Source organism: Megalobrama amblycephala, linkage group LG19 (genome assembly GCF_018812025.1).
Source record: "Megalobrama amblycephala isolate DHTTF-2021 linkage group LG19, ASM1881202v1, whole genome shotgun sequence".
Taxonomy (NCBI): Eukaryota; Metazoa; Chordata; class Actinopteri; order Cypriniformes; family Xenocyprididae; genus Megalobrama; species Megalobrama amblycephala.
Genome location: NC_063062.1, coordinates 10,128,035 through 10,382,896, shown reverse-complemented (window position 1 = coordinate 10,382,896; position 254,862 = coordinate 10,128,035). Strand labels below are relative to the sequence as shown.

The following is a 254,862-nucleotide window of genomic DNA, read 5'->3' as shown; positions in this document are numbered from 1 at the left end:
GAAACACAAAATCGGTTTTATGAGTGGAAAGTATACACTTTTTCTGGGAGTTTCTGCATTAGTATGATGACCCCAGGGCCTTTTATTTCCTGTATTGGAAATATCATCCTTTTAGATTTGCACATGAAAGGCCAGCACTCTTTCTTCAACAAAAAAGGGACATTTTTTAACTTCAAAGAATTAAAATGATGAACAGAACTTTTGATAGGCTTTGTGATAACACATGAAAAACACCGTTCAGACACTGTGATTCAAACACAGAGTAATTTCTTTAAGATTATGGCCTCCTTGATTTCCTCAGATGTTAAGGGCCACGCTTCTCACAAAGCTGAATGATTGCCACACAGAAGGTTTGCTTTTGATACTGCATTCAAAATTAGATGTATACACAAATATGAATATCTTTCACATCACCCCTTAATCTAGATCTTTACAGCATTTAACCAACGCAACAACATAAAACCCATTCATGATTTATGAATTCATTAATCAAATACACCTGTGCAATCATACCATGTGTAGTTTTCAGCACTATCAGATCCGTTGCAATAAAACTTCCAAGCTTCCCGTGAGGTATAATTTTAATCAACAAAATTGATGATACGCAGTTTAAGGTCATTCTGTTCTGAGCTTCATTATTTTTTGAAGAAATGCTTTATTGGATGTAACTTCAATTGGCACACATCCTTAAAAGAAATGTACTTAATCTACATTTCTATCAGGATTCAATCAAGAGCTCATTTTGCATAAAGCCTCTATTTTTCCAGTTAAGATGAAGAAAGTCAATCTGCCACTGGACTTGATCTATAAGTGTTCATGTATTACCAGTCGAGTTTATTTTTTCACAATGTTATGTCACAGTAAAACTTAATTTGGACAAAAAAGGTGGAAAATAGAATAAACATATGCCAGGTCTAGCTTCTTTTCTGCCAACTTCATTTCTGTTGTTTATGGCTCAGGTGCACATAACCAACAGAAAGTGAAATGCAAACAGTTGCTAAATTTAACTGTAAGCTTGGGTTGAAAAGTCGTTTCAACTCGACACCCACAACCTTGACAGAAGAAAAGAGGCAGAAATAATGGATTCCAGGGGGAAATGATTGGAGGTTGTCCCATAAATCTGCAGCAAGAGAGCCATTGAGGGATAGCCATGCTGTGCACCAGCTCATTCTGATATTTCACATCTTGTGCATCGCCTATTACTGCCATGTTTGTGGGTGCAATGGTGTTAATTTTGGTTCATGTGGGTGTTTTGACTACTTCCTTTGCAAATTGCAATCACCTGGACTTTACCAACTAATGTGGTGATACTTTCCCTCTAAAAGATGTTTCTAAACTGCTCTATTTTAGCAAATCACACAGATAAATCCACTCCAGGCAATCAAATAAAACCAAACACCAAAAAAAAAAGGGACTAAAAACCAGTTTGTTTTCTATTCCTCTTTCCTAAAGATATATTCAGGTGTTTTGCTTTGTGAGGTCAGCCACTTCAGCAAATTGTTGTAAGAGCTGGAGGGGCATGCCTCAAGGACAACGTGAATGATTCAAACCATAAGAGTCAGTGATTAGTTAAATGTTCCTGGTGTTCCAAGCTTACAGCAGCTAAATTCAACTTCATGCAATTAAGACATGTTAAGATCAACATAACACTCTAAGTTAATGCATTATGTACTTCATAGAACGATAAAGATTTATCATCTTTGCAGAAAATAGTATGGTAGTTCTCTAAGGAATATGTATTTTGCATACCTGCTCTGTACAGTTTTGTCTTTTCATTATTCAACAGAATGCAGAATCCATTCCACTGAGAACTAGTGAATAAATATATTTTCAATAAATAAAGGCATTTTGTTTTCTACTACTGTCTATATGCCTGCTGGGAACCAAGTGTGTTTGTACTGTTATTGCTACATGTTTTATACTTAGAATTTAACCCAATGACAAAATATACAGTATATTAAAGTCAGCATGAAATCAAAATTTACAGTATTTACTCATTTAATACAAGTTTCTATTGTACACTTTTTAAGTAATGTTAAAAGGAATAAACACCTTAAGTTTTACCCTTAAGTTTTGAAAAGATTTCTGTAGAGCTATCTATTTATTCTTCAGGATCAAAAACAGACAGGAAATAGCCCTTTTAACATATGAGGTTTGAGTCCAATTAATTCTAGACAAAACAACACAGTAAGTTTTGCTGCTAGAGGTCGATTATTAACAATTATAACAATAGCGTAGCTTGATGACGCCATAATGAGCATGGAATCATGGAAGGTATCGTCTTTACCTCCACAGCTGATGGAAAGCAATCCGACGGGACTCAGGCAGCAATCGTGTTCATGGATAAACTAGTTTTATGTGATTGGCTACAATGCTTCAAAAACATGCTGTAAATGGATATCTTTGACGCTCTTCACTGAACGCTTACACAGATACACACGGGAGCGTTTGAAAGCAGGTGTCTATCAGCGGATCCGTCTTAGGGTCTATTTACAACATGTTTTTGAAGCGTTGATCATTGTAGCCAATCACAGACATATCTGTTGAGCGCATGAACACAATGGCCAATCAGAGGTGTTTAAGAATCCAGTCAACAGCGCTCAAAATGCAAAGGGGAAATGCTGGTATCATCACATTTTTTAAATTTCAGCACGACTTGGTACCGAAGCTGGTACTTTTGACAACACTATTACTCAAAATAAATCAAGAAAACAAGAGATTCAAACAATAAGACTAATGGCGCTATTCCACTGCATGGTACAGTTCGGTACGGCTCGATACAGCTCACTTTTTGGTGCTTTTCTACTGCATGGGACGGCTCGGTATGGAACGGTACGGCTCACTTAAGTAGTACCACCTTGGTTGAGGTTCCAAGCGAGCCGTTCCAATACTAAATGTGACGTGTAAACACTACAGATCACTGATTGGTTAGAGAAAATTGTCACTACCAGCGTAATTGGATTTGAAACATGAAACACTAAACCCGCTAGATTTAAATAGTCAGTAACAGCCACCGCAGTATCATTTGTTCGTGAAACGACTTGCTTTAAAGGGTTAGTTCACCCAAAAATGAAAATTCTGTCATTTATTACTTACCCTCATGCCGTTCCACACCTGTAACACCTTCGGAACACAAATTAAGATATTTTAGTTGAAATACGATGGCTCCGTGAGGCCTTCATAGGGAGCAATGACATTTCCTCTCTCAAGATCCATAAAGGTACTAAAAACATATTTAAATGAGTTCATGTGAGTACAGTGGTTCAATATTTATATTATAAAGCGACGAGAATATTTTTGGTGCGCCAAAAAAACCCAAAATAACGACTTATAAAAGCAAAGTCCCTTTAAGACAAGTCATTTCACTCGGCGGCCATCTTTGAAACGCCTCTCGGGCATCCTGGGCATCATCACTTTGAATGGGGAAACATCAAATTCTCCAAAACTGTTCGCCAACCTTACGATTAAATTTCATATTTGAAATCAACAATGAAATCTAACAACAACCAGCTCATAAATTTAGTTTCTAAACGCTCGAATCATGACAATAAAACTGTATTTTTCAGGCTGGATCAAGCTAATGCGCATGCGCAGACCTAAATGCGTGTCTCGTGTTATTCTATAGTCTTTGATAAAAGTGATGGCAGATTTCAAAACACTGCTTCAGGAAGCATCGGAGCATAATGAATCAATATTGCTCCCTATGGAGGTCTCACAGAGCCATCGGATTTCAAATAAAATATCTTAATTTGTGTTCCGAAGATTAACGAAGGTCTTACGGGTGTGGAACGGCATGAGGGTAAGTAATAATTGACAGAATTTTCATTTTTGGGTGAACTAACCCTTTAAACTACTGTCGCACAAAAATTGAAAAAAGAAATGGCTTTATCGTGGTCAGTAGATGAAGTGCAGACTCGTTGGTAGACCAGGAGCGAATCCACGGCAGTAGAGACGGCGCAACTATAACAATCAGTCTATAATCCCATCCACTTTGAAGCAGCACTAACTGCAATGGAAAAACAAACCGAAAGTAAAGCGAGCCGAGCCGAGCCATGCCATGCTGTACCGAGCCGAGACGAATAGTACCACGCAGTGGAAAAGCGTCATAACCGTGTTGATCTATATAACAATGATTAGTTTTCTGTCGAATAAAAGTATCCAAACAGTTGCTCACCTGTCTAATAAAAAACATAATATATTAAAGCATCTTTGGTGTTTCCATGGTTTCTACGGAAGTAAAAATCGAGAAATCAAGGGTAGCGCTGATAAGACATTATTAACAGACGACACAATGACACGGCCATTACAATGGTTAAAATAACTAATTTCTCTGGATTTAAACATTGTTGGAAACATTTGGGATAATGTAATAACAAAAGTCAACAAAATATATAGCATCGTTAGTGGTTTTGGAATATTTTAATTTAAAAATCTTACATATTGTGCCCTTAAATGATGTTCAATGTAAACAAAATGCCAGGCATTTATAGTTTTGTTGTTGCTATTGATTCTTTCAATATTGAGTTGATTTATATGTAATACTTTGAACATTCCCCTGAAGCATTTTAAGGGCAAGTTAATGCCATTCCATAAAACAAGTTTTTCTAAAGGCTGAACAACAAGCTGAACATCATGTCTGTTGTTCTGTCTGATGTACATTTCCAATTCTCAGCAGCCCTCCAGCAAATCGCAATACAGACCTGAAAGTGTGCAGGAAAATTATATTAGAGCATAGAGAATATATCATATCATCTTATCTTTGTGATGACCCTGACTGACAATCACTCATAAAAACTCATAAAACCTGTGACTTTTGAATTTTAATATTGACACAATATTGTTTGCCATTATTTCCAATTGTGAAAACTGAAACAGGCAAATTGCATAATCTCATATTCTGATAAATCATCCTCTGCAACGTCTCAATCATTACAGTGTTATTCTCTGAAGATTGTGCATTGTTATTCATTTATCCTGCTGTATTAAAATAAAGTCATCTGCTTGATAGAGCTTGGAGGGCATTATCAAAAGGAATGATGGGTTTGTAAATGAGTATGTATGTATGCGAAGAGAGAGAGCCCTGAGGGATCCCGCGAAAGCCTCCAGCATGGCAGTTCATGGAATCCAAAAGAAGGCCAACCGCTCTTCCCTCTGCACAGAGGAGACAGTGAGAAAAGAGAGACATTTACAGGCAATATCCAGATGTGCTGCAAAGATATATCTCTTTGTCATTACAAAAAACTTCAGTGTATCGGGCAATATTTCAAACAAACCCTTGACATTTCATATCTACTGTGAGGATCTCAGAACAGACGTATGCGGGAGAAAATATCATGACATCGCACGCTGCCATATTATCCACCATGCGTGGCTGATTCGTGTTAACAGAAGACAATTGGGCTGATATAAAATATGCATGCGGGAAAAGGTCAGAGGTTTGATAGTTAGACATTTGCTTCAAGGGTCACTTCCACAAAGTTCTCTCTGTGATTGGCTCCATCCCACACACTCGGTATCCGAATCAATAAGGACAGTTACAACTGATAAAGGAGCTTGACACACTCTGAGGCCATATCACATGACCCCAATCAATAGTCTGGAATGCGTAATTTACCACTGAACCACCCACCATGTTTTTCAATGATGTGAGAGATACTAGAGACTGAGATGTATTTAGCCAAGTGGAAACAGAGGAAAGGAGAAAATGAATCATGTTAATAATTAACCATTATTAAATGGTACAAATTACTGCAATTATTGAAGAACGAATGCACAAGACAAACAAGCTCACCAGCAGGAGCCCCAGTTTTACAGAGGTACACACTTGAATTCCCAAAGACAGAGCCCTGTGAATTCAGGCTAAAATTTGCATTTCAGCAAGGCCCTTGAATAAACCTGAAGAATAAAACTGATTTATTTATTTTGATGATTTTTCAGTTTGTATTCATAAACTGTTTGTTCACTGCATAGTGAAACACTTTCAGTATTATGCATTATGTATACATTCTCACTGCAAGCTTGTGCTTGTATGTTTTCCTTAACAGTGAACAATGAAGAAAAAAATCCTTTTCATTACATTCTCTAAACTCTTTTGTAATATGCATATTGTTATTTTTTTTTCTTATTAAAATAAACAAAGTACCCATTAATCTTAGTTCATGTTCATTAGTTAATACTGTCAAGGGCCATTTATAAAACAAAACAATTGCGGTTACAGTAATGCACTTACTACAAAGTCATATTGGCAAAACTTATTTGAAATTTCAGCTTAGAAGGTCTGTTGTCTGTTATCAATAAAAATTTGGGTTTCGTTAGTCCATTGCCACTAGTATAAAGATTGCATGTTTAGCTTTAACGCACCCTCTGATATAGAAACGGCATCGCGAAATGTCTGATTGCGTGATAGAACGATTTGTATGCAATGGACCACAGGAACTTCAAGGCTTCATAAAAATATGTTGTTACAGTAAAAAACTGTTCAGAAATTAGATATCGTTAGATTATTATACCCTGCAATAAACTCCTCTGCTCATTCAACTAACAGTGCTTAATTTAAAAAATAATAATTTTTGAGTCTCCAAAGACTCCATTTCCATTGTGTTGGCTTTCTTCTGTTGTGTTGTGTGACTTGTTTCTTTTGTGCTGTGGTTTGTTTTCGTTGTGTTGTGATTTGTTTCCGTTGTGTTGTGACTTGTTCCTTTGTGTTGTGGTTTGTTTTTTGTTGTGACTTGTTCTTTTGTGTTGTGGTTTGTTTTTGTTGTGACTTGTTCTTTTGTGTTGTGGTTTGTTTTTGTTGTGTTGTGACTTGTTTCCGTTGTTTTGTGACTTGTTTCCATTGTGTTGTGACTTGTTCCTTTTGTGTTGTGGTTTGTTTTTGTTGTGACTTGTTCTTTTGTGTTGTGGTTTGTTTTTGTTGTGTTGTGACTTGTTTCTTTTGTGTTGTGGTTTGTTTTCATTGTGTTGTGACTTGTTTCCGTTGTTTTGTGACTTGTTTCCATTGTGTTGTGACTTGTTCCTTTTGTGTTGTGGTTTGTTTTTGTTGTGTTGTGACTTGTTTCCGTTGTTTTGTGACTTGTTTCCATTGTGTTGTGACTTGTTCCTTTTGTGTTGTGGTTTGTTTTCATTGTGTTGTGACTTGTTTCTTTTGTGTTGTGGTTTGTTTTCATTGTGTTGTGACTTGTTTCCGTTGTTTTGTGACTTGTTTCCATTGTGTTGTGACTTGTTCCTTTTGTGTTGTGGTTTGTTTTTGTTGTGTTGTGACTTGTTTCTTTTGTGTTGTGGTTTGTTTTCATTGTGTTGTGACTTATTTCAGTTGTGTTGTGACTTGTTCCTTTTGTGTTGTGTGTTTTTTTTGTATTGTGACTTGTTGTTTTGTGTTGTGGGTTTTTTTTGTATTGTGACTTGTTGTTTTGTGTTGTGGTTTGTTTTCATTGTGTTGTGACTTGCTTCTTTTGTGTTGTGGTTTGTTTTTGTTGTGTTGTGACTTGTTCTTTTGTGTTGTGTTTTTTTTTTTTTTTGTATTGTGACTTGTTTTGTGTTGTGGGTTTTTTTGTATTGTGACTTGTTGTTTTGTGTTGTGGTTTGTTTTCATTGTGTTGTGACTTGCTTCTTTTGTGTTGTGGTTTGTTTTCATTGTGTTGTGACTTGCTTCTTTTGTGTTGTGGTTTGTTTTCATTGTGTTGTGACTTGCTTCTTTTGTGTTGTGGTTTGTTTTTGTTGTGACTTGTTCTTTTGTGTTGTGGTTTGTTTTTGTTGTGACTTGTTCTTTTGTGTTGTGGTTTGTTTTTGTTGTGGTGTGACTTGTTTCTTTTGTGTTGTGGTTTGTTTTTTGTTGTGACTTGTTCTTTTGTGTTGTGGTTTGTTTTTGTTGTGACTTGTTCCTTTTGTGTTGTGGTTTGTTTTTGTTTTTGTTGTGTTGTGACTTGTTTCTTTTGTGTTGTGGTTTGTTTTCATTGTGTTGTGACTTGTTTCTGTTGTTTTGTGACTTGTTTCCATTGTGTTGTGACTTGTTTCAGTTGTGTTGTGACTTGTTCCTTTTGTGTTGTGGTTTTTTTTTTTGTATTGTGACTTGTTGTTTTGTGTTGTGGTTTGTTTTCATTGTGTTGTGACTTGTTTCTTTTGTGTTGTGGTTTGTTTTTGTTGTATTGTGACTTGTTCTTTTGTGTTGGGGTATGTTTCCATTTTGTTGTGACTTGTTTCCATTGTGTTGTGACTTGTTCCTTTTGTGTTGGGGTATGTTTTCATTGTGTTGTGACTTGTTTCCATTGTGTTGTGACTTGTTCTTTTGTGTTGTGGTTTGTTTTTGTTGTATTGTGACTTGTTCTTTTGTGTTGTTTTTGTTTGTGTTGTGTGTTGTGACTTGTTTCCATTGTGTTGTGACTTGTTCTTTTGTGTTGTGGTTTGTTTTTGTTGTGTTGTGACTTGTTCCTTTTGTGTTGGGGTTTGTTTTCATTGTGTTGTGACTTCTTTCCACTTGTGTTGTGACTTGTTTCTTTTGTGTTGTGGTTTGTTTTCAATGTGTTGTGACTTGTTCCTTTTGTGTTGGGGTATGTTTTCTTTTGTGTTGTGGGTATTGTGTTTGTGACTTGTTTTTTGTGTTGTGACTTGTTCTTTTGTGTTGGGGTATTGTGTTGTGACTTGTTCCTTTTGTGTTGGGGTTTGTTTTCATTGTGTTGTGACTTCTTTCCATTGTGTTGTGACTTGTTCTTTTGTGTTGTGGTTTGTTTTCAATGTGTTGTGACTTGTTCCTTTTGTGTTGGGGTTTGTTTTCATTGTGTTGTGACTTGTTTCCATTGTGTTGTGACTTGTTCCTTTTGTGTTGTGGTTTGTTTTTGTGTTTGCTGTTTAAATATAGTTGTGCTGTGCACTAGGCCAGCAGCCAGAAAGTGTCCAATCAATTGTGCATCTACTGTCTCTATACCTGACATCAGGTGCGAAACATCACATCTTTGTTGATACTGGCAACAGCCACTGAAATTACATTCATTACAAAAAATTTGAAGTTATTCCGAATAAAACAGGATTGCAACCACAAAAAGATTAAACAGCTTTAGAGCCGAATCACACACACAGGTTTTTGTGTTCCAATATCCTGCTAAAAATTGCGTTCTCATTTATTGTCATAAACATGTGCTAGACATACGCATTTAAAAGTCACACTACTTTTTCCATCTTGCATTTTTTAAATATAAGGGTCCTTTTACACAACACAATGTTGCATGTCAAATAATGTACTTTTTTCCAGAATTTTGGGGAATTATACAAGTTCTTTATCTTCCATTGTAAGTGCTTTACTGTAACCCTGATTTTTGCTGTGTGAAGTCTAAAAAAAAAGATCTTTGTATAATAAACATTATGCAACATGCTGTCTGTGATCTTATTGACCCAGAACATATAATATAGCAGGGGCAGTCACAGGTGTATAGTGATATATTCATGGATTACATGTATGGTAATTTTACAGTGACTTTAAAGTTTAGTCCAATCAGAGATTATAGTCGGAAATAGCGATTAAAATATTAAAATGTGGTTTTAAATTGGATAATGCTAGATCTAGTTTTCATTGTCAGTTTTGTTCCATTATGAGATTTCAATGATGGTCTGTTTTTGTTTCTTTGTTCTTTTACGAGATTTCAAAGACAGTTTTGTTTCGTTACGAGACTTCAATGATGGTTGGTTTTGTTCCTTTAGAAGATCTCAATAACTGTCTCACTTAAACATGCATGCAAAAATAAAGCCTGAATCATTTAAAAAATCATAATAAACATTTTCACACATGCTCATGAATTATGCTTTAGAGTAAATAAAAAGTTTTTACCCCAAAGGGTGAACAACACTTCAAATAAAGAAGTGTTATGAATTATATATAAGTGTCAAGAAGTGTACTTAGTCCTAAAATCTGGAAAAGAAGCAAACAGACTTGTGTACATGTCAATGAGTCTAACATGTGGAATGAAAGCAGTGATGGCCTCACCCTAGGACTTGTAAAAAAAAAATGGTGTTTTTGTTGCTTTGAATTATTTATGAGTTTTATGGCAATCTTGTCTTTTGAATGTAATCAAAGCAGGCTGCAATTATCTCCTGGAGAGGACCTTTCAACATAGATTCAGGGCTCTTACTGGGAATTTGCATTTATAATACTTTTCCCCATGCTTTAGTTGTCCTGAAGAGTAGTGATTGGGTCTTACCTGCCAGATATCCTGGAGCGCAGGGATACAGAAAAATCTAATCAACTCATCATCAAATCATCTAGCCAATATATTTACTCGATGTCTGCTGTGAACAACTTAACAGTGAGCAAAATCAGTTATTGTGCTGAAACTTTCACTCAGAAAATTATTTATATTGCATTCTCAATTGTTTTTAGATGTTTATGTATAGGACAAAGACTTTGGTCCAAGTGAGTCTTATTTGTCACTAACAAGTGCACTACTTTCAGTTGCATCTTTTGTTTCATGTAGTGCATTTAGATTTGTTATATGAAGATTCCATAATCCATGTGTATGATAAAATCCCATTGGTGTTAATGCATTGTTGAAACCAAGGAAGGTAATTTCCATTTCCCAGCATGCTTTAGATGTGTAAATATTGAAAATAAGTGCTATTTTTGATTAAGATGGGTAAAGGATTTAGAAGAGTGTCATTATTTACCATTTTGATGAAGAGTAGAGCTTGCTGTGCTTAGAATGAGAATAGGTGTGTGTTATACTCAAAAACCAATTACTGCTTGAATTGTCATTGTGACCAGTCTCTTCTTCCTTGTGCTTCCTGTTACACTTTTTGCATTTGTTAAAATATTATTGCTTGCTATTAATAAACTACAAGAGATTCAGTTTGGTTTCTTTTATTGTAATACCTTAAATTGTAAGGTATTTGAGTAGACATTATGTGCAATGTAATTTGCGGCATTCCAAAGTTTAGAAATGCAGTCCAAATCTGAATTAGGTTTTAAAGGGGACCTATTATGCCCCTTTTTACAAGATGTAAAATAAGTCTCTGATGTCCCCCAAGTATGTATGTGAAGTTTTAGCTCAAAATACCCCACAGATAATTTTTTTTTATAGCATGTTAAAATTGCCACTTTTTGGGGTGAGCAAAAACGTTTTTTTGCATGTGTCTCTTTAAATGCAAATTAGCTGGTGCTTCTGGCCCCCTTTCAAGAAGAGGGCAGAGTTTCAAAAACTCATGCTCTGGCATACCTGGTGTAGGACAGATTGCCAGAACACCTGGCAACAACAAAACAGGACAATCTCACGCACTGAAAATGTCAGTAACAGTGTTCAGCCTTATATGTTCGAAGCAGGAGTTGTTGAAAAGACCCACATTTGTGAAACAGTCCAGTGCAAAATGCTTGGCACCAATATATAAGTCTTTACAGATTTTCTTTGTGGACATTTCCTTTGAAAATGAAATTTAACCAGGATGATCTTAGTGACTCAGATGGCGGGTGTCTATGGAGACTCTTATGTCCCAAAACACACCACTTGTAATGCCTCTTTTGGCGCAGACATTGTACAATTCAAGCTGCTACAGCGAAGGATATAAAAATGGCGGACTCTGTGGTTCTCACTAGGAGCTGCGTCTATGCTAATAGGGCAGATCGTCACCGTCTGTGGGCGGGGCTTCTCCCTACAATGATGTCAATTGTAGGGGGGAATCTGAATCAGCTGCTTTTGATTTATGGGAATTATAAAAAACGAGTGAGTGGATTTTTACCATTTTAGGCTGGTTGTTCTCACACACTGCTGAGACACATTAGTGTTCAAATACCTAAGTGATTTTTACATAATAGGTCCCCTTTATGTTTATTAAATTTAAGTATAATAAATCAGCATATGTGAGTACTTGTTTAAGCTGTACATAAGGGAAAAAACAGAAACATTGTACTGAAAAAAAGGAATGGTCACACTTGTCAGTACTTTTTAATACTGGAACATGAAACTTTGTTGTGCTTGGGGAGTAATTCAGAAACTTCTCAGACAGATAAATATTTTTCATAAGCGGCGGAGTCATTTCTAATACCATTTTCTCCCCATGAGGGCAGTCAGTCTGTCTAAGAGTGTTAAACAGAGTTTGCACCTCGCTGGTGCTAAACAACGAAACATAATGGGAAATCACACTGTCTCTGAGAGATTTCTCAAGCCTCTGAGATAAGCCTCCTCCATAACAACAGATGCCGTCCAATTGTCCTTAAGTTATTACACAGAGCCTTGGAGCTCATCATTAAAACAACAAATTGTCTGTGCCAAATGTCATTATGTATGCCATTATAGCCTATTGAAATAGACAATTCTCGCTTGTTTTCAGTCAAGCTTTTGTCAGTAGATTGAAATCATGGCTTCTTTAAATGCATGTAGTATTTCTTCTTCTAAAGACAGTTGCTGATATGTTGGTACCCTTCTGAAATCTGTCAAAATATCATGCAAAAATTCTCTTGGTATGTCAACATCAGCAGCTTGTGCTGTAATTTAAACTATATTTGAATTAGTTCCAGTAGATAAAAACATCTAATTGGATTATCATTACCTAAACTTCTCACTTTAACAAGGTTATCCATCAAATGCAGTTTAATTACCTCAAAAGCAAACACTAAGAGGGCTGACTTGCAGCAACGTGATCAGAATGGTTGGGGTGGCTAGCCGGTGTGTAACAGCGGAGACGTGAATGACACAGCTGACTTCAATGTTTTATGGATGAGTTCCTCGGGGCTCCTTGGGAATATCTGTCTAAGCACAGCTCCTCAAGGATTGAATTAGTCTTTTGATCTACTAATTGATTTGGAAAGCTAAGAAAAAGAAACACTGGAGTTTTCAACTAGCAAGCATGTAAGAAATAAATCACTTGTGGCTGCTGGCCGTAAGAAGCTGTGGGGAAAATGTGATTCTTTTCACCTGTTTTTCAAACTGGTGTATGCATACTTCACAGCCTTATTCATTATGATGAATATTCAGAGTTTGTCATGATGATGTATGAATGTAATTTCCAGCGTTCACCTTGGAAAAGTTGTATATTTGATTTATGTACTGTTTGATTACAATGTTTGGAATAACAAACCCAAACTGACCTTACTCTTAAGATACTGCTATCTCCATATTTATTTACTCTCCATATGCATATTTATTTACAGGTCCATATTAAGTAATATTAATCATTTTACAGGGCAGACTTTAGAAATTTGCATGCAAGTGACGGCATATTGAAATGTGGATGGATGGAGCAGGTGAGTGTGTAATGATGACACAAAGCCCTAAGAGAACCAGAAGTGATTAATGAGGACTGAACGCAACCCACACCAACCTTACACGCCACATAGACCTGCAAACTAGGTCAGACTCAAATGTTCACATAATACTGGTTTGGAACAGAAGTTGAGTAGAATACTTAAAGAGACATTTCACCCAAAAATGATAATTCTGTCATCATTTACTCACCCTCATGTCATTCAAACCTAGGCGTTAATTCTGCTTAGCATGCCTGTAAGTTGTGTGTATAGTTTTGTAAAACTGCTCCATTTATGCATTTTCTCTATAAAGCTGCTTTGGTTTTCTCTGTAAAGCTGCTTTGGTTTCTTAGTAAATCTGCTTTTGGCATATTGTGAAAAGCACTATACAAACCAAATTAACCAAATTGAATATTTTACCCTATGTACATCTTTTTTGGTTATTAAAAAATATATATATATAAAATTTATTTATTTTATATAAAATATATAAAATTTGGTTATAAAGCAAAAGATGCTTATGTATCTAAAATTATTTAAACTTCCTTCCCTTGAAGGACATCCTGGTAGGAAACATGCAGTGCTATCAGGAGTAGAATGACCTGGTCGACGCAAAGCTGCACCGCACACTGCATATTTTATACATTAAGCACAAATTGCTAATTTTGGATGTCACAGCTCAGTGAGTTCAATGGTTTTGAAACTGTATTTAAATTCTGATCACATCAGGGATGCAATTAATCATTGCATGGTTTTAGGGTCAAACTGATGAATATTTAGTTATCTATATAAAATTGCCTTGACCTCTCTTACCATAACTTTCATTTAATTATTCTAACCAGAGCAGAGGCTTACCTGATATCCCAGGCCACCACCTTAAAAGGCATCTGCCTCTCCACGGATTCATAAATTAAATTGATTGCGCATAAAACTTTATCAGAGTTTGGCCAAATTGCTTGATATGAATTCATCTTAATCTTATTTATAGTTAAAGTGTTTTTTTTTCTTCTGCAATGGAAATTGATTCTGTTGTAATTTGAACCTACTTCCAAGATTTTGTTAATATAGAATGAAAAAAGAAAAAGAAATATTTTTGCCTGCATGGACAAAACTCACTGCTTTACCGAGAGACGAAACAGTGCTATAGCGCTGCTTCTATTTTACAAGTCTCAATAGGACTTGTCTACACATAGCAGTCTCCTTGCAAATATGCTAATAATCTACATTACGTTGTGTTTAGAACTCGGCAATGGCAACCTACTGTGTGTATATATATATATTTTTTTTCTTTAGATATATCAGCCAAACAAATTTTATAATGCAATTCATGCTGAGGTTCTAAAAGACATTGTTAATGCCATTAAACTAGCTTATCTTTAGAAATTATCAATGAATTACATCCATGATATGGCCAGATGCAGCCTACATTACCAAAGTCCCTTTAAGACAAGTCAATTTCACTCGGCGGCCATCTTTGAAACGCCTCTTGGGCATCCTGGGCATCATGCAGCTCCTATCTCTTTGAATGGGGAAACATCAACCAACCTCACGATTAAATTTCATATTTGAAATCACCAATGAAATCTAATGGTGCGTTCACACCGGACGCGAATGAAGCGGTAAGCGCGAGTGATTTACATGTTAAGTCAATGCAAAGACGCGAATTGACATCCTGCAGCGCGATTCGCGCGAATGAAGCAGCGGTAATGACGCGATTCGCGCGAATGACGCGCAAATTGAAAAATCTGAACATTGGCAAATTTCCGCGCCGCGTTAACCAATCAGGAGCTTGCTCTAGTAGTGACGTGACATAGCGAGCTGAGGCAGAAATTCGAAACAACAATGGAGGACAAAAACAAATTTTCACGCGTGAATGAAGCAAATGTCACGCGCGAATGAAGCGAGTAAACTCAAAATGTTCAAGCGTCCAACTACGCGCGAATAGCGCGATTTATTCGCGCAAGTCGCGTCTGGTGTGAACGCAGCATAACAACAACCGGCTCATAAATTTAGTTTCTAAACGCTGGAATCATGACAAAAAAACGTCTCGGGTTACGAGTGTAACCCTTGTTCCCTGAGTAAGGGAACGAGACGCTACGTCCAATGACGCAATGGAACCCATTGCGTCATTGGACGTAGCGTCGATGTTCCCACGAAAGGGAACGTCTCGGGTTACGAGTGTAACCCTTGTTCCCTGAGTAAGGGAACGAGACGCTACGTCCAATGACGCAATGGGTTCCCATTGCGTCATTGGACGTAGCGTCGATGTTCCCACGAAAGGGAACTGTATTTTTCAGGCTGGATCAAGCTAATGCGCATGCGCAGACCTAAATGCACGTCTCTTCAGAGGCGTGCGTCTGACTGTTTCTATAGAAACCGGTGATTCTAACGGCCGCTGAAGTGACGCGATGACTTTACCAGTCGGCGATTGGCTCTTGTTTAGAAGGCGGGACTTATTCCGCCATATTGCGCGTTACACTTTCTCCCATTCAAAACAATACGAGTGACACATCTTGTGTTATTCTATAGTCTTTGACATTACTACTGTGGAAATATTATAATATGGCATATTTTGAAAAGAGATTAAGATACAAAATATGTGTCTATAACTTATAGAACAGCAATGTATAATTGATGAACCAGGTCCAAAAACCCATTCACTGCAAGAACAATAGCTATTAAGATAACAATAATGCTAACTATATTAGCGTCCACGCCAATGGACACTAAAGTTGGGTTTATTATGAGTGTGCATTGCCGTTATGTTGTCTGTCGCTTTAATTGCTGGAGCTCTTTAAAGCCGAGTAGATTCTGATTGGCTCTCAATTTTATTTTTATCGTTCATCAGCTGTAAAAAATTGTTCTGAAAGTGATTCCAATACATCGTTCCTCTGTCGTTACTGTTACAGAATAGATTTATTATTAAAACTTTATAGTTATCATCCTTGGTGTGAACAGGCTTTAAGTGGCAGCTTTGAATTAACATTTTATGTTTCATCATTTTTTGATAGCCTGACATTTTCTGTTTCAAAATTGAGTTTTCTGTGCTTCTTATCTTTCACTTTTTCATTGCTGAAATGGATCTTTTCCCTTGGCACTTTGGTAAACCCATTTTTGCTGCAGCTTCATTGTTCTGAAATGATGTATTTTTAAAGAGGCTGTCTTTAAAAAGTTTTTCATAACCATCAGTTTTTGAATGATAGTAAACCACATGATGGCCCCAACATAGTGTCAATAGACCCTTTAAATGAAAATATGCATAGTAAGAGAGATTCATCTCATATAGGCTATGTTAGATGGTTATTGATCGGAGATTGGCAATACAGAGCAATTACTCGCCACTGGACAAGCTGAAGGCTTGATCTATAGCTCTGGTTTAACTGTGCACGATCAATGCCGGTGCACAGCAGACACATACATCATAATATTCTGACATTCAAAAGTCACAGGGCAAGAATGGAATGCCAGTCTCAGAGACTGATGATAAAGCAAATATTCACAAGCAAATATGTTGTGACAGCAGTTTGACAAACACTTTTCAAAAATTGATCCTGCATGTCTGCCTATTTCTCCAGGGTATATTATATGCAGAGGAGGCAAAAAAGGAGAACCTGGGAATATCATATTTATGCAGTCGCAATGTTGTTTAATAGAGAATGAATATAAACATGCTGCTATTTAATGCATGACTATCTCTTATATTTTCTTAAAGAGGCTCAAGGATGTAAATTTACCCAGGGTAATGCTATTCAAAGTGAAGGTTCAGAGTAGTCAAATAGGAAATTTCATTTAGATGACTAGACATTTGATGTCCACTGCATGAAATTTCCTATTTGACTACTTTGAACCTTTGTGATCCTGATTAGATGGTCCTTAAAAGCCCCGACAGCTTTGTATTTAGATGCTCAAACGCTACCAACCCAATGATATGGAACAGGCATCTCAGTAAGACATTGATCGCAAGCCACAGCTATCGGAAGCATCCTGTGTTCCCTCCCTCTCTATTGTTCTTATCTTCTCTTAATTGCCAACAGGCTTCCCAAATCATTATTCAGCCCACTATTAAAAGAGCAGAGCAGACATGGATCAGATACGGTATCCTACGCACTCTGCCAGCCGCCATTCTATGTCATCACTTCCTGTGTACGCCCTGCTCTCATTAGAGCTCAATCCTGCTATTGTCTCCTGCTGCTGATCCACCACTTGCCCATCAGCTGCACACAGCAAAATCAATACCCTTCCTGGAAAAGCTTGGAGGGTCCATTCTATATCTAACCCTTATTAGTGCAGCTACTGCCCATGACAATTACCATATAAGACCTGTGTCCATGTCAACGACCTTCAAACTCGTCCCAACCCTCTGAAAACAACCCACTTCTCACAGTATCGCTCCAAAAGTGTCAGTGTTGCTATGGCAATGCCTGTTTCAAGATAATTGTTGTGTTGTGGAAACCAAAAGCACCCAAATAGTCTACATGGGAAATGATACTAACACTTTTAGCAGCAGTTTTTAAAGTGATTTTATTGAAGTGTTTTTTTACCACTAAAATTACATATATTATTATGGATCTAACAAAAATGATAGTTTCAACAAACAATTGGCCTTTAAAAAATTACTGTCTTTGACAGCCTTCCCATGAGTAGCTTGAATCTCAGTTGGCATTATAGAGAGCTGTTAAAGTAATCACTGTTAAAGATTACTCTTTTGAAGACTCTCCCTTGCATCTTCCAATTCCCAATACAATATTTTTAAATTTTTAAATTCACACGAAAAGATCTCAAAACAGAGATCATCCCAAATGTAGACAGATGTGAAAAGCAAAATCGATCAAGGAAGCACAAAAAATACAAACAAAAGAGATGTGCTTTAATAGTTGCTCAGCTTAGTCAAATCGAGTTCTTTTTAAGATCACACAGTTTCATACACTGGAAAAAGAAACTTATTTTTAGAGCCCTGGCTGGTGTCTGATTATCTGAAAGTTATAGAATATAGCACCCTCATGGTTTTTTGACCTTTCCAGCCTTTGATTGCTATAATACTTTTGACTTTGAGTCTTGATAGCATATAGTGGCCATTTCAATTCTGCACATTGTCACTGTTCACTTCTGAGCTCTGTGATCAGATAACTACGGTGGCCCAGTAGTGCACAACACAACGAAATTAAAAAAGCAAACATAAGTTCACAACACAACGGAAACAAGCCACAACACAACGAAATAAAGCCACAACACAACGGAATAAGCCACAACACAACGGAATTAAACCACAACACAACGGAATAAGCCACAACACAACGGAATCAAGCCACAACACAACGGAATCAAGCCACAACACAACGAAATAAAGCCACAACACAACGGAATTAAACCACAACACAACGGAATCAAGCCACAACACAACGGAAATGCTCCCGACCACTTGGGGGCTCTCAGAGCTAGGTAATATTACTATTCCTTGCCACTGTTCTATAAAGTCGACAGTTTTACAAAGATATCAATACCATGATTAGTTTTAAGTATGTAAGCATTGTATATCGACATGGTATATTAATTAAAAATCAACTACGTTCACAATAGCTTCATATTTATACTTGTGAATGATTTGACGCGATATCACGAATCATGATGAAGGGAACGTCTGCCAGTTCCACCAAGTGGTTAAAACGTATAATTTGTATTCATTAAAATTACTTTTAACATTTAAAAACAGACTGTACAAATTCCAAAGGTTGTTAGTTCCTGTTGGTAATACTGACAAGCTTTGGAATTTGAATATGTCTGTTTTTAAATGTTAAAAGTAATTTTAATGAATACAAATTATACGTTTTAACCACTTAGTGGGATTGGCAGACGTTCCCTTCATCATGCGCCGTGGTAGCGCGTCAAATCATTCACAAGTATAGGCCTAAATATGAAGCTATTTTGCACGTAGGTGATATTGAATTAATATTTCATGTCGATATGCAGTGGTTACATACTGTTTAAACTAATCGTGGTATTGATATTACTGCCGACTCTATAGAACAGTGGCAAGGAAAACTAACTTTACCGAGCTCTGAGAGCCCCCTAGTGGTCGGGAGCATTTCCGTTGTGTTGTGGCTTGATTCCGTTGTGTTGTGGCTTTATTCCGTTGTGTTGTGGCTCGATTTCGTTGTGTTGTGGCTTTATTCCGTTGTGTTGTGGCTCGATTTCGTTGTGTTGTGGCTTTATTCCGTTGTGTTGTGGCTCGATTCTGTTGTGTTGTGTCTCGATTTCGTTGTGTTGTGAACTTATGTTTGCTTTTTTAATTTCGTTGTGTTGTGCACTACTGGGCCACCGTAATATACTAATTATTTCCAACAATCAGAGTGGCAAGAACATTTATATTTTTCTGAGATAAAGCTTGAATTGACCTGTTTGAACCTGCATGGTTTGTCTGATAGGGATCCCAAAAGGGCAGAACGCTGCTGATTGAATCACCAGTCCCTATGGTGAGTTTTTAAATAGATGTTCCGCTATTTTTTTAAATTCATGGTGATTATTTTCAAACCTAATGTGCTGAGCTATTTGGATGCCCCTGTAGGGTCTTGATTTTGAATTGGTCACAAACCCCTTAAAGAGTTAGTTCACCCAAAAATGAAAATTCTGTCATCAATTACTCACTCTCATGTCTTTCCAAACCTATAAGACTTTTGTTCATTAATCATCATCATAAAGCATTTGTATCTCTTCACAAGACTTGGATTAAACCACTCTATTCATATGGATTTCTTTTGTGATGTCTTTATGACCGTTTTAAAGCATTAGAGTTCCCCACTGCGTCATGGTGTTGATGCTATGAAAACGTGTCCAGGCGTGACCAGTGTCTGAAGAATGTGTAAATAACACCCATTTTCAGATGGCAAAATGATGTTACATGGAGCGCCCATGCACATAAAAAGGCACCAAGATTAGACGTCATCAGCTTTTTTTGTTTTCAGGAGTCACTTTGTATGCGCATGCAAGATGGGAATCTGTTGGAGTACGTTTGACTCTCGAGGGAGCTGAATGCGCTTATTGTGATGCATTCTCAGTGAGAGCTTTTTTATAGCTTGATTCTCTCAAAGATGTTTAATTATTAAAAATAGTTTTTTTCATTTCCTGAATTGGAGCGGTTCTACACAAACCTGCAATTTTTGCTGGTTTCAAAACACCACGCTGGATATAACCTGCCATTCAATTTTACTGACATGTAATGCTTTAACAGTTGGTGACAAAAAACAAACAAAAAAAAACTCCAGCTGAGATAGTAGGCGACTTACCTACTATGACTTGACAACTAAGTGCGGGCATTTCATTCATGCTAGTTGCGACAATTTGCATAGGCCGTACTATTTGAATTCATGATTGGTTGACTGCCAAATTAAAATTTAAAATCATTTCCAGTTTTTGTGGTCAAAAGCACAGAGCAGGCAGTCCAAACAATGTTAACCAGAGCACAGGCAAACAGAGAAATCCTGGGAACGAACAAAGAATCTAAAAAACCAAGACACAAGAGAAGAGGAAACAATGGCTAGGAAGAGCAGAGCTATATACAAGACTGAGCCATGAATGAGTGAGAAACCAGGCTTTAAATAGACTTTATATCAGTGATGAGTCCAGGCAATGGATTATAGGGAATGTAGTTTGTGAGAGAGTGACAATAGTCTGGGGTGGAGTGCCCCCTGGTGGCTTTCAAGGGCACTCCAGCTGATAATCGTGATACTCTGCAAATTCTTCCGATCCAAAATGGAGACTGATTAAACACCATTGCTCTCATAGATCTGAGGAATTCGATACAGAGGGAGTTTAGACGGCTGTTATTTATAATCCGCCTTCTCCGTTGCCCCGTATATAAGTCTGTGAGCCATTTATTCCACCTAGATCTCCATCATGAATGAATCTGTACAGCTCATATATTGTCTCCCCTGTAGTCGAACTTTCCCCAACACTGATACCTACTACGGCATGCCTCGGGCACACCTGCGCGTCTCCTTCAGCCGATGAAGCTAATGAGGTCTAATGCAGGAGCCATTTTAAGCACGGAAGCTCATATGTGATGTCATAGTATTGCCATCTGCAAATGAAAATTGTCATGTTTTTACACATGCTTCAGACACCGGTCACACCTGGACGCGTTCCCATAGCGTCAACACCATGACGCAGCATCTCGTACCCTTCTCAGGGAACCAGGGTTACATACACAATCCTAAGACATTTTGGGTGAATAGACTTTCCATGGAGGGACAGAAATCTCTCAGATTTTATTAAAAATATCTTCATTTGTGTTCTGAAGATGAGCGAAAGTCTTATGGGTTTGTAACGACATGAAGGTGAGTAACATTATTTTAACTTAAGGGATTTCTTGCAACCAGCTACTGGTTTTCATTATAGATTTATTTTAAATAAGTTTGTCCCTAAATGAAGTCTTTTAACATTTGACAGAAAGCTGGAAGCAGTTTTAGATGAATAGGTTTCAGAATTTCTGAGGCCTAGGTGGACATGTTCTAATGTTCAGGGCAAGGAGGATTGCAGTCATATTCTATTGAATACTGCCTCAGCATAACATTGACTATGAAACTGGCCATATTCAGCTTGCAGTTTGAGAAATTTGAGTTTTCTGGGTTACGTGCTATCCAGTCACACACAAATGCATGTACAAATGCATTTCTATTAGACATTGTTAAACAATTAGCATGTTTTAATTGTACCATCAACAATTAAATGTTACGATTTGCATGACACAGTGAAGTATTAAGCTGTTTTGTGTAGTGTGTCTGCAAAAAAAGACACTTTGTATTGCCTCAGATAATGTGATAGTGGAGACTAAATTAGATTAAATCATTGTTTGACACAGCACATGCTGGCACATTTTCCCCAAAAGGATTCATAATCTCACTGTGTGCTCTCTGGACAGAGTTATTTTGTACTCTGTGAAAGTGAAAACTGAAGTGGTAAGAAAATAAAAGAGATGTAAACAGCTAGTTGTTCATTGCTGTCAGTTTCGTGGCTTTCTCATCTTGTGCACTGTTTGTGAGCAATTCCCTTTGAGCAGAATTCATAAAACAACAGTTTTATGTTGACTGTTTTTTTTTTTCAAGGTTCTCCTGTAGTTGATCGATCTGTTCAAGCACATTGCAGTTATTATGCTTAAATTGCATTTTATTTGAGTCGGCTCTGAACAAGTCCCCTGTCGGTGAATAAATAGTGGCTTTTCTTAAAAAAAAAAAACACATTTAACTTAACAGGTAGGCCTATGGATGTTGAGATTTCTGTGGCTCAGTGAATTTACATCAAACCACATTTTAGATAGGTTTATTCCCTCCATTCATGCAACATAAAATCATTTGTTCAATAAATGCATGCAGACAGTTTTAAGATAAGCCCTTATACAGATTCAAGAAGTCATTAGATTGAATTTAAAAATATGAAATTTACAAAAGAACAAAATGCCCAGAGTCAGACCAATGACCTCTGTCTTACATATTTGCCCTTCTTTGAAAACTTGTGTCCCTCAGAAAGCTGTCCTTTGAAGGCTGTTTAGAGGAAGAACATTGATTGACTGGGAGCTTTCAGAGTCTGTGAAGTAGAGCATGCAATGAGGCCTCAGATAATGTTTAGTTCATATATTCAGGCATACTTTAAAGCCAGTTTTGCAATCTTCGGACAGCTCTTGTTGAGTGGCTATCAGCTCACTGCAGGCATTTTTACATAATATATCAAAATCCACCAATTCAAGCATAGATAGGACTATATATGTTCCAAATAACTGGGTAACCATTATCAAAAGATAAATGTAAGCATATGTTGCACTCAATTTTAGCTTTCTTTTATTTGTGTCTTTCTGTGTTAATGTTCGGATATTGCATTGCAGCACTTCTCATGCTGTCTTAATTAGGATGAATTGCTTGTGTTGTAGCATTCCTTATTTGTCAGTCTGAATAAAAGCATCTGTTAAATTATTAACTGTAAATGTTGTTACTTTTTATAATACTTTTTACATCTTGTACCTCTTCTTTTTCCAAGAATCTGTTATTATAATTATGATTTATTGATTCAAGTGTAGGTATTTTATGAGAGCGTATGTTCCCTCACCATAATTGCTCAATTTTCTCTATTGATCACTCCTTGTGTTTCAATAAAAAGACAGAAAATACTTTTTTCTCAGAAGGATTTGTTCTTTGTTTGTATTTTTACTTAATATTATAGCTAAGACATTTACAATCAAATAAAATATTATAAATATGTATAAATATGTAATTTGTATGTTATATATATGTAAATTAAAAATAAAATAATTACTATTATCTTTATTATACAAATATTTTTATGTGACGTGACATTGAATTATCACATTATTAATGAAGTTTTTGATCTTTTGTGTTGAGTGGCTAATTCCGATCAGCTGTTTCCCTGCATTTTTTTGTATTTCTCAGATGCAGTTCCACCTCTAAAGAGCACTTTAAAATGATTATAATTTAATACAATACTTTTAGATCAGTCAGTTGTATGGATCCATTATCTACAAATTGTGAATGTCCAAATTCAAACAGTATAGTACTTGATGGGCATCACATCACTTGTCATTCTTACCGGACAATACGATTTTCTGTGCTCGATCCTCTGAGCTCCTTTCTGTCCCCATGGTACTCATGTTCACAAGAAACCTACAGCATATGCCAATCTACTTTTGTAGGCACACCAGAAACGCTAATCGATTCTAACTTACACCGAGATAGAAATTCTCTTGGGTACTTGAAAATATAAGAGGTTTGAATAGAGGTGTACATACCTAGAAGAGATCTCGAAGGGCCTAAATGATTAATATCAGCTACTATATCCTGTAGGTAATTTCCATCTGCTTTAAAGAGGCATCTGCTGTCATCAGTCATATAGGGATCTTCAGTCATACAGTGGGTACGGAAAGTATTCAGACCCCCTTAAATTTTTCACTCTTTGTTATATTGCAGCCATTTGCTAAAATCATTTAAGTTCATTTTTTTCCCTCATTAATGTACACACAGCACCCCATATTGATAGAAAAACACAGAATTGTTGACATTTTTGCAGATTTATTAAAAAAGAAAAACTGAAATATCACATGGTCCTAAGTATTCAGACCCTTTGCTCAGTATTTAGTAGAAGCACCCCTTTGATCTAATATAGCCATGAGTCTTTTTGGGAAAAATGCAGTTTTTCAGACCTGGATTTGGGGATCCTTTGCCATTCCTCCTTGCAGATCCTCTCCAGTTCTGTCAGGTTGGATGGTAAACGTTGGTGGACAGCTATTTTTAGGTCTCTCCAGAGATGCTCAATTGGGTTTAAGTCAGGGCTCTGGCTGGGCCATTCAAAAACACAGAGATGTTGTGAAGCCACTCCTTCGTTATTTTAGCTGTGTGCTTAGGGTCATTGTCTTGTTGGAAGGTAAACCTTCGGCCCAGTCTGAGGTCCTGAGCACCCTGGAGAAGGTTTTCGTCCAGGATATCCCTGTACTTGGCCGCATTCATCTTTCCCTCGATTGCAATCAGTCGTCCTGTCCCTGCAGCTGAAAAACACCCCCACAGCATGATGCTGCCATGATGCACCATGCTTCACTGTTGGGACTGTATTGGACAGGTGATGAGTAGTGCCTGGTTTTCTCCACACATACCGCTTAGAATTAAGGTCAAAACGTTCTATCTTGGTCTCATCAGACCAGAGAATCTTATTCTTTCATGTGTCTTGCACTGAGGAGAGGCTTCATTCGGGCCACTTTGCCATAAAGCCCCGACTGGTGGAGGGCTGCAGTGATGGTTGACTTTCTACAACTTTCTCCCATCTCCCGACTGCATCTCTGGAGCTCAGCCACAGTGATCTTTGGGTTCTTCTTTACCTCTCTCACCAAGGCTCTTCTCCCCCGATAGCTCAGTTTGGCTGGACGGCCAGCTCTAGGAAGGGTTCTGGTCATCCCAAACATCTTCCATTTAAGGATTATGGAGGCCACTGTGCTCTTAGGAACCTTAAGTGCAGCAGAAATGTTTTTGTAACCTTGGCCAGATCTGTGCCTTGCCACAATTTTGTCTCTGAGCTCTTCAGGCAGTTCCTTTGACCTCATGATTCTCATTTGCTCTGACATGCACTGTGAGCTGTAAGGTCTTATATAGACAGGTGTGTGGCTTTCCTAATCAAGTCCAATCAGTATAATCAAACACAGCTGGACTCAAATGAAGGTGTAGAACCATCTCAAGGATGATCAGAAGAAATGGACAGCACCTGAGTTAAATATATGAGTGTCACAGCAAAGGGTCTGAATACTTAGGGCCAAGTGATATTTCAGTTTTTCTTTTTTAATAAATCTGCAAAAGTGTCAACAATTCTGTGTTTTTCTGTCAATATGGGGTGCTGTGTGTACATTAATGAGGAAAAAAATGAACTTTTTTCCAAAACTTGTAATGGTAACACTTAATACCAATAATAATAATAATATTTTATATATTAGCGTTACATTTTAATAGTTTAGGAAACTGAGTGTGCCTTCAATATTATTTGTACAATTTTCTTATTGAATTAGTGTTGAAAAATAATAAATAATAAAAATAATGACTTGAAATGCATGAAAATGCACATTATTCTGTTCGTTACAAACATCTATACCTATTGTCAAATAGCTACAATTTATGAGCTGAATTGTGAAGAAAGCTGTAAACACACATACACACCCTCAAGCCTGTTTGCTTGGGAAAAATGAAATATGAGGCACCTCTGTGAGTCATGGTAGTTTGGTTGGCGTGAGCTGAAGCTGTGAGGTATTTACAGGGGGTCCACTGCAGTGATACAGAAAGCTGTGACCTTTCCTTTAAGAACAGCCACTAAATCATTGTCTCTGTTGCAGAGTTTCTTAGCTGGCTAAGACAGAGTGGATGGCTATATCAAGGGATCTGCCTCGGTGCCTTTTGAAATCTTTTCGATTAATTGCAGGGGTGGTGGATGAAAGGCCAGTCACCTCTGTCTAAATAATCCTGGATAATGAAAATTCCCTGACAAAAGCAGTAGGAAGGGATGATGATCCAGTGCCCTAGACTCCATGTACAGGGGTAAAAATACATTCAAAGCACAGTAAATTTGCATTATTTTATGTATTTTTTCTCACCCAATGTTAAAATAATTTCTTCTATCCCCACTGTAAAACCAAACAGTGAAATTAATTAAATGAAGTGAGTTTGTTTCACTCAAATAATAATGAAAGTTCATTGTACTTAATAGAAAAAAGTTGAGTGAAATTTTATTGTAGTAAGCTGAACTTAATATGATTGAGTTGCAGCAGAATTAAATAAATGAAACGATCGGTTTGTGTGAGAAACCGAACAGTATTTATATGATTTTTTACCACTATGTCCAACCGCCTTGCGCATCCGGTTGGTGAGGTCAAAAAACGCGTTCTGATGACAGAAGTGATCTCTCACGTGTATACTGCATTCAGATCTCACCAATGGATGCGCAAGGCAGTTGGACATAGTGTTGTATTGGAGGTAAAATATTATATAAATACTGTTCGGTTTCTCTCACAAACCGATTGTTTCGTGTCTTAGGACATCAATGTGTCGTCACGAGCCTCAGGGTTTAATTTGGATTTGTTTGTGCATGTTTTTTGACTCTTATAGATGGAATTCCCATTGACGTGCATTATACGACTGAAGTCTGACTGCAACGGTTGGAGTTAAAAATCATCATTTGTGTTCTACTGAAGAAACAAAGTCACCTATATCTTGGATGCCCTGGGGGTAAGCAGATAAACATCAAATTTTAATTTTTGGGTGAACTATCCCTTTAACTAAATAACATAAAATGTAAAAAAATAAATAAAAAAATAAAAAAATAAAATGAGAAGAAACAAAATTATTTCAATAATATAAACACATGCGATGTGTCAAGCAGGGACTTCACTTTATATTTTTCACTGTACATTACTTCCAAAAACATATTTCTGACAGTATACAGTAAAATTACATATACTGCATAGGGTATTTTACTGCATATTCACATGTTTTAACTGTAGTACTTCTAGAGTCTTTTTCTGTAAATATGATCAACATGATTTACAGTGTGGGTATATAACATGTCATTAATTTTCCTGTAAATCATTCTAAAGGCCCATGCACACTAAGAACGATAACTATAAAGATAAACGAGTAACTATATTAGCATCCACATCAATGCACGATAATGTTCAGTTTTTCTCTGTAATCAGTGACCCTTATTAAATATGCGCTGCTTTATCATTAGCTGCATTTGCTTGAAAGCAGGTGAAGTCAACAGGCGAGCACTTCTCATCAGAGCTGGATTCTCGGCTCACAGGGCTGTGGGGAGGTCTCTGACACACACCTTCCCCAGTCATGCCCTGTTAGTTCTACCGTGAGGCGAAATAGAGGGAGACACGTTGCATCGTCCAGGGGCCCCATATCCTCTCTGGCAGCAGGCGTTTTTTTTCTTTTGGAACTGTCAGGTTGGTTGAGCTGGGCAGCAGCAGTACCTGTCTCCCGCTCAGTTTCGTCCCTCTCCGCCCTCATTGAGAATTCTGGTGCTCACCTGACAGGGCCTCAGCAGGGGCCTCCTGCCATCTGGCCTCATCTGCATGCTGGTACACCGGCAGCCAATGAGATGCTTTGGAAGAGCTGGGCTTTAATGTTGGTGTCTCCAGCGACTGACTCCAGTTATATCTCAGACAGCGGGGCTATAAGAGCTAAAGCGCTAAATTGCTGTCTGGAGATCCTCGACAGTTTTAAAAGGGAAAACCGCTAAGATGCTCTGCAGAGACCTGCCATCTTGGTAAAAATTAATTCCTGTCTAATCAAGCCAGCCAATAAAGCATATAAGCAGCTTAGCCAAGCCCTTTTCATTTTTTGGCTCTTAATGAAGCGTAGATATTATGTACATAAATATTTCTAGTTTTTGTTCAGGGAGTGGGCAAGTATATGACTGCTTTGTTCTTTTCAGCTGTTTCGAAAAGTTTCTAGAAGTTTGAAAAGTGCAAGCTCTGTATATGTAGCAAGTTGTGCTTGTATCTAGGATGTATTTTCAGACATTTAGATGTTTTGTCAGAGTTTCCAGACACCGTCACCGTTTGGCAGAGACCCTAGTAATGAGTTGGTAGTGTTGTAAATTGATCCGGATAAAATTCCGTGACTTCTCTAAAAAAAGAAGGAAAAGAAAAGAAAAAAAGTAGGTGAGCTTTTTTGAGTGAAGTTTAAGCAAGCAAAGTTTTCACTTTCGAAAGTTACAGTATATTTTTTTTAGACATTGTTCTATGGTAATACCATGTTTTAGACATAGCACCATGGTATTCTTTGAACAAACTTGGAGTTCCATGTAAATACCGTAGTACATGAATATGGTAATCATTAAGTTCTATGACATATAAATAGTACTATAGTACCATGGTATTAATCATCTGATAACATCACCAAGGCAACACCAGAACATTTTTGTAAATGTGGTTTAACACAATGTTATGGAAGCCTGTTTTCATCCTTAGAGTAAAAAATGTGAAATAAAGTCACATTATGAGAAATACAGTTGTAAATGTGAGAAACAAAGCTGAAATTGTGAGGTTTAAGGCCCATTCACACCAAGAACGATAACTATAAAGATATCAAGTTCTAAAAATCATTCTAAATATAAAAGAATAGCACTGTCCACACCACAGCTATAACGATAACGATATAGAGATACGATATTGTTGATTTCATTACAAATCAAAAATACATAAGTATTTTTGTCCAGCTGTTGAATGATAAAACACTGACAGCCAATCAGAATCCATTCTAATTGAAGGGGCTCGTGCATTTAAAATGGCAGACGACATTGCGGAGAAGGTCCAGAAAAAGCCACCACTTTTTTGACAAGTCAACACCCCTTTTGAAGGATACTTTAAAGAAAATGGATATATGGAAAACAATCAGTCATAACCTCTGAATAAATGGTGAGAATACGATGAGATCATTATGCTAGCAAACAGTGTAACATAAAAATTACCTCAGGTATCCAGCGCTAGTTTCGACAACATTGTCTTGCTTACTTTGAAGTGAAAAATACTAGGCGTTGTTTTTATTACACCCAGACTTCGTCAGCTACAAGCTATTCACTTGAAAACAGCACTCGAGGACATCTGCTGGTTAAAGCAGTGTAAAGAAAAGCAAAAACAAAAAAGTTATGGAATTCAAGTTGATTCCTCAAACCATTTTCGTAAAACAAGCGAACGAATTGAACATAGTGCTTGTGAAAATAGACATAAGGCTGTATCTCCGCAACGCTTTATGGTGCCCTGAGGCACCATGCAGCGTTTCGGCGCAGCGCCACCTACTGGTGCGGAGATATGAAAAATTGATATTTTTGCTTATAACTTCTGATGGGTTTGTCCAAAAATCATAAATTTGGTCTCGTTGGATTCGGGGCATCATGCCGAGTCGAATGATAACCAATTTTTCCATATAGGACATTTTGGCCGTCGGACATTTTGAATTTTGTGCTAAAATGCTGTATTTTACGAACGCATTAGCGTATCTTTATGAAACTCGGTATGGGTCATCAGCACAATACCCTGAAGGAGCCTGAGAAGTTTCGGACAACATTTACAAAAATGCTAATAACTTTTGATTGTATTAACCAATTGTAATGAAACTGGTCTCAGTAGATTCCTTGGGTCATGCTGAGAACATAGATATCAAATATGCCATAGTCGGCCGAACTTCCTGTCCGCCGTATTGTTTTTCTTTAAAAACCTACTTTTTCGAACTCCTCCTAGACCGTTGCTCCGATTTTCACCAAAATCGAAATGTATCATCTTCAAACCATGCCGACAAAAAGTTATGGATTTCAAGTTGATATGTCAAATCGTTTTTATATAGCGAAGTAACAAATTTGAGGCATGATGCAAAACACACTCTTGAAGCTGTATCTCTGCACTGCTTTATTGTATTCAGACCAAACTTGGTACATGTCATCACAAGCATGACCTGAGGCATCATGCAGTGTTTCGGAGTAGCGCCACCTACTGGAGTGGAGATATGAAAAATGGCTATTTTTGCTTATAACTTCTGATGGGTTTGACCAAAAATCATAAATTTGGTCTCGTTAGATTCGGGGCATCATGTTGAGTCGAAAAATATCCAATTTTGCCATATCGGCTATTTTGGCCGTCATCCAATTTGAATTTTGTGCTAAAACACTGTACTTTACGAACGCATTAGCATATCGATACGAAACTCGGTATGGGTCATCAGGACAATGCCCTGAAGGAGCCTGAGAGGTTTCGGACCAGCGCCACCTTGTGGTCAAAATTATAACAACATTTACAAAAATGCTAATAACTTTTGATTGTATTAACCAATTGTAATGAAAATGGTCTCAGTAGATTCCTTGTGTCATGCTGAGAACATAGATATCAAATATGCCATAGTCAGATGAACTTCCTGTCCGCCATATTGTTTTTCTTTAAAAACCTACTTTTTCGAACTCCTGCTAGACCGTTGCTCCGATTTTCACCAAAATTGAACCGTGTCATCTTCAGACCATGCCGAAAAAAAGTTATGGATTTCAAGTCGATATGTCAAACCGTTTTCATATACCAGAGCAAAGAATTTGAGGCATGATGCAAAAACGACTCTTGAAGCTGTATCTCTGCACTGCTTTGACATATTGACACCAAACTTTGCAAGTGTCATTGTCACCTCACTTTGACCATACCACAACAATTTGGACACAGTGCCACCTATTGGTCGAAAGTGATGAACCAGTAAATCCTCATTTTTGATCATTTTTCAGCTCTTTTACCTAAAATGATCTTAATAGGTCTTTAATTGCTCACTGCTGCAGTTAGCCTGATGCTCCCAGTCGTGTTGGCTTGCTTCTTGTGCTGTTTTTGTACTTGGCCCCGTAATTGCTGCTTGCAGCTATATTTATTATTATTATTATTTTTAGCAAGGATGAATTTAAAGTAACAGTAATATGGTGACCAGATTTCTCATGGTGCAAGGGGTGGGCAATATGACCATGATATTTTAATATATATATAAATTTTGTTATATAAAATAGAAATTTACAGATTACAAATAATACAACAAATATGATAGAGATACAAATTCATTAAACTTGTTTTTCAGATACAGTAGGTTTATTTACCATGTGTACATTTATTTAACATCTTTTGTTGTTTTAAGTTTAAAAGACCTCCGAAGAACAGGCGAATCTCAACATAACACCGACTGTTACGTAACAGTCGGGGTGTACGCCCCCAATATTTGCATATGCCAGCCCACGTTTCCAACATTATAAAAGGCATTAGACAAGGGCAGCCAGTATTAACATCTGGATGTGCACAACCAAATCATCAGACTAGGTAAGCAAGCAAGAACAATAGCGAAAAATGGCAGATGGAGCAATAATAACTGACATGATCCAAGATAACATGATATTTTTAGTGATATTTGTAAACTGTCTTTCTAAATGAGCATGTTGCTAATGTACTGTTAAATGTGGTTAAAGTTACCATCGGTTATTACTGTATTCACGGAGACAAGAGAGCCATCGCTATTTTCATTTTTAAACACTTGCAGTCTGTATAATGCATAAACACAACTTCATTCTTTATAAATTTCTCCAACAGTGTAGCATTACCCGTTAGCCACGGAGCACTATCAAACTCATTCAAAATCAGAAGTAAACAATATAACAGTATACAATACTCACATAATCCGACGCATGCATGCCGCATGCATGACGAACACTTTGTAAAGATCCATTTTGAGGGTTATATTAGCTGTGTAAACTTTGTTAAGGCACTGTTTAAGGCAAGCGCGAGCTCTGTGGGCGGAGAGCACGGGATTTAAAGGGGCCGCAGCATAAAATCGGCGCGTTTATAATGATGCCCCAAAATAGGCAGTTAAAAAAATTAATTAAAAAAATCTATGGGGTATTTTGAGCTGAAACTTCACAGACACATTCAGGGGACACCTTAGACTTATATTACATCTTTTAAAAACATAATCTAGGGCACCTTTAATGACAGTAAACTATTTAATTAGGCTACTGTCCCTTTAAGACCAAATTCATGGATGTAATATATAGTGACATATCCTGTTTTCAGACACCTGTTTACGTCCACTTAAGCCATAACCGACTGTGTTTATGTGAGATACCCCACACGATGGACATTTTGACAACTTTGTGGCGAAAGGAGAACTGATCGCGCGCAAGAAAAGAGAGAAAGCGCGCGCAAGAGAGAGCGCTTCTGGTCTGTCATTCAGCGCGATTCCGCCTATCACGCCTTCACTAAACAATAACGAATTGTGATTGGATGGTAATTTTGTTCTATGATGAATTTATTAGGCTGTTCTTCCGTGACAGAACACTACTACTCGTTCGATGATCACCCAGTTAGTAACTAAATTTTAGAAAAGATGAAATACGGGACAAAACATGATTTTTTTTTCTTAAGTCGGGACACTAAAAATAGAGCTGAAATACGGGACTGTCCCGGGAAAAACAGGACGTCTGGTCACCCTAATTTATAATGTTACAAAAGTTTTCTATTTTTTAAATAAACGCTGTTCTTTTGAACTTTCTATTCATCAAAAAGCCCCTGAAAAAAAATATCCCGGTTTCCACAAAAATATTAAGCAACTGATTTCAACATTGATAGGCTAATAATAAGAAATGTTTCCTGAGCAACAAAACAAACAAACAAACAAACAACAACAACAACAAAACCATCAGCATAGAATAAGTTCTGAAGGATCATGTGACACTAAAGCCTGGAGTACTGATGCGGACAATTCAGCTTTGCAATCAATGAATAACATTTTAAAGTAAATTAAAATGGGATTAAATTGTAATGATATATCACAATATTACAGTTTTTACTGTATTTTTGTTCAAACAAATTCAGCCTTGGGTGAGCATAAGAGACTTCTTTCAAAAACATTAAAATAATCTTTAGTGCAGTTAGCTTAGCTATTTTTTTTAATTAATATTTCATTAAAAAATGTTGTTTTCAGTGTTGTTTTTTTATAGTGTTTTTACTCTCGCCTGCACAGCAAAAGGTTTCCTCTTGATCTTCCATCTTCTCTATTTTTTTCTTCCTTTTTGCACTCAGTAGACATCGATTGATGCCATTATCGCCGTTCACTTGTGGAACGTGAAGACCGCAGAAGTCTCTGCTCTGCTGCTTGACTGAGCGTTAACCTGTGAGTTTGACCCAGTTTTCTGGCCTGTGCGCGTAAGGTTGGCGTGAGTTGCGTTCAGTCCTCATTAATCACTTCTGTTCCTCGCAGGGCTTTGTGTCATCATTACACACTCACCTGCTCCATCTACGAGAGCTCTGGCACATTTGAATATTCCATTACCTATATGCAAATGCTCTGACTCTGCCCTAGGTTATGATTTATATGGGCTTGCAACAGACCTCCACACACATACTTCTACTTGTGAACAAATCCTCCAGGCTGAGCGAGATCACCTGCCACATTAAGGTCTCCTGAAGTTATAGATTATTCATCTTACAGCTTGTGTTACGAGCATATTGTGTGGCAGCGCAGATCAAAAGCGTGGTTGTACCATAAGTGTGCACCTGATAAGCGCAGAAGCAAATTAATGTTCTCACTGACACCCAATTGCCCACAACCAACCTGACTGATTTTCTTTGAGTATGAACGTAGAATTCTGCTACTTATTCTTCACTTTCAAAATTGATTAAGAGATCAAAAAGACTAATTCAATCTTCAAGGAGCTGTTTTTTCCATATTAAACTGGAGGAGCATATACAGCTCACAAGTCTGTTGTTGTATTTACAACCAATTGTAGAAAGGTAATGCTGACTGTTCAAATCATGTTGTATAAACCTGAATGGCCAGATTAGAGCTTTAGAAAATTTAACGTTCCCCAATTATGCTATTTTAAAGGCCCCTAATATTGTTTTGGAGGTCTCCTACAATAGGTTTACGTGCATCCGACGTCAAAAATATACATTGCAGCATCACCTTTTTTCTCACAGTGTCTGAAACGGTTCGATAAAGGATTCCGTCTCTCTAAAACCCTCCCTTCATAGGGTCTACTCTGCTCTGATTTGTCAATTGTAAACGAAATGGTCATTACCATATCTGAATTTCAGCTCCGGAGGCTTCCTCAACACTTGTATACACAGTGATACGAAACAGTAATGAGAGAGTCGGTTTTACCATATCGGTTCGAGTCCTCATCCTTGTGGAGCTGCTTTCACAGCTCAGAAAACAGCATCTTCTCGACATGTCAACAACATGAACCAAACACTTCCAGGCCTCAGCAACTACTAGTGTTTGAGGGCGAGTCAAAGTAGATGTTGTTCGTGGGCAGCCAATGAAGACCATGGGCTGGCATTATGCAAATTTGTTACAAACCTACGTATGTTTGCGCATGCAGACAGTAACGGCCCGTTTACATGACACCGTTTTCAACTAAAAACTTTTTATGCGTTTTGGACTTTCATTTACATGACAATGGCATTTTGAGGGCCTCTAAACACAAACATTTGAAAACGGGTTTCAAAGTGCAAGTTTTTGAAACCGATACTGTTATTGTCTCTGTGTAAATTACAAAAAAAAACAAATTTTTGAAAATGGTGACGTAATGCGTATTTGCGTAGTGTTTCTTTAGAAAGTGACATCGCCAACTACTGGCCTGTCGTGCATAATGCAGTGTTTTTAATCATTCTCGCGGATCCGTATGAACGGGGATGGTTTTGACAAAATTGTCATCTGTATGCAAAAAAAAAGCTCAAAGGAAAAACTTTTTCATTTTTTGTACTTTGTTGTCGTGTAAACATACACTAAAACTGGCTTTAATAACGAATAATTTCAGGCAGTTCAAAATTGGCTCTTTCTTTTAGGAGACAATACCTTCTTAGACCTTTTACATTCCCATGAAGCTATATTACACACTACATGAAAGTTAATATCTGAAAAAGCATAATGGGATCAATTTAAATTGTGAGTAACTTGGATGGGATGACATATTGGGTATAGCATGGCACCATTTAGACCACAGTGTTTAATCCAGTTAAGCAATTTGAAGTAAAGGAAGTTACTGAGGGGCGAACAGAACTCGCTTTTGAACACAGTGAAACACTGCTCTCATTATGTATTCTGGCCTTTTATCTCTTTAACAGAGAAAGCGGCGAAATCGATATGGAATTAGAAGAGAGCAGAGTCCTGAATTATTAAGAATTTTAAGCTCTGGATGCTTTGAATAATATTGTTCATTATTGCAAATTAACATTCATTTGTCTCTTCCTTTCACTCATGTTTTGTCGCCTTTTAATAATTTCAGTGAACATTTTCTCAAAGAATTGCAATATTCTATCTTTACAGAGGTACATGGGGGACAACAAAGCTGCTGTGCAATGGAAGAGTTAACCCCCACCCCAAGCCCCCACATGCTGCCACATAAAGACACTCTCAGACATGAACTTGCTTGCGATGTTTATTTGAAAGTACAGTACTACAATTACTCAACTTCAATGGGCTTCTCTCTGTGTTCATGATGTGAAGTCTTTAAGTGGCGTCTTAACTTGTTCTGCTTTGAGGCATGGAACATACTGTGGTCTCTGTTCATTACCCACCGTTGTACTGATGAATCCATGGGCGAGATACTGTATGTCTCGTCATATTTTCTTGTCTACACCAGACGCCACGGCCACACCCACACCGCAACAGTGTGGCTGTTGACTGGATGTGACAAAGTGAATGTTGCAAATATGTTAATTTTTTTGTGTCAGAAGTTGCCCGAGCGCAAACAGGGCATCAGTCTATACTGTCAAGGATTTGTCGTGTCATGTTGTGTCGCCCCACATCCAGTGTAGACAGCATCACCCATTTTATAATGGGTTGTATTTGCTTTTGTTGCATCCCTTGTGTCTGGTGTGACACATTGTTTTGGTAGTTGCAGACTTTCCAACATGTACGCATTTTTACCTCAAAGTACGCTGGTACGATTTGTCACTCTAAACTACGCAAAAACCTGGCTCTGTGCACGCATAGTACTCAAATCAAGCAAAAGAAAAAAGTTCGACCAATCATAGCGCTGGGTTCATTTCCCCAAATAGCAATCGGGGATTGACTGACAAATGTGTAGGCTAAGGCCTGATCATTAAAAAGAGACTGCAAAGCCCTCCTTCCGCTCCCGCCGTCTGACAGTGACTGAATTCTCAAGCGAGGAGAGTAGGCACACACTTTTAACTTCCTTAAAGAAATTAGTCCACTTTTAAATAAACTTTTCCTGATAATTTACTCACCCCCATGTCATCCACGATGTTCATGTCTTTCTTTCCGGAACGAACGCGGCGCCAGTTTCGTTTTTTTTCCTTTCTCCGTAAGTAGAATAGGGAAGGCGTAGGACATTCAGCGTAAGCGTTTTGAAGAATGCGGAAACAAGAAGTACGTTCAAGGCTATATTTTGTGTTTATAAAGCATAAACTGTTGTATTTTCTATCGAAAATGACCGATCGTTTCGCTAGATAAGACCCTTATTCCTCGTCTGCTATCGTCTAAAGCCCTTTGAAGCTGCACTGAAACTGCAATTTGGACCTTCAACCTGTTGGTAGCCGTTGAAATCCACTACATGGAGAAAAATCCTGGAATGTTTTCCTCAAAAACCTTAATTTCTTTTTGACTGACGAAAGAAAGACATAAACATCTTGGATGACATGGGGGTGAGTAAATTATCAGGAAAAGTTTATTTAAAAGTGGACTAATCCTTTTAGGTAAACAGGTATAAATTGCTCAAGTAATGTTGAACAACAAATCTAAATAAAATTGAAATCGCTATATGGGTTAGTGATTATTAAAGTGCTGTGATGTGTGAATGACTGACAAGCACGAGTCTGGAGAAACAGGCGTTTATGTATTTATTCTCAGTGTTGAGAAACGTATAGCCTACATTTGTTGCGTTACTGTGTTAATAATAACTAAAGTACCTAATTATGTTACATAGCCTACTTATTTTGTATGAAAATTAGCACATTAGTTACTTTTGCATTTAAAAGTACCGTTGTCTCAGTGCTGCGCGAGCTCTCTCTCATAAACACAAACGCGCGTGCACACAGAGAGGGAAGATCATTGTCAAATGAAAATTTACGTTCTAGGTTTAAACTTTGTTCTTGCTTGTGTTATTTTTCTGTCGGAAAGCATTTTGAATTATCCATTCGTGTTTATATTCTTGAATACTCGATTCGTTTTGCTCTTATGGGTCCTGTCTATTCATTGTCAACTGTTTACTATAAATATGTTTGTATTGGCTAACGTTTATTCCGCGAATGTTTCTTGTTTATAATGTGCAATGATCAAATGCAAGGACAGCACGTTACAAAATAGAAATCCTTTTTTTCTGTGGGATTTAGTATCATATTAGGATATTGGAATGGAATAATACATTATTTTAAATGAATCACATGTAAACTCTAAGTGTTTTTACTGTTTTCTAAGGGTTTCTTGTTTTCTAAGTTGTCAATACAAAACCTGCATAAACGACTGTCAGGTTAGTCGTTGTATATAGCTTACTTGAAATTGCAAATAAAAAAATTATTTTAGTTCATATTAAATAATTGATTGCGATTCACTTGTGGTTGTCAGTTTGTATAAGCACACATTATGCACTGCAATATTAATCATGATTTTAAAAAATGCTTTTGAGCAAGTGTGAAATATTTGAATTGGGTCAAATTCAAAAAACGTAACAGTCAAATTTAGATTTATGAAGATAGGTGTGTGTGGGTGTGCGTGTGAGTATGTGAGTGTGTTTTGTGTATTGCATTCTCAAAAATGTGGTACAACATATTTATATATATATATATATATATATATATATATATATATAAATATGAAGACGTTGATTAGCTTGTTCGGGTGAGGTAAACTCTACAAGACAGTGGGTGCTTCTCAATCAGCTCCCTAGTTCAGTACCAGGGCACTGATCAGGGAGTCAGCCATTTTAAGGGATGTCTCAATCACAAAATGCTTCCAGTACCGTCCTTACCAGTGCCCGAATTCGTGTATACGATATACGGATTCATGACCTAGGGATCCCTCCAGGACTGACGTTGCCCATCTTTGCCCCCCCCCCCCAGTTTTATAACTTTGGGCCCCCAGTTTGGGAACCAATGCTTCTACAAGATGATTCATTTTGTAAAGTAAATGCTTTATGTGATAAATTAAACTGTGAGGAGTGGACAGAATCCCATGTGTTATTTCAAGGTCAATATGCTGTTGAGTTTAACTGATTGTAGCTGCAAGTATTTATAGTTTTACCAAGCAGGTGGTGTCTTTGTTTTTCTTGTCATTGTAAACTGAAAACAGATCCTGAAAATGGAGTCAGAACAATTAGAACAATTACATTTTCTTATGAGAATAAACTCAAAAAAAGCTATTAAAATGAAAAGAGAAAGATACTAACAATGACAAATGCAAATGACCAGTCTAATACATTTGATTAAATTTTTTCATACTGTTCTCTTAGAGATAATGACAGGCTGCTTTGAAACCATTAAATTGAGAATATAAAAAAATCTAAATAATTAATGTAAACAAAAGCTGGAAACTGTGGAAGAGAGATCTTGCTTGCAGTTGATGTTTTAGTGTAGAAATAAATTGTACAAAAAGAGAGCTTTCAGTTAATCTGCAGTTTTTATTTGACCTTTTTAATCATTAATTAGATTTCATCTAATGCATACACATCTGCAATTTTAAAAACAGATGTTTGTTAACATGTTATTCCAAGGTTACAGTCAGACAAGGCCTTAATCATAAAACTTGAGCCAAACTAATTTCTGTGTATTTCTGTTGCATTCAATTTAATGGGACACTTTATATAAGAATGTATTTACGAACCATTTACAGAAAATCATCGTGCTTGTGTTTGGTGAATAACACCCTTTGACTTTGATATTTGCAATGTGACTGAATTCATCATTGACTTTTTCAAAGGAAGATCTGTTTTCTGTCTGCTCAGACTGAACCAACAATTATGATGCCATTTTTTTCCTCAATGTTTTCACATCAGGCATCAGACATCAGGCTAACCTCTCAGATAATAAAAGACGTTTGAAGAGAACACAATGTATGGTTTTAAGTGTAGCATTTGATTTGTTTTGTGTCATCGCTTTTGGCAGTTAGAGTGATTTATACACAACACAAGTCAAAAGGCAATTTTTCCATTGCTAAAGTAAAGGTAACAGGTTTGGTGATTAAAAGAAGTTTCTGTTTTTTCATGTATTACATGAGATGTTGTCTTTTCTTCCAATATATCATCCATCATGATTTACATTTTCGACCCAGATCATTTAATATACAATATAACGCTTAACAGTTTTTGTTCATATTTTGAAGATTTTAATGACAATTAATGCCATTTTGGTGTAAAAATGTTAAAGGCTGAAATTTCAGTGCATTCCTAGTTACCTCATATGCTTATGGTTATTTCACTATCTGTTATGTTGATAATATAAAATAGCGAATTTCTTTTTTTTTTTTTTTTTGCCCTCAAGGGAATCCATTACGGCTGCATATAAAGAGATGCTTTCAGCTATCAGTAAGGCATAGTCTCAAAGAGACAGAAAGAGAGATTCTTTTAATGCATTTACTTTTGTAGGCCACTACAAAAGATGCCTCAATGGTTGACAACAAAGTAGAGAGATTAATGTCGACGATTTAGTGACCCACCAGAGCGGTGTGTCAGTCTGGTGGAATTCGCCTGACCTTTTGCATTATCATGGGGATTCAGATAATGATTCTCAGCGGGAAGTCTGAAGTGTGCATTATGTGTGCCTCTCACTTTGTTAAAGAATATAATCAGTCCTTAGCACTAGGACACAAGATGAAAAACAGATGGATGAGGGAGCGAACTGTGAAGGGCAGAGGTAAATGTCTTTGACACACATTAACTGACAGAAGGTGCTCTCATCCATGCACTCAGACATAACCGCTAGGGCTGGCCAGCGTGGCCGCATATAACATGCGGTCAATATGTCATGAAATGTGTAAAGATTCTGCTGTATGGCTTCAAAAGCAGCACATCTAGTCATATTTATAATGTGTTTCTGTTTTAAGGCTTGTTTTTAACCTTTAGAGTCACATAATGTCAAGTCATTTTTGTAGCTTTGCTTGACTTATTCATTTGTTTTCATTTTGGGGTTGAATTTCTTGCAAAAATAACTATATCATGATATAAAATGACTTTAAAAAACTGTGATACTAATGGTCAAAATTTAGAAGAATTATTTTTTAATGTTTTTGAAAGAAATATCTTATGCTCCAAGGCTGCATTTATTTGATCAAAAATACAGTAAAAACAGTAATACTGTGAAATGACAATTTTTTATATATATTTTAAAATGTAATTTATTCCTATAAGGGCAAGGCTTAATTTTCAGCAGCCATTACTCCAGTCTTGAGTGTCACATGATCCTTCATCAATTATTACTGGTGCTAAATTATTAGGAATGGTGAGCATAAGAGACTTCATTAAAAAAACATCTATATTTTTCCAAACTTTTGACTGATAGTGTATGAGATTTTAGTCATACCACCCACCTTAACCACACACACTCACACACATCACTTGCATTAAGATAAGCAGTTAAAAGTCTCTTACTGCTGTTTTAGGAAGGGGCACTCCCACTAATTGTGAAGTATTAGTTTCATGGCTGGATGCCTGTGCCCTTTGGTGAGGCTGATCACACCCACTCATAATGATGAGATGTAGAACACCCGGCAGTTGACCTGGAGCAATGCGTAATGTGGCGTGCTGTTGTTGTTCTCTTTGCTCTGAGCTTGAGGCAGTGGCACTGCGTCAGAAAATCAGCTTTCTCAGAATTTCAACACATCAACTTTCGTTGACATTGCTTTTGGCTACATAAAACAACCAGAACAAAAGCAATTTTTCCATTTGCTACCTTGCCATTCTTATTAGAATCTCATTTGCATTTTTCTTTTCCTTTTTGTGGAGTTGCACACATGCACTTCACTGCAGAGCAAAGTCTCAGTCACCTCTGAAGTACTCATGAGTGTAACATTCTGTAACAGCTTATTTTGATGTACAAGCCTCAATTTCCACAGTTCAGTTGCCAATGTCCACGCTCTCCATTCTAAAGTATATCAGTGACCCTGATCTGGTCATTTAGCTGCAATTTCTAGACCAAATGGTCTGCTTTGGCATTTGGTTTTGGGATACGCCCCATATTATGGCTCTATATAAGAGATATTCTAAATCTGAAAAATTTATGAAATTTGTTATTCGCTGATAATATTCCTTATATATGTGACCCTGAACCACAAAACCAGTCATAAGTCGTTCGGGTATATTTGTAACAATAGCCAGCAATACATTTTAGGCCTGTGGGTCAAAATTATCGATTTTTCTTTTATGACAAAAATCATTAGGATATTAAGTAAAGATCATGTTCCATGAAGATATTTTGTAAAATTCCTACTGTAAATATATAAAATTTATTTTTGTAAATTAATTTTGTAAGTAATATGCGTGGCTAAGGACTTCATTTGGACAACTTTAAAGGTGATTTTCTCAATATTTTGATTTTCAGATTCCAGATTTTCAAATAGTTGTATCTCTGCAAAATATTGTCCATCATAACAAACCATGGAAAGCTTATTTATGCAGCTCAGTTTAAAAAAATTGACTGGTTTTGTGGTCCAGGGTCGCATTGTTGGCTCCGGATCATTGAGTCAGTAGCTATGTTTCCATCCAAAGTTGTGAATTTATGTGCAAAATTGGAATGTAGTATAAACCAGTTGCAAATAAAGCACTGTTTCCATTCCAGGTGTTCAAGAGAACAAAATCGTTACTTCCTGGGAAATTGGCGCAAAATATCTGTAATAAAAATGGAAGTTGCTGCAATTGAGGAAGCCACTGTAGCTTTTATGATGTGTTTTTCCAACATCATAAATGACTTGTGTCACAGACAAAACACAATAAATGCTGTCCTGTTATCTTGCATTCGGATGCCTGGTGTTTGGCAATGCAATCATGTGAGATGCTTCTGGGAGGGAATTAAACCATATAATTTTAATGACATACATTGGCTCAGGCATTTTAGACTGATCAAACCAACATTTTGAGATGTTGTGCCATGCGATTGGTATGCTATCCTCTGTTGAGGCAAAGTCACATGAGTTTTCTGTTGCGCATTGAGGGATTTATTCGGTAAATGTGTTTCCATCGTAGCTTATGCACGTCCCTTCTTATCGGATTAAAAATATATCCACTTCAATTGAGTGCATACGTTTTTATGCATATTTTTTAGAATTTATGCACATATTGGCATTTCCATCTAGCGTATTTTTATGCAGTATCCCAAAATGTGCTTAAAATAGGTGGAATGAAACAGCTAGTGAGTTGAACTTGAGAACAAAAACAGTCTGATTCATTAATCATTTGAGCATTTTAGCTGATTTTGTGAACCAAATCTGCAGATTCATTGAAAAAATCCAGAGTCAGATAGAGTGTTTTTTTAAAGAAAAAGATTTTAAATTTAATTCCTTTTCTCACTCAGCTATCATGGCTTCAGAAGACATACAGCAAAAGAGCTGTATGGACCACTTTGAAAATACTTTCATTTTATGTCGTTTTTCAAGCTTGAAAGCTTCAGCCTGTTCAATGTGTTTGTTTGTGTCTTTTTACAGTCAATATGTTTCCTTTTGCATTCTGTAGTGGAAAGAAAGACATACAGGTTTACACACTTGAAACTTGAAAATGTGATTCATGTGATGTGTAACAAAACTCTATTCAAGTCTGATATTAAATATTACTGTATCAGCCTAACTTCATTAGGTGACAGCAACAAAAGTCATTTTTATGGGCCACATCATGGAAATAGCTCTAACAACAGCATGTTTCACTTTGTACAGAGCATGAAACTGATTTGAATCAAGATGCCTTACTTTACATTATATAAAAAACTGTTTGTTTTGAATGAAGTCATGATTGGTAAGGTAGTTGACTTTACAATGTGCAGCTAATGTTAGCTCACTTACCCCTATTAAAGACACCAATAGGCATGGTAATGCAAGTTGCATTAGTACCCTTTGCCTGCAAATAATATTTTATTGAAACATGTCAAATTACATTTGCACTAATTACAGTAACTGTTCATTAATATGTGCAGGAAATCAGAAAGGCTACAACCTGACAGACTGCCAAGGTTTCTTTCAGCGAATATTCATCCAATCTATCTATCATCTCATAATGTAATGCCAGCCAATAGTGCACAGTATTGAGTAGAGAATCATGTAGTGATTTGCATTCAACCATTTAACTACACACCAACATTCATCCTCCTTTAAATTGCTTTTCCTCATTATCATAGGAAGGAGAGAGATAATGTAAACACCTTGGCTCCTTTAATTAAATGCCAGTTTAATTAAGATGCTGATTCGCAGATAATACTTTTTGAGTCCAAATCAGAGTACAGGGCAAAGCAAATGAACCATCAGGAGGTCTAGACCTCGACACACTTCAAGTTGGGAAACATGCACAGCATAACAATGATTAAACTTGGTAATTTTAATGTTTAACATGAGTAATTATAAGAATGACTTAGCTGTAGTATATAATTATACAAAAAAGTCTAATAGAGAACCATCACATACAAATACATAGTATTATTATATGGCTCTCTGAAATATTTATTCTGATTTTTTTTTTTTATAAATAATGGATAAATTGTTTATTTAACCACTGTCCTCGGCTACCGATGTCTTTTTTTTTTTTTTTGTCTGTATATATTTGTAAAATACAGTCAAAAACAGTAATATCATGAAATATTATTACAATTCAATACAATTCTGTTTTCCATTTTAATATACACTGCTCAAAAAAATTAAAGGAACACTTTGAAAACACATCAGATCTCAATGGGGAAAATATCATGCTGGATATCTATAGTGATATGGACTAGGTAATGTGTTCGGAATGAAAGGATGCCACATCGTTTGATGGAAATGAAAATGATCAAATTACAGAGGACTGAATTCAAAGACACCCTGAAAATCAAAGTAAAAAAAAATGATGTAGCAGGCTAGTCCATTTTGCTGAAACCTGGCGGCGTCGGATGGACCGAAACATAATGTCCCAGAGGTGTTCTATTGGATTTAGGTCAGACGAGCGTTGGGGCCATTCAATGGTATCAATTCCTTCATGGAAGTGCCTGCATACTCTCGTCACATGAGGCCGGGCATTGTCGTGCACCAGGAGGAACCCAGGCAGCATAACATTCTCCACAACTTCTCCAGACCCTTTCACGTCTGTCACATGGTCAGGGTGAACCTGCTCTCATCTGTGAAAAGCACAGGGCACCAGTGGTGGACCTGCCAATTCTGGTGTTCAATGGCAAATGCTAATCGAGCTCCACGATGCCGGGCAGTGAGCACAGGGCCCACTAGAGGACGTCCAGCCCTCAGACCACCCTCATGAAGTCTGTTTCTGATTGTTTGGTCAGAGACATTCACACCAGTGGCCTGCTGGAGGTCATTTTGTTGGGCTCTGGCAGTACTCATCCTGTTCCTCCTTGCACAAAGGAGCAGATGCCGGTCCTGCTGATGGGTTAATGACCTTCTACGTCCCTGTCCAGCTCTCCTAGAGTAACTGCCTGTCTCCTGGAACCTCCTCCATGCTCTTGAGACTGTGCTGGGAGATACAGCAAACCTTCTGGCAATGGCACGCATTGATGTGCCATCCTTGAGGAGTTGGACTGCCTGTGTAACCTCTGTAGGGTCTAGGTATCGCCTCATGCTACCAGTAGTAACACTGACCCTAGCCAAATGCAAAGCTAGTGAAAAACAGTCAGAAAAGATGAGTAGGGAAAAAAATGTCAGTGGCCTCCACTTGTAAAACCATTCCTGTTTCTCATTGTTGCCCATCAAGTGCACCTGTTGATCATTTCATTAACACCAAAGCAGCAGAAACTGATTAACAACCCCCTCTGCTACATAACTGACCAGAGGTGCGTTTCCCAAAGCCAACCATCATCGCAAGTTCCGTCGTTACCAATAGAATTCAGTGGAACTTGCAACCATAGTTGGCTAACGATGCTTTTGGGAAACGCACCCCAGATCAATATCCCAGGAGTTTAACTGACTTGATGCTATTCTCTGATTAAAAAGTGTTCCTTTAATTTTTTTAGGCAGTGTATTTTAAAATGTAATTTATTCCTGAATTTTCAGCAACCATTACTCTAATATGCTGATTTGGTGTTCAAGAAACATTTCTTGTTATCATAGTTGACAATGGTTGCGCTGCTTAATATTATTGATACAATGTCTTTTTTCAGAATTCTTTGAGGAACAAAAAGTATATTTATTTGAAATCTAAATCATTTTTAATGTTATAAATGACTTTAAAGAGTTAGTTCACCCAAAAATTAAAAACTTGTAATCATTTACTCAACCCTCATGTTGTTCCAAATTACTGAATATTGCCATGTAGATGTCTTCAGGCTAAGACTATTATCAATCATGTGAAGTTTGGAGCAGATCGGACATCATTTGCCTGAGTTACAACAACTTCCTGTTTCGTGGTGTTAATCGCAAACATTAGCACTTAGCCAAGTGTTGCATGATTTAACGTGTTAAGTCTCTATGAGGAGTTAATCACAGTGTAAAACATGTCATTTCTACCAGAAAGACTCGGGAGGCAAAATAACATAACGATGAAATTTTATTAACAACCAGAAAGCTATACAATAAGATAAAGTTCTTTGGCATAGGCCCCGTCCATAGCACACATCCGAAGGGTTGTAGGCTCAGCATATCCTGCCCGAAATAAAGGCAAGGGCGTAGCCGACCCCCCATAGGGTTATGGACAGGGACCATCCTGGTGGTGGTGGGGAGGATGGAGGTGGAGATTGGCGTCGGCATCTGCGAACTCAGATAAGTGTAGGTACCGATGCTTTATACCTGAGTGTTCAATAATGATTGGTTAGATCTGATTTAATGAATGACGTAACATTAGAGTCTTCCCGGCAGAACTTAGAGCGCTAGAGCTTTCATTTCCTGTTGCCCGCAGGTGGCGCTATGACTGTAACTGAATATTGGCATGTAGATGGCTTCAGGCCGGGCGATCTGGGGCAGATCAGACATACATGCCTGAGTAACAACAACTTCCTGTTTCATGGCGAAACATCGAAATTTGTCAGGCCTCCACGGACACGCCCTTCAGTGAAAACTCAAGATCTTCGCAATTTAACGTCACAAAGGCCTTTAGATTAGACTGACCAAATATGACCTTGATCTGATTAAAGCTCTAGGAGGAGTTCGTTAAAGTACAACGTCTGGAAATGGCAAAAACTGCAAAAATTTGGCAGAGAAAATTCAAAATATCTTACTTCCTGTTTGGTTTACAGATTTTGGGCTGTTAGATGTGTCTACCAAATTTCATACCTGTATGTGAAACGTAGTGTGAAAGGCACTTAATTGAAATTTTGTAGGTGGCGCTATCGAGCCATTTTGCGATTCTGAAACCCATATCTGACGTAAATTTTCACCACTTCTGACGCGTGTGAAAAGTTTCCTGAGTTTTCAAGCATGTTTAGGCCCTCAAAAATGCGATCATTTCAGAGAAGAAGAATAATTGACTGAACAATTACAATAGGATCCTCCTCACACCATCGGTGCTCGGGCCCTAATGAACCAAGCAGTTTAGTCCAAATTTTCTGAAGAGACACAATCACTTTATATGATGAACATATTGAAGTTAGGCTTTTATTCACATATAAACAGTTACCTGTAGTCTTTGTGGTGTGTTCTAGCACAGCTTTTTGGCTGAGACGCAGCTGACATGAGGCGACAAGATAGTCAGCTTTTTTCACCACTAGGATTGGTGTGACACAGCCTTAAGAATCAGGAACTTTTTTATGGTCATGTTTGGTATAATTTTATAATTTAATGCTTATCTTCTTATGATATTTTTACATTACTTCAACCACTTAGTATAGGGGTAATTATTTACTCTTTTTGCACTGGTGTCACTAATCACTGGTGTTTCTAAAGCCGTTAGCAAGAGTTTCATTGCCTGTTTATGCAATATGTAGGATATTAGGTCCAACGCTTTCTACAAGGTAGTTAAACAAAGAACATTTCCCCTCTCTCCATATGATTGCTGGTAATAGTAGTAATTGTATGGAGTCAGATTATTAGTTAAAACTTAGTGAACTGCTTTTTATTCTTAAGTAATAGTTCGAAAGTGCAAGAAGTCATTAAAAGCTTGCCATTACAATTAGACAAGGTCTGTTTTGATTCTAGAGAGCCATTACATTACTGGGCTACCATGACAACTTATCTCCTTTTCTCTGTTATTGGCACCCATATGGCTTCCACCTTCTTTGATTAGGCTCGGTGGGCTTGTCTAGGCCCGGTGGTAGGGTGCAATGCTGCTGATTTGGCGAAAAGTCCAGTAAATGATAGATGATGGGTGCAATGGTGCCAGTGCCGGAAGTCAGCAAGTACAGAGACGTGATTGGCCGTGTCAGGGCTGGAACAGCTCCCTGCTGAGAGACGTGTTAACTGATGTGTCAGGTATTTGCGTCCTGTCTACGAGCTCACATTAGTTCAGCCCCGTCACCCCCCAGAGCCATCCTAAGTCCAAAAAGACAACCCCCTCTGCAGTGCTTTTATGACATTAGCGATTGTGCCAGCATGCTGTCGGGTCTTTGCAGGCTGCTGCTAGCATTTTGTGAGGAGACTTTAATAAAAATAAAAATGAAAACTGCGACAGAATGCCGCCAGGAGCAAACAAATAATGAGAGATATTTATTTTTTCTGGGGTGGTGGTGAAGTGTATGTTTACTGGAAGATTAGACTGTCCGCTGTGATCTTGTATATCTCCGCATCTCGCATCAGTACTGGGAATGCACTCTGAATTCAAGCAGTTATAGCATGCTAAAAAAAATACTAAGCTTTAAATACTATTAATTTTCGTAGAATAGAAGCATAGAAATGTATTCAGCCAGAACTCTGATGGTTAAAAATGTTCATAAAAAGATAAATCCAAGTCTTCTGAATAGACATGATCACCTTATGTGATGAATAGAGACTTGAAGGGTTAGTTCACCCAAAAATGAAAATTCTGTCATTTATTACTCACCCTCACGTCATTCCACACCTGTAAGACCTTCGTTCATCTTCGGAACATAAATTAATATATTTTTGATCAAATCTGATGGCTCAGTGAGGCCTGCATTGCCAGCAAGACAATTAACATTTCCAATGCCCAGAAAGCTACTAAAGATGTATTTAAAACAGTTCATGTGACTACAGTGGTTCAACCTTAATGTTATGGAGCGATGAGAATACTTTTTGTGTGCCAAAACTTTATTCAACATTAGTTATGGGCGATTTCAAAACACTGCTTCATGAAGCTTCGGAGCTTTATGAATCTTTTGTGTCGAATCAGTGGTTCGGAGCGTATCAAACTGCCAACATCATGCCCCTTAGTGGTGAACCACTGAAATTTCGAAACACCTATGTTGTAACGAAGCCTCGTTTACTGAAATCATGTGACTTTGACAGTTTGATACGCGCTTTGAACCACTGATTTGAAACAAAAGATTCGTAAAGCTTCGAAAGTTCATGAAGTAGTGTTTTGAAATCGCCTGTCATTAGATATTGTTGAATAAAGTCGTTATTTTGTTTTCTTTTGGCACACAAAAAGTATTCTCGTCACTTCATAACATTAAGGTTGAACCACTGTAGTCGCATGAACTGTTTTAAATATTTAGTCTTTAGTACCTTTCTGGGCATTGAAAGTGATTTATTAAATTGCTGTCAATGGAGGCCTCACTGAGCCATCGGATTTTATCAAAAATATCTTAATTTGTGTTCCGAAGATGAACAAAGGTCTTACGGGTGTGGAATGACATGAGTAATTAATGACAGAATTTTCACTTTTGGGTGAACTAACCCTTTAATTTAGGCTTTTATTTACATATAAACATTGATCAGCGAATGTACAGAGCACTCAAATATTGTAAACAGAACTCAACCGCAATTGCTTAATGCATGGGAACAAACACGAGAGAATGAACCTCATTGATTCTTGTGCATAAAGCAAGCCATTTACCAATTTTAGATGCGGTTAACATTGTTTGCTGATCAATGTTTATATGTGAATAAAAGCCTATAATCTATTCATCATATAAAGTGATCATGTCTCTTCAGAGGACTTGGATTAAACTGCTCAATTCATATGGATTTATATCTCTTTATGAACATTTTGAACAGAGTTTTGGGTGAATAGACTTTTAATGAAGGGACAGAAATCTCTCAGATTCATTAAAAATATCTTCATTTGAGATCCGAAGATGAACAAAAGTCTTATAGGTTTGAAACAACATGAGGGTGAGTAAATGATGACAGAATTTTCATTTTTGTGTGAATTAGTCCTTTAATTTTTGCATAAAATTTAATTGAGAAAATATATTAAGACATTTCTTGGTATTACCCATTGAATTTCTTTGAAATGCCTTTGTTCTTTCAGTCAATTTACCTCTCAAGTGCAGTTTTCCATTGATGGAGACATACTGTTAAATGAATCTGGAGGAAATTGTCCTAAACCTTATCGCAATGAGGAGAGAGAAGTAATTACTGAGTGAAGCCAGAATAAAATTGCTATCTTACACCATGCACAAACACACGTTCTTATTCACAAAAAGACTGTAGATGCCGTGAAAGACTTACTTCCTGTGATTTTATGACTGCAGGTATAGGCTCCCACTGGCTGGAATGTCAAGCCTTGAGTAGGTCTGGGTATTAATATTGATTTTTCAATTAATTGCGATCTTCATTTTACCATTAAAATTGTAAAATTACAAGGCTGATCTTTAACTCAATGCTTTTTTTAGTGGCTTTGTGTCACTGCGTTCTGTTGAATTAACTTATGCAACAGCATAGTTTAGGCCCTGTTTTTATGTACCATGTTAAAAGTTTCCCTGTATTTCATGAGTTTACAGTTTGCATTGAGTGTGATGTAATAAAAACACATCAAAACAATTTTACACCAAAAGTGTTTTCATATTGCCAATCATCATGGCACTGAAAGTCAGCTTAAAACTTCAATTTAAAAGGTCACACGGTTTGATTAAACACTCTACATCTATGTTTGTTGACATTTAGGCAAGCCTCCTTTAGAAAAGCCTATAATCTGATGTGAGTTGAAGCAATGTGGTGACTGAATATCTAACTAACTCATGTATTGCTTTTTTTCTAGGGTTTGAAGTTTAGCTGAAAACAGATATCTGTTATACCACCACATCATGACCACACTGTTCAGTAGCAAATAAGTTTGTTGTTGTTTTTTATGGTATTTTTTCATCATATCACACAAGGGCAGTTGAGCTAAGAGACTTGAACAGCAATGGCATTAAAAGGAATTCCAATGGCAAAGTAATATGCAAATCAGGCCTCAAAGATCAGGGGAAATTACAGTAGCCAATAACACAAATAGAACATAAGCCAATGCCATTGTTTTGAACCGCAATCTACGTAAGCAGTGAACTAAGTAAATGTTTTTTTACATTCTTCAAGCAAAACCCCAAGGCAAGAATTATTTAAAGCAGAGCTCATAAGAAAGCCAGCAAAGACTACGAGAAAGCTTCAAGGAAGTCTACTAACACTTAATATTACTAACACCATCGCTGCTAACGCTGATTTTCCGACTACAGATGTCTTACTTCTCTCCGACAAACTCGAATCTGTTCTCAGCTCCTCCCTGTTCAGAAAATGTGTCTGAGTAAAGCTAAATTGAGGTTTGGAGAAGATAAGTCCACCCTCAAGAAAACAGCTCGCTTTACACTGTAACCTCATCACAGAAAAAATGCACACTGGGTGGGTAAATGAACATCATGATTGTTCCTATAGAGCGTTTCACATGGCTGCCTACCAAAGCTAAAGCTTACTTGACCGCATTCATCAGGTTGACATTTAATGCCAAGTTATGCGATAAATTACTAGACATGCTTAATCTGTTTGTATATAATAATTTAACATTGGCAGTTAATGTTGGAGCAGTGGTTCATTGGCTAGTGCATGTGTTAAAGGTCCCGTTCTTCGTGATCCCATGTTTCAAACTTTAGTTAGTGTGTAATGTTGTTGTTAGAGTATAAATAAAATCTGTAAAATTTTAAAGCTCAAAGTTCAATGCCAAGCGAGATATTTTATTTAACAGAAGTCGCCTACATCGAACGGCCAGTTTGGACTACATCCCTCTACTTCCTTCTTTAATGACGTCACTAAGAACAGTTTTTTGACTAACCTCCGCCCACAGGAATACACAAGAGTTGCGTTTGTAGAGTGTGTTTATCGCCATGTCGTTCGAAACGCTGTTATTTTCATCCCGCAGTCCAATCACCGGGTCTGATTCCGGCTCAAATTGATAGGGTAAAATTAAAGACATGTTTACAATAACACTGAGCGCGTGCATCTCCACGTTATGGTAAGAGGCGTGACCTTTCCGGGCAAGGTTCGCTAAACTGCTGTCGAATCACAACACAGGAACCGCTGGCACAATCAGAACTCGTTACGTATTTCTGAAGGAGGGACTTCATAGAACAAGGAAGTCATCAGCCCGTTTTTATGACAGTGGAAACAGCGGTATACAGATAAGTAAATTATGTGAAAAATACTGTTGTTTTTTTTTTACACGCGAAACATGAACACATGTTATATTGCACACTATAAACACAATCAAAGCTTCAAAAAACCACGAAAAACAGGACCTTTAATGGGAACGCAGGTTTGAATTTGGCCCTGATGTCTCCTTTCCAATGTCATGAAGGTAAAAATGAATTGAATTAAACTGTGGAACTGGATTGATTGCATATTGGGTAAGATGGTTATGCTCTAATTTGACATCTGCACATTAACACATTAACATTTGTAAGATTTATTCCATCTGAACAGTATTTTGAGATTTAAAAAATTGACTTTTGTTATTGTATGGTGTGATCTGTGAATTTTATTTTATGTTGGATATTATTTTTATGTCTATTTGTTAATTTGTAGACTCTGAAAGTCATTACGATTTGTACAGTTTTATTTATTTATTTGTTTATGATGTTGTTTCTGGTGTTTTTATTATTAAATTTAATAATATTATAATTCATGCGTCACGATCTCAGCCTGCGTTCCCCTGGGGCCTGTACCATGAAGCCGGATTAGCTGGCTAGCCAGGTAAGATTCAGATTAGTTTGCACCAATCCTGGGTTTTAGGTACCATGAAAGTGACTTGGCTTTTAGCGGTGTTCATCGCCATAGTAACTTACGCTCCACGGCTAACCTGCTCCAGGGCAGGTTATGTTCTGGTTTAGAGATCTCAAACCGAATTTGGACCAATCAGATGTGAGCAAAGTGACACTGACACATCCAACGCAATAAAGTCACTCCCCCAGTTTCTCTTCCTCCAAATTAAAGGTCACTATATAGTAAAAAAAAAAATAAATAAATTATATATATATATATATATAAAAATTCAACAATGAAATAGTCTGGCTTTAATGATAATTACTTAGAATGATTTTATGATTTATATATGATTTCTATAATAATTCAATGATATATATTATTATTAATCCATTACACAAGCGATTTTAGTTGAACAGTTATTATTAATTATTTAGTTTCAATGAATATTAATATATACAGATCATGTGTAATATAAATAAGCTGTAAATAAACTTTAAATATGACTACATGTGACCTGAGTCTCTATCACTATATATTATCAACTAAAATAGTTGTTAGTGTAGGCCTATAGTAGGCTGTGTTATGTATCCTGATTGACTTTATGATTAGTTAAATCTGTTTTGCACATGCATCGCCACAGAGTTAACCATTTCAGACAGTACAGGACAGCCTCTGTCTCGTTCACTTCACGTCTGTGGCTTTACTCACAGCTCAGTGTGGCCCAGGCACGGCGCCAGGATTCCAGTTTTGGATGGGCCAGACCAATTGTGGGTGGGCCTTAAATTAAAAATTAAAAAAAAAAAAAAAAAAAAAAAACGTTATCCAATCACTGCTTAACCAAATAAAAAATATTGACTAATATAGCCTACTGTTATATTATCTGTGCGTATACATAATATAGATTTTAATAGCTTGATGTTCTTTAAATATTTTGTTGCATTGTTAAACGTTTCGGTGCATAGGACAGACCTATCCGCGATCGCTCTCCATGGTTCTGACCAAAGAAGAGCGCTTTGGAATCTCCATTACGCATGAAACGCATCATACCTGGGCTGCGTTTCCAGATAACATTGTCTCTTAGCGCGCTACGAGGCATAGGCGCTGAAAGACAGAGGCGCTGGCGCCCTCCTAGCAACGGCGCTGTTTTTGGTAAAACATGATTTTGACGACTTCATTAAGTTTTGTTTTATAGAAAACTCTTTTTAAAAGATATTCGTTTTGTATAAATTGTATCTTAATTTTGATCAATGTTTTATCAATCAATTGCCCGTATTTAATAAATAAGAAGCAAATATATAGCAGACAATGTAATAACCTTAGTGTAAGAATTACTAAAAAATATTTTGCTACCTAAAAGTTAAAGATTTTTTGTGTCACGCATGCATGCATGTCTATTTCCCTCATATTAAATATAAAACGCATGTGGACTGATATTTTTCCAATGTCTGGACTCCTTTATTAATGGAGTATATAAACAGAAGTTTCAATATATTGGTATTTAATGCATTTTCTGAGAATTTATATTTCAAGTTTTTACTGCAAATGTCGAAATGCGCGCTCTTTGGTCCATCAGTGCTTGGGTCACTGATCACATTAGAAAAAAAATATCTCATAATAAAATACAAAATTGACTGATTTATGAATGTATATGTGTTAGCTATGGCATGAAATATCTGATATTCCGATTGTCAAATACATGCAAGTGGAAGTGTATTGTTGTTTAAACACCTTTATAACGATCGCGTTAGTTGAGCTGTATGCGCGATATAATTTTATGACACAAAATTTTGAAATGTAGGCTTAAATCAAACACATTTTAATTCAGATTCTGTATTGGAAGAATGTTGGGAGAATGCTGGAACGGGGGGGGCGGCCGCCTCCCCCGCCCCCTGTTCCAACGTCTATGTGTTGTGTGACGTTTGATCAAGGGAGGTGTGTTTAAGGGCGGTTTTTAGATAAGAGCTGCGAAGCTAGCGGACCGACAGTGGAAACGCAACTTGATTTTGGCCTCGGTGCCTAAGGTCTGTGGCCATAGGCCCAGCCCGGCACGCTGTTAGCCCTGGCTCGCACTGGCCCGACAGTGGAAAAGCGGCTATTGTTTCTCTCTGTTGCAAGGCTTGTGACTGGCTGTTTGCCACTGATGTCACGCATTCATGTGCACGCGCTCCACAAACTCAGGATCAAAGCCTGAGTTGACAGAGAAAGTTGATGATCAGCATCATGGTACCAACAAAGCTGGATTGGAGTGGTTTGGTTTTGTCAACTCGAAACTAATCCTATAACCCTGAGTTTGTTCAACTACCATCATGGTACAGGCCCCTGGTCTTGTGTGGACTTTTGTTGTTCTGCGGCATATTTTGTAGTCATTTGTAGTTTTTCTTGTTGATTAGTTCTTTGATTGTTCCCAGGTGTGTCCTGTTTGCCAATTGTGTATTTAAACACCAGTGTTTATTGTGTTCCTGGTTGAGTCTTCTGTAATGCTGGGTGAACTCAAAAACAAAAAAAACCCAGCTGGATCCATACGCAATAAGTTTAATAAAAAAATATATAATAACGAAACCAGAACAGAGAACCAGGGAACAGAATGAGCGCCTAACATACATCCGTGTAGGACAAGACTTGACCAGAAACACAAGAAACATTGGGGTTCTATTATCTAGAAGTATGTTTTAAACATTTATTTATCATAACCCATAAGCCAACTGAGTTGAATCATTGAACTGCTATTATGACAGTCCTTTCCATTGAAAATATATGCTTATATGTAACTCATAGAATTATGTGGTGTAATTCAGATGTGTTTCTTTGACTGGGATTCTGTCAATGGATTTGACATCATTTAGCTAATTCAAACTCAATACGTGAATTTATATAGCATATTTAATTTAGTATTTTACATTACCACCTTTTTACAAAACAAAAGATCATATGTATTTTACATATTCTGTAAAGATTATATGTAGGCCTATATGACAGATGGGAGAATTAGTCCATTTTGAACTAACAAAAAAGAATTCAGCAAATGGTTCTTTTTTATTAACTTTAAATAATATATTGGATAGTCCTAATCATTTTTAAATATGCAGTTTAGCAGTAAATGCGCTGTACTTGAAGGGGAATCTCCCCCACCTTACCCTACATATTCAAATGGGAACAATTTCATAGTCAGTTGCAATAATAATGTCAAATTATACATCCTAATTTTTGCAAAAGAGAGAATATTTTGTCAGTCTTCATGAAAAATACAAAAATTTGACACAAATATTCAATCAGGCTTTGAACACTATACACAGTCTTTGTGTGTGTCATGTCTCACAAAGCTCTCAAAGCTGTTCATAGCTGATAGAGGGATTTTAATTGCTTTCCGTGTGTTTAATTAGGTCTGTTTGTTTGGATTCAGCTTTGAGAAGACGAAACAAAAGATAGTGCTGGAATTCATCAGAAAGAAATGCCATTTCTCATGTTTGGAGGGGAAATGGGTAGTGGATTTGGAATAACATGAAGGAAATTTCTATCAGAATTTCTGTCTATCGCTATCAACCTTTCAAGGGCAAAACTCCCATCGTCAGAGAGCATGGGGGCCGCCAGAGCTGCTGTGTTGTCTTGCTTTCCAGCTCTGCATGGAAGAAAACAATAGAGTTCAAAGTCAGCTATCATCCTGGGTGAGTCCCATCCATCATGCAAGAGCACATGTGACGTCCACTTTACTCCATTTCCACATGACTGAGCCCTGTCTGTCTACCGGTTTATATTATTGCTAGAACTGTGGTTCTCAACTTGTTTTGTTAACATCAAGTAGCGATAAAACATACTACATTTATTTAGCATAAAAAAGAACAAAAAGTCTAATTTGAATCAAGCACTGAAATTTATTTCCATGAACAAACAGGCCCAATAATATGCAAAATTGCTACCATTGGCCATTATTAATGCATAAACAACAGCAGAAGTGTGATTTTTACCAGCCTAGCACAGAGAACAAACACTGCATTAGTATTAGCCATATTACCAAGTGACAGATGAATTTGACGTCAACAACAAAAGATACTGGAAGTTGATAAGCCTATAAATTTTGGTATTTTCACTATGGACATATATATGGTTACTTGCAATTTGGTATTTGCATTTAGCATAGTTTTCACCACCACTACCAGAAGAGAATCACAGCAGTCCATAGTATATACATAGGCTATATCAAAGGAGATTTTATAATATCTTATAACAAAGCAAAGAATAATCTTAAAAAAAAGACCTGAAAAATCAGCTTAATAATATCCCATTCTGTTGGATATGACAGAAGGACATAAATAAGAAACACAGAAAAATATACCCAGCTTCCCATGTCTGTTTGTCTCCTCACTATCCCTTTAGCAGGCCACATACACAGCAGGCAGAGCTAACACTGTCTCTTCCTTTTAACTTCAAAACACCTTACTTCAAAAAGAGAATGTGAAAAGAAAAAAATGGCATTTCAGGTTATTTCTTTAAAGATGCTGATACGCATCTCTTTTTTCTGAGTCTCAGTGAGTCTGTCATGTGAAAAATAGAGAGAAGCAGGGGAAGTTTTGCTTTGATATCTGTAATATTCTTTGAAATTTGAGGAAGCTAGCAAAAGAGCTTGAGACGGTGCATAATGTTATGTAAATAATGGCCAATCCTCAGAACAGCCACACTAATGCTGTGTACATTTAACTTCATCACAAGTGAGAAAAAACAAGAACGTGCTAAAAATTATTAAGGGCTCGAAACGGCACGATTGTGAGTATGACATTGCTTATAGCAGCACTTCAAGATCTAAGACATTTTTTGATACAATATTGCAGTTACTTTATTTTTGCTTCGTCAAAAGCAGCAGATCCTTCATGCTTCTCCAAGCAACACCGCATACAGTATACTGTTTCATTCCTGACAGAATCAGTGTTTCTGATTCAATGATTCACACACTTGATTAGTTCGGTCTTTTTAAATGAATCAGTTGAAGGACTGATGCAATGACTCATTTATTTGTTTCCTTGTACTGTTTTTGACTGAAACAGTTGAATGACTTATTCAGTAGCTGCGTCCCAATTCAGAGGCTGCATCCTTCAAAGGACGCAGACTTCAAAGTCCATGCCTTTGAAGGCCACAAAGGTCGGAACGAGCGTTGTTAAGTGGGACGGTCTAGCCTACAGAGGATTGTTCTTGTCACCTTAGCAATTGTGACAGATGCCGTTGATGAATGGCAGTAAAGTTTGTACTACTCTGTCCTGTCATCACCGGTGCACAATGAATTCTGGTTAGGCAAGGCCGTGAAGGATCCATCTGTTGTATCCTTCATTTCATGGGAAATTAAGGACGTATTTGGAGGCAGCATTTGAAGGAGCCTTCGAATTGGGACAGCCTCTGTCACGGCATGGTGACGCAATTGGCTTTCGAATCCAGCCTCTGAATTGGGACGCAGCCAGTAACTCACTCAATCATTCGTTAAGGATAATGACAGGAAGACAAGAGATTGTTGAAAAGTTGTTATTTTTTGTTTTTGCGCACAAAAAGTTTTCTCGTTGCTTCATAAAATTAACCCTCTGGAGTCTGAGGCTGATTTGGGGCTTGGAGAAGTTTTGACATGCCCTGACATTTGTGCTTTTTTCAGTTGTTCATAAACATGTAAATGACAAAAGTGTCATTACACTGTATTCAGCACAAACTAGGCTACAATAATATGTGAGGAACATGTATGTACATGTTTGTATTTTTGAAGGAATAACGTTTATGCGTGGTTATTGAAAAAACAAAAAACTTAAGTCACTGAAATAAGGCCAAAAAAAGTATATTAAATCTATGTTCACAAGACTTTTGGGTATTGGAGGTTGTAGACTAGAGTTTTTACTTCAGAATTATGTAAAAATTATGCTGCCTACTCCTTCATATAAAACAATATATTGATTTAGTTTTTGTAAGACACTTTTTGTCAAGAAACACAGTATGCATGGGGGCGTGAATCTGCATGAATAATGGACCATTTACACCTGAGAAGACAAAGGAATCACATAGTAATGATCTGAAATGACTTGCATATTAATGAGGCCTATCAGTCAGGTAGGCTGTGAAAAAAACCCTCTGTAATAATGTCTCAGCTCATCATAAACAGCAATACTGTGAAATATTATTACAATTTAAAATAATGGTATTCTATTATATTCTTTAAAATATAATGTATTTCTGTGGTGCAAAGTGTCTGAAAAATTATGTTACCTCTATGGCATTTCATATAGGCTTTTAACTTAAAAGCATGCACATTTGGAGAAATATTGATGGATTCTTATATATTTATGTCAAATTTCTATTTATTGTCATCACTATGAGTGCTGGATACTGTGTTTTTAATTCATACTTGCAGCCGGAGGGCGCTCTTTACACCTTTAGTCCACAAATTCATAATATAAAGAAGAAAAGGAACTAGGAACTAACGGCATGTCTTCTAGAGCTCGCTAACCATTGCTTTAACATCCAAATAAACACTTTTCAAGACAATAAATACACGATTGAGACGATGAATGCATGTATTGCCTCTGAATTTGCGTCTGAATAGCGCTGGCTCCGTGGGCGTGGCCGCATTAGCGGATAATGAGCTGAATCACAGACTTCTGACATGGCTCTCTTTTCATACAGATTACATAAACACAGAATGTTTGTTTTCGATTTGACTTGCACGATTTAAAACCTGACATTTCAACATTTCTTTAGACGTAAGTGTCATTTTTTTTGTCATTAGTATTCAATGTGAAAAAAATCCTGCAAAACGCGCCTGCGCGTTTTCAGACCTCAGGGAGTTAAGGTTGAACCACTGCAGTCACGTCGACTGTTTTAACGATGTCTTTTGTACCTTTCTGGACCTTGAAAGTGGTGGTTATATTTCCATCAAAAATATCTTAATTTGTGTTCTGAAGATGAACGAAGGTCTTACAGGTGTGGAATGACATGAGGGTGAGTAATTATTGACAGAATTTTCATTTTTGGGTGAACTAACCCTTTAATAAATCTGTGAAATTATGCACTCATAATGCCATTTGTATTTAAAGAGTAAAAATGTAACTGTAAAACTGTGGAAGTTCTCACCAAACAGAATTATTTAATATACTGACATTTTGTGTCAGTATATTAAATTTAGAATGAGATTTTTTTTAACTATAAAAAATAGTGATGCGTGAGAAATTCATAATGCAGAATTCAGCACTCCAATCAATTAGGCGGATCAAATTGCAAAGGGTTTATCCGAGAGAGTAGAAACTTAATGAAAACAGAGATTTCTGGCAATTAAGACAATTAGTTCTTTTGATTTACATTGCTGCACAGTGTGGATTACTGCAGAGCACAGATGGGCATGCTGAATTGGCTTGGGCAACATGGAGTTGAGTCAAGGAACTCTGACAAACAAATATCTGGCATGAAATCGTCCCTGTTGGCAGGAGAGATAAAGTGAGACAAAATAATTTTGATAGTTAGCTTGTTGTTCTAAGTGAGAATGTTATGTGAGTTCACTTCAAAATGAAAAAAAGCAGCAGTCTATCCCATTAGAGACAAATGTGCAACCAGCAAGATAAGCGTTTGGCTTATTTGTAAGGCACTGTTGTCATTAAACCCTATTTATAGATGTTTCACCTTCATCATTCTCACCATAGAGTCTCCTAAAACCAGAACTTCTCATTGCATACACATCTGTAGATTTCCCCATATTGCATCCCTGTTTAATTAATGCTAGAGAATAAAACTCTAAGCACGCATACTTGGCACTTAGCACGCGTTTGAACTCAGGGTTGGGACTGATCCATATAATGACAAGCAAATGATGGTTCCAAGTCTCTCTACCACGATTCAATGCAAATGCATTCAGAGAGCATATCAACCTCAAAGGACAAGCGTAAACACTTTAAGAGCGTATCGATCTCCCTGTGTCACTGGATTTAATAGGCTTTGTGTTTCTGACCAAATCCTGAAAATTTCTACCTTCATCTTCAAGCCCGCCGAGAACAGGGTTAGATAAACCCAAATTGATGTGACCTAGCACGGTCTCATTTTTTAGACCTAAATAACGATGATGATTCGGCAAAGTCTGCGGTGTACTACCAAGCAGAAGCGATCAGCAGTAAAAACTATAACCTCTTTAAAACAGTTAAGTGCCTATAAATGTACTGTGGTTGTTCACAAGCTAAAACATCCAATAAGGCTGTGTTACAACTCCCCCAATTAAATCCAGCATGAGATCTGTTTCACACTCCGTGACATTTTTAAAGAACACACACTGACAGATAATAACATCAGTGAGGTGTCTTGATTGCTGTATAACTGTGATTAGAAAACAAGATTTTGCTTGTAAAGTTGGTAAAAAAACACTCTCTCTCACTCCCTAAAAAGTGTGTTTTGTGTGCATGACTAATTTAAAGCCTCATAGCTTCCTTGACTGGGTGAAAATGAAGATCTGCATCACTTATCTGCTTGTCAAATGAACAACCCCACTTGTCAGAAAATAATGTGTTATTTTGCATGTCTCTGTGTTACAGTTTACATGTTTTTAAAGTAATTATAGTGCACATTGTAACATGATACTTCCTCCATCCAGCTGTACTTTTGTGCAAAGCGATGGCTGTGAAGAATCAATACGAGCTGCATAGCTCAAATAAAATTGCCCTCTAGTGGGATACGCTCACCACTGTAGATTTTACATTCTTAGAGATTTATAATGTATTCATTAGCTTTCTAAATATGCTGGGAAATCCTGCCCAGACAGGCGTATATATATACACACACATATACCCTTGGGAACATGAGCTCATTGGGTTTGTTGTCAGGGAATGTTGTGGACTACAGAGCATCAATGACAATCTTTAAGATGAACTACAGTAGAATGCTAAAACCTCTTAGATTCTACTAGTATAGCACATATTCACACTCCTTTCAATGGTTTCCCTCTGGGATCAATTCTTTCTGGTTCCTTTACTCTGTCAAGGTTGTGGGTGATGTGTTGAAAGGGTTTTTCAACCTCTGCGTCTTGTTAATTTTAGTAACAGTTTGTATCTTCTTTTTGAGCTGCAGACAAATCTTTACCTGAAATTTATAGCTATACTGTCTCATAGAACATTCTGGAGTATAAACTGAATCTTGTTCTATTTAACAACACATAAACTATTAGCTGATGAGAAAATAAAGCGGTGTCATTCTTCAGGGAGTGTACATATTTTTAAGCTGTATTAGAGGACAAAAGGACTAAATTGAATTAATTTCACATTGACATTGTGTTTTGCTATAGAGAAATGTGCTTTTGAAGCCACACATTATGTTAGATAGAGAATGTAAACTTCCCATTTAATATGTAAATATGAGTTGTCATGATTACAGCTGTACATCATACTCACTTTCGTTTAGTTAACCTGTAACCAAGTGAACAATTAGGAGACACCAAATCAACATATTAGATTTCTGAAGGATCATGTGACATTGAAGACTATTGTAATGACTGCTGAAAATTCAGCTTTGCCATCACAGTAATAAATGACATTTTAAAATAAATTTAAATATAAAACAGTTATTTTAATTTTAGTAGTATTTCACAATATTACTATTTTTAATGTAATGCAGCCTTGGTGAAACACTAAACAGTCTTACCAACCCCAAACTTTTGAATGGTAGTTTTCAATAGTTCCCGTCTTCAGTGTTTCCGTCACGGTACATGTAGTTGAATCCGAAGGCGAGATGCGTAACGCAGAGTGAACGTTAGATACTTTTAATAAACACCAAGAAACAAAAAAACACACTACACATTAACATTGACGACCATGATCATGAACCATGAACTGAGGGCTTAAATACACACATGGAATGATCAACGGAACAAGAAACAGGTGCGTAACTCAATTAGAAACCATGGTAACCAACTATGAGCAAGAACTCAGGCAAATGGTGACTAAACAGAAAATTACAATGAATCAATTAACTAAACAAGACATGAATGTGACAGTTACACACACTATATAGTATATAAATAGCACTAGCTTTGTATAAATCTCTCTGTTTTGCGCAGCAAGTTGGTACATTTCTAAAGCAGTTTTGCATGGGTTGAGTTTGTTTTGACAGCAGCATGGTTATCGGATGCCAAAGGGTTTGTCCTTTGCCTTCCCCTACTCTGTAATTTGTCGGCATTGCACAAATAGGCCAATTATCTTCATACCCATGATTCCAGCACAACCTTTGACACCAACCTTCCCAACACCCTTTCCCGCTGTGGGTGACGCACACAAGGACACGGGGTGGCAAGAGAGCAGTACGACCTGCTAGCACTGTGGTTACAGTCATTAAAAATGTTGTCTTCATCAACATTAGACTAATTTGAAGTGCATGGAGTAATTGAAGGATACAATCTGCACAAGCAGATGATGGATGTGCTTTTCCAAATTAAGCTTCAGTTCCTGCAAAAGTTTGGTTTACATAATTGGAAAGCAAATTGCAAATTCAGTAGAATGGCAATGGAAAAGACAATATGCAGACAGTGGTTACAGATCATTAAATATTTAGATTGAAATTGCAAAACTGAACAAAACATAGGCCTACCTGTGTAAAAAGAGGCCGTGATCAAAACATCCCTACTAATAGCACACTGTTCTCAAGTAGATAAAGAAAATGTTTCAAAAATAAATCAGCAAACTTCTTTTCTAGTTAAAACCCCACTGGGATTAATATGAATTGGGTTTATATACTCGTGGGACAAAGATACTTTGAACATGGCCTCATGGGAGAATACATGCCATTTTTACTTCCCTGATTGTTTTTAAGCAAGTTGAGGTTCAAACAGATTATTTCCATAGCTTTCTGGACGAATATAAACCAAATCAAGACAACATCAAACAAACAACAGCAAAGTTTTGCTGAAAAACTCTTGGAAAGGGAACATGGTGTTGGAAAGTGGCTTTGAAGCTGATAAAAGATTGTCATAAAAATATTTATTCTAATAAAAGGTGACTCAAATCATTTACTGCAAAGCATACTTGCCATATTAAAATGACCAAAAGTGCCCTACGTTCAGATTATGTACTTGAACTTTCACTGTTGTAGTACATTCTTTAGGTGTAGTGTTTGCTCTGGTGTTGTTAAATAAGTACAATTTAGCAACAAGGCACAACTTGTATGTTACCTAAAGTGCTTAGACTTGAAAAGAGCTGCTCGGCTTACAGTTCTTTTTTTATTATTTATTTTAGAATCTGACAGCTTCTCTGCACCTGTGGCCTTATGGGATAGCAAACTGTCCAGTGGTTGCACACTTCAGAATCTCAAAAGATGCTGTATGTCTTATCACCCACGTATTGTTTGTCTGTTTCATGAATACTGCAAATACTATATTTTTTTGCTTGTTATTAGAAGGAAATAAGTCCTTTGAACAAAACTGACCTATGACCCCTGTATTTAAGAGGGCCAGCTATTTTGGGTTGATAGCACTTTAAACTCATTAGTTCTATCGAGGTTGAATCATGCACACATACAGTACATTCTTCATGTAGTCGACTGTGTCCTTGATGTGCCCAGACTGTTGAGACATTCAATTCAGTTGAACTATTGTGTCTTAGGTTTGAGGGAGCATGATTAAACTTCCTCATTTAAAGAGGTCTCTGATTCACGCTGATGACAATGTGATAATGTGGAAATGAATAGTTCTGGCCAAGAATAAAACTGATCTGTTGATTAGATATTTTGGTGGATGCATTCCAAATGAGGCTGTAGGGGGAAAAAGGACAGGATTTTGCAAGGGTGGCAAGTATATTTCATGATTCACCTGTTGAGAAACAATGGTCCAGAGGCAGAGGGTGAGACAGAGAGTCAAACCTCAATCTTTGCAAACAATTTAGAGTTTTTAGTCTCTTTATATAATGTCTATGGTTTCAGAGCATAACGATGTTTATTATAATAGAAGATTATCAAGCACTGAGAACGTACTATTATCACAATGAGGTTATTATGCAAATACATTGTCAAAATGTGCTGTAATATTTTAAAATGAGCTATGAGTTGACAAAAACCCAGTCTGAAGCTTATTCTGGACAAAAACTGCACACTTAGGTAGGAAAAGTGATTTGAATTGATGTTACATGTTACATGTTATTTCAAGCCAGGACTCTTGGTAGCCATTTCAGCAGCTACTAGGCCTATCATCTAAAAACATGGCAAGAATTAGGTGCTTTGTATTCAAACAAGACTGAGAAAAATTCACACAACCATAACCAGCAGGGTGGACTACTGCAACGGACTCCTTACCTGCTTTCCCAAAAAGACCATTAGACATCTGCAGTTCACAAAATTCTGCTGGCAGCCAGGTTTTTTAATACTATTTTTATATAACTATATATATATATATATATATATATATATATATTTCTTGGTACATGATTTCACCAAGTAGCCTACATCATGTTCCTGGATCATCTTTTTTGATCCTGGAACAACACTTCAATCAACCAATCAGATTTGAAGGACAGGTTTACAGTTTATGGCATGTTTAGGCTTACACCCAGGGTTAGGTGCTTCGAATTAGCGTTATTCACCTAATCCATATGAATTGAGCAGTTTAGTCCAAATTTTCTGAAGAGACACGATCACTTTATATAATAAATAGATTTAATTTAGATTTAATTTTCACAAACGTATAAACATTCATCAACACATACATCAGTTATGGTAAAAAATTAAGATGTGTGACATGCGAGACGTGAGAGAACCAATGAGGTTCATTCTCATGTTATGCACGGCTCTGGTTTGAGCTTCTGATTTGCCCTCACACATCAAGCAAGTACGCATGAGCTTCTGTTTATGTTCGCTGATCAACCGCCAGATTATGGATTAGTTTTACGATCTCTTTATGAACTGTTTAATGCGTTAAAGTGGTAGTTGCATAGATTGTCAATAGAGGGACAGAAATCTCTCAGATTTCATTAAAAATATCTTAATTTGAATTCCGACAATGAACGAAAGTCTTACGGATTTGGAACGCCATGACGGTGAGAAAACAATGAAAAATGTAATTTTTGGATGAACTAGTAATACCTCACACACTACTGGTAAATGTATTCATCACACAGATCGATTTTTTTCTTAGCGCGTGCGTATATTGCACTGTACAACAGCCCTGCATATATATATATATATATATATATATATATATATATATATATATATATATATATATATATATATATATATATACATACAACCTATATATCCAACTGAGTTATAGGCAACGATTTAAAAAAATCTTTTAGCTTGTTTCTTTTTTATTTCTACTCCTTGTGTGTAAATCACTTTGAGTTAACGTTGTAAATGTGCTCGCCGATGCCTCACCTTTGTAATTAACAACAAGCATGCTGTCATGTCACTGGGTGAAACGATCTAACAGCCTGTTGTTTTCATTATTTCACTCTCTTTCTAGTAGGCTCATCACATTGGGTGACTGCTCTAAGCTGCCTCGGGTCGCACCACGATCGAGCATCTCGGCGGCTGCGCTCACATCCTCAGTCGGCATGAGAGGAAGGACACGGCGGCTGCAGAGAACCGACTGCGCCGCGACAATTACAACCCGAAAGAGATTTCTACCAATATAGGCAACAGCTCCGGGATCCGAGTTTTTTGTTTCAATTAACACGGGGCAGGCAACGTGGCTGGAAAGGGAGTCTGCAAGACGTCAGACTATCTAGTGAGCTGCCTACCTAGACAGCTTTTTTAGTCACCATACCGCGTTCGTGCGCGCTCCGGGCAGCATTCATTCACTGTCGCTGTCCACACACACATGTACAGTATGTGTGAACGTGCGGAGAAGTTGAAGATGCCACTCTGAATCATCTGTGCGCTTGGGTCGACGGTAAGAACACGTTTTTATTATGATAGAATTCAAATACTGTTACCAACTTGATTTTCATATAGGTAGGCTACTCATACCTGTGTATGTAATCTCTTCCTATCAAAACAATCTACCACATTCTCCGTCGTTTGCAAGAGTCTGTGTTGTGTTTCATGCCCAAAGCCTCAAAGTTGTCAGATGTCTTTTCCTCTGTACGCTGTTGACTTCTGGGATATTTTAAGAGAAATAATAGGCGACTCAACTGGCATAAAGTAAGGACAGATATAACCTACATGTGTCATATTGCCCTTAAGGCATTGGAAGCTTGATGGCTATAATAGGTGAGATTTATTTAGAGAATGTGAACTTTATGGAACGTTGTGGTGGCTCTGTATACTGTTTATTTGTATCTAATTCTACGTTTTAAGTGTTTTTTCTTCAGTTTCTCTGTGGAAACTGAATGTAGTGTCAGAGAAGTGCTTGCTTAATGGATGTTTTAGACAAATATCTGCCTGGGAATGATGTGAATGTGACTTAACAGGGGCTTAACATTAATGTGGCTAGTTTAAGATTTCACTAAATAGATGAGAAGTTAAAATGACTGTAGTTTGGGTAGTTCATTTGTCACACTGCAGGACCATTCAAACTGAACAAGTGAAAGCAAGACCGTGATTTTAAATGTAATCTGTTACAGGGAATATATACTTTCTCTTATACATATGTGTATATTATTTTATCATATTTTATCTTAAAGTATTGATGTTGAATAATAAAAAATGAATGGAGATGTTTTATGTGAGCAACCCAATTACAGTCTTAAACATAGTTTATAATAAACCCAGCTTTCACAGTATCTTATATGAAGGTAATGCCCTGTCATAACCTCAGATCAGCATCTGAAATACTTTGAGCCTTTTGGACCACTAGTTCCTCCCCTAGTGGGGTAAATCATTCATTGCAACAGATACAATCATACTGTCAAGGCTCTCTATATTTTATCAAATTCAACAGATCTCGTATCAGGTGTCAGATATTTTTTATTAAAAGTTCAGTCTTTTTCAGTAGTCTGCATTCAATACTTTTATATTAAATTATGCTACAAGATGTAAGGTAAGCTGCTATTGCCAAATGAATGGTTACATTTTATATCTTTATATCTTATCATAACAAGCATGATTAAGATATTATGATTTGTTAGTGAACAGCGGCACTGTGATAAATGATATCATTAAAGGAACAGATGGGGTTTGCAAGACATGTCTTCTGCGGACTCCTTATTCTGTCCTCAGTACTTTTGACCTGTGGGCAGTATTACCAATTCAGACATAAAGAAGCACTCCGTGCACTTTAGATTGGGAACCGGCGCCCATGTTTAATGCATTTCTACCCTCCTCGACTGTTGAATGTGGAGAAGTGGCTCAGAGAGAACATTTCTAATGAGAATAGTATTTTAGATGCAGTAAAGCCCTTTTGTGAGAGTAAAAGTCTCAGAGAGACTGAGATTAAATAAAAGAAGGGTTTACAGAGGGAGCGAATCCCTCCGTATATTTTACTTTCATTTCAGACAGAAATATAGCTCACTTTGGGGCTATCAAAGCTACAAAGCCTTCATTAATAGTATACAGTGATGTTCTGTAATGAATTTGATCTCGTTATTTTTTCAGATTTGTAACATTTTGAAGGATGACATTATTAGCAAATGATTTTAGATATGTAAGTGTAAGTTATGATGTTCAGTATGTGGCATACTAGAAGTGTGTGGCTTATAGGTTATTAATGCCACTGTAACATCCAAAGCTTTTTGAGGAAAAATAGACCATGTATATTTCAGTAGCTCTTCTGTGTTAAACTCAGGGCCTGTGCTGTGCTTTTTGGATTTAAACCTTTAATCATAGAAAATCAGCTTATTGAGTTTTACATTATGCTTTTATATATGGTGGATTTATTTTGCTAAGAGGAAAAGTTGTTTTAGGAAAGTTTAGAAAACAAATATGATTACCTTATTGCAAAGTTCAACACTAATTGTACCGGTGGGAGTCCTGAGGGAGTTTTAATAAACTGCATTTCACACGGTATGGGGGACCCACACCAGCACTTGGCATTAGTGTTTCTCGAAAGGCTTAAGCTGCAGCATCCCGCTTATCAACTCATGAGTGTCTTTTCATGAGTGAGCGAGCCAAGTCAGATATAAAGAGCGTGGGTCGGCATTATTCAACAGACAATTACACGCATTACGAAAGCTAGAATCCCAACATCCAGCCATGATCCTGCTGAGGTAAATGGTAATTAGCTGTCCTATTTTAATCCACTATAGATGTGCTCTGACATGAGGATGCTAGGCTTTGACTGCGGTAGAGGATTAAGGTGCCTGTGAATAAGTGTAGCAGGTGGAAAAGGTGTGTCAACGTTTTCTCACCCTGCTCTCGCGTGTATCCACGGTTTTCATTGCTGTTCTAGTACTGACCTCTGATTGGGCACTTCAGCGCTAAGAATGCTCACCTCAAGCAGCTGTTGTCCTGCGACTAAAGGTGCGTTGACTGCGGTCACACTGTGCTTTAGGCATGCAAATTTTTTGGGATCTGAATATCGGCAACATGATATGATGTCACACTATAGGGGTTCTGGTTGAAATAAATAACAAATTACAAAGAATTATATAATTATTAATGCTACTACTAATAATTAGTCATAATTTGACTTAGAATTAATCATATGTCATGTTGTAGGGCTTCTGTGTTAAATAAATAATAAATCACATAATAATAATCATAGTTATGATTATTATTAATATTAATATATTTTTATGACTACTACTGCTAACAATAATTTCTAATTTAAATTAAAGGTGCCCTAGAACCAGTTTTTACAAGATGTAATATAAGTCTAAGGTGTCCCCTGAATGTGTCTGTGAAGTTTCAGCTCAAAATACCCCATAGACTTTTTTTAATTAATTTTTTTAACTGCCTATTTTGGGGCATCATTAACTATGCACCGATTCAGCGTGCGGCCCCTTTAAATCTCTCGCTCCCTGCCCCCCCGAGCTCTCTAGACGATAATACAGTGCATTTACAAAGTTCACACAGCTAATATAACCCTCAAATGGATCTTTACAAGATTGTTGGTCATACATACTTCATGCATGCGTCGGATCATGTGAGTATAGTATTTATTTGGATGTTTACATTTGATTCTGAATGAGTTTGATAGTGCTCCGCGCCTAACGGGCTAACATTACACACTGTTGGAGAGATTTATAAAGAATGAAGTGTGTTTATGAATTATACAGACTGCAAGTGTTTAAAAATGAAAATAGCGACGGCTCTCTTGTCTCCGTGAATACAGTAATAAACGATGGTAACTTTAACCACATTTAACAGTACATTAGCAACATTAGCTAACGAAACATTTAGAAAGACAATTTACAAATATCACTAAAAATATCATGATATCATGGATCATGTCAGTTATTATTGCTCCATCTGCATAATAAAATACTAGTAATGTTGAATTATTATTGTCGTTATTAATTTATATTACTAATTATAAATGAGTAATATACTACTACTACTACTACTACTACTACTAACAGTTCATATATTAGTAGTAATACTACTAATAATAGTTCATAATAATATAAATTCATAAGTTATATTATTGATACTTAAAAGTGGGAAAATACAGCATCTGTTCTACTTTCTTCAAGTCATTAAGCTTTTTTTTAAGTTATATTTTTTATGTCTCCATTAGATTCTATAGATAGTATAGTGTAGTGTTGTCAAAAGTACCGACTGCGATACCAAGTCATAGGCACCTCTGATTGGCAATTGTGTTCACGCACTCATCAGATATGTCTGTGATTGGCTACAATAATCAATGCTTTAAAAACATGTTGTAAGATTTCTTCATCGAGCGCTTGTACAGATACAGATGGTTTCAAATTCTCTCACTCCCGCTTTCAAATTCAACCACTTCCGTGTGCTTTCAAACGCTTTCGTGTGTCGATCATTGTAGCCAATCATAGACATATCTGATGAGCGCGTGAACACAAAGGCCAATGAGAAGAGGTGTTTACAAATCCGCTTAACAGCGCTCAAAGCGTCACATTTTTAAAATTTCAGTACTGACTTGGTATCATGTTCAGTACTTTTGACAGCACTAGTATAGTGTATACGAGACAGGAAGCAATGGGGAGGAGAAAAAGGAGAATAGGACAAGCAAAGGACCTCAAGCTGGGGCTCGAACTCGGGTCAGTGCTGCCCACAAGGCTATTGCTCAGATGCTTTTTTTTTTTTTTTTTTTTTTTTAATCTTTGTATTGAGTCAAGAAGTCATTGTGTGATGTTGGTCAAAAAAAAATTTCTCTATAAAAATTTACATATCATAGTTCACCAAACACAGCAAAATACTAGACTTCTTCGCATGAGCTTGCTTTTCCATTCTCCAGCATTTGCATGCAGATAAATGAAAGTGAATGGAGCACAAAGTCCAGTTTGACCTCAACTTTACTTTTACAGATCACAAATGCTTTCTTAAACCAGGATTTGAACTGTTTTCTGTTTAAGAGTGTGATTTAACAAGGTTAAGGTGTTGCTTGGGTGCACTGAGTTCAGTTGAAAGACTACTGATGTGATGCATGTGCAGGCGTTAATTGTGTCTGTCTTCCACTCTGTGAAAGGTGAAATTACTCTCAGGACAGGTGAATTTAATTTTCCTCGCATGGGGAGGAAGCAGCAAGGTTTTGGCTCGGTGGTTTTGATGAATGCAGACTGAGAGAGCGTGAGGAAGAAGCAGAGTCACTGTATAGTCATAAGAGGAGGAAAGTGGGAGGAATCTGGGCCATCTGTTAGACTTAGCAAGTAATATTTTGTGGGCAATGATGACGTCGTTCAAGCGCTCAAACAGGCTTTGTTGTGAAACTTGAAGCCAAAGCCTGATTTGTTAGTGTCAGAGAGGTGCTTTGGCTTCACAATCTGTCTCCGCTTTTTAAGACAAAGTTCATATTTAATCCAAGTAACCTGCTCTCTCTGTTTGATTTGCAAACATAGTGTTGATGATATTGAAATTTTGGCTTACAAGATAATAGGCCTAAATTCAATCTGTTCATAATATAATGCAATCGAGTCTCTTCAGAAAATTTGGATTAAACCGCTCAGTTCATATGGATTAGTTTTGCAATCTGTTTATGAACTTTTTGAAGCGTCAAAATGTCAGTTGCATAGCTGACAATGGAGAGACAGAGAGCTCTCAGATTTCATCAAAAAGATCTTCGTTTGTGTTCCGAAGATGAACAACATGAGGGTGAGTAATGACAAAAATTTCATTTTTGTATGTAACATAAATAAGACAGAATCAAACAGAAACCGTGAATAAATCACAATTATTTGCATGACAATTAATCGTCAGCACAAAATTCATGATCATGACAGGCCTACATACAGTATTTGATAATGTTAACAATTACTCTGGCTTACATTTGATAAGTGATGAATGATGATACGAATCTAAACTGTGCACTTTCTCCTCCTAAATAAATGTCGGTTTTCCCAGTTTGTTTAGTATTTATTTCGTGCCCCTGATTAATTTTACATACAGCTCCTGAATATTTATTATTTACATATTTAACTGCATCAATATTTAAACAGGCTTTGCAACACTGCTTTTGTTTGCAGATTTGAAGGCTGCTTATTGGATAAATAAAGGTAAACATCATATTATGCGACTACATGTTACTATTCTTAGAGCTTATGACCTACTAACTAGGTCTTGCTGTAGGAACAAATGGTGCGGGCAAATTAGGTATAAGGTTAACTGCAAATTAGCTAGCTGCTTCTGATCCACTAATCTGAACTTTTTGTCGCAATTTAAGCAAGACTTTGAATAGCTGGTTAGTTATGCTGTCCTTGATAACAGGTAACTCTGGTTAGAGAGTTAAAGGTGCCCAAGAACGTTCTTTCACAAGATGTAATATAAGTCTAAGGTGTCTCCTGAATGTGTCTGTGAAGTTTCAGCTCAAAATACCCCATAGATTTTTTTAAATTAATTTTTTTAACTGCCTATTTTGGGGCATCATTAACAATGCACTGATTTACACTCGGCGCCGCCCCCTTAAATCGCATGCTCCCTGCCACAAGAGCTGTCGACTATATTACAGCGCATTTACAAAGTTCACACAGCTAATATAACCCTCAAATGGATCTTTACAAGATGTTCGTCATGCATGCTGCATGCATGCTTCGAATTATGTGAGTAAAGTATTTATTTTGATGTTTACGTTTGATTCTGTATGAGTTTGAGGCTATATGCTCTGTGGCTAACAGCTAATACTACACTGTTAGAGAGATTTATAAAGAATGAAGTTGTGTTTATGAATTATACAGACTGCAAGTGTTTAAAAAATGAAAATAGCGACGGCTCTTGTCTCCGTGAATACAGTAAGAAACGATGGTAACTTTAACCTCATTAAACAGTACATTAGCAACATGCTAACGAAACATTTAGAAAGACAATTTACAAATATCAGTAAAAATATCATGCTATCATGGATTATGTCAGTTATTATTGCTCCATCTGCCATTTTTCGCTGTTGTTCTTGCTTACCTAGTCTGATGATTCGACTGTGTGCAGCTCCAGACGTTAACTGGCTGTCCTTGTCTAATGCCTTTTATAATGTTGGGAACATCATGGGCTGGCATTATGCAAATATTGGGGCGTACACCTCGACTGTTACGTAACAGTCGGTGTTATGTTGAGATTCGCCTGTTCTTCGGAGGTCGTTTAAACAAATTAGATTTATATAAGAAGGAGGAAACAATGGGGTTTGAGACTCACTGTATGTCTTTTCCATGTACTGAACTCTTGTTATTTAACTATGCCAAGGTAAATTCAATTTTTGAATCAAGGGCACCTTTAAAAACAATGGATCTTAATGATAAGTTGGGTAAATGTTTATGTACTATGAACATTTGTAGCATTGAGAAAAGCACAGAAACTAATTTTAACACATGGGCATGTTTGCTGAAAGGGTCTTAACCAGTGCAGTTCTTGAGTTGTTATGGTATAGTCTGAAAAACTGTGCTTTGTGATGTTTTACATTGTTATTGCTTCTTGAGCATGGGTAATAATTAAGACCTTGATTATTTTGTTAATCATGATTATCTTGTTTTCAGTGTTGAATGCCAACACGAGGGGCAATTATTAAGTGATGACAATGTTTATTTTATTAGCGTAAGGGAATTAATCGTTTTGCACATTAAGGGCTCTTGATTAGATAAAATTAGATCTGAGTTAGATTAGAAGTCAGATACTCTTGGCTGTCCTAAAGTTAGACTATGGAGAATTGAGGTGGGTGGTAGAATTTTAACCTGGTTTCTGAGAGCTCATGTTCACTGACACAAATCACGGTACTACATTATATTTTGCGCAAGGCTCAGTGCTACAGAAACTGGACAGAAATGTGTTTTATTAAAGGTACACTATGTAACTCTAGCGGTCAAGAAACCAAATTGCAAGCGTCTTGCGAAAGAACATTGTAGCCGGTAAGGATAAGACAAAAACATGGTTTGAAAGATGGATTCATGATGTACTTGCTCATTATATCAATTTTGTAAATTGTGAACAAAATAAGTTACATAATGTACCTTTAAACAATGGAACCATTTTATTTTTTCAGTGGCTCTTTCATATGTGGTTTGTAGTAAGTGCTGCAGAAGGAAAAAGACAGCCAGTTGTTTTGGTCAAACACTGTAGTGTCCTGCTTTAGGTGACTCATTGTATCTGACTCATCAGTGTGACTTATTTCTGCTGCTCATTTGAGTGACAAGACATGACCTCCCTCTGTTATTGGCTCGTTTGCTACAGTAGCATAATATCAAATCAACAAACCTTGGTTAGCTGGTTTTATTCCTACACATGCAACTATTTGGTGGCAGTTTTTTGTATTATTTACTAGCGTATGGGTCAGGGGATAAATAAGCAGTTTTGGTAACACTTTAAGGTTATCATTTACTCCCCCTCAAGTTGTTCCAAACCTGTATAAATTTCTTTGTTCTGCTGAACACAAAGGAAGATAATTGGAAGAATGTTGTTTGTAACCAAGCAGATCTCCCATTGACTACCATAGTAGAGAAAAAAATAGTATGGTAGTCAATTGGGGGCAAGATCTGCTTGGTTACAAACATTCTTCTAAATATCTTCCTTTGTGTAGAGCAGAACAGCGAAATTTATACAGGTTTGGAAAAATTGAGCGGGAGTAAATGATGACAGAAGTTTCATTTTTGGGTGAATGATCCCTTTAACTAAATTGGTTAATATTGGTTAAAGGTGCTAAAGAGGATGTTTTGTTTTATACATTTTTGCAATATTACTTAAAACTGTCTTTACTAACTGATAAAAGACTATTTATTAGGTGCACTGAAAGGAATAATATTAATATACATCATCTGTGCAAATCGCGTAAACGATTGGCTGATGTTTTTAAGGCCCTACCTCATGCACAGATGATGTATATTAATTAACAAGGCCCTCTGGCTTGTCAATCACTGCCATTACGTTCCTTGTGAAAGACGTGCGCGGATTGGCCCTCTGGCTTGTCAATCCATTAACTTTCCACACTCTACAGGCGCTGCATGCAATGTTTTTGTCAGGAGACAGGAGTAACAACTGCAGATTATGAGTTACCTGCGGTGAGTCCGACATAATGAATCCACTAACACAACACAGCGAATGCCGGTGGTAAACACTCGTGTTCCAATACTCGTTCACGAGTTTTGGGAGGCATTCCCTCGAAATGAGCTGTGAAGGTGGGGGCTGTTCTTACGCATGCGCTCATTTCAAAAACTCACTAACAGTCTTTGGTTTCTCAGTCGACGAAAACATCCTCTTTAGCACCTTTAACTAACAATGAGCAATGCATCTACAGCTAATATTAATTTCTTCATTTATTACTACATTTTTTAAAATCAAATGATGTATCTGGCATTATTTAACATGAACAAACAATAAACCTTTGTACTTTTATTAACTAACATTAACAAAGGTAATGCTGTTAAAATATATTGCTCATAGCTAAATAATGCATTAACTAATGTTAACAAATAAGACCTTATTGTGTAGTTTTACTGCAATTTTTTTTAAAAATTTGGTATACAGAGTATCAGAATAATGTCTTAATCAGATAAATCTTGAATCTTTAGTCTAACTAAAAGGTGTCTTTGTAGCAATTGTTTAGTTGAAATGACAAAAACAAAACAAAAAAACTTTTTGTTTATAGTGTCATATATTATGGCACATGAACTTGTAACTCTTAAAAATGTAAGGCAAAATTTTTACTTTAAAATTTCATCCATAGACCTCTTTGTTTTCATCTCAAACATCTCCAAAACTGACAGTAACCCTCTCATTTTGTGCTGCTCATTTATGCTAATGTACAGTATGTTTATGTAGTTCCAGTTTCAAAATGATTTTGCTTTCAATACAGTCTGCATCATGTAAAAAGGCTTTTATTTGCATGATCAGGAAAAATGTATTCAGACTACAAAAGGTAGCCCATTACAGAGCACATTAATTCCATGCATTACTCTATCCAGCCTTCAGGGGTTTTGGGTATTGGCACTTACATGAAAGGAAGAGGTGAGCATGCTCAGAAGAGCTGTCTCGTTTCCAACCCTCCTGCATCCCAACATGTGTGCCTTTAGGTAACAGTCAGCAGAACAGACACAACATATCCCCAAGATGTGCTTGCTTTTTCAGTAAACTCTTCATCTTGTCAGTACTAAATCAGTAGCCACATTATTTAGGCTAATGTAATGAAAAACGCTAGTATCTCATTTGTCGCACAGAGACATTTCATTACTATTTCATTGCTATTTCATTACCTTCACAAAAACAAGTTAATGCATGCCTATCTGGAGCAGAGAGATGTTCCGAGCGATGGGGACAGTGCGGATTGTAATGTCTGGTAATAGGCAGCCTGTCAGCTTGGAGCTGTCTTCTCAACTCAAAGGAAGCACGTAAAAGTTCTCCATGAAATATGCATCAATCGAAGTGAAAGAAAGAACAAAGGCAAAAGTGTGTTTGTTGTGGGGGGTGGGATATTGGAAACGGTTATTTATTGAAGAGCCAAATCTCCGGCAACAGCTGTTTAGATTGCAGCTCCGTAGACACCGCTTCAGAAATAAATGCATCATCATCGACAGATGAGAGGCAGGATGTAAGTTACCTGAAATGGCGGAGATCCATGTGTCTCCTTCAAGACAGATTCTGTTTGTTCGTTTGTTCTAAAAAATGTAGATTTACAGAATATAGAGTTTATATACACTACCATTCAAAAGTATGGGATCAGTAAGATATATTTTTTAAAGAAATTAATACTTTTATTCAGCAATGATGAGATATATTGATCTAAAGTGACAGTAAAGACAAATTTTACAAAAGATTTCAGTTTCAAATAAATGCGGAACACTTTTAATCAAAAAAATCCTGAAAAATGTATTAAAAAATATTAAGCAGCACAACATTGATAATAAGAAATGTTTCTTGAGCACCAAATCGACATATTAGAATGATTTCTAAATGATCATGTGACACTAAAGACTGGAGTAATATTAAATATACAGAATGTGAACCGTGCTGGCAAAATGAGTCGCAATTAGCACATTTTCAAAAATGATTGATTGTTATTCTCGCATTCTCTAATTAAAAAAAACTTCAATATGATGTATGATTTTGACAAAAAATGTCTGAGCTATACCTGTTTGAAGTCGATAGAGTCAGCAATGTCAATTTTGAGAAAAATCGAGTTAAAGTTTTCTGAAGGTTCCAAAACAAAATCATCTAGCAACCAATATACATTAAAATCCATGGTAATACCTCCAAATTTGGCGCACACCAAGTCAAAACCCACATCTATCGGAAAAAATATATATTCAACTTAAAGGTGCCCTAGAACTTTTTTTTAAAAGATGTAATATAAGTCTAAGGTGTCCCTGGATGTGTCTGTGAAGTTTCAGCTCAAAATACCCCATAGATTTTTTTTAATTAATTTTTTTAACTGCCTATTTTGGGGCATAATTAGAAATGAGCCGATTCGGGGTGTGTGGCCCTTTAATTCTCCTGCTCCACGCCCCAAGAGCTCGCGCTTGCCTTAAACAACATAAAAAAAGTTCACACAGCTAATATAACCCTCAAAATGGATCTTTACAAAGTGTTTGTCATGCCGCATGTGTAATCGCGTAAGTACAGTGTTTATTTTGATGTTTACATTGATTCTGAATGAGTTTGAGGCTGTGCTCCGTGGCTAACGGCTAATGCTACACTGTTGGAGAGATTTATAAAGAATGAAGTTGTGTTTATGCATTATACAGACTGCAAGTGTTTAAAAATGAAAATAGTAATAAACGATGGTAACTTTAACCACATTTAACAGTACATTAGCAACATGCTAACAAAACATTTAGAAAGACAATTTACAAATATCACTAAAAATATCATGTTATCATGAATCATGTCAGTTATTATTGCTCCATCTGCCATTTTTTGCTATTGTCCTTGCTTGCTTACCTAGTCTGTTGATTCAGCTGTGCACAGATCCAGGCGTTTTGCCCTTTTCTAATGCTTTTCTTCCAGACGTTAATATTGGCTGCCCTTGTGTAATGCCTCGATCATGGGCTGGCATTATGCAAATATTGGGGCGTACACCCCGACTGTTACGCAACAGTCGGTGTTATGTTGAGATTCGCCTGTTCTTCTGAGGTCTTTTAAACAAATGAGATTTATGTAAGAAGGAGGAAACAATGGAGTTTGAGACTCACTGTATGTCATTTCCATGTACTGAACTCTTGTTATTTAACTATGCCAAGGTAAATTCAATTTTTGAATCTAGGGCACCTTTAATCTACCATGATACCACAATTGTTTGATTTAACATTAATAAGACAGACAGCCTATATATTAAGACCTACTGTACCAAACAGATCTAATATAATGTTATGTTAATCAGATGTTTTTACCAAACGTTTTTCATTGACAAAGAAAAGGTATTCTTCTCAGAAAACGTACAAATAAAGATACTTTTAGGGTACGTTTACATGACAACGATGTACTAAAAACAGAAATGTTTTTTTCTTTGTACAGATGACAACGTTATCAAAACTATTCCCATTCACATGGATTCGCGAAAATGACGCTGTATTACGCATGCCAGACAAGTAGTTGGCGATGTCATTTTTTTAAAGAAAGATTACGCGTCTGCGCACATACGCATTCTTTTACGGATAACTCGCGCCAAACGCGCATGCCTATCCTCCTTATTTTCAGTTTACTGCACTTCGATATTCTTCTCATTACCTTCACATTGAAAAATAAGGTGGATAGACTCAACATCACCATTTTCACAGATGGTATCGTTTTCATAAACTTGCACTTTTTCACGTTTTCAAAAGTTTGCATTTTCGGGCCCCCAAAATGCCATTGTCGTGTAAATGAATGGCCAAAACGCATACAAAGTTTTCAGTTTTTAGTTGAAAACGATGTTGTGTAAACAGCCCCTTAGATGTTTAATTGTTATCTGGAGCATTGGGATTGCTAGATGAGGGCTTAATAAACTAATTTTCGATCAAAATTGACATTTTTCACTTGTTTTGCCTGTAGCTCGAAATTAGCCTGTTCGCATTCCGACTCATTTTGCCAGCACGGGTCACATATATAGTAACTAAATTTTTAAGATTCTACTACTATATCAACTATATTTTACCAATTTAACCATTTCATTTGGCTTTAGCAAAATAACAATATGAAAAGACTATTCTTTTTTATCATCATTTATTAACATTTTTCTCACCCGGTATAAATGGCTCTTTTATACTTAAAAATTTGAAGCTTTCTTTCTGTTTGAGGGTCCTTGGCATTAAAATCAACCACAAGCAAAAGACACCCACAGCTCTAGATCAGGAGTCAGCAACTTTTAGGTATGTGTCCCACAAAGAGAGATTTATTGATTGATTGATTGTAGTTTACATGCCTAACTATCTTAGAAATGAAACATTCAGTGGAAAAATAAACTTTGCACAAGTAAATCGCTTATCTACTTGATGTAGTTTAATGGTTAAAAGCTGCAATATTTCTTGTTCAAATTGGCCCTTCATCTCAAAAAGGTTGCTGACCCCAGTTATAGACACTCATTTGTCAGTGCTTAAATGAATCCTGTGAATTATTGATACCAATTAAGCACATAGTGTTCAGAGTCCCATCAGGGTTAATTCTAAAATCCACAGGGGCCAGATAAGCACTGTATCTTTAAGACCACATGAAGTGCTATAGGAGGAAAGCCAGTGAAGAGCAGGGTTTACACACACATGTCAGAGAGACAGAAAGAGTGCATATTAGAGAGAAAGTCGGGAGAGAGAGACTGAGAGAAGAGTGTCTGCTCGCTTCAGCAGGCCATTGCCATTATGATGAATGTTTGCTGCACTTTTTTGTGAGCCAATTATCTGCTCCTGTGTGAGTCATGGAGATCATTTAGGCAGGTGGGGAGCTACACACACACACACACACACACACACACACACACACACACACACACACACACACACACACACACACACACACACATACACACACACACATACAGAAGAGACTATAGACTATAAGCATTCCTGTTCTTGCATTCTGACCATTTCTCACATATTACCCCCACTCTTTTACTCCATCACTCTTTTTGATGCACAAACCACAGTTCTTGGAATCACTTCTCTCTCTTGTTCTCTGTGATGGAATAAAAGTTATGGGTTTCCTGTGTGTTCACAGTTCAGGCTGTGATGCTGTTAAGCTCTGAATGGGAAATCTCCCGCTCTCACTTACACCCGTTTCACAGCCTTTCTTCAGCTTTCTTTTTCTATACTGTTTGCTTAAAGGAACAGTTCAACCCAAAATTGTAAAATTGTTCTAAACTTGTTTAAATTTACTCTCTATGATATAATTTCTGATTTATTGCAGGGCTCAACGCTAAGGATTTTTTCTACTGGCCCAGTTGGGCCAGTGGTTCAAATTTTTACTTGCCCCACCAAAATTTTCACTTGCCCCACAACAAAAAAATTAATAAAGTATCATAAAAGAAAATAGGCCTATAAAATAAGCCAAGTTATTGTTTTCATTGTGTATGAAACATGTAACCTTAAATAAGGTTATGACACCAAAAGCTACTAGATTAACTCACTTAAATTTTAAATATTGTTAGATAAATAAACAGCAAGTAATAAAATAGTAATAAATAATCAAATTACGAGTATAGCACATATGAATACAACAGAACAAACATATAAATGAAATAAACAATGCTTTTGAAGTTTTTCATGTAGGTTTAAACAGGAGATTTTCAGGTACAGAAATTGTAATATCTATAACTATATAACTATAGATTAAACTTTATGAATCAGTCGAGAGCTAGATGCATAAATAATGTTTTGAAATGTTGAAAATATAAAACGTTAAATACTGTTATTTGAAATTATTTTAAAAATGAAAAGACACTTTAAACCTGAAATTAAACTCGCCAGTAGGTGGCAGCAAGTCCTTGCTAATGAGCGAGTCATTGAGATTCAACCGGATTCAACCGATTCATTCAAACGGCTTATTCAAGAAGTGTTGCTCAGAGACGCAAAACAATGCTGTTGACTTTGTTTGGAACTATTTTCGTAGGCAAAATAGAGTGAAACAGGCGATTTGGTGTCTAAAATGTAAGTCACTTGATATTAAGTTCTTGTTCATTAAACTGTAGGCTACTCTGTATAAAATCAATATCAAATTTGTAATTGTTGATATTTGGAGAAAAACGGCGCTGTGTAAATTGGTTAACTTTATTAAATGATATGAATAATAAAGATATACTGGGGCATGTTTGCCCCTTATCTCGAATTCTGGGGCATTTTAATAGACTAAATCACGCGCAGTGAAAGCGTACACTCTAAATATGCACGCGCACAAGTCTAACCTAAACTGTTACTAGACTACGTCCTCTATTGCGTGCGTGCACTCAATGTGTGTGTTTTTTGTTTGGTTTTGTAAATTGAGGGATATACTCGATAATTTCAGATCTTTAAATCAACAATTATGATATCATAAACATAGACGATATATATCGCACACCCTACAGCACTGGATCGATCGGGCAAGTAACCGTTCCGTCTACTGTGCCGAGAGTCATTCACACTGGCCCCGGGCCATCGGGCAGTCCTTATTGTCGAGCCCTGTATTATTTTTTTCTGTTGGACACAAAAGGACAATTTTGAAGGATTAACATGCAGTTCTTTTCCATATAACAACATGACCATAACTGTCAAGCTCCAAAAAGGACAAACCCACCATAAAGGTACCATAAAAGTAGAACATATGAATTATATGCATTATTTTCTGAGTCTTCAGAAGATATTCAGTGAATAACTGAAAATTTGACCCCTTTTCACATGTAAAGAGTGAATGCATATGAGTATTTATGTATATTTTAACTATATATTTAGATGTGCGGTGGAACACATGGAAAAGTCCTTATTTTGATCATTATCTTTGCAAAGTTTGAGCTTTACTCACTGTTAGGTACTCTTTAGCTTTAGGTTGGATGTTTTTAGGTGTGTGGTGGTCCGATGCTGGATCAGGGTGTTGCTGATGGCTGTTATCGGAAATCTGGAGAGATTGATGACACCCAGGGCAAAGCGCTGTCTGCGGGGCAGGCCACCGCCATAAATCAGTGAGAAGTGGGTTACGCCAGGTCAGCTTTTCTCCACCTGCCACAATTTTCACACATCTCTATTTTATACACAGTCTGTTAACATACTGTATGCAGTCAATGCTTAAGAGTGGGTCTGGACGATAAAGCTAAAACACATACGGTCAGTATATGTGTATTTTATTAAATAATAAAGTCTTTTGATAATGTAAAATTCAGTAAAAAAACGAAAACTGCTTTAAATATAATCAAGGCATGTTTTCCTATTAAGACTATTTTTCACTAAATGAACACAAAGAAGTATAATATTTGTATAACAATAAACAGAAACATAATTTTTTTCTAAAATAGAATTAAAGCATTGCTTTTTTCAAATATTAAACTATTCATTAAATGGGTCGTTTAAACTAATACGGGAAAATATGTTTAGTTTAAACCAAACCAAAAATACAATAAAATCATCTCAATATTCAAAATGTTTCATATCACTAGGAAAATGTGCAAAAATGTTGTGAATATTTAAAATATTGTCACCCTTTTTCACTTTTGAAATGGGTTTTATACATCATTTTTTGGCCATAGGTATTTAAGACTAAAGTATTCTTGAACATCTCCATACACATTAACTATAAGTTGCTGTTTTTCCCCTTACAAAGACATACATTTTGCAGAAGGGAGTGCAGGTAGTCTTGTTTTCTCCTAATTGGACTGCTGGCAGAATGTCTTTGCTAGATATGTGAGGAATAGTGCTGATCCCTAGGGTTTGTGAGGTCTAGTGCAGCCTATAGTTTGCTTTCTCTAGTGCTGCTAGTTAAGCAATACAGGACTTCACATTCATTATATATTAAAGGCACAGAAAGCCTCTTTTGGTCTGTTTTGCTCACATGCTCTTAAGTAGCTGTCCTGATGGTGGTCCTGGGAATCCTAAATTTGGTACAAAACTTCATCTCTTAAAATATGCAGTATGCCACGATGTACTCTGCCACTCTGTACTAATGTGGATTATAATTACAGTTAATTACAGTTGTCTGTTATTGAACTTTATAGATTTAGAATTCTTCATACTAACTGTATCTACAGCTTTCAGGGAAATGACTAAACTACAATTTCATGCACCATTGACCATCCATCACGTCTAATTTTAATGGACACACTTTTCTATACGCTCCTGTGCAAATGGCTTTTCTGAGTTGAGTGCTAACTAATGTGTATTTTTCAAGCTGTATACATCTGATGTAAAATGCAGCTGTTGTGTGAGTGCTTGGTATATAGAGGTCTAAGACATCTCATAGACAGGTTGATATTTGTCTTTCTGTATAACGGAAAACAGCTCAGAGAGTGAAAAGAGCAATGACCTTTAAGAGTGAAATGCTAATTTATCTGCGGTATAAAAAGCGTGTACGGTTGCTGAATGCTGAACATGTAAATGTTAGTGGTTCCCACTGACTGGGGCTGTTTACATGTGGATTAGGTACAGTTCAGTGGCCACTAAGCGCATATTTGCCTCAGCCTCTGGTGTTATTTTTCATTTATTGGTGAGTACAGAATATAAATTGCACATAAACTCCTTGGGTCAGGATATATGCTTTCTGAAAATCTTTTTATCCACCAATTTTTCATATAGCCTTTATAAACATGCACTTTCTATACACTACGGTGGTCTGTTTTTGTTTGCATCTTGTATCGATGGTCTGTTTTGCTTCTTTCTTTCTTTCTTTCTTTCTTTCTGTTTGTATATAAAATAGTTATACATTAAAGGGTTAGTTCATTTCAGAATTAAAATTTCCTGATAATTTACTCACCCCCATGTCATTCAGGATGTTTATGTCTTTCTTTCTTCAGTGGAAAATAAATTAAGGTTTTTGAGGAAAACTTTCCAGGATTTTTCTCCATATAGTGGACTTCAACAGGGACCAATGGGTTGAAGGTCCAAATTGCAGTTTCAGTGCAGCTTCAAAGGGCTCTACATGATCCTAGCCAAGGAATAAGGGTCTTATCTAGTGAAATGATCTGTCCTTTTTTTATTTTATTTTATTTATTTTTTTTATGTAAATTTATATTACATTACATTACATTATGGCCAGCAGCCATATCACCCTGTAGCCCAAGACTGGTTGCCCACTGAAGCAGGGGGTGCTCACCCTGTGGTCTGTGTGGGTCCTAATGCCCTAGTATAGTGATGGGGACACTATACTGTCAAAAAGCACCGTCCTTTGGATGAGACGTTAAACCGAGGTCCTGACTCTCTGTGGTCATTAAAAATCCCAGGATGCCCTTCGAAAAGAGTAGGGGTGTAACCCCGACACCCTGGCCAAATTTGCCCATTGGCCTCTGTCCCCATACACTGATTGGCTTCATCACTCTGTCTCCTCTCCACCAATAAGCTGGTGTGTGGTGGGCATTCTGGCGCAATATGGCTGCCGTTGCATCATCCAGGTGGATGCTGCACATTGGTGGTGTTGAGGAGATCCCCCTTCAATATGTAAAGCGCTTTGAGTACCCAGAAAAGTGCTATATAAATGATGCTATATAAACAAATTATTATTATTATTATTATTATATACTTTTTAACAACAAATGCTCATCTTGGACTGCTCTGCGATGTGCCACACATTACGTAATCACGTTGGAAAGGTCATGAGTGACATAGGTGGAAGTACCGCGGTAGGGCGAAAAACTCACAAAATCTCATTTTCTCCACCAACTTCAGAATTATCCATCGTTGTTTTACCTTTTTTTGTAAAGGGCGTTTTACTTAGTCTTTGCACATTCGCTTTGTAAACACTGGATCGGTTCTTTTGCCTACGTCACGCGTGACCTTTCCAACATGATTACGTAATGCGTGCCGCATCACAGAGCTAGTGCAAGACGAGCATTTGTGGTTAAAATTTATATAATTTTTTTTTTTTTTAAATGACATTGTTTCGCTAGAAAATACCCTTATTCCTCGGCTAGGATCATGTAGAGCCTTTGAAGCTGCATTGAAACTGTAATTTGGACCTTCAACCTGTTGGTACCCATTGAAGTCCACTATATGGAGAAAAATCCTGGAATGGTTTCCTCAAAAACCTTAATTTCTTTTCGACTGAAGAGAGAAAGACATAAACGTTTTGGATGATATGGGGGTGAGTAAATTAACAGGAAAATTTAATTCTGAAGTGAACTAATGCTTTAATATTATAATAGTTATTAAAAGTTTAGTTGAATTTTAATTCTACTTCCTTACATTCAAATTTGAATTGCAATTCAAATTTAGGAATTTAATTGAAATTTAAATGGCTTTCTATTGTGAATGTCACACAACACTGGAGGTTGAGTAGAGGATGAAAGTATTTTCATTTTTGTATATTTTCAACTGTTTTTTTGCAACCATGTTTTTGCTTCTCTTTACTTGAATGAAACAATGCGCAATAATCATTTTTGTGTAATCATTTTAATTTTGCTGTATGGATAAAGGTTAGATCAGCATGGTGTGCTGATTAAAATCAAAGCGTAACTCATCATTGCAACTCATCATTGCATGAATTTAATCATTGTATCATCAGCCATTCTACAGATTTATTTCATGCATGGATACGGCTCAGTTTCTGTGAAACAAGTCTTGTTGTGTTTGTCAGGTGGTTCTTTTGGGCCAAGTACATAGTATCAGTGTAACTCCCTGCTGGATAACCTCAGTTCACCCTGACAACACAATTTATCACAGAGGTATTGTATGTGTGTGCGTGTGTAAATGCTTTATAAGTATCTATTGAATTGCACTTGTGAGTTAAAAGTGGTAGGAAATGAAAAATTAAGCTTTAATATTCATATAAATTGCAGATCAATAGACCTGGATTTTTATCAGGTTGTACTATGCATTTGCTGATGTGTAATATATATCAGCTGAAACAACCAGCCAATTTCATTCTCTGCAAACACAGTCTTTATGAGAAGAATATTACACCTGTGAGATATTGATCCCACTTTCTTGGCCATTTGCAAAATAAAATTTTAATATATCTGTTTGGTGACTGGAAGAAGTTTAAGAGTCCACTCTGGGAATCTAGTATTGTGAAAAATATTTGCTTAAAAGATTTTTACAACAACTGTGTATTCTTAAAAGGATAGTCAACCCCAAAAATGAATTATTTACTCACTCTCATGTCATTCCAAATCTGTATAATTTCCTTCCTTCTATGGGACATAAAAGAAGATATTTTGAAGAATGTTGGGAACCAAAGAGTTTCAGTTTCCATTGACAAAAATACAATGAAAGTCAATGGGAATCGAAACTGTTTGGCTACCAACATTCTTCAAAATATCTGTTTTTGTGTTTAACAGAAAAAAGGAAGCCATACAGTTTTGGAACGACATGAGGGTGAGTAAATCATGATAGAACTTTTATGGTAAACTATTCCTTTAAAGGTGCCATCGAACGTTTTTTTTTACAAGATGTAATATAAGTCTAAGGTGTCTCCTGAATGTGTCTGTGAAGTTTCAGCTCAAAATACCCCATAGATTTTTTTTTAATTAAATTTTTTAACTGCCTATTTTGGGGCATCATTAAATATGAGCCGATTTATGCTGTGCGGCCCCTTTAAATCTCGTGCTCTCCGCCCACGGAGCTCGCGCTTGCCTTAAACAGTGCCTAAACAAAGTTTACACAGCTAATATAACCCTCAAATGGATCTTTACAAAGTGTTCGTCATGCATGCGGCATGCATGCGTCAGATTATGTGAGTATTGTATACTGTTATATTGTTTACATTTGATTCTGAATGAATTTGAGGCTGTGATCTGTGGCTAACGGCTAATGCTACACTGTTGAAGAGATTTATAAAGAATGAAGTTGTGTTTATGAATTATACAGACTGCAAGTGTTTAAAAATGAAAATAGCGACGGCTCTTGTCTCCGTGAATACAGTAAGAAACGATGGTAACTTTAACCACATTTAACAGTACATTAGCAACATGCTAACGAAACATTTAGAAAGACAATTTACAAATATCACTAAAAATATGATATCATGGATCATGTCAGTTATTATTGCTCTATCTGCCATTTTTCGCTGTTGTTATTGCTTGCTTACCTAGTCTGATGATTCACCTGTGCACATCCAGACGTTAATACTGGCTACCCTTGTCTAATGCCTTTCATAATGTTGGGAACATGGGCTGGCATATGCAAATATTGGGGGCGTACACCCCGACTGTTACGTAACAGTCGGTGTTATGTTGAGATTCGCCTGTTCTTCGGAGGTCTTTTAAACAAATGAGATTTATATAAGAAGGAGGAAACAATGGAGTTTGAGACTCACTGTATGTCATTTCCATGTACTGAACTCTTGTTATTTAACTATGCCAAGATAAATTCAATTTTTCATTTGAGGGCACCTTTAATTTTACCTTTTGGAGTGTTTTTGTGAGGTTGCAGTGTCACAAACCACATAACTCCACTAAACTTTGGCTACAAACATGTCTAGAGAAAGCGTAGCAGTTTCTCTCGCTCTGTTTCATCTACTATCTGGTGTACAAGGCTACAGAATTAATGGGCGGGGAATGGGAGGGCCTAGGTGGACCAGAGAGATTAGCTGTAAAATTGACACTGACAAATCTCATACATTATAGCTTCATGGGAGGCAGCCATCGCCACAGGAAGTGTTGGAGAAATAGAGGGGAAAAGCGAATCACTATATAAAAGGCCTTAAAATCCAGTTTTGTGGTGGAGTTCACCGAGCCTCACCACTCCAAATATACTGTACCACAATAACTTAAGGTCACTTTTTCTCTTTTATCAGTTACTTTCAACTCAGTTTCAACTTACTGAGTCACATTCTTGGCATATAATGTTATGGTTTCACAGGTAACATGCATACACATCTTTATGAAAACAAGGCAGAATAATTCGAATGAGTCACGGCTGCTAAATAAAGCAAATGGGCAAAAGTGTTTTGTTTCTCCATGGATTTGGCTTCTGTTTTTTCCCTGTTTGTGCTTATTATTTTAAACCAGGCTGTTAGGGATTTCAAATCTTCTTATTGCGTTCTCTAAATTGGTCTTTGGTGTTTGATGTTCATAGAGGGTGATTTAAAACCCAAATTATTTAATTATTGAAATTAATGAAGAAAATAGGGTAGATTACTAAACTGCAGAGCAATAGCCTTATGTGATTGCACTCATTTCAGCATTCAGGGTTTTGTTTAAACTTGATTGCTTTCAAGCCCATGAAATTCATAAAAGCTACATGCATTTGAATAATCAAGAAAAAAACTCTTATGAAAGTGGTTCGACTTGTGAGGTCATGGTTATTCACTCGTGGCATATAATACAAGTCACCTAGACATTTATGTTGTTTGTTTTGTGTCCTGAGAGTGTAATAGGGATTGGTGATATAGCTAAGAAAATATATTTTAATATCTTCCAGGCTTTTAATGATATTCAGTATACAGTATGATAAATTCCATATATACACCTCAATGATTAAAAGCTTATTTTTCCCCCATTCATTTCCAGATTTAATGATATTTTAATGTATATGCACCAATCATATTCAATTTGTTTTCAATCGTTTCATTTCACAGACCATTTGAACTGATTCACAAAAATGTATCACTGTTTTTGCTACTGAAATTTAGACAAGAGACCCTATGAAACACCTTGATACTTGTAATGCAAAGAAGAGTCTTATGACATGCTCTTTAGAATACTGAGTAAGAAGTGCATTAAAATCATCACAGTATTCACCATGTTTTTCCTTTTTGATCATGAATATTCAATTTATCACCTATTGACCTGCATAGTATTTTGCTGGTATTCCAGTAAGAATCTGTCCGTAATGAATGGAGATATATTGCATTTCTTTCATTTCTGAAGTCCTAGCTACAGGGTATTACCTCGCAGGCTTAAAAAAATGCTTATAGTTATCCGCTTATTGATCTGAACACTGTTGCTGAAGCTTTGATAGATACAGCACATAGACTATATGAAACTTAATTGATGCGGCACATAATTATTGCCATTTCATGAGCAGTAGATGGATTAGATGCAGAAGGATCTTGAATTTGCCCAATGAAATAAACTTGGTTAATGGTTGCCGCTCTCATCTCCGTGTGTGTTTTTCGTGCCTAGGGCTCCTTATGCTCAGCTGATGAGAAAAAGATGTATGATTGTCCCATCTGATGAGAATTTTACATAATTGCAGTTCAGATGTGTTCCTGCCCAGCCCCCATATTCATCTACATTGCTAATTTGATTGAAAGCTTGTGTTTTCTTATGATGCACCCAATTAAGGAGTGTGGGTTCACCATTACTCGTTAGTTTGTGTATCTTCCTGTCTAGTAAATGATGGTACGTTCCTGTTCTGAAGTATTTGTGAAAATGATGGATAGCGCTCTTTTCCATGGACCATTAATAGGATAAAGCTCTTGATGGTTCATCAACAACATGTGCTGTTGAATATTCTTGACAAATGTAGTGCTCTTAAAATATAACTCATTATCACTCTTGGCATCTCCAGAGTTTCTCAGCTCCATTTCGCACCCTTCAGAGGTTCGTGAAGTAGGATCTTTGCCATGTTAACTATTTAGTGTCACAATGCGCTGTGGTGGAATTGGGAGTTTATTCAGTTGTACATTCAGCCTTTTTAATGGGGGAAATTTATGTTGTTTATAGTAACTGTAGATTTCTTAGAATAATTTTAAATTCTTTAAAGGTGTCCTCGAATGAAAAATTGAATTTATCTTGGCATAGTCAAATAACAAGTGTTCAGTACATGGAAATGACATACAGTGAGTCTCAAACTCCATTGTTTCCTCCTTCTTATATAAATCTCATTTGTTTAAAAGACCTCAGAAGAACAGGCGAATCTCAACATAACACCGACTGTTACGTAACAGTCGGGGTGTACGCCCCCAATATTTTGCATATGCCAGCCCATGTTCCCAACATTATGAAAGGCATTACACAAGGGCAGCCAGTAACGTTTGGATCTGCACAGCTGAATCAACAGAATAGGTAAGCAAGCAAGAACAATAGCGAAAAATGGCAGATGGAGCAATAATAACTGACATGATCCATGATATCATGATATTTTTAGTGATATTTGTAAACTGTCTTTCTAAATGTTTCGTTAGCATGTTGCTAATGTACTGTTAAATGTGGTTAAAGTTACCATCGTTTCTTACTGTATTCACGGAGACAAGAGCCGTCGCTATTTTCATTTTTAAACACTTGCAGTCTGTATAATTCATAAACACAACTTCATTCTTTATAAATCTCTCCAACAGTGTAGCATTAGCCGTTAGCCACGGAGCATAGCCTCAAACTCATTCAGAATCAAATGTAAACAATATAACAGTATACAATACTCACATAATCCGACGCATGCATGACGAACACTTTGTAAAGATCCATTTGAGCCCTGAATCGGCTCATTTATAATGATGCCCCAAAATAGGCAGTTAAAAAAATGAATAAAAAAAAATCTATGGGGTATTTTGAGCTGAAACTTCACAGACACATTCAGGGGACACCTTAGACTTATATTACATCTTTTTTAAAAAAAAGTTCTAGGGCACTTTTAATATGTCATATGTTAAAATGAACTAGATGTTTAAATTTTTTTTTTTTTTTAAAGAAACATCATGAGAATCAAGAATTTTTTTATTCCATTTTTTGTCTTCTGTATTCATGTACATAGAATAAAATCTAACATTTTTAAATAATATTTCACTATATTGCTGTTTTTACTGTATTTCTAATCAAATAAATGCAGCCTCTGTGATCAAAAGACTTCTTTTGAAAACATTAAAACATTTTTAAGCGGTTTAGAGATGAGATGTCAGGCGTGAAGTTCTACTAATCATGACTTTATTTCAAACCTATATGCTAAAACATTGAGTGACTGTATATGCTATATTTAATTCCTATAACATGTATAAAATAACATAAATATTTGTATAAAATCTGAAGAAGCAGACAGAGTTAAGCTGTCATTAAGTATTGATACACACATGATGAAAAATGAAAGATATATTAAAGTAAATGTTAATGGGATTAGGGCAGGGGTAGGCAAGTTCGGTCCTACAGAGCCGCTGTCCTGCTGAGTTTAGCTCCAACCTTAATCAAACACACCTGAACAAGCTAATTAAGCTCTTCAGGATTACTAAGGCTATAGGCAGCTGAAGGTATTTTTTCAGGGTTGGAGCTAAACTCTGCAGGACAGCGGCTCTCTAGGACCAAACTTGCCTACCCCTGCCCTAATCCCATTTACATTTACTTTAATATATCATTCATTTTTCATCATCTGTGTCATCAATACTTAATAACAGCTTTGGATTAGGGTCAACAAATCACTGGAATACCCACATGCTTATGCACTGTGGTGTGTGTGTGTGTGTGTGTGTGTGTGTGTGTGTGTGTGTGTGTGTGTGTGTGTGTGTGTGTGTGTGTGTGTGTGTGGCACGGGTTAAACCATGTTGTTGGGACTAAATCTCCCCACAAAGATAGTAATACCAGTCATTTTTGACATTGTGGGGACATTGATTTGGTCACCATAAAACAACTTATACTGTATATCAATGATGTTTTTTGAAAATGTAAAAATACAGAAAGTTTTGTGTTGATGGATACGTTTAGGGGTAGAGTTAGGGGATAGAATATACAATTTACAGTATAAAAATCATTATGTCTATGGAAAGTCCCCATAAAACATGGAAGCCCTATGTGTGTGTGTGTGTGAGAGAGAGTGAGAGAGAGAGAGAGAGAGAGAGAGAGAGAGTTTGTTGTGAATGTGAAGTCTGGCTGTAGCCTGGCAGGCTGAATGAGGTCTGATATGAGGAGACTGCAGCCTGGAATCTTGCTATAAGTCTGGCACTGGATGAAATAACCACCGGTCAGATAGAGAGAGAGAGAGAGAGAGAGAGAGAGAGAGAGTTCATTTGGAAGCTTCCTATTTTTGCTGTAACGTCAAATGTAAAAACTGTACTGTTTATTACTTCCTCTTGTACAGTACAGTTGGGTCCAGAAGTCTGTGGCCACAAGTTTTGTAATTCAACAAAAATTTTTATTTGATAAGTATAGTAATTTGAGTGAACAGTTGAACTGAAAATGTCATGGATTTCAGAATGACAGCTGAACTCCACAAGTTAAACCTAATGATCCATGATATCCAGCATTATTTGAAAATGTTGCAAAGAGCATCTTTTGGAATAAGGAAATTTCTTCTGCACTCATTTTGTACAAAAACCTTTACATGGTCATTGTGACAAATTTACCCATTTAATTAGTCACCCAGAAATAGTCCCGAATCTTTGAAAAAAAAAAAAAAAAAAAAAAACTGAATTAATTTTACCTAATAACATTTCTTTGTTTTACATTTTTCACCTTCCTTTTAAACTTTCAACTTTTACAGGTTAAAAAAGGGGTTCAATATGGTCTCTCCACCATGTTTTGTTTTTTGTTTTTTTTGTCAGCAAGGACACTTTAAATAGTTCAAAATGACATTAAAGACATTTACCACACTGAAGACTGGAGTAATGCCTGCAGAAAATTCAGCTTGGCATTACAGGAATAAATGACATTTTAAAATATATTACACTTGTAAAAATATTTCTCATTTACCGTTTTTAATTTATTTTTTAATCAAATAATTGCAATAAGAGTGCTTAAAAAAAAACTTTTGTGTTTGTGGTCAAAAGATTTTGTACACTTTTTTTTTTTAGTGTACTGTATTTTTAAATCTGTTATGCTTTTAGTGATTACAAGAACGTCCTCTACATGTTTGTCTGTTTGTCTCCGGCCTGTTATAAATTTAATTTGCACTTCTCAGATTGACATGCAGAGTATTAGGAGCTTTTAAATAAATGACTGTTGGAGAAAAATTAGGTGGGATTAATATAGGGAAAGTAGAGAGTCCCTAGAGGAATGGCTGTTAAATGATGGCCTCTTTTTAGACAAACGGCTGCTCAGTCATCCAGGACAGTGGGCCCTCAGGGGAATAAAGAAATGTGATGCATATTATAGCCGCATGGGAATGCAGCGTCCACACTGGCGCTGGCTGGTTTAACACTTCGCCCAGCTCTAGAGACCTCTGCTGATGGATATACCCTCAGCCCGGAGAATATGCACATGCTCTAAAGCACCAGGAGGGCTACGATGGCTCTCGGTCTCTGCGTGCACGAAACAGTCTGCTCAATCGCAGTGGCACCAGCAGTTCCTGGCTGGTGACATGAAAACATTGTCCCCAGGCAATGCCTGAGACAGAATACATTAACAAGGTCTGTTATTTCCACGGTAATATGGCAGATATCACAAACCTTCTGTAGCTCACGCTGCATAAATTATTGTCGCGATACTTTGTGTTGTCAGTCAGTTTTCTTGACACAACAACCTCTTTTTCTTTGTCTTCCTGACAGTGTGGTGCTTCTCTGTGCTGTTGGTATAATTTATCAACCCACCAGGGCTTCTTGTAAATCATTTGTGGTTTTTATCAGCTCACTTTCTGAAGGGGCTTATTGAGTGCTCAGACGACGATCACCTCAACGGTGTGATTGTTAATTACACACAGGGGTGCGTTCAAATGCATTCCACTGGAAGGTCAGGAATTGTTGGGCAATGTAAATTCTTTCTTAACATCAATAGCAATGAATTGGTGCTGTTTTCTTCTTGCTTATTTTAATATAAAAATATGAAACCTTTCTTTCTTTGCAGATTAAATCAGTGTTTTTTTGTTTGTTTGTTTAATTTTTTTTACATTTGTAAAAAAAAATGAATAAATTGTCTTCAATGTTGTTCACAAATCATTATTACAGTGCTAAATATGTTAATGTCAATTCAATACCTTAAAGGGATAGTGCCTCCCCTGCAACCTGTATGAATTTCTTTCTTTTGTTGAACACAAAAGAGGATATTTTGAAGAATGTTGGTAACCAAACAGTTGACGGGCCCCATTGACTTCCTTAGTATTTTATTCATACTACCCCTTTAAAGGTAGGCTACACTATGTTTAATTTTTTTGTCGAAAATTTAAATAATGGGTCAATACATCACTCGCCCATGTGTGTCGCGTCATATCTGTAAATAGAGAAAAGTTGCTCAGGCTACTTTGACGCATGTATGGTTTGGGAGTGAGATCTCGAACCTCTGGGAATTCACCCATTTAAAAAAAAAAAAAAAAAAAAAAACAGAACAGAGGAGAGCCTGACGGCAAAAACGAGAATGTGACAGAGCTCGTAATAAAACGATAATCAACATTGGCTTTTCGGAGATGGTGATATCTGAGGGATTTGAAAATGTTGTAAAAGTGACGTGCAGATGCCTTTTTTATCACTTAACGCTAAGTGGTGGGTAAGGTATTTTATTGAACAGATAAATTGCCATATGTAGCTCTAACAGAGTATATTATGAAGTATTATCTATTGTGAAGGGTCATTTCTTTGTGGTTGTTGTATCGCTGTGCTAGACTTTATTTTCAAGGAAGTACCATGTTTGTTAATGGGTGTAACGTTTTCAGCTAGTCCGCATGAGATCCTTTCCATTTAAACTGGTGAGTAAGGTATCTTTAAAGGGTTAGTTCACCCAAAAATTAAATTTTTGTCATTAATTACTCTCATGTCGTTTAAAAACCCTAAGACCTTCGTTCATCTTCGGAACAGAAATTAAGATATTTTTTGATGAAATCCAAGAGGTTTATTATCATCAATAGAAAGCAATGAAATCACCACATTCAAGGTTCAGAAAAGTAGTAAAGACATTGTTAAAATAGTCAGCTTGACTACGGTGGTTTAACCTTTATGTTATGAAGCAACAAGAATACTTGTGCGCAAAAATAACAACTTTATTCAACAATTTCGTCTCTCCCCTGTTGACTCGACAAAGTCTTGAGAGTTTTGAGAAGTTTAAAGTCTTGAAATTTGAAAGTTTTAGACCTTATGGACAGAGGAAGATGAGCCCTTGGTTTTTCATTTCACATGAAAAAAGTGGGTGTTTATACTGAAGACTTAAAGACATTATAGAAAGAAGAGGGGGTGGATATTAATCATATAAAAAATTATTAAAGGTGACCTATTATGCTCCTTTTGACAAGACGTAATATAATTCTCTGGTGTCCCCAGAATGTGTCTGTGAAGTTTCAGCACAAAATACCCCACAGATCATTTATTATAGCTTGTCAGATTTGCCCCGATTTGGGTGTGAACAAAATCAAGCCATTTTTGTGGGTGGGTTGCTTTAAATGCAAATGAGCTCGTGCTCCCCGCCCCCAAGCTCGCTCCTCATTCAAATACACTGAGGCGTACATAATACACAAGGGAACACAGCAAACATAACTCGCAAAATGGATCATTAAACTGTTCTTGATGCAGCATATAACATAGGTATAGCATGTATGTTGTGGATGTTTGCTAAAATTCGATTCTGAATGATTTTGATAGCATGCTGCATGGCTAACGGGGCTAAAGCTACACACTGTTGGAAAGACTGGATAAGAATGAAGATGCGTTTATGAATTATACAGACTACACACGTTTTTGGGTTAAAAATGAAAATAACGACATGGCTCTGGTCTCCGTGAATACAGTAAGAAACAATGGTAACTTTAGCCACATTTAACAGTACATTAACCATGTGCTAACAAAACACATTCAGGAAGACAATTTGCAAACATCACGAAATAAATATATATGAAATCGGATCATTTGGTATCGATCCATCTTTGAGAATCAATTTCTGTGCAAATCCTGTGTTTTACTGACGATCGTGTGAAGCATTCTAGTGTTAATGACCTACACATATTGGTATATGAATTTATCTGGACACATTTCCTTCATAAATAAAATTACACTGTCCTTAGTGGCTCAGATGCCAGAAGTTTATGGAGACTCATATGTTTGCTATTATAGCCACAGATCAGTGATAATGTTTACATAGCTGAGACATATCACAAGCTCAGGGACGGTCGTTCTTGAATGCTGCTGTCCTGCAGAGTTCTGCTCTGACACAACTCACCTTCCTTCACATAGCTTTAGTAATCCTAAAGACGTTCAAGTGTGTTTGATCAGAGTTGTAGATAAACTGCTGCACTCCAGGACCAGTGTTACTCGTCGCTTGTGAAAACAATGGAGGCACCGTGGGTGGAAACATACAGATTTAGGGTGCGGTATTATTATAATAAGATCCCCTTCCTACGTCACAAGGGGAGCGAAATCAGAACGGCTCAATTTTTCACATGCTTGTAGAAAAAGGCTTACCAAAACAAAGTTAGTGGGTTGTCCTTTTTCACATTTTCTGTGCTGGTAGATGCACCAGAGACCCAATTATAGTACATAAACATGGGAAAAGTTAGATTTTCATGATATGACCCGTTTAAAGTTTGATTGTTGATGTTTTTGGCACAGAATTACTTTCCTAACTTTAAACTTTAAAAATGTTTTGAAGAGAATATATTTCTATAGATACAGCTACAGTAGACTTATGGCACAGGTTATAATCAGAGCTTGACCTTACAGTAAAATCTGTCTCACTTCCTTCTGTCTCACCTCCCCCTCTACCCCCTAGAAACCAGCAGTATCCAAACAGTGGGCAGTCAGTCAATCAGTAGTGTATAACCTCATACACAAACTGTTATTGGCACATAGCTGAGCTTCTATACAGCTCTCCCACACAAACTCCAGTCTTTTCAGCTTAGTCATCACATTGCTCCCTCTCCGCACTTCACACATAAGTTATTTAAGATGTTTATGTGTATATTAACATGATTTACTTTAGAAACTGCTCATTTTAAATTCTTGCGGATCCATCAGTCACTGTTGTGGTAACGCCATTTTTCCTGCAGCTCAAGAGGGATTACATGGCATTTGTAGCTCAGGTGATTTATTTGTTTATTTAATTAGTTGTTTGTTTACATTTTTATTGTTAATAATAATGATTATTTAGTAATTCATTAATTTATATATTATTTTTATTTATTTATCTGTTTAGTTGTTTGTTTGTTTGTTTGTTTGTTTAGATTTAATCTTTTTTATTTTTACTTTTTCATTCAATTATTTATTATTAATAATAATGTTTATTATTTATTTATTTATTTTTGTATTTTAAAAATAAATACTTTTTTGTTATTTTATTGTACGTAATAATGATTGAACAATGAATCACAATGATAATTAATGATAAATAATTATAATTTACATTTTTTGTAATTAATTTGTTTGTTTTCTAACCTATATTAAAGGGTTAGTTCACCCCCCAAAAAAATTCTGTAATTTATTACTTACCCTCATGCCGTTCCACACCCGTAAGACCTTCGTTCATCTTCAGGACACAAATTAAGATATTTTAGTTGAAATCCGATGGCTCCGTGAGGCTTCCATAGGGAGCAATGACACTTCCTCTCTCAAGATCCATAAAGGTACTAAAAACATATTTAAATCGGTTTATGTGAGTACAGTGGTTCAATATTAATATTATAAAACGACGAGAATATTTTTGGTGCGCCAAAAAAAACAAAATAACGACTTGTTTAGTGATGGCCGATTTCAAAACACTGCTTCAGAAAGCATCGGAGCACAAATGAATCAGTGTATCAAATCATGATTCGGATCGCGTGTCAAACTGCCAACGGCTGAAATCACGTGACTTTGGTGCTCCGAACAGCAGATTCGATACACTGATTCATTTGTGCTCCGAAGTGTTTTGAAATCGGCCATCACTAAATAAGTTGTTATTTTGTTTTTTTTTGGCGCACCAAAAATATTCTCGCCGCTTTATAATATTAATATTGAACCACTGTACTCACATTAACCGATTTAAATATGTTTTTAGTACCTTTATGGATCTTGAGAGAGGAAGTGTCATTGCTCCCTATGGAGGCCTCACGGAGCCATCAGATTTCAACTAAAATATCTTAATTTGTGCTCTGAAGATGAACAAAGGTCTTACGGGAGTGGAACGGCATGAGGGTAATAAATGACAGAATTTTCATTTTTGGGTGAACTAACCCTTTAATGTAAACCGTTTGAGCCAATTTTCTCCCACTTGTGCATCCCATGTTCTCATACAAAGTATCTCAGTATCTCTCCGACCCGGTCCCAGTGGGCCTGTTGGTGTCACCGCATGGCTCATTGGCCGCTCCGTGCACAGACGCACACGTAACACTGCCTCCCCTGCAACTTTTTATATCTGACTGTGGGGTGATTGAAACAGAAGCGGGGCCGTGTCAAGGCCCCAGTCACCATGTAATTGAATTCTTCCGTGTGTCTGGGAGCTGACCAAACTGGTAGAAAGAAGGTAAATAGACAAAGCTTTGGTCTTCCGTACAAACAACAAATGGAGACTTGCAGCTGTTTGCGGAAAGCTAAGCAAAGATTTGTGGGGAAGCACTTGTCTGGACAGACATTTTTTTGTTGGTGCAGGTTGTGGAGATTACATCATTTCCTTTTTCAGTATGTGTTTGTGTACATAAACGCGATTCCAAACTAAAGGGTTTACGTTCGCATAAGGAGAAGCGCAGGCAAACAGAAGTCAGGGCTCCCGTTGAGCAGAACTCTGACTGTATGCTTCAGACTGCACAATGTAGGAATGCGTTCCGACTTCCTCCCACCCACCACGTCTCTACATGTTCAATTTGGCGACCGTTGCTTAGTGACAGTGTGCCGCTGGCCCCCTGCTGTGTGGTTTTTGTGTCTTCGCCGAGGTGAGTCTACAGATCTCCAGACTCAAGATAGGGTGCAGAAAAAGTAGCCGTCTGTAATTTATCTAAGGTTATTTTGTGATTCAGATATACTGCTCTGGAAGCAGCCGAGCGTTAAATTGCTTTCCTCTGGGAGCAGGTCGCATTGAGGGGTCGACAAAGCAGAGAGATTTCTCTCTCTATCACTTCTCTATTGCCCTTTCTCTTGTCCTCTTCCTCTTTGTCTCTCTGTCTTTCTGTCTCGCTCTCTCCTCCCATGTTTAGGAGCGAGAGAACATTTCTTTGAGAACTCATCGCAATGGCAGATATGCTGTAATTAGGACAGATAATTGCAGGTGCAGTACGGCGGGTTGCGGGGGACACAGTGAGCTCTCAAAGGTCATAATAAGGGAGGGGGATGGGGTCATTTATGGGGAGATGGGAACCACTCTCGCTTCTCAAAATGAGACTCGTGGAGGAGTAATGGTGTGTGAGCCCAATGAGAGAAAATGACATAAATACAGATAGCTACCTGCATTCAAAAAACACGCTCGCACGCTGCCTATCTAGTAAGAGGTAATAGGAACGTAAAAGTGGTTGAGCAGAAACGCGAGAATGAATAAGTGAGAGAGTTTACAATCCCTGCAGGATCAGAGAACAGCCCGTCGGTAAAATATATAGTGTCAGTGCTAATTTGGTGGTATACGCGGACTGAATCAAGAAACCGAACCTTTCATTTTGTAACTGTTACTTTGAATTGCTTGTCAAAGTATTAAAGCTTTAATTAATAATGGAATGCTACAGTCAAGCGACATTAGTTACCTATACAAGATAAAAACACTTAAGATTGTAATATCTAAGTACAACTATCCAATTATACTGTATAAATTCAATCAACCATATTTTTATGGCTGGTTTTTGAATGAAAGATCAGTTTAAATGTGTATATAATTAGGTTTTTTTTAAATGTAGATTTAGGTGTGTATATACAGTCAAACCAAAATTTATTCAGACACCTTGAACATTTCATTCATTAATACAGTTTATTCACTATAGTTAAAAAAAAATGGTAATAAAATATGACAAGATCTCAGAGTAAAACTGTGTCAGAAAAAAATCAATCTTAATTATGTCAGATAACACTTAAGCAAAACATGGTCAGGTCAAAGTGTCTGAATAATTTTTGGTTCCAATTTTTTATCAGTTTTACTGGTAGTCCACTGTATGAAGAATTTTTGGGTATAATATGTCACAGTTTACTTTATTTTGCTATCCTTACTTACATAAATGAACTATAGTGTCCTGAACCAACTAGTAAAAAAAAAATTTTTTTTGGTTTGACTGTGTGTGTGTGTATATATATATATATATATATATATATATATATATATATATATATATATATATATATAAAAATGTAATTTATTCCTGTGATGTTAAATCTGAATTTTCAGCATCATTACTCCAGTCTTCAGTGTCACATGATCCTTCAGAAATCGTTCTAACATGCTGATTTGCTCAAGAAAATCAACATATATAAGAAAACCAGCTAGTGTTTTCATAGAAACATTTATTATTATCAATATAATAATAAGTTTGTGGAAATAATGTTTTTGTGGAAACTGTGATAAAAGTGATAATATAAAGTTAGTAGCATCGCTATGTGTAGTCATTTTCTCCTCTCCACTTCTTTTTTTTTTCATTCATCCATTTATTTTTATGATGAGTGGTCTGATTGCTTTGGGAGCCCCATATTAATATGCATGGATCAATACACATGCATCAACTTAATTGAACAGGATAATCGAATACAAGATTAGAGAACATACAGATATTACAGCAATGATCAACAACAGAAATGTCTCTGTATCAAATTCAGTTTCATTGTTATTTCCAAATTAAACCTTCAACATTTGTGCAGAGACTATTGAAACCACCAGCATTGACAATGAGAGGAAGGACCAAAAATAAAGAAGAGAAAGAGCTAGAGAAGATGAAATAGTCAGCTATACTTGTCTTAGGCATGCAGAGGCCGACTGTAGCTGATACCTCTGGGGTTTTTAGGCTAAGCTGCTCCCCCTTTCCTCTACATAGCCTCTAGTGTTTTCATAGTGCTGCAGTGTAGCATGTGTTCTTCCCCTAAGAGCTCTCGAAACTCTCCAAGAAAAGCACGAGCTGAGTGTGAAGAACTGTAAATATCAAGCTTGCTAGCCGATCCCACTGATTCGCCTTCAGAATGCGTGCGGCTGGAATAACAGCAAAATAGTGTCAGAAAAGGGAAAAAAAGTCTCCGGTGGTGCGCTGCAGTACTCAAGCTAGGTATCTGAAATGGTCCAGCGAAAATGAAAGGCAATTGAAAAAGACTTGCTTGGTAATTTAAGACTTTATTTAGGCCATGGGAGTGATTGACTATATTTTCAGACCATGAGTGTAATGGAAAGTTTAATTGTCTTGGCATTAAGGTTAAAGCCAAGACATTAGAGTGTATCATATGTCTCATAAAGTAGCCAGTATTCATTCGGGAGTGACCTTCAGCTGGGCAGAATGATGGCAGGCAGATAAAAGATTGATTTACACTAGTGATGGGAACAACAGCATGTACTTCTGTGAAAACAACACTGTTCAGTGCTAAAACAGTACAAACCGTAGTGAAACTGCAAATTTATTCAGGGCTGAAGTGGTTAGGAGGATGTTATCTACTGTGTTATATGCTTTACCACATTTACAGATGAGATACAAGAGAGTATATTATAGGAGAAAATGCATACATTTGTTCATTTATAACTAAAGAAGTGAATCAATATATGAGACAAACCACAGAACTTGATTTTATTTTGTTGGCTTAGTCTTTATTTCCCAATGGGAATGTTTGTTATATATAGAACATTTCTTTTTGTATTGGGTAACATTAGGGCTAAAGGTGGAACGTCCATGTATTGACTTTGTGGTAAATTAAGATGAATCCATAAGACAGAAAGTACCTTTTCTCTGGGTAAGAGAAACATCCCATTCCTTAATGGTTTCTCAATCCTATTGATATGCAAACAACATGGCTTTTTCAACTGCCCTGGTAAATAGTGAGAATTTTTCTTCCCTAAGGCTTAAATACCTAACCGTACGTGTCCATTAGCACCAAGATGAGCAGGCGTTTTCTATTCATTCAGTCTATATAGGGTGCTAAGCGGTAGAGGATTGTGGGAGTGAAGGAGACAATGAACGCATCAAAAAGTGCAAACTTTGTGTTTCAAAATTTGCCATTAGAGATTTTGTGATGAATGTAACAGTGATGGATGAAGTATATATGCTACAATACCCTAGAGGCTAGTTTGGGATGATTTTTTTAAAATTATTTTATTTTTTTATGTTTTTGAAAGAAGTGCCTTATGCTTGCCAAGAATTTTAAAAAACTTATTATTATATTATTATTAATACTTTTTAAATAACCACACCACCTAAGCATTTTGAGTGAATTAAAGGGTTAGTTTATTTCAGAATTAAAATTTCCTGTTAATTTACTCACCACCATGTCATCCAAGATGTTTATGTCTTTCTTTCTTCAGTCGAAAAGAAATGAAGGTTTTTGAGGAAAACATTCCAGGATTTTTCTCAATATAGCGGACTTCACTGGGGCACAACGGGTTGAAGGTCCAAATTGCAGTTTCAGTGCAGCTTCAAAGTGCTCTACCTGATCCCAGCCGAGGAATAAGGGTCTTGTCTAGTGAAACAATCGTTCATTTTCTAAAAAATCTAAAAATGTATATACTTTTTAAGCACTGCGATCCACTACGCATTTACGTAATCATGTTGGAAAGGTCATGCGTGACATAGGCGGAAGTACCGCGGTAGGGCAAAAAATTTTTTTACCCTTTTTTTGTAAAGGCCGTTTGGCTTAATCTTTGCACCTTCACTTTGTAGACACTGGATCAATACTTTCGCCTACGTCACGGGTGACCTTTCCAATGTGATTACGTAATGCGTGCCGCATGGCAGAGCTAGTGCAAGATGAGCATTTGTGGTTAAAAAGTATACATTTTTTATTTTTATTTCTTTAGAAAATAACCAATTGTTTTGCTAGACAAGACCCTCATTCCTTGGCTGGGATCATGTAGAGCCCTTTGAAGCTGCATTGAAACTGCAGTTTGGACCTTCAATCCATTGTACCCCAGTGAAGTCCACTATATGGAGAAAAATCCTGGAATGATTTCCTCAAAAACCTTAATTTCTTTTCGACTAAAGAAAGAAAGACATAAACATCTTGGATGACATGGGGGTGAGTAAATTATCAGGAAATTTTCATTCTGAAGTGAACTAATGCTTTAACCAGATTTCCAATACACATAGAGTAATTCTTTTCTCAAATGTATCTGAACAGTAATTATTAATTTAGCTTTTAGCTGAAAATTATTCATTCCAAGTGCACATCAAAGACAGTTCTGTTGTGCTTTTTCTAGGGTATCCTGTTTTGCCCACTGCTCATCACAATAGATCAGGTTTTCATGCTGTGAATGGACACCTAATGGATTGGCGACTGGAATAAGGCCAGTCTGGGATCCCTGGGCTTTTCCTTTTCCCAGCATGACCAGTCTGAATATGGTTCATTTGAGAAAACACAGGACATTTTTTTTATGTATCTCCTCCATTTTAATGAGGGGACCCTTAAGAAACAGATGGTGCATTAGTTGAGACAAACTCTTGCTGACATTGGTGCAATTCAAACAAACAATACAACGTGGCTGGAGCAGTGCAGTGTTCTTTCTGCAGATTATATATAGTCCACATTGTTTCATGAGCAACACTGGAATTTCCCCCTTTTTTATTAAATGGACACCGTGTTTTGTGGCCCTTAAGGAGGAGTGGAATATGAATCCAAAGTAGAGAATTTACAGCTGGCTCTGAGGCTTTGTAGTGCCAGCAGTAAAGATGCTGACTTGTTCGCTTTGAGCCCCACTTTACGTAAACCCTCAAAGGTGGATCCAAAATATGCACATGCATGGTTTCTTTCACACAAACTTTCTGCAATTGCAAAAGCGCACATTTTTATGTCAACAATATTTATATGCCTACTCACCATTTTGACATTATCAGAATCACAGTCTTTTTATACATTTTGTTTGAACTCCACTTTTAAAGGGTTAGTTCACCCAAAAATTAAATTTCTGTCATTAATTACTCACCCTCATGTCGTTCCAAACCTGTAAGACCTTCGTTCATCTGCGGAACACAAATTAAGATATTTTTGATGAAATCCAAGAGTCTTTTTTTTATCCCCAATAGAAAGCAACATAATTATTGTCATTCAAGGTCCGGAAAAGTATTAAAGACATTGTTAAAATAGTCAACGTGACTACAGTGGTTCAACCTTATTGTTATGAAGTGACGAGAATACTCTTTGTGCGCAAAAACAAAACAGAAATAATGACTTTATTCAACTTTACCCTGTCAGACTCATACGCAGTTGATGCAGTGAACGCAACGCTTCCGTGTTTATGTCTGAATGCCGGCTCAGTATTGGCCGAGGCTGTTCATTGTGAGCACCACAACGCATGTGTGTGATGCTGATGCAGGAGCCAGCCAATACTGAGCCAACGTTCTGAAGGTAGAACCTGGAAGCGCTGAATGTAAACAGCATATGAGAATGACAGGAATTTGTTGAATAAAGTCATTATTTTTGTTTTGCGCACAAAAAGTATTCTTGTCACTTCATAGCATTAAGGTTGAACCACTGTCATCATGTGGACTATTTTAACAATGTAAATTTAGTATTTTTTCTGGACCTTGAATGACAAAAATTACGTTGCTTTCTATTGGGGATAAAAAAAATAAACCTATTGAATTTCATAAAAAATATCTTAATTTGTGTTCCGAAGATGAACAAAGGTCTTACAGGTTTGGAGCGACATGAAGGTGAGTACTTAATGACAGAAATTTCATTTTTGGCTGAACTAACCCTTTAATTTGGCTTATAATGACTTGTAATTCATAAACAAGTCATAAGTAATTTTTTTCATGAAAATATTCACTGACCCTTAGAATTCAACATGCCATTTTTTGCTGCTGTGTCTTTAAGGCTCCAGTGTAAACACCCTCTTTGCATGTAAAATAACTTTTTTGCTGCTCTACACTGACTACAGGTTTGCTGTTGAGTCTTAAAACGCCCATCTTAGCACCGCCCATCCCAAATGCCATGCAAACTGTTAACGTAAGCCTGAAAAGGGACCTTGTTAAAAACAAAATACTGCTCGTTTCTAATGTTGGGATCCTTCAGGATGACAAGCAGAGCAGCTAAGTACACACAGCCAGGAACAGCACAAGGTTAGTTAATTTGGGAATAATTCAATTTTTGATGTTTAAGAATAATACCTTCTATTACTTCAATATGACAGGGTGGGCCAATTTCATAAGCAACTCACAGACATTGCTGACATGTAGTACAAGTTGCAAAAGTTTGTAATGAGCCATTTTCACAACTTAGTTTCAAAGATCTAAAAGAGTATATTTTTATAGTAGAGAACACTTTTATTTCAGTAGATGAAAGAATGAGTGTTATGATCCTTTAAAGTTGTTAAATTTCTTACATACAACCGTAGTATGAACAAATTTAAAGCATCTTTTGTTATACAATGCATGATACTATTTCAGGTTAAACCTGCATTGTTTCCTTCCCTTCCCTTCACACCTAAATGGAGGTTGACAGCTGTGTGCGGTTAGTCAGGCAAGAGCGCAGTTCGAGTTGGTGCGTAATGACGGTAATTAGCAAGATGAGCAGTGACATGTTTAGCGGATGCTCTGCGGTAGGTGTGCGCACACTTGAATGTGGAGTACAGTGAGCTGCCCCCAGCTGCGGCAGGGGAGCTCAATCAGCGAAATCGCTCTTGGCCCTATTGTACTTTTTCATCCATTTCCAATGAGTCAGCCACATTTACTAATGTCATCCTATATATAAATTTCCCACCTGCTTGCACAATGCACCCCATTATGACCTCATGATGTTAATCTGACCCCTTCAAGAGGACATTTCCCATAAGAAATCGAATTAGTATTTTATGTTTTTAAAAGCTACTAACTGTCACGATGGTGTAGCCGTTAAGGACGAGGATTGGAAATATATTGATGTAGCTGAGTCTGGTTGTACATATGTGCTCACTTGATAAATGGGTCAAAAGAATTGTGCTGAACTGTAACAAACTGAACCGTAATTGTTATTCTGCGCAGCATCTGTTATGCGCTCTGCTGATCGTAGCAATATGTGATGGAGTAACTGGACGCTTTGGTCGTAAAGCACCCCTCACAGGTGCACGTCCCGCATCAGGAGCCATGTGAAATAGATCAAACCGCAGACTAACGCAGCTGTGGCATCCTCTAGTTTCCTTAGAGCATCCAGAGCTGGATGTCAAGAACAACTTTCTCTCTGAGCAGCGTGAGTGAAAACTTACTTGCGAAGTGCATGGATCCGAATTTTTTATGGGAAGAGCTGCTTGGGGCCTGCATACTAAATTTAAGTGCATTAGGTCACTGGAATAGCCACATAAAACAATGAACAAATAAATTTAAGGTTATGGTGATGCTGCTTTTTCATGCTCTGCTGAGACCTTATTGATTTTCAAAGAGCATTTTTTATGGGTCTCCAGCAGTCTTGCAGGCAGGCGGCAATACTACAACCTGTGCATCTGAAAGCACAGAAACGTTATGCAGAAGACTGAATGTTGCTCATTTTAGATAAAGCACATGGTTGTCAACTGGTAGTTCAGGGCTTTGTTGCGATAGGGTTGCAAATTGCAGGGAAAGAAACCATGCTAAATATACCATCAAAGTCCCTTTCAAGGAAAGTCTGTTCACTCGGCGGCCATATTTGCAATGCTTCCAGGTAACTATTTCAGGCATCCAAGGCCAAGTCCTGTCTATTTGAATGGGGGAATCCTGACATCTCAAAAATTGCTGGCTGAACTCACAATTAAATAACATTATTTCAAATCAGCAACAAAATCTGACATGAACTGTCCCATAAATGTTGTTTCTTATGCTCAAATAGCATTAAAAAGCTTATTTTTCAGGCTAGACAAGCCAATGCACATATGCAGTCCTAAGCGCGAGTCTCAGGTTTCTATGGGAACCGGAGTTTTTTTTAACGGGAGCTGCAGTGACGCAATGACTTTATCAATCAGCGATTGGCTCTTTTACTTAGAAGGCAGGACATATTCCGCCATATTGCGCATTGTTTCTCTAATAGGAGTGTAGCGATGTACAGTTATTAATCAATTTATGGATGAAATATGAATATCATAATTCAGAAAGCTTTATATCTATTGACCCAACAGGGAATTAAACTTTGGTGATAACACAACGAATTATAATCAATCACATATATGATTAGTTCTGGTTTAATAATTATGTGGAAAACTATCATTTCGTCCACCGAAACGGAAAATCCACAGATTATCACGACAGAAATGTTATTCTTAACTTTCTATCATAGCATTGTTTGAATAGCAAAATACAGATATTTATGAAATTATTCAGCTTTCATTTGAATGCTCAAGGACCCATTGGCATGAAGTTGCTACATTTTAATCATGTCCATTCCTATCTGTATACACAGCCACACATTCTGTGTTTCAGAGCCAACCCTCACGCCAAGGTAAAGTTCCGTTCTGATATGAGAGGGACTCAGACGCTGTATGATTATTAAGATACAGAGATAGGCTCATTCGGCCTCTGCCGGAGTGCATGAGGGATGTGAGGACGAGTTGGCTATACTGGATTAAAGATCATATCGTCATCAGAGGCAAAGCATAAGAAATGATTGGCCAGATAGCCAATGATGCCTTTCCCGCCAGAGATAGGGAGTCTGGGACAGTTTATAATGGAGCAAAAGAACATGTGTGAGCACAGGAACAAGGTGGGTAACTGATATGTCCCTGCAATCAGGAATGTCATTCTGCCCCCACAGATTTGAAAGTCGAATAGATTTTTGGAGCGCTTCTAGTGTGTGTGTGTGTGTTTTTTTTTTTTTCTTTCTTTTTTTCAAAGCTCCCTTTTTTTGATAAAACAAAAATGCATGGTGTTCAGTGGCTTGCATGTCAGGTTTGTTTCATTTCTTAATCTTTTTTTTAGTTTTTTTTTTGACAGCCAGGACTGTCATTGCTACCTGGTAAAAGAAAAAAGAAAAAAAAAAGCATGACATCTGTGACTGTAGTTTCTTGTTTTTAATGTAATTTCAGATGGAAGATTTTTCTTTAATGGTAATCATTATCTTTGAAAATATTTTTTAACCTTAAATTTTTCATGGTAATTCCAATGAGGCAATTTTTCAGCCATTTTACAGCCATTGGAAAGTGCTAATTGATTGTGCCTTTCACTGTTTGACACAGTGAGATGTCAAGGACTGGACATTATCATATGCACTCACTCTCAGAAAGATGAGATGTGAGAGGGAAATAAGAGTTGAAATGGCATGTCTGCACGAAGAAGGCCTGCCAGAACCTTTTAGCCTGGCACTCGTCCCTCATACACTACGCTGATAGAGTTGTCACCGGAGGAAACAGTGCCGTAAGGCATGCGTGCCTGTGTGTATTCTCTCAGAGCAGTTCTGAGCGAGTGGCTGTACGAGTTGATCGGCTTCAGTGAAGTGCCGTTCACAGTAGTTCCCATGCTGATCCATTGTTGTTGTCAATTAGGCATTGATCTGTCTTTTCACTCTCAAAAATCAAAGCCATTTCAGGAAGAGGCTCATCTGCTCTAATAGTTAGCTTTATGATTAGCAATTTTATCACCCAGCAATTTTCTCTCTCGTTCTATGTGCTTTCAGAGTGGAAACTGGCCATTAAAAAGAGCCCCAGTCATTGTGGTTTAGAGATGTTAGGAATAACAGTGCAAATTAATCCACAAGTCATCGCAGTCTTGTAATCCACTCACTATGTTAATTACTTGCATGGAAAGGGGTTTTATGGGAAGGGTCATTAAATGGCTCAGAGCGATTGACCAGTTTTAGGTTGGTGTGTTTGTGGGCCATCACCGACACTGTCGGTTTCACCTCAGTTCATACCGATCAAAGCAATCTTCACAGATGTATGTGAGTGTTTACGTAGCCATTTGATTTCCCCATTATTCGTAGTAGTTGTAGCACACAAGTGTTAACCTTTTGCTTTTTGTTTTAAATCTCAACAAATACAAAGTTCTGTCATGAAACTCTAGATGGCGCAGGCTAATAGGTCCTTAAATCATTCTCTATAGGGCATAGCTAATTGGTTCCTGCTGTATCAGTAGCCAAGGAGCTCGCTACTCAACCTTCAAATACTCGTCAGCATTTGCTGTAGGAGTGCAGTGTGCTTTCAGAAACCCTCCACCTTCCCCAGCTCCACCTGTATAAATCTGCTATGGGTAATTCATGTTCCCATAAATGACTGAGTTCAACTTTAATTTTTCTTGTTATTGTTATTTATATAATTAACAAAAATACACAAAATGTAAATAAATATTGTCGCAGGTCTATATATAAATTTGGATACATATTCAACTTCACATACAGTATACTCAAATGAAGCGACATATGTGTGGTACAGTAACTATATCGCCCAGGCCTAATCTGCTAAATGCAACTTTAAGGCTTGAAGATATTAAAGAGACCATATTATGCCCTTTTACAAAGTTTTGTTTTTGGGGTTTACTAAGGTTTTTGTGCTTGAATGTTCAAAAAACCTAATTGTTCACATATTGGTTCAACAATATAGGACTGTTGTTAATGATGTCACGTGCAGGTGGAGGAGTAATAACTTCTTCAAATTAATCTATTCAAGATCTCCGAGATGTTGCTGTAACGAACATGCCACCTGATGACTACTTCACTGTTTTTTGTTCCATGTTATTTTGCTTAATTTAATGTTTGATTCATTGCAGGCTTCTTCTTAAGTCATACATCATAAGTTCCTTTACACATTTACACACTTGCACACTCTTCAAAAACGGCATTGATTTTGCCGTTTCTCTTTAGGTCCCCCAAAATAGGTCCTATTCTTGTCAGAATACTCAAATATTAAACCTACTAACATTTCCTATATCCATGCAATTTAGAACAAGTTCCATTTTATTTAATTGGAAATCATTTTGATTTATTATAGTTATTTATTCCCCTTCTCAATAAAAGAACATTTGTTGGATGAACATTTAAGTGCAAAAGTGCAGTTCTGCTTTGCCAAATAAACAGCCTTTAAAAAGACAGCATTCTGGAGATATGTCCTCAATATATGACTGCAGTGAATTGGTAGAAAGTGCCAAATCAAATGCAAATCATAGTGCATTTGCAATTACACATAAGCTGAAAGTTCAAAAGTTGTAATGAATATTTGAATAGACAGCCTCTGACAATTAAATTATGTAAATTATATTTCCATGTACATTATCGGTCAAAAGTTTAGAATAAATAAGATTTTTACATTTTTGAAAGAAGCCTCTTATGCTCACCAAGGCTGCATTTAGTTGATCAAAAATACAGTAAAACAGTAATATTGGGAAATATTATTACAGTTTAAAATAACTGTTTTAATATATTTTAAAATGTAATTTATTCCTGTGATGGCAAAGCAAAAAAGTATTGTTATTATTATTATTATTATTTAAATCTTACTTACTCCAAGTATCACAGTTTCCACAAAAATATTAATAATTTCTGAAGTGACACTGAAGACTGGAGTAATGGCTGCTGAAAATTCAACTTTGCCATCACAGAAATGAAATACACTTTTAAATATTATAAAATGGAAAACTGTTTTTTAAAACTGTAAAAATATTTTACAGTATTACTGTTTTTACTCTATTTTTGATCAAATAAATGCAGCCTTGGATATTTTGATGGGTATAGTTTTATAGCAAGAAAGTATAAAAAAGAGCCTTGTCATTTTGAAAGATTTTCAGAGAGCTTTCCTCTCTATATATCTAAGTGTCTGTATGTGCTGCTATTGTATTTCAAGGCCAAGCGCTGTGTAATATTACAGTCTGAGGTCACTCCTTACTTTATAGTAACAGTTACAAGGGATTCCCGGAGCTTTCCTGGGGAGCAAAGACGTGATAGATGTGAATACCACTGTCTGTTCTCTACACTAAAAACAGTTCTTTCAAAACAAGTAGTTGGGCTACAGATACACATTCACTCACACACAGGCACTCAGACAGCAACTCTCTCATGACTGGGGCATTTCATACCCGTATTAGATGTTTGCTACGCACAGAGGGAATCGAGAAGGCAGACGACTCACATTTGCTCATGCAGGCATGAGGCCCGACAGTAAATGGAGCTCATAATGGCCAGAACATGTTTGGAAGGGCATCTAATGAGGAAGCCCATTAGGTATTAATAGTGTTTTAAAGGCCCAGGGAGAGGGATCAGGAGGGATAGGAAAGCTTTGCCTATTGGATACCAGACAGGAACTGAGGCACATTTTGGGGGTTTATTTAAAATTATGAAAGGGTATGAAGTGTAATTACAGTAAAAGTTAATATTACATGTAGCTTTTGTCCATTCTGGATTAAATGTTTTTTGATTTGACTAGATTTATCTTAATACCACAGAACACACAAAATCAAATTGCTCCATTATCATTCTGAGATAAAAACCACCTTTTAAGGTTGATTCATCTAAATCCAGATTAATCAGACAGCAGATGCCGTGTTTCTCTCTGATAGGTGTCACAGCCAGTGGTCCTCTTTAGTCTTCCATACTGCCTACATCCTTTGAAGCTGCATTAGTTTCTACCCAAGATACTGAAGGGTTTTTTTTTTAGCAGCTGGAGCGGTGGGTCGAGGTCATAGGTTCGGCTCTTTCTTTGCTGTAGAAGGGGAAAGAGAGGTTTCTGGAAACATCCCTCTCTTTTACTTCCCACCAGGCTCAAAGGATGCTGGGAAATGATTAAAGACAGGATTCAGATGAAAGTGCCCACTGAAGGTAATAGACTGTACACTCTCTGCACTGTGGGATGTCCTTTAAAACGGTTTTCGGTTTTGCTTGCTTTTAATGGAATGTATTACGAAGGTTGAATGTATAGCAGGATTGTAGCGTAAAGGATGCACAAATGCAATTTGAATTTGAATGCAAGGATATAAAATGAATTGAAAACATTTTTTTTTAATATAAAAGCAAAGTTTTCAAGACAAACTTTAATGTTGGCTTGATGAAGTTGGTAGATAAAGACCTTGTTTGAAAGTGCACAATTGCTATCAATTTTAAAAAGTTTTGCTGCTTAATATTTATGTGCAAACATTTTCAGGATTCTTTTATGAATAGAGTTCAAAAGAACAGCATTTATTTGAAATAGATATCTTTTGTAACATTATATATGTCTTTACTGTTACTTTTGATCAATTGCATCCTTGCTGAATAAAAGTGTTAATTACCTATATATATATATATATATATATATATATATATATATATATATATATATATATATATATATATATATATATATATATAATATGTAATATGAGCAATATCACACTCGTAGTCCATGCGAATATGGCTAAATATCAACATGGCTGTGATTCGGCTGTACACACAAGGCTGCAAGCCAAGTGCCATAGGCAATCACGGCATGCTGATATAGCCATATCGCACGGTTACGTGTGTAATATTGTGTTTATACAACAGTTCGATGACACAAGTGTGCAAATAAATAATAACAATGATGGAGTGTCTTTAAAACCCCTCTTTTGTGAGGAACTCCTTCCGCCACGGATTCAAAAGTTGACAGGTTTAACAGTTGAGCCCAAGCCTCCGTTACTAATTCTAAAACGTCATTTTAGAACTAGAAACGAAGGGAAAGTTGATTCGCTTCATTGAAACTCATTGTAATTTGTCGATTATTATGAGAGAGTGTATAACCTGCATCTATCTGATATTCTTCAGGTCAATCTTAAAATCATAATCACAAAATCAGTTTGACTATCTTCTGAGGAAATGTCTTTGTCCTTTTAACATATAAGACATTCCCATGACATCGCTAGTCAGTGCATTTGTCAGTTGTGTCTCGTAAGACGTAACAAGTAAAATCAACTTCCTTGTTTCAGTCAATTTCAATATAAAAGTCTTTGCAACTGACTGACTCACTCATAAAGATAGTATTTGCTGCCATCTCATGGTGTTTTTATGTAACTTTGACTGAAGTCAAAATCACTAACGGACTCTTTCTCAATAACAAAAAAATATGGCACGTTATTTATATCAAATACTATATAAAAATATTTATATAAAATAACAGCTATTGACCAATCAGAATCAAGGACAGGAACTAACCGAGATATATATATATATATATATATATATATATATATATATATATATATATATATATATATATATATGTGTGTGTGTATAAATATGATCCCAAACTTTTGTGTATATATGGTAGTTCCTTACAGGAAGTTATTTTGTCATGTCAAGAATACAAACATGATCCTGGATTTAGGCTTTCAAATCTGATGTAATTTATTTCAAATTGAATTTTCAAACACTCAGTTGCTTTCATGCACCGAACAACTATCAGAATTAAATATTTCTTTCACATTTACATACTTTCATGCCCCTTTCTCTTCATCTGGGCATTCCTCATTTTTCAGATGTGTGGCAAGGGGTTGAATTTATCATGGCGACCAGCTTTGAAACGAACAAAATCACAAACAAATGAAAGGAGGGATCGATCGCAAGTGTCTCCCAGAATGATGAACTGGCACTTCTGTGAAAAATCAATGGCTTCTCTCTCCACAGTTCTGACATTGTGCTTGTGACTGTGCTAGCTCTTGTTGGCCTTAATTCTCCAACCATCTTTTCTCAAATTATGAATTTTAACCACAATGTTCATCTTTTCTTCTATTTCTCTTTCAGTCTTAAATGCATGCCAATTATTTGTGCAGAAAGCCCCCAGCACTAATAGCACATAGGATAAGCCATATAAGTGAGTGCAGCTGGATGTATTTACAGTCATATTGACTTTTGCCTGCCTTTATCTGTCTTGCTTTGTGTGGCACTTGCTTATTGGCTGCATGTCTTAGAACTCTATTGATCTGCTATATATGTTGCATCTCTGTGGGCAAGCCTTTATTAACAGAATCCATAAAACAGACACATGGCATTCCCAAAGTGTGCTCAGATCTCCAGAATCTCTTTTCATATCATTCATAATTCATGTGTAACCCTCTAACCTCAACCTTAGCGTAACACGAATACGTTATTGACTTTGCATCTTCATCATAGATTAAAATGTTTGCTACTTCTGTGTACAAATATAATTGCACCTGAAATGAAAGTCTTTTTTTTTTGTAGTAGCTTGTCTGGTAAACCGTTTAAAAACAACTTGACAGCATGTGAATTGAGTTTATCGGTGGGATGTTTTTGTGAGAGACAAAAGAATGGGTCAATATGGTTTGAAGCTGACAAATAAATGGTTCTGTGAAGATAGCAGATAACATTATGCACCTTTTTCTTTTGTATGGCACTTTAGTAAAGTTCAGCGTTCACTAAAGCGTTTTTCTTTTCTTCCCTCCAAAGGAAATCAGCCTTAGTCCCAATTTGACAGCAGACCTATCTCTGATTTTAGTATTTGTGTGTGTGCGTGTACGCGAGAGAATTGAAAGAGAGAGAGTGAGAGTCTGTAATGACGGTTAGCCTGTCAGTTATGTGAGATAGAGGGAAATCTTTGACAGCTTGAGAAAGTTCCTTCAGTTTCATCAGTGGTGGGAGAGCATGCTGTCACGAGGAAATCTACAGGCTGAAACAGGTATCCATCACAGAGAGAGAGAAAAAGTAGAGCTGAAATGCTATTTCCCGTCTAAAACAATAGCAGAGGACACCAGAAAGGATTCTCTGTTCATCTGTAATATACCATTCTTTCAAACAGCCTTCCATTATGATGTTAGAGTTTGCAGAAAGCATATTGTAAAAAAAAAAAAAAAAAAAAAAGGAAACAAATATAATTAGAAATAGCTGGCTTATAGGCTAAATTAGTGGAGTACCAACGCATTAGCGCTACTAGCTTAATTACATTTTTCAGTAGAGTGACAGTATCTCAGTTATTTTCAAAATAGTCAAGCTTTTACAGTAACAAGCTACCTTTTCCATTAAGTAGCAGTGTAGCGCGACCAATGTTTTTTTTTTACTGTGACTTACTGTCACAATGTACTGTAGGCTATACAGCTGTTCAGTGTGTAGTCCTAAAACACAGAAGAGAGTTTGTTCAGCTCTGGCAACATTTACAAACGATATTGCTCTCTTAAAGGGACAGTTCATCCAGAACACTGTCGATTTATTCACCCTGTCCATGCAACGAACCATTGACTTTAATTTTATGGACATAAACAATTGGAACAGTTGATGACTGCATTTCATTTTTGGTTGAACTATTCCTTTAGGTAGCTTAACGTTGTGTTGCCAGTTAGAGTAGCTTGACTGTTGTTACACTTTTAGCTTTGGTTGTTGTTTGCCACTGGTCTGTAGACGCAGTCATCTTTTACATTGAATAACACTGGGCGAAAAATCCACATGGATTTACAAATTCCCTGAAGCAAGGTCCAAAGCTAATTAAAGCCATACAGTGTGAAAAATCAGGGGAAGATGAGTGTGTAAACAGAGGTCAGTGCTGCTTTATCAAACAAAGACAGTTAATTGGGTCAGAACTGTTCTTGCTAACAAGTCACAAAAGTTTTTTGTCTTTTTGAACTGATTGTGAGACTTTATACAGAGTAAGGAGAACTGAAAACATTTTGTTTATTACTGCAGAATGATCTAAAAATAGACTACACTGTACTTGAACCTTCTGTGGAAATATCCTGAAGCCAATGACTATCAAGAACACCTTCTCTTTTTAGGCATTTTAAGGCATCATGCAGTAGGTGCGCTTCTGACACATAGCCTGTTCCAAAAAGTGTTGTAGCCAAATTCTATAACAACCATCTTTCATGGAGAAGACAATACCAGAATGCATTATAACATGTTCAGTGAAAAAAATAATCTCAAAAGAAATGGGTGAGTCAACAGAAAGGCAGATCATAAATAAACATGCACTACCATTCAAAATTTTGGAGTCAGTAAGATTTTTTCAAATGTTTTCTCTTAAGTCTCTTAATGTTTCTATTTGAATACATTTTAAAATTTAGAATTAATTCCCATGATGGCACAGCTGAATTTTCAGCATTATTAAACCAGTCTTCAGTGTCACATGATCCTTCAGAAATCATTCTAATATGCTGATTTGGTGCTCAAGAAACACTTCTTATTGCTATCGATGTTGAAAACTGCAAAATATTTTTGTGGAAACCGTGATACATTTTTTCAGGATTCTTCGATAAATAAAAAGTTTAAAAGAACAGAATTTCTCTAGAACAGAATGTCTCTATTTTGATCAGTTTAATGCATCCTTGCTGAATAAAAGTATTAATTTCTTTAAAGAATTTTGAAAATTTTTTACTGGCTATATAGAACAGTAGTGTATTTCATTCTGAAAAGTTTCAATAAATCACAGTTCAGTTGATTATTCCATACAGTAATTGTGTGTTCTCCATATTCAAGTTGCTTATTGCACCACTAACTTAGCAACATGCTAACATCAAACTTTATTAAAATCAATTGTGAGTAGAGTCTTCTGTGCAGAACCATTCCCGACTGCTCTCTTATGAGGTCCATGATGATTAGGTTGTTGTTGTGTGATTAGACAGCAGCTCGCTATGTTCTGAAACAGAGCTCTTGTGTTCAAATCATAATATTAATTTCAGTGGTTAAGAGTAAAATGAATGTCTCTTCATACCCACTTGCATTCAAATCAATCATTAATTTCTATAGTATTTCTGTCTTTTAATAATCACTTAGAAAGAATTCAGAACATAGTTAATGAGACATAAATTGTAGCTTAATAATCAGCACCATGGACAGCTCCCTTCGTCGCACAGACTCTCTTATATTAATTGTCTTACATTATAGTAGGTTTTACTGATATAATACAATCATTACAAGCTCACACACAATATTAAAAATGCATTAAAGGATAAATATCCATAGTATCCACCAATTCCCTTAGGAAAAAAACAACAAGCAACATTTTCTCATCTTGTCTTTAAACACAACGTTTTGCTCTCTTTACATCGTTATCGCATTCTCAAGTTCAGCTATATATCCTAGCTAGTGGGAGGGTGTTGTACATTTACCTGAATGAGCTCTCATTGTTTAAAATCACCGCTCACTCCTTGCTCTCTTATTCACAGTTCGGCTCGTCTGCGGAGCCAACAGTAGCACTTAAATGAGGAAGTCTGACCGTGCAGCTCAGGGTTATCTGTGCCTTCAGTAATCAGCTCCGCGACCTTATTTCCCAGTGCTGGCACACATTTACTCTCGCCGTCACTATTGTATAAGCTTCCTCAATCTCTATTATAGGCAGACATATGTTGTTATTCCCCTAACATGTACACATATTCCTTTTTCAGATCAAAGCCTGAAGGTTACTGGCATGTAGGAATACAGGGTTTGATGTTTATATACTTTATATAGAGATCTGTTGTATAGAAATGTATATAGATATCAAAAGGGCATGAATGGATTGGTTTTTTTTCACAGGTACTGGTATATATGACATACATGAAAATCCCTCACCTTTCGGCGAAATTCGCCGTTTTGAAACCAAAATAGGTGACTTACGTGAATCGTGTAGATTCGATGTGAAAAATGTTTTTTTTGGGGGGGTGGTATTCATATTCAGTGAACTGCGAATAGGTGCGCGTGCCAGAAGGGAGCGCGAGATTCAGTGAACTGCGAACTGCGATTCAGTGAACTGCGAACAGGTGCACGTGCCAGAAGGGAGCGTGAGTGCATGGCAATATTAACGCGAAGGGCCTTGTATCACCAGTGCAGACCACCATCAGAAGCTGAAAGCGCGCCTGGCCTGAATTTGGTGAGTGATGGTTTCAATAATTTTAATATTTTCTGGTATATCTAAGAGCTCTGTTGACATACTTAGCTAAGCTAACACAGACTTAGCTATCGTTAGCTACAGCTTGATGAATTAAGTCATTGAACACAGCAGGAGAGAACGCAACGTTAGCCAGCTAGCTAAAGCTCCGGTGGAAAATTATTAGCTAACGCAACCGTTTTTGAGGAGGTAGATTTTGAGGTGAGGGGACTGACAAGGCAGAAGGTAAAGTGGTCCACCGTTCTATCAATAAGCAGACCTGCCAACCTGTACGCAATTTGTGTAGCGGATACGCATTTTGACTTCAAAGTACGCTGGTACGATTTGACACTCTAAACTACGCAAAAACCTGGTGACGCCTCTGTGCACGCGCAGTCCTCAAATCAAGCAACAGCAAAAGAAGAAGAGTTCGACCAATCATAGTGCTAGGTTCTTCCCCCAGAATAGCAAGTGGGGATGATTGACAGATGCGTAAAGCCTATCATTAAAAAGAGACTGAAAACGACACCAATAAAGATTACCGCTCGATCCCCCTTCATAATACTTAGTAAGGAGGCCATAATAATTTTTGGCTCATGGCTGAAGTTAAGTTTCTTCAGCTCTCCCCAGGTTGGCAAAAAAAGCATCTCAAAATGCATCAGATTGATGCTTTAAAATATGGAATATTTAAATTTTTCTTATGGGGGAGCATGCCCCCGGACCCCCCTAGAGGGGTAATATCCTTCTCACCCTTTTCACCCCTGACCCGTTTTCATGCCTGATATGAAGAGTTTGGTTCCAAAACGCAATAACTCCATTTTGATTAATTTGAGTAAAAAGGTGTTTTCTTTACCAAGAAAGTGGCGAGATGAAAAACACTATTTTCTGTTTCAAACTTTTCACAGAGCATCCTTTGGTTATAAAAACATTAAAAATTCAAATCTACAATTTGATTTTAAAAGGTTTATTATAAAAACGGATTATTTTTTTCCCCAAAATGCAATAAATCCATGACACTTTTTTTTTTCCAAAATGGAATTAATCCATCAATATAAAAGTTATTTTTCAAATTGAAAATACATGGACAAGTAAGTTGATTCACATATATGACAGAGTCTAAACTTTGCCAGTATTTATCTTATACACAGACATTTTACTAAAACTACATTCAGCCGTTGCTCCCAAAATGAATTCAACGGGTCATCTTGTTAAAGGTGCCCTCGAAAGAAAAATTGAATTTATCTTGGCATAGTTAAATAACAAGAGTTCAGTACATGGAAATGACATACAGTGAGTCTCAAACTCCATTGTTTCCTCCTTCTTATATAAATCTCATTTGTTTAAAAGACCTCCGAAGAACAGGCGAATCTCCACATAACACCGACTGTTACATAACAGTCGGGGTGTACGCCCCCAATATTTGCATATGCCAGCCCACGTTTCCAACATTATAAAAGGCATTAGACAAGGGCAGCCAGTATTAACGTCTGGATCTGCACAACCAAATCATCAGACTAGGTAAGCAAGCAAGAACAATAGCGAAAAATGGCAGATGGAGCAATAATAACTGACATGATCCATGATAACATGATATTTTTAGTGATATTTGTAAACTGTCTTTCTAAATGTTTCGTTAGCATGTTGCTAATGTACTGTTAAATGTGGTTAAAGTTACCATCGGTTATTACTGTATTCACGGAGACAAGAGAGCCGAAAAACTCGTATTTTCATTTTTAAACACTTGCAGTCTGTATAATGCATAAACACAACTTCATTCTTTATAAATCTCTCCAACAGAGTAGCATTAGCCGTTAGCCACGGAGCACTATCAAAGTCATTCAAAATCAGAAGTAAACAATATAACAGTATACAATACTTACATAATCCGACGCATGCATGACGAACACTTTGTAAAGATCCATTTTGAGGGTTATATTAGCTGTGTAAACTTTGTTTAGGCACTGTTCAAGGCAAGCGCGAGCTCTGTGGGCGTGGACCACGGGATTTAAAGGGGCCGCAGCATAAAATCGGTGCGTTTATAAAAAAAAATCTATGGGGTATTTTGATCTGAAACTTCACAGATACATTCAGGGGACACCTTAATGTTATAAATTATTTGTCAATACAGATTAAAAAGTATCTGGCGCCACCGCACGATTAAATAAACACATCTGCCGAGTAAATTGGTATTAAAAACAGCTTTTTAAAAAATATATCGCATTCTGCAGAAAAAGGAGACTGGTGTTTGTCGCGTTTTGGAAAGAAAGGGAGAAAACATGATAGAATAACACGACGGATATCGCATTTTGCGCAAAATTAATAAATGACTTTTCAATACCGACCAGATACAATACTGATTTTGGCGGAAACTCAATTTTTTTTTTAAAACATTTAGAGATTATGAGGAAAATTGGGTTTTTACGAGCTCAACAGCTCTGGTTGAACTGTGATCTATAGGTGATCTATTGGCTATTTTGAAAAAAGGGGAGGAGCTTCTAGATATATCCTGCCCTGTCTTCCTGTTTCACTGGAAATTATGTCAACACAGTGAATAAAGCTATTCGTTCCAAAGCACTTCAGTGGGCATGTTGATGAAGCTCACCAAGAAAAATTCCAGACAACTATGTTGTTATGGCAAATCAATCAATCAATCAATCAATCAATCAATCAATCAATCAATCAATCAATCAATCAATATCTATTCATCCAAGTGGCATGGCTTCTCGAACAAAAAAAATGTGGGGTGGGACTTGAATTATCTTTATCTGTTATTTTTTGTATCCATTTGACTTTTTGAATAATATATAATAGGTTAGTAGATGTATTCAGACTAAGTATTAGGTTCTAAAGCAGTACTGTTGTCAAAAAACTTAATTCAAGATTTAAACACTTTCAGATAACAGATGTTCTGGGAATGCCTAACAAATAACAAGTGGCTATAACCCTGGACTCTGTCATGGCTGTCTCAACATTGATCCATGACTGTCATCCTGATTACTGTGATTGTGTAACCTCATATATTTTCCCTATGAGACAGTGTTTTGCTTATGATCTCTCCATATGGTAGCTAGGATCCATAATCCATTATAAAAATGTAATCCCTCAAAGTTAATTGTCAATATAGATGCATAATCCACTGGAATCTTTGCATTGCATTCTTGTCCATGCATGCAAATGGACAAGTTCCCGTCACTGGTGTAGTAATTTATGTGCATAATGATGGCCGGTCCACTTTCATCTCAGCACGTGAAGCCCAACAGTGGAGTCACAGCTGCACAGCTTATTAGCTCATTGAATTAGACCAATCATGAGCCAAATGGAGGAAAGACCGGACACAGTACCACGCAACGCTTATAAATCAGTCTTCCACTCTAATGGAACATGGCTGTTTCAGCTCTTCTTATTACACAGCTGATCCTATGCCAATCAAAAAGTTTTCACAGAAATTTTGGCTAGAAAGGGAGGAAATTGGCGATGGTCTACAAGGCAGGATGCTCATTTAGTTCCAATGGAGGAATGCATTCCCTACAAAAAAAGAGGCCAGCTTTCTTTAAGGTGCTTTATCTGAAATGCTAGCTTTCCTTCGCGGGCGGTCGATGACCAACAGAGCAAGCGGCCATTGGAAAGGGTCGTAGTGCTTATCCTGACTCTCTACATGCCTGGTGCCGGCTAAAGCCCCCCCCCCCCCCTCCTTTTGTCTCACCACTGACTGAGAACACACCATTAACAGAGCCACAGCTTGACAAGAAAAATGAAGAGAGCTATTTTCTGTGGCCTCGAGTGCCAGGCTGAATAATGAGCAGACATTCTTTCTCTCTTCCCCCTCCATGGATTCACTCCTCCTTGTGAAGACCCAGTCAGAGAAGAGTGTTTCTGTCTCTTCCCTTTTTTTCTCCGTCTCGCTCTCTCTTCCTGTGCCCTGATCTGTGGCTTCTTTTCTTAGGAAACCAGGGCAGGAACAGACTGTGTGTGCACATCACATTCAAGATCTCTGAGTGGTCAATTAGAAAAATGTCTAGTGTTGTCTGATTTATGAGTTTGAGGATCAGATATTTTGCATCCAGTATGTCACAGACACAAAAATTCATACTGGAATTAAAGTAGGTGTCTGACGAAATAAGGGTCTTGTTTAGTGCATTGTTTTGTTCGGATCAGGTATGTGTGGGCCTGCCCATAGGAAAGAAACATCACAAAAGAGATATCTTAAATATCCTCTGTAATTATTTCTCATAGACAGCAATGACATTAATTGAGAACAGCTGGAGTTGAAGTCAGGTTCAGAGTAAATCCTATTTTAGTGTGTCTCTGGCATCTCAAATTCATCTCAAATTGTTCAAATTGGCCAATCCACCAAATCCAATTATTACGAATCTAAATTATGTGCACTATGCTATGCACATTTTATCAGTACAATTTAGAAATCTGTATTATGGATGCTCAATATATTGGTACTATATTGGCAATTGACTGTAAGTAATTAGAGTTGTTGTTTTTTTGTGTTTGTGTGTTGTTGCTGTTGTTTTTTTTAATACAATTTTATCCATATTTCTCGTATTGGATGGAATGTGTGTGTGTGTGTGTGTGTATATATATAATGAATATATAAAATTTATATATTTTTTAATACTGTACATTATATAATTACATTTTTGTCTAAACTAACTTGATAAATGATTGATTTTACATTTATTTTTCTTTTTCGTTTTTCAGTAAAATTTTACTATCAGCCATTTATCAGTTATTTATGGAAGCCACTGAACAAAAAATATAAAAGGTAATTGTGACATTTTATCTCAAAGTTCTGACTTTCTTGCAATTGTGAGTTTACATCTCGCAATTCAGAATTTTTTTCTCAGGATTGTGATATAAACTCGCAGTTGTGAGTTATAAAGTCAGAATTGCGAAATTTATATCTCGCAATTCTGATTTCTTTTCTCAGAAATGTGAGATATAAACTTGCAATTGTGAGTTATAAAGTCCAATTCTGAGGGAAAAATACTTTTTTTCTCAGAATTTTTTGTTTATATCTCACAATTCTGACTTTGTAACTCACAATTTATAACTCGCAATTGCAGTTCTGACTTTATAACAAGCAATTCTGGGAAAAAAAGTCAGAATTGTGAGATTTAAGCTCAGCTGCGAGGAAAAAAAGTCAGAATTGTAAGATAAAAAGCAAAACAGGCGAAATATAAACAATTTATATAATCTCGCAATTCTGACTTTATAACTCACAATTGCAAGTTTATATCATGCTATTCTGAGAAAAAAAGTCAGAATTGTGAGATAAAAAGTTCGCAATTTCCTTTTTTTAGTTTTAAATTCTGTGGCGGAAACAAGCTTCCATAGTTATTAGCCATAACATGACAATATTTTGACTTTTTAGATCAGAATTTTCATATCAGTGAATCCTTATTTTGCATCCGTAATACATGTCAACAATCAAATCATTCTCCTAAGAAATATGAGGAGAAACATCAGAGACAAAGTTGATCATTCAAATGAAAGAGAAGATTTCCATTATGTGAATGAGTAATATTTTTTGCTTCTGGGTGAGTCTAGCGAGTATACAAGCACCACAAAGGTTACAACACACAAGTTCACGCACACAAACACGAAGAAGAGGGCATTAGTCAGATCCTATATTCTCAAAGTGGCTGTGTTCTCTGCAGACACCTCTTCCCCAACCCTTGAGTGCTAATAAAATGACGCGAGGACCCGTCTGCTGTGCAGGCAGCGTGAATTCACAGCCAGAGAGCAACCGATGAATCGCCATGGGTGTTTTTTCCTCACTGTGTTCATATTAGACCGCGTGTACAGATGTCTGAGTGTGTTCAAATGTGAATTTGCTTTTGCGTCTGTGAATCATGAATGCAGCTGTTCATCTCCTTCTCCTGTGTAAACATGTTGTTTGTGTTAATATTTGTCTCTGAATGAGTTGGGATACGAGCACGCGCACACAAGGGAAAGGCAACTGCGGCAGTAATAGTTCAGCTGGCTGTTAGTTTGGGCGTTGGGTTTGTGATATATGGTTATGGCCATTCATTGAGAGCCAATTAGGCGTCCTCTGTGTGTGAGAACTATGGAATCCCATAATGCACTACTCTCCAGAGCACCCACGGCTGCCTCCTCCAATGAACAAGAACAGGAAATAGAATTCTCAACAAGAAGATTCATGTTTACTCACTCATGACACTCACACAAGCTGCCGAAAATAAGCAATGTTCTTCTCTTCTGTTTGTTTCACGTAGATAACAAGCCATTTTCTATGGATCCGTTGATCGTCGTCTTCTCAAACCACAAGGCTCGTTCCTACAAGCACATCTGAGTCCTGCAAGCAGGTAACTCGTTTAATTTTTATTTTTGTCCTTGCTTTATCATTCTTTTGGAGTCCAAAACTTTGTTAAAACTGCTTTTGCTTTTAATTGCACCACAAGCTTCCTGCTTTAATCTGCCATTGTGATTTACAAAAGGAGGGGTGAGAATAGCAAAGGATCAGCTGTAATGCAGAATCAAGCACAGGCTTTTATCCTTTCAAATGCGTGCAACAATTGTAATACATTCTGACCTCTTTTCTGATGCTGATTAGCGTGGTATTTGAGCTGACATTAAACATGGTGCTGTAATTATGCTAAAAGGTAACAGAGAGGTAAATGCAGGGAAAAGAGTCTTTTCATTCTGATAGACTTTATAAACTCCAACTTTGGGTTAAGTGGTGGACTCTACAGATATGCAGCGGTTTCGAGATAAGGTATTAGAGGTAAAGCAAGAAATCTCTATCTATAGCAGCCATTAACTTTTCCATAAAAGCAGTTTTGTAAGATCTTGTCTAACAGCATTATTTCAAAACTTTGCATCAAGTGTAACGGTGCAGTAAATGGCTCAATATCCAGAACAATTCATTAGCAGTAAATGTGCAGTTATAGCCTGCGTTTTAAAAGAAGTTGCTGAAATAATCTAGTGTAAGCTGCGCACTTAAAGATGAAATATTAAGTTTAGTTTTACAATGACTCTTAGTTTTGCTTTTTGTGGCAGTCCTGGCTCAGATAAGACATAAAAATCAAAGAATGAAATAAAGATAAAGAGTGCTTTAACAGCTTAGTAGTTCCTTAGTGGTAGATAAGTAGTGGTACTACTACTACAATAATAATAATAATAATGCATTTTATGTATAGATTTATAAAAATATATACACTGTAAACCCAAATAAGTTGGACTAACACAATTTTTGAAATTTGAGGTAACACAAATTTGAGGTTATCAATTACATCAAATTTTTCGAGTTATGATGTTCCAAACTTTAAGTAAGCAGAACTATCAAGTTTTGAGTTAAGTACTCATACATGTTAATTGCTCCTAAGTTGTAGTACTGAGTTAACTAATTCATACATTTTGATAGCAATTAACATAAAATATTTAATTATCTTTTTATTTTGAGTTCTTCCAAATCAAATGAGTTATTTACTTCACTGTAAACCCTATAAGTTGTCAGAACTCAAAAAAGTTGAGTGAGAATTTTAAGAAAGTTAAGAAACTCAAAGTTTAAGTAAGATTTTTATTTTGCACTCATTTTTATTGTTCTTAACTTTAAATATTTGAGTACACTTATTTATACATTTAACTTAAAATTATCAGATTCTCTGAATGTAAATATTTTGCTAGCTATAACAAACTAATTCAGAAAATGCCAGCTTGCTAATTTGCTAACAATAGTATGGTATAGCACTTACTGAATGAGTACAGCAACTTAAAACAAGTGACTTATCTGCTCTTAAACCAAGCAGCACACGCCACTTGTCACCATGATGATGGTAACTCTCCAAAAACCCACATTAACAGAAACTCTTCTAAATTAGCAAAACATTAATCACTACTAAATCACTCTTACCATTAATCTTGCAGAAAAAAAGTCTAAATTAAAATAAATGAATTCGTACAACTCAAAGCAATTAAACAGTTCAGTTTACTTGAAATATGTCAGTGCTGTGAACTCAAAAGAAAAAGAAAGTTCTAAATACTTATAACAGTTCATTTAACTGAACTAATTTGTTTAATTTAAGTTTGTCCTATTCAAACCAAATAGGTTTTTTGAGCATTAGATTTTACAGTGACAAAAGTATAATATTATATATTATAATATAGCTTATTAACTTCTATATATATTTAACATGAATAACTTGAATGTAATATATCATCATAATCATTATTATTATTATTAGCTGAATAAATCATAAAACATTATGATTTCTCAACCCATTATTTTTTCAACACAACTATCATACAATTACTGTTATTACATATTAAAAGCCTGATACTAGCAATGCTAATGTCAAGGGTTTGATTAGAAGGGCACACACATACTTGCTATATGTATAACTTCAATGTAAGATTGTGTTAGATAAAAGCATATGCCTAATGTATAATTGTAAGTGCTCTAAACTCGAAAATCTCAAAAACCTTCAGTTTCTATAGGCCTTACACTTCTAAGCATTAACAGTCCATTTTCCTGAGATGCATAATTCCACTGTATTTTTAGCGAACAGAGACAGATTTCAAAACATTCATGCATGCATATAGAAGGCTGCAAATGAGAGAATGCTGTGATGGGCTAATGAATGATAGGCACTTGAAACTGTGAAGAACGATGGTACAGATGTACAGCTGGCAGAGGCAAACACCGATGTGAGTGAACATTAAAGATTCATTCAAACAGCTGTTCCTTATCCAGGACAGCACGATCCACCACCATGTGCTCTGATTCTGAAGCAGAAGAGTGCGGGAAGCAAGAGTGAAATTTTTTTACCAAAGCTCAGGGTATTACACAAGCAGAGGAGTCAGCCGAGATATCTGTCTGTGCACTGACTTCAGTGATTGAAGGGTTTACCTCATACTGAAAACATGAAATCCACAGACTGAAATTTGAAAACTATGACAGCAGCATTTCAAGATTTTGTGCTTGAATTTGACACACAGTAAAGTTCAGGTTCAAAAAATAAAGTTGGAGTGAACTGAGAATGAACAGATTATATGCATATCTATTTGTATCTCTGTACAGTTTTTCCTCTCTATTCTTTAAAGTTTGATTACTTAGCCAGATATCTGCTTTGAAGTCCAATAAAACACATTGTGTAATGGTGACAACTTCAAAATGACTCTTAGGAGTAATACTCTGTCTACTAATGGTTTCAACTTGTAAAGTGTTACCATAAAAATGAATAACAGTTTTCTCTTAATCTTATTAAGCACAAACAGTAAGGTTTCATTTGTTAACATTAGTTAATGCACTGTGAACTATCATGAACTAACAATGAATGACTATTTTTATTAACTAACATTAACAAAGGTTAATAAATACTGTAGCACATATATTGCTCATTGTTAGTTGATGTTGGTTAATACATTAATGTTAATAAATGAGACCTTATTGTAAAGTGTTACCATTTTTATTTATACTGTTTTTATTTCTATGATCAGTTTGTGGAAAGGAGTTCAGTTAGGAGATCAAAGGTTGTAGAAGCTCATAAATCATGTACATTGAGGTCTGAAGAGACTGAAATCATACAGAAGAGAAGTCAGTCAGTTGAGTTAGTGGCAAAACCTTTTACATTACTTGAGTATTGTTGTCTTTTACTGCATATGATAATTCATACTCAGAAAGTAGAACTGAAATGACATTCATTACAAGATGATTAGTTAAAACATTTCAAATACACCTGCAGAATACTTTTTCTAGTCATGTATTTCGCCGTCTTGTCTCGTCTCGTGAGATACCTGTCTCACACCCCTAATAGTTTATATAGAATTAAGTTAGCATTAGCAGAGTTGTTTGTTTTCCAGTACTGAGCAGTTATTTTACATAACTTTATCATAAAAAAAACCAGTACAAAAGCAAGCCACGCCCCTCCATAAACCCCTCCCCATAACCAAAGCCCCGCCCCCAAAATCTCACTCTAAGCTGAACTCAAAAGTTGGCAGCCCTGTTGTACTTATTTTTAATGTAAGTACATAGTAGTTAAAGACACCTAATATAAAGTGTGGCCGGACGTTTTACATGCTACACTGTAGCCACAAGTTCTTAGTTCATTGTCAGTGGGAGAAATACAGCAGAACAGAGGCGGAACTGAAAGCTTGCCAAACTAGCAATTGAATCACTTTGACTTATATTAAATGGACAAAAACGGTTCCTCAAAATATCTTCTTTTTCCATCAAAGAAAGAAAGTCATACATGTTTGTAATGAAAGGTGAGTAAATGATGATGACAGAATTTCCCTTTAATAGCATGAATGGAAATATGTAATCTGTTGTGAATACTAATTTTTGACATATCAGAAACATTCTAGCTGGAAATGTTCTCAAAAATATTGGCAGAAATCCTTCTTAATGAGCTTCTTTCAACCATGCAGCTATACTAATTTCATTTTCTTTAGAGTGGTGAAAGTATGAGCTAACTTGATAGAATTAGCTAACAGTTGACAATGAAGTTTGCTCTCCTCTATAATTGTATTCATAACAAATCAAACAGCATTTAGCCATTATGTGGTTACTTCCTTTCAGACTAATCTATCGCTCTCTGTTCCCTTTATAGTTCAAGGCATTCACTATAATGTACGAGTTAGTTATTTCGGACAAATGTATTAATTTGGTTAGTTTGAACACATTATTTACAGTAATTGTCTCATTCAGAGCAGCATGTTTTCACTTGCTAGCTCTTTGCTAAAGCAATTAGTGTAAGGAAAATGCTTGCACATGAGAGGAGGAAAGATCGCTAGCAAAGATTGCCTTGTTGTGAATTAGGAATCTTCTCATCATCAACATCATCTTCTCAGAATCATATAATCTGAAATATGTGTTTTTCTTTGAAACGCAAAAACGTAGCACAGTGGACTGGTTTGCAAAGAATGAAAGCTCCAAATTCTCAAATTGAATGTTACTTGTAGAGTGTTGTAATTCACAGAAAATCTTGCCTTTTGCACTTTTAAACATCATGAGGGTGAGCAGAGGATGACATTTTCATTTTTGGGTGATCTATTCGTTTAATGGTCTTGCAGAGTTCACATTTACCCTCACAAAATAACAAAATGACAAATTCAGCGTCATCTAAAACAATATGCCCCTTTTTGCCAACATAAAACTCACTCACTGATGGCTTTTCCCAGACTTTTTTTTTTGGAATTAAATATTTTGTGCTTTGTCCCTAGACCTTGGTGAAAGGAAAAGGCTGTTATCTGTCAGTAACACAAAACACGTACCTCCCTTGCAGAATCTCAGCCACGCGAAATAATCAGCCAAACAGGAGAGCTACTCCCGCTGGAAATCACGGTAATAAGCCCACCATCCCCTTTCGAAATAACAGCTGGTTATGTTTTTCTAATGGAGAAGCACCATCACAAGCCGTCGCTTCTCGTTCATCAGCAGCTGTTAGCTGTGACTGGAGGTGTGGAGAGAAATCGGCATAATATTATTTGTGTGCTGTGTGCAGAACCGGAATCTTCCAGAGACGAGAGCTGTATATAGTTAAGGCCATGACCCTGCAGAATTTATGCTCCTGTCTCGTCACCCTCACACCTGGATTTTGAGACGGGGGCAAGGGGTCCAGGTCGGCTTAATAGTGACAACTCTCATGCTGATGATTCTGGGGTGATACATGTGATACACACCATCTGCCGAAGGGTCAGTCTGCCCTGACAGGGCCTGTTTGAAACATGAACGTGTGTCTGCATGTGTCAGAACGAGCACTTGGATCCCTCAGGCTAATTTGGATCTGATGGAAGAGAGTCAGACATGTTCTCTTCTGCCATTTCACCTCTATGCAGCTCGGGCAATAATATATGTTGTTGATTGTGTCTTCAGGAGAGACGAATTTTCCTACAGCACATGTAGATATTTCAGCCAAAAATAAACAATTCTGTCATCACCCTCATTGTAGTACCAAACAGGTTCGGGTTTGTAACTAAGAAAAACTATGGTAACACTATCAACACTATTTTACAGTGTCATAGTTACTACATGTACTTACTATAGTAATAACAGTAAATTATGCATAATTACAAGTAATTAACCCTAAATCAAACCCTAACTAACCCTAAAGTTAATTAATGTACTACAGCACTGTAAAATAAAGTGTAACCAAAACTATATATGGCCTATGTAGCCTATATGTAGTGAAGGTTTGAGTGCCAACTGTTGTGTTGTGGCCGAAAGAGCGCATGAGAGCAGGACTACATTTATATATAATTTATTAACAGTTTTGCGTGTGTGCGCCCGTTCTCGCACACTCTTTCGGTCACAGCACAGCAGACGGCACTCAAACCTTAACTATGAGTGCAATAAGGCAAGCAATTAGGGAAAAACTTGTTAAGGTAGGAACTCACCAAGCCGACACCGACAAACTAGTGGTGACAAAAGCAGACTGTGGGGTTGGCTCATGTCGGCAGCGTCTGGGTCCAAAGTTGCCCTGACACACCAAACCGGCGCTCAACACCCGACGGCCAAGTAGCACGTCCGTTCTGCGATTGCGTAAGATGACATGTCTTTCCGTACCAGCAGGTGGCAGTAGCTGAACTGCCAGTCAGAATGATAAGATAGCCCGGCAGGGCATTGTACGAATATGATAAATTAATGAGTGCAAACTATATGAATGAAATGAAGTGCGATAGCAAGTCAGATAGCCGTGTTGCCGTCTCTGTGCGTCTCTTTGAATCTTACTTATTTTGTAACACTTTATATAGGCTAGGCTATCTATTTAAATGTTTTAAACCTTGTACAAAATGGTCTTGTCGTTTCAACCAATAAATAGCTCAGTAACGTGAAGTGAAGGTGGCTTATGGAAGCAAGAATACAGGTAGGCTACGTCTCTACACAGCGACGGATTTCGGGCTCGGGCTTAAACTTTAACAGTACAGGGCCAGATTTGGGCTTCAGTTTAAAGCCTGTGCAGACCTCTAGTACCAAACATGTATGATTTTCTTTCTTCTATGGAGCACAAAAGATGATATTTTGAAGAATGTGTTTTTGTCCATTCAGTGTTGTTTCGGACCCCATTGACTTTTATTGTATTTCCAAAAAACATTATTTGAAATATATTCTTTTGTGTTCCACAGAAGAAATAAGGTCATAGAGGTTTGGAACATTATAGAATTTTCCTTTAAAATCATGAATGTCAATATTTAATGCTAATTTTTGTTCTAAAAAATATTGACAGAATTGCTTCAAGAGCTTTTCTCATCCTTGTTTATAGTACTTTATAGCAGCTACATACCAATCTCATTTTCTTCAGCGTTTGAAAGTATTTCCAATATTTTATAGCCAATTTGAAAATACTTGCTAACACTCCACAATCAGGTTTGCTTTCCCCTTTGGATAATTTGGGAAGCTGCGGGGTGTCTGTCTTCACAATTAAAACTTGGACAAAAGTTAATAAGCAAAGTTGTTTTAGTGTTTTATCGATGGGTTGTTCATGATGAAGTCAAGCCAGAGCAGCTTCATTCTCATAAATGATTAAATTGTTTAGCATTTCGCAAACGGCGCTCCTTCGGCTCGCATGCAACCGCACAGGCCAGTGCTAAAACAACCTCCATCCCACTATAGGCCAGTTTTAGAGCAAACATTCTACATTCTAACAAGAGCTTTGTCTGACCTCGTCCCCCGTTGTTTTGCAGCAAGTTTAACTCAGCTCTGCTGATGTCATCGAGTTTTCCTCTAACAACGAGGCACAGAGAAGACAGGAGGAGACAGCGGAGAAAATAAGAAACAAAGAAATCCCACGTGGCATCATTTCACTTTTCAAACCAATGAGCCTTGCTCGCTGCCCTCTGCTTGGAAAGAGTCACAGAAAGAGCGAGATTAATGCAGATCATCTGTCATCACCTGGCAGCTGATCAAAAGATCTCATTGGCAGACAGCATTCGAAAATCCACTGGAGCTTCTTTTTTCTCACTTGGAGCTGTAGAGGCAGTTTCTCAGACACTCATGCACTGGGTATTGGCTTTAGGCGTGTAGGGAGAAGGGAGGGAGGTGTGAAATGGCACTAGCATTCCTTGGAAAATTAAAAGCAAAAAGAGAAGTGATGTTGAGACACACTTATGTTTTGAGACATCAGGGAATACGGTTTGTGGCATGCCGAATGTAGATTTCAGAGCAGGGGATTTGGGCAGAATGTGAGTGGGGTACAAGTGTACGGAGAAGAAGTAGAGAAAATTGTATTCTTCAGAAGAGCGAGAGAGACTCTTGTTCTGTGTTGCAAGAGCTGCACCCCAAGGCTTGTTGGTGTGCTGATGGGGAGGAAGCAAGTCCCTGTGTTGTTGTTTTTGCTGCTGTGCTTTCACTCCTTTTTTTGTCTTGTTATGCATTTATTTTCAATTTTCTTCTCTTTTTTTTCCTACCTTGTGATGAAAATTGCTTAAGCATTTTCCAGGTCACAATTAAAAGTGCGTTTCACAGTTCAGTGAATCTTTTCAAAGGCAGGTATTTAACATAATTGCCAATTCAGAGATCAGCGCTGGCATCCGTAAATGTTTAATTTTAAGAATTTACACCTTGGCACATTCAAATATAGTAGTATTATGAATACAACTGTTACAGTAAACTCTTTCTGTTTGCAAATGGCAAGAAATTCCCAGTGCACGTACATATTTTTGAATAGAATATGAGATGAAATCCTATAGGAATAGTTCCCCCAGAAATAATAGTTCTGTCATCATGTTAGTCCAAACCAACATGGAACACTGTTGAAAAAATAGAGAAAGAAAGAGAAATGAATAAAAACAACATTAAAAAAGTGGTCCATACAACTCTATGGCAGCTTTGTATGAGGAACTGGATGAAATTTAAGTCATTATTCACTGAAAATCAAATGATTCAGAATTCAAATTTGGAACAGGTTTAAAAATGTGACATTTGGTTATGAACGTGAAGCCACAGGCAACATATTTGGTTTGAGACTTTTGATTTGAGGAGATTTTAATAGTGATTAATGACTTAAATTTTAGTTTATTCCTCACAAAACTATCAAAACTGACTTTTTTGTGTTCTACATGAAGAAATAATGGCAAAAATAAGTAAAGAAATATTTTATAAATAAATAAGGAAATAAAGAGGTTCCCTTTCGTGGGAACTACCTTTCGTGGGTTCCCATCACGTCATTGACGTAGCGTCTCGTTCCCTTACTCAGGGAACAAGGGTTACATCAGTAACCCGAGACGTTTTTTAATGACGACATTTTTTCTTTATCTCATTTTGACAAGGTTAAAATATTTTCCCTTTCATTTCTTTTGCGCATATTTGCCTATTGCCTTTTTTTTTTTTTAAATCGAGCCATCTCAGAGGAAACACTGTTTGAAGTCATTTGGCCTAACCTTACACTGACATTCAAATCTGTATGCTGGAAAATGCAGACACCTGACCATTGAGAGTGCCTCGTATGATGCGACTGCTGCACCCTGTCTCACCTCTATCTGCAAAAGTAATTATGGCAAACCACTGAGCGACTACACACTGGATTGGAGTGAAGGCAGCCAATAAAGGTCATGAAAATAAACACATCTCTCTTGTAATGGAGGAGAGGGTACAGTTTCCAGTGGAGTGCTGATGCACAAGGCCAGGAATTCTCCTTTACCTTGCCGGTCCTCTAGCAGATGCTGTTCCTCTGCGCAAAACCCTAAAATTCCCTTGAGATGAGACATGACATAGAGAGAGAGACCGAGCTTCAGCAGGGATCATGGGGTGAGAGGAAGGTTGCCGAGACATTGTGGAAAGAGCATGGAAGCAAGTGGGAGGTGAGAAAGGGAGAGGGTGAAAGTGTGAGAGAGACTGTGTATTTTTGTGTGTGTTAGAGGTGAGAAAAGAGACTGTCAGGTTTGGTGGAACAAAAGCTGTATGAGTATATGCAGCGATGACACGAGTAGCCCTGCAAATCTTAATAATGATTGTTTAATCAGAATAGTGATTTAATTTAGATGAGCTATTATGGAGTTTCCTGCATTAATTGTATTACTTGATTAAAGCAGTGTTTCTCAACCCTGGAAGGCCCACAGACACCTAATGTTTTGTGGCATAATTGCAAGGGGTCTGTAGATTTTTTTTTTTTTTTTTTTTTTTTATGTATAAAATATTTTTTTAATGTGTAAAATATCCATAAATGCCATGAAAATATTAGTACAGTGGTTCTCAGCCTTGACCTCAGCAAACATCCAAAGGAACCAGATCCAAAGACTTAAAATTTTATTATAAATTATTGTAAATATTAACTTAAATAATAACAAAACCCACCGGCAATTAAGTTGTACAGCATGAAAACTGACATCATAGTTATTATTTTATTTTGTCCCCTCAGTTACTTTTTTTTATTGAAGAACATAGGTGTTGAAACTTCTGGAATCATGAAATTAATCACAGTTAAGTGATCCTAGTGGTCTGTACGGAAGAGGATTAGGGCCAAGCAATAATAAAAAAATAAAACCATCTCGAGATTAAAGTTGTTAAATTTCGAGAAAAAAGTCGAGATAAAATGTTGAGAATAAACTTGTTAAATTACGAGAAAAAAATCATTAAATTTCGAGAAAAAGGTCGAGATAAAATGTTGAGAATAAACTCGTTAAATTACGAGAACAAATTCGTTAAATTACGAGAATAAAATCATTAATTTAATGACTTTATTCTCAAGATTTTATCTCGACTTTTTTCTCAAAATTTAACGACATTTTTCTCATAATTTAACGAATTTGTTCTCGTAATTTAACGACTTTTTTCTCATAATTTAATGACTTTATTCTCAACATTTTATCTCGACTTTTTTCTCGAAATTTAACGAGTTTTTTTCTCGTAATTTAACGAGTTTATTCTCAACATTTTATCTCAACTTTTTTCTTGAAATTTAACGAGTTTTTTCTTGTAATTTAATGACTTTATTCTCAACATTTTATCTCGACTTTTTTCTCGAAATTTAACAACTTTAATCTCGAGATGGTTTTATTTTTTATTATTGCTTGGCCCTAATCCTCTTCTGTAGGTCTGTGTTGTAACTGCAAGGGCTCGTTTTAAAAAATGTATAAAATAACAGATAAAATACTTTAATATCAGCAGGTATTATATAAATTTACATATATATATGGTAACACTTTAGTATGGGGAACACATATTCACTATTAACTATGACTTTTCCCTCAATAAACTCCTAATTTACTGCTTATTAATAGTTAGTAAGCTAGTTGTTAAGTTTAGGTATTGGTTAGGATTATGATTATTAATTAAGATATTAATGTAGAATAAGGTCATGTAGAATAAGGCATTAATATGTGCTTAATAAGTACTAATAAACAGCCAATATTCTACTAATATGCAAGCCAATAAACAACTAGTTAAAAGACCCTAAAATAAAGTGTTACCATATATATACTTTTATGGAATATATCAGATATGTTAAACATTTTTACATACAGATTTACATTTATGCTGTCAAGTTTTACCTGTGTTTTGATTTCGTTTTCAAGGACTTTTAGTTTGCTTCTCTTTGTTTTCTGTTTCCTTATATGTTCCCATTTGTCATTGCTTGTCATGGTAATTCATTATGTTATTAATTAGAGCACACCTGTTCAATATCAAGTTTGTTTTCTTGTGTATTTTAGACATTCGGTTACCTCAGTTCGTTGTCTGGTGTTGTTTGTGCATAGCACACTGTTATGTTGTGTTTTCTCATTGGGGTTCTTGCGTTAAACGCTGCTATTTGATTTGCGATGCTTCTCTTCACCATCTTTGTGGACTTTACACATGCATTTAGCAGACACTTTTATCCAAAGCGATTTAGAGTTGTGATGGTCTCAGCAGATTGGCTGTTTGGCAGCTCACTCCACCAGTGAGGACTAGAGACAGGTGAAGGTTTTGGAAAGTGACTTGGTCCCTCATTGTGAAGGATCAGCAAGGCACCACTCATTCAATAAACGCCTTAAATCCAGCAACTGGGAGCCAGTGAAGTGAAATCAAGAAGGGGAATGTGGGTGTCCAACATTGTCATTATATTATATTATATTATATTATATTATATTATATTATATTATATTATTCTTTTTTGCAGTGGCTTGATGATGGTTTGACATATGATGGGAGTACATAATTTTAAAAAAAAAAGAGAATAATTTGATTAAGGTACTCTTGAATAGATTTATCTGTAGTATGAAAGAGTACAATGTCTTTGAATAATATCATGAACTTTGTACAATTTATTAGGCTATTGAAAACTTTACTTCATTGTGTTGATCATTTTAGAAGCAGATTCTGGTCTTGCTAGGCACATAGTCACAGCGAGTCTGTCTCTGCTCTGACCTCTGGAATCTACTGGATGTTGACCTCCAGAGTGTGGGGATTGACCGGGCAGGCTGCCCAAAACCATCCGGCTGCTGGCTGGCCCTTACTCAAGGAGACTCGATCCAACGGATTATCCACCCCAGCTCCAGCGCCGGCCAGCCCTTCAGACGCACTGACTGGAAAAAAAAAACAGCCTTTTCTTGCTGTGGGCCAGTCTTAGGGGATTGATTGTTTAAATGAAGTGCTCCCGGGGGTGAGCCTTTGGAAAGTAGGGCTCATAGGACTTGATGGAAGACACAAATTTAGCTAACTGCTTAAGAATGGTTATTAACAAATGTCAATCAAACTAAGTTTTTTCACCAACTAATAAAGGCATAGTTCACACAAAAATGGAAATTCTGTCATAGTTTACTCATCTTCATGTTGTTTCAAACCTGTATGACTTTCTTTATTCTGTGGAATACAAAGAAATATGTTTTTATATGTCAGTGTTGGTTTAGACCCTGTCTTTTTTTGTCCTGCAGAAGACAAAAACTCCAACAGGTTTGAAACAAAATGAGTAAATGATGACAGACTATTAATTTTTGGATAAAAAAAAAAAAATATCTTTAAAGATGCTCTCAATATTTTGGGAGAATAAATGAATCCCAGTACTAGTTATGTCTAGATAGTTTGGTTAAGAGTTTATTCAGATTGTGAGTGAAAATGTATTTTAATTGATTTTGAACAAAATATTAATATTTAATTTCGATTAAATGTACTTAGGTTTGCAGTAAGGTAAAAAAAAAAAAAGGACCCCTCCAGAAAGTATTAGCTTGAGACTCATTAGGGATTATTAATGAGCTACCGAGACCACACTAAAATACCAAAGCCTATCAATCTATAAATTATATCAATTAAAGCCTCACAATTTGCATTTCAAAATCTGTTTTCAATAGCACATTTAGAAACTTCCTCAGATGTGCAAAGCAGCTGATGCTAATAGATTCTGAAGTATATCTAATTAAGATAATGAGAGCTTTGATGTCCCATGTCAGAAAGTACAACTCCGCAGCTGAGCAACTATATGCATAAAAGAGTGGACGATCCATTTCCCCATGAAAACAAGTCCTTGTGCAGCTCTTTTCCCCTGCCTTCAAGTAAGTTTCTTCAGGGAAAACGAGAAAGGTTTGTTTCAGAGAAAGAGGTCACGACTACAGCTCCTCTCCATATTCATTTGACCTCTCTTTCTTTATAGCCGACTAGGAGAGCGCTGCTACTGTACAATGAATATGCAACAGCCCTCTCTCACACTCTGCACTGTCCTTCATGGATGATAAACAGACTGCAGAAATTCATTTACATTTGTATTGACAAGAGATTTCTCCAATTTAATCACCTTATTTTCTCATTTGTAGCTTTCCTCAAAGTCAGCCTTCTCTCCACTGTTTTTTTCTTCTTCTTCCAGGCCGCCCCATTTCCATTTAAATTGAATAGGACACACGTCTTAATGTAACAATTTTTTTTTTTTAAATGGCCGTGATGACTTGAACAAATCTCAGCATCATTGGGAGCTCATAGGAAATGCTGGCGCCACATCTATTTGCTTTGTAATCCAGACGGTTTAATGTGTTTTCAATGGGCTGATTTGGTATTTCTTGTCTATGTAATGACATATTTTCTGAAAGTGTCTAGCACTCAAGTGTGGCAGTTTTGACTGTCACGAGCATCATTTCCTTTAAAGCTGAAGTTTGTACTTACTGCATCACTAGCATAGCCAAGGGATTGTTTTCAAACAGGTTTCCCTTGAGCACATCCCATCTACCACTGGTCAAGCCAAACAGATAGCCTCGCCCCAAACTCACTACATTGGTTGAGCCACTGGCAGCGTACGAAAGCTGAAAAATGCTGCCTTCGGAGGATGTGTTCCAAGGTATTAAGGCACCAAGGCACATCTGATGTCTGATCGATTTTTGAAAGCAGCATAGACGTATTCTTTGCTGAATTTGATATCCCACAATCATGTGCACAATCTTGTGCACATGTAAATATGGTGTCTGAAACGTGCGGTCGGTGGTCAGGTCGGTGAGTGTAAATGTGCATTTTTGACCAACTTTTTCCACTTTTGATGTTATTTCTAGCGAGAAATGACTATTATATTTAATTATAGATCATTAAACCATTACGCTGCCTCAGAAGCCTGTCTGAAATCAGTTTCGTGAGGTACCTTTGTGTGCAAATGTGTCTGTGAGGTCATTGACCGATAGAGCAGTGCGGCAACAAGTCAGCTGTCTAAGCTTTCGGATGCAGCCACTGTTGCTATGTTGCCACAGATCCTGCAGTGTTTGCACTTTTCATGGGAAATGAAGCTACGAGTGACTTATTTACAGCTGTCTACAAATTAAACTGGGAAAGTATTTTGGAAAAAAAATGACATACTTTAGCTTTAACTTTGTGAAAAAAATTTAAATCGTTAAGAAAAGTGTTTTTCACTGTACTCCCAGTAGAAAACCTGGAATGCCATAGACACCTTGGTGTGTAATGTAACTTTCATGTTTGGCCATTAATATATTAATACACAGGCTGACATACTGTATGCATCTTAGTTTCATCAGCCAAGCCATTAGTCACATAACGTTCAAATGTCGTCTGTAATATTTTATACATTTTTTGAAAGAAGTCTTTCTTACAGTTTAAAAATGTCTATTTTGATATATATTCAAATGTTATTTATTTCTGTGATGGCAAAGCTGCATTTTTAGCAACCATTACTCCATCCTTCAATGGGTGTGCAGCTTAATTTATTATTATTATTATTATTATTATTATTTATTTTTATTTTTTTGTGGAACATTTTGTTTCAGAATTTTTTTATAAATATAAAGTTCAAAAGAACAGCTTAAAAAAAAGAAATATTTTGTAACAATGCAAAAGTCATTTCTGTCACTTTTGATCAAAATGTGTCCTTGCCCAAGCTTTTGAACGCTAGATAGATAGATAGATAGATAGATAGATAGATAGATAGATAGATAAAAATAGATAAATAGATAAATAAAAATAGATAGATAGAAAGAAAGAAAGGCAGTCATGACACCCTGTTGTACATACGCAAATAGACAGCATTCACTAGAGTGGACCTCCAAGAACAACTAAGACCATTCGCATGTGTTTTTGTGGGTGACAAAGCTTTTATCGTTCCTAAATGTGGCAAAATTAGGGGGAAGGAGGGGGGGGGGAGCTGCCTAGCTTTTGAAGAATTAATAAGGCTGTCTCATTTAAATGTGCACAGCGTCTGAGACAGCCTCTGAAAGTCCCAGTTTTACATTTTCTTGACAGTGCCTTTGATGAGCGCTGATAACGTACAGCAGCTCCCAGGGAGCCCACATCTTATAATAAAGAGTTTGGCGGCAGAGACGAACTCTGCTGATCCAAGCTATGCATTATTATGTGTCTTCCTCACAGAAAAGCAGCTCTCATTTATGCCTCCCTCTATTTTTACATTGTTATTATGGCTTAACATTATCCAATTGTTCATATGCCAGCCTATACACACAGGCTGCTTTTGTTCTGCAAGAATAGTTTATGCGAGCAATAGTATTTAATTTTAATATTATACGTTTAAGATTCACCATATTAGGACCATCTCCTGTGCAATGGTTTTAGAAAAACATCTTAAGCGCCTTGCTTTATGCGAGTTTTTTTTTTTTTTTTTTTTTTTTTTAAGAGCGATAAGCAATCGTCTCTTTAAGAGCGGCAGGTCAAAAAAGATGGAGTCTGTTTATGTGATTGGCTTATCCTGCATTCTCTCCACTTAAACTGCAGACCAGCTCATGTATCAGATGGCTGCGTATGGGCTAGATAGGCAGAGATACCCTGTGACCCATTTTTAAAACACAGCCTTAGGCCACGCTATGCATAGATAACATGTATGTTCTAACCTAGGTTACTACAAGCTTGACTGTGATGAGGAGTGAGTGTGAAAAAGGAGTAAAATCCCAAAGGTTGGTCACAGCCAGGGGTTAGGAATTGGCTGGTTAGCGCCTCTGCTGGTAGATGTTGTAACTACACCATTATGACTCGCCATTTGAGGGCCGTTCAAAAGTAACATCTCAAGTTACTACTGTAACCTCAGTTCCCTGAGAAGGGGAACGAGACACTGCATCACCATAGCGTCAACCCTGTGACGGAGTGAGAGTTCCACTATGAAAGGGAAAGCATGTGTTTTGACTAGTTTTTTTAATTGTATTATAGTAGATGTTTTACCTGTCACTGATTGTTTTAAGGGCATTTAAAGAAAAAGTAAAAACTAAGTCAAATTGGTGGCCAGTCAAATAAATGTTCATCTGCTTCTTCTGGTGTTTCTGGAATATGAAGAACTGATATGAAGAATAATAAAAATTGCTTATTTTTATTATTATTTTTAAATTTAAACTTAGTGGAGCTTGAACTGCATGTACTTTTTTGCTGATACACCTGGGTACTTTATTAACCCTTTAGTATTTCTGACTTAGGGGTCACACTTTTGATTCTTGGCAGTCCAAAAAAAAAAAAAAAAAATTCTTCTTTTGTGAAATGAATATACTATATGTGACCCTGGACCACTAAAAAAATAAGTGTCAATTTTTTGAAATTGAGATTTATACATCATCTGAAAGCTGAATAAATAAGCTTTCCACTGATTCCAATATTTGGCCGAGATACAATTATTTGAAAATCTGAGGGTGCAAAAAACAATCTAAATATTGAAGAAAATCACCTTTAAAGTTGTCCAAATGAAGTCCTTAGCACTGCATGTCAACTTACAAAATGAACATTTTGATATATTTATGGTAGGAAATTTACAAAATATCTTCATGGAACATGATCTCCTATATGATTTTTGGCATAAAAGAAAAATCCATAATTTTGACCCATACAATGTATTGTTGGCTATTGCTACAAATATACCCGTGCTACTTATGACTGGTTTTGTAGTCCAAGTTCATTTTTTGTTTAAATATTTATTCTTTAATCGGGCTGAGTATTCCCTAGTTGATTATAAGAGTATTTTCAGACATAATTACTTATGTTTATTAGGTTTTGTATATCGATATACAGTACTGTGCAAAAGTCTTAGACATTTTCACCCCCCAAAAAGGTTTTAAGCCAGTTATTTATATCTTTTGCTGTAGTGTGTCAATAGGAAATATCTGTTCACATTTCCAAACATTCATTTTGCCATTAATTGTAATAATCCAGTGAGATTTTTGAATACACAATAAGACTGATAACAGCCGGTGCTCCACATGGAGATCAGAGCTCACCATCATCAAATCTGTCTGTGATTACAAAAAGAAACATATGAAACTGAGACAAACCAAATCCAAAAGAACTGTGGCCATGTCTCCAAGAGATTTCAAGAAACCTGCCTCCAAAGCTACCTGAAAAATGATGCCCAAGTGTACCTGGACAAGAGCTGTTTTAAATGCAAAGGGTGGTCACACAAAATATTGTTTTGATTTAGTTAATATAAGTTAATTGATAAATAAAATCTATTTATAACAGTATTTTTTAAAAACATATTCACTTTACAGCATTTTTATACAAGTGCCTAAAACTCTTCACAGTACTGTATCTCTGCAGGCAGGTTTCTTTAAGCATCTTAGAGACACGGCCACAGTTCTCCTGGATTTAGTTTGTCTCAGTTTCATCTTTTCATCTTCATGTAATCACAGACGGATTTGATGATGGTGAGATCAGATCACTGTGTGGAGCACCGGCTGTTGTCAGACTCCTTGTGTATTCAAAAATCTCACTGGATTATTACAATTAATGGCAAAATGAATGTTTGGAAATGTGAACGGATATTTCCTATTGACACACTACAGCAAAATATATAAATAACTGGCTTAAAACCTTATTTTTGGGGGGGAGTGAAAATACTGACGTGCCTAAGACTTTTGCACAGTACTGTATATTTAGACATTATCAAAGACTAATACATTGTGGCTGTTTTGTCAATTATGCATTTTCATATTTTTCATATTTCCTATTCATTTTCTATGGCGGTCATTATTCGCCACAAATATCACAAGTGTGAATATTTTTTAAAACCATTTAACCTTTTTCTAATCATTTTCAGATTTTTGTCTGTGTGTGTGTGTGCTCAAATAGCAAGGTGCCACAAAAGTCACCAAGTTTCTCCACGTATTGACCTCCTTGATCACAGAGTCTTTTAAGGAGGCTGCAGAGGAGGCGATAGGGCAAGAAACCGCCCGCAGCTCAGTCAGCAGAACGCAATCAAGTGTATAACAGCAAGCACCACGTTAAATGTGAGAGCTGCCCATAGTGATCTATGTTAAATTACCCTGGACTAAAGAAAAGCCTCCCTTTTTACAGAACCTCAACTATCATGCTGAAGTATTAGGCTGTTTGGATTATTGGGATAGGATATTTGTCCTCAACACTAGCTGGGATAAGTGGAGCTAAATGATAAACGTAACGATATCAGTGTTGTACAGGGGTAAGCATATTCAGAATAGGTTTTTACCACTATTGAGGGTTGAAATGAATTTTCATTCAACGTTCTTCTTATGCTTCCCAGGCAAAGAACTAAAAATAAATGTGAGTCTGTGGAGAGGGGGAGTTTGAAATGAATTTCAAATGCAGCAGTAGTGGGAAAGAGTTTATGTCTGAGTGTGTGTATGTGTGTATATATATATATCTCACATTTCTCTTTCAGACTGTGCTGTAGTCCATGAGCTTTGGATCCATCCGTTGGATCCAGTGTTTGGCTACAGACAGCTAGCTATCATTTCAGAGTCTGCAGTTTCAGTCTTGCTAAGGTTGTGTCTTTTATTTTGCAACCCCTACTTTTTTTTTTATCTATAGCATTCCAGCCTTTTCTGGGTGGTGTCGGGTTATATTACACTGATGTTGTTTTCCTCAAGTCCTTGACAAACATTGGTTTATTTCCCAACAGATGCTGCAGTTCATACCCCTTCCCATTGCCAACGTATACCATCATTTCTTCAACCTCTCTCCCAGGGCTTTTGAAATAAAAAAATTGGCATTTAAAGCAAAAAATCTCTTGGACTGCAGATATTGTACTGTACAGATGGCCATTACTCCAATTAGCATGCTAAATGCTTGCGCGAACAGACAACTTCTCTCCACACTAAGAGTGCCCAGTGTGGCATTCAATCTCCCCATGCAATCATCACAACTGCTCTTTGATGTAGCTAAAGGGATCAACAGTGTGACGCAAGGCCTCTTTTTGAACCAGCACTTCCCTGGGGTGCTAATGAAACAGCAGGTCTGCTCCACCCCGCCGAACCCTCCGTGGGAGCTCTTTTTGTTCGGTTCTAGGGCTGTGGTGGAATCTAAACCGAAGTGACACTTATAGTCAGGGCCAAATGGAGAGATGGAGGAACAGGCTCTCACAGGGAGAGGGAAACCTTTGAATAGGTAGATTGACAGGTAGTGAGCTCTGCGGAGATGGAAAGCGCGTGTACTTCTTTTGTGGTACCGAGGGTCAGGAGTAGAGCGTTGCAGCGTCGGCAGAATGGCAGTGGTTAGATGTGACACACTGTCAAGCGTTTCGTCGCACCTCTGTGGCGACAGCAAACACAGCTGGCACCTCGCTCAGGATGCTAATTCCTGGAAGCGCGGGGCCTTTGTTCCCAATGTTTGTTTTTATTTGGATGGCATGTTTGACTTGAACACTAAATGGCAGGGTGGAATTGCAACCACTTTTACTACTGCATTCACAAAACACATATGGCTTTCTACATTCTTTTCATATAATGGATCATTCGCTTGTGTTGTAGCTAAAGGATTGTTTAGTTGTCCATTCTCATTTTTCCATTTATGTAGATTACCTTTGCTGCCATCAAAAGTTCACTAAAAAAGGAAATCATTAAAAGTAATAATTAATTAATTAAAGGTGCCATCGAACATTTTTTTACAAGATGTAATATAAGTCTAAGGTGTCCCCTGAATGTGTCTGTGAAGTTTCAGCTCAAAATACCCCATAGATTTTTTTAAATAAATTTTTTTAACTGCCTATTTTGGGACATCATTAAATATGAGCCGATTTCTACTGTGCGGCCCCTTTAAATATCGTGCTCTCCGCCCACGGAGCTCGCGCTTGCCTTAAACAGTGCCTAAACAAAGTTTACACAGCTAATATAACCCTCAAATGGATCTTTACAAAGTGTTCGCATGCATGCGTCGGATTATGTGAGTATTGTATACTGTTATATTGTTTACATTGATTCTGAATGAATTTGAGGCTGTGCTCCGTGGCTAACGGCTAATGCTACACTGATTTATACACAGAGATTTATAAAGAATGAAGTTGTGTTTATCCATTTTTGTCTCCATGAATACAGTAAGAAACGATGGTAACTTTAACCACATTTAACAGTACATTAGCAACATGTTAACGAAACATTTAGAAAGACAATTTACAAATATCACTAAAAATATCATGTTATCATGGATCATGTCAGTTATTATTGCTCCATCTGCCATTTTTCGCTGTTGTTATTGCTTGCTTACCTAGTCTGATGATTTGGTTGTGCACATCCAGATGTTAATACTGGCTGCCCTTGTCTAATGCCTTTCATAATGTTGGGAACATGGGCTGGCATATGCAAATATTGGGGGCGTACACCCCCGACTGTTACGTAACAGTCGGTGTTATGTTGAGATTCGCCTGTTCTTCGGAGGTCTTTTAAACAAATGAGATTTATATAAAAGGAGGAAACAATGGAGTTTGAAACTCACTGTATGTCATTTCCATGTACTGAACTCTTGTTATTCAACTATGCCAAGATACATTCAATTTTTCATTCGAGGACACCTTTAATAATTAATTGTTAAATATAATTTTAACAAATATCAAAATTAATATTTGACATAATGTGCATTGTAATGATCAGTATGAAATGAAATATATATATTTATATAATTCAGGGTTTTTTGTGTCTTCTTGTTTTTTATTTTTTGCATTTTGAGATTTAGTTTTTAGTGTTATTATTTTATTCTGACAAAACAGCATAAAATTTGATCAGTACTGGCGTGTTATCGCCTTTTTGGCCTTAACACGAAAATAGTCTTCAGCTTATCAGTTTGGGGATAAGAAAAAAACTATATTAAAGGGTTAGTTCGCCCAAAAAATGAAATTTCTGTCATTAAGTACTCTCCCTCATGTCTTCCCAAACCCGTAAGACCTACGTTCATCTTCGGAACACACATTAAGATATTTTTGATGAAATACGATGGTTTCTGAACCACATATAGGCAGCAACGTCATTGCAACTTTTGAGGTCCAGAAAGGTATTAAAGACATTGTTAAAATAGTCAAAATTCAAGTCAAATTATTGAATAAAGTTGTTATTTTTGTTTTGTTTTTGCGCACAAAAAGTATTCTCGGGCTTCATAACATTAAGGTTGAACCACTGTCACAATGACTATTTTAACAATGTCTTTAGTATCTTTCTGGAATTCAAAATGTGCAATGACATTGCTGCGTACAGTATGTGTGGGGTTAGAAAACTTTGGATTTCATCAAAAACATCTTAATTTGTGTTCCAAAGATGAATGAAGGTCTTACGGGTTTGGGACGGGTTTGAGGGTGAGTACTTAATGACAGAAATTTAATTTTTGGTAAACCCTTTAATATATCAAAAGATATAGGCTATATGATGAGGACATAAAAATACTTCATAACAGGAATCACCCCTATAGACTCTACTTTTGCCTGAAGGAATGACCACAATTTTTAACTTGCATGTAATAAAAACATCATGCAGTTATTCATTTATCTAGAAAGCTTTATTTGTCCGGGACCTCAGCCAAAGCCATTAGGAATCATGAAAGCGTTGTTTTTTTGCATTTCCACTCATTTAACATTTGGTTATTGATGCCCACAGAGCGGTGTAATACAAACCCGTCGCTTTATGCCACATAATCAGTTCTCCTCCGAGATTAATTACTGTGGATGTCCTGATTAATTAAGCATGGAAGAGAAGAATGGTTGTTTGGAAGAAACAATTCAAGGTCAATTATTTGAAATAATTGTGCTGAGGATGACCCAGTGATCGTTAAAGAAGATGCTGGTAAAAATGAGAGAGATATTGTTGGCACAACAATGCTTCTTGCAGGTTTGTGTTCCTGTAGCTCAATGGGGGTAAAACATGGTGGTGGCAACAGCCCAGTCATAGGTTTAGTTCCCAGAGATGTGCATACTAAAACAAAATAGGTTTGGACATGTATATTCTATAAGGCTAAATGCACAAAAACACATACATGACGCTGTATTTTCTATAAAGTGACAGGATAATACTGAAAAGTAAAGCTCAGATAATCTTTCTTTTTATTTTTGGTCACTTTTTTTCATGCCAGAATTGTGCACCATTTAGAACTGATTTGTGAATGCCTTTTCGATTCCTGATTTTGAGGAAGCAAATAGGATTCAGAATTGCAATTCAGATTCAAATGTACAGTGTAAGGACATTGGTTTAAAGGGTTAGTTCACCCAAAAAATGAAAATTCTGTCATTAATTACTCACCCTCATGTCGTTTCACACCTTTAAGACCTGTGTTCATCTTCGGAACACAAATTAAGATATTTTTGATAAAATCCAATGGCTCAGTGAGGCCTCCAGTTAATTTACACTTTACCCAGAAAGGTACTAAAGACATATTTAAAACAGTTCATGTGACTACAGTTGTTCAACCTTAATGTTATGAAGCGATGAGAATACTTTTTGTGCACCAAAAAAAAAAAATAATAATAACGACTTTATTCAACAATATCTAGTGATGGGCGATTTCAAAACACTGCTTCATGAAGCTTCGAAGCTTTACAAATCACGTGATTACAAAAACACGTGATTTCACTAAACAAGGCTTCGTTACGTCACAAGTGTTTCGAAATTTCAATGGTTCATGTGACTTTGGCAGTTTGATACGTGCTCGGAACCACTGAATCGAAACAAAAGATTTGTAAAGCTTCACAAAGCAGTGTTTTGAAATCACCCATCACTAGATACTGTTAAATAAAGTCGTTATTTTGTCTTTTAGCGCACAAAACGTATTCTCATCGCTTTACCACTGTGGTCACATGAACTGTTTTATATGTCTTTAGTGCCTTTCTGGGCATTGAATGTGTTAATTATCTTGCTGTCAATGGAGGCCTCACTGAGCCATCGGATTTTATCAAAAATATTTTAATTTGTGTTCCGAAGATGAACAAAGGTGTTACGCGTGTGAAACAACATGAGGGTGAGTAATTAATGACAGAATTTTCATTTTTGGGTGAACTAACCCTTTAAATTATAATACATTTAAATTCAAATTAACTAAGTTAACTAATTTTTTTGAACAATTTCTGTCAAGACACAATTTCACTGTTGACAAAGTTAACATTTGGGGACCAGGGTGGAGAAACACTTTGTTTCCCAAAATTCCTTACTTGTGTTAAATTTCTTTAAATTGCAATTCAGTAAATTCCTTTTCCTGTTATTCCAATTCAACTTCCTGTCAGACAAGGCCTCTTTAATTCAAATTCACATTCATGAACTGAAAGGGAGCCAGTTCAATTCTGAATTTTGCCCAACCGTGGCTCATGCAATTTCCTCATCCCATTTTGATGTGTTACACCCTAATGGCAGACACAGATGTATTCATAAAATCCGGCCCAGGAAGGCAATTCTGCCACAGTGAAGAATGAGTCATTTATATTTACAAAGCATAGCTAAATACCATCACTGTTTGCAGCGAGCATATGTACTCGTGCACTTTTGTGTATTTTCCCTACGTGACAGGCACTGTGTGAGAGGGCATGGACCTGTCAATGCTCAACACTGTTATCAGTCCGGCTGCCACCAAATAATATTTTCTTTCAAATGACAAAATCCATTACCTGAACCTGGGGCTCTAGCGAGAGCATTTAATGGCACAATTAAACTCCAACAGCCTAGTATCTATTGAGCAATTAACCTTTGATAAACCAATTAATGTTTAGCGTTTGATGACAGAAGTTGGGCCTGGAGGAATCATATTTGAGTTTAATGGAACGACTCTCAGTCCAAGATTAGCTTAGCGCAGCTATAAAATTGTCAGAATCCTTGTTTTCTGCTGTATTGATTCTTTTGTGCTGAGCCATCGCTCACTTTTGCAGATGAAAAAAGGAAAATTACCAGAAAGCATGCGAGAGAACAGAAGAGCTGTCAGTTATTATAAAGCCGAGTTTGAAGAATTATTGATAGCAGTGTGAACATGTCTCCAGACACTGCCTGATTATTTCCTACATGATGTGCAAATGCTAGTTTCCTTTGATGTTTGATGCTTCATTGTCTCTGGCAACTTCCTCTAAAAGATGCTGCCTCTCAGGTCACTATGGAGACCGCCATCACACAAACATAGGCAGACCTGCTGAAATACTGGCTCTCCAGCTGCCATCCTTTAATGTGGTTGTTGTGGCTATAAAATAAGTATAAAAACGTCAAGAGGATTTACCACCTGTCTGGAGGGCTGGTTAATGTGCGTTTCCTGAGATCCCAGGGGATCTGGACAGAAAAAACGTTTTGGTATCTGTCCATGCTATCATGCTACCGTTGAATGTTGTCACGTCGTCATCAGAGGCGCACCGCGGGTCATCGTCGGCCTGTCATTCATCATCAGTAATGTGACTCAGACAAACCGGACAGTGCCTGATCCCATTCGCCATTAGCAAAGCTCCACATGTGAATTTATCTTCTCTTAGTCTCCAGCAATATCATTTTCCCCAGCTTGACAGCCCTCAAGCCTCCCGAATGCAATAATAAAGAATTGATTATATTCTTTATGGAGCGCAGAGAGCCCAAATGTGTTTTGTGTTCCTTTTCCTATCAGCTGTAATGAAAAAGGGAAAAAAAGACAAGAGGTGAGTTGATGAATGTGTGGAAGTGATTGCGAATAGTTTGCGAAAGGTTTACATTACCACCGAATACCATCAGTGTTCTTGCTGAAATATCCTCTCTGACAGACTCCAACACACTAGGCCTGCGGACGGTGGATTTTGTCCCGGGTTCATCGATAAAAACAGAATAGAAAAACATTTGGTTGTCCATGTTTTGCACTGTAGCATATAATGAATTGAAAGTCTGGCTGAAAATGTGTTATTGTGGAAGGCCTCTCACGTATTGATGTAGGTTTTAATTTCCTGCTCTCCCCACGTTTGCCATTAGCATCTGAGACGATACAAGCGTTTAATGAAAAACACCCCCCTCCCTCCTCCAGACTAAACTGTCACGGCGAAATAATGAAGCACACAAAGCACCAGGAAACTAATAAACCTCATATTTCTTTTGACATCAACATGAAATCATATGAAAATAATACTTGCGAGAAAAGGCTCTCGCCGTAATGCCACCTCCGTATTGTATTTCTAAACGAGATGGCGAAGAACGAAAGCTCCAATATGGTGAGGCAGCGATGGACCTGTATTATCCTTGAAATGAGCGTTGAGCGTTGGACATTTTATCAGACCTAATGAACAAGGACTGTCATGTGTGTCAGCCACCTCAGTGGTTTAAGATGACATATCATCGCTTAAATCATTAGTGATGAGATTGGAAGAGGTGGTTTGAATTATGATATTTTGTCAGTTCGTCATGATCATCACACGCTAGAACATTTGTCATCAAAACCCATCCCATGAAAATCCATGAACCATTTTTATAATTTATGCCAGTTCATTTTTAATAATCCGCCAGTCCTTGAGAACAAATTGAGAAACCTGATTTGGATTTAGTGAGGTGCGATAAATTCAAACGGACTGGAGTATGATGTATGTTTTGAGATCTTGTTAATTCGGCGGTAGTCCTTCGTGCAGCACAGCCGTTGTGCAGAATCAATAATCGGTGTATGTCAAGTTGTTGAGTAATGTGCATTTGAAGGGAATTCGATTATGGAATGATTTCAGAGAGACAACGATACGGTTGTACGTTGTCTTAGCAACTAAAATGAATGAGCATTCAATGGGCGTCATCACAATCATGTCCTGTCAAATGATTACCTCACATTTACGTAAATACCACTTACAGTGCCAAATGCAAATTCAGTGTGAGAAAGCTGTATAAAAAAAATGTTAGGGGAAATTAAATCAGCTACTATAAAAAAAGAATTACAACGCAAGTATAAGATGGATGTTGCTGTCAGCAATATTTGATATTTACACAATTAGATTATGTTTTTGTGGCAAAATGCAAATTCTTGGTGTGCCAACATGCAACGGCTAAAAGCTCCCACTCAACATCTTTGCAATCTGGCAGGCTGTCCTGCTTGGGGAACGCTTTTCTGAGCTGTTTAAATCTACCATGTCCTGTTTGGCCAGAAACTCATTATGGGCCACCATCTGCAAGTGATGAACAAAATCCAGATTCTCATCTCCTGGCACCCTCCGTTAGTCCTCTGGGACAGGGAAAGAGTTTAGGCAGACCAAGCTGTGTCTTTTCAATGTGGATTCAGATCTTTTGTACCAAAGATATGGCATGTTTGCATTATGCGTTTTGAAACCGGTAGCGGCTCACACCATAAATTACAAATTTGCTCATGTAAGGTTTTTTAAGGAGCTCTCGTGGAACAAGCTGGTAGTTGACGCTTATATGGGCCTGTTAAGCATGCATCATCATCTGTTTCATACAGGAACTTACAGAAGAGTCAAATCCAGAGATAATTTCCCAAACATGTATTTTCCATTGGTCGGTTTTGGCAACTGTGTGATATAATTCTCTGCTTTTTGTCCCCTTGGTTGGTTGCGCTTAGCTGGTGGAACTCGTGGGATTGGACCGCAGAGAGGGACTGGAGGGGAGGATACCCCTCAGCAGATAAGCAGGATTTGTGTCTGGGAAACTGGAGATTGCGGGCCTGTCTCTCTGAGAATTACAACAGCCACTCAATGCAGCTCTTACTCAAACCTTTGTACGGATCTGAGGGACTCGCGGCAGTGACGCATTCCAATGCTGTTATCACAGACATTGGCTTAGGTCAACCATGTTTTTTTATAGTATTCTTGCTTTTCTTCTAGAAGGGACAAAATAATCTGAATTAGAAATTCAGAATATAGAAGATTTATAACCATGAACAAAGTAGAAAGTGTAAGTACTGTTCTTGATGTGGAAAGCTACGCTACTGAAGTGTACTGATGCATTGGCTACTTACAGTGAAGATTTCATGGTTTGAAGTTATTATTTTTATATGTTCTATAGTTCACCCAAAAATGAAAATTCTGTCATTTACTCATCCTCAAGTTGTTCCAAACCTGTATGAATTTCTTTCTTCTGTTGAACACAAAAGAAGATATTTTGAAGATTATGGGTAACCAAACAGTTGATGGGCTCCATTGACTTCCATAATATAAACAATATTATTTATAATATTGTATACACAGAATATATACACTAAATACACAGTATATATACACAATATAAACCAATTCACTCAGGCTCTCACACATATTAAAGGAGTCATCCTAGGTATATATATTACTTTCTTCTTTCTAATGAACACAATCTGATTTATATTAATAAATATTTTGATGCATCCAAGATTTATAATGGCAGTGAAAGGGACCAATAAGTATGAAGCTCAAGAAAGTGCATCCATCCATTATAAACATTTTTCACATGGCTCCGGGAGGTTAATAAAGACCTTCTGAAGTGAAGCAATGCGTTTGTGTAAGAAAAATATCTATAATATTTAACAAGTTATAAAGTAAAATATCTAGCGTCAGCCAGACTGCCTTCCATATTCAACTTGCGAAGAAAGTGTAACACCTCTCACAGTTCAAAATGCTTACGCTACGTCCTACGCCTTCCATATTCAACTTACGGAAATAGTTTAACTGACGTGATATCAGTTCAGCTTTTTTCGTAAGTTGAATACGGAAGGCGGTCTGGCGGAAGCTAGATATTTTACTTTAGAACTTGTTAAATGTGGATATTTTTCTTACACAAACGCATCACTTCACTTCAAAAGGCCTTTATTAACCCCCCGGAGCTGTGTGAAGTATGTTTATGATGTATGGAAGTGGATGGATGCACTTTCTTGTGATTCATACTCATTGGTCCTGTTTACTGCCATTATAAATCTTGGATGCGTCAGGATATTTATTAATATAACTGTGATTGTGTTCATCAGAAAGAAGAAAGTCATATACACCTAGGATGGCTTAGGGTGAGTAAAGCTTGGGGTAATTTTCATTTGAAAGTGAAATAATGCTTTAAAATGCTTTGAATATTTGAATCATTTCTTTTTAATTCATTTTTCTTCTTCTAAAGCCATTGTTAATGTCTTTTAATCTCCATTTCCATCAGCTACAATTTAATGATTTAACAATCATTTTCATCATGCTTTTTTGCATTTTTGTTGATGAAACATTTTCATATGCGATTTTAATAAAGACATGATTGCAACTGTTTGGAAGCACATATGAACTGGCCACTGAGCAATCAAGGGCCGGCAGTCTCTTGATATAATCTAACCAGCTGAATGGAGTTTGCTGAGGGCCTTTTTTACATTGAGCAGAGTTGTCTTGAGGCAGAGAGGATGTGACAGGGTGCATTAACTTGATCTGTCTCTGTTCTGAAGGATTAAATGGCTATCCTTATACATTAGCCTTGAGCTAAATGGCATTCAACCCGCTCACATATTGTTCAGTCCTCACTGTCAGCGTTACACACGCACATGGACTCCACGCCCGGTAACCGTTCATGGTTTGTTTCTCGATGGATTAAAAAAGAAACAGCTTTCCACACTGTAAATCGATCGTGCCGTGCGAGCGTAAGACCCTCTCAGATGCTGAGGTGGTGGGGGGGGCTACCGGATCGATCCCTCTCCCTCCACTCAGCGAAAACAGGGAGACACAAATCTAAATTGAAGTCCAGGGTGATTTACAAAAGGGGGAAGAAAATGAATCACTGCAGATGTCAGGGGGAACACAGAGATATAATTCAATTACCTAAGTGTGGAATGACATTTGATTTAATCTGAACTATTAATGCCAGTGAGGTCAAGCCAAAAGAAAGGGCACTTGTCTAGTTAGTCGCAATTAGAGTGTAAATCTCAAATGTCTGTAAGGCGGGGGAAAATGTCATTTGCAGAATAACTGGCTAATAACGTGGTTCCCCTCACCTTTGAGTAACCAGGCGGCGCGGAGTGAATCTAAATCATGCAAGACTAACAGTAGAGTCATTCGAGAAAATTTGTCCGCCTTTTGTCATGGTTGGATAAGAATTAGTGGGAGCACTCGATGAGTCGGTACTGAGCGCCGAGCACCCACTAATCCTTGTGAACAAACACAGGGAATTAGGAATCTTGGCAAGGGCTTAGGGAGATGCTATATGCACATTGTCATGTCGTTCCCTTTTCGCTTAATCATCCGTGTCACTTCAGGCGTCTTAAAGTGGCAGATCGCTTATAACATCTCAGGTTAGATTAAGATTTATGTTGTGGATGATGCACTGCTGCTAAATTACAAAACCATATCAACCTACAAAATCCCAGTGGATGTTTGGATAAGTATGCATTACGTATGCGGTTCGATAGGTTATTGATTATGCAGCCGTGTTCTTTGCAAAACAGGACCCGCATTAGACGGCTTTTATCTGCAGGCATCAGACTCCATCAGGCACGCTTGTTCTGCCACCTCAAAGGGGCCCCATGCATGTTATTGTCTTCTATTTTAAGTGACTGCCCACTGGGTGGTGCAGAGAATGAAATGAGAAGAAGTTTGGAGTCGTCGGTCTCCTGCAGCGCTGACAGCGCGGGTGTGACTGATATTGTGCATTTAGTTGTCTCTCCAGAAAAACTTTCCTCCCCCCTGCACACACACATACCCCCAAATGTCAGATCTGTCACATGTTGTGGCTGTTCTCTCCACCGGGGTGAAATACCAAGCTAATTGTGACAACAACTTTCATGTTAGTCAGTTATAATTGGCTGTAAATGAACAGATCTGGACTGTGTTTGGCTTTTTTTTGCTTTTTTTTTCTTAGTGTTTTTTCATCTCATAAATTATGCATGATTAGATTCATGGCATCTGAGTTAGTCATCTAAGGGCTTGTTATTGCCATCTTCTCTACTGGTTGGTGTTGTAAATGACTTCAAGTAGACAGAAATTGGAATTCACTTCAACCAGTGATGTTTTGAGTCTTGTGGCCATTTTGTGTCTGATTTCTGCATTTTGCATTAGTCACAGCTCATCTGGTTATGGGTAGGGATGGGGATTGTAAAGAATGATTCCAGTTTCGTTAGTGAATGTTTTTAATTTGATGTTGATATTATTACATGTTGATATTAATCATAGGAAAAATAAATATACAATGTAACAGTAACAAATGATAAAATAGTATTAAAATAAGGTGGTAAATAGTTTATAAAAGATTTTAAAAACTGTGTGTGTGTGTGTGTGTGTGTGTGTGTGTGTGTGTGTGTGTGTGTGTGTGTGTGCATGTGCACGCACCTACTTAACCTCATTTTGGGGACAAATTTGTTCCCAAAAGTGAGCTAAATCTGACAAAACCTCCTTTTTTGGGGACATCCTCATTTGTAAAATTACAAAAGGTTTTGTATTAGGTTGGAATACCTTACCTTAACAGATTTTGGTCACACTTTAGATTACGCTCCAATTCTCACTATTAACTATGACTTTTGCCTCAATAAACTCCTGATTGACCCTTCGCCAGGAGTTTGATTGACAAGCGATCTAATCAATCATAACGCCCAATCCGCCATTTTGTCCGACAAAGCAGTCATTAACCTCTCAGATTAACCTCTGTGGACTTGAATTTGAAAAATGGTGTGTATTTACGTCTTTCCGCATTTGAAACAACATTCCTTCTGATGTTCATTCATGTTTATTTGATGCTATAAATGAACTAGTAGGAAGATGAGCCACTTGAGCTGAGGCGCTACAGCAATCTGTCACAACCATGGTCACGACACATTAAAGAGCCACAACACGGTTTTTATTGTTCAAATTTTTCAAAAATTATAAAATTTGAAAGCTGGAACTTTGTTTAATATCATAAGTAACCTGCTCTGTCTTGTCTGTCCACATGTTGTCAGTGTCCTCTTTGCTCTGCGATGTATTTTTCACTCTGTGTGGCGTGACAGCGCCATGGCTTGTCGGACAAAGCAACAGTAACTAAGGGGGGTGGGTCTTTGCAAAGGGTCAATTATTGTTTATTAATAGTTAGTAAGGTAGTTTTTAAGTTTAGGTATTAAGTAGGATTAAGCAATATAAAATATGGTCATGTAGAATAAGGCATTAATATGTGTTTTATAAGTACTAATAAACAGCCAATATCCTAATAGTATGCATGCTAATAAACAACTAGTTTGTAAGAATTGTAAGAAACTAAAGTGTTACCCAGATTTTAACTAAACAAGCGAGGATCATACACTACCCGACTTTAGTTGTTCTGAACACTGCAAATTACTGCAGAAACAGACTTTGAGAGACCACAGGTCTTGCTATATGTTTTTGTTTCACAAAAAAAGGCTCATAATAATCATTAGCTCAAAAATCAGACTTTACTGATAACGCTGTATGTTTTGCATGGATAGTAATGCAGGGAATAGTTTCAGAGTGTTTTATTGTGGTGTTTCTTCAGCAGAAGAATGCACATGAGAGACCCATTGGTGGAAACAAATGTTTTGATTTTTGAATATACAGTCCTGTACAGTATAAAAATCATTATGTCAATGGAAACCCATAAAACATGGAAAACCATGTGTGTGTGCAGGTTTGGCTATACTTGTACTTATATAGTGAAACATTATAAACATTATACTAGTAAAAACATTTTACTGGTTATGTTTAGGGGTGGGATTGGGTTAATATAAAATTAATAAAATTAATCTGATATAAAATCAATGGAAGTCTATGCAATGCCATCACTAATATAGTGAAACAAATGTGTGTGTGTATGTGTGTTAGAATAAATACATAGTTCTGTCATAAAACACTAGATGGCACGGGCATTAATTACAGCATTAACTGCTTGGCACAAGCTGATTGGTCCATGTCACATTCACTATAGCAGTTTGCAGCATTTTCTTCTAAAACCTTCCACCTTCCCCAGCTCCACCTGTCTAGATCTGCTATTGGTTATCGTTATATGCTATTTGTGCAGCAGCACTATGTCTTACTCACGGCAGCATATCGGCATATGTATTGGCAGTAGCAAGTTCCTGTACTTGCTCTGCAGCAGCAGCAATAATGTACAACAACAGCAATACTCTATAGCAGCAGCAATTCAGCAGCAGATCTATTCCGCCAAGACCCAATACATTAACATTGTCATATCCATTACTCTACATTACTCAACTGTGGTTCATTGCTTTTTAACCAAATACTGAAGTTGCTGTGTGAAATGTAATATCACTACTCTTTGTATTGTATTTAATTTTCTTTGTAACCTATTTGAGACAGTTTTATTTTTCATATCTCCTCAGTCTGATACCACAATCCCCAATATATAGAAGAGAAAATTCTCTCAAAAATGGTAGATTCCCTCAATGTGGATAACAATAGTTCGACTGCACTGCAAATCTCTATCTTTTCTTTGATGTTCCTCTCTGTAAATCCCATCATTAGGCATTGATTCATGCCATGAATCATAGTGACAATACGCAGTCACATCCACCCTCTCTTAAGACTGGGAGGCGTTTTGACAGTGCATACAAAGGGAGAGATGGAGGTCATTCTCACTCATCCTGAACACAGCACAATACTCGCTGATGCGTTCACAATCTATTCCAGAAATAAAGCAACAAGACAAACTCAAAGCCACTGTTATGTGCCCCCCGTGAGGGCAAGTAGCAAAGCTGTCAGTCAGTGAGGCGGTTAGAGATTCAGCCTTATGGTTTTCACAGGGCTGAAAGGGGGCTTTATAGACAACACTGGGTAAGAAGAGCACCAGGAATTTGCTCTGTGAAAAGCGATAGTACAATGATGTCTGGCACTTATGAAATCAATGCACATGCAGTACACAATTTATGTAAACATGATTTAAATCAATTACAGACATACTGATTTGCCCATGGGCTTGCATAGTTTGTTTATTGGTTAATTTTTGTTGTTTAATGACAAAAGATATTTTCAGACTCATAATTCAAAGGTGCAGATAGTGTACAAAGAAGGTTTCACAATACATCTGTGAGCTCTTATGTGTCTTATTATGAAGTATGATAGTCTCTACTAATCATAAACATGAATAAACATGATCTAATTTGCGTTAATGAAGTGTGAAGCATGAGTGTACTGAAGAATTAAAAAAATAAATAACACAATGTTTAAAATTAATATTCAAGTAGTCATTTTAGCTGAATTAAGTAGATGATAATAGATTACAATCCTTCATTGCATTAATTAACACCATTTTATTTATTATTTATGCCGGGACTTGTTTAAAATGTTAAATTAAAGAAATAGTTTATCCTAAAATGAAAATGAATCAACGTCATTATTTACTCATCCTCAGAAGCAATGACATTTGATGAGATCCGTTGAAAAGCGGCATAGTTGATTTAAAAGCTAGAAAGGAGGGCAGTGAATAATGACTTAAACTTGATAGACGTGACCATTATTTGCATTTCATGAAAAAAAAAAGCTATGTGAAGGGTCCACATAAAAGTAACTGCAAACAACTGACATGAGGTTTAATAAATAATGCCAGAATTTTCTGTATTTCTTGGGTGAACTATCCCTTTAACAGCTCCAATCATAAGTCAATGCCTGCTATCAAAATTTTCAACGCTATAAATGGAGGTTAAAGTCTTCACTCTCAATGCATTCATGTTCATCAGTTTAAGCACTACATTGTATGGGTCATAAAGGAAATAGGCTGGACTGGGCTTCAGTAATGATTGGAGTTGTTTAGTCCATCTGTTCTGAATTCCTCTGGGTGGCTGTTGATTGTAGGGTGAACAGGAGTACTGAAGAAAATGCGATGAAATAAGGCCATGAGTGACGGCCTGATTGACTATAATCAGTCCCAGGTTGAGCCTTCCACCTCCTGTTGTCGTCGCCTCATGATCTCCTGTAGCTCTGTATCCCCACGACCCCTCTGTGAGAAAGAAAAGACTTTCATGCTCCATTTTGCACTGCATTTGAAAATTTTATCTACTCAAATTCAGATTAACATAAGTGATATTGCTCTGTGACAGACCTCTAATTGAGCTTTCTGCACACTGATCTGACTGAAGACACGGGAGCCCTCGTCCCCACACACGGCTTTCAGCTCATCCTTACTGAGAGAAAATAGTTGAGCCCCGTTCAGTAATACCCAGACATTCCACCACCCTGGAATGCAGAGAGAATATTACATCATATTCATCTTTTTTTCTTAAAGCAGTCATATCATAAGGAATCAATTTTTTTTTGATCTTTTGAGATAAACTGCTATATATACTATGAAAATAAACTGGGGCAAATTCACTAAAGTTGCACAACATTAAACTTTATTCAGCAGTATCTAGTGATGGGCGATTTCAAAACACTGCTTCATGAAGCTTCAAAGCTTTGTGAATCGCTTGTTTCGAATCAGTGGTTCGGAGAGCGTATCAAACTGCCAAAGTCACGTGATTTCAGTAAACGAGGCTTCATTACGTCATAAGTGTTTCGAAATTTCAATGGTTCACGTGACTTTGGCAGTTTGATACATGCTCCGAACCACTGAATCGAAACAAAAGATTCGTAAAGCTTCAGTTCCCATGAACTGTTTTAAATATGTCTTTAGTACCTTTCTGGGTATTGAAAGTGTTAATTATCTTGCTGTCAATGGAGGTCTCACTGATCCATCAGATTTCATCAAAAAATATCTTAATTTGTGTTCTGAAGATGAACGAAGGTCTTGCGGGTTTGGAACGACATGAGGGTGAGTAATTAATGACCGAATTTTAATTTTGGGTGATCTAACCCTTTAAATTAAGACACAGTCATTCTTTTCTGCACGAACACATCTATGTAAATTAGGCTCATTATAGACTGCACCTTATTCATTGAACTATTGCCAGTCATAGTTTTTGTTAAGGCTGGGATAAAAGTATATTTTTATTTAAAATAGACATTTGCCAGATTTTAGTATTTTAGTATCATTTACAATAAGGTTTACAAATTATCACTCTAAAAAAACAACTGTAAAAAAACGAAACAAATTTACAGTAAAATACCGTTTCCATTGAAACAGTAATATACCATAAAAACAATGCATTCTGGTTAATATTATTTGTCATTTTCGAGAAAGTAACCTATAGGATACTTTCTCAAAAATGACAAATAATATTACCCAGAATGTATTGTAATATACATAAGTAATATACTGTAAAAACAATGCATTCTGGGTAATATTTGTCATTTTCGAGGAAGTAGCCTATAGGTTACTTTCTCGAAAACGACAAATAATATTACCCAGAATGCATTGTTTTTACAGTATATTACTGTTTCAGTGGAAAACTGAGTTTTACTGTGTAAATGTTTTTTTTTTTTTTTTTTTTTTTTTTTTTTTTACATTTTTTATCATAGTCCTCCTGGAGCAACCTGGGGGTAAGTACATTGCTCAAGGGTACATGGTTTGAACTTGCAACCTCAGTTAACAGCCCATATGTTTAACTACTCGGTTACACAGCCCATATGTCATCTGAAGTGTCACATGTCACAGCTCACGTGTCACTCACGGTTTAGAGAATCCCTTTGCGTTGAGCCAAGCATGGACCTCGAAGGGCTGGGATTCATATGTGATGGGCATGGATGTACTTGAGCGTTCCACCCGAAAGTTTCGAGCTGGTGGCTGGGCCTTGTTGTCAGTTATCCTCTTCAGCAGTTCATCATTTACCTCTTTCTGTTGGTTGCGGTCTAAAGAGATAGTGAAGAAGTGAGAGAGAGAGAAACAAGCACTGGGACAGAGACATAGTGAATAAGATTGCCCAAGACAGGAGCAATGAGCTCTGGAGGGAATCTGCAATCTGTGTACATAAGAGCACTCTCACACCAAATTCATTTCCCACTTCTCTGCATTTTTATTTTTTGGCAGACTCTCCCCACTCTCCATCTCACAGCAAATACAGCAAGCAGATAAGAGGTACGTACTATCTTTATCCCGGGAGGATTTATTCATCTCCAAAACCTCTGTGTGATTTACAGGGCCAGCAGAGGTACCTTTGTAAGGATTCACAGCCTGTAGAGATTGGGAAAAAACAGAGGGGTGGAAAAAGAAAGAGTCAATGCCTGCCATGTAAAGTAGGAGAATATTTGTGTGCACTTTCCACAAACAAAGTACCAAAAAAAAACAAAAAAAAAAACATTTTTTTTCCCACAAGTGGTCGGTAAAAGGAAGTGCTTAACCTTCAGGAAATGGTCTGATATATTATATTATATTCATTTTCTATGAAGTGTGCAATTTTTTCAACCCTGTTAGCACATTTTGGGACTTTAGAATACAGTTGAAAATTTCAGTGTAATATTCTAACAGTAAACATATAAAAAATTTAATAAATATAAACATGTTATGAAATAGATTTTTTTTTTTTTAATGGGACAGGTCAAAATCACCTGACATCAGTTCATCAGACATATCTAATAGTTTTTGCGGTAAGACTACAATACAGTTTCATTTGTTAGCATTAGTTAACTACATTAGTTAACGTACTAACAATGAACAATACTTATACAGCATTTAATGATCTTAGTTAATGTTAATTTAAACATTAAATTAACTTTTAAAATCAAAATATCTCTGACATTAGTTAATGCACTATTGAACCGACACGAACAAACAATGAACGATAGTATTTTTATTACCTATCATTAACAAAGTTTTAAAAATTGGTAACACTTTAGTTTAGGGTTGGGTTCTTACTTTTAACTAGTTGCCTATTAGTTTGCATATTACTAGGATATTGGCTGTTTATTTGTAATTACTGTATAAAGCAGATATTAATGCCTTATTCTGCATGACCATATTCTATATCCCTTAATCCTGCCCAATGCCTAACCTTAAAGGGTTAGTTCACCCAAAAATGAAAATTCTGTCATTAATTACTCACCCTCGTGTCGTTCCAAACCCGTAAGACCTTCGTTCATCTATGGAACACAAATTAAGATATTTTTGATGAAATCTGTTGGCTCAATGAGGCCTCCATTGCCAGCAAAATAATTAACACTTTCAAATTCCCAGAAAGGTACTAAAAACGTATTTAAAACAGTTCATTTGACATCAGTTGTTCAACCTTAATGTTATGAAGTGACGAGAATACTTTTTGTTCATGAAGCTTTGAAGCTTTACGAATCTTTAGTTTCGAATCAGTGGTTCGGAGCGTGCATCAAACTGCCAAAGTCACCCCGCAGTGGTGAACCATTCAAATTTCGAAACACTTATGATGTAACGAAGCCTCGTTTACTTAAATCACGTGACTTTGGCAGTTTGATACACGCTCTGATTCAAAACAAAAGATTCGTAAATCTTCGAAGCTTCATGAAGCAGTGTTTTGAAATCGACCATCACTAGATATTGTTGAATAAAGTCATCATTATGTTTTTTGGTGCACAAAAGTATTCTCGTCGTTTCATAACATTAAGGTTGAACCAGGTTAAATATGTCTTTAGTACCTTTCTGGACTTTGAAAGTGTAAATTATCTTGCTGGCAATGCAGGCCTCACTGATCCATCAGGTTTTATCAAAAATATCTTTATTTGTGTTGCGAAGATGAACGAAGGTCTTACGGGTCCAAATTTTCATTTTTGGGTGAACTAACCCTTTACACAAAAACTACCTTACTAACTATTAATAAGCTGTAAATTGGGAGTTTATTGAGGCAAAGGTTGTAGTTAATAGTGAATATGTGTTCCCCATTCTGAAGTGTTACCAAAAAATGTTGTAAAACATAAATTGCTCACTGATAGTTCATGTTAGCTAATGTATTAACTAATGTTAACAAATGAGACCTTATTGTAAAGCATTACCATTTTCACCACAAAAAACATGGGATTTAATCCTCTAATAGAGCTTTCAATAAGTAATAAGACACTAAAGTTTTGTTAAAGTTAAAGTGGGTGAACAGTGTGACAGTGAAGTAGCTTAGACTGCAAGCTAACCTGGCTGTTGAAGAGAGCAGCACGGTTGTACTGCTGCTCTCCTGGTTTGACCTCTTCTAGCACATTACATGGCACATAGCCTGACTGACCGCTGCGGTTCCTCAGCAGCCGCCACTGTTTATTGTTTTCCAAGACCTAGAAGAATGTGAGAGTCTAATATTAGTACGGTAAATTGCATGAGTGTGCATGGATTTTTTTCTGTGACAAATCTATTTTTGATACTCTTCCTCATTCATTCAACATGTTGTCTAATTTTCGCAGCGGTTGTGTCATACTGTGCCCCAATGATGCATCCTACCATTGGGATCCTAGAATTAAATCCCAGTGATACTAGGCTCAGGCCGGGCATGTCTAGAAACACGATTATCCGTGTTTCCAGATGGATTAGCCAATCGGGGGTAATCCCTCTTGATCACTTCAGTAGTTCTCATGTAAATAGAGTTCCTCAAGGGTTGGAGGCTGTTCTGAGGGAAACAGCAGACATCTGAAAGTGACAGGTTGAAAGGACGCCTTCCTACATGCTTGACGTCAGCTCCCTGGATAGTTGTGGGTATTGTGCATTTGCAAGGCTTTACTTGTGTTCCAATAATGTGGAATTGTAAACAGAGTCTCATTGTATGCACTATAAAGTAGACAGAACTATATTTTATGTATTTTTATCTTATCTGTATGTTATGTTCAATGTAGTTTCCCTCAGGTTTCCCACAAACTTTTGATGTTTTTGTTTTTTATCATTTATGTTCAAACATCGGCCTACAGAGTCTTCTAGACCTTGAGCTCTGCATGAGCTGTAGTCGTGTTTTCTTTCCTTCTACCTCCCACACGCTGTATACCTCAGACCTGTTCTGCCCTGTTCCCCATCCTCCTCCACCTCCACACATAGGGTCATCCGTACCTCCAGCACCTCACCCTGCTGCACGGAAACCTCGTTGGCATTGCGTGCCACAAAGTGATAACGGATCCTGACATGTTGGAGGTCGCTGTTAGACCTGTGCAGTAGAAATAGCAACACAGCACAATACTTGGAAGCTCATTCATAGGTGAGGCAACAGCTGACTGTAGTTAACACTTGACAGATTTAGTATTTTTAGCCTTAGATTTGTTAATGTGGTCTCTGCACCTCCTCAAGAGCTGACTTTTGCTTTTGTAGTTGTTGTAGATACTTAAAAGTCAACATGAAGCCCTTTTTGCAACCCATTCTACTTCTGTAATATGGAGTGTTTCAAAGTGAAACTTGATATTCAGTGTAAAAAAATGAATTTTATCCATCTGCAATTGATTGGATAAAAAGTAGGTATTTTATACCAGAATAAAGCTGAGTTTGTGCTAGATTGTTAAGGCAATGCATAAATAGCTCTTTGACTGTTGATTAACATTGGTTACACTTTAATTTAATGGTCACTTTTAAACATTCTGTTGACTATACAGTGGTGCTCAGAATTATTGGCACCCTTGGTAAATATGATCAAAGATGGCTGTAAAAGTAAATCTGAATTGTTTATCCTTTTGATCTTTAATTCATAAACTTAGCAAAAATCGAACCTTTCATTGAAGAAAAAGAATTGAAAGTGGGGGGAAAGTCACATTATGAAATACATGTTTATATCCACAACACGTTGGCCACAATTATTGGCACCCTTTTATTCAATAGTTTTTGCAACCTCCTTTTCCCAAGAAAACAGTTCTGATTTGTCTCCTATAATGCCTGATGAGTTTGGAGAACACCTGACAAGAGATCAGAGACCATTCCTTCATGCAGATCCTTCAGATTCCAGCTCCATGTTCTTCAGGTGCTTCTTCTCTTCAGTTCACTTCACTCATTTTCTTTAGGGTTCAGGTCAGGGAACTGGGAAGACCATGGCAGAAGCTTCATTTTGTGCTCAGTGACACATTTTTGTGTTGGTTTTGATGTTTGTTTTGGATCATTGTCCTGATGGAAGATCCAACCACGGCTCATTATAGGAATTTCTAGCAGAAGCAGTCAGGTTTTGATTTTTTATCTGTTGATATTTGGTAGAAACCATGATACCAATATATCTGAACAAGATGTCCAGGACTTCCAGCAGAAAAATAGGCCCACAACATTAAAGATCCAGCAGTATATTTAACCGTGGACATGGGGTACTTTTTATCCATGTGTGCACCAAACCCATCTGGTGGGTTTGCTGCTAAAAAGCTCTTTTTTTTTTTTAGTTTCATCTGACCATAGAAGCAGGTCCCATTTGAAGTTCCAATCATGTCTGACAACTTAATATACTGGAGATTGTTTCTGGATGAGAGCATAGGATTTTTTTCTTGAAAACCTTCTGAATAACTTGTGGGGATGTAGGTGCTGTTTGATATTTTTTTTATCGCTTTCTGAGACTCAAGACTCAACTAATCTCTGCAATTCTCCAGCTGTGATCCTTGGAGAGTCTTTGGCCACTCAAACTCTCCTCCTCACCACGCATTAGGACGATTTAGACACATGTCCTCTTCCAGGCAGATTTGTAACATCTTTAGTTAATTGGAACTTCTTAATTATTGCCCTGATAGTGGAAATGGGGATTTTCAATGCTTTAGCTATTTTCTTTCAGCTACTTTCTATATTGTGAAGCTCAGCAATCTTTTGCTGCACATCATAACTATATTCTTTGGTTTTTCTCATTGTGATGAATGATTAAGGGAATTTGGCCTTTGTGTTTCCTCATGTTTATATTCCTGTGGAACAGGAAGTCATGGCTGGACAATTTCATGTTTATGATCACCCTGGTGTGCTAAAAAAAATGTAAATATGACTGGGAATATACTTCAGAGATATTTTACTCATAAAAAATTCTAGGGGTGCCAATAAATATGACCAACATGTTTTGGAGAAAAACATTTATTTCATAATGTGATTTTTCCCCCCACTTTCAATTCTTTTCCTTCAATGAAAGGTTAGATTTTTACTCATTTTATGAATTAAAGATCAAAAGGATAAACAATGCAGATTTATTTTTACAGTCACCTTTGATCATATTTGAATGAATGAATGAATGAGGCATTTATATAGCGCTTTCATATGTACTACTGTACACCCAAAGCGCTTTACAATCATATCAGGGGTCTCTCCTCATCCACCACCAGTGTGCAGCATCCACTTGGATGATGGGACGGCAGCCACAGTACAACGGCGCCAGTGCGCTCACCACACACCAGCTGTAGGTGGAGAGGAGAGAGAGTGAAAGAGCCAATTCAATGGATGGGGATTATTAGGAGGCCGTGATTGGTAAGGGCCTATGGAGGGAATTTGGCCAGGACACCGGGGTTACACCCCTACTCTTTACGAGAAGTGCCATGGGATTTTTAATGACCACAGAGAGTCAGGACCTCGGTTTAACGTCTCATCCGAAGGACGGATATTTACCAAGGGTGCCAATAATTCTGAGCACCACTGTAAGTAATGTTGTAACCTACATGTCAACTAACTCTCAATATTGGAGTATTGGTTGAGTATTAGTAGACTGTAAGGGGTAGGGTTAATAGAATAAGTTGAATGGATGTCTTAGACCAGGGGTCTCAAACATATGGGTTAAATACGGACCACAAAGGTCCAGTCTGGCCCGGGGGATGATTTGAACTATAATAAAAAACAGAGATGCACTAGTCCATTGGCCATAAATCCAAACATTTTTTAGTTTTATTTTGGTCAGTCTTTATTCCGGGTTTGCAAACAAATTGCTTTGTAATAATTTCCCAAAATTTCATTTGTGTGGAATTATTTACGAAATCTGTAAAGAGGACGTTAACACAGACACACGCTGAATACGGACACAAAGAGGAGAACAGACGTGCCAGCAGAAAAAATACTGTACCATGCACAAGCTTACTGTTCACGGAATATAGGAATAATAATAGAAATATTGAATTGGGGTTGAATGTATCTCTGACGGGAACTGTCTTCAGAAAAGTTTTGATGGCTTTTCCTCTTTTCTCTATAATAAAGTAGTAGCCTATTTATAAACGCAGCGCTGCTTTGTGTATAGCAGTAACCATGGAAACACTATATTGCTGCTGTTCCATAAGCGCCACCTACTGTCAGAGAGTGAATTTGCATTTTCATTCAGTCCGTCTGCTGTTTTTGTTTTGTGTAAGTGTGGCTTATGTAGCATAATTTCACAAAGCTAAAGTCAGACCATGCTGTTTTTGCTGTTAATCTTGAAATTATACAATAATTTAAATTAAAAACAACTGCTCACGCTCATGTGCATAACATCTTTGTTGGGATTGTGATAAAAATGCCGTGTTTGCCTCTAATATCAAAGAGCTACACATATTTTTTGTTTAAGGCCAGTTTGGCCTGTGAACAAATAAACAACAAATAAATTTGCTTTAAAAAAAATCTGCAACCAGTATCAGAATCGGCCAATTTGATTCAAAAAAATTCAAATTGGCATTGAAAAATCAAAATAGGTGCCTCACTAATAAAAAATATTAAATAAAGCATCTTTTTTCTAATTAGTCAGTTTTAAACAAATGCAGTGTACTAGTTTTCTGCCAAATATGGTTAATATTAATGCAACTATCAGCACACGTTTAAAAAAAAAAAAAGGTAATTATAAATTGGCCTGCACATGGTTAATTTTTTTCCAACTCGGCCCTCAACCGAAAATGAGTTTGACACCCCTGTCTTAGACGTTATCTTATTAATGAATGAATGAACTAAGTATATATTGAACTACACATAACTAAAAGTCATGTAGTCGTTTAAATGAAAGAGTTATTTCATTTTGAATTTACTTGGAAAACCATGCAGCAATGAATCATTCAAAATAAGGCAATGCAAAAAGAAAGTAAACAGGGTCAATTTGGATTTCATGTTGACTTTTAAGGAAATCCAGCAGACCAAACAACTTTGTCTAGAGGCCAGTCCATGAACAAACAACTCATTATAACAAACAAGCCAGCATAAAAAGCTACTTTGAAAAGTTTTTTCCTTTAAATCTGTTAGAAATAAAGCAAACTTTTTGTTTTAATGATATGTTGACAAGTTTTAACCCTTCTACTAAAGTTGCAATGTCTATATGGACAGAACATACTGTAAAAAGTATTATTTCTTTACTTATAAATCTACTTTATGACAAAAACAAGCTATAAAACACTCTACATGATTAACACATACATGCAGAACCAGTCTATTATAATGGACAACTTACGACTCAAGCATCCTTTTTCAGAAGAGCCTGCGGTTGCTTTGCTGCAAGCGCGCCGTGAGCCGCTACACCTTCCGCCAAGGTGGAAAGTAACTTGACGTGCTGCAGCCTGCACATGCGGTGTAGCTCATGCATATTTCAGTGGGCCTGCACAGAGCATGGAGAACTTTAAACTGAACGTACTGGTCCCTATGCATCTTTAATGAGCTGGCCTACCTCTCTCCTCCTCGTCCAGTGGTAGAGCGCTGAGGATAACCGCAGTGGCCCAGTGTCCACCCTGTGCCAAGACCTTCTTTCTTGAAGCCCATAAATAAATAAACATGCTGAACGCTGGAAACTGGTACTCCACTACACAACAGGCAGATTTGTTTTCGCCTGCAATCGCTGTTTGTTTTACACGCTCTAGATAACTGACCATATATTTTAACAGTCTCATAATTGTAGCCATTCAGCATGTCACTCTTAATAAATTGCCTCAGTAAAAATGTAATTATCAACTTTATATATTTATATACTTACTTATTAAAGGGTGAAAAATCATAATCCATGGCGGTTTAGATGAAATATCACAGCTTGCATACTTAAAAATGGCTATTGAAGTTTTATCCATTCTGGTGAACACCATCTGAGGGTTAATATGACAATGCATATACATAGAAATATTCAGGGTCAAAACATGTTGTCAGCATGACAGTATTTGTGGCATAATGTTGGTAACCACAAAAAAATAAACAACTAAACTTTCATATAGTTTCAACTGTAAAGCTTTTTAAATGACTGGTTTTATTGACTTGAAATGTGACAGTTGACAGTCTAGGAAAGGCACTATCAGTACATCGAGTATTTCTGTAGCACAGAACAGTTCACATCTTAGCCTGAAGAAACAGTAACCTTTTCTGCAATCCTTAGTTGTCGACCCAGTCTGTGACCTGTAATAGTATAATAACGTTGGAAGATGTTATCAGCCCAGAGCCGGTCGTGGGAGGACCCTGTTTTCACCTACAATTGGATAACACAAACATGATGACACCATGCTTCTAGAACATATACTGGTGTTTCTATTGGTGATGCGTTTGGTTTATTCTGCAGGCTCAGTGTAATCCTTTGCCAAAAGCGTCTACTCCCACAAATCCATGTTCATCTTGCTGTACACCATTGCCTGAATGCCAAACATGTGAATCCATTTTCACATTTAAAATGCAATGCATTTATAGCTTTATTTACACTTGTTTTTGTTTTTCTGAATGCATATCTCATCCGTTTGATAGTGTTGATCATGTGTTGTTGCTAGCAATGTGTCCCATTTTGTGAGATTTAGCATGTTTTAGCATGTGCAGTACTTTTCTAGAGGGTTTATTTCAGATAAATAAGTGATTGGTTATATTCCAGTAAACAAAATCTGTTTACTTTTGCTTTTATGTCATCAAACAAATGAACAATGGTGTTTACCACCTTTGCTAAACTGTCTTTCTTGTACAACATACGCAGTTATTAAAATGGCATCTAATTAGAGGCATTGAGCAGGCGTTTTACATAAGATTAATTGCATTTTTGAGAGCACTTTTTCTTCATTATTATTCTGCCGTGCAAATGGATTCACTGCAACTGTAATGCATATTCATTTTCAGGAAGCTTGGAAATTGTGGGAAATTAGCCAAAGGTGGATTTGGGCTGCTGTGAGGGTACAAGCAGAATGTTTAATACAGGAGCTCTGCTTCTGCTCCCTGAAGTCTGGGCCTCCTTAACTTCAGTCTTGAACTATGGTTGGCTTTGCCTCAAGACAGAACCAGTGCAGGTTGTTATTCTGGGATATTTAAAGGGGACATATCTTGAAAAAGAATAGTTTCCTTGCTCTAATGAAGAGTTAAGAATTAGAATACCATGTGTTCTATGTCTTTCTTTGTCCATTAATCAATTAGAGAACAACCTAATGCAACAATTTTGGCATTTTCCAAAAGGCTCTTTAAGCATATTTCATAAAATAAGTTAAAATTATTCTAAAGCACAGTATAAAAAACTTGTAAGACATTTGAAAAAGAACTCTGATCAAAATTGGAGAACACTTTCGGATACCTCCAAGTTATTGGTGTTAATCTGGGACATGATGCTAATTTCTTTAATTATCTGACAAACCCTATTTAACTGGCAGCATTCCGGTTAGGACAACTTTCCAATTCTCTTTGCAAGATCGTGAGATGCTTTAAGGTGACTGAAACCCTGCAACAGTAGGTTGTCCAGAAGAAGGCCAAAGGAATGCCATTGCAAGAGAAGTTGGTCATTCCAAATCTGTGATTTCTATATTGCAAATTTAGAATGACACTAATTTATTCAAGTCCCCCCAAAAGACTGGACGTCCATGCAAAACAAATGCACAAGAAGACAGGATCATTCGGAGATTCTCAATGGAAAATCGGTTCAACATTGTAGCTGGAATTGCTCACCAGAAAAGGGTAAGGATCTGTCTCTGCATACAGTGTCTCACGATTTAAGAAAATTCAGACTGAAAGCCCACTTTGCAATGACCAAGCCTCTCATCAGCAGAAAGAATAAAAGGCTAGGCTAACCTTTGCTGAGAAGCATGCTGTGTGGACAGAAGAGAATTAGTCCAAAGTTCACTTTAGTGATGAGAGCAAGTTTAATTTATTTTGGTCCGATGGGAAACATTATGCTCAGCGTCAAACTGGGGAAAGACTGAACCCAAAGTGCGCAAAGAATTCTGTGAAAGGTGGAGGAGGATGTGTCATCTTTTGGCGATGTTTCCTGCAGCAGTAGTTGGGCCTCCTATACATCTTCACGGCAGGGTGAATGCAAATGTTAATCAGAACCTCCAGCAACATGCGGTTCCTTCCTTGTGAGTATCTCCCAATCAGCCTGCAATTTTAATGCAAGACTATGCCACCTGTCACACTGCAAAATGGGTGAAGCTAAGAACATTGAAATGGCCAGTCCAGAGTCCTGATCTAAATCCGATTGAAAATCTCTGCAAAATCCTTGGCGACAAAGTTACAGCTTAAAAAAAAAAAAAAAAACACTACAGTTGATGAAATGTGGAAGAGACTGGATGAAGAGTGGACCAAGATTAAAGAAGAGCAAAGTTATGGTTATGTATGTAACCACAGGTTATGTATGTAACCTAGGTTAAGTATGTAACCCCGGTTCCCTCTGCATTGAATGCCACTATGGGGACGTGTCCCACAGAACCCAGTGTATGAGGCATGTATGAAACTAAGCCGTTGGCCAGCGCAATGCAATGACGTCACAAGGTGCACCCACGCATATAAAATGGGCGCCTGTAAACACGTCATCAGCTTTGCATTGTCTTAAGGTAGAGGCGCAGACAAGCCCCGAAGCATGGCAACCTGATGCAGCGTCTCATTCCCCCTCAGGGAACCGGAGTTACATCCGCCACCTCCTGTGGAGAGGCACCTAGTATTGTCCCAGTTAGCAATTTGCATTCTGGCTTTTTTTTCAGCGATTGCCGGAAAGTTCAGAGGGCGAGATAGGGGCATCAAGGAGGATGGTCTTGTCACAATCTTAGCTGGCCACCTGCTTGATGGCATGGAGGGCTAGATCTGTGGCCTTATAGTATGCAGCTCTGCCACCATTTCGGGGCATAATCTCTTGCCCTGATCCATGTCTTTCAATAGGTCTGCCTGGTAGGCTTGCATTACAGCCATCATATGTAAAGCACCTCCGGCCTGTCCTGCCACTGCATATGCTCTGCCAACTTGCCTCAATGTCATTTGACATGGCTTTGATGGCAAAACGGGAGCCTTTAATGATGAGGGTGTCCCCGGGGAGAGATAGCTTGCTAAATTTCCTTCAACCTGAGGCATCCTTCCAGACCCCTGCTCATGCAGCCTCTTTACATTTGAATAACTCAAGGCCATATTCACCACCCGAGCAGAATATGGGTGTCTCCACAAGACTGCCACCTCAGTGTGCAGATCTGAGAGAAAAGGAAGGCTCATCGGAGCTGGACACTTATGACCTTGCAGGTATCGCTCATCAAAGCAGCCACCTGTGATTTCATGCTTCGGGCAGGACCAGTTTAAACTGAGTCAAGCTTGCACGATCCATAAGGTCCAAAAGCTTGTCATATGCAGGACTTTGCTGTGTGGAGCAGGAAACAGATTTTTTTGAAACATCCATCTCAACTGACTCCATTTCTAGTTCATCTGAACTAGTAGGCGAGCAGCATGTCCTCGTCCATATTGGGAGAAGCCACTGGATGGGCTCCCGAATCAGACGCTAGGACGACAGAGCCAGCGGAAGAAGAGAAGGAGTCTCCCTCAAAACCCATTGTTATCTCCACTTGAGAACCCCACGATCTCAGCCAGAGCTGCAGGGCTCAGATGCTTGGCTTCCTTCACTCGTGAAGAGAGGAAGTTGGGAGCGGAGCTTCTTCAATGGGAATTTATCACAGTGCGCACATCCAACCCCCTCAAGGGTTGAACATGTGTGGTCCACTCTTAGGCAAATCACACAGAGCTTTATAAAACATTATAAAACTTGGGCATGGAGGAACACACTGTTTGAATTGCCCTTTACTTGCCATTATTTTCTTTTTCTTTTCCCCCTTTTTTCTTATATCTCTATTTTACACACTACTTATTTTTCTTTCTCTCACATGGAAAACACACAAGCAGATTCCTGAAGACAAAGAAGCTGATGACGTGTTTACAGGCACCTTGTGGCGTCATCGTACTGCATCGGCTAATAGCATTGCCTGAATTCAAAATCGCCCCCTATATCCTCATTCACTATTTCCTACATTAGTTCACTTGAATGAGTGACTTAAAAAGCAAGTGAGTGAATTCGGACAGTGAGCGCACCGGAAGGACTGACGCTTTTGCATAGTTTATGCTTGCTGTTTAATAATCATTTTAAACTTAGCAAACTGGCAGCTCTGGTAGTAAGATTAGAAAAAGGATTAGAAAGGATTTATCTTGAATTCTGTCATGCAAATTATTACATAAACAATTTAATAATCAATTAAAAATGAATTTATACAGCATCTATATGAGCGGTTTGAAAAATTAATGCATGAATTATTCAGCTTCAGACGCCATCTTCTGGCGAGACTCAGGAATTAATTTGGTGTGACTCTCGCATAACATGTGTATTATCTAGCCATTGAGCATACATCAGTTGTACACTTGTTATTGCGGTCCATTGTGGGATTGAATGAGTGAACTCGATTGTGACAAGCAGGGCGGAGCGAGAGCCACGAGGGAACGGCGCAAGGCCGGTAACGTGATTGCTAAAGAGCGTCATCTGCGCTAGGCACCGTCTCATATCTCTCATGGAGGAGCTCCAGAAACATAAAAGGAGGAGCGACGACAGTTAAGGACGTGAGAGGACCAGGCCTGGATTTTATGTTTTTATGATGTTTGTGTGCATTTTACCGGTTCCTGCCTCCTCCTTCCCGTATATATACGCACTACGTTACATCAATAATGTCCACTAAGGTATTGGACACCACTAAAAATGGCTGTTGCTTCAGACACTGGGTTCCACGGGATGCGTCCCCATAGTGTCATTCAACGCAGCGTGGAGTTACCTCAAAAGGGAACGAAGTGATGTTCTGTGGCCACCGATGTGCTGAAGTCACTCAAAGCAAGGGCCTCTACACTTCCTGCTAATTTTTTGACAACTATAACCCTTAAAAAAAATTTAGCTGAAATCTTTCACGCTACAGTGGTTAGCCTACTATTCTTTAATTTTGATCATTGTGTCTTCCACAAAATAAAGGTTTTTTAGCAAACTAACAATGAACAAATATATTTTAATTAAGCAATGTTAAAATTATACTGTATTTTACAACACATACAAATACTGTCAAACAAATGTATTGCTCATTGTTAGTTGTTTCACTTATTCTGAAGTGTTACCATATATGTTACAGATGCTGTACATAAACGCACGACAAAGTTTTTAATAAGACACAGGAGATTCCAACAGGATAGCAACAGCATCACATAAACATAACTTCAAACGTAAACATCAATGAGACCGGACAACATGCACTGAAAACACAGGAACTTAAATACACAGGTAAATAAGGAGTTAAACAGAAACAGCTGAGTGTGATTGCAAATCATATTAGTAACCATGGTAACACAGGAAAAGCGGGAAAACTAAACAAAGGAAAACATGTGACCAAAAGTGACAAAATAAGAGTCCATGAAACTGAAACTAAATAAACAGAACTGTAACATTACGCCCCCTCTCGGAAAGGCGCGTCCTCGTGCCGTAACAGTAGAGGGAGGGATGGTGGGGGCTTGGCAGGTGGGCGAGGAGAAGGCGCAGGGCTGGAGAGAGGAGCAGGTAGAGAGATGGTCGAGGCAGATGGAATAAACCATGGAGGAGTAGATGGAGGTAGCAGCCAAAGAGGAGAAGTATAGAGAGCCCAGATGGTGCAGACCCAGAGCCCGACCAGAACGACAGCCCATGGTGGAGTTGATGGAGGGAGAAACCACTGTGTCGATTTGGCCGTTGCCTTCCTGGTTATGATCGACGGAACTGTAACCTTGGTTTGGCAAGCCCACAATGCAGCCGGAGAGCCGAGGGAGTGATGGGATGCTCAAACCCAGGGTGGCCGTGACGGAGCCAAAGCGACGCCCCTCTGAGGAGACGGTAGGGATCCAGAAGCTAGAGGTTGAGCTGGGGTGACCGAGGGCGGAGGTGATGCCTCAGGGAAGGTGGAGCTTGCCTGAGCCAAAGGGGTGAAGGGCCGGAGGGCAACGGACGGACCGCAAGTCCGACACGGAGGCGTGGCGAGGTCTGACCTGGGTAAAGCCGACAGTCCGAGGGAACCTCGTGAAGCCGAATGGCTGATGGTCACTGCTGGAAGCAAGTGTGGAAGGAGCGTTGGCGTAGGAGTCAGGACGACCGGTTGAGGTGGACCAGCACGCTCAGAGGCTGTAGGTGGAGCCACAGGCTCAACACACCCATAAGGAAGTGGTTCCCGGCAGGTCCGCTGAGTGTCCACACCACTGAGAGGAGGTGATGGAGATGCAGTGGGACTGATGGGGAACACTGACGACTGGGTGGCAGGTGAGGCTGAGGACAGAGGGACGTCGATTGGGGTGAAGACAGGTTGGGCTCTGGGTCGGGCTGCGAGACGTCTGCGGGGTGGGACTGGACGTTGATGTTACTGTCAACATCCGCTTCGTCCACTGTGAATGTGGATCCATTCATCCACAGTGCAAAACGGATGTAGTCCTTTAGGGTCCAGCACGGATCTCCATGGGGCATGACGAAGCGAATGTCATCGTCCAGTCCACACCGGAAGCCCTCCATCAAGCAGACTTCATCGCAGCTGGCAAGGTGGCAAGTGTTGAGAAGCTCCTCTATGTATTCCTCCAGGTTTTGGCTGTTCTGAAAAATAAAAATAGTAGCTCCACTCAACATTATGTTGTCCCACATTGGGGCAACGTTTATAGACGCAATGTCCATAATCACTTTCAGGTCCGGTCTTCTGTTACAGATTTTGTACATGAAGATGAAGATGAGTATGAGTATTCTAGTAAGTTTTTAATAAAACGCAGGAGATTCCAACAGGATAGCATCACATAAACGTAAACGTAACTTTAAACGTAAACGTCAACGAGACCAGACAACATGCACTGAAAACACAGGAACTTAAATACACAGGTAAATGAGGAGTTAAACAGAAACAGCTGAGTGGGATTGCAAATCATATTACTAACCATTGTAACACAGGAAAAGCGGGAAAACTAAACAAAGGAAAACTTGTGACCAAAACTGACAAAATAAAAATCCATGAAACTGAAACTAAATAAACAGAACTATAACTATATATATATATATATATATATATATATATATATATAGTTATAGTTATAGTTATACACATACATACATACATACATATAATAAAAATAATATAAAATATCCTGCTTAATTCTAATAATCATGGTTGAAAATGGTCACATAAAACTCAACTACCTCAGAAACCTTGAAAGTGAATGAAAATAAAATGCTAAAAGAGTCAAGACTACAGCAGCTTAAAGGCTATGAACATATACAAAAGGACAGTGAAATGGGAGCTACAGAGGGAGAATCATAATGAAGAGAGCGAATGTCTATTGTGTGCATGAGAGTGTCTACATACAACAAGCAGTTATCTTCACCTTCCAATTCCTTTCTGTTATCATCAATAATGAAAGAACCTTTGGTTTTACAGCTATCTGATTCAATATTCTGTTGTGCTCACAATAGAACAGGCCATTGTTCTTCTATTCCATCATGTGGAAGAGCAGTTCTGAAAGGCTGGAAGACTATGCACCAAAATTGATTCTTGGAGCAACCCAGGAACATGTGCTGCGTGTGCTAAACATCAGAAAACTGCCAAGCGTGAGCTCTTCCTGTGGTTTGAAACTCTGCTGAAAAGTTTACCTTTGTTAAGTAAGAAAAAAGTTTGGCATTTTATTTTACCTCAGGCTTGCTGGGAAACTTCAAAGCCGACAGAGAGACTGCAAGTCAAAAGAAGAAGCAGCAGCAGCAGGTTTATTCTGAAATGTTTATTTATTCTTTTCCTTTTTTTTCAAGAAACTTGCAATGTGTTACAATTCACCAGAGAATCGCTGACAATACATCCATTTCAACCTCTCTGCAATATATGCATATCAAACATCAATCATTAGGATGAACAAATTTATAGGCAAAATATAAGTTGTAATGTTAAATTTGTATTTTACTTACTTTTCAGGTTAGATTAGTTCCCTTTCAATGCACAAGCCATCCTGTAGTTTTGTTAAATTTATTTTATCCTTCCCCTGCAGAAAAAAAAAATCTAGTTAAAAATTAGCTGCCGCATTGTTTTGGACCATTTATGCTGCTGTCGAAAAGTTGTGTTAAAGGCAGGGTAGGTAAGAAATTTTGTTCCAAATTTGTTTAAACTTTCTATATATATACATGCATAATTAAAATGTAGGAACTCTGATAAAAAGAGTATAAAAATCGAGTGACTCTAGACCGTTTAATCTGTATTAAACACAGCTCATTATTTCCATCCGGGACGAAACATAGGATTGGCTTAGGCGGCTGTCACTCTCTCGCAACCATGGCAACCACCCTTTTGCCACACATGACCTGCCCACTTGCGCGCGCACGTTTGATTTGGGGAATCCAAGAGGCACGCGATCCTAGGAATACCAAAACAATGGCAGAGAAACAGCAAGCTAAATTCACAGTACCGGCCTATGCAGTTAGTGAAGGCAAACCAGGCAAAAAAGGAAGACAGTAACAGTACAAGAAAAGGCAATGATCAAAAAGTCTTTGGATAAACAAAGAAATAAAACGCGAGTTAATATCGGCGTGGCTTTCCAGCGATGGCGAGAACTGAGGGAACTCAAGGGGCTGAAAAGTGACTCCTTGATGGCTTTATTTCTGCTGGACAGGTAAATCTTTCTTTTTGTATTTTGATCATACATATTTTTTTGTTTATTTTTTCATGAAGCATGTGTCATTAGCACACGTAACTGCGTAATATAGCTAACATAACATTACTTAGCGAGCCGTAGTAGAGACGATAAATAATGATAGCTACAGTGTTGAATTGTGCATAATTTTACCCTCTGTCTAACTCTTTTACCATGTTCACCTGTAAGTTTACCTGCACGTTTTTTTCGCCTTTGTTTTGTTTTTATATTCTCTACCTATGTTTACTGATGTCTTTATCTTGTATCTGTGTGTGTCGTACACACTTTGTTGTATGTGTGTGTTATTATTTTGTGTCTGCAATGCAGTTGTGAGTTGATATTTGAGTGTATGTTACTCTGTTGATCTGTAGAACAACGTATATGTTATGAATCTTACACGAAATTCATCTTCATCACAGTGTAAATGATGGTAATGGAAAAACGTGTATCATGCAACCTGTTTTTAGCTTTGCCTTATAGATAACTAGCTCGTTAGCAAATCAAAAAAATATATATTTTAAACTTTACCAATATCAATATGCTAGCTTGATAGTGAGTACTAAAATACATCTTGTTTGTTTATCTTCATAATTATAAAGTTATTTTTATTACATGTGATTCTGACATGATGTCACTACATGCACTGTGCTCCTTCCTCTCCGCTCGTCTCAGGTAAATAATGCGTCTTCCAGCTCAGTGGTCGGAGTCGCACGTTCATGCGTTTTGGGGGCGTGGCTTTGTAAGGAGCCCAGAAGGGAGGGGGTGGAGTGAATGGAAATAATGAGCTGTCTTTAAAACAGTCGTGAGAGGTCTACAGACACTCGATTTTTATACTTTCTTTTTCAGAGTACTTACATTTTAATTATGTATTGATATATAAATAAAGTTTAAACAAATGTTGAAAAAAAGTTTTTTATACATTTTTTTGCCTACCCTGCCTTTAAGACCAGACTAGCGATTAATGATGGTATTGTCTTATATTGACCGTGACTTTTTGTGTAAGGTTGTGATGTGACAGCGTTCATTTTAAAAGTGTGATTGGGGAATTTAACTGTAAATTGCTGAACTATTGTGTGGAAGTCAGAAAGTTATTCCACACAGCTACAAGCATAAATGTCAGTTGTGCTCGTTAATTAAGGACTGATTGCATTACAAATGGCTTAGAGCCTCATTTGACTCCATATGAACATCTCCCTAAGCTGAAGGAGATAAGACATATTTCTACAGCAGTGGGAAAAAATTTATATTGCAGTTTGTTTCCCCCCCCATTTTCCTAGTTAGTTTCTCTAAAAGGCACAAATCAAGTTTGCAAGTCATTCTGTATCATTTCTAATTTCCTCATATTTTTATCACTCACACAATTAAAATAAAATTAAATGAAAACCTTCAATGTTGTTAATTTAAATGAGTAATAAAGAAAAATGTTATGTAAATAGTGAAAAGTAATGGATTAGTATGAATAATTACGTTGCATAAAGCTAGGTAATAATTCAGATACAGACTATTGGAGAATGAATACTGAATGAATTCCCACTGTGATGTGAAGATGTTTTTCTTACCAGTTCAGTTGGTTAAGCAGCAGCTGAGCTAATAAGAACTTTACCTATCCATTTGTGTCCAGATTTATGTTAATTTAATTCTAATTAGTCACTTTATGCTAATGACTCCAGCCTTCATAGATTTTACCTGCAAGCAACATAACACATAATGGTAGTTATGCAATATAGTAAAAACACAGCTCTTTTATACAGTAAAATTATGGAGCGTTCACACAGCAGCAGAATTTGATTGTGTGTCCTTTATTGATTTATGCTTAAAACACAGTTATTTACAAAAGTTCTGCATTCTAAAACTCTTGCGATTCTGATTGGTCAAATACAGGACCCAGCAGTCTGATATATCTAAATATTCTGTTGAATCAAACTGACAGTTCTGATAGCATACATATGCAAATAACTGCATCTCAGTCATTTGATTTTACTGAAATCACCTTGGAGGACATCAGTATTAATATTACTGTAATATTGCTGTATTCATCTTTTGCTAGGCTGATTGTTTTGTATGTTGACTTTTTTTTTTACTGGATGATTTTTTTCACTATATTGTACAGGTAGTGCAGCCATTATACATTGTCCACATATTTATTTATATGGTCACCCGGCTTCATGTCTGGGGTCAATACTCACCTGCCTGTGTTTATCCTGTTGTCAGTTCAGCAAACTTACCATTGTTGCAGTACTCCTGTGCTATATCCTATATATAACTGTATATTAACTGTACATTATTAATGTTACAGTTCCATTTGATGTTTACACAGTTTCCACTATAATGGTCATATATTTACCCTGATGTTTATTACATCTGTAAATGTCAGAAACACATTTTTATTTTTGTTTTCTTCGCATTAATGTTTTTGTATGAGAATGTTGGCTGCTTACACAAGGCGCATGTTTGCTTTTGACTTTTTTTGTAGCTTGTAAATTAAAATTTTCAAGAGGGTCAACTTAGACCTTCCTTTTTGCAAATTAGCAGAACGCCGTGAGCAGAAACAGCATTGTTGAGCACCTTTAGAGTATTTCTCTTGACTTTGAAGCCCAGTATATATTGTAATAGATAAACAATGAACTGTCCATCATTTCAGAGAGAGAGAGAGACAGAGAGCAAGAAACAGTCTCTGTTTCGAATGCATTGGATTTTCTTCCTCACAAAAATGTGCTGAGAGGAGATAGTGCTTTCTCATGTTATCTGCTACTGGACGCACACCCCACAGCCATTTTCCCATTTCTCACTTGTGACCCAGCGGTCACCTTGGCTTTTTACAGAGCTTTTAGGAAAGAGTGCTGTCCCACCATTCCTTTCTCATAAATGGAGAGGGAGGGAAGTTTTGCACAATGGTATGGCTTTTACAGTCATTCTCCCCACAGAGCCAACAGATCAAGCAACATGTGATGTCAAGATGCATCTGCCTGGAAAAAAAAACAAAACAAAACAGAAAAGAAAGTATGTAATCACCTGAGGTTCGAATGATAACTTATGTTGGATTTTTTTATTATTTACTAACAAATATTTACCAAAATCATAGTTGTTTTCTGAGGAAGCAAAGGAGGCAACGGCTCCTCAAAAGAATTTATTAAAATTAACAGTACAAAAACTTTTCATCATCATTTTATTCTTTTTTTATATATATAAATATGAAATCATGGAGCATAGAATACATTCATGTGAGAAATCAGCCTGAATGGATTAAAAAAAATAGAAATGGATTAATGTCACCACTTTTGTCCATATCTGAATTGAAATAAACTTGAAAAAATGATATGAAAAAGTTCTGTCATGAAACTCTAGATGGTGCTGGCTAAAAGATCCTTAAAGGATTAGTTCACTTTCAAATGAAATTTCCCCAAGCTTTACTCACCGTCACGCCATCCTAGGTGTATATGACTTTCTTCTTTCTGACGAAGACAATCATAGAAATATTAATAAATATCCTGACACATCAGAGTTTTATAATGGCACTATGCATTACCAAACGAGTATGAGCTAAAAAAAAAATGTCTCCATCCACATCCATCCATTATAAACATTCCACACGGCTCTGGAGGGTTAATAAAGGCCTTCTGAAGTGAAGTGAAGCAATGCGTTTTTGTAAAAAAAAAAAAAAAAAAAATATATATATATATATATATATATATATATATATATATATATATCATATTTAACAAGTTATTAAGTAAAATATCTAGCTTCTGCCAGACCACCTTCCGTATACAAATTATAGAAATAAACGGCGTCGCATCAGTTCCGTAAGTTGAATAGGGAAGGCGTAGGAAGTAAGCGTAAGCTTTTTGAAGAATATCATTTTGAAGAATGGTAACGCATAATGCCATTATAAGGCTCGGATGGGTCAGGATATTAAATAATATTTCTATGATTGTGTTCGTCAGAAACGAAAGTCATATACACCTAGGATGGCTTGAGGGTGAGTAAAGCTCAATCACAACCCTCCACCTTCCCCAGCTCCACCTGTATAGATCTGCAATGGGTAATTCATGTCTGCTATATTGTACAGCAGTAGCAAGTCCCGTACTTGCTCTGCAGTGGCAGCATAGCAGATCTATTCCGCCAAGAACAAACATATCAACATTGTCATATCCATTACCATGCCAAACACTCAGAGAGTTGTCATGACAGAACCATAATCGAGCTGGTTTTTACCGAGCACTCAGCAAAATTAAAGGTTCATCTCCATGTCTGCGACCTGTGGTGTTTACTGAGGATTTGTTGTCTAATTGTCCAAAAAGGTGAGCTAAACATCAAACGGAATTGGAACATGAATTTATACTGGACTAAAAAACTCCTAAACTTATTTCAGAAGTCCACATGGCACTTCCACACACATACTGTTTTAGTGGCCAGGATATTTTATGTTTAAGGGAAAAGAGAAGCCGTGCAGTTTTGTTGGAGTGTGCTTGAGGAAAATGGAAGCGAATCGAGAAAGACGAGGAAGAAAGCTGGTGAAAGAACATGATCATTTTGAACAAAAGAATAAGAAAGATTGTACTGTGTATTTGTGCTTTTTATAGTGGTAACGGTGAAGTCATATCGCTGAGGTCCATCTCCAGAGCTCCCCTTTGAGGTTTGGGTTGGTGCTATAATCTGGGTCAAAGTGCTAACTGCTAAGAGGCGCCTGTGAGAGGCTCGCTCGCACATGAATCATTTCTCATGCCTCTCTTCCTCATTACACTCTCTGCTGATAGAATTTCAAAGGCCTCCGTGTCTTCGACTGACCTTAAAGGTAAAATTCTGCCTTACGGCAATGACAGAGCCTCGCTCAACAGGCTAACCTTGTAAGATGCACCACATAAGTAAAGGCACAGGGAGGTAGAGATTTGAGTAAGCATTAGTCACTCGTATTAAGCAAGAAGCCATACTGTGATTTTAAAAATGTGTGAATGTCAGACAGCATAGACCAGAACGGTTTGCACATATTGCAAGGTCAGTGACTCAGTTCCAAAATTTACTGCATTTTAAGGCATCACAGATAAGCTCAGATCGCAAAAGCTGCTCCACAAGCATAATTATGCTGCCTTTTCCACCTTGTTTTTCAACACAGAAGTAAGCTGTCTCCTGTGAATGTGCAAGACTTCTGATTCATTAGCCACACAATATTAAAATAATATTGTAACAAATTCCAGTTTGAAATGTCAAGCAGGATAACAGACTGTTTTTGTACAGCTAAAATAGCTTAAAGTGGCTTACACTGGAAGCCTTGCACATTAAAAAAAAATGCCCTTGTACGCTCTTATGTTAAAATAAGGCCCAAAATCTGAGGTAGAATCATATGTATTTTCCACAGATAAGGCAATCTCAGAATGCATTGTGCCAAGCTTAGTGAAAAAAAAATCCATTCAATATGAGACAAATGTGCACATTTTTTATATATGTATCATATTTTTGTAGGATTATTTCACTTTAAAATGAAAGTTACCCCAAGCTTAACTGCTTTCCGTATTCAACTTACGAAGAAAGTGTAAAACTCTCGCAGTTCAAACGCTACGTCCTATGCCGTCCATATTCAAAGTACGAAAAAAGTAACTGACACGACGTCAGTTCCACTTTTTCCATAATTTCAGTACGGAAGGTGGCCTGGCGGAAGCTAGATATTTTACTTTATAATGTGTTAAATATGGATGTTTTTCTTTCGCTTCGCTTCAAAAGGCCTTTATTAACCCCCCGGAGCTGTGTGGAGAACGTTTATAATGGATGGATGAACTTTCTTGATCTTCATACTCATTGGTCCCATTCACTGCCATTATAAAGCTTGGATGCGTCAGGATATTTAATATAACTCTGATTGTGTTCATCAGAAAGAAGAAAGTCATATACTAGGATGGCTTAAGGGTGAGTAACGCTTGGGGTTATTATCATTTTAAAGTGAACTAATCCTTTAATGAATTTTTATACTTGCATTGTTTTGAAGTCATTAATAGAACTTTAACATTAACTAGAAAGTGATTGATTAGTGATTCATTTTATGTCTGTTCTTTGAGAGCCAAAAAGCTTGTAATGCAATGGAAAGGGAATAATGAATCATGGAATCTCTCCATTTTGCTCAGTAATGCAATTCTATTCTATTCTAGCATGTTTGGCTCCCTTATTGTTACAATCAGAGAAACTGGCATGTGTAAGCCATTATAGAATATGCTTTGTATTCAGCATCAATCCAGCTCTTCACACAGCTTCCAACCTGAAGCTAAGCCACCTGTATAGCTGGTGCCTGCTGCAGTCTGGACTGCACCCAAATCCAAGCGGGTGCTGGATTTATTCATACATCAAAACATAGAGACATTCGGCAGATCCTCACAGTAAAGCACCACCATGGCTTCTGTGCAGGAGAGTCGCTAAAAATAGGCTGCCACCAAGACTTGGGACGAGGATATAAACAAATATCTTCTTTTATCTCACAGAAAGGTTTAAGTATGAAACTTCATGCAACACTGAGAGATGTCACATGATTTAGAGGAAAGTTTGAGACCCAGATGTGAGGAAAGAGATCCTTCTTTTGTGTTGTCATCGGGTTCTAGACAACAAGTGTCCCCACTGTGTTTACGAATTGTCACAGTGTTCTAACAGAAACAGAAATCCTACTTCAGCTTTCCCAGCCTTCTGTGATGGAACAAACTAGTATTATGTTAACTAGGTGAAAACTATGACTTGATACTTCTTGGCTACCAGAAAGAAAAGGGGGAAATGTGCATGTGTCTGGCTCTCTGAGCGTGTTTTGTGTCTGACGGTGTCAGCAGTAGTTGAACAATGTTTTTCATGTGCTTTAGTGAAGATTCTGCAGTTACAAGCTTGCAACCTCTCCAGTGAACCATCTTATTATGCCTTAAGAATGCATTGATGAGCAAAACCGATGTCAGGAGGTGCTGTTTCAGCAGCATGTACAAACACTGCTATACGCACAGGCACAACCTTAAGAGATTTACCAGTCAGATACTGAGAAACGAAGATGTGCTGTGTTAGTGCTACATAATAAAAGCATGCTGACATACTGCTAAATAAGATTTTTTTCTATATCAGCCATTTAGGTTTAGTTTATTAACAGATATTATTAATTGTTATTTTTTAACAAATTAGTTGGTAGCACTTTATTTTACACTAAAAAAAAAAATAGTTGAGCTAACTTAAAATAATAAAGCAAATTAAGTTAAAGGTGCCCTAGAATTAAAAATTGAATTTATATTGGCATAGTTAAATAACAAGAGTTCAGTACATGGAAAAGACATACAGTGAGTTTCAAACTCCATTGTTTCCTCCTTCTTATATAAATCTCATTTGTTTAAAAGACCTCCGAAAAACAGGCGAATCTCAACATAACACCGACTGTTACGTAACAGTCGGGGTGTACGCCCCCAATATTTGCATATGCCAGCCCATGATTGAGGCATAACACAAGGGGAGTTAGTATTACTCAAGGGCAGAACGTCTGGATGTGCACTGCTAAATAATCAGACTAGGTAAGCAAGCAAGGAAAACAGCGAAAAATGGCAGATGGAGCAATAATAACTGACATGATCCATGATAACATGATATTTTTAGTGATATTTGTGAATTGTCTTTCTAAATGTTTCGTTAGCATGTTGCTAATGTACTGTTAAATGAGGTTAAAGTTACCATCGTTTCTTACTGTAATCACGGAGACCAGAGCCGTCGCTATTTTCATTTTTAAACACTTGCAGTCTGTATAATTCATAAACACAACTTCATTCTTTATAAATCTCTCCAGCAGTGTGTAATGTTAGCCGTTAGCCACAGACCATAGCCTCAAACTCATTCAATATCAAATGTAAACACCCAAATAAATACAATACTCACATAATCCGACGCATGCATTCAGTATGCATGACGAACACTTTGTAAAGATCCATTTTGAGGGTTATATTGGCTGTGTAAACTTTGTTTATGCTGTGATAGAGTCGAGAACTCGGGAAGGGGCGGAGAGCGTGAGCATTTAAAGGGACCGCAACCTGAAACCGGCCGTTTCTAATTATGCCCCAAAATAGGCAGTTAAAAAAATTAATTTAAAAAAATCTATGGGGTATTTTGAGCTGAAACTTCACAGACACATTCAGGGGACACCTTAGACTTATATTACATCTTTTAAAAAAAAGTTCTAGGGCACCTTTAACTCAACTAATCCACTCCAGTTAAAATCAACTTAAATACTTAAGTTCATATTGTTACAGTTCACGCCTGTCCCGGACTCATCTCCCATGATCCTCCCTGTTCCACACCTGCACTCACTTCCTCATCATCTCTCCCGCTCTTCCCGGATTCCCTGCAACTGTTCATCGTCATTAGCACTCCCTTTATAAGGACTCACTTCCCTGCACTCCTTGTCCGTTCTATTGTTTGTATACCTCGCTTATGTGTTTGGTTGCCGTTCTGTTCCTCGTTTAATAAAACCCCCTCTTTGAAGAAGTCTGATTCTGCCTCATCCCTGCTTCAGCCACACATTTGTAACACATATAATGAGTACCACACTGTAAAAAATTACCGTGATTTTAACAGTAAAAGACTGTAAAAATGCTGCGGTGAAAAACTGTTAATTGGTTTACAGAAAGTTTCCATACTATATACGGTGAATAACTGTAATAGATCTAACGGTACATTTAATGTAATTTTACGGTAAAATACCGTTAAATTCACAGTTTTTGAAAGTGAAAAATAACAATTCATTGTAAAATTTACAGTGAAAAAACGTAAATTGACATTCCCACAATTCCCTGCGTGACACTTCACATTTGATATATTTTTGTTGAAATAACTCTGTTTCTTCTTAGTTTTTCTCATTTTTTTCTAATCAGTTATGTACATTAGGGTTTTATGTTACATCTAATGTTGTTAAATTAATGTTTATTGCATTTTTAAAATGTTACCATGATGGTGTTTAGTGTGTGTGTGTGAATGCCTTCTATATGTTAGTGTTGTCCTTCTCAGCTTGTGGAAAATCTGCTTGTGATGAACTTTGATTCATCATGTGACTCTCATCACCACTGTGTTTGGTGACTGTCAGTGTATTATAAAGATACAAAACAGATATTAGTACTTCATTAGGTTGGTAAATTAACATTACATCAGTTAATGAAATATGTTATTTTACCATAAATTTTACTGGGATTTTTTTTACAGTGTACTGAAATCCAATGTTAAATATACATATTTAAAATGTAAAATTCACATGTAACTCCGTAAGTATGTTTACGGTTTGATGTCATTTTTACAGTATTGTTCTGGTAACCACAGCTGCCGGTATTTTTCCGTAGAAACAACGGGATTTTTTTTACAGTGCAGGTAATCTTTTGAACTTAAAACTTCTTTTTAAGACAACTAAAACAAACAAGTTGAGCCAACTTGGAAAAAAAAAAATTAAGTTAACTCAACTACATCAGTTAACATCTACAAGTTAACTCAACTACACAGTATCTTCATCCAGACGCTGCAAAGAACGCAACAGCAGCCCATCATTGCAATGTTCATCAATCCGCCAAATAATATCCAATACGTCTATAAAAATGTATTTTGAATAAACAAGAGTTCTGCTCGTGTCATGTAAACATATTACTGCGATTAAGACCTTACTCTAATTATGAGAAATAATTGCATTATTGGTGCACATGTAAACGTAGTCATTGTTAAAATCAGTTTGCTTTGTAAATGAAAAAAAAATTAGATATTCAGATATTTAATCAATTTTTGAAGGTCGGCACAGTGGCTCAGTGGGCAGCACTGTCGCCTCACAGCAAGAAGTTCCAGCTCACAGGTTCGAGTCCCGAGTGAGCCAGAAGTCTTTTCTGTGTGGAGTTTGCATGTGTCTGCGTGGGTTTCCTCCAGGTTTTCCGGTTTCCCCCTCAATCCAAAAACATGCAGTATAGGTGAATCGGGGACACTAAAATTGTCCGTAGGTGTGAATGAGTTGGGGAAAGACCTGGCAACCTACCCCGGAAAAATCATTGCCAAGAAAATTCATAGACAGTCTTTCGCGTATGGCAAGAGATGGCCATAGTATCACCAAGATTCGGATCTGACTAAAATGTTTAATAAGAGAGAGATTACTTTTGAATAGGCAGAAAATCTCATCACAGCCTATACACACATTCCACTACTTTTTTAGGTTTTTCTATAAAACTGTTAGCATTTTTTTATATATATATATATATACACAACTGTCACGGGTTGATGGCAACAAGAATTGGAGAATTGAACACAGAACTGAGGAAACTCAGGGCTTAAATACAAGGGGAGTGATAATCAAGGATATCAAGGATAAAACGGAACAGGTGTGGGAACTGATTAACAACCAGGGAAACTAACTAGAGCTCTAAGCCAGGCAAAACAGGAACAGAACAATGAAAATGAAACTAAAACATTTGTTACAGTAATATATTTATACATTATTCATTTCAGAAAAACCTGTTCTAAACAGCACATTAGAAGAAAACAAACTATCATTTGTCACTTAATATGTTGGTCAGATGGTCTGAATACACAGTTCATAGCAAGCAACTGTATTAAGTAAACTACTTTTGCCTTTTTACTCTGATTAACCATATGTGAGATTAATTTGACCTGTAATTTATAAGCTAGCATTCAAGATTTTTAACCATTAGGCTGCTATTTTACCATGTTGCGTGGATATGTGTACGTTGTGTATGGCCAATCAATAAATTTCAATTTATTCAGTTATTCTCGCATCTTGGCACTCTAATACCTTTACAGAATAAATTTAGATCAGTTTGCAAATTTTAATCTTCATTATCAAAATAGAATTTTGGGCTTGTACTACTACACTATGCTCTGGATTTTTTTTGTACATTGATTTAGTTATCATTATTTTAATTCATTAATTAGAGGTCAAAAGGGTTAACAGTGAACTGTAGTGAATCATAATTATAGCTCTTAATTACCCTCCAATTTGTTCATTAATCAATGCTTTCATATAAGCATAGGCAACTGCATTAGTCATAAATCATAACCTTGTATTTTCTACTACCACAAACATTTTTTTTTCCTTTTCTCAAGAGTTTTGTGGATTGCACTTTTATTTTATTTTATTTTATTTTATTTTATTTTATTTTATTTTATTTTATTTTATTTTATTTTATTTTATTTTATTTATTTTATTTTATTTTATTTTATTTTATTTTATTTTATTTTATTTTATTTTATTTTATTTTATTTTATTTTATTTTATTTATTTTATTTTATTTTATTTTATTTTATTTTATTTTATTTTACAAGCCTAACGCCAAATTTAAATCAACAAGGCTGCAATGCACAAATTGATTAACACAAAGAAATTCATTTAATTAACAAAAGTTCATTCACAGAGCTGAAGCCCACAGTGTTCATCTAGAGGCAGTGTTTCTTATCATCTGAAGCCGGTACTCTTTTTCTGCTTTTCAGCCCTTTTGTTGAGGAGAAAAATCTATTTAAGTGGCTGAAGCTCTGACACAAAGCAAGAGCAGAAAGCTGTAGAATCTGCTGGCTTAATTGATTATTTGCGCAGAGCTGTATATCAGCGAGGTGCAGCATACCCTTGGGAAATAATGTAAAACAGATAACAAGATCAAATGTGGAAGAATTGCTTTCTACTGCCAGCTTTATTAATCTGTTTCTCTCTTAGTCAAAATGGCTTTTTTTCCCCCTCTCCTCTATGCAGGTTTTCGCATTAAGGCAAGGTACGCCTCTGCGTCCCAAGTAGCATAAAAGCTACAGCTGACGGAGGTTTTATGAAGCCGTTTTGATTCCAAAGAATATGGGTGGCTCACGATTTCAACATTAGCTTAGCATTCAAGCTGTGTGTGGCAGAGAACTTGAAAGGGTGGCTTGCTTTTTTTAAGAATTAGAATTAGAATTATTCAGTGCTTTAGAGACTTAATTTACTTTAAAATTGGGCTTTAAGGAAATTTGCCGACTCGCATGTGTTTGTATTTTGGCCTTAAAGGATCTGGCTTTTAGAAAATACACAAGACTTGCTTGCTTACTTCAGTAAATCTTTGATTGCAGATTTACACCAGTGAAACAGCCACAATACCCTCATGTATGGCCTTGTAGGTTCACTCTTTATAGTTGAGATGCTGTTGAATGCTGGGAGTGTTTGTATTAAATCCAAATCAAACCAAGTGTTCTCTAATTCCACATTCTCTCATAGTGCATTTACATAATAAAAATTGCATAGCAGTCTCCCAATCTACTAGACATCCTTCCTCAAACATCTCTCTAAGCCTTTTCCAACTCTGTAAACTGATTTGTTTTTCTTATTCATGGGGTCTTGCGGCACATCAGACATGACTGTAATTGCCTTCTTCTCACCAGGGAGCTTCTTGTTTCTCATTCTGAAGTTTATTCTCTATTTCATGTCACCAAGACAGAGAGAGAGACGCCACCCTGGGAGAAATGACACTCCCTCCGTCACCAAGAGGAGAGTGAAAAGATAAGAACGTTAGATAAATATCTGCAAATGCGCAGCTCAAAATGATGCTCGCACAATGTCCTCGCTTTGAAATGAATGGGTGTTTATGAGTATACATCCTACGAGAGAGGCAGTTCGCATTAGCGTATGCAACGTAATGCACAAACAAGCTGATGTTAGACAGAGAGACCATCTGGATTTTCTGTGTTTTTATGAAATCAACTCTTTGGATTACTTCTCTCGTTCTCTAATTGAGCCGTTTCGTTTAGTACGGCAGTAACGCTCTAAATGCCCAGTTTATATTGACTGCTAAAAAGGCTGCTCGCCCCGGGAGGTGATGATCTACAGAGCGACAGGAAGTGGGAATGAACCTCAGGTTATTTACGTCAGCACTCCCTCAAATGAGACCTCTGCAAAAGCAAGATCCCTGGCAGCTCTACGCGGCTCTGCCGTCTGCCTGTAATTTCAGCTCTTCTAGAATCAGACCCTGTCAGGTGTAATTACGCAACATATGAAGGTACCAGACTGGTTGTTTTCCCTTTTACAAACTAAATCTGCGGCTTTAGTCTGGGAAGAAATGCGGTCATTATTAAATCTTTGTTTTTCTACCATTTTTGAGGAGTTTTAAATTTCAAAGCTCAGAATTGATTTTGTGTGTATGTCAACAAGCACCACTCTCTGCATCCATGAAAGGAGGAGGGATAATGCCAGCTCAGCTTAATACATTTCTAATGGATGTTTTATTTTCAGCCTGAGGGTGCGTCTGAAGTGTTTGGACACTTGGAGATTTGAGGGGGTGGAAGAATACCTGGCAAATGCAGCCTGTTTGCAACAAGATATTTGGAAACATTTATAATGCCGTTTTAACTTTCTCTCTGCTTCATTCTTTCTTTTTACATGAGCTAGTTTTTCTATTCTTCCGAGGCTCTAAATGGTAGTGCAAGGTATGCTACTGAAAATCAAAGGAAAAAACTTGAAAAGATTCTGTTATCATTAAAGGATTAGTTCACCCAAAAATGAAAATTCTGTCATTTATTACTCACCCTCATGTCGTTCCACACCTGTAAGTCTTTCATCCATCTTCGAAACACAAATTAAGATATTTTTTGATGAAATCCGAGAGGTACGTGACTCCTCCATGGACAGCAATATAACCACCACTTTCAGTGTCCAGAAAAGTACCAAAGACGTCGTTAAAAAAAGTCAATATGACTGCAGTGGTTTAACCTTAATTTTATGAAGCGACAAATACTTTTTTGTGTGCAAAAACAACAAAAATAACAACTTTATTCAACAAGATCCTTTCTGGATCTTGAAAGTGGAGGTTAAATGGCTGTCTATGGATGAGTCATATATCTTAAAGGGTTAAATATCTTATCAGTGGTTCGGAGCGTGTATTAAACTGCCAAAGTCACGCCCCCCAGTGGTGAACCATTGAAATTTCGAAACACGTATCACATAACGAAGCCTCGTTTACTGAAGTCACATGACTTTGAAACAAAAGATTTGTTAAGCTTCGAAGCTTCATGACGCAGTTTTTTTAAATCGCCCATCACTAGATACTGTTGAATAAAGTCGTTATTTATTTTTTTTGGCGCACAAAAAGTATTCTCGTCACTTCATAACATTAAGGTTGAACCACTGTAGACACATGAACTGTTTTAAATATGTCTTTAGTACCTTTAAGGGCATTGAAAGTGTTAATTGTCTTGCTGGCAATGGAGGCCTCACTGAACCATCAGATTTTATCAAAAATATCTTAATTTGTGTTCTGAAGATGAACGAATTGGTCTTACGGGTGTAGAACAACAAGAGGGTGAGTACTTAATGACATAATTTTCATAATTTTTTGGGTGATCTAACCCCTTAACTCTTGTCATTCCAAAATCTGTATAACTTTCTTTGTTATGTGGAACACAAAAGAACATATTTTGAAAAATGTCTCTGTTTTTTGTTCGTACAATGAAAGTCAATGGGGTCTACAATTGTTTAGTCCCCAACATTCTTCAAAATATCTTCTTTTGTGTTCTGCAGAAGAAGGAAAGTCATGAGGGTAAGTAAATGATAACAGAATTAAAATTTTTGGGTCAACAATCCTTTTAATTCGCCTCCAGCTACTCTCAGTACAATTTAATTTTAAGAGGTTATTACAGTAGTTATTGACTCAGCCTCACTGTTTCAGCATTGTAATTCATAACATTTTTATTAAAAAGCCTTTGAGTAAATTCAGCAATTTCGTATATGATTATATCCAGTCAGTTTGCAAGTTTTAGAATTAGGTACCATGTGATGTAATGGAAAACCATCAGTGGTCTCCTCACTTCACCTCCAGTGAAGGATGAAGCAAGTTTTCAGGCTGAATCAATCCAGCATTGCTATTACACTGCATTAACATTACATGAATCCACCTGCATGTATCAAAATGCAAAATGGTTTGAACTGGAAAATTTAAAAGCCAGCCACTTGTGTAATTAAATGCACAAGAAAATTTAATGTGCAGTACGAATATCGACTTGGTAATATAATTTTTTGGCTGTCTACATTCTGTTGTCTAATGATAATTAATTGGTTTAAAAAAGGTTTCTCTGAATGATAAGTACATATTATATATATGTAGGAACTGACATTTTCCTGGTACTGTAGTTAAAATATTTGTACAAGCACCAAGAATACAATGTGTCATTGTGAATGCATAGCCATTTTACAGGAAAGACACTAGTCCAATGAAATATATTATATTATTAAATATGTATTTAAAAAGAACCATTGCCATTCAAAAGTTTTGGGTCTGTAAAAAATGTTTAATGTTTTTTTTTTAAAGAAGTCTCTATGCTCAGCAAGGCTGCAGTTATTTGATCAAAAATTCAGTAAAAACAGTCATATTGTAAAATATTATTACAATTTACATTTACATTTATTTTAAAATGTAATTTATTCCTGTGATGGCAAAGCTGAATCTTCAGTGTCACATGATCCTTCAGAAACCATCCTAATGACTGATTTGGTGCTCAAGACACATTTATTATTATTATCAGTGTTGAAAACGGTTGTGCTGTCATAACAATAAATGTATGCATCCTTGCTGAATATTAATTAGTATTAATTCATTTTGAACTATAGTGTATAAAACCCCATATGCATGGTCTCAATGTGTTCAGTACTTTTTAAGTACAAGCAAGAACTCACAGAATATCGACCTGACAATCCCCAGTTGAAACAGGTTGGCAGTGGGCAGAACCGATACACATCTTGTTATAGGATCCGCTGTAAAGTTATTTTGTATTCCATTAGTGGTCTAAGATGCTTAACAGGAGCCATCAAAAAGGCTGATACCACATAGGCACTCCAAAACACTTGCGTCCTTCTTTCTATTCTTGGATAACTCTGTGTAATTTGAGGTCAAAAATAAAAGAACGCCTAAGGCCTATTTCATGCTCATAGCTGATTTTTTATTTTTTTTTCTATTTCAAAGACAGTCACTCCAGCTATGCATCATCAGATGAAGATAGCTGAAATTGAAATGCCATTTTGCAGTATAGCTTTTAAGAACCATACTTTGTACTTGACTCACAGACCTCAAAAAAGGGCAAAACAAAAGGACTTAAAGGCACAGAGTTCTGTACATACTTTGCTAATACCTAGTGAGTAGGGTCGGGATATTAACCTCACAGCGTGTTCTTCAGCTGAAGTCTGTATTATACCTACATCGTTGTCGAGTTAATTACTGGGCTTAGAGGCACACAAGGCTTCCACTTATTTTTAGTGTGACCTTTTAGTGAATGTCCTGTCTTATATATAAAAAGAAGTGCTTCCCTGATGGCTGCACAGCCAGAAATTGGTGGCAGTTTCTCTTGAATAATCAAGACATGATAATTTTATTGAGCTCTTTCTGTGCAATTTCTGTGCACTCTATCTATCTATCTATCTATCTATCTATCTATCTATCTATCTATCTATCTATCTATCTATCTATCTATCTATCTATCTATCTATCTATCTATCTATCTATCTATCTATCTATCTATCTATCTCACCAAATGGAGTGCCCATGATCTCCACCAGAGGGCACTCCTGCCATCTCCTTTACCATTTCATGAACTACATTTCCCATAACCCACTGTGTGGCCTCATCATGTTCTGATTACTGCCACCTGCTTGTCTTTATCTCATTTATGTTTGCCTGTGTGTGTTGCCAAACCCTGTGTGTTCATTCAGTCATTGCGAAGTCTTGTAAGTGTCACACTGCATTTCTGAGCGCTCTCCCTGACTTTCTGCCTGGTTTACTGTATTTCCCTGTTTGCCTGTGTTTTTCGTAGTGATGTATGGAGACCTGCACATGACATGCAAGAAAAAAAAGTAAATCATGTGCACAATTTACTAATTTGTTCCCTCGATTTACTAAATTGTGCGCACAAATTACTATTTTGTTATTTTAGTAAAGAGATTTAGTAAAGAGTGCGCATGATTTATATACTGAGGGAATGACTTAGTTTAGCTACTTAGTTTAGATAAGTTAATTGCATTTGATAGATATTACCTCCAATAAAACATTTGCAATATGTCTGTAAAAGGTGTTTTTATGTTCATGTTTGGCTTCAGTTTTGCATTTACACTGTTCTGACCAGCTGGCGTCACCAGCGTGTGGCGTTTCGAACGCTTCGAAAGCGTGTGCATGATTTTTTTTGATGGGATGATGGGAGAAACAAAGCTTTTTGAAGCTTTGAATCAATTGAACTGTTCGAAGCGTTCGAAATGCCACACGCTGGTGACGCCAGCTGGTCAGAACAGTATAAATGCAAAACTGAAGCCAAACATGAATAAAAACACCTTTTACAGACATATTGCAAATGTTTTATTGGAGGTAATATCTATCAAATGCATTTAACTTATCATCTAATAATCAAGCCCACTTATCATCTTAAATATCAAGTGTCTGTGTAATATGTGCTCTTTTATAAATATTCAAGGTCTTTTTTTTGTTTGTTCCATGGATGGCTTAGCTAAACAGGCTAATAAAAGACTATTTTCTATTATTCCTTTTAATTATACTAATGTGTAATTGAAACGTCTACAAATTTTTAAAACTGATCAGAGATCAGGTAACCATAATAGACACTTGTTTAATGGTTCACCGCTGGGGGGGCGAATCTCAGTAAATCTACATGATTCATGGGTTCAGAGAGATCGCCCCCCAGCGGTGAAACCATTGAAATTTTGAAAGGTTTCGAAACAGTTATTACATAATGTTGCATTCACACGGGGCGTCGGCGTCAACGCTTGACGGAGGGCGTGTCTGAAGCTTGAGGTGACGCGAATTGTCATAGTACAGCACCCAATCACATTACTTTATGGTGTTGGATGAACACAATTGGCTAACATCTGTGAATCTGATTGGCTGACGCCTGCGTTGGCACTTGAAAAGTTGAGAAATCTTCAACTTCTGCCATGAGCAATGCGAGTGAAGAGACGCGACGGAATCCACAATTCAGTTCGGCAACGCATAACGTCACACGTTCAAAGTAAACGAGAAGCGTTAACGGCGACGCCCCATGTGAATACAGCGTAACAAAGCCTTGTTTGCTTAAATCACGTGACTTTGGCAGTTTGAAACACGCTCCGAACCACTGATTCAAAACAAAAGATTCGTAAAGATTCGAAATCGCACCATCACTAGTTTTTCCTGCCCTGGTGTCTTATTGGAATTATCTGCCCTGTGTTTTGACCGATTGCCTGTTTTCTGGATTACCTTAACCCTCAGGGGTCTGATTTTTTTGGGGCCCTGGAGAAAGTTTGACATGCCCTGACATTTGTGCTTTTTTCAGTTATTCATAAACATATTAATGGAAAAAGTGTCATTACACTGTATTCAGCACAAACTAGGCTACAATAATATGTGAGGAACATGTATGTACATGTTAGTATTTTTGAAGGAATAACGTTTATGCGTGGTTATTGAAAAAACAAAAAACTTAAGTCACTGAAATAAAGCCAAAAAATAATATTAAATTTGTGTTCACAAGACTTCTGGGTATTGGAGGTTGTAGACTAGAGTTTTTGCTTCAAAATGAGGTAAAAATTATGCTGCCTGCTTGTTCATATAAAACAATAGAGAGATTTAAATTTTCTAAAACATCTTTGGTCAAGAAACACAGTATGCGTGGAGGCATGAATCATCATGAATAATGGGTGATTCTCACCTGAGAAGACAAAAGAATCACGTAAAGAGCTCTAATGACCTGCATAAATAATGAGCTCTTTCAGTCAGGTAGGCTGTGAAAAAATCATGTCTCAGCTCATCATGGTGTAAATCAAACATACAGAAAAAACTGCAATACTGTGAAATATTATTACAATTTAAAATAATGGTATTCTATTATATTCTTTAAAATGTAATGCATTTCTGTGATGCAAAGTGTCTGAACAGTTATGTTACCTCTATGGCATTTCATATAGGCTTTTAGCTTAAAAGCATGCGCATTTGGAGAAATATTGATGGATTCTTATATGTTTATGTCAAATTTCTATACAGAGGAGTAATATTTATTCTATATTTATTCTATATATCATCACTATGAGTGCTGGATACTGTGTTTTCAATTCATACTTGCAGCCGGAGGGCGCTCTGTACACCTTTAGTCCACAAATCCATATAAAGAAGAAGAAGAACCAGGAACTAACTGCATGTCTTCTAGAGCTCGCTAACCATGGCTTTAACATCCAGATAAACACTTTTCAAGACAATAAATACACGATTGAGACGATGAATGCATGCATTGCCTCTGAATTTGCCTCTGAATAGCGCTGACTCCGTGGGCATGGCCGCATTAGCGGATAATGAGCTGAATCACCGGCATCTGACATGGCTCTCTTTTCATACAGATTACATAAACACAGATTTTTTGTTTTCGATTTGACTTACATGATTTAAAACCTGACATTTCAACGTTTTTTAAGACAGAAGTCTAATTTTTTTTTTGTGATTAGTATTCACTAAGTTACAGTTAATTTTCTGAGAACTATCAGATTGGACTTCGTTCAGAGGGAGACGAGAGATCACGCATCATGTTAGTTTTCTTTATTTTGCAAAACGCACAACATTTTGTTTTTACTCTGAGTGTACACAAAATAAAAGAAGATATTCCACAGATTAAAATGCTGTATAGCTCTTAATTGTATGTGCAACATTGACGGAGTATTTTGAGTCTCTTTCACACTGGTTAGAAAAAAAACTCGGTGGTCACGCCGGCGTGACCGCCGACCCCAGAGTGTTAATAAAGCTGCATTTGGATCCTCAACCGTGTCAGAGCAGTTCGTAATACTATCTAAATAATATCTAAACTTCAAGGCTCTTTATGTGAATTTCAGTTCATTTTAAATCCACAAAATCCTCCTTACATTGCAATTATGCATCCTCAATTCAGATTCAGTTCACATTTAGGAGTTTAAATGGAATTTAAAATGAATTCTCAGTTCAGATTTGAAAGGTGAAACCCTGACATCACTGCTTTTAACCCAGTGGTTTTCATTTTTTGGTACATGTTTTATTTATGCTTTGTATAAGACGATTATGACTATTAAGCTTCAAAAAGCGAAATAAATTAACAGTATGTATTCCGTGCTCCACCTCCTGATCTTCATCTATCAAATTTAGCATATCAATAATACATCCTGATGCAGTACTTTCTCTTTGTTTTCTCTCAGATCACACCAGTAGTATTTCCATCATGAGACTGGTGTTAAAGTTCCTGGACAAGATGAGGTGTTTCCGGAAACGTTCCACCATTCCTTTTCTGGTGGCTCTCATTACCTTCCTGCTCTTCATAAACCTCTACATCGAGGATGGCTATGTGCTGGTGAGCTTGTTTACCTGTTGAAATCCAGCAGGTAAATTACAGAGGTCAATTTATTTACAACATCAGTGGAGCAGATAACAAGACAATAGTGGGCTTCACAACAACTTGACTACTGTTGCTGCATGTGATTTAGCATTAATTATCTCCTTGCTGAAAAGTTATTTTGTTTATATGCTTTAATTACCAAATGTTGCGTGTAAGGCTGCCGGTGCTGTGTTGTGCATGTATAATTATCAGAGCTCACGATGCAGCCTATTTAAAATTTCATGATGTAGAGGCAGTCCAAATGCAAGAGACACATTTATTATTCATGAGGCCAACTTTATGATCAAAACTTTGTGATCATAACATGTCGTGTGTTTGTCTGTTGAATTATTCAGAAGTTGTACCCATTTTGACTAAGTCACTTTTCTAAATAACCCCCATTTAATTGAAATACAAACACCATCACAGCCAGCAAAGATTTAGTAAAGTGTGAACAGTTCATGTGTGGTAAAGAGACATTGAAGTATAGCAACAATGCTGTAATTTAATACTAGATTCTAAAAGTTGAGCGAGTAATATTGTGTGTACAATTAATTTTTCAAAGGCCATCATTTACAATTTAATGAGATTATACAAGAGTGTGCAAGCATATTACCAAATCTAAAAATAATGACCTGCAGCGCTTTCACTTAAAAGATGCAAAAGATGTCTTAGCATCACATGTACATATAATCCTGTCTTGGAGACTCATTCTAGCCTTAAGGCACATAGCGAATGCTGTGACAAACATGGACTTACAGACTTGTCTGTCTTGGATGTCATGTGTTTCAGGAGGAAGATAAACGTCAGTTGCGAGAAACCTCAATGCATCCGCTGAACTCGGAGCGATATGTTCATAACTTTAAAGATATCACCAATTTTTCTGGAACAATCAATGTGACTTATCGCTACCTTGCTGGAACACCTTTACCTCGAAAGAGTAAGACTGCTTTCCTTTGTACACTTAGTATTGGCAGTATAAACCGGTGGAAAAGATTTCTAAACAAATAAGTAAATAATGTGTGTATATATATATATATATATATATATAGAGAGAGAGACAGAGAGAGAGAGAGAGAGCCTACCTCAATCCCAATTCTACACATCCTTTAATCGATTCTTTTTAGAAAATGCCAATTAGCAAATTTGATCAAGTTCACCCAAAAATTTAAAATGATCCCATAATTTACTCACACTCAAGCCATCCTAGGTGTATATGACTTGCTTCTTTCAGCCAAACACAATTGGAGTTATATTAAAGGTCCCGTTCTTCGTGATCCCATGTTCAAACTTTAGTTAGTGTGTAATGTTGTGTTAGAGTATAAATAAAATCTGTAAAATTTTAAAGCTCAAAGTTCAATGCCAAGCGAGATATTTTATTTAACAGAAGTCGCCTCATCAAGGCCAGTTTGGATAATCCCTCTACTTCCTTCTTTAATGACGTCACTAAAACAGTTTTTTGACTAACCTCCGCCCACAGGAATACACAAGAGTTGCGTTTGTAGAGTGTGTTTGTCGCCATGTCGTCGAAACGCTGTTATTTTCATCCCGCAGTCCAATCACCGAGTCTGATTCCGGCTCAAATTGATAGGGTAAAATTAAAGACATGTTTACAATAACACTGAGCGCATGCATCTCCACGTTATGGTAAGAGGCGTGACTTTTCCGGGCACGGTGCGCTTAGAGCTGTTGAATCACAACACAGGAACCGCTGGCACAATCAGAACTCGTTACGTATTTCTGAAGGAGGGACTTCATAGAACAAGGAAGTCATCAGCCCGTTTTTATGACAGTGGAAACAGCGGTATACAGATAAGTAAATTATGTGAAAAATACTGTGTTTTTTTACACACGAAACATGAACACGTTATATTGCACACTATAAACACAATCAAAGCTTTTTAAAAAATATCCTTGCTCTTCCAAGCTTTATAATGGGAGTGAATGGTACCCTTGAAGCCTAAAAAACACATCTATCCATCATAAAAGTAATCTATACGCCTCCAGGGGGTTAATAAAGGCCTTCTGAAGCTAAGCAATGCATTTTTGTTAGAAAAATATCCATATTTATCCAACTCAAGCTCCTCTTCTCTTATATCGAAATCCTCAGAAATTTCTCTTTAAAAAAATTCTCGTTTTAGACTTCTAATTCGTAACCAGTGTTTTGATTTGCGTTCCGCGTTCGTCAATACGGTCGGGTCAGAGGTCACTCTTCCGTCGCGTACGGTCATTACCTGAAGCCAGTGATTATAAAGTTAAAAATATGGATATTTTTCTTAGAAAAAACACATTGATTCACTTCAGAAGGCTTTTATTAACGCGGAGCTGTATGGATTACTTTTATGATGGATGGATGTGCTTTTTTGGGCTTCAAAATCTAGGGTACCACTCACTTCCATTATAAAGTTTAAAAGAGCCAGGATATTGTTTAATATAACTCCAATTGTGTTTGACTGAAAGAAGAAAGTCAAATACACCTAGGATGGCTTGAGGGTGAGTAAATTATGGAATAATTTTCATTTTTGGGTGAACTAATCCTTTAAGCATAAATCTAATAAGGTCTAGTGAGGGTTATTCCTAAAATAAGTAAAAATGATTTGCCAGTGAGGTAAGAACTTAATTTGAGATAACAACTCAATATTTTATCAACTCAATTTTATCAATATTTTATCAACTCAATAATTTTGCTTCAAGTAAATATATCTTGTTTTTCTGGAAAACATATTGATTAAAGGGATAGTTCACCCAAAAATGAAAATGATCCCATGATTTACTCGACCTCAAGCCATCCTAGGTGTACATGACTATCTTCTTTCAGACGAACACAATCAAAGATATATTTCTTAAAGAATTATCCCTTTAAGAACTTTTTTGCAGTGTAGTTCTTTCACATATCTTAACAGATTATACTATAGTATTCACTTTATACAAAGTAACAAATGCCATTCAAAGCATACATTCAGAATTTTGATTCACTTACTCCATGATTTTTCATGTTATTTTATAGAGTATCTCACTATTGGATTGTCATCTGTGAAAAGAAAACGAGGAAACTACCTTTTGGAGACCATCAAGTCCATTTTTGACCAATCAAGTTACGAGGAGCTCAAGGAGATCGTTGTGGTTGTCCACTTGGCAGATTTCGACCTGGCATGGTGCGAGAGCCTAGTTCAAGAAATCTCAAGGAAATTCGGCCACCATATCATTGCAGGACGGCTGCTAGTTATCCATGCACCTGAGGAGTACTACCCGTCCCTGGATGGGCTGAAGAGAAATTATAATGATCCAGAGGATAGAGTACGATTCCGTTCCAAACAGAATGTAGATTACGCGTTTCTGCTCAACTTCTGCACCAACCTGTCAGACTTCTACATGATGTTGGAGGATGATGTGCGCTGCTCCAGAAACTTCCTCACTGCCTTGAAGAAAGTGGTGTCATCTAGGGAGGGATCGTACTGGGTGATGCTGGAATTCTCTAAATTGGGCTACATTGGGAAGCTGTACCACTCACGAGACCTTCCCAGACTTGCCCATTTCCTGCTCATGTTCTATCAGGAGATGCCTTGCGATTGGCTTCTTATTCATTTCCGAGGCCTGCTGGCCCAGAAAGATGCGATTCGCTTCAAGCCTTCCCTTTTCCAACACATGGGTTACTATTCCTCTTATAAGGGTGCAGAAAACAAACTTAAGGATGATGACTTTGAGGAAGACTCCCTTGATATCCCAGACAACCCACCTGCCAGTTTGTACACAAACATAAATGTGTTTGAGAGCTATGATGCTGCCAAAGCTTACAGTAGCGTGGACGAGTACTTTTGGGGCAAGGCCCCATCCACTGGGGACTTTTATGTTATAGTGTTCAACAAGGCAACAAAAATCAGTAAAATCAAGATCATCACGGGAACAGATGATCGCCAGAATGATATTTTGCATCATGGAGCTCTGGAAGTGGGAGAGAAATCAATAGGAACCAAAAAGGGAAGGCAGTGCTCCTCCTATATAACTTTAGGGGAGTTTAAAAATGGAAACATTGAGGTTTATGATGTGGACCACAAGATAGCGTTTGATATTGAGTGTGTTCGCGTTGTGGTGACGGCAAGTCAGAAGGAATGGCTTATCATTAGAAGCATAAGCCTCTGGACTACACAAGGTGCCAGTCAATGAGAACATTTTTGAACCATAGCTCAAGGCACAAGTATCTGTTTATTTATCTATTTATTTATTATTTATTCACTCTCACCTGAGAAATCTTTATTTATTTATCAGACTAATTTAAAGGAAAATTTAAAGGCAGTACAAGATTTCACACATCAGTGGGAGGCGTACTCCCTTTTTCCATTTTTACTCCATAATGTCAAAAAGCTTTGTCTCAGTTGTTTTTTGCCTTATTTTCCAGTGAAGATTCCTAAGCATCTTTAAAATCAGAATAATTTATGTGAGAAACAAAAATCAATATATTTTTTAATTAACTTTTTCTTACTTAAATCATAAATCTATTAAGGTATGGTGAGGTTTATGCTTAAAATAAGAAAAAAAAAAATTTGACAGTGGAGTAAGAAAGATGTTCTTAGTACCTTGCATCATTGTGTTTTTAGTAAACGTGTCCTGTTTAAAAGAATGTTTATACATTTTAACTGGAAAACAAGACAAAAATACAGTTTAAGGAAGTGATTTTCTGCAGTGTAGCTCTTTCCCATATTTTATCAGACACATTATCCTATTGTAGCCATTGAAAAAGTTGATTGAAGCTGAACTGTCAGCATTTCATTTCGCTTTACCGAAATGAATTTTTTTTTTTCTTCAATACATCAAAAAAAAAATATGCTTATCCCTCTCTCCTTTCAGCCAACACAGGGTCAATATTGCCTTGAATATACAATGTATTGTGGCATGAATCTACTCAGCAACATTTCATACTATCTCCCCACTGAATGATAACAGAAATGTTATTCAATCAACTTTAGGCCAAAATAGTCTCCTTGGTATAGTTTTGGTTTGTTTGTGCATTTCTTCAGAGGCATGGACTGGAACAGTGTGGGTATTCGCCCATCTTCTGAAGTGTTGTGATTGGACAGTACAGTGACAAATGAAGTAAACCTCCTTCCCCTTTTCAGTATTTTCCTCCTATCTTTTGCTCAGCGCAATTTTACCAGGGTAAATTGGATTTTGTTTGGCTCATTCCCCCATAAAATTACACCAGCAACAACCACCCCAGTGAAGGCTGTTCTCATAGCAAACCCCTGGCTGGAATTGTTGGACGCAGCATCTAAATGCAGTTTTGTGTCATTGTGTGAGTCTATATGCACTATAGACCATTACTTTTTGTTTACTCAAATGACTTTGTCATAAGATGTTTTGAGAGACGTCACAACCATCTAATTACGCCGCTACACTGAACATGTCACAAAAAAATGCAATAATAAGACAACTGTTTACATGACTCTGTAATGTTGCAGAATGTGTTTATCTTACTTTATTTGAAGACACGCCATTTTTTTCACATCAAAAAAAGACTCTGTAATTTGCATGATTTTTGCAGTGGTCTTTGCCAACACCCAAGATACAGTCCAAAATTGACGTTAAGAAGTGCTTTGCACCAACATATGTCAAAAATTAACTTTGCCATGATTATCAAGAAGCCATTACTAGCACTATTTCTCAGGCTAGAAATGTGTTAAATTGCTGTATACATTTATTTTCATCCCAGGTCAGAATTGCATTGTTTCCTTGTCAGTTTTTCACTCCGTTTATTGGAAAGTGAATACCTCTTGCCCAATTGTATTTGTGAATGGTCTTTTGGATGCATTTCAGACTTCTATGGCTATTTAATGTCACAGTATGTTTTCAATAGTTTTGTAATGCTTTCTTGTGAGCAAAGCACAGGTCCTTTTTTTAAACAGCCAGCTAAATTTTAGGGCTGGGTGTGTAATAAAATGTTACAAATGAAAATATTGGAAGGTTTTGTCTTCCTAATAAAACAACTGAATACATAATTGTTCATGCATGAGCTAAGAAAGAATGCCGCCGTGTTAGTACGCCTGTCGGTTTTAGGCTTTGACTTGTTTCCAAGTGTCTACTCTGAACTTGACTGGCATTGTACTGTACTTGATTTGTAATTTAACTGTACTAATACTACATTGCAACAATGGACATCTCGCGTATTGTGCTGCATAGGTGAAGAGAATGTGTTATGATGTAGAGTTATGTTGTATTTCTCCCACACTGTTTGTCACATGGTACTGTATCTATATTGTAAAATGACATATATTTTTTTACATTTATCATTAGAACTGTTTGCCTTGTATATTGTACCTAAATATACTTTGACTCAAGTGCTGAGTTGACAAAAATGAATGCCATTTCATCATTGGAGATCCAGAGATTGTAAAGTAAAACACATACTTTTTAAATACTATTCCAAATACACACTGGCTGGACACACAGTATTAACCATGGATCCAACTGAATATTCTCTGCCTTATATGTTCAGCAGTTTTGTGGGTATACAAGTTCAAACAAGCCATGCTATTCAGATATTCTTCACTGTTGTGGAAATAAACATTAGTTTGTGTGATAAAGTATATAGAGTAATTTTAGAGTCTTGAAATGATCACAGATGTCATTGGATTCCATCTAACCATGGCCCAAAGCAGTAGCTGCCTCATGCATTATTTATTTGTTTATTCATATGCTTTGTGTCATGTTAATACATTCATAATGAATTTACAGTGCAGGCTATTTGTGTGGATTTTCCATTTCTAGCTTTTAGTATTTTGTGAAAAAACACAGTATATTATTTTCTCTTGAAATGATTCTGGTTGTTGCACAAGTTAAAAATAGAATGGCAAACATAATCAAATATAAATTATACACACATTGCAACATATATTTCCTTGAGGCATCGCAATTGCTGTGTTTTCCCTCTAAGTCTTGAAGTGATGCTGTAAGGATTCACTAGGAATGTGTGTCAAGGATTTTGCAACACAATTGCTGATAAATTTCAGATTTTTGATAGTTTTTGATAGGTTGCATATTGGGTTGCTGGTATGTTTGGAGGACAGTGAAAAAAATACTACAATAAATTTAAATAACGCAACTAACCATATAATTCTGAAAACTTAGGATAACAACATAAATATTTTTTCAATATTCCATTTTATGTTGTAAGCACATATTTTAAAAAGGAGAATATACTTTTCTGCTCTCTGGTTTTGACATCAAAGGTTAGAAATCAAAAGTTTAAAAAATAAAACATGTATTAGTTGCATGCCATTTCGAAAACCAACACAATTACAAAAGGTAAACTTCAAAACTTATTTTCCTGATCTTATGGAGTCAATAGAGTCACACAATTTTTCGGATTGACAACCACATTTACTTATAGGTGTGAGTCTCAAAATGTCCCGTTCACACAAGCAACTTACAGTAGTGTCTCGAATACTGTCTGTTTGAACATGCAGTGAGAGTCAAACCCTTATTCTCTTACCAGTAACCATAGCGACAGTGACCATAGTATTATCAAAGATGGCGATGTCCATAAATCTTAAAAGTCTTATCACTTTTTGACACGACAAGAGTCCAATTGAGCCACGAGTTCATCCGTCAAATCTTCATTAACCGACAGAAGCTTCGATGTAAACGTGCGCCAGCTGGACGCATTTAACCGCTGCACTGGCGTCTCACGTCCTTTGCAGTGTCTCGCGCATGACGCGGCATTTGAGTCACGCATAGAACACAAAACTGACGGGAGCCGCTCCGGTGGAGCACAGTGACGGATCTAAAACCTTCAGATGACACACAGCTCATATCTCTGGCGCAGTAAGTTACCGAAAGTGAAACCACACACACGAACCCTGTGGCATAGCGCCTCTCTCATACTGTATGATGTGACAGACAATTTGTTGTCCAGTCCTGTTCCGTTCACATAGTGCGGGTTTTCCAAAAAGTGAGTCCTGAAAATGTACGGGCTTGAGTTCGGTTATAGAATGCAGTTGTCACTCCCGTAATTAACTGTACTGTCTGTGAATGTATTAAGGACTCTAATACAGGACTGACAACCATATTCTGCTGCTGTGTGAATATTGATTTATCTATTTATTTGCTTTTATTTTTTTATTGGCTTCAGTATTTTGTTTCACCAGTCAAAACTTCTCTAGGTTGTCCATATTTGTCTGTATGAATATAAACATCCTGCTACCCATAAATGGCACTTGGAGGGCGTTGTCCGAATATGTCATACAGTATGACATGTCGGCTGTGTCCGAAAGCTGAAAAATGCTACCTTCGGAGGATGCATTCCAAAGTAAGAAGGCATCAAGGCACGTCCGAATCCAATGTTAGCATCACTTCCTGTCTCCTGAGATACCTTCATCTGATCGATATTTAAAAGCAGCATAGACGTATCCTTCGCTGCCTTTGATATCCCACAATTCTGTGCTTTCCATTCTGTGACATTTGAGCTGAAACATAAAGATGGCATCTGAAAGTTGCGGTTGGTTGTCAGTTTGTGTGTAAATGTACATTTTTGACCAATGTTTTCCATTTCTAGCTAGAAATTACTATTGTACTAATTAAATATTCTCTTAGTTCTCACCAAAGCTCTCTTTATTTTGCTGTAGATCATTAAACTGTTACTCTGCCTCAGAAGTCTGTCTGAAATCAGTTTCCAAAGACACATTCATGTGTAAACGCTGTCTGCAAAAATATTGCCTAATAGAGCAGCGAAGCAACAAGTCAGCTGCCTAAGGGTGCTTCTCAATACTCAAATTGATGCTTCCTCATTTCCTTGCTCCCCCGTCTTCCAGCCCGTGACCTGGAAACTGATCATATACTATAATTCTCTAATTGCACCATGAAGAGACGAAGAATGAGTGAGGAGGCTTCCTGAGTCATGAGCGAGGATACACAGGCCTATCTTTCCCACGCATCCAAAGGGGTGGAGCTAAGATGTAAAGAAAGGAAGTGAGGAAAGGAAACGAGGATGCACAAATAAGAAATTAGAATTACCCTTATTATAAGGGTAATTCTACTTATATAATTACCCTTATATAATTACGTCCGAAAACTGGAAAATGCTGCCTTGAGGACACATTTCAAGGAAGTAAGGCATCAAGGCACATCCGAATCCAATGTTAGCTTCACTTCCTGTCTCATGAGATACCTTCCTCAGATCGATTTTTGAAGGAAGCATGGATGTATCCTTAGCTGCCTTTGATATCCCACAATCCTGTGCTTTCCATTCTGTGACAGTTGAGCTAGAAAAATAAAGATGGCGTCCGAAAGTTGCGTTTGCTGCTCAGTTTGTGTATAAATGTACAATTTTGACCAACATATTTCAATTTTGATATCATTTCTATCGAGAAATTACTACTGTAATAATTAAATATTTGTTTAGTTCTCACCAAAGCTCACGCTATATTGCTGTAGATCATTAAACTGTTACGCTGCCTCAGAAGTCTGTCCGAAATCAGTTTCGTGAGGTACCTTCATGCACAAACTCTGCCGTACAAGTCATTCTCTTATAAGACAGCAAGGCAGCAAGACAGCTACCTAGGTTTTCGGACGCAGCCAACGTTTTTGGACGCAGCCATCGTATCTATCTTCTTTGTTGGTCATGACTGCTCAAGAGCGCCCTCTGGTATTGCGGATGAATGGAACAGACCATTCGAGAGAGTTTGGTCAGATCAACATAATTTAGTGAAAAATTGACATGAGTTATCATTTTATCTAAAGAAATGTGAAGTAAACATATGATAATCCTTCAACATTTCTTCAAATTGTAACACATTTGGACTAAAAGAGCTAATGGAACACACGACAAATTCACCAGAGCATGATTTTTATTTTTATTTACTTGTTTATATTTTATTTTGATTTCACATATTTCGATTTGTATTACTTTCTCACGTTAATATTTTACAGTCAGTAAAAATTATGCAAAAAGTAATCTAAGCTAGTGTCTTGCTCTATAATTATAAATATTTTGTTTAAAAAGAGTATAAAGTATAAAAAAAAAATGTAAAAAGTAGGTTTTGACAGCTTAATATGCAGTAAAGGAAAATGCAAAATGATGTCGAGGTTTGGGATCGTGTGTGTCAGCAGGTTTACTTTCCATTCAACTGTAAACATACTTTAAAGGGTTAGTTCACCCAAAAATGAAATTTCTGTCAACCTTCGTTCATCTTTGGAACACAAATTAAGATATTTTTGATGAAATACAAGGTTTCTTTTATCCTCCATAGAAAGCAACGCAATTACTGTCATTCAGTCGGCTCAGTATTGGCCGACTACTGCGTCAGCATCACACGCATGCGTTGTGGTGCTCACGTGAACAGCATCGACCAATACTGAGCCGGCGTTCGGGCATAAACACGGAAGCGCTGAACTGCGTTCACTGCGTCAACTGCATATGAGACTGACAGGGTAATTGTTGAATTGTAATTGTAATATAAATTGTTGAATAAAGTCGTTATTTTTGTTTTTGCATAAATTATTCTCATCGATTGATTGATTGATTGATTGATTGACCACTTTGTAAAGTCTGGGTCTTGATACGAAACCAGTTGAGATTCGTTTTGTGCACTTCATAGATAATGGTTGAAACTTCCTCAGTAATTCTTTTTCTCCCTTCTTTTTCATTTTCCCCCCTTCACAAAACATTTGAAATAAATTTGAGTATCTCTGAAAAAGCATAAGCTCGGTAAAATGCCAGTCACTCTAATAAATGTTACTCTGAATCACCCTACCTGCGAAGCAGTCTTTCAATAAGTAATGCACATTTCATAGAGATTTTACCAACGTTATTACTTGGCTCTATCATTTTGATCAAGTACAATGTATTTTACAGACAAGGGTTTTTGAAAGACATAATGGAAGCTAAACTGAAACAGCTTTTACAGTTTTTACAGCTCTTAGCAAATTCTTTTCTTGTATAATGAAATTAATTTTTCCATGATAAATGGAGACTGCAGGCAATTTTAATACACTTAACCTCTTCAATTGCAAATAAACCAGAGTGATGAAACTTATTCAGCACATAATCTGTAAAATCCTCTTTCTCAAATTTTCAGATATGTTTTGCAAAAAAAACTTTTTCAATGCCCAATATTTTTGGATGCTGTTGAAATGACTTGTCTTGTATTACATTGAATGTTATGATCAAATCAATCCCTTTTTAAGCCTTGTGAGCTTGTTTTTTTTCTCACTTTGAAACATATAAATGTTTCTTATAGCAAAAGATTACAGGTGCAGTAAACTCTGCTTTATAAGGGACAACATTACAGTTGTCTTTCTTTATTATTCATCTTTCCATACAGCAGAGCAAAGGTCATACTAAACCTTGCATTAGGCATTACAGTTAACACACTCAGGTTATTAACATGTCCAGTATGAGGGGCTTTTAATTATGTATATCAGAAATTGCCAGATCTTTACATTCATTAGATAAACAAACATATACAGAGTGTACTGGAAAGACATTTTTATTGCAGATCCAGCAATTTCCACATTTTCAGTGCAGGTAGAGAAAAGCTGAGGCCACAGCAGCACTGCCCTTCAAAGTGGAGTGGAACTAATGCTGAGGTGAGTCCATATGGCAGGCGAGATATGTGGGAAACCGTAGCTAATGTGCATTTTAAAAGGTGTCAGAATGGTCCAGAAAAACCAATATGCCATAATAACTCCTGGCCCTGCACAGAGCATCACCCAATCGATTCGAGTTTCCATGGCAGCCGGTCTCCGTAAATAAGGGAGCAAACCACACAATCAGATGATGTGAATCTGAGGCGGAGAGGCTTCTCTTATCCTATTCCCAAATGATCCGCCGTGCTCAGGATCTCTCACACCATCTGATTCCCAAGAAAAATCATTATGGATGTTAATACCTTCAGAAAGGCAGGCAGAAGATAATAGGTGAGTGGGAACCAATCGATTGTTTTTTACTCAAGAAGTTCACCCAAGTTTCATATGAAAGTAATTCCACTTCGATCTGTCTCAAACTGCAACCTGATTAAGCCCAAGAGCAATACAGTGAAACCATAGATTTATCAGTACCTCAATATTACACCGTTAATGTGACAGCATGAGGGTTGAATTTGCAACAAAAGGCGTCTCCCCGGCAGAACTTAAGCCTGAAAGAAAAATATGTCACTTTAAGATAAAATAATACTGCATTTGCCTCAGGAACATCACAGAAGAGGAGTTAATAAAAGCTTTAAATAGTTGACCCCTTTAGGGATTAAAAAAGCATTGTAAGTCAAAGCACCTAAACATTTGTGATTGAGCTATAAGGAGGACAGTAACTCTGCAAGGTTGTCGGACACGGATAATCAAACATTTCTGTAAAATGAAAGCATGAAATCATTAAATAAATTCCTATTGTGTTACTGCAATTGCCTTAACGCACATTTTTGATGGGTTTTATGTAATGTGCTGCACTGACAACATAAAGAGTATTAAACAGTTTGGCTGCATTGATTGAAAACATTTCCAAGTAAAATGCCTGCAGTGTTTGAGGTTTATTCTTGGTTGCCAGGCAGTCATTTTTCAAATACTGTGCTTAGATAAAACAAAAGGTATGATGGAAAAAATTGATTGAAACGTGTGAATTATGTGTTTTTACTGAATTTTATATATCTCGCATCTCTCCAGTGGCTTGGATTACCAATCAATGTTCCCTCTAAGCTGCGCGCGTGCGCGGCCACGCAGAAGAAATAATTGCCGCGCAGAGAACAGACATGAAAATGATTGTAGTAGTTTAAATGAGAAATAATTGCAGTGCTCTGGACAACCGCTACAAAGTTATTGTCGCTATAGAGTTGGAATGCGGTTTACAGGTTTCATAGAAAGAGAACGATTGAGCGCGTGTGAGCTGGCTGGGCTGGCCCTGAGCCAAATCAGGCGCGGTAAGTTTGCGGACTAACGCGAAACGAAAAGAAATGTGAAATAAAACGTCATGTTTTAATGAAAAGTGGTGGAAATAACGGATGATGGGCACAGAATGCTAACAAAACTCATCACAAAATACATTTACAATCACACACCCACCACAGGTGTAGCTTGCAAACGTACTCGGTTACTAACGTAACCTCGGTTCCCTGAGATACGGAACGAGTACTGCGTATGGGGAAAGGTCTCCCTTTTTCCCCGCTGCTGAAGCCTTTTTCAATAACGCAGTGTAACTGCATCGTCATTGGTTCACTCATAGACAAGTTGTTGAACCAATGACGGCGCGGCATAGCTGCGCAACTTATGGCGACAAAGCGCGCAAATATTCCCGCCGAAATGGGCGGGTTAGGGGCTATATAAGCAGGCGTTTCGCCATAGGATTTCAGTGTAATCGACTGAAGCGACGACCCTGAAGCCGCAGCCTCGTGGCACGGCAAGTGACGCAGTACTCGTTCCGTATCTCAGGGAACCGAGGTTACTTTAGTAACCGAGTACGTTCCCTTTCGATACTTCACTCGTACTGCGTATGGGGAACGAATTCAACCACGCCGTGCCACGGCTGGGAACGATACAGCCTGATATTGGACACGTGGGAGTGGGTCCAAAAGACAAGCGAGAAGGCAAAGCCTTAATCGAACCCTAGTTACACTTAAGGAAATAATTCCTGGGGTTGTGTGAGGCGGAACTCGCCAGAGGCCGCTTAATCACACTGAAAGAACCCGAGCTTGCAAGGTCGGGACATCGAGATGATAGAATCTGACAAAAGTGGACGGCGAAGACCAGCCGGCTGCCTCACAGATGTCTTGAATGGAAACTCCGTTGGACCAAGCCCACGAGGAAGCCATTCCTCTAGTGGAGTGGGCCCTGACTCCTATGGGGCAGTCTGCACCTAGTGAGGAGTAGCACAGGTTAATAGCGTCCACTATCCAACGGGAAAGGCGCTGTTTTGAGACCGGAGACCCTTTGGTGCGGCCACCAAAACAAACAAAGAGCTGATCCGACTGCCTGAAAGGCTGCGATCGCTCCACATAGGTCCTTAATGCCCTGACTGGGCAGAGTAGCTCTAGCTCTCGTTCATCCGCCAAGGGAGGAAGAGCAGAAAGCGAGATGACCTGAGCTCTAAACGGGGTTGAGAGCACCTTAGGAACGTAGCCATGCCTAGGTTTCAGAACGACCTTCGAGTCTCCAGGCCCAAATTCAAGGCATGCAGGGCTCACAGAGAGGGCCTGCAAATCGCCAACGCGCTTAACCGATGCCAGTGCTAACAGCAGAGCGGTTTTTAGCGTTAGGGGCCTGAGATCGGCTGAACCCATTGGCTCAAAGGGGGCTCCCTTTAAGGCCCTGAGGACCAACGAGAGGTCCCAAGTGGGAACGGTGAGGGGGCGAGGAGGATTCAATCGCCTAGCACCCCTCAGGAAACGGATTATAAGGCCGTTACGTCCCACTGATTGGCCAGCAATGGGAGCATGGAACGGCGCAATGGCTGCTACGTAAACCTTAAGAGTAGAAGGGGTGCGCCCCATTTCCAAGCGTTCTTGGAGGAAAGACAGTATGAAGGATACGTCACTCTCCACAGGGTCTATGTTGCGTGAGGAACACCAATCAACAAAGACCGACCATTTCTGGTCATAGAGGCGTCTCGTGGACAGGGCTCTAGCCTGAGAAATGGTATTTAGGACGTCCCCGGGAGGCTGGTCGGCTCCCATCGAGGGACCAGAGGTGCAGAGCCCAAAGCTCCGGCTGTGGGTGCCAGATCGTTCTGTTTGCCTGAGAGAGGAGGTCCCGTCTCAGGGGAATCGGCCACGGGGCTCTCAGGGAGAGCTTGAACAGCTCAGAGGACCAAACTTGGTTCCTCCAGAGCGGGGCCACCAGAAGGACTCTGTGTTGGTCTTCTCTGATGCGCCTGATGACCTGAGGGATCAGTGCGATCGGAGGGAAGGCGTAAAGGAGCGTGCTGGGCCATGTATGGGCCAGAGCATCGACTTCCTTCGAGAAAAATGTTGGGCAATGAGAGTTGTCTTCTGAGGCGAAGAGGTCTATCTCTGCCTTCCCGAAGAACTCCCAAATCTTGAGGACCACTTGGGGGTGGAGCATCCACTCGTCGGAGGGGATGTTGCTCCGTGACAACATGTCTGCGCCCAGATTGTTCCTGCCAGGAACATGAGTCGCTCTGAGCGACTGAAGCCTCGGAAGAGCCCATTCCAGAAGACGTTTCGCCAGAGCGCATAAGCGGCTGGACGAGAGACCGCCCTGGTGGTTTAAATATGACACCACTGTCATACTGTCCGATCGGACTAGAACATGACGTCCTGTCAAGTGAGCCTGAAAAGACTGAAGGGCCTTCATCACTGCTAGCATCTCTAGACAGTTGATGTGTAGACGGCTTTCCTCGTGACTCCACGAGCCGAAGGCCGGTCTGCCCTCGCACACAGCGCCCCAACCCAAGTTGGAAGCGTCCGTTGAGAGCACCGTCCTTCGTGAGACCGCCTGTAAGGGTACTCCGCGCTTGAACCACATAGGGTCCATCCAAGGTTTCAGGGCTAGAAGACAGGCCTGATTGACTTTGAGACATAAGCGGCCGTGCCGCCAGGCGCTGGGAGGAACCCGGAACTTCAACCAGTACTGAAGAGGCCGCATCCGAAGAAGGCCGAGCTGCAGCACCGGGGAGGCGGAAGCCATCAGCCCTAGTAGCCTCTGGAAAAACTTCAGAGGGAGACAGGCTTTGTTCTTGATCGAGGCCGTGAGCTGCTGAATCGTTAGAGCACGCTCCGGCGAGACTACTGCCATCATGCGGACTGAGTCGAAAACTGCCCCTAGAAACGAGATTCGCTGGGTGGGGCACAGCGAGCTCTTGGCTAAGTTGACCCTGAGACCCAGACATTGTAAATGGCTGAGGAGCACGGATCTGTGGTGTTCCAGCTCGGCTCGCGAACGGGCTAGAATGAGCCAGTCGTCGAGATAATTCAGGACCCGGATTTCCATTTGCCTCAGAGGGGAAAGCGCCGCGTCCATGCACTTGGTGAAAATGCGAGGAGCCAGAGACAGCCCGAAGGGCAGGACCGTATATTGGTACGCCACTCCCTCGTATGCGAATCTCAAGAATCGTCTGTGACGGGGGGCTATCTGGATGTGAAAATACGCATCCTTCAGGTCCAGCGAGCAGAACCAGTCCTCGGGGCAAATGTGCGCGAGGATCTGTTTCAGCGTCAGCATTTTGAACTTCCGTCTCATGAGGGAGTGATTCAAAAGTCTGAGGTCTAGAATGGGTCTGAGACCACCATCCGTCTTGGGGACCAGAAAGTAGCGGCTGTAAAAGCCTGACTCGCTCTCTGTCGGGGAAACTATTTCCACAGCTCCCTTTCTTAGCAACGTCATAACTTCGGCTCGGAGGACATGAGCGTCGTCCGGATTGACCGAGGTTTGAAGCACCCCGCCGAAGCGAGGGGGCCGTCGTGCAAACTGGAGCGAGTAGCCCTGGGTTACGATCCCCATAACCCATTCTGACACATCGGGGATGGCCTGCCAGGCCTCGGCCCGAGTGGCAAGGGGTTGAATGATATCGGGTGACAGACCGCCGTTGAGGGGGTCGTACACCGAGAAGGGTGGAAGAGGAAATTTGCTCTTTTTTAGATGAGGTGAAATATTGTTCGCCGTGAAAACGGCGTTTGGAGTGGGCGCAACAGGTGTGGGCCCAGCTATCACTTGGAGCATGTTTCCCACGCCCGGAATTAAACGAGGCGGAGGGGAAATTACTCGTTGGAGCTTTGGGGGCTGTCCGGTCGCAACGGGACGATCCCCCATCCTCTTCCTTCCTGACGAATCAGGACGACTTCGGAGGCACCGGGTCCAGCACAATCTTGGGCCGGGGTCCCTGGCGTCTCGGGAAGGGAGGGCGCTTCGCAGGGCGCGAGCGCTGGCGATGCTCCTTGGGTGGCGCTGCCTGTGTTGCGGGTGGAGCTGGCTTGTTCTGCTGAGCCGGCGCAGTCCTGCGCTTCGGCAAGAAATGCCTCATAGCCTGAGACGATTTCTGCGCAGCAGTAAAGCGCTCGGTGAAGCCGTCCACTGCAGGCCCGAAGAGACCAGAGGGAGAGACCGGGGCGTCTAAGAAGGCCGTCTTATCCAGGTCCTTGATCTCCGTTAGGTTGAGCCACAGGTGGCGCTCCAACACTACCAGGCTGGCCATGGAACGCCCGATGGCCTGGGCCGTAGCCTTCGTGGCTCGCAGGGCAAGGTCGGTGGCGCTGCGACGGTCCTTGAAAGCCGGCGCGTCAATTCCAGACTCGTCCAGCGAGCGGAGGAGTTTGGCCTGGAAGACCTGAAATATGGCCATTGTATGGAGCGCGGAGGCAGCCTGGCCCGCCGAGGTGTAAGCCCGTCCAGCCAAAGTAGAGGTGGTCCGACAGGGCTTGGAAGGAAGGGCCCTCTTGGTCTTCCATCCCACAGCCGCGGGAGGGCAGAGGTGAGCAGCCACCGCTTCATCTAGGGGTGGCAGGTGCTCGTATCCCTTCTCTTCGGCGCCGTCGACGGCGGTGAGGGCGGAGCGGTGCGTTGTGTGAAGGCGGGCGGAATACGGAGCACGCCACGACTTCGTGAGCTCCTCGTGGACCTCAGGAAAAAAGGGCGCTGAGCGCTGGCGAGGTGCTTGGCGGCGGCCTGGCAGGAACCACTCGTCCAGGCGGCCGCGAGATGGCTCCTCTGGAGGGGCCCACTCGAGGTCCAGCTCTTCCACGGCTCTGGACAGGATGCGGAAAAGCTCGGCATCCATGCCCTGGCCGTGCTCAATGGGCTCCAAGGGAGGCGGGGGAGCGGGGTCATCCGGCTCGCCAGCCCATCCTTCCGCTTCGGAAGCCGCAAGTGACATGGAGTCATCCTGCTCGTCGTCTGTTCCTCCGAATGAGACGAGGTCACTTGCTTCGGCAGAGGGACGCTGCTCAGGGCGAGAGAACAGGACGGGAGAGAGTTCCCTCGGAGGAGAAGGCGAGGCACGCGGGGGCTGGGCCGGCGTGAGCTCGCCTAACTCCGGGCGCTGAGTCGCTCTACCCGCTGTCTCTTCCTGGCCGGTTCGCGGGAGGAAGGAGACGGGAGGGCGCGAGCGGCGAGATCGCCCTCCGTGAAGAAGGCGACCCGCGAGCGCAGGGAACTGAGACTCATGCACTCGCAGTGCGGGCATGAGTCTCCAGCAAGCGCGCCGTCCGCATGGGGCTTGCCCAGGCAGGCGACACACTCGCTGTGACCGTCGCTATCGTGCAGGGGGGCCCTGCACGTAGCACATGAGTGACGGGGCATCGTGAGACGCCTCAGTTGGGTGGCTCTTTGTAGAGCGGCGAGGGCCGCGGAAGCTCTTAGAAGCGGTGAAAACCGCTGAAATCGCTCTTTTAGAGCGGCGTTAAGCCGCGGGTGAAGCTCTCAGGCGGCGCGCCGGATGGCGGCAGGGGACGCACAGGAAGCGGCCAGGAGCGGGAAGCGGGAGGCAGCGGCTCGACGACGGCGCAGAAGCTGCAGTCAGTGAGGGCGCCGGCGCTGTCCTCAACCGGCGAGTCCAGGCGAGTCCGCTGTGGGAGCCTCTTCAGACGGCGGCGAGAGCTGTCAGGAAGGCGGCGAGCTTCTTCGGCTTCAGGCGGAGATCAGCGAAGAGAAGTAGAGGTCGTCGCTGAAGGAGAAAACACTGAAATCCTATGGCGAAACGCCTGCTTATATAGCCCCTAACCCCGCCCATTTCGGCGGGAATATTCGCGCGCTTTGTCGCCATAGGTCGCGCAGCTATGCCGCGCCGTCATTGGTTCAACAACTTGTCTATGAGTGAACCAATGACGATGCAGTTACACTGCGTTATTGAAAAAGGCTTCAGCAGCGGGGAAAAAGGGAGACCTTTCCCCATACGCGGTACGAGTGAAGTATCGAAAGGGAACTCAAAATACATCAGTGATATACCTCAGTTTGAATAGATTTTTTGTGTGTGGTGGTGGTGTGGGTTTCAGGGATGTTTAGATAACTACAAACGAGTTAACGTTCACTTTTCTTAAAAATATTTAGCTATCAGTTTAAATGCTTCAGTTTGTTTTCACTATATAATATATTTAAAAAATGGAAGCATTTAAACTGATAATACTGTATACCAGTTTAAATACTTAAATATTATATTTTATTATATTATAATGTATAAAAAATTTATCTCACAATGGGATTGTTTAGGGCTCCTTGCCACGAAAAATCTTAACCTCCTGGTATATAAAATCTGAGAAATTCATAAGAAATAAACATGTAATTTTGATGGTTTAACACTGTCTGTTGCTAATAATTGACTGTATAAAAACACATTATGGTTGTCCCAAACCATCATTGTAACTGCTCATATTATATTATATTATAAAGAACTGAACTGTCCTGCAGGAGGACAGAAATTATTTTTTAATAGAATTTCTTGGTAAAGACTGGTACAGTTAATACAGCAATGTAAAAAAATCTCAAGTAACCTAAAATGTGCTTAATTTAGTGACTGAACTGCTTGTTTTCAAACATATTATTTAATAAATCACTAAGTTACATCAAGGATCAAATAAAATAGAAACGGCACATTAAAGTTAAATGTTACAGTTGCATGATAAAACCATTTTTTGTGTGTGTGTGTTTACGTTCATTGTACAGTTCTGATATAAAGTATGTTTTTGCTCAGGTGGCCAAAATGTGCGCTCAACAGAGAAAAGTTTTGCTCAGCGAGAAAAAAAATGAGAGGGAACATTGCTACCAATCTGTGAATATTTTCAGTTATTTATTATACAATGCAGGGCAGTTGCAGTAAATCAGAGCTTTCACTGCCAATTGAATTAACACTTACTATATCCTGAAAAAATAAATCTGGTGGCCATTAACTTTAATATTGCAAGTCTGTAAAATATATTTTCCACTTAATATCTGTCCTGCCTCCAAAAGAGCAATCAAGACATGATTGTAATTGTATTTGATCTGTTTTGTGGTACAACATCCAAAACCAACAAAGGAACTTACTGGCATGTATGTGGGTTTTTGAATGGTTTAAGGGCCTAGTGATATGGATGTCAGGGAAAGACGTGATGAAGAGGATGGAAAAGAAAAGCATGAACAGATTGATGGGTAAACAAAGGGCCGTGAAAAGCTGTTCCCCAAGGAGCAGAGGAGCTCAAAACAGAGATGTGGGTGATGAATGGCTTGTAATAAGCCGGCGACTGTCTGACGGCCACTGATCTAAGGTCCCTTTGCGATTAGACGCTCTTACGCTCACATGGGAGGCTGCGATGACAAGGATGTGATCTGTGTGTTGATGTGTTTGGGGGCGGGTGTGTCATTGTGAAACAAACAGTCACTGAGACATAAGGGCCACGTTTCGTCAAACCACCTCTGCACTCCTGTTTCAAAGAACAAACCTGTTGTGCTACATAAACTTGATGGAATGATAAAGACATCTTGGCCTTTCAGAAACAGTTGAAGTCGGCATGAAATGAAAATTCACTATATCTATTTTCTAAATGCATTGTTTCAGTGTTGGTTTCAATTTCTTTTTGGTGATGTATGTATGCAGGACTCTGATTATTTAATCCGTTTTGAATGTCCGTTGCGATCTTGTCCTTTTAACATTTAATGGGTTTTCCCATGCCAGTCAAAACATTTGTCATTTGGGTCTTGTTCCGTGTTCACAACAAGCTTCAATATAAAAGTCTTTGCAACTGAGTGACTCGCTCATAAAGACAATCTTTGCCGCCATCTAATGCCGTAAGGACTGTAACTTCTGTTGCTGTTCACGGTCAGGGACTATTTTTTCCAGCGGAAGGAAGGCTTTTAATGATATTACTTCATGAAAGTTGCATTGATACCAGTGTTGCCAAGTCCACGGTTTTCCCATGGAATTCGCCTACTTTATCACAGGTTGTTTTTCATGTCCGCAGGTTGAAGCGACCCCAAATAACATGATATTTAACCCCTGGAATGTGATTTTTACCGGGGGACCTCCCTGAAATGCGATTGGGCAAGTTTTGGGCTAGTTTTGAGTTGCAATTGGGTGGGTTTTGTTGTGAAAACCTGGCAACCCTGATTGATACATACAGTCTACAACTGCACACTTTAGAAGATCACAGCTATATTGGCCAAAGTTTGCAAGGTTTGTGAAATTAAATGTTTATTAGATATTCAAAGACTTTTTAAAAATGATATAAATGCATAATTTATTAGACAGAACTGTTAAACAGAGACAGTAAACTAATAAAGATGGAGAATGGGAGCTCAGGTACTGAGTGTTATAGCACTGTGAAATAAAAGTTCCACGCACTGTCAAACATCAATCAAACAAATCAAATCAATCAAACACATCAATCAAACAACAACAAAATTTTACTCACCTTGATGTCATTCTAAACCTGTATGATTTACCTTTTTTCTGTGAAACATAAAAGAAGATGTTCTGAAGAACTTTTTTTCCCAAAATAAGTTTGTAGCGACATGAATGTTCATTTTTTGGTGTATTATCCCCTTAAAATGTAGCTGCAGCATTATCTTTTTCATGTATCACTGACAAAGCACAACAACAGAGCTGTGCCATTTTTTACTTAGACAATCCTGAGTCAATTACAGCATGGATGCAAGTGGTTTAGATGAATCCAGAGGGGAGAAGGATAAACCTGGAATAAAATAAGACCTGTAGTCCCTGTCCGATAAGAACAAAGGATCCGTTTCATGGCAATCATTAGCTGGTTAGCACACTCCTTACACCGATAAGCAGGTGTTTATCTGTGGACCCAGAGACACAATGCCACAGGTGTTGGAATAGACGATTTCTGGCTATGCTTACTGTCCCCTGGGCCATGGTGGTTTAATATCCCATCACTGCAATGCACCAAGGTGGAGACACACATCTGGCTTTTCTCAGCTACTGTCACATATCATGCTAGGGGCGCAGGAACCGGATCTACCCTCATCCAATAATTAGTCTCATTTATCCTGCTGTTCCCCTCGGAGTGTTGCTCTGGGCTCCTGCCTGCTCCTCTACGCAGCTTTCATCAGTAAACCATTAAAGTTTCATAAGTATTAACTACTGTCTGATGACACTCTCCCTCAATGGAGCAGCTTTATGAAACTGATGGTGCCCATCACTCTGCAGCAGTTGATAGATCCCTCTCCTGCCGGTGCCAGAGAGAGAGAGAGACACTTTGACACGAGACGGAGTGGAAAGATACGTGAGAGTTAAACTGATTGCATATGGACACTTCAAAATTAAAGGCTCCGAAAAGGGTTTGAAACTTAGAATTCTATGGTATCTATTCACTGTAATGTTTTAACCAATATGTTGTTATTGTAATATCAAAAACTTTTTTTATTCTCCAAAAATCATATATATCCAGAGATTTATAAAATAGGAAAAAAATGGCTTTGTTGAACCTAAAATCTTGCGAAGATGCTTTGAAGAACCTGTGTGGAGACGTATAAATGTATCTGTTTTAAAGGTTGATTGAACTGAAAAGCTCATTCATTTTGAACTTACAATGTCAGGTTTAGGGGTTAATGACTGTTAATGAAAATGACGTTCAGAACTGTGGATGCCATTTGAGGCATTGCTATATTGACCTCATTTAATAAATAAAGTTTTTCCCCCTTTTTACAGAAACCTAGGCTGTCCTTTTTGAAGATTTTGTGGGGAAATTTTTTGTGAATGCCTATGAAGTGGAAACTTTGAGTTTGCATATTGTTGCATTCATTACTGAGCGAGTCCATTGGAGGAGCATTGTGGCTGGGGGAATACCCATAATCCTTTTCACTTGAATAGTGTGTTTTGGTCAATACGAGTATATGCAGCCTATACATAAGTTATTTAGAATTAATAGATATTTAAGCTCTTTTTAGTGTTTTTGATGTTATTTTGTTTTCAAAAGTTATGGTTGATGCCACTGTTAGAGTGAGTATGTTCCTTCCCATTTCTTCCTTTTTTGGTAATGTTAGTCCGACTGGTACTCAAGAAGGGCTGTTGAACGAAGAAGAAGAAGAACAACATAGTGAGGAAATGTGCTCCGTAGGGCAGTTTGTCCATTTAGGGCTGCTGTAGAAACATGTCGGCGCAAAATGGCGACTTAACATGTAAGGGAACCCGCGGTGTATGTAGATAGAAATGGCTAATTCTAAGGTAATAAAAACATAACGGTTCATTAAGTAAGGTCTTAATACACCACTAAAAATATAGTTATATATATTATATTGCATTTATGTCAAAAGATTCTCCTAAACTTTACACATTGCACCTTTAAAGGTGCCCTAGAATTAAAAAATGAATTTATATTGGCATAGTTAAATAACAAGAGTTCAGTACATGGAAATGACATACAGTGAGTCTCAAACTCCATTGTTTCCTCCTTCTTATATAAATCTCATTTGTTTAAAAGACCTCCGAAGGACAGGCGAATCTCAAGATAACACCGACTGTTACGTAACAGTCGGGGTGTACGCCCCCAATATTTGCATATGCCAGCCCATGTTCCCAACATTATGAAAGGCATTAGACAAGGGCAGGACGTCTGGGTGTGCACAGCTGAATCATCAGACTAGGTAAGCAAGCAAGAACAACTGTGAAAAATGGCAGATGGAGCAATAATAACTGACATGATCCATGATATCATGATATTTTTTGTGATATTTGTAAACTGTCTTTCTAAATGTTTCGTTAGCATGTTGCTAATGTACTGTTAAATGTGGTTAAAGTTACCATTGTTTCTTATTGTATTCATGGAGACAAGAGCCATTGTTATTTTCATTATTAAACACTTGCAGTCGATATAATTCATAAACACAACTTAATTCTTTATAAATCTCTCCAACAGTGTAGCATTAGCCATTAGCCACAGATCACAGCCTCAAATTCATTCAGAATCAAATGTAAACATCCAAATAAATACAATACTCACATAATCCGACGCATGCATGCAGTATGCATGAAGAACACTTTGTAAAGATCCATTTTGAGGGTTATATTAGCAGTGTAAACTTTGTTTATGCACTGTTTAAGGCAAGCGGGAGCTCCGTGGGCGGGGAGCGTGAGCATTTAAAGGGGCCGCAACATGAATCTGCGCATTTCTAATTATACCCCAAAATAGGCAGTTAAAAAAAATAATTAAAAAAAAATCTATGGGGTATTTTGAGCTGAAACTTCACAGACACATTCAGGGGACACCTTAGACTTATATTACATCTTGTAAAAAAACGTTCGATGGCACCTTTAAAATACCAACTTTAAGTTGATGTAACTAATATGTCCTTAGTTTAGTAAACTCCATGTGCCGTTTAATTTTAAGTTGAGATAACTATTTCTTTCTTTCATTAAAGTGTTGCCTATGATGTTAGTCTGTTCTTTTACATACAACTTTAAGCCAGAATAGAGAGTGTTAAGGATCAATTTGCAAGCAATGAGCCATTAGGCAAGATATTAATCCATGTTCTCCCATGAGGGTGTAATCAATACACCAAACACAGATTGCCCTCGCTATCATGGAAATATTATACATCCATTACAGATGCAACCCTGTCCATCAGTATTTGGGAAAGTTCAATCCGCTGCATAACAATAGTAAAATGATCTTTCTATTTGCTGAAGAGACATGGGTCCTCTTCAAAGTCTGTTAGATGATGAGAGGACGTGTTTTTGATGATGGTTGAATGAGCTGGTACTAATGTACTCATACGCTGTCTGTCTCCTGTTGTTATAGCGGACCCCTTTGCTCTCTCTCTCTGCTATTACTGCAGTGTCCCACTCCATTGTAACAGCCTTAATTAAAGATTAATGGCAGGGTTTTCCCTGCATGTAGAGTGGAGATAGCTCATTTCCCAAGGCTCTCCTTTAAAAGCACTGCACTGTTGGGAGCGCTAAAAACAGGAGAGATTGCGGTGCTGTGGAGAACAAAGGCACTCTGGCCTATCCCCTCTCCCTCTTTCCCATTGCAGGCCGTGTAATAACTGAGCGAGGCTATGAAAATAGAGGTGCGACGTTGAAGGTAGTCATTTCAATTTTGGCAACCAAAGAGATGCAATCAGCTCATTTAAAAGCCTGCGCAGTGGCTACCTTTCTTTCCTCCCGTGTGACAATTACTGCCGCCATCTCCATCAGGCTCTTTAATGGCTCTGCTTGGAGCCTGTCGAAGACCATCAGGCTTCTTTCTTCCTTTTCTAGTAGGAACTTTAAAAAGAGCCAGCACAGGAGAGGAGCAAATTGGATAAGGTTGCTTTTTGCTGTGAAAATGTTGCTTTTTTCTCTGCCATTCAATGGCATTGGGCTTATTTAGTGGCATTTCTGTTTCTTTGATTTTAGGGTAATGTGGAAGGGATGGTTTTAATATTTCTTTTATGTCATTACTTTAAAGTATTACTGTAGGGAAACACACCCTAGGAAGTAAAATTAGCCTCAAATGAAATAATTTATAGGGAATTATAAAGAGTTGCTTAGTTTACGACAGAGCAACTGAGTCGTCCAGCGTTCATTTGCTCGAGCCGTAAAAAGCTCTTGTAGCGGATATGAATATCCAACTATCGTGAAAACACTGATTAGAGCGCGGTAACTTTAAGATCGACAGTTTAAGACATTAAATTTTAGAAGCACATAATACAAGACACTTTCTTTTAAAAATCTACAAGAGACTTTATTTATTCTAACACAAACTAATCTAACACAAACACACATACATGATACACACATTCATTCATACGCGTTGCAGTAAGAAAGGAAATGAGAGAGAAAGAGTTTTAAGAGAGAGAAAGTGATATGATGAACATAATTCCTAGCAATGCACTTCAAAGAAGTACTTGCTTTAGTCGACTTTAAATGTTCATTTCCCTCGTCGGCATGCAGAGAAGGGTTTTCCAAGTCAATGATTTGTTTCTTCAGGACCAGTTATTGGTTAGGTCAAAACCAATCACGTTTGAGCTTGCTGAAAAATGGAAGTCTCTTTGTCGATGCTGAAGTTAAAGCTGAAGCGGCAGAAGTCATTGGTTGAGCTTTGCGGCAAAACTTAGAAACACAAGAAAAATTTAGTAAAAGAAAAGAAAAGTGAGTGAAAGTTGGAGGGCTTGAATGAGCTGCTTGTCTGTTCTTCTTGTTACTCCATGGTTCTTGGTACTTGTCTTTGTCTTGGTTCTTGACTTGAACTAGTCTTCTCATGCAATATGACTATTTATACTTAGTTGTTTGTCACACCTCAGAGGAGTTTTGGCCAATCAGATATCGTCCTGTTTCAAAAGGGCTTTTCTCTGCCCCCAATAAAACATAGGTGTTACTTCCCATTTCTGCTTTAGCAGAGTGCCGTTTTAACATAATTTCTATTAAATGGAATATGATACATTTTAAACAGATTTCATTCAAGTCAGGATTTAGAAAGGAGGAAAACAATTAAATCAAGTCCAAATAAGGCATACTTTCAGTCAGTCATTCAAGAGTTAACACATTTACATGGATTGTGGGTCTTCTAAAGAAAATCTGGTTACAGGTAGTACCTGTGGACACAATTTAAAGTGTATGCAGTTAAAATATGTTTGATAATTTAAAATTACATTTAAAATTGTTTGGAACAATTTTGATGCAGTTTTAGTTGCAGAACAGTCTTCATTGGTTTTTCTGTAAAGTTTTAGTCCCTTATAGAAACAAACGGGGCCTGCATTGTTTTCTCTGTTTCTTTTTGATCTGGTGATCAAAGACTCTTTATCTTCTAGGTGACCGTTTGCTGTCACAAATGGCTGAGTTTGTCACTTCTCCTTCTGCCAGGAAACATAGATGTCATAAAAGTAATCAGCATTGGTTTTCTCTGTAGACGAGCTGGAGTCGGAACCTCGATTCTGAATTAGAATTATGTTTTGAAAGAATCATCTGAATGATTCATTTGTCTGGTTCGTCCACAGTTCCTACATTATCCATGTGAAAGTTCTAAGCATCCTACACATAATCCATACTTTTGACAAAACCATTTCTTATTGTGGCCAACAGCTTACTTAGATTAAAGAGACTGTCTGAACAAAGGAAAAAAAATGAAATGTGTGTAGACAGAATTTATTTCCATTCAAAAGTAATAGATGCATATTATTTCATAGACGTATAACAAAATCTAAGGAGATTACTTAAAAATATTAGTTCTTGAGATATGGCTTCATAAAGAACCTTTAACATCCATGGAATCTTTTCATTGCACAAAAGGTTTTTCATATTGGGAAAAGGTTCTTCAGATTATTAAAATGCTCTTCAAACTAAGAAGAAATGGTTCTTATAAGCTCTGGTTTTTCTAGGGCATTGCAGTAAAAAACCCTCTTTGGCACCTTAATTTTTAAGAGTGCACTAAGCACCCAAACAAAACTCTAAATAAACAAACCCCATTCCAAGAAAGTTGGGACGCTGTACAAATTGTGAATAAAAACAGAATGCAATGATGTGGAAGTTTCAAATTTCAATATTTTATTCAGAATACAACATAGATGACATATCAAATATTTAAACTGAGAAAGTTTATCATTTTAAGGGAAAAATAAGCTGATTTTAAATTTCATGGCATCAACACATCTCAAAAAAGTTGGGACAAGGCCATGTTTACCACTGTGTGGCATCCCCTCTTCTTTTTATAACAGTCTGCAAACGTCTGGGGACTGGAGAAGACAAGTTGCTCAAGTTTAGGAATAGGAATGTTGTCCCATTCTTGTCTAATACAGGCTTCTAGTTGCTCAGCTGTCTTAGGTCTTTTTTGTCGCATCTTCCTCTTTATGATGCGCCAAATGTTTTCTATGGGTGAAAGATCTGGACTGCAGGCTGGCCATTTCAGTACCCAGATCCTTCTTCTACGCACTGTAATTGATATAGTATGTAGTCTGGCATTGTCATGTTGGGAAATGTAAGGTCTTCCCTGAAAGAGACGACGTCTGGATGGGAGCATATGTTGTTCTAGAACTTGGATATACCTTTCAGCATTGATGGTGCCTTTCCAGATGTATAAGCTGCCCATGCCACACGCACTCATGCAACCCCATACCATCAGAGATGCAGGCTTCTGAACTGAGCGCTGATAACAACTTGGGTTGTCCTTGTCCTCTTTAGTCCGGATGACATGGCGTCCCAGTTTTCCAAAAAGAACTTCAAATTTTGATTCGTCTGACCACAGAACAGTTTTCCACTTTGCCACAGTCCATTTTAAATGAGCCTTGGCCCAGAGACAATGCCTGCACTTCTGGATCATGTTTAGATATGGCTTCTTTTTTGACCTATAGAGTTTTAGCTGGCAACGGCGAATGGCACGGTGGATTGTGTTCACCGACAATGTTTTCTGGTAGTATTCCTGAGCCCATGTTGTGATTTCCATTACAGTAGCATTCCTGTATGTGATGCAGTGCCGTCTAAGGGCCCGAAGATCACGGGCATCCAGTATGGTTTTCCGGCCTTGACCCCTACGCACAGAGATTGTTCCAGATTCTCTGAATCTTTGGATGATATTATGCACTGTAGTTGATGATAACTTCAAACTCTTTGCAATTTTTCTCTGAGAAACTCCTTTCTAATATTGCTCCACTATTTTTCGCCACAGCATTGGGGGAATTGGTGATCCTCTGCCCATCTTGACTTCTGAGAGACACTGACACTCTGAGAGGCTCTTTTTATACCCAATCATGTTGCCAATTGACCTAATAAGTTGCAAATTGATCCTCCAGCTGTTCTTTATATGTACATTTAACTTTTCCGGGCTCTTATTGCTACCTGTCCCAACTTTTTTGGAATGTGTCCAAAAACAGGTGAAATCCAAAATGAGTCAATATTTGGCATGACATTTCAAAATGTATCACTTTCAACATTTGATATGTTATCTATATTCTATTGTGAATAAAATATAAGTGTATGAGATTTGTAAATTATTGCATTCCTTTTTTATTCACAATTTGTACAGTGTCCCAACTTTTTTGGAATCGGGTTTATATTTTAAATGTTTGATGGAAATCTTCCTCAAGAGCTTATTATAATACTGGCACCTCCCTAAACTCCTGAAGTTGTGTATCACCAGCCAATCAGATTGAAACTGGCGATTTTTAGGGTGCCATACACTCTTAACACTGATTGTCACAAGGTTTACCGTAATCAGGCGGATCCGGGCCGTATCCAGATCAGATGGAGGACCTGCGCCTAGACACGACCACAACGCATCACTGAAGTGACAGCAGAGATTGTGTCAACTAGATCATCCCCAGTGAAGGCCTCACCGGCACAACAGCTAGTGGCACAGATTCCCAACAAACCGTCCCATGCCGGCATGATGAATACGATCTTCAACTACATGGAATTGGATTACATATTTTGACTGTTGTGATCCCAATCGGACTTATGACCTGTAACGCTGCCTGAATCATAATCATGCACTGTTCGCTGTTGGCCAGAGGAGAACTGGCCCCCTAACTGAACCTGGTTTCTCTTTTTTGCTATGGTTTTGCTATGAAAAAAAGAAACTTTTTGGAATCCTTTGTGAGTGTACGTATGCGTCAGGTAGTCAGTGAACTGATTATGGGTGATGGCCATGCTGTCTGAGGTTGAAACTACTCAACACCTAACCTCATGATATTTCTAGAAGTGGCAACATGTAATAATCACATGCCCTGTGTTGTCAAATGCCCAGGTGTCCTGTGGTTTGTTAGCCAACCAGGCCATTAATTTTGAAGTAATAATTGTTGCTTGTTTTCATGAGAACTCTTGATGAGGATCTGTTTTTGCTTTGGAGGCAGTCACTTCAATTTGGTTCATTTCAAGAAGACAGTAAGTTCGATTAGTTCAGTTTCTCCTGTTAGAGGCTGTCACTTCTGAGCTGGGTAATACTGCCCATATGCAGACCCTAATTATTTACTCTGCAGGCAGAGAACAAGGTCATGCTTGTTATACCATCATCCAATTCACACAATCAGATTCAATCCACACAATCAGAGATCTCACAAAGAGAACTAATCTCATTCTTTCACAAGCAATTATCTTGATGTAACCGGCTGGTAGGAGATGCACCGCCCAGCCCAGATGAAGGCAATGACTTTCATTTTGCATCAGGCCCAGGATGCGGCAGAGATCCGTGGCTAAGTTAAACTGTCAATCTGTGCTTCTATTGGAAAATTTGAGCTAAATTAAAGAGAGCTCCAGCACTGGATTGTGGCCAAAACAATTAAGGAGCACTTGCATGGACACAACAGATGATGCTTAGGAGGACTGCATTTCCCCAGTGTCCATTCACAATCCATGACCTTTTTCAAAGAATTGTGACATTTTTTGCATGAGTAGTCTTTACTGAAACAGACAGCAACAGAATTCATTGTGTATCATATTTAAAATAATGTATACATTACTGCTTCTGTGTGTGTGTGTGTGTGTGTGTGTGTGTGTGTGTGTGTGTGTGTGTGTGTGTGTGTGTGTGTGTGTGTGTGTGTGTGTGCGCATGTTTTTGTGACATATCAGGACACAAATTTGTATAATGACATGGGTATGACATAGGTATTACAAGGAGAGGGTGACATAACCCCATGTCCCCATTTTTCAAAAGGCTTATAAATCATACAGAATGATTTTTGTGAGAGAGTGAAAATGTGCTGTTTCCTGTGATGGGTAGGTTTAGGTGTAGGGTTGGTGTAGGGCGATAAAAAATATGGTTTGTACAGTATAAAAACCATTACGCCTATGGAAAGTCCCCACAATTCACAAAAACAAACGTGTGTGTGTCTATATATAAAAATTACTACATATATATGTAACTGATTAATTATAAATAGCTGATTAATTATAACATTTAGTATATAGTAATGTTGGATAGTTGCCGCTTTGCTCAAATATCAAACACATTGCAGCATACCAGCAACCATCAAATAATCAGTGTTCTGTAAATACTGAGATATGTGGCTGTCTTCCTGTCTGTATTGTGTGGGACCTTGTTGAAGGACACGGCTGTTTTTCCCTAGACTTCAGCAGAAGGCAATAAAGTGAGTGACAAACAAGACAAGCAGCCATATGCGATCAATGCCTGCAGAAATGGTAAAAAAAAAAAAGAAAGAAAGAAAAAAGCACTCTCTAAACAGGACTGCACACATGTGTATCAATAAAAAACATTCAAAGTTCTACAAAGCCTGACAGTGATGTTTGTGATGTCCACTAACTGAAAACGTCCACAGATAAACTCATAGATGTCTTATTGGGAAAAATTATCTACATTTAGATCATTTAGGTTGAAAGAGCCAACTTTATTTGCTTTCTACAGAATGACAAATTATTATTCCTCTCTATATAAATGGCATATTACTCTCAGTGCTTAAATGCTTGTAAGATTAACATAACCGAAAGATTTATTTTGCACTACTGGATCAAAGAATTTATAGTAGCCTAATGATTCTTAGTCTCTTCATCTTTATTTGATATTTCTTGTATAGAATTCCCCAATGAACTACACAAGTGCACTTCTATATAAAATAAAAAGGACATCTATATGTTGTCTGACATTTGAAATGAAAAATAATCTTTATCACTTGTAAAGTAGCATAACTTGATGCCTTTGGAGGGCCCGTATTGCATTAGACTCTACTGCCATCTACTGGTGAACAGACTCATGTTACTTAATGGATTATCTGTAATATACAAATACCTTGTATACACAGCCATTTTTGCTTTTGTTTAATTTTGTCATTTTTGTTGTTGTTGATATATATCTACCATACCATATGAATTTGGGGTTTGAATTATTAATTGTATCAAGATCATTACCACTGCAGCAGCCTACAGTGTCAAAATGCCATAGAGAAATATATTTGGACTATTTGAGTTGTTCAGCACTTTTTGAAGCCAATTACTTAGCTGCATTAGTATTTTTAATTAGCAGTGGCTAATTAGAGAAATGAAAACCAACAAGCTCTCTCTTTTCCATTTCATTAATGAAAGTGATGTGCATATAGCTCTGGGTTTGACAAATTATTGAGCATTCATCAGAGAGATACAGTTTTGTTAATCATGAAATAAGTCAAATATTCTTAATGGAGTTTAATGTAATATATTTCCCTGTTATTTTCTTAATTGATTTGGCATGTCAGCTAGAATCCAGAAGGGGGTTTTATATGACATTCTAATACAGACCACTTTTTTGATTGATTATGTATTCTTTGAAGGGCAGATTCATCAAAACATCTATTGTCTTAAGGATGTTGGACTAGTAGGGAATTGCAAATGATGTGTTATTGGTCAGCTACTCATCATATCAATCAATCTAAATATAAATGTAGGTGCCACATCATTTCCTTAAACTGAACAGGTTCCCACTCTGCAGTTTTGAAAAACGAACATAACTTTTAAAAGTCTCGTGATCCATTTTTTTTATTATTATTATTATTCCTCTTCTCCTCTTCTATCATGTGATTGGTTAAAATCTGTTTATGTAGAAATGATTTGTTCCATGACAAGAATTAGAAGGCCTCAAATCTGGAATAAACCTATATTGTTACACACTTTAATATTTCAGTTAATATACTGTAGCAACTCAAAATCCTTCTTAAATGTTCTTTATATCATGTAAATCTGAAGAATACTTTCATCTGTGAAATAATAATAGATGTATCGTAAATAGTTTTAATAAGTATGATTTAATTACATTGGAAGAAAAATACATTAAATAAATATAATAAACTCTTGAATAGACTGCTGTTTTATTTACATTGTCCATCCCATAATGAAGAAGAAGGGATTGACTTCTGAATTACATAAAGGTTTAGCTAAAACATACAAGAACATACAATTACTATTGCTACTGTAATACTATGACAGTGAAAACAGACACATATTCACAAAATGTAAAAATGTCTTTCCATCTGTGGGTCTTGAGCATCAGTAATACACATTTCTCTTCAGAATGTACGGCCGTCTTGATTTATTGGTGCGCAGTTGCCTTTTTAGTATATAGGGAGATTTCCTCTTCAGTGGACTGTCGCTGTTTTTGTCCAGCTCCAGATATTCTTGGTCGTCTTGAAGCTGAAATGAAAGACAGAATGTTTGAGCTGTTTCCCTCAGTGCCATTCAGATTATTACAAGGGTGAAAATCACAGCAATTGAGTGGACAATGCTGTCAATCAACTGCCACGTCCAGACTGATGCTCAGTTTGTCGCCTGGCTGTTACTAATAATTTCTCCTCAGAGCTGCAGTCAAGTGTGCTTGAATAAGATGTATAACTGATGGAGTTTACTTCTCAAAATGATAGAGGCTGCACTTTAAAGGCAGGGGTAATTTTTGCGATTTTTAATGATCCATGAATTGACCCATGAACTGGAGATTTACCAACATCTCCTGTCACTTTTAAGCAAGGCAGTTCACTCCAGATTTGTCAAGAAAATGGTCAAACAATTGGTGCTGTAGAGCTATAGAATACAAATCATCAGCTAAATGACAAGAATTAATCTCTTTATATGATGAACAGATTTCAATTTAGGCTTTTATTCACATATAAACATTGATCAGCGAACATAAACAAAAGCTCAACCGAACCTTGATGCACGAGAACACACCTCTTCCGGAAGTTCAAACACACGTCAAGCGAACATGCTTGAGCTTCCGTTTACCACAACTGATGTGTGTGTTGATGAATGTTTATATGTGAATAAAAGCCTAAATTTAATCTGTTCATCATATAAAGCGACCGTGTCTCTTTAGAAAATTTGGACTAAACCACTCAATTCATATGGATTAGTTTTACGATCTCTTTATGAACTTTTTGAAGCGTCAAAGTGGTAGTTGCGTAGCTGTCAATGGAGGGACAGAAAGCTCTCAGATTTCATCAAAAAGATCTTCATTTGTGTTCCGAAGATGAACGAAAGTCTTACGGGTTTGGAACGACACGAGGGTGAGTAATTAATTAAAGAATTTTCATTTTGCTGTGAACTATCCCTTTAATGCACTGTGAACATGAACAATTACATTTTTTACTAATGTTAATAAAGACTACACTCTAACAAATAACTAAAAAACAAAACAAATTTACACAGTAAAATACCATTTTCCATTGAAACATTCCATTGAAACAATATTGTAAAAACAATGCATTCTGGGTAATATTATTAGTCATTTTCGAGAAAGTAACCTATAGGCTACTTTCTCGAAAATGACAAATATTACCCAGAATGCATTGTTTTTACTGTATATTACTTCTGTATATTACAATGCATTCCGGGTAATAATATTTGTTGTTTTCGAGAAAGCAGCCTACAGGCCTCTTTTCTGAAAATGACAAATATTACCCAGAATGCATTGTTTTTATGGAATGTTACTGTTTTAATGGAAAACAGTATTTTACTGTGTACATTTTTTCATTTTTTACAGTGTAATAATGCTTTAAAAATATATTGCTCATTGTTAGTTCATGTTAGCTAATGCATTAACTGATGTTAACTTATTATTAACTTATTGTAAAGTGGCATTTGTTCTTCCATACAATATTTATTCTTTTCATGCTGCTTCTTTTTACCTAAATCTGCATCATTTATGTTTCAAATATAGAATATTAGTCCTTGTTATGAATAGTTAAGTGACTGAAGAATAAATCTGCATTTAAAAAAGAACTTACTGCAAAGCATTTTTAAAGTCACCTGTTTTTGCTTTGTGTTAGAGAGCATGTCAATTGTTTATTGTCTCAATGCCTATGTGTGTTAATTCTCACCTCTCTAGGCTGCAGGACCCTGCAGAGGTTCCGAAGGTCATTCATTTCCTCAAGTGTTTGTGCGAGGGTACCCGAGACCCTCTGCTCATAGTCAGTCTGAACCTCTGCATCCTCCTGCTCCTCCTCGCTGCCCCACGACTCCCCGAGACTGTTCATCAACCTGCACACATCCTGGAGAGGCAGCTGCCACAGGGGGGCGATATGCTTGCTCTGCTTTACCTGCACACGGTGAGAGAGCAAACAGGTTTACAATAACTCACTCTCAGTATCAGCTTTGTTTCACCTTATATAAAAGTAAAGCTGTCTCCAACCATTACTATTTTCTCAGTCCACTTACAGGGTGCCAATACTGGATAAGCACATTTTGAGTTTCTCTAGCCACTTTACTGGCCTTCACGAGATGAATCTAACAAGATCAAGGCCTGCTGTGATATCTGGAAATCGGTTTTCAACCTGTTAGCTGTAAGTTTGGGTAAGACTTATATTACACTGTTCTTAAATAACACAATCTCCTTTCAGTTCATGGATCTGATGTTAAAAACAAGTGTAAATATTCTCACTAATTCAAACTGAAAGATTTTCCTTATTAAATAACAAAGGAAAACGGCACCTTTATAAGACCCACAGGCTGTCGAGCTGCTATTAAAGTAACTCTATTTCACTACATTTAATTAGACTCGGCCAGCTGACATTTTAAAAGCATTAGCCTTAAAGACATAATATTTAATATCTGTATTTAAAGACATAATTATTTATTAACTTTGCAGTGGAGAGGATTTCTTCTTCTCTGTCTTGCCAGAAATTTTGGTCAAGGTTAAAAATAAAATCTGAAAAAAAAAAATAACAAACACCATGATGCTATGCGATTCTCTATTAATAATGGATAATAGTCAGATGTGCTGATGATAGATAATGGATGTTGATGCTTTGCAGAATATTGCTCAATGAATGAAGGCAGCTGAGCATCATTTTAGGCAATGGCACATCATTTGGTCCACCAATAGAGCGTAAAAGCTTCATCCATTTTGCCTTTTGAGTACACTGCTCCTGAGTTGTTGCCTGAATCAATATTTAACTAAATTGTGTCATTTCGTGTTACGTTTAACATCTAGCATCTACATTTATGGAGCGCTGTACAGCATGGCATTCATCAAGACGATAGCCTTTTTATGAATCATTAAGTGACTTGGAGCACAAACCTAAATTTACTATAAATCCCAAAGCCATGTGCTATTCTGTGAAAGCCCCTCTCCAGATCCCTTAGTAAAAATATTATGATGGTAATAGCTTCTAAAGAACATTCTTTGTTTAATATAATCTGCTGTATTTTAGTAGTTATGTAAACTTATCACAGAAATAAATTTTTATCTTCTTTTTTTTTCTATTTTTCTGTACTGGTACCATGCTGTATTCATAAAACCATGAAATAGCCATGACTTTCATTTAAAATTCAGCTGCCCTACAGTCAAAGGGCATATCTATATTAAGGCCCCATATAAGGCTAGTATTGCCTCTGTTGCTTCACGCTCAACAGGTGTTTTAAAAGCAAGACTGTACCTTTGAAGTGAGGAGACTTCTCAGTACCTCTTCCTCTATTGCCCTTTTTCCCTGGTCTATATCTGAAGAGGGAGAAAACACATAGTGTTGACATGTTTTAAAAGTAGCAATGAGAATATACACATCAAAGTACAGGCAAATTTCTTGTCGGCAGTAGTGAGAGTATTTTAATTCAATCAGATCTAAAGAAAAAGTGGAATGAGTTTTCAAGAACCTTAAGATGCATAATTCATTTAAATCTATAAGGTTTTAACATAAATGTCTGTATAAGACTTTAGATGTTTAAGTGAGTGACTTTCTTTTTATTTCAGAGGGAAATTGTGATTATGCCATATATAAAAGCAGAAACATGTTCTCAAGCAAATGTAGACACATCTGTCTTGTATTTTTGAGTTTTATCTTTATTCAATTTCTAATGCAATTATCCAAACATTATCAAATCTAATGATGCATACTATTAATGAAAGGACTGATAATTCTTAATATCAGTAAGACTAAGTGAGACCATAAAATACATCATATTTTTAATGTTAATATTAGCTATCAAAGATACCTACCTTTTTAAAGAAAAAATATTTATATTGCAATATATTAATCATTATCTGCATAAAGTGATAAAAGTGAACCTACCTGAACATAGTCCATTACATAATAAAAAAAGGAGCATAACGGAGGTCAGCTGCATCTGCATTTTGTTGGTAGTCCCACAGTTTCTGCACATTCAAGCTGGGCCCAAGTCCATAGGGTTAAAGGTCATAAAATGGTATAAAAACGGATGGAAGAATAAGAGAGATAAGTTGTAAGAGAATTAGACAGAGAAAATCACAGCACGTCCTGCAGAAGTCACGATGCTCTCTTCTTGGTTTCTTATCCAACCTGTTTGCTGTGTCTTCTCTTGGCTTTCTCAGTAGTGAAGTGAGGAATGGTGGGCTCCATTCCAGCCCGGTATATAAGAGCATCTATGATGTCAGAGGAGCCGCACTATCGTTCCTACCCCTCCCGTAGCCATCTCCATCTCTCTCTCTCTCTCCCTCTATGTCTCCTTGTCCTGTGTCATGATGACATCAGCAAACACCTCAGAAACCACTTCGAATGTTGACGTCAAAACTTCCATAAATGCTCATTTGATGTTCCTCTCTTCATTCTAAAGGAGGAAATCGGGGATGTAGAATTTATGATTAGTTCTTAGAAGCATGGTGATGAAAGATAAGATATGATGCTGGATGCCTTCATCTGAACTCATTGATATTGAAAAGTCCTCAAGAATTACCAATCTTAGCCTTATTGTCCATCATACTTTCCATGTTTTGAGAGTCCAAAGTGCGATCTTCAACCTTGAAAGATTCTCTCAGTACATTCTGTAATGAAACAGCCTTTACTTTTGATTGCTTCCAAAAACAAAATATTCCATCTGGATGCATGATAACCAATGATATGGTTGAAATTTTATTTATATTATGATGCATTATAATTCATCAATATAGTAGAGACCAGGGAGTGTTGTAACACCAATTGATTTGTAACACTATCAGTTTAAACAATCGAAATGAGCTACAGGAGTGAAATCACACATGGCCACCAACCTGCTGTGGTTATAAATAAAATAAAACATCCATGTTTGCTATTGGTGTTACAACCCATTCCAGTAGTGGGGTACGTTGTAACGTCAACACACTTTTGTGTTTATTTTACTGTTTGTAATTCATTTAAACAGATTTGAACTCATTTCAGTTGTAGCAGATAAATATATGAATATGATATCAGTTTGAGAGATGTAGAATGCACTCTTAAAAATAAATGGGGTTTTAAAATTAATCAAGATGCAAAATATCTGTGTTTGCGATTGGTGTTACAAACCATTCCAGTAGTGGGGTACGTATGTTGTAACATGAACACAGTTGTATTTTATTTTAACAGTTTCTAATTAATTTAAACATATTTGAGCTTAGTTTTAGATGTCTGACTAATTCAAATTGTAGCAGATTAATATGTGAATAATATATCAGTTTGAGAGGCATATAAAAAGGTTTGCTGCAATCCTGTTGAAGAACCATTTTGTCAAAAACCCTTTCAGTTAACAGTTCTTAAAGGGTTAGTTCACCCAAATATGAAAATTCTGTCATTTATTACTCACCCTCATGTCATTCCGTAAGACCTTCGTTCATCTTCGGAACACAAATTAAGATATTTCAGTAGAAATCCGATGGTTCTTTGAGGCCTGCACAGGGAGCAATGACATTTCCTCTCTCAAGATCCATTAATGTACTAAAAACATATTTAAATGAGTTCATGTGAGTACAGTGGTTCAATATTAATATTATAAAGCGACGAGAATATTTTTGGTGTGCCAAAAATAAAAAATAATGACTTATTTAGTGATGGCCGATTTCAAAACACTGCTTCAGGAAGCTTTGGAGCGTTATGAATCAGTGTATCAAATCTGCTGTTCGGAGCGCCAAAGTCACGTGATTTCAGCAGTTTGACATGCGATCCGAATCATGAATCGATACGCTGATTAATAATGCTCCGATGCTTCCTGAAACAGTGTTTTGAAATCGGTCATCACTATATAAGTCGTTATTTTGTTTTGTTTTTGGCGCACCAAAAATATTCTTGTCGCTTTATAATATTAATATTGAACCACTGTACTCACATGAACCGATTTAAATATGTTTTTAGTACATTAATGGATCTTGAGAGAGGAAATGTTCATTGCTCCCAATGCAGGCCTCACGGAGCCATCGGATTTAAACTAAAATATCTTAATTTGTTTTCCGAAGATTAACGAAGGTCTTACGGGTGTGGAATAAATGACAGAATTTTCATTTTTGGGTGAACTAACCCTTTAAAAGAAACGTTATTCTTAGTGTAAGGCTAAAGAAAATATTAATAATCTAAAATAGCCTTTTTCACTATAAAGAACGTGGAAAGTTTCCACCATGTATGTAAGGCTCTTCAGGGCACCGTCGATGCTAATAAAGAAACTTTAGTGTAGCGTCGAAGTATAGACGTTGAAACAAAACAACACTTCCAGTTCACCAGTACAGTGGTAGGCTACAGGACACTATCTAGAGATGCTATCATCAGCTCCACACAGTTCTCCGAAAGGCGAGTTTTGTCGCCTCCCTCCGTGTGAAGTGGGAGGACGGCCCTGTTTGAAACTCCTCTTACTTTGAAGCTCGCAATTGTTCAACTTTTTCCACGACCAGCACTTCAGTGGTACTTTCTTGATTAGGTTTACGCGCTCCGTTCTCTTACACGATGCCTTGGAACTGACCTGAGATCATATTGACGCACGATGGCTCCTTTTGGAAGAAACTTTCTGAAGGCGCGTTTGAAGAACAGGTATGATCCATTTAATTTGAGATTACACCACAGACCTTTTAACAGAATATATAAATTTAGCCTGTTCATTAGGTCAAAATAAGCGTAAAAGGTAGAAAGCTTGAGAAGCATTAAATATTTGTCTTTTTTCCCCTCAGAACCGTTCGCAATGAAACGCGTATTGTAGTGATTGTTATGGACTGTAAACTCGTCACTGTAACAACAGCACTTGCTCTCACTCAAGTGTTTCACTGCATGGTCGCAGAGAGTCGAGTTACACTAATGCTGTTGTTCTGCTTGCTCTGGTGCCTCTCTAGGATGCAGGTTGCTGGCGTTAAGTAACGTCAAATGAGTGTCATTTTTTCTAAATATTCAATCCTGCATGACGACGGATGTGCGTATTGGTGCGTGAGTGTTTGATGAAATGAACTGGAAAGGCTTGATGTAATGTGGTGTGTTTGCAAGGGTATTTAACTTTTTTATTTTGTTTTGTCTATACTTACTCTATATAATTATGACATGTAGCATTATTTTTGTTTTAACTTGCTAGAGAAAAGCTTATTTTGGTGCGCTTGTTTGAACAACTGAAGGATTCTTGACATAATTAACCCACCAAAAGAGGTCCAAGAAAAGGGATGGGAGGTTTTAAAAGTAACCTAGGCTATGTGTTATTTTTAATAACAAGTATACGCATTTTAAACAGTATTTCATTAAAGAAAAGTTAGATAGTGCTAATGTGTAGGCCTACATGGTGTAAACATAAGCAGGTAACCATAGCAGCCATTAGCCTAACGTTAGTTCAGTATCGAAATTTAAGTAACTGTTAGCCTATATTGTCATTAATTATAATGTTATAAGTGACGTACAAATAATAAATATTGTGACAAAAATCATTAGTTCTTGTTTAAAATATCTTAAGTATAGTTGAGGAGTAGGTTCTAGTCGCGTCAAAGGTTGCGTGAGATGAACTTCAATTACGCCCATAAATTAGGCTACTGACAGAAACTTTTTTTTTTTTTTTGCACACTTTAAAAGTTTCTGTCATTTTTAAATTCATTTTAAGTGCTCTAATTTACTTTTGATGTCTCAGTGTTTCCATGTAGTCTAAATGGTTAATTATTCAATAGTGTTTGTTGTAGTGTTGATTAAAGAGAGGACTCTCTTAGATGGCTATATGCCACAGTAGTTTACATCAGGGTTTATGTTTTGCCAGATTTTTTATTTATATATGTTCTTTAAAGGAAATTTATTGCACAGCAAGACATTTTAGTTGTCCTACCAGTCTATTTACAGTTTAAGCTCGAGACTCTCTGATGGGAGCATTATGCTTTTATGATGCTGTAAAAATCACCTTTAATACATAAGCCAACTGTAATTATCGCAAATGTTCAGACAGAAATCTAATCAAAGGTAATCTAACTCTGCGTCTGCTTCATTTAATGTGGATACAGAATGTCATTCTAACAGTTGATTTATACATGTTTTAATTAATAGACATGCTTTGTTTTGTGAACATATACTCTTAACAGCGACAGTTTAAAACTGGAGGTGGTTATTACACTTAACTCAGCTGCCATAATTGTGTGTGTATTTTAGTGCACCAAACATAATGTCACTCTGTTAAGGCCTAAATAAGAACCTTCTAGAGCAGCTTTGTGATTTTTAACCTGTACTTTGCTTTACAATGGCTGAGACAAACTGCTCTACATAAAATGCAATGAAAATGTTTAGGCTTTTCAATTATGCTTATCAGGTAAAGAGATTTTTCTGAAAAGCAGCAAACCACAGTGCCACTATAAACCCGGATAAGTAGAATCTACTTTAAAAAACCGAGGTAACTCGTTGCCTTAAAATATTTAAGTAATGAAGCATTAGTTGAATAAGTGAAGTGGACTACGTTCAATGTACTTAAGCCCATAATGGAATGGAATAGAACATTTAAGTTGAATTTACTTAAAAAATTTGAGGAAACTGGTAATGTTAACTTAATAATTCGAGTTCATTTAACTTAAAATGTTTTGTAATATTAATTACTTTGTAGTTATTACACCTAGTATATTTAAGTTCAATGTACTAAGCAAGTTAACTTGCCACCAATCAAAATTCATCCATGCCTCCCATCATGCATTGCTGCATGAATAAATTATGAGCTAAATTGTCTTAGTAATTTACTTTATTCTCACTATTTAAATTTTGCTGTTTTTCTGTGACTTTTTAGTAGCTTGTTTTCTAATGTTCAGAGTTGATCTGTTTATCAGAATATGTTGCTTGTCACCGTTGTTGAGATTCATACGCTGATTCTTGATGTCTGTGTGTGCCTAAAATTTTTTTATTTATTTTTTTTGTGATAAGGACAACTTTAAATAATAAAAAAATAAATAAAATAAAAAAAATTGTATTGTAAAAATTGGTCTTCCACTGTAGAATCACAGTGCTGCTGTAATCAATAATGTAAATCTAACTCAGAGATTGGGCTCTAAATGAGTTCAGTGATTCAGATCAAATAATGATTATGTGAAAACATAATCAACACCACCTGATCATCTTTTAACTTTGCTTGTCTGGTTGATTTTAATGCAGATAAAACTGCCCAAACAAAATTTAATATTAAAAAGTCAAGGGTCAAGAGCCCATCTAAAACAAACCCTGACCTCGATGATGGTAACTTAAAAATTGTGATTTTCTCCTTTAGTGAAAAACTATAAAAAGGTAAATGTTTGGAAAAAATGTCTGTAGAACAGCCAAAACAAATGTTCCAACTGCTCATCAACAGCTCCTTGAATTCACACACACCACGACAAAATGGCGTCATTACCTGCCGCAAACCAGTGTGTAGGAGGCGTGGTCAGGAGAAAAACTTCATAATTTAAGTGCATTTAACTTACATTTATTAACACATTCAAATACACCCACAAATTAGTAGAATATACTTATATTTTATAAGTAATGCAACCAAACTTAAATATTTTAAGTATATTGTAATTATATTTTTAAGTAAATATAAAATCCGGGCTAGTTTTGTTTGTTTGTTTTCATAAAAAATCTGTCATGCTTTTAAGACAGGGCTGAGGAAGAATTTATCATTGCCTCTACTTTACTGTGGATAGATAGCATGTTTCCTTAACATTATACTATGAAAATTCACTTTTGCCTCTCTCCAGTTCACATGTGCTCACTAAAATATGATCATTTGACACAGACAGTACCAATATAATATGATCTCACAGCTGCTCTTAACTTACATGGTCATAAATGTTACAACCGCCGATTTAGTGAGGATTTATTATTTTATCAATATCTACAACTTTGACTAAGTGTATTAATATAAAGATAATAAATTGTGTTAATGAGATCTATCATTGAATGACCCACACATCTTTATTAAATTGAGGTTTAATTTCCCAAGCATAATTTTGTACAGCCTAATAAACCTTGATAGACTGACTCTCAAGGAGATTATGTTCCTTGTCCAGACACTGTGTTGAGTCTGTAGAATGATACAGCATGTTCTCTGTAGTCCAGTGATCATGTCTGGTGTTAACACGTGTTTGTTTTTGCTCCATGGGTTGAGAAGCAGAGTGTTCTGTTCTTTTCATCTTCTGACAATGTTTCTGGTGTTGTGATTATTAGGGTACAATTATTAGATACATCTAATCTACATTTCAAAACACGCCTTTATTTTATGCACTGTGGACTAACTTAACTATCGTGCCACTGATGTTCACTGATCCATAGTTATGTCTCTGTAAATACAAATAACAGACAGTTTGCACATTTGTTGTACACCTTTAACTCATTCTTTGCAATGTCCATGAAATGGACATTTATAATTTTCCATTATCTCAAAATACAAACTTGTTGGCAGGATGTATGTAACAGGATGCTGCTGGTCACCACTGATTTTCCCACAAGACAAACACAGGTGCTTCCATTCCCCCTCATTTGTTTCCTGTACTCATGACAATTTTGGAAAAGACTAAATAAAATAGACCATTTCATGAAAACAATATTGAATTCCCAGTGTAGACTATTCTGACATTTCATGTTACTCTATTTCATTCAACAAGGTCTTTAAATGGATCAAAACTGTATAGCAAGCCAAGAAAGAGCATTGTTAACCAACTGAGGGTAAATGCTTGCATTGTATTGTAGCATATTGTCTATTTCAGTGTAATGTCTGACATGTGTGAACAAGCCACTGTATACTTTTACTTGCTTGTTATGTAAATGCTAGGGTTTCACACTTCTATTATGATGTCATGCGGATGATGTCATATTGATAGCACAGGTGTGAATGTGGGATTAACTTTTAAAATAGCATTGTATACAGTAAGTTTAATTTATGTCATACAATGTTAAACAAATGGCAATCTTGCATTTAGTTTTGTATACCGTTTCGGTCTAAGATAAAGGCCTTTAACCCAACACAATATAAGCATTGCATCAGTTTGTCTTTCTGAATACAAGCAGTGTATTAGGTGGTCTGCTAGCTCAACTATTTACTTTTGTGTGGAGTAGCAGCACAATCTTCTAAATATTAACTGACCACCTGCATTCTTGCATATATATTGCATTCTTTTGAGGTCATTCATTAAGAAAAATTACACCACTTGCATTTTTGTCACCCTTTACAAATAAAAATGTTAGTAATCTATGTAGCTAGCTAGCTAGCTAATAAATAAACATTACCTCTGTATTTAAAATTTGCTTTTAATAGCTTTTAATTAGTCTCTAACATATTCTGATCTAAGAAAGATAATTAGTCATACCTGATGTTATGACCTGAACAGAATGAAAAATTATGAAACAACCATTTTAGATAATTGAGAGTATGCATACATTTGTCATGAAGCCTTTTGCTCATCTGAATAATGTCAGCCATTTAGTATGTCATTAGCATCTGAGCTATGGATGTGAATCTGTCATCAGTAGTGTCAAGTACAGTTATGGCTGTTGAAACAGAGACAAATGTGAGCTTTATGTATTTCACCCCATTCCAGATTGTAATAATGAAGAAACAAGCCACTCGTGTCTGTCCATTACAGTGATTTAATACGGGTGTTTTTTTTCAGGCATGAGCGTCTAAAATTCCATTTATGGAATCACTATAACACACATAATTTCTTATGCTAACGCTACATTATAGTATTGCTTTAATGTTGGTTACCTACTGATGTATGATAGTCAAGTCAAACTTTATTTATAGAGCACAATTTTACACAACCGTAGTTTATCCAAAGTGCTTTACAGTGAGAAATATAATGAGAATTTAAAAGTAAGAGAAAAAGTAGTAGTCATTTTAAAGGTTAGTTATGCTTGTAATTGTGGTTGTTTACACACTTGTTATGTCTCCTTACCAGGTCTAAAGTTGTAGAGGAGACACCAGGGAAGGAGATCCAGGTGCTTGTGTGTCATGAAGAAAAAGTAGTCTGTGGTGTGACCAAGCACACAACCTGTGCAGATGTAGTTAAGGCCTTATTGGAGGACCACAATACTATACCAGAAAGTAAGAGGCTCTTACATGGGGAACCTAAAGATTTCTGCATCCTGGAACGGTGGAAGGGTTTTGAGAGAGCACTGCCACCTCTCACTCGAATCCTTCGCCTATGGAATGCTTGGGGCGATGAGAGACCTTTCATACAGTTTGTCCTCATGAAGACCAGTGATTTTGTGCCATCATCCAAGGGAGCCAAGAGGGCCACGAAGTCTCGGGGAGCGAGGCCCAAGAGATGGGACCAAGGACCTGCACAGTACGCCAAAACTGTATCTGCGGAGAAGCAGAAGCGTATGGTGAAGAAGGCCTTCCGTAAATTGGAGAAGATCCAGAAAGGAGAGACATCCGAGGGCTCAGAGGAGATCAGTAAGCTTGTATGGTTGATCATCTCCCAGGATCAGACCATCTGGCAGCAGATTCACCAGATGCGTGAACTAGACGTGGAGATTGAGCGTGCAGAGGAACAACAGAGGAACAGCCCCACGCCTCGCTCCAGCATCACAGAGAGTGATGACAGCCAATCGCTGTCCATGTCCCAATTTGACAGCCAGCTTCAGGAGTACCTGTACACCAGTGATGGAATCGAGCAACTAGACCTACATATTTGCAAGCACCAAGAGCTCGTTGACCAGCTCTCTCGAGATATTGACTTAGAGCTGAGGAACTGGACTTCAGAATTAGAAGATTTAAAAGGAGCAGCAGCTGCTAGTCCAGAACTGGAGCTGGAACCCAACCTCTCGTTGTCCTCCTCAGATCTCGTAGAGCTGGAAAGTTTACGCAACGAACTTGAGACAAGCATGAGAGCTGGGCTTTCCCTCCATGTCCAAATGCAGGAAATGGAGAAGGAACTACAGCGGAACAAAACAGCCCTGCAGTCCCAGACCCAGGAATACCAGCATCTAGTTGCCCAACTCACTGCGCTTGAGCTGGAGGCCTGTCCGGACCAGCCGAGCCCTGTATCTCTGAAGAGCCAGATCAGGGCCACTGTCTCTCAGCAGACAACAGGCAAGGTCAGACAGACATGCTCCCTACAGATGCAACAGACACAGACTCAGACACTGGAATAAGCTCTACTCACAGTCAGGACTCACTGTCGCCCTGTGTGGACAGGTCACCTCCTCTGGATACTGATGTTTGAAGCTGAGGATTAATTGTGTTTTTAATACATACATGTGCTTAATGACTCCAACAATGAAACACATAGCTTAAAGGGATATTTCAACGCTATCTCACGACCAATTTGTACGTATTTTACGAGGTGGCTAATTCATACGACGTCACTCGTACGAATTCATACGATTTGTCTAAACCCCAGTAATGGGCAGATTTAGGCACAGGGTTAGGGGTAGGTCATTCGTACGAATTCATACGAATTTGGCAACTTATAAAATGCGTACGATTTAGCAAAAAACGTACAAATTCATATTAGCCACCTCGTAAAATACATACGAATTGCTGTGAGATCAGGTTGGATATTTTACCCAAAAATGACAATTCTGTCATCATCACAAAAGATATTTTGGAAGGATGTTGGTAACCAAACAGTTTTGGTTACCATTGACTTACACTATATGTATAAAAAAAAAAAATTGAGATATTTCTCAAAATATCTTCTTGTGTTCCACAGAAGTAAGAAAATCTTGACAGATGACAGAACAATGACAGAACTGTCCCTTCAACATTTGTTATGCTGTTACAGTTATAGGTATTGATGTGAATTCATTTTTAGTCATCTCATGTTTTTTCTCCCTATTAGAATTCATATGCACTTAAAGCTCACATTAAATATACAAAAGAACAAAAAAAAAAAACAACCTATCAATAAGCTGAAAAACAATTTAATTGTCGGGTTTTATTCATCTTTAAAATTAACCCTCATTTTGTGTTTATTTTTTGAATCCTGCTGATATTTATTAAATCTATATTTTCCACAATCTGAAATATTTTTGTTCACAGTTTTTACGAAAATATTTTAAATGCAGAATAAAATATTTTAATGTAATCTGTGTAAATGGCAATAGCAAAATATAAAAGAAATGTTTATAGCTATATGAACAAGATACTTCATATAAAGAACATGCACTTGTTTTATATTAAAACAAGCATTTATAGACTTTGTATATAAGCTTTACTTTTTAACATGTTTCTTTTTTAAATGTACAGTATAAACAGATGACTGCACAGATTGCAAAATATAGAGATAAATGTTATCACATATGCATAATTTATTTGTTTTTTCTCTTTATTTCAAAACAAATGGATCAATATTCAAATTCATTTTGAAACTTTAAGCCTTTTTAGCATAGCTAAAAGCATGGTGCTTTTGCAATGCAAGATGTGTTGTCAACTATAGTCACAGTACACTGCGTACACTCGTTCCCTTCACATCTAAAGTGGGTTGAAACAGCACTCAGAGAAAGAATCCATTCTGACACTAATACAAACACAAGTAAGGAATATTTGAATTCTAATAAGAAAACCGTTCTGCATTTTTTCAGTCAGTTCTAGTAAAAAGACATTTGAGCCTCATTAATTGCCTCATTCTTTCTTTAAAACCTGCAAACAGCAGAGACTTAGCAGTACTATTAGTCTGCGATCTCATTGCTTCATTGAATTAATGCAGGGTCTTTAATGCCAAGTTCCTGAAGGGTAACAACGTGTTACGCCGCCGTCATTCAGCGTGACTCATAACAAATGGGATTTTAAAGAAGGCTCCATTTTGTAATGCAAAACAAATGGGTTTTAAACAGTTGCATTATGCAGCAGGCCTTCGGTATTCAGAGGGTGTTAATGAAGCCTTGCTTCATTGGATCCTTCTGAGTGCCGGCTTCGCACTGAGATAATAACCAAATTCCCCTTCATTGGCTCTGATCCCACACAGCACCCCATGTAGGGTGTTGCCAATACAAAGTCCGAGGGCTCTTTAATGTCTTCGCTGCCAACGTCGTGACTTGTTTACCTCCACTGTCAGTTCAGGAGGAACCAGAGGGCTGCCAGGACTCTGTCGCGGCCGTAATTTCCTGTGCGAAAATGGCAATTACTGACTTTTATCTCTCGCTATTGCTGTGGTAGTATTTCCAGAACTAACAATTACACTAGTCAATTCTTGAAAACAGTCTTTTTAGATTGTGTCAGGGCAGCTCCCCCCATGTTGAACTTTCAATTACGAATACTGTGGCATCCTCACATTTGGCTGAAAATGCAAACCATAAGTGAAGTGGCATAAAAGGAGAAGAGGGATGGACTTTTGCATGGTTTTACCACCAAGGCCATCATGTAACAAGACACTTGTATTTTCTTTAACTAGATCAAGGAACCCATTCTGCTCAACTTCATAAACACATGTGGTTTCAGATCTAACAAGTGATTGAATTATCTTAAGACAAAATAGTCCTGCCGCCTGCATGCTGCAATCTTCAAAAACAACAGTCACATTATCTTGTCAGTTTGCCTTGACATTTCCTGAATGTTTGGGGGCTTTTTTCCACTTAAGTCAGTGATTTGTATGTTAATGTTTTTCTCATACAAACCAATGAGTTTTGAATTTGTACCAAAGAGCAAATAAACTAATTTTAGGATCTCTTTTAGACTGAGTCACTGTATTTTTTTTGCCATTGTTCAGAAGAAACTGTGTGGGTGATGGTGTATGTTAACAGGATTAAGGAAACCGCAGAATTGCCTGCTTGACAGCAAAACGCTGTTCTTTTGTTTTTAATCTTATAATTACAGGCTGAAAGCTGTAATATCTTGTATTAAAGGGTACCATTTTAAGTGCATAAGAGCATGTTGTACACAAACCCATACTTACTAGCAAATTTTAGTTATCTCAGTTAAAACAACTGAAATGCTTAAAATGTCAGATAGAAACAAGCACTGGTCTTTTACTTGGCATGCTGAAGTTAACTTTGCAATTTTAACATTATGCAGTCATGTTTTATAGAGTTGTTCAGCCTTGTGGCGAGAACGCTGTATGTTCAAAGCATTCAGGTGAAAATGTGCACTTGCAGAATCGTGTCTGGGAACAGGTTCATCTTTTTTTGAATCTCATAAAAATGACTGCAACTGAAAAGAGCTTGCTGTGTCTGTGCCTCACATACACTCAGCATGTCTGAACCTCTCCCACAGTCAAAGGTAATTAGTGGATAAAAGCCATTCAAAAGGGTGATGCCATCTAACCAAACAATTTGAATTAAAATAAAATTAGTTAAATAATCACCCAAAACAATAATTTATGAATGAGATCATTTTTCGGTCTTGCTTCAACTTTGTAAGGTAATATAAAAAGTAGTAAATTTTAGCGTCAACTCTCAATATTTTAGTTGTTAATTTTAAGGGATAGTTAACCCAAAAATGAAAATATGATTTACTCACCCTCAAGCCATCCTAGATGTATATGACTATAATTTTTCAGACTAACACAATCGGAGTTATATTATAAAATATCCTTGCTCATCCAAGTGCAAAAGTGGTCGTGAATGGCACTCCTGATTTTGAAGTCCAAAAGATTGCATCCATCCATCACAAAAGTAATCAACACGACTCCAAGGGGTTAATAAAGGCCTTCTGAAGCGAAGCGATGGATTTTTGTTAGAAAAATATCCATATTTAAAACTTTATAAACTAATTTTATAAAGTTAGCATCTGGCAGACAGCCTACGCAAGTCGACAAAAGAAAAATTCACTCGTTACGTGATTTCAGAGTGCCTTTTAAAGGGATAGTACACCGAAAAATGAAAATTATCCCATGATTTACTCACCCTCAAGCGATGTATGGCGTATGTAGGAGTAGCGTAAGCTTAGACGCCTTTTGTGGTTCAAACATAAAGGGCTGGGTAACAAACTCAAGCTCCTCTTCTCTTATATCGAAATTCTCCAATATTTCTCTTTGAAAATTCTCATTTTAGACTTCTAATTCATGACCAGTGTTTTGTTTTGCTCTATCCTCTGCTCTTCCGTGTTCGTCAATGCGTCATACGTCAGGTCCGAGATTACTCTTGGCGTAGGTCGATTTGCGTAGGCCGTCTGCCGGAAGCTAGTTACTGTATTTTACTTTAAAAAGATTTAAATATGGATATTTTTCTTATAAAAACCCATCGCTTTGCTTCAGAAGGCCGGAGCCATGTGGATAACTTTTATGAATGATGCATGCACTTTTTTGGACTTCAAAGTCAGGAGCGCCATTCACTACCATTATAAAGCTTGGAAAGAGCCAGGATATTTTATAATATAACTCAGATTGTGTTCGTCTGAAAAAAGATCATATACAAGTTATATACACCTACACTGTAAAAAAAAAATCCCAGTAAAATTTACGGTAAAAAAACGGCAGCTGTGGTTGCCAGAACTTTACCGTAAAAAATACAGTAGCAACATAAAAAAAAATCTTAAATTTACGGTAAAATAACATATTTCATTAACTGATATAATGTTAATTTACCAACCTAATGAAGTACTAATATCTGTTTTGTAACTTTATAATACACTGACAGTCACCAAACACAGTGGTGATAAGAGTCACATGATGAATCAAAGTTCATCACAAGCAGATTTTCCACAAGCTGAGAAGGACAACACTAACATATAGAAGGTACACACAGTGTCATTCACACACACACTAAACACCATCATGGTAACATGCATGAAATTTTAAAAATGCAATAAACATTAATTTAACAACATTAGATGTAACATAAAACCCTAATGTACATAACTGATTAGAGAAAAATGAGGAAAAACTAAAAAGAAACAGAGTTATTTCAACGAAAATATATCAAATGTGAAGTGTCACGCAGGGAATTGTGGGAATGTCAATTTACGGTTTTTCACTGTAAATTTTACAATGAATTGTTATTTTTCACTTCCAAAAATGGTGAATTTAACTGTATTTTACCGTAAAATTACATTAAATATACCGTTAGATCCATTACAGTTATTCACCGTATATAGTACGAAAACTTTCTGTAAACCAATTGACAGTTTTTCACCGCAGCATTTTTACAGTCTTTTACTGTTAAAATCACGGTCATTTTTTACAGTGTAGGATGTAAAGTAAATCATGGGATAATTTTCATTTTTGGGTTAAAAGGCACTTTGGAATCACGTAACAAATGCATTTTTCCTGTGAGATTGGGTTGAACTTTCAGGAGCATACTGATGGCTTCAGACCAAATAGACATGGACTAAAAGCCACAAAACTCCAATTCAAGCTGTTGAAAGGTGAGAAGATGAATGTATAAAGTGCAGTGATTTTACTTGATCACAAAGCCAAGCCTTCAGGGATGTCATACATTGGCAATCAATCTTGCTTCCCCAGACATAGAGGCAAAGCAGTATTTTTATTGCGGTGCTGTAAATGAATTTGTATGAAGGTTCCGAAAACGCCTGCAGAAGCTTCTGGTTTGAAACAATTGGCAAACACACACACATGCATAGACCTCTCTTGGGTGGTCTTTTGTCTCCAGAGATCATTCCCCAGAAAGTGATGGTGGGTCTGAAACACTTTTACTGTGCGTCTATATTTTTCTCTGTCTTGCCAGGCTCAGACATTAATGTAGTCTTATTACGGCTGTTGTTTCTCAGAGCATTTGCTTTGCCACAGGTGTTCGCTAAGACTCATCAGCAAACCTCTTATTATAGCACCACAGAGAGAGAGAGAGAGAGAGAGAGAGAGAGAGAGGCAAGGGGGTTGCATGTTGAGATACAAAAGAGGAAGGAAATAGATTAGGACATTTACTAGATAGAAACAAGTGCCTCTGAGAGAACTTAACTTGATAGGCAGCTATTCTCTTGGCGGAACAAGTGTTCAGACGTAACCATTCAAAAATCCTGGTTAACCAGAAGGATTAATGCAGTTTTTGGATTGTTGCCATGAGTTTTTTTTAATGCCAATCTGGCAAGTAGGACGTATTCTGAATATTCTCTGTTGGTTCATAAGATGGATTTGATGTTTTTACATGTGTTTGCATGAAGGCGAGACGTTTTTCCTGTTCCTCCTCCTCTCCACCAGCCCTCATAACCCTGGTGTGTCTCTCTGATTAGCTGCTTATATAAACATTGCTTTTGCCACCTCACCCTCTGTGCTTGAGTCTTCCTCAAAGCCTGGTCCTCATCTTCCAATCTCTTCCTCCGAGGCCCTCTCTGCACGTATACACTCTGATTGCCTACAGCACAGAGAGTTTATCCATTACAGCTAATCAGCTTAAAGCCATGACCCTATCTTGTTTCTGCTGATTCGTATGGGTGAAGGAGACATTGGTGGTGCTCATCTACAATTGAAAATTATAATGAACTGAATTAAAAAAAAAAAAATAAAAATCAATGCTTCTCATGAATATTATTTGTGTGAATATATTAGCATTACTTCAGATTCCAGTTATATTCAAAGCTAAATATTCTCATATTGGCTTGTTTTTAAGTCCCATTGGTTTTAAAAGCCTTTAAATCTCATCAAGGTAGTTTATTCCACCTCAATAACAAATTCATATTATCCTCACTGATGAATGCGTCTTCAAGATGAGCATTTCTTCATTTGCTTTTAATCTTTTGATTCACCTGAGATCAAAACATGAGGGGCTACGCCACTGAGTGAACGCACAAACACAGATGCAGGTATATTCAGAAGTGTCTGTGAAGACTTTGAACTGAGACCTTCACTCTCAGCACTTTAGGGTTTGAAGTACCAATTACGGAGAACCCATCCTTGCCTGGTTGAGATCTTGTACGGCAGGCCTTTGATCACATGGATGCCCTGTCTCGCTCGCTCTCGCTCCTTGCTTCCACTAGAATGTGCTAGGCATAACACTATCTTGATAAACTATGATATAGAGAAGTTGATGTTCATTTCCTAAAAGCATGTCTAGATCTCATCCTACAAACCAAACCCCACACTTTAAAAATCACCATGGGAACAAAGTGTTTTGTCTTGATAGTATATATGGTACACAGTGCAAATGTACATTGCAGGCTTGGTGGTTCCATGGACAGAATAATAAAACTAACCTTCTACTAACATTAACCCTTTCATATATGGTGTCCACTACAATGAACAGATCTTTTAAAGCAATTTTTAACCATTCAGGGTGTGACATTACATCCAAACCATAAGGGGCCATTGCATCAGCTGTGTGTAAGTTCAAAGGCTATAGATTTAGAAAGACGGTTCACTCCTATTACTTATGAATGGGCGAAATTGCAATGCGCAATATGGCGGAATACGTCCCGCCTTCTAAGTAAAAGAGCCAATCGCTGATTGATAAGTCATTACGTCACTGCAGCTGCCATTAGAAGCTCCGGTTCTCATAGAAACCTGAGACTCGCGCTTATGACCGCATATGCGCATTGGCTCGTCTAGCCTGAAAAAAAAAAGCTTTTTAAACATTATTTAAGAAACAACATTTATGGGACAGTTCATGTCAGATTTTGTTGCTGATTTGAAATATGTAATTTAATTGTAAGTTTACCAAGCAGTTTTTGAGATTTCAGGATTGGCGGCAGCGCTTCCGGGTCCAAACGCTCTGTCTCATACCACAAGAAAACAACAAATGGTGCTAATGTACACACATAATGTGGTGTAATACTACAAAAAAAATATAATCATAACCTTTATCTCCATAACAAAATCCCAGATTCGATTTGTAAAGCTCCGAAGCAGTGTTTTGAAATTGGCCCATCACTATAGTGTTGAAAAGTCGTTGTTTTGTTTTTTTGGCACACAAAAAGTATTCTTGTCACTTTATAATATTAAGGTAGAACCACTGAACTCAAATTAACTGTTTTAAATATGTTTTTAGTACCCTTATGGATCTTGAGAGTTACAATGGCATTGCTGTCTATACAAGCCTCACTGAGCCATCAGATTTAATCAAAATATCTTCATTTGAGTTCCGAAGATGAACGAAGGTCTTACGGGTGTAGAACGACATGAGGGTGAGTAATTAATTACATTTTAATTTTTGGGTGAAATAACCCTTTAAAGGTGCCCTAGAACTTTTTTTTTAAAATATGTAATATAAGTCTAAGGTGTCCCCTGAATGTGTCTGTGAAGTTTCAGCTCAAAATACCCCATAGATTTTTTTTAATTAATTTTTTTAACTGCCTATTTTGGGGCATAATTAGAAATGAGCCGATTCAGGGTGTGTGGCCCTTTAACCCTTTGATGCACAAGCTATGAAAACCCCTTCTAATGCATAACATGGGTCAAAAATGACCCGTATTCATTTCCTATGTAATTTCAATAACGGTTGAGTGTTTCTTTGCTGAATCTTTAAAAGAAATGTATTTTGTCATTTATTTATTCCAGGTATTCCTTAAATATCTTGTTTTTGATTGACAAAAATCATTATGTTCATTTTTTCTTTCTTACTTTATAAACAAACACAGTTTTTGTTCGTCTACATCAATTTTACACACATGGGTCAAAAATGACCCGTATTCATTTCCTATGTAATTTCAGTCATGCCTGAGTGTTTATTCGCTGAATCTTTGAAAGAAATGTATTTTATCATTTATTTATTCCAGGTATTCCTTAAATATCTTGTTTTTGATTTTAACAAATCATTGTTTTTATTTTTTCTTTCTTTTTTTTTTATAAACAAACACAGCTTTTGTATTTCTACATCAATTTTACACACATGGGTCAAAAATGACCCATATAGAAACCTTTGCAAATTTTAGGAACATATTTACTGCAGACAACTATTCATCCACCACACATTTCACCTCTCAACATGGCTGCTTTTGTATATTTGATGGATGAAAGTCATATTATATTTCATATAATAGGCTATATATTATATTTCAGAATTTGTATTTTTTGTCATAAACCAATGCTACTGGTCACTTTTTACATCTATCAGTGTTCCTGAAATGTAACAGTTTTGAACAAGGTTTCTGTCCAACAGTGAAAATATATAATAAGTGTATCGATCAACAGTGCTTTTGATTTTCTTTATCTAGAGTGTTAGCGGCTGGTCCTCAACAGAACTGAGGTGGATGATGACATCACTGTAAAAAAAGCTGAAAGGATACTTTGCGCACAGTCGAACACAATTTAAATGTGTATGTGCAGGTTGCACATACACAGTTACAGAAATCCTGCGGAAATGATAAAAAGTTACAAAAATCTGTATGCTGATCCTCACATACGCATACAAAAGTGAAGTATACTTTGGCCTTTAGAATGGTAATGACACACACAAAAAAAATTCATTCAAAAAGAAAGGAAAAATTAAAATAAGGATTTGTTTATTGAGTAATAGATGGAATAATGAATGATAAAATTAATTTATTGTAATATATGCGATATAGAAAGTAATAACTCATTCAGGTCACTTTAGACCCATGTTGTATATGTCCAAAACTGTTACTTTTCAGGAACACTGACAGACTTAAAGGGTGACCAATTGCATTGATTTATGACAAAAAAATTAAAAATTATGAAATATATAGCCTAATATATTAAACATAATAAGACTTACATCCATCAAATATACAAAAGTAGCCTTGTTAAGAGGTGAAATGTGTGGCAGATGAACAGTTGTCTGCAGTAAATATGTTCCTACTTGCAAAATTTGCAAATATTAAAGATTTCTATATGGGTCATTTTTGACCCATGTGTGTAAAATTGATGTAGAAACTGTGTTTGTTTATAAAGTAAGAAAGAAAAAATAAACATAATTATTTGTATAAAATCAAAAACAAGATATTTAAGGAATACCTGGAATAAATAAATGACAAAATAAATTTCTTTCAAAGATTCAGCGAAGAAACACTCAGTCATGACTGAAATTGCATAGGAAATGAATACGGGTCATTTTTGACCCATGTGTGTAAAATTGATGTAGACAAACAAAAACTGTGTTTGTTTATAAAGTAAGAAAGAAAAAATGAACATAATGATTTTTGTCAATCAAAGACAAGATATTTAAGGAATACCTGGAATAAATGAATGATAAAATACATTTCTTTTAAAGATTCAGCAAAGAAACACTCAACCGTTATTGAAATTACATAGGAATGAATACGGGTCATTTTTGACCCATGTTGCACATTAGAAGGGTAGTGATACAAAAATGATTTTTATTAAAAAAGTAAGAAAGAAAAAATTAAAATGAGGATTTGTTATGATCAAAAACAAGTTAATTGAGGAATACCTGGAATACTGAATGATGAAATTAATTTCTTGCAAAGATATAGAAAATAAAAACTCAGCCGGGTCATTTTTGACCCATGTTATGCATCAAAGGGTTAAATCTGGTGCTCCACGCCCCAAGAGCTCGCGCTTGCCTTAAACAACATAAAAAAAAGTTCAAACAGCTAATATAACCCTCAAAATGGATCTTTACAAAGTGTTCGTCATGCAGCATGTCTAATCGCGTAAGTACAGTGTTTATTTTGATGTTTACATTGATTCTGAATGAGTTTGAGGCTATGCTCCGTGGCTAACGGCTAATGCTACACTGTTGGAGAGATTTATAAAGAATGAAGTTGTGTTTATGAATTATACAGACTGAAAGTCTTTAAAAATGAAAATAGCGACGGCTCTCTTGTCTCCGTGAATACAGTAAGAAACGATGGTAACTTTAACCACATTTAACAGTACATTAGCAACATGTTAACGAAACATTTAGAAAGACAATTTACAAATATCACTAAAAATATCATGTTATCATGAATCATGTCAGTTATTATTGCTCCATCTGCCATTTTTCGCTATTGTTCTTGCTTGCTTACCTAGTCTGATGATTCAGCTCTGCACAGATCCAGACGTTAATGCCTGCCCTTGTCTAATGCCTTTCATAATGTTGGGAACATGGGCAGGCATATGCAAATATTGGGGGCGTACACCCCGACTGTTACGTAACAGTCGGTGTTATGTTGAGATTCACCTGTTCGCCTGGAGACATTGGAAATATGCCCGCCGAGTGAACTTTCCTTGAAAGGGACTTTGGTAAGTTACAACTTAACCTAGTTACTTAACTTACACACTACTAAATATTTTTGGGTTGCACCATTATAGTTAGTTAAAGCATAACTCTACATGAAAACTAAATATTTACTGAAGCCTCCGACCAGGAGGAATGGTTTTACCCGACAGACTTGAATCCTTCAGATATATATGATAATGTTGACATTAACACTCACTTACATTTTAAGAGAGAAAACATTATGTGAATAAATTACTTTGAAGCCTCTCTTTAACACAAACCCTATATTTTGCCTTAAGAACAAATGGTGCAACCAAATAAAGTACAGAGTTATTTACGAACTAGTAAGTAATTAAGCCTCTAGTGTGGACTTTACGTTCTATTTTAAATAAGAACTTCTGAATGACTGGTGCAACCCTACCCAGGTGATCAGGTGATAACCTTTGACCTCACCCATTAGTCTATATAGCCTAACTGTCTTATTTATGTCATTGTGTTTTTGATTTTTTGTTGAACATAAATTCAGTTTTTTTGAGTCTATTTTAAGAAATCAAAATCCAAAAAACATCAGCAGCCATTACTCCAGTCTTCACATGATCCTTCAGAAATCGTTCTAATATGCTGATTAGGTGCTCAAGAAACATTTCTTATTATTATCAATGTTGAAAATTACTGTAAAACCCAATAAGTTAAGGTAACTAAAACCATTTGAGGAAACTGATTGCCCTAAACATTTATGTTTTAAAACATTTTAAATTCGAATGTAACAGAACATTACCCCAACAGATCACCCCCAATATTAATATTGTTAAAAAACACTTAAAATAACACTTACTTTTAACATTTTTGCTCCTTTAACAGTTAGAAGAAAAGTATGCTGGGAATTAGAAATCTGCTTTAACTCATTCCGTTTGAGTTTTGCATAATACATTCAGTTATAGCTGTTTTCAGTTAAGTACAATGAA

General features: G+C 37.4%; 4 protein-coding genes across 10 annotated transcripts; 2 read left to right on the top strand and 2 right to left on the bottom strand.

The window, feature by feature from the left end:
* Window positions 1-65,898: 65,898 nt before the first annotated feature.
* mgat4c (mgat4 family member C) lies at window positions 65,899-203,323 on the top strand. Of its 5 annotated transcripts, none has more exons than XM_048169065.1 (6): window positions 65,899-66,337; window positions 123,838-123,927; window positions 159,932-159,979; window positions 196,794-196,945; window positions 197,762-197,909; window positions 199,977-203,323. In XM_048169065.1, exons 4-6 carry the CDS (start codon window positions 196,817-196,819, stop codon window positions 201,131-201,133), a joined length of 1,434 nt encoding a protein of 477 aa, XP_048025022.1. In that variant the 5' UTR covers window positions 65,899-66,337; window positions 123,838-123,927; window positions 159,932-159,979; window positions 196,794-196,816; the 3' UTR covers window positions 201,134-203,323. The 5 variants fall into 5 exon arrangements, with proteins under 5 accessions (XP_048025022.1, XP_048025021.1, XP_048025025.1 ...); XM_048169067.1 differs by lacking the exon at window positions 65,899-66,337 and adding an exon at window positions 111,452-111,606; XM_048169064.1 differs by lacking the exon at window positions 159,932-159,979.
* Window positions 156,955-163,469, bottom strand: eps8b (epidermal growth factor receptor pathway substrate 8b). 2 transcript variants are annotated; one of them, XR_007181665.1, is made up of 6 exons: window positions 162,887-163,469; window positions 161,992-162,126; window positions 159,988-160,075; window positions 159,576-159,753; window positions 158,069-158,202; window positions 156,955-157,966 (listed from the first exon to the last, which is right to left on the bottom strand). XR_007181665.1 is itself a non-coding variant. In XM_048169069.1 (4 exons), exons 1-3 carry the CDS (start codon window positions 160,130-160,132, stop codon window positions 158,148-158,150), a joined length of 378 nt encoding a protein of 125 aa, XP_048025026.1. In that variant the 5' UTR covers window positions 160,133-160,200; the 3' UTR covers window positions 156,955-157,966; window positions 158,069-158,147. The 2 variants fall into 2 exon arrangements, 1 of the variants encoding a protein (XP_048025026.1); XM_048169069.1 differs by lacking the exons at window positions 161,992-162,126; window positions 162,887-163,469 and having other exon boundaries at window positions 159,988-160,200.
* A 26,213-nt stretch (window positions 203,324-229,536) lies between the features above and the next one.
* On the bottom strand, window positions 229,537-236,809 carry nts (neurotensin). 2 transcript variants are annotated; one of them, XM_048169026.1, is made up of 6 exons: window positions 236,433-236,809; window positions 234,032-234,299; window positions 233,786-233,881; window positions 233,156-233,217; window positions 231,599-231,817; window positions 229,537-229,919 (listed from the first exon to the last, which is right to left on the bottom strand). In XM_048169026.1, the coding sequence occupies exons 3-6, from the start codon at window positions 233,874-233,876 to the stop codon at window positions 229,776-229,778; spliced, it is 516 nt and encodes a 171-aa protein (XP_048024983.1). In that variant the 5' UTR covers window positions 233,877-233,881; window positions 234,032-234,299; window positions 236,433-236,809; the 3' UTR covers window positions 229,537-229,775. The 2 variants fall into 2 exon arrangements, with proteins under 2 accessions (XP_048024983.1, XP_048024982.1); XM_048169025.1 differs by lacking the exon at window positions 236,433-236,809 and adding an exon at window positions 236,327-236,404 and having other exon boundaries at window positions 233,786-234,299.
* On the top strand, window positions 236,071-245,560 carry rassf9 (Ras association domain family member 9). The gene is given in 3 exon segments (XM_048169024.1): window positions 236,071-236,500; window positions 241,840-242,987; window positions 242,990-245,560. Coding segments are annotated over 3 exon segments (1,317 nt in total). The 5' UTR covers window positions 236,071-236,453; the 3' UTR covers window positions 243,112-245,560.
* The last annotated feature ends 9,302 nt before the right edge of the window (window positions 245,561-254,862 follow it).

Bases quoted from the DNA above. Each gene is read 5' to 3' on its own strand.
- mgat4c (XM_048169064.1), top strand. From the start codon at position 196,817: ATGAGACTGGTGTTAAAGTTCCTGGACAAGATGAGGTGTTTCCGGAAA. The intron at 196,946-197,761 runs GTGAGCTTGTTT...CATGTGTTTCAG, and splicing joins TCGAGGATGGCTATGTGCTG to GAGGAAGATAAACGTCAGTT. The intron at 197,910-199,976 runs GTAAGACTGCTT...GTTATTTTATAG, and splicing joins AACACCTTTACCTCGAAAGA to AGTATCTCACTATTGGATTG.
- nts (XM_048169026.1), bottom strand. From the start codon at position 233,876: ATGTGCAGAAACTGTGGGACTACCAACAAAATGCAGATGCAGCTGACC. The intron at 231,818-233,155 runs GTACAGTCTTGC...CACCGTGTGCAG, and splicing joins GAAGTCTCCTCACTTCAAAG to GTAAAGCAGAGCAAGCATAT. The intron at 229,920-231,598 runs GTGAGAATTAAC...CTTTCATTTCAG, and splicing joins GGGTCCTGCAGCCTAGAGAG to CTTCAAGACGACCAAGAATA.
- eps8b (XM_048169069.1), bottom strand. From the start codon at position 160,132: ATGGCAGGCATTGACTCTTTCTTTTTCCACCCCTCTGTTTTTTCCCAA. The intron at 159,754-159,987 runs GTACGTACCTCT...CTATCTCTTTAG, and splicing joins ATCCTCCCGGGATAAAGATA to ACCGCAACCAACAGAAAGAG. The intron at 158,203-159,575 runs GTGAGTGACACG...TCTGCATTCCAG, and splicing joins GCAAAGGGATTCTCTAAACC to GGTGGTGGAATGTCTGGGTA.